At 42.9% G+C, this 288,358-nt stretch overlaps 6 protein-coding genes across 21 annotated transcripts; 5 read left to right on the top strand and 1 right to left on the bottom strand.

Annotated features, from left to right (window-relative positions):
* Positions 1–54,065: 54,065 nt before the first annotated feature.
* Positions 54,066–230,516, top strand: LOC106571353 (receptor-type tyrosine-protein phosphatase kappa). Of its 16 annotated transcripts, none has more exons than XM_082961729.1 (35): positions 54,066–54,427; positions 56,530–56,553; positions 104,594–104,716; positions 115,373–115,644; positions 145,216–145,297; positions 148,067–148,182; positions 151,725–151,899; positions 158,212–158,505; positions 188,222–188,524; positions 191,694–191,803; positions 195,112–195,313; positions 196,354–196,459; positions 198,247–198,520; positions 198,747–198,783; positions 206,634–206,769; positions 208,152–208,187; positions 211,402–211,431; positions 213,521–213,681; positions 214,246–214,281; positions 218,102–218,289; positions 219,332–219,419; positions 219,640–219,716; positions 219,907–219,924; positions 220,664–220,700; positions 220,863–220,960; positions 221,947–222,063; positions 222,266–222,420; positions 223,012–223,147; positions 223,308–223,457; positions 223,736–223,909; positions 227,080–227,211; positions 227,352–227,477; positions 228,256–228,419; positions 228,605–228,740; positions 229,309–230,516. In XM_082961729.1, exons 1-35 carry the CDS (start codon positions 54,355–54,357, stop codon positions 229,360–229,362), a joined length of 4,440 nt encoding a protein of 1,479 aa, XP_082817855.1. In that variant the 5' UTR covers positions 54,066–54,354; the 3' UTR covers positions 229,363–230,516. The 16 variants fall into 16 exon arrangements, with proteins under 16 accessions (XP_082817855.1, XP_013999802.1, XP_082817854.1 ...); XM_014144327.3 differs by having other exon boundaries at positions 219,640–219,773; XM_082961728.1 differs by lacking the exon at positions 208,152–208,187 and having other exon boundaries at positions 219,640–219,773.
* A 342-nt stretch (positions 230,517–230,858) lies between these two features.
* On the top strand, positions 230,859–236,743 carry cf190 (CF190 protein). The gene is given in 4 exon segments (NM_001140677.1): positions 230,859–231,168; positions 231,570–231,719; positions 232,405–232,741; positions 236,606–236,743. Coding segments are annotated over 4 exon segments (624 nt in total). The 5' UTR covers positions 230,859–231,068; the 3' UTR covers positions 236,643–236,743.
* On the bottom strand, positions 235,593–240,328 carry LOC106571352 (protein LEG1 homolog). Its single transcript, XM_014144325.3, has 6 exons — positions 239,994–240,328; positions 239,036–239,119; positions 238,309–238,493; positions 238,007–238,128; positions 237,509–237,747; positions 235,593–237,070 (listed from the first exon to the last, which is right to left on the bottom strand). The coding sequence occupies exons 1-6, from the start codon at positions 240,286–240,288 to the stop codon at positions 236,919–236,921; spliced, it is 1,077 nt and encodes a 358-aa protein (XP_013999800.3). The 5' UTR covers positions 240,289–240,328; the 3' UTR covers positions 235,593–236,918.
* A 15,353-nt stretch (positions 240,329–255,681) lies between these two features.
* Positions 255,682–256,650, top strand: LOC106596855 (trace amine-associated receptor 1-like). The gene has a single exon (XM_014188107.3). It carries the CDS (start codon positions 255,733–255,735, stop codon positions 256,648–256,650), a length of 918 nt encoding a protein of 305 aa, XP_014043582.3. The 5' UTR covers positions 255,682–255,732.
* A 682-nt stretch (positions 256,651–257,332) lies between these two features.
* Positions 257,333–258,234, top strand: LOC106596837 (trace amine-associated receptor 13c-like). The gene is made up of 3 exons (XM_045696071.2): positions 257,333–257,471; positions 257,805–258,022; positions 258,058–258,234. Exons 1-3 carry the CDS (start codon positions 257,333–257,335, stop codon positions 258,232–258,234), a joined length of 534 nt encoding a protein of 177 aa, XP_045552027.1.
* A 4,666-nt stretch (positions 258,235–262,900) lies between these two features.
* Positions 262,901–263,935, top strand: LOC106571511 (trace amine-associated receptor 13c-like). Its single transcript, XM_014144683.1, has one exon. The coding sequence runs from the start codon at positions 262,901–262,903 to the stop codon at positions 263,933–263,935; it is 1,035 nt and encodes a 344-aa protein (XP_014000158.1).
* Positions 263,936–288,358: the final 24,423 nt, after the last annotated feature.

Here is a 288,358-nt window from a genome sequence, read left to right as displayed (position 1 = left end):
CACTCTTCTTCTAGGAATACAAATAGGAAAGGACAGAGCACTCAGAGATGTCTTTATTGAAAAGGTATTTAACTGTTTCAGAATAATTTCTCTCTTTCTAAATGGAGTCATTGTAATCATGAGCATAGCAGAATGTTGTTGTGTTTGCAGATGTAGGATTTTAATTTGATCACCCTGTTGCAGGAGAACTTTGCTGAAAGTTTGTTATTCTTAAGTTTGTATTTGCACTTTGAAATTTCAGACATGATTTTTCCTTACAACCTCTACAAAAATGTAAATTAATTATAATCCACATTTCCTGTTGCTGCAAACTGGCTCAATTGAAGATACTGCATCTATAACCACTCATTAGCTACATTCTTTACAGGTGTTGTGTAGGTGGGACTGGTTAGAGCATTTTTTCACAAAATGTCCTCATCCTCCAATAGAACAAACTAATGTATAAAAAGTTTAATTTTCCTATCTTTATGCAGGCAAAAATGTGTTGTCTAGCAACATTTTCAAGTTCACATCAGACCATAAATTGATCATTACTACGTATTTCAAATAAAACAAATGTTGTATGGAAGTGTGAGTGTTTATGTCCATGATACATATAGACCCAGACCAAATGCTTTGCTGATGAGGTTCACAAGCTAACCTCAGACTTATAAACGGAAAGCAACTTGTTTAGACCTTAATCTAGGAGAAAACATGCAGTCCAAGCAGGTCAAGACTGTTCATGAGACTGCAAAAGACCCTCAGGGCAGACAAATGGACAACACACACACACACACGCATCCATAGCAATTGTGCACTCGCTCACACATGCAAGCACACACAAACATCTCAGTATGATCCCAATGTACAGTATTGGAGAGGGTACAACTGGGAAGCTCCATGAGTTGTTTCAGTGGGTTCTCGTGGTCATTACTTTTAATCCGCTCTTTCACTAACTGAAACATAATTCTCTTAAATTACACACTGACATTTTATTTCATTTGATATCAAATAAAGAGGAGCAGTCAACCTGTAACACTGCCGTCATTTGTCAATATGAAAAGCCATTTCACTTGACATTGACGGAAGCACAGAGTATTTTCTGTTAAATTGGCACTGCTCAAATGCCATGAGAAAAAAACATTCAGGTTATTCAGCGAAATCTAGAGTGTGCTCAGAGCTGAAAAATAAAGATTTCTTTTAAATCAAACCATACCAAAAAAATCACAAAGGATTTGTCGGACCCAAGTGCATACCACACAGCTAAATATATCTATTTGAAATTCATGCAATTTCAAAGAGTTTAATATGGATCTTAAGACAGAGCTAGAGCATACGCTCAGCTCTCAAATGCTCAAATGCTCCCCCTCCTACGGACCTGAAACAAAATATCAAGATCCTGATGGAAGATTAAGACTTTTAATACAGTCTTATTTTATACACAGTAACAGGCATTTTTTTACAAATCAAATACTCTTGAATTAGATAAAACAGAGATTTCAAGGAAACAACTGATAAATCAGTGCAACAAAATGATTTGATATGAGCTCATAACGGTGCCGATGTGACGTTCCACCAACTGTGATTCTATTGCAACTGCCATAAGGCGCTACATCACTGACAGAGAGAACTCTCTCCAGACTCCCATGCTACATCAAATCCCTCTTATGTATCAGAACATACAAACACTATCTGTGACAATAGTTCTTCTCTTAGACATCATGTCTGAAACTGATCCTGTCTGAAAAGTCATAAGCAAGGGCCCGGTGACAATCCAAACAACGCAGACATTTTCCAAGTCCCCCCTACTCCCGATCACCCCTCAAGACTGGGGCCCACTGGAATGTCCTCTGACAGATGTGTATTTTCCCTACAGCCCTGAGACAACACTACCCACAGTCCTTGTCAGTAACACCACAATCCTAAAATCCTCTGAATGCCTTATTTCCGTCACCCACTAGTATTGGACAATACTAAAACAGGTAGGTCACCCACGTCCCTCCCTCCATCCCTCCTCTTGGTACCTTGCCCTAGCTGCTCCTCTCCTCTCCATCCCTGTCCCCTCCACAGTAAGTGGTCACTGTGATTTAGCGTGGTGCAGCCCAGTCACCGGTAAATCTCCCGTGAAGCAGCCTGATGTGTCCGGCTGTAAGATCCCCAGGGTGATTTAACATGGTAACCATCCCAGTTTCATTTGGACTGAAGCACTTCCTCATGACCAGCCCAGCCAAGGCCAAATCAAACACATGCCAATGCTCCTTACATGTTTATAAAAGGGGGATAATTGTCCCTTTGCTGATTTACAATGTAACAAACACATAGATATGACCCAAACATCTTCATTCATTCCAATGGATGTTCGTTTTTTCGTTTTTTTATTCATTTCAAATGAGAGGGATCGTACTTACATACAAATGCTAATGGAATATAATACATGAAAAATAACAAATAGGCCCACGTTTTCATACCCAACCAAATTTCTACATTCCAAATGAGAAAGATTGTGCAGAAATTCCTAGGCAACTCAACCTGCAGTCTCTGCTGCTCTGTTCTGGAGAGCTCGTTTCCTACTGCAGTTTGGTGCATTTTCCTGATGGAAATTAACAATATGCTGTAAACTGCAATAAAGTGCTGGTTTAACTGTAAGTGGAGATGCTGCGAGTCACATTTCACACATTTCATTTGACAGTTCTTTTGCAAATTTGGATTGGTTTCTGCCCATAAAATGTTTTAGTTCATAAAAGCGACCAGACAGCCTTTATGGCAAGTTCTTCTCATTAAACAAGAAAATTAAGGAAAATATTAGAATAGAACATCTCATCTCTCTAAATACCATTTAGTTTAAAGCGTTGAACACTGAAGTTAAATGACTGACTCCTAGCTACTTGACTGTATTGCTTCCAGAGCAGTGTGCATGGACCTGCAGCAGCTCGATGGCCCAGCCTTGTGCTCCGATACTTTGAGGTGGAGGGTTCGGGCCCCTGGATGGAACACCTGCCAAAGTGCACTTAAGTGAGGATGATCCCCACCCCACCCCACCTCCAGCTCTTGCCCAGTGAAAGTCCAGCTGTCTAAACGGGAAACAGAATGTGTAGGAATGTGCCTTCGCTCCTCGCCCCTGGTTAGGTCATAGATAATAATGCCAAATTCCCAGACACATACATTATATATATATATATATATATATATATATATATACACACACATACATCTCACACTCAAACTCTCACAAAGTTAGGGTGGAAGAGGACAGAGTTTTAGTTTCCTGGGGATTGGAAGGTGTGGTGTGCGCGATGGCTTCTCAGCCTAGCGTGGAGGAGACGCTGTCGTTACGGCATGGATTCAGGTGTGTTCCTGAGAATGGAGATAAGGTGGAGGAGGTTCTGCTGGGTAGGCTCATTGCTAGTGGGATATTTGTAAGGGGTGGTGCCAATTTCTCCTCTTTCCCTTTGACCAGGGTGGTAGTCGCAAATTTGCCTCCGTTTATTACAGATGATCAAATCAGGAAAGAGCTGAGTCGTTTTGATAAGTTTGCTAGCGGTTTTCGTGTACTGTCGGCAGGTTCAGGCAGATGCCGTTAAGCATGTTGCTTCGTTCAGGAGGCAAGTGTTCATGTTTCTGAATAACAATGAGCAACAGCTAAGTTTGCATTTTAAAGTGATACATGGGTAGGGGCTCTAAGCAGGTTTTGCCAGCACACATAGTCTACGGTGTTCTGAGTGTGGGGATTTGGAGCATAAGAACTTTGCGTGCCGACATAAAGGCCATAGACAAGGTGAGGGTATAAGCGCCAGTGGGGAAAATTGAGGTCAACGTGCAGAGGGCAATGAGACGCAGGCAGCAGAGGCTGGGCCTAGTCATGCCAGGGAGGGTGGTGTAGATGAGGCTGGGCCTAGTCAGGCTAGAGATGGTGGGGTAGCTAAGGCTGGGCCTAGTCAGGCTACAGATGGTGGTGTAGATGTGGCTGGGCCTAGTCAGGCTACAGATGGTGATGTAGATGAGGCTGGGCCTAGTCAGGTTATGGATGGTGGTGTAGATGTGGGCCTAGTCAGGTTATGGATGGTGGTGTAGATGAGGCTGGGCCTAGTCAGGTTATGCTAGTGGATGAGGAGAGTATAGTGGGGAAGTGTAATAGACTAGGGGGGAGAAGGAGGGTGTCAAGCGGAAAAGGAAAAAGGGGGAGAAGAAAGAATTTGGGAGGGGAGAGGCTTGTGTGGTCAAAGGCACCAAGGAACCTTTGCCTGGTGCTGGGGGGAGACCCTGATCAGAGAGGAAGGGCAGGTGGTCAGGATGGGAGATGGAGATGAGAAGGAAAGTGAGGTTGAGGAAGAGGATGATGAGGAGGCCTTTTTTCAGACTCCTCCTCAATGTGTCCGGAGCTGACAGCCGGTCAAGCAGAGGGGTCAAAGTATATGTTGAGGGAACTGACAAGGTTCCTGAATGAGACCAAGGGGAAAAAAGTTCATCTTGAGGATTTTTATTCTCATCCGAGAAAGTTTGTAAGATCATTACAACATGCAATGAAAAATGAGGGGCATGGTGTCCTCTCACCCAGGAAACAGTTTAGGTTGAGGAAGTGGGTCACAACAGTGCGTAAAGGTCTACCTTCAGACACTGTTTAGATGTATAGTTTCTTTCTGGCACTGGGGCTTTTTGAGCTTTGCTATTGGTCTCTTTCTTTGTTGGCTTTTCTCCCATTTCTTATGGAGACTCTTTGGGTCTTTGGATCCATATAAATGGAGCCAGAGATGCGGGAAAGAGGAGTGTGTTGGGTGAATATGTAAAACAAAAAAAAGTACAGGTGTTGTTTCTGCAGGACACGCATAGTGATGTGGTGAATGAAGTTGATTGGGGGTTCTGGTGGAAAGGGGCAAGTGTGTTGAGCGATGGGACAAATTTTAGTGCAGGGGTGGCAGTCGTTTTTGTACCGGGTCTGTCTGTAAAAATGTGCTCCTCAAAGGAGGTGTGTAGGGGTAGGCTGCTTGTTGTGAAAGCAGAAATTAACAACATGAGTTTTGTCTTTAGAAATGTGTAAGTGCCTAACACACCGAGAGAGAGGGGTGTTCTATTTGGGTGTCTTAGACAGGAACTCTCACAGGTAGCGCCTGAGGAGACGCTGGTGGTCCGCTGGGACTGGATCTGTACAATGGATTTTACAAAAGACAGAAATGGGGAGGAGCCTCATTCAGGGTCAGTGAAAGTGTTATGGGACATCATTTATCAGTTAGACCAAGTGGATGTTTGGAGAACTAAACATCCTGACACAAGATAGTATACATAGGTGAAGGTCTTTGGGGCTAGGGTGAGTGCAGCCCGACTTGATCGTCCAGGAATCAGAGCAATAGACTGTTGGGCGCTACCATCCCCCCGGTGGGGTTTTCGGATCACCACATAACCATGGCTCGGCTGTCTATTTCACCAGGGCCTCGGCATGCATCCTATTGGAAGTTTAACCTAAAGCTCTTGCAAGATGCCAATTTTTGCTCAGGTTTCCAGATTTTTTGGGAAGGGTGGAGGCAGCAAAGAGAGGAGTATGAGTCTGAGTCAATGGTTGGATGTGGGGAAAGTCCAAATACGGCTTTACTGTCGACAGTATACAGCTCTCTCATCCTCAGAGGCTAGGAGAGTATTGGGGGAACTCAAGCGTAGTATTAGTGAGATGGAGGTGTCGGTTCCTTGTTCCTTGTCAATCATTGGCTTATTGGTGAAATCAGCAGTCAGACAATATCGTCTTTAAGTAAATCAATCAAACCTTTATTAATGCAATTGCAGACAGAAGTTAACCTGTTATGGCTAGGGGGCAGTATTTTCACGGCTGGATAAAAAACGTACCCGATTTAATCTGGTTACTACTCCTGCCCAGTAACTAGAATATGCATATAATTATTGGCTTTGGATAGAAAACACCCTAAAGTTTCTAAAACTGTTTGAGTATAACAGAACTCATATGGCAGGCAAAAACCTGAGAAGATTTCATGCAGGAAGTGGCCTGTCTGACAAGGTGTCGTTCTTCTTGTCTCTGTTTATTGAAGAGTGAGGATCTTAGCTGTCCCGTGACACTTCCTACGGCTGCCATAGGCTCTCAGAAGGCGGCAAAACGCTGAATCGTGGCTTTGCAGGCTCTGGCTGAAACAAAGTAGCGCGTTTGGGTAGTGGCTGGTTACAGTACTGTGAGACTCAGACTCGTGCCCGCGTCGACCGAAAGCTTTGTTTTCTTTCCTCTATTTAGCTAAATGGACATTCCCGGTCGGAATATTATTGCTTTTTTTACGAGAAAAATGGCATAAAAATGGATTTTAAACAGCGGTTGACATGCTTCGAAGTACGGTAATGGAATATTTAGATTTTTTTTGTCACGAATTGCGCCATGCGCGCGACCCTGATTTACCATTTCGGATAGTGTCTGGGACGCACGAACAAAACGCCGCTATTCGGATATAACGATGGATTATTTTGGACCAAACCAACATTTGTTATTGAAGTAGCAGTCCTGGGAGTGCATTCTGACGAAGACAACAAAAGGTAATCAAACTTTTATAATAGTAAATCTGATATTGGTGAGTGCTAAACTTGCCGGGTGTCTAAATAGCTAGCCCTGTGATGCCGGGCTATCTACTGAGAATATTGCAAAATGTGCTTTCACCAAAAAGCTATTTTAAAATCGGACATATCGAGTGCATAGAGGAGTTCTGTATCTATAATTCTTAAAATAATTGTTATGGTTTTTGTGAACGTTTATCGTGAGTAATTTAGTAAATTGTTAGCAAATTCCCCGGAAGTTTGCGGGGGGTATGCTAGTTCTGAACGTCACATGCTAATGTAAAAAGCTGTTTTTTGATATAAATATGAACTTGATTGAACAAAACATGCATGTATTGTATAACATAATGTCCTAGGTGTGTCATCTGATGAAGATCATCAAAGGTTAGTGCTGCATTTAGCTGTCTTCTGGGTTTTTGTGACATTATATGCTAGCTTGAAAAATGGGTGTCTGATTATTTCTGGCTTGGTACTCTGCTGACATAATCTAATGTTTTGCTTTCGCTGTAAAGCCTTTTTGAAATCGGACAGTGTGGTTAGATAAAGGAGAGTCTTGTCTTTAAAATGCTGTGAAATAGTCATATGTTTGAAAAATTGAAGTTTTTGTATTTTTGAGGAATTTGTAATTCGCGCCACGCCTATCATTGGATATTGGAGCAGGTGTTCCGCTAGCAGAACGTCTAGATGTAAGAGGTTAACAATGGAAATACAGCATGTACAGTTGAAGTCGGAAATTTACATACACCTTAACAATTGTTGGAAAAATGACTTGTGTCATGCACAAAGTAGATGTCCTAACCAACTTGCCAAAATTATAGTTTGTTAATGTCACGACTCCCACCGAAGGTGGCTCCCCCTCCTGAACGGGTGGCGCTCGGCGGTCGCCGTCACCGGCCTACTAGCTGCCACTGATTCCCTTTTGTTTTGTCCCCTGTGTTTGGGGCACTTTGTTTTGTGTGCGCCTATTTCGTTGTTTGGGGTGGCTTGTGTTTTAGCCGTTGTGCTCATTAAAGCCACTACCCTGTATCGCTGCTTCCTGCATTTGATTCCTCGCCAGCACGACACCCAAGTCTTACAGAATCACGCACCACTATGGAGTCAGCAGGAGCAGCTGCCAACCCCCTTCCCTCAATAGAGGAACGCGTGCTCCACCACACCTCAGTCCTCCATTGGATTGGATCCGCGATGGACCAAATGATGGAGAGGATGGACCGATGGGAGAGGAGTGGTCTCCTCTCTCCACCTCCGGCTCCTCCCACTCAGCCACATCCACCTCCCACTGTGTCTGGTTCCGGCGCGCTGCGTCTTGCGCTCCCGAGGGAGCATGATGGAGCGGTGGCTGGGTGCCAGGGATTTCTGCTCCAGCTCGAGCTGTACCTGGCCACCGTAAGACCTGATCCCTCGGGGGAGGAGAGTGTGAGTGTCCTCGTTTCCTGCCTGACGGGCCAAGCTCTGGAGTGGGCGAACGCTGTCTGGAATGGTCCGGACTCAGCGAGGGATCACTATCTGGAGTTCACCTGCCGCTTTCGGGCCGTGTTCGACCACCCTCCGGAGGGACGATCTGCGGGTGAGCGGCTGTTCCACCTCAGGCAGGAAACGAGGAGCGCGCAGGACTTCGCGCTGGAGTTCAGGACCTTGGCTGCTGGGGCGGGGTGGAACGACAGGGCCCTGATAGACCATTACAGGTGTAGTCTCCGGGCGGACGTCCGCAGTGAGCTAGCTTGTCAGGACACCGCTCTCTCCCTTGACGAGTTCGACATGTCCATCTGACTGGACAATCTGCTGGCTGCCCGCGGGCGTTCGGAAAGGGTCCTGTCCGTTCCACTTCCGTGCACTCCCACCCCTACTCCCATGGAGTTAGGGGGGGCCGTGCCGAGGGGTCCCGGAGGAGGTGGCTCCTCCTGCACCAGCTGTGGTCGGAGAGGACACACGGCCGACCGGTGCTGGAGGAGTCAGTCTGGATGTCGAGAGGGCAGGCAGAACACTTCTCAGTCAACTCAGGTGAGTCAGCACCAAACTCACCCAGAACCCCCTGTTGGTCACATGTTCGTATTAATTTTGTTTTCTGATTTTTCTCCATCTTCTCAGCATAAGGCGCTAGTCGATTCAGGCGCAACTGGGAACTTTATGGATCGTGGACTCGCCATCAAGCTGGGCATTCCACTAGCGCGATAGATCCCCCCTTCCCCGTGCACTCCCTAGATAGCCGGCCATTAGGATCAGGGCTGGTCAGGGAGGCAACGGTTCCACTGGACATGGTGACGCAGGGGAATCATAAGGGACGGATTAGTCTCTTCCTTATCGATTTGCCTGCGTTTCCGGTGGTGCTGGGGGTTCCCTGGCTGGCTGATCACAATCCCCGGATTTCGTGGAAACAGGGGGTTCTCCAGGGGTGGTCAGAGGAGTGTTCAGGGAGGTGTATAGGAGTTTCCATAAGTGACACGTCGGTGGAGAGTCCAGACCAGTTTTCCACCGTGCGGATGCCCCCTGAATACGCCGATTTGGCAATCGCTTTTTGTAAAAAGAGGGCAACCAAATTACCACCTCATCGACAGGGGGATTATGCGATTGATCTCCAGGTTAACGCTGCACTTCCCAAGAGTCACGTGTACCCATTGTCACAGGAGGAGACGGTGGCTATGGAGACATAAGTCACGGAATCTCTGGGACAGGGGTACAATCGGCCCTCCATTTCACCCGTCTCCTCGAGTTTCTTTTTTGGGAAGAAAAAGGAGGGAGGTCTGTGTCCGTGCATTGATTACAGAGGTCTAAATGCTATCACAGTGGGGTTTAGTTACCCGCTACCTCTCATCGCCACGGCGGTGGAATCATTTCACGGAGCAAGATTCTTCACAAAACTGGACCTCAGGAGCGCGTATAACCTGGTGCGTATTAAGGATGGAGTCGAGTGGAAAAACGCATTTAGTACCACATCGGGCCAATATGAGTACCTCGTCATGCCATATGGGTTAATGAATGCTCCAGCCATCTTTCAATCCTTTGTAGACGAGATTCTCAGGGACCTGAACGGGCAAGGCGTGGTTGTCTATATCGATGATATTCTGATATATTCCGCCACCCGCGCATGTGTCCCTGGTGCGCAAGGTGCTTGGGAGACTGCTGGAGCATGACCTATACGTCAAGGCTGAGAAGTGTGTGTTCTCCAAACGAGCCGTCTCCTTCCTGGGTTATCACATTTCCACCACGGGGGTGGTGATGGAGTGTGACCGCGTTAAGGCCGTGCGTAATTGGCCGACTCCAACCACGGTGAAGGAGGTGCAGCGGTTCTTAGGGTTTGTCAATTACTACCGGAGGTGTATCCGGGGTTTTGGCCAGGTAGCGGCTCCCATTACCTCACTGCTGAAGGGGGGGCCGGTGCATTTGCGATGGTCGACTGAGGCGGACGGAGCCTTCATAAAGTTGAAGGTGCTGTTGGCGCACCCGGACCCCTCTCTAGCATTCATAGTGGAGGTGGACGCATCCGAGGCTGGGGTGGGTGCCGTGCTATCACAGCGCTCGGGTACGCCACCGAAACTCCGCCCCTGCGCTTTCTTTTCGAAGAAGCTCAGTTCGGCGGAGCGCAACTATGATGTGGGGGACAGGGAGTTGCTAGTGGTGGTAAAAGCCCTGAGGGTGTGGAGACACTGGCTTGAGGGGGCTAAGTATCCCTTTCTCATCTGGACCAAGCATCAGAATCTGGAGTATATCCGGGCAGCTAGGAGACTGAATCCGCGTCAGGCAAGGTGGGCCATGTTCTTCACCCATTTCAGGTTTACTATTTCCTATAGACCAGGCTCCCTGAACACGAGGGCCGACGCGCTGTCCCGTCTCTATGACACTGAGGACCGGCCCATCGATCCTACTCCCATCATTCCAGCTTCTAGGCTGGTGGCACCGGTGGTATGGGAGGTGGACTCGGACATCGAGCGGGCGTTAAGGGTGGAACCTGCGCCTTCACAGTGTCCTGTGGGCCGCATTCACGTGCCACTCGGTGTCCTTGATCAATTGATTCGGTGGGCCCACACACTACCCTCTTCGGGTCATCCTGGTGTGGCGAGAACAGTGCGGGGTCTCAAGGGGAAGTACTGGTGACCCACCTTGGCTAAGGACGTTAGGTTCTACGTCTCTTCCTGTTCAGTGTGCGCCCAGAGTAAGGCTCCTAGGCATCTCCCGAGAGGGAAGTACAGCCCCTCCCCGTTCCACAACGGCCATGGTCTCACCTGTCAGTAGACTTCCTGTCAGATCTCCCCCCGTCTCAGGGGAGCACTATGGTCCTGGTTGTTGTGGATCGGTTTTCAAAGTCCTGCCGTCTCCTCCCATTGCCCGGTCTCCCTACGGCCCTGCAGACTGTGGAGGCCCTATTTACCCACGTCTTCCGGCACTACGAGGACATTGTCTCTGATCGAGGTTCCCAGTTCACATCCAGGATATGGAAGGCGTTTATGGAGCATCTGGGGGTCTCGGTCAGCTTGACATCCGGTTATCACCCCAAGAGTAATGGGCAGGCGGAGAGGGTGAACCAGGAGGTGGGCAGGTTTCTGCGGTCGTATTGCCAGGACCGGCCAGGGGAGTGGGCGAGGTACATTCCATGGGCGGAGTTGGCCCAGAACTCACTTCGTCACTCCTCCACTAACCTGTCACCCTTTCAGTGTGTTTTGGGTTACCAGCCGGTCCTGGCAACATGGCACCAGAGCCAGACCGAGGCTCCTGCGGTGCAGCGCTCCAAGGAGACCTGGAGAGCCATCCAGGAATCCCTTAAGCAAGCCAGTGGACGGCAAAAGAGGAGTGCTGACTGCCACTGCAGTGAGGCCCACGTGTTCGTACCGGGGGACAGGGTCTGGCTCTCGACCCGGAACCTGCCCTCCGTTTGCCCTGCCGGAAGCTGGGGCCACAGTTTGTGGGGCCCTTCAAAGTCCTGAGGAGGATAAACAAGGTGTGTTATAGGTTACAACTCCCTTCCTATTACCGTATTAACCCCTCGTTTCATGTGTCTCTCATCAGGCCGGTGGTAGCTGGTCCCCTGCAGGAAGGTGATGTGCCGGAGGTCCCTCCGCCCCCTCTGGACATCGGGGGGTCCCTGGCGTACAGCATACGGGCCATTCTGGACACAAGACGCCGGGTGAGGGGCCTGCAGTACCTCGTGGACTGGGAGGGGTACAGCCCGGAGGAGAGGTGCTGGGTACCGGTGGAGGACGTCTTGGACCCGTCCCTGTTGACGGATTTCCATCGCCTCCACCCGGATCGCCCTGCGCCTCGCCCTCCGGGTCGCCCTCGAGTCCGGTGTCAGCGCGCTACAGGAGCTGCGCATCAGGGGGGGGTACTGTCACGACTCCCACCGAAGGTGGCTCCCCCTCCTGCTCGGGTGGCGCTCGGCGGTCGTCGTCACCGGCCTACTAGCTGCCACTGATTCCCTTTTGTTTTCCCCCCTTTCCGTTATTGTTTGCACCTGTTCTGTGTTGGGTTGATTAGCAGGGCTATATTAGCCAGTAGGCCCGCCTGCTCTTTGTGCGGGATTGTTTCTATGTATGCTGTGCTTGGTGACACGCTGATCTTGTATTTTGCCTTAGTGCGTGTGTTTGCGCCAAAAGTGTTTTGTCCCCTGTGTTTGGGGCACTTTGTTTTGTGTGCGCCTATTTCGCTGTTTGGGGTGGCTTGTGTTTTAGCCGTTGTGCTCATTAAAGCCACTACCCTGTATCGCTGCTTCCTGCATTTGATTCCTTGCCAGCACGACACGCAAGCCTTACAGTTAACAAGAAATTCATGGAGTGGTTGAAAAACGAGTTTTAATGATTCCAACGTAAGTGTATGTAAACTTCCGACTTCAACTGTGTCTCAGAGTAAGCTCTGCGACCAAGCAAAGGGAGCAGCTGATTATATACCTGTGATCACTCCCTGGTGGTGATCACCTACGTCAATGTATATGTCCAATGAGTTGAGGTTACATTAATGCAGATACCTAGAACAGTAGCTTCTCTAAATTCTAAGTATTGTCATGATGTTGGCCTGTGGGTAAGGTTTATGACCCCCCCCCCCATAAATACCTTTCTCCCTTCCCCTCTCTGAATCTACTGAAGGACTTGAATAGCCTGTGTTAAATATAGAGAGTCTGGGAACATCAAACAAATGGGGAAAGGTACCACATATTTTGTTAATAAAACCAGTTGGAAATATGCTTGATAACGTAATGAGTATGGATTTCATTTCAGTTGTCATCTGAGACATTATGATTGATGACAGGACGACATAAACTGTACCTGAGAAAGTATATGCCCTCTAGTTATCAGAGTCACATGGAATTGTTATGCAATTGAAATGTTTGATATTGAAAATGTTTGTTAGGAGATGAAATGTAATTTTAGCTTCCAAATGAGAGAATTGGGTTTTCATAAGGAAAGTGCCCTGCTCGATCAGTGGCCCAACCCTGTGAAGAGACAGGGGTTATAAACGATGAAACACCTCCCCCCCCCTCTCCACTATATAAGCCTTTGACGAAAAGATAACCAGGTGGTTCCAGTACGGGAGGTCTGCAGCCTCTACGTTAGAAGGACACACATGTCAAGTACAGAACTAAGCCAACCTCGGCGTGAGCTCTGGTATGAACTGGTATGAACTTTGAGCTTATTCACTACAGAAGTGCTACTTCCTAGCCGTTGAGTTAGCAGCGGCCGCTGTAACGTGGGCTAGGAAAGGACGGACGACGGATCCAGTCTAACAGACGGACGAAGATACCACCACGTATCCAATTTACCACCAGAGACATTCTTGCGAGGACAGGAAGGTCTGTTGGCCAACCCGGCCAGCATCTACGACCAATCTACCGAAGCTCAGCTCAGAGTAAATATTTATTGCATTTTCCTTTTCCAAATGGGCGGTAATTTAGAATGCATAAGATAATGTATTTACGATAGCATAGCTGCTGTTTCTGTGTTCCTAAATCTTCCCGCTCTTTCACTCAAGCCCAACCCCCTTTCCTTTGTGTAACCAGCTTTCATACAGGTTCCGTCCACCAGGACGTTTTCTGTATGACATCATTGTATTCTGTGTATTTGTAATTCTGTGTGATTAGTTAGGTATTTAGTAAATAAATAATTAAACCCAATTTTGTATTGCTGATTCAACTTGTTTGCCAGGGTTCGTGAAGATAACCAATAATTTACAACTTTCATTATGAGACTGAAAATAAAACAAGGGTTAATATTGACTGGTATCGATGTAAAATATTACAAAGTATTTTAAGAGTTTATTCGGAAGATAACGGCTCTATAAACGTTCTTCCGTGGTTTTCCCCCGACTTTCTAGTTAATTACATTTACATGATTAGCTTAATCAGGTAATATTAATTACAGAGAAATCATTTTATAAGTTAGCATGTCATATCACTTAATCCGGCATAGCCAAAGACACGACAGTATCATCAACATTTTCCACTGTCGCACGAGATCAAAGTGGCCAACCTAGACAGTGTTTACTTCTCAGCTCTTTACCTAGTTTCGGTCTGTCTCTAGCCCAGCCTGCAGGCATGTTCTTGCAACAGCTAGGGTGTAAACGTGGCAGAGTTCAGACATATAGCAACAGTATGATAGTGAGGCCTGCTATTATAAGGCCTGTAGCAAGCATATAAGTCTTAATCAATCATGGGGAGGGTCTTTGGGACCCTTCCCCTACTGGAGGTAGAGATGGTGGGGCAAGGTAATGTAGGGCTCCAGGCTAATTTAGCTGAATTACGTAGGGACCTGGGCAGTTTTTTCCAGGTTAAAGCAAAGGGAGCACTTGCAAGAGCTAGGTTCTCCATGCTCAAGGAGACAGACGCTCTCAGCTGGCGGGTGACCTCTGTGGTGGGGGATATGCGGGAGCAGACTGTGGAGTTTTATACTAAGTTGTACAGGGCAGAACTGTGTGATCCTATGTGTGCTCAGGTCTTGTTTTCAGAACTCCCTAAGCTCTCTCTGGCACAGAGGGATGAAATGGACATTCCTCTGTTGTCCCATGAACTGGCAGAGGCCATAACCCAGATGTCCCCTGGCCGTGCACCGGGGGTCGATAGACTCTCAGTGGAGTTTTACAAAAAAATTCAGGGGAATAATTGGACTTGACTTCTTTTGCATGTTGCGTGAATGCATCGGGGTAGGAGATTTACCGATGAGCTGCCGCCGGGTGGCTCTGACTCTCCAGCCCAAAAAAGGGACTTGTGTGAACTTAAGAACTGGAGGCCTGTGGCATTGCTCTGTGCGGACTACAAGATATTTGCCAAGGTCCTCTCTACAGACTGAAGTCCCATCTGGACTCTATAGTACACAAGGACCAAACATATTGTGTACATATTGTGTACCGGGACGCTCAATCACGGACAACTTGTTCTTAATCGAGAGGTTGTAATGTGAACTTTGGACTGGTCTCTTTAGATCAAGCGATGGCTTTTGATAGAGTGGACCATGAGTATCTGTTTAATGTGATGTCTGTTTTGGGGTTTGGGGAAAGGTTTTTCTCCAGTGTGAAGATGTATGCTGGGGCGTCATGTATGGTCAAGGTGGGAGGGGGCCTCAGTAGACCAGTCTGGGTGAGATGGGCATTAGACAAGGATGCAGTTATATACACTAGCCATTGAGCCTTATTTGGGCCTGCTACGCAAGAGACTGCAAGGAGTGTGCTGGACAGGCATGGGTGTGTTGACAGGCATAGCAGTGTCAGCATATGCAGATTACGTTTCTGTGATGGTCAGGGATGGTCAGGATATGCAGGAACTAGAGACTAGTCTGAAGGTGTACGAGGGAGCTTCGTCAGCTAAGGTAAACTGGGGCAAGAGCAAAGCCCTGTTATGTGGGGCATGGGGGAATAAGGCCCCTCCTCTGCTTCCAGGGGGTTTGCCATGGGGTTGTGAAGGTCTTAAAATGTTGGGGGTGTACCTGGGCTGGGCTCGCAGAACTGCAACGCAAGTTGGTGGACTTTTTCAGGTTGGGCCATCACTGGCTGAGGGCGGCAGTGTTGTACATGACCGTCAACGAAGGAGGACAGGGCCTGGTGGAACTGGAGAGCAGGAAACCAGCATGCGCGCTGCTGAGGAGAGCTGGCGGATTAGGGTTTGACCGGCAGCTGTTCCTCATGAAGCTGGAGAGGCTGAGTACAGCAGGTCTCTCAGACTTTTACTCTGCAATGCTGAGGGCCTGGCAGCTGCTAAGGCCCACACAAGAAGGGGGTATGGAGCCTGGGCTGTGGGAGGAGCCTATCTTCTACAACCCAGCCATCCCTTTGAGATTGATTCAATCGGCCACCCTGCAGAGGCAACTGATGGCAGCGGGTTTACTAAGGCTGAGTGACCTGCGACTGCTGGGAGAGGAGGGGTGGGAAACCCCCAGAAGTCCTGCCACAACAAACAGGAATAATGTCTCTTAGGCTGCTGGAAAGATTCCTGGAGGAGGTCCAGGAGGCACTGTCTGAGCCAGTAAGGGGGGTGTTTGAGCGGGTAAAGGGGGAGGGACCACCAATGTTTCCGCCACTGCAGATGACGGCAGAGACTGGGGACTGGCAAGGGGGTCTGGAGGACTTGTTAGAACCTGGGGGAGTTTGAAGGGGTGGGAGGTAAAGCCCTCTACAACCTCTGCATTAAGGTAAGGAACATCAGGAGCCTAACAGGAGTGAAGGCACATCAGCGGCAGAGGGTATATGGGGTGGAGAGTATGGTCGGTTTTAGATGGAGGGGGCTCTACAAAGCCCCAGTACCAAAGAGGTCAGGGGACCTCCAGTGGAGAGTTCTACATTTAGCCCTGGCCACTAACAGCTGGTTGGCACGGGTCTACCCAGGAGTTGGGCAGGGGTGTCCTTTCTGTGTTATGAGAGAAACTGTGATTCATGTGTTTTCTGTGTGCACCAGGTTAATACCATTAATGTCTCTGTTGGAATGTCTGTGTGAGAGATTGGGAGTGGGTTTTACTGTTGGGATGTTTATAATGGGGTACAGGTATTCAAATAAGGAGAAGGCCAAATGTGTTTTGTTGAATTTTCTGTTTGCTCAGGCAAAGTTGGCTATTTGGCTAACAAGGAGGAACAGGGTCAAATGTGGGGGGATGACAGACCCTTTACTATTGTTTAATGGGATGGTCTCTGCTTGCCTTGAATTTGAGTTCTATAAAATTATAAAAAGTGTGGAGATGTTTCAGGAGATATGGTGTGTCGGGGGTGCTGTCTGTATAGCTGAGGAAGATGTTTTGGATATACAGTTGTAGAAGTAGTACGGTTTTGGTTGTTTTGTAACATGGGGTACAGGGCAAGGTGAGTATGGTACATGTATGCTGTACAGGATATATTTTAGTGTTTTATTTTAAGGGGGGGTTTAATGAAATGAGAATGTTTCATTAAAGAAAGACAAAAAGTCAAATCCCTCTCTCAGGTATTGAGTGGAGATGGGTGAGAAGAACATTTTTTAGCAATTTTGAATTCAAGCTGTAACACAACAAAATGTGCAATAAGTCAAGGGGTATGAATACTTTTTGAAGGCACTGTACCTGTACCTTAAGGCCCTGTTTGTAATTTAGTCATATTATACCATTACTAGTTAATTGGATATTTTTTTATTATCAAACATTAGTGTCAAATTGACAAGTCGGTGGCGTTTTCTGTGTACAATAATAGTGTGTGTAGTATGCTGTTGATAGGTAGAAGCATATTAATGCTGAAATTTTACTGTTTCCAGTAAAGGGACATTGAACAAGACAAAGTTATTTCTTAATTTCTTAGTTTTAGATTACAAGGAGCCCACAGAATAGGATAAAGCATGACGGTGTAGTAAAAGACAGACTGCCTGCTATCATGTGGGTGGTGCTATTGCATCGTCTTGTTGAGCGTAGTCTGCATCCCAAATGGCACTCCTAGGGCTCTGGTCAAAAGATGGCCACTATATAAGAAATAGGGTGTCATTTGGGACGCATACATAGATTCAATTAAGACCAAACTAAAGTGAGAAATAAGTATGAAAGGACAGTGTTCTAAGTGAACAGCCTATAATCAAAGACTGCTTTCAGATCAACACAGATACATTTTCGTCTCATAGCTCCGAAATATCAAATAACAACTAATCCAATAATTACAGCAGTAATGGATGTTATTAAGGTTAGAATATCACAACTCTAGAATGATTAAACATTTAACCAGTTTAAATGTATGTTGTCAGTCTAAATAGTCTAAATAGTCAGCAGTTGAGTTGGTAGCAGAGAGGGAAATAAGGCTTAACATGCTGTCACAAAAAAGGCATCCCGTTAGTAAATGTGTAAGTTTGCTTGTTTCTCAAATACTTATTTAATCTTGGCAATCATGTAAATGTGATATTTATAGCATTCCCAAAAGAAATACGACTGGCGATATTTTAAAGCTCTAAATCACAGGAATGTGAAGCCAAAAAGGAATGGCTATGATTCAATGCCATGCGTTACCTAATGGCAGCAGTCATTAAAAATATAGGAAGACATTTTTATATTCAATTGGCTGCTAGGGAAAGATTCCTGCTGAAGCCCTTCCTCCTATTACAAATTAAGGCAGCGTGAGAATGGGGCCCCACGGTGCAATGCATGTTATAAATATGTTAAAAGCCCATTCCACTTGTCAAGGTGCTATTTGTTTCCAATGAATCATAGCTAAGCACCTTCAACAGACATCTCAATAACACCTTATTTGCTGGTTCAGCAATACGTATAATGGGAAACAAATGGAAATGGGATTCAAGCATACCCTGGAGGAGAGGGTTCGCCCGTGCTCACAGTCGCACCTCTCAGACGACAGGCTCAGGGAAGCCAAATAGCCATTAGTTTGGGGGGGCTGATGTGGGACTTAAGGCATCAGCATGCTTCAGTTCAGCTGGCGCCTAGCCAAACTCGGGTAGCCGAACAAAATGGGTGTGCTCGCATACTCCATATTAATAAGAGCCTCTTGAAAAATTCGAAAAAAGCGGCAAAAGTAATGTTTGTCCATTTTGAGACATCATAGCCAGTATACACTTCTTCAAAATAGTAAGAATTCATTTTTACTGAAGAGATCTTAGTTGCACAATTTCCATTTTTTTCAATGAAAACATGTGCAGGGAAAAAAATCCCTACTGTTGACCAATCACAGCCAAAGCAGGCGTAGACTTTGGCTCCAAACTTCAGCTTGCGGGCAGATTTTTTTTTGGTGAGCCCGAAAAGCCCCCAAAAAACTCACCGAACTCCAAAAACGTCACAAAATGTTGTAATAATATATGCAGGAAGTCTACCGAACTGTTTTGGCTGGGAAGCATGCGGACACCTTTAATCTCCTCTGTACAGAGGAAACACAGGCAAGCCAGTGTGGAAACGAATCCAAATACAGAGAGGAGGAGTGGAAGAGACTACATACAGACCTCTGGCTAAATCAAGGATCTCTGTGATACTTCAATATACTTCCTCATGACATTGTCTGTACAATATGTTGTGGGTTCTGCTCTCATATTTATCACAGTCTGCTTTCAGCTGGAGTCATTTTTCGAAAGACCAAAAGTCTACATAGAGCCCATTGAAAGGAGGCGTGAAGGAGATCCCATGTTGTTTACAGTTGGGACAACTTAATGCACACATTAGCTGTATAAGCCAAGCTTGATGGTGTAATGCCACTGTGTTTAATGTTTCCCCTGAGACACGGCTGACTATGGGGGTAGGCTGATGCATGGGAACTATGGGTCTGATATCAGAGTCCACAATGCCAGTACACAAGGAAGAAGAAAATGACCAAAACATGATGCAGATATGTCTGTATAATGCACCTTGTGACAGATAAAGGATAACACCTGGTATCGCAGGGATTGTGTACACTGTGAGAAAAAAAGGGTTCCAAAAGGGTTCTTTGACTGTCCCCATTGGATATCCCTTTTTGGTTACAGGTAGAACCCTTTTGAGTTCCATGTAGAAAGGGTTCTACATGGAACCAAATAGGTTTCTTCAAAGGGTTCTCTGATGGGGACACCCAAAGAACCCTTTTAGGTTTTAGAAAGCAACTTTCTTTCTAAAAGTGTAATCATCTACTTTTAAAGTAAGATATGTTAATAAATGTGAATTGAAATATAGACTATAACATGGTTTAGACTAGTACACCAGATGACTAAGTACTGACTTAGCAAAGTCACATTGCACATAGTTTGAAAACGTTTTTGTTGAGAAAGTGAATTGAGGAAAATGAGTACAGACAGCCCTAAAATCAAAACCCCTTCTGAAGAACAGAGTTAAGAGTTAGTTGTTGACTGCTGGCAATACTTTGTGAAGTTGCTCTCTAAACAAGCTGACCACGGGTTTCAAATGTGACAAGAGAATCCATTTAGTGCAATACAAATGGTAAAGTAATTGGAAGCTGAGAAAACATCCGAGGAATCTCCCGTTCAAGCTTCCTAGAAGTGTGAGAATTGACTTTGTCTATTATGCACATGTAGGAAGGAATATGCATTTGCAACTTCATTAGGCTAAATGATGTGGAGGAAATGAGGAACTGCAGGCTCAATTGTTAGCCTTGCCAATAACAAACCCCCATCTCCCTTCTGTAGCTTCTGACACCAGAAACGTAGGCATTAAATACAATAGACCAATAGAAGACTAGGATGCTGTCATTACTGAAGCCATTAGATAATGGATAAGTCATATGACGACTAACGTCTGCTGATGCAGGATTCAAGGGAATGTTGAGTGGAACGTCTCAGTCTCACACTTCCCTTTTAATGAACGTTCTTCCTATGTACAGCGGCTTCAGAAAGTATTCATACCCCTTGACTTATTCCACATTTTGTTTTGTTACAGCTTGAATTCAAAATTGATTAAAAAAACAAAATAAATGCACAATACCCCATAATGACAAAGTGAACATTTATTTTTAGAAAGTTTGGCAAATTTATTGAAAATGAAATACTATCACACATTAAACTCTGTAACTGTTTTGAGGTCACTATTGTCCTCATGGTGAAACCCCTGAGCGGGTTTCCTTCCTCTCCGGTAACGGAGTTAGGAAGGACGCTTGAATCTTTGTAGTGACAGAGTAAGTCTATGCAACTTATGTGACTTGTTATGCAAATGTTTACTCCTGAAGTTATTTAGGTTTGCTTTAACAACGGGGTTGAATACTTATTGAGTCAAGACATTTCTGCTTTTAATTTTGTATTAATTTGTAAATATTTCTAAAAACATAATTCCACCTTGACATTATGGGGTATTATGTGTAGGCCAGTCACACAAAATCTCCAATTAATCAATTTTAAATGCAGGCTATAGCACAACAAAATGTGGAAAAAGTCAAGGGTTTGAATACTTTCTGAAGGCACTGTACCTCCTGTCTGGTCGCAGCCAGGCCTGAGAATGTCACCTGTGAATAGTTTACTCCCAAGACATCGTCCAATCATATCCTAGCCCCAAAAATCCCCGGAGGTCATATATCTATTTCAGGGGGTGTGAATGGTCAGACCCCTTCACCAAAAGAACATATCCGCTCCACAGTCCACACAGACACTATTCATATTTCATTTGCTCCTGCCTGGTAACATTTACTCTGTAGCCTGCTCCAGTGTGGCTCACCCAGCATATGTATAATGGAAAATACGACACCCAAAACAATAAGAATTAAATGTTTACCAAACATTTATTGTGTCCCATCTATCTTGTGATGCATTATGAATTCAATCATATTGGCTGTGGCTTTGTTTGTAATGTAGTAATCTTTGAGGTGAGTGTGGCTGCCTGGCTGATCAGACGTGCAGAGCTTTGTGGTATTTTCACAAAGTAAAGACACACAGTGTGCACTGGATAAGCCCTGTTAGGGGTCATGGCCACGATTTATGCATATAGGGGAAACAGAGAGAGAGTAAGGGACAAAGGTAGAGGTACAAACAAATGGAGAGAGAGTGACAGAGAGATGAAGAACAGAGAGAGAGAGAGAAAGAGAGAGTGAGGAAGATGAGTGATAGAGCGAGAGAGCGAGAGCGCTGGCAGGGCTCCTGCAGAGACCAAAGGGTGCAACGAGAGGTCGGCCTTCCATCACTTAGTCAGGACAGACAGGCCAACATCACATGAGAGCAGTGTCTCAGTGCAGCTGCTGAGTGGGGAGTATGCCATGAGGTGCATATGCTGCATATGGGGCCCATGCGTGAGGCAGTAGTAGCCAAAAGGTTATAGGTTCAAGTCCTGGCTACAGGTCCTGTGATGTTTAGTAGTGTCCTTCTGCAAGTTTAATAATCTGACTTGTTTACCATACAGAGCTCTATTGGATGCGAGTCTGGGACACAGAATTTTCAGCATGCAAGAAGATCTATACACATATGCAAATGTTTTAAACAAAACAACCATTGAAACAGTCAGACTATTGTAAATACATGATTAACATGTTTTATAGTCTCATTACCAGGCAATTTACACTCACAATGATTTTTTCATTAACAATAGCTGTATGTCTAGAAATATACAGTGCCGTTTCATGAACAAGGCCCTTCTTCCTATGCATTTCTTCTTTTGCTATATTATGCTCCAAACATTTTGTCCTCAAACCAAATGGACAGCCATTCATGTTTCTGAAAGACACAGCAATTTCAAATGAATGCCAAAGCACCCACAGCTATTTTATTAGCATCCTTTCATCAGTATTTACTAAGACTAAGTCAGACTAGAGTTTTCATTGTTGTTGTGGCAGAATTAAGTATTGATTTTATACTCAAAGTATTCCACACAGTTTGGAAACACAGCTCTGCAGAGCCATGTACATAATGACCACAAAAATACATTTCTATTTCACCAGTAAACGTTATATTTTTCAGTCATAATGGGAATGAAGACAAACAAACAGAAAAAGTGAAAAGTAGTCCCAGTGACATTATTCTACTGCTGGTGGCCTGCCAAACAGGGATGTTACAGGGAAAAAATATGTTTTATTGTCACATACACCAGATAGGTGCAGTGAAATGTGTTGTTTTTACAGGGTCATCTAGAAGAAAAAGAAACGCACACCTATTATGGCGAGGTGCTGGCTAGCGGAGTAGAAAACTTGAAAATAAGGGAGAGCCGCACACTCTAGGAGCTCAGATGCAAAAATGTAATATCCAACATTTCGACAGCCAAGCTGTCTTCATCAGGGTATGATGTTTTTACAGGGTCAGCCATAGTAATACAGCTCCCCCAGAGCAAATTGCCTTGCTCGAAGGCACATCAACAGAGTTGTCACCTTGGGTATTCAAACCAGCAACCTTTCAGTCATTGGCCCAATGCTCTAAACGCTAGGCTACCTGCCACTCTAAGAAGCTACAGTATCACAGAGTAGCACAGGCCTGAGAAACCTTACATATCTGTTTCAGTAGCTTCTCTCCCTCATGTTGAAGGGGCTTATGTTGTTGTTTTGCATATCATCATCCATCCAGTATTACCATCTGGACAGCCATGGAGCCCCCACTAAACATCTGTTGGGCTGATTTGGTGATGCTCTAAATGACCACAGCATTAGAAGAGAGACACACCTCAGTCTGCTTAGCTCTGTTATAAAATACTCCTGACAAATGGGATTATCATGATGATGACACACATCCATATAATGTCTTCTCCTTCCTGTGCCCATCTTTAGAATACAGGACGAGATAGCACTATTTTTGCTTATCACCTGCCTAAATTTAGAGTCCGTCCGTCGTCCCCCCCCCCCCCCCCCCCCCGTGCTTTGGATTCTGTTAACAAACACAGTGACACCTGTTAACTGACACGTGTCCCTTGCCTTTGACAGGAAAGGATACAGATCCTGCTTATCACTGACCTGGAAAAAAGCCACTGAACAAAGCTCTATGTGATAAAGAAGAGGGACAAGTCTGTCATACACTGACACAAGGCACAAACCTACAGTGACAGGGAATGATTACATTTCAACACAACACCCTTAGTGACAGACTAAAAAAGAAAATGGTTTGTAAGTAGACAGCATCAATTTCCTATCAAAGCTGAAATGAGGGAAAAGCTCTAACTTCAGAGAGGATCTTTACAATCCATCTCTAAACTTAGATGACACCAACTGATATCTCTGATATAATCCCTTTCTGTTTTGACAGCCATTTCTGTGGGCTCACAGCTGGCAGCTGCCCAAACATGAATATTCTAGAGAGATTCTAGAATTATTCTTTACACGGTGATCAAATCCCTTAGCTGACAAGATACAAATCTGTCGTTCTGCCCCTGAACAAGGCAGTTAACCCACTGTTCCTAGGCCATCATTGAAAATAAGAATTTGTTCTTAACTGACTTGCCTAGTTAAATAAAGGTAAAATCTTCTCTTAATTTTCTATTATTCTCTGCCAATACCAATATTTTCAGGTAATTTATTACAATTATTTTAATTTGTCTGCTTTATGAAAGGACTAGAATAAACTCTACATAAACAGCCAATCTTGGCAAGGAATATGTGTGTACTAATGATGGAGAAGAAAATCAATCAAATGTATTTATAAAGCCCTTTTTACATCAGCTGATGTCACAAAGTTGTAATGAATACTTAGGGAGAAAAAGGTGTAGGTTCATGCGCAGAGCGCGGTAGGTGTTTATTTCACCTTCACAGAAGGCAGGAATCGTGGTCAATGGTCATACACAGGTAGGCAAACAGGTAGGTGAATCAAATCTAAGACTGAAGGCTATAACTGGTTCTCACAAACGAGCTAGGAAAAGGCTTAGTAGACTCAAAACGATCAATACCTCACAAAGGCACAAACAGAATGAACTGAACTAAATAAGGAGCTGATGGGACCAGGTGAGTAACTGACACAGGTGAAATCAATGAACAAAAATGAAAGACAGGGCTACGTTCAAAAACACAACGAAACAGAATGCAAGGTTGACTAAGAAAATAAATACAGAACCTTACAAAAGTGCTGTACGGAAACCCATCCTAAAACCCCAAACAGCAAGCAATGCAGATGTAGAAGCACGAAAAATAAAATAAAAGTATTGGACCAGCCTAAAACTAATTCACAAGTCACAAAGAAATATCTTAGATTGTGAGTAAAGCAATTACTTGGCAAATGATCCACTCACCCATTTACTGAGCTCGGCTGCATTGCCATAGCAACGCTACAAGTAGAAAAAGTACCCCTGGTTGGGAACCACTGATCTATTGTTCCCTCAGGTGTTAAGTCTAACTGCCATAGTTGAACCAAGGGCAGCTATTTGAGTTGCAACAAATGTAAGTTATTTGCCCAAAAACACTCAACTGTTATCATATCTTGTGGTTTAAAAATAGAAATTACAGCTTACAAATTCAGTGGGACCCTATCAGGCCTTCTGCAGAGACCAGACAGTCATTGCACGATGGACTAATTATTCACCTTAAAAGCCGGAAGGGATTATCCTTTGTAACAGCCTGTCAATAGCCCTCATAATGTCTCACCTGTTAGACCGTTTAAATGTCAGGGAGAGCCAATTTAGCCTCTCAGGTTCATGTTGAGTGCAGTGGTTAAAATCACCACTTGGGAGGCGGGATGGAACGTGACCAATGCCATTCAGGTAATCTAGATTTTAGACTTCTCACCTTAGGAAGGATGCTTCTCTGTCTTTATGTTGTGTGTGGTTTTCCCACTCTCAAGAAATGTTTGTGGAAGATAATGAATGTTAGAAAGTGCACTGTAGGAGCATTACCGGTATTGAGTTGTTGTTGTTGATGTTGTTGTTGTGCCTAGAGGATGCATTGGGAATATATTTAATGGAAGAAACAGAAGAGCTGAGAATAATCCTTTGCAAAATGTTTGTAAACAAGGCCATTTTAATAACTACAGCATCATTTTAGTATGTAAATAAATGTGCATTTCAGCAGTTATTCCCCTATTCGTATTTCTATGCCAGAGTATGATTATTGAAAAGCTGTTCACTCAGATATTACCTTGTCATACGATCATCATAATCCTCAACCCCATGTACTTTTCCAACAACACTAATTACCCTGTGTCCTACTGTCTGCCCTGACTCTATCTATGTGGTGCATCTACATATTTACTCAGAATCACAATATAAACAGAGTTTGTTTACTTAGCTACATTGTTCTGCCTTGCGATTTGACTGGAAGCCAGATTGTGCTCAGACTATCCAATTAGAAGTGTGTTGCCAGATTAGATTGTTGTGTTAATGTTGTGTACTGATTAGTCTAGAGTACATGAAGAAATCCTCCTCTAATGTGTGTCAGTTTTCAAACAACTGTGTCTCTGGCAAAGATCTGTAATTTACACTCTCCTTGGTGATGACTCACACTTTATTAGAGAAATCACTGCATGTTCCCACTCTACCTGTTGTTCATTTGTTTTTTCCTTTCTCCTAGGGTATGTTTGTTCTGGGGCTACCTTACGCTCTCCTTCAGAGTGGCTACCAAGGATTGCTTCTGTTCCTTCTCGCTGCAGTCATCTACAAATACACAGGTAAGATCCTTGCATCCTGCCTTTACGAGGACAACGAGGAGTGCCAGCCCATACGAGTGCAGGACACCTACGAGGACATCGCCAACGCCTGCTGAAAGTGCCCCCTGCTGGCTGGGCTGCCAGGTGGTGAACGTAACACAGGTCGTTGAGCTGATGATGTATCCTCTACCTGGTGCTCAGCACCAACATCACGTGTCACAGCTTCTCCTTCCTACCCCTGCCCCTGCCGCCTGGACCGTGGTGACCTTCCTGACCCTGGTGCCCTGGATGTTGATCCGGGACCTGAGGGTGGTCATGGTCTCCAGACTCAGACTACTTTGCTCCCTGGCCCAGTTCCTCATCACCTTCATTGTGGTAGCTTACTGCCTGAACCAAGCCTACCGCTGGTCCTGGAGGAGGATGGTCCTCTTGGTGGACTTTGAGAGGTTCCTGGTGACTGTGGAGGTCATCATCTTCAGCTACACCTCCCAGATCTTCCTGCCCACCCTGGAGGGAAGCATGGAGGACAAGGGGGACCTTTCCTACATGATGAGCTAGACACACTCCCTGGCTTGTGTGTTGAAGACCACCATCTCTGTCACAATCTGTTGTTAATTATTATTACACTTACATTTACATTTTTACATTTAAGTCATTTAGCAGACGCTCTTATCCAGAGCGACAAATTGGTGCATTCACCTTATGATATCCAGTGGAACAACCACTTTACAATAGTGCATCTAAATCTTTTAAGGGGGGGGGGGGGGGGGGGGGGGTTAGAAGGATTACTTTATCCTATCCTAGGTATTCCTTAAAGAGGTGGGGTTTCAGGTGTCTCCGGAAGGTGGTGATTGACTCCGCTGTCCTGGCGTCGTGAGGGAGCTTGTTCCACCATTGGGGTGCCAGAGCAGCGAACAGTTTTGACTGGGCTGAGCGGGAACTGTGCTTCCTCAGAGGTAGGGGGGCCAGCAGGCCAGAGGTGGATGAACGCAGTGCCCTTGTTTGGGTGTAGGGCCTGATCAGAGCCTGAAGGTATGGAGGTGCCGTTCCCTTCACAGCTCCGTAGGCAATCACCATGGTCTTGTAGCGGATGCGAGCTTCAACTGGAAGCCAGTGGAGAGAGCGGAGGAGCGGGGTGACGTGAGAGAACTTGGGAAGGTTGAACACCAGCTGGGCTGCGGCGTTCTGGATGAGTTGTAGGGGTTTAATGGCACAGGCAGGGAGCCCAGCCAACAGCGAGTTGCAGTAATCCAGACGGGAGATGACAAGTGCCTGGATTAGGACCTGCGCCGCTTCCTGTGTGAGGCAGGGTCGTACTCTGCGAATGTTGTAGAGCATGAACCTACAGGATCGGGTCACCGCCTTGATGTTAGTGGAGAACGACAGGGTGTTGTCCAGGATCACGCCAAGGTTCTTAGCACTCTGGGAGGAGGACACAAGGGAGTTGTCAACCGTGATGGCGAGATCATGGAACGGGCAGTCCTTCCCCGGGAGGAAGAGCAGCTCTGTCTTGCCGAGGTTCAGCTTGAGGTGGTGATCCGTCATCCACACTGATATGTCTGACAGACATGCAGAGATGCGATTCGCCGCCTGGTTATCAGAAGGGGGAAAGGAGAAGATTAATTGTGTGTCGTCTGCATAGCAATGATAGGAGAGACCATGTGAGGATATGACAGAGCCAAGTGACTTGGTGTATAGCGAGAATAGGAGAGGGCCTAGAACAGAGCCCTGGGGGACACCAGTGGTGAGAGCGCATGGTGCGGAGACAGATTCTCGCCACGCCACCTGGTAGGAGCGACCTGTCAGGTAGGACGCAATCCAAGCGTGGGCCGCGCCGGAGATGCCCAACTCGGAGAGGGTGGAGAGGAGGATCTGATGGTTCACTTTATCAAAGGCAGCAGATAGGTCTAGAAGGATGAGAGCAGAGGAGAGAGAGTTAGCTTTAGCAGTGCGGAGAGCCTCCGTGACACAGAGAAGAGCAGTCTCAGTTGAATGCCCAGTCTTGAAACCTGACTGATTAGGATCAAGAAGGTCATTCTGAGAGAGATAGCAGGAGAGCTGGCCAAGGACGGCACGTTCAAGAGTTTTGGAGAGAAAAGAAAGAAGGGATACTGGTCTGTAGTTGTTGACATCGGAGGGATCGAGTGTAGGTTTTTTCAGAAGGGGTGCAACTCTCGCTCTCTTGAAGACGGAAGGGACGCAGCCAGCGGTCAAGGATGAGTTGATGAGCGAGGTGAGGTAGGGGAGGTAGGGGAGAAGGTCTCCGGAAATGGTCTGGAGAAGAGAGGAGGGGATAGGGTCAAGTGGGCAGGTTGTTGGGCGGCCGGCCGTCACAAGACGCGAGATTTCATCTGGAGAGAGAGGGGAGAAAGAGGTCAAAGCACAGGGTAGGGCAGTGTGAGCAGGACCAGCGGTGTCGTTTGACTTAGCAAACGAGGAACGGATATCGTCAACCTTCTTTTCAAAATGGTTGACGAAGTCATCCGCAGAGAGGGAGGAGGGGGGAGGGGGAGGAGGATTCAGGAGGGAGGAGAAGGTAGCAAAGAGCTTCCTAGGGTTAGAGGCAGATGCTTGGAATTTAGAGTGGTAGAAAGTGGCTTTAGCAGCAGAGACAGAAGAGGAGAATGCTAAGATAACTACAATTTTATGAAAAATAGTTATTTTTCAAAAGCCTATCTTCTTTGTTTGTTGCTTGTTTTTTCTCCTCTTCAGTCTTGCAGTTTTCTTTTGCTTTTTTCCGATGTACTTCACTCTTTAAAACCATTTAAATTTCAATATTTGTAGGAGCTCATTTTTCAGCTGCTGCTGCTCAAATTGGAGTTCCGGAACACTTGAACACTAAAAGGTATGGCAATGAATATTAAGTACTTGTGTAGGAAAATATATATTTACAACAGTATCTCAGACTATTAGAATGTTCTTGTTTATCTGTTTTACAGACAATATGGAAAATACTGTAATTGCATTGTAAAGACACATTTCTAATTGATAAGATATTAAATGTAACAGTTTTCGCAAAGGATTTGCAGAAATACAATACATTTTAAAGGATATTAAATGTAATCTAAGCCTTTAATCCAAAGAGACTGGCATGTGGAAATCAAAGTAATCAATAATGGAGAGCGCAAATATAGGCCTATTTTCTGTCAAAAGGACAGCTCATCAATGTCAGTTGCAGCCGACCAATCAAAACTGTTGCTTAAGTATGTTTAGATTTCGTGTTTACCAGTTAGCTAGCTATATTATGCTAAAGTTAGCTAGCTATCATCTCTAGCTTGGTAGTGGAGTGCATGCAATTAGTAGCCTAGACATCACTAGTTGCTGATATTGAATCATTTTGGGCAGTTAGTGTAGATTTTATCTTTGGGGGTTTCAAAAGCTTTGTTTTATCTGGGTTGTATTCATTTGACACACAAGGTAGCACTAGAAAAACCTTTAACCTGTTGCAAAACATTTTACTGTTAACTCTAGGAACCAATCGGATGCAAATGAAACAGGGCGGGACCTACATGAATTTGTTCAATAGAAACTCAGAGATGATGTGCCTCGTGTTTTGTGGGGAAAGCGCCCCCTGTGGCCACGGCCCCTAAAGTGTATGAAAAGATATCGATATCAAATGGAAAAATGCTAATTATATCAATAGGGACTTTCCATATCAGTGCCCATTGCTACTAAATAGTATAATTAATCTGTACTTAACATGCATAACAACCATGATCTCATCTCAGTAAATAGTTGGAGGACTGGAAAAACATGATTCTAGTTTCTAACGTTTCCATACTTTCACGCTCTATAAATGAAGCATAATTATGCTGTTGGAGCATAATTATATGTGTTGTTTAACTGTTGTTTATCTCTGCTTGTGGAGGAGAAGATCACCTCATCTTAAACCAAGTGAAGTGAAATATATCTCTCATCATTATGATTATCTCATGGCATAATTCTGTGAGTATGTGCATACCTCTAATGTGTTGTCTATACTATCTTTGATTCTAATCGAGAGATAACTATGGGTACTAATTCTAATCTGCTCTCTAAAGTCCTGAGTCTTGATTCCTAAAAATATTGAAAAACTAGAGCAATTGGTGTTTAAGGCGTATTATCTGAGAGCTGAGAGGAAATCTGAATAATAACAGACTATCTCTGCCAGTCCTCCGCTCCCAGACTTGTTTCGTCTTGGTGCACCTCTCCAAGGACCGTGCTTGGCAGACACAGGGAGATTCAGGTAGACCTTACTGTTACTGTTACCCATATAACACATAGTGAGTCAAAGCTTTAAACTCAGGGTCCTTTTCATACAAGAGGGAAATCCAGGGTTTCAGTTAGAATTATTAAAACATACCGTACGTACTGCATTTCTACATTGAACTGGACAAAGTTTAAGTGTAAAATGTGTAATAAATATGAGGTAGTCCAAGCTTTCTTTTGAAATCTAATATATTTAATATATAATACACTTTACATAAGCACTCATGTTCTGGTCAATCTAGGCTAATGAGAGATCCCTGCCCAGCACTAAATGAAGTTAGGTGGAAGGCAGATTTAATCTACAGTACTTTCACATTTACTTTGTCTTGAAATACCTGAAGATCATTGTGAATTCTGTCTCTGTGAACCATGAAAGATGGGAAATGTGACAGAGAAAAACACTATTTTTGCTGTGTTGTTGCTTAGAGCTGTGGTGGTCTTTCCACCTTCTTACTGCTTATTTAATTCCTTCAGATTTCTGTAGGTAACCTTTTGATCCATGCAATTTCATTTCAGCTTATTTGCATGAACATTAGCAAGTGCTGCCACTCAATAGCATGACATGAAGCAAAGGGATACTCAAACTTGGATGGACAATTTATAACATAAGTCTATACAATCATGTTCCATGTTGTCTGCATGATTTGTTTCCCACCTCCCTCTCTTCCACCCACTATCTCTTCACAGTTTGTGTCTGTTGAATCCCATCCTCTGCTAAGTCTGTCACTCAATCACTTCCTATTCCAGAGAAAAGAGAAGAGACAGAAGTCTTCTGATATGCTGAACAAAATAAAATCAATTTCTAGTATTGTATCTATTTGAAACAATGAACATTAGACATACAATTTGGATAATGTGTAGGGTTGTTTTGTTGTTTGTGTTAGTCCAGTTATTTAAATGGGTATACAAATATGAGTTGAGAGTGTCTCCATAAGGTTTTGGCTCAGTGGTGTTTGATCAGTTTTCCTGTAGTAACATTATCATCATCAATCCAGGGCAACTCATCTGGCCTTTTGAATGTATATCATCCTAAACCAGTATGTGCACAAATGCTCAGACAGATTTGCATCATTGGCAGACAGCTCCAGGGCTCTTGCTGGAGACAAATCCACAGCACTAAATTCAGTGTGCTTTGGTTTACATGGCAAAGTGCCTGAAAGCCTACATCCACTGCTTTTGATTTGAGTTTTTTGCCCTTCCACCACAGTACCTCCACCGGGCTGCCCACACAGTGGTACCATTAAATGCCTGACAGGTTACCAAATTATCCTTGCATCCATGTGATGCGGTGTGATTAGGGGAGCAACCCGGTTGTGGAGGGCTCTGCAGAGGGAGATTAGGGGACCTGTGAAGCAGGAGGAAATGTCAAGAAGTGGCTTGTTGGAGCTGCCACGTCTCAGCTGCTCTCAGAGCTGCGATTTATTCCTAAAGCTGTCTGAAAGGCCCCTCACGCAGCGTGGCTATAGGCCACCACATGGGCTCCGGACCCTCCACTTCAGTTCACGGTAGTTTTGGCCAGAACTAGAGAGCACAAGGGAAATAGGGTCCAGTAATTACATATAATTTTTTTGCAGGGTACAAGACAATAATACGGAGGTAGTAGTAATACTTTAATCTATGTTAAAAATAAACTAATAATGATAACCAAGAACTTGAAAACTAAATGTACAAAATGTATATCATTAATAGTTATTTGCTGGCTATATGGGTACATGAAATTTGAATACTTCAGAGTATTATGTATTGTTTGTTTTCTTGTTGCTGTGACAACAGAGTGGACCACCAAATATATATTTTTCTGTCTTATTAACTCAAAGTTGCTCAAGTCCGTATGAAGAGACATTCGATTAGGCTATTACTATTATAATTACTGAGCAAACTCCCATAGTGTAACACATGAATTTTAACATACTAAACATGTAACTCACAAACCCATGATTCTGGGTGATTCTTAGTGTTTTCCTGAGAAGCAGGGAATTGCAGCTGAATTATTTCCAAATAATTCCAAATAATTCAAAGATATGGTCAGATTTTTAAGGAAGACCATTTTACTATTACTGAGTAAAGGCAACAAATTATAATAATGTAATAATGGCCTCTAAAATATGTCCATATAGCAATGTAGGATACGTCGTAAACAATGGTTTTCCATCAGGCAATGGTTTTCCATTAACATTCTGCATGTTGCCTTGTGAAAAACAGAACTGTGAGCAGCGTCGTTAATCGATTAGTTAGGCATTGGTTTCTGTATAACCTGGAGAGGTCCCCGAGGACTGGAAATGACGACAGGCTTGTGTGTGCTGGCATTGTTTTGTCCTGATACACTGGCCTTTCCCAAAGAGTTGGTACAGCTGGCATAACAGCAACTATTGAAAACAACTATTGAAAACAGCTCAACGAAACATGAGATTTCACCAAGTACTTCTGAACATGGATCCTTGTCAAGAGGCGTAGAAATGAGATCTTGGGACCGACACTCCAACAGAGCGCACCAGGCCTCATTGTAACTCCAGTCCAATACCCCTCACTATGCACACAATGGGAACCAATTATCTGGATGTGCAGTTTAGAGCAAATTAATAGTATGTTTTCAAGAGACTGCATTAACCCAGTTGTAAGGTATCGATTGGGGTCCCTGACCAAAGAAAGGGGGAGAGCATGGGAGTGCTGTTTTCAATTCACCCCCTCTTGGCTGCATCTCTTTCAATTCCGCTTCAATCTGCAGATGTAATGAGGCCATTAAGGGCCGTCAACTCCACGGCCCACACTATTGTTTTCTCATTGGACAACGCTTTTAGAGCAGGATGTCTTTCAGTTGGGCTCTGAACCTGTAGGAGCTCTTTCTGTTCTGAACTAATCTAACATAGCTGGCGTAAAAGAAACACCTGAAACTAAATCCCAGACATACTGGTCTTGACGAGAAGAAAAAAAACAGTTATCTTCTGCACTGTTCAACTAATCCAGTAAACGTGGAGGAGTTAAGATGTGTCGCCTTGTTAACGTCCAAAAGTGGATGTCGCTTCACAGGCTCTCTTTCCATTTCCCCTGAAAACTGGAACATCCAGTTGTCGGGGATTCGGCAAAGGCTAGTTCTGAACCCGATATTGGATTTTTTTCATCATCTGGTATGTAATAAAAGGGGCCAGCGAAAGGCAGAGGTGATCTGAAACCACATAATCAACATCTGTCGGTCTGGCATGTCTGAATCCAGCCGGTCGGTCATTCCCCTGAACACCCAATCTAAGTTAGAGTGAAAAAGGAAGTCAAGAGTAATGCATACATTGAGCAATAGGTTTGATACCATCAAAAAACATCCCAAAATGTATCTGACACAGATCTGATGACGCTGTATTTTTCAGGGTCTTTGTATATTTGAGCCAATTCTGCAATTAGAGATATTGGAAGCAGCAGATGTCAGAGTTGTGTTGGAGCATGGTGGAGCCTAACACCCTGGTGTCACAGCAGGACCAGGAGGGACACATTTGGCCCGTCTGTCTGTTGTCTGAGGGCTGCAGTGGGTCTGTGTCCAAAATTGCACCCCAAAGGACCATAGGGCTCCAGTCAAAAGTAATGCACTACTGTATATAGGGAATAGGGTGCCATTTGGGATGCATCCCAGGTCTCCACTGCAGCTCAGTGACCCTGAGGTGATTATCCTCTCTCTGTGCCAGCCAGGAGGATGGGCTGGGTGGCTCCAACCCTGCCAGGGGTTTTCTACATTGGCACAGTCAGACACAGGCTGCTGCTGTACCCGCTCAGCCTACACTCCTACCATGACATCCTAATAATACCTCACAGCGGTGATGATAATACTAACTGTATATTGGCATGGACTTTAATAAAGTGAAAATAGTATTGTGATATAATGTCTCTGCCATTATTGGTAAGTGAGCTTACTTACGGATATTTGAATTCTACATCCAATATAATATTCAAAAGGATCAGTACTGTGCTAATGGTAGTAGATTCTTCCTGATTCAGCACTTTCAGTTATTCGTATAACTGCAATAATACACTGAGTATACCAAACATTTGGAACACCTTCCTAATATTGAGTTGCACCAGCCCTTTTGCCCTCAGAACAGTTTCAATTCGTCGGGGCATGGAGTCTACAAGGTGTCGAAAGTGTTCCACCAGGATGCAGGCCATGTCGACTCCAATGCTTCCCACAGTTGTGTCAAGTTGGCTGGATGTCCTTTGGGCGGTGGACCATTCTTGATACACACAGGAAACAGTTGAGCGTGAAAAACCCAGCAGCGTTGCAGTTCTTGACACAAACCGGTGCACCTGGCACCTACTACCATAACCCGTTCAAAGGCACTTAAATATGTTATCTTGCCCATTCACCCTCTGAATAGCACACATACATAATCCATGTCTCAATTGTCTCAAGGCTTAAAAATCCTTCTTTAACCTGTCTCCTCCCCTTCATCTACACTGATTGAAGTGGATTTAACAAGTGACATCAGTAAGGGATCATAGTTTTCACCTGGATTCACCTGGTCAGTCTATGTCATGGAAAGAGCTGGTGTCCTTAATGTTTTGTATCAATCCATCAACCCAGGCCATACTGTATATTCTCTTAATAGCACACATGCAGATTACAGGGCCCTTAAAGGATTCTTCAAAAAGTAACTGTCCTATCCAAATGTTATTTGCAGTTTACACCAACAAGTTAAACCGCAGCATTTGACTAACTGAAATGCCAACCAGGAAAACAGGGCTTGTACTCACTCCAATAATGCCCTCCGCCGAGAGAAATGGCGGCTAGAGCTCATATCACGATCAAACCTGGGGCGTATTGTGTGAAACAGAATATAACCCAAGGGGGAGAAACATTAATGGTGCCAAGATGAATCCCTGTAATGTTTGATGAGAGTGAAAAACAAACAATTATTCAATGGAGAAAAAAACTACAGCTTGAAATCATGTGACATTAGAGTATTTCACAGTGTTTGGGATTGCTGAGTTATTCCAGAATGTTGAGTGGAAAATAAACAATAGATGCATTCTGGTGTTGAAAACAAAAGCCTCTCAGCTGTATACCTTCCGTTTTGTTCATTTCACCAGAGCAAATTGCAAGGCATGGAGCAGATTTCAATGCTATTCAACCTCTTAACTAAGGCATTTTAGTGTGTGTGTGGGTATAATTAAGGAGAAATGACTGATTATGATTAATTCTGTTATGATGGCAGCAAAATGCTGGCTCCCACTCTGTTTGTGAATATGCATTGGTGGATTATAGACACTTTGTTTCTATTGAATTCTGAGCCAAGTTAAGCTCGTGAAAATGGAACGTAACTCCCTTTTTTTGCACTTTTCTCACTACACGTATTCTGACCTCGAACTTAAGCATGAGAATAGCATGCTATTCACTCGCTATTAATTTGAGGTGGAGATCAAAGAAATGAAGGTGTGTCTACAGATATGCCGTATTCTGACTTTGACTTAATTCCCTCTCAATTCCAACACCTTTACCCACGAGGAAACCCTTGTCACGCCCTGACCGTAGAGATCCTTATTATTCTCTATGTTTGGTTAGGTCAGGGTGTGACTCGGGTGGGGAAGTCTATGTTTTTTGTTTCTTTGTTTTTGGGCCGAGTGTGGTTCCCAATCAGAGGCAGCTGTCTATCGTTGTCTCTGATTGGGAATCATACTTAGGCAGCCTGTTTTCCACCTGTGTTTGTGGGAGGTTGTTTTCTGTTTAGCATTCTGAGTCTGACAGAACTGTTCGCTTTCGTTTTGTTTCTTTTGGTTATTCTTGTTTGAGTGTTTCTTGAATAAAGTATCATGAACACTTACCACGCTGCGCCTTGGTCCACTTCCCCTTCTAACGACGAGCATTACAACCATGAAAAAGGTTGAGCGTTCCAAGTTGAAAAATCGTAATTTTTTCTGAAAGAAATAACCGCATTCTCCAAGCACTGTAATTTATAAATCGATAAGAGCTATTGATAAGAGCTAGGTAAATAAGTAATCCATTTGGAGAAGGGGATTGTAAATACCAAGAGCAATTGTTTTAGATGATTTTTCCTTATGATCCCTGGAGAATGCGAAACCAGTCATGTGGAAACAAACATGTATTGCGGCCCCTTTTCCACAGTGATGTAGGCTATAAGTATAGCTGTGCCGTTATACATATATATATATTTTATTGTTTGGCAACTTTCAGGATGAATCAAACCACTGTCATTTTTATTCATGAATATATTTAGTGCGTAAAGGCTCTCCAAACCAATTTGTTTATGAGTCATACATACTTTCCCAACCCTAATATGTGCCTAAATAATCTACAAGATCAGAGTATTTTTCATATCCTTTGGTGCTGAAACTGAGAAAAATATGCATATCTTCAGATGGCTTCCTTTCATTGATCCCGAATATTCTGAAGCCTTTCGCTTTATGAATTCTAGTGAGTCTGTCGTCAACATTGTAATTAAAGTTACACCGTATTTAAAGGGATGGCTTAAGATAAATGTACTGAAAACTCTGTTGAATGAAAACTCCACAAGAAAATATGTTGGCCAGCAAGCGAGAGGGTTTTCATATTTAATTACATGTATTCAGCCTGCACAAAGGAATCGCGCCTACATAAGGTAAGTCTGAATATGAGAAGCGCATGCATAAGGTAAGTCTGAATACGAGAAGAGCCTGTATAAGGTAAGTCTGAAAATGAGAAGTGCGTAGGAAAGACATACATTTCTGAAGTCTGAATCGGCCCCCATATGCAAGCTATTCCATGCAACTACAGTGCTGGAATGTGCATTCCCTCCCTATTGTGCTAATGTAGCTATTCCCTGTAATTTATATTATACTACACTATCATGTAGTCTTTGTGTTACAGTAACAGAAAAACTATTGAATACCAATCACCTTGTGGGGTTTCAACTTTAATTTAATCATACCCTTGTGTGATGTTGTCTTGAACTGTAGGGCCTACAAGTTTTATAAAGAGAAAATAGGTACAGTCGCATGGATTTTCAGAACATGCCAAATCCATTTAGTATGAAGTTTCTATATGTTGAAGAACACATGTTGTATCACCTAAAGCAAACCCAACCTGCCACTGGATGATAATCTGATATTAAAAGGTTACATGCACTCTACTCACAAGCTTCAGATAAGAGACTGTAAAAGAACAATAGGAGACAAAAATAACACTTTAATTTGTTACTTTAAAGGGCTTTTCATTATCACCTTCATTAGACACACACTCATTTTGTCATCATTCTAGTTTCTGGGATGATAATTGCATGACTAGTTAATTATTACAAAATCAAAAGAGAATAGGGCAAATTACATTTCAAAGTATGATTAAAACAGGAAACCTGCCCCTGGTTTCAGCCTTGAGAACACAGTTGGCACAAGCGTTATGTAGGCATTTGACATTTTTCCAGTGTGCTCTCAGCCCTTAAATATGCCCCATGGCATTCCTAGTTAATGATTTGCCAAGCGTTGGAGCCACTCTCCTGCTTATTTTCATTGAAGTTCAGTTTGATCATATTTGTTATTCCTGTGTTCAGGAATTACTAGGCACCGTTTTTAATTTACTGAACAAGCAATCTGATAAAGGAAGACAGCAATAATCAGCAATCTTATTAACATGACTGTGTAGCTTTATCGTAATCGAGTTATGAACACAGCCAAACCAATCATACTCACAAATGGAATTAGCAGAGTTTAAATGTTGATATAATTGGATTGTGATTTCAACTTTCTGTTGCCAACCTTTTAATCAATAAGCAATCTGACATTTTGTCACAACTCATTAAAATGGGGATCCCATAATAATTAGGCTACTATACCATCAACAGAGAAAAAATAAAATAATGCATAAATAATCAACCTATGAAATGCCCAGCAGGTCCTTTAACTGACAATGTTACAGTAGACATACAATGCATTCGGAAAAGTATTCAGACCCCTTTACTTTTCCCCCATTTTGTTACATCACAGCCTTATTCGAAAACTGATTAAATTCTTTATTTCCCCCTCATCAATCTACACACAATAACCCATAATGACAAAGCAAAAATAGGTTTTTAGAAATGTTTGCAAATGTATATAAAAACCAAAAAAATGAAATATCCTATTTACGTAAGTATTCAGACCCTTTACTCAGTACTTTGTTGAAGCACCTTAGGCATCGATTACAGCCTTGAGTCTTCTTGGGTATGATGCTGCAAGCTTGGCACACCTGTATTTAGGGAGTTTCTCCCATTCTTCTCTGCAGATCCTCTCAAGCGCTGCCAGGTTGGATGGGGAGCGTTGCTGCACAGCTATTTTCAGGTCTCTCCAGTGATGTTCAATCGGGTTCAAGTCCGGGCTCAGGCTGGGCCACTCGAGGACATTCAGAGACTTGTCCTGCGTTGGCTTACAGTTGTTGTCCTGTTGGAAGTTGAACCTTCACCCCAGTCTGAGGTCCTGAGCGCTCAGGAGCAGGTTTTCATCAAGGATGTCTCTGTACTTTGCCCCGTTCATCTTTCCCTCGATCCTGACTAGTCTCCCAGTCCCTGCCGCTGAAAAACATCCCCACAGCATGCTGCCACCACCATGCTTCACCGTAGGGATGGTGCCAGGTTTTCTCCAGACATGACGCTTGGCATTCAGGCCAAAGACTTGAATCTTGGTTTCATCAGACCAGAGAATCTTGTTTCTCATGGTCTGAGAATCCTTTAGGTGCCTTTCGACAAACTCCAAGTCGGCTGTCATTTGCCTTTTACTGTGGAGTGGCTTCGTCTGGCCACTCTACCATAAAGGACTGATTGGTGAAGTGCTGCAGAGATGGTTGTCCTTCTGGAAGGTTCTCCCATTTCCACAGAGGAACTCTGGAGCTCTGTCAGAGTGATCATCGGGTTCTTGGTCACCTCCCTGACCAAGGCCCTTCTCCCCCGATTGCTTAGTTTGCCCGGGCGACCAGCTCTAGGAATAGTCTTGGTGGTTCCAATCTTCTTCTATTTAACCTGTCTGGGCTAGGGGGCAGTATTTTCACGGCCGGATAAGAAACGTACCCGATTTAATCTGGTTACTACTCCTGCCCAGAAACTAGAATATGCATATAATAGTAGATTTGGATAGGAAACACTCTAAAGTTTCTAAAACTGTTTGAATGGTGTCTGTGAGTATAACAGAATTCATATGACAGGCCAAAACCTGAGAAGATTCCATGCAGGAAGTGCCCTGTCTGACAATTTGTTGTCCTTCTGTTGCATCTCTATCAAAATTACAGCATCTGTGCTGTTACGTGACATTTTCTAAGGCTTCCATTGGCTCTCTAAAGCCGCCAGAAAGTGGAATGGGGTGTCTGCTGTCTCTGGGCAAAGTACAGCAGCAGAGTTTGTAAGTGGCCTGCCTGGGGATAGTGAGTCTGAGATGCGCTTTCACGAGACTTCTACATTTTTTTCTTTCAGTCTTTGAATGAATACAACATTGTCCGGTTGGAATATTTTCGCTATTTTACGAGAAAAATAGCATAAAAATTGTTTTTAAACAGCTTTTGACATGCTTCGAAGTACGGTAATGGAATATTTTGAAATTCTTTGTCACGCAATGCGCTCGCGCGTTACCCTTCGGATAGTGACCTGAACGCACGAACAAAACGGAGGTATTTCGATATAACTATGGATTATTTGGAACCAAAACAACATTTGTTGTTGAAGTAGAAGTCCTGGGCGTGCATTCTGACAAAGAACAGCAAAGGTAATCCAATTTTTCTAATAGTAATTCTGAGTTTAGGTTGTCCCAAACTTGGTGGGTGTCAAATTAGCTAGCCTGTGATGGCCGAGCTATGTACTCAGAATATTGCAAAATGTGCTTTCGCCGAAAAGCTATTTTAAAATCTGACATAGCGTTTGCATAAAGGATTTCTGTATCTATAATTCTTAAAATAATTGTTATGTATTTTGTCAACGTTTATCATGAGTAATTTAGTAAATTCACCTGAAGTTTTCGGTGGGTATGCTAGTTCTGAACATCACATGCTAATGTAAAAAGCTGGTTTTTGATATAAATATGAACTTGATTGAACAAAACATGCATGTATTGTATAACATAATGTCCTAGGTGTGTCATCTGATGAAGATCATCAAAGGTTAGTGCTGCATTTAGCCTTGGTTTTAGTTTTTGTGACATATATGCTTGCTTTGAAAATGGCTGTGTGATTATTTTTGGCTGGGTACTCTCCTGACATAATCTAATGTTTTGCTTTCGCTGTATAGCTGTCATATGCGCTGCGCAGGCATCCTCCTACCAGGCTTGATGCCCACTCTAGCACGGCATCTGCGAGGGGCTGGAATGGCGCGCACCGGACTGTGCGTGCGTATGGGTGAGATAGTGCGCACCTCAGCAAAACACGGCGCCCTCCACTCCATACGCTCCTCCACATAATCACGGGTAGCTGGCTTATGGCTCTTCCTTGGCCTAGCCAAACTACCCGTGTGCCCCCCCCAAAAAATAATTATTGAGGGTGCCTCTCCGGCTTCCTCGCCAGTCGTGTACCCCGGTAGCGTTCCCGGTCCTCACCAGCCTTTCGCCGTTCCTCCCTCTCTCTTTCCACCTGTCCCCATGGAAGGCGATCCTTTCCAGCCTGGATCTCCTCCCAAGTGTAGGAGCCTTTTCCCTCCAAGATCTCCTCCCAGGTCCATTTCTCACCATAGTCCATGTACTCAGCGTTCCTCTCCTTTTTCCGCTGCTTGGTCTTGTTTAGGTGGGTGGTTCTGTCATAATTGTTGAAGCCGTGTTGAATGGACCAAACTGCAGGCGGAATGTGGATACTCATCTTTTAATGTAAAGAATAATAAATTAAAGCAAAGTATACACAGGAAAACAATAAACACGAAACTCACGACAGGCTAACAGGCTTACTACAAACAAAAAGACTAGCAGTGTTAGCATAACCACCCACAAACCCAAGTGACAAACATACTCCTAAATATATGACTCCCAATCAGGAACAACGATCCCCAGCTGTTCCTGATCAGGAGTCACAAGACTAACACAGAAACAGACATACTAGACAACACATACAGACTTCTTCTGCCACGTCCTGACCAAAATACTACACCACTACTCCCTCTGCTGGTCAGGACGTGACAATAGCCTTTTTGAAATCGGACAACGTGGTTGGATTAAGGAGAGTCTTATCTTTCAAATGGTGTAAAATAGTCATATGTTTGAGAAATTGAAGTTATAGCATTTTTGAGGTATTTGTATTTCGCGCCACGCGATTCCACTGGCTGTTGAATAGAGTGGGACGCTAACGTCTTAAGAATGATGGAGGCCACTGTGTTCTTGGGGACCTTCAATGCTGCATAAATGTTTTGGTACCCTTCCCCAGATCTGTGCCTCGACACAATCCTGTCTCGGAGCTCTACGGACAATTCCTTCAACCTCATGGCTTGGTTTTTTTTTTCACCTGAGCTCAAATTTTGAATCTCATAGCAAAGGGTCTGAATACTTATGTAAATAAGGTATTTATGTTCTTTAATTTTATTACATTTGCTAAAATTTCAAAAATCCTGTTTTCACTTTTATTAATTTTAGAATAAGGCTGTAAAGTTTCAAAATGTGGAAAAGGGGAAGGGGTCTGAACACTTTCCGAATGCACTGCACAGATCAACCAGGGACATATAATTCCTTTGATTTCATTAGGAACAATTAATTAATATTCACATCGAATTGGGAATAGTCAGGATGCATTCTGTATTTAGAAGTGTTGTTGTACTCGATCGAGACCATATATTGAGTGTCTTGGTTTTGTCTCATTGTAGGATACATTTGTACTTTGTACTTGGTCTTGACTAGGTCTCGGAGAGTGAGGACTCCTAATGTTTCGGAGACCAGCTGAGTAAAAAGCTCATAATTATCAGCTTTCATTCAGTCAGCGCATGAAACTGCTTCTCCAGGCCAAATAATCTTGAAACATTAACACAGTATTTTAACAGCCTTTATATCTATTATAGACATGTTCGTGCAGTGGCGAAGCTATAGGCCTTCACTGTGTGACAGGTTTGTCATTCTGAAAGGACAGCAACCGTACAGTGCACTCATGTAGGAGAGTGCACTTTCTGTAAAACACAAAGAGACAGTGGTGTAGTGGAGGTTATGCGTAGGTATAAACCGTATAACCACTTTTCTTTTCAGTAGGCATTGCTTATACTCACTTCTGAATCCCTACCGATGCGTATCAAAGTAGTGTAGTGGAGGTATAGGATTTATCAATTATGGAAGACAATAGAGAAATCATGCACAAAGTAGTCTACACAATCGCAAAGCACGTGAAACATATTCACATGCGCGCTGCACACATAGTTTCAAAGGAATATGATCTGCAAGCAGCAAGTGTGCAGCTTTCAACTGGTTTTGGCATGGAGCAGCTCACAGAAGAATGACATCGGCAGTTATTCATGGCAGGTGAGAGCTCCACCTGTTCAGCTAAAAAAATATATACCTTTCAAAAGTTTGGGGTCACTTAGAAGTTTCCTTGAAAAGCCAATTTTTTTGTCCATTAAAATAACATCAAATTGATCTGAAATACAGTGTAGTCATTGTTAATGTTGTAAATTACTATTGTAGCTGGAAATGGCAGATGTTTTATGGAATATCTACATTGGCGTACAGAGGCCCATTATCAGCAACCATCACTCCTGTGTTCCAATGGCATGTTGTGTTAGCTAATCCAAGTTTATCATTTTATAGGCTAATTGATCATTAGAAAACCCTTTCGCAATTATGTTAGCACAGCTGAAAACTGTTGTCCTGATTAAAGAAGCAATAAAACTGTCCTTCTTTAGACTAGTTGAGTATCCAGAGCATCAGCATTTGTGGGTTTGATTACAGGCTCAAAATGGCCAGAAATGAAGAACTTTCTTCTGAAACTCGTCAGTCTATTCTTGTTCTGAGAAATGAAGGCTATTCCATGCGAGAAATTGCCAAGAAACTGAAGATCTCGTACAACGCTGTGTACTACTCCCTTCAAAGAACAGCGCAAACTGGCTCTAACCAGAATAGAAAGAGGAGTGGGAGGCCCCGGTGCACAACTGAGCAAGAGGACAAGTACATTAGAGTGTCTAGTTTGAGAAACAGACGCCTCACAAGTCCTCAACTGGCAGCTTCATTAAATAGTACCCGCAAAACACCAGTCTCAACGTCAACAGTGAAGAGGCAACTCCGGGATGCTGGCCTTCTAGGCAGAGTTCCTCTGTCCAGTGTCTGTGTTCTTTTGCCCATCTTAATCTTTTCTTTATATTGGCCAGTCTGAGAAATGGCTTTTTCTTTGCAACATTACCTTGAAGGCCAGCATCCCGGAGTCGCCTCTTCAGCACTCTTTCTAGAGCTCCGACCTGAAGATCACTGACGTCGTGATTCAAGTTCCCAGTTGTCTTAAAAGCACCATAAATCCAGAGAATGCCAGACTTTGATGACAAAGTTTGATGACAAAATTTGCCCACAGGGACCGCCGCCCTACCTTCCTGTTCAAGGGAGCAAAGCACAATAAGATGGGTCCTAAAATGTATTGTATGCTGCTGTATAAATGATGTAATATGCCAGGGAGATATGTATACTGTAGCTAGGAAAGTAATACAAAGTGTATGTTGTGTCTCACCCTAATAATAATAGCTAGCTAGCTAGCTGCTAGGAGGATGTCATGTCATGCCATTGGAGGAGTGGGTTAGTGACTGACTTTTCCCCCTCATATCGTTTTTTGGTGGCTATACACCGCAAGAGATGCAGGTGTCATTTGGTTAGCTAGCAAGAACTTGACTGTTATCCAGTTGGCATATCTCTTGCATTCTCAGATTCACTCTGGCTATTTACTCAGATTTCAGAGCACTCTCATCTGTGTGCTTGAGCGCAGAACAACTGATGAGTTTACGAAAGCGCAACACCCGCTGAATATGACCGGTGTCAATAAATGTGGTGAAAAAAAGTAATAGTTAGTCAAGAATGCTCTAGATAACATGTAAACAGCCTAACCAGCTCTACTACGGTGAGTAAAATTGTCACAGTGAGGTGTTGTCTCATTTGTGTCTGGAAGTAGCTAGCTAGCAAACTAGACAACTTTAGCCCACATAGCTTGTGTGCTTGGTTGGGACAAGCATGCATTGGCAGGCAAGCTGCAGAAGGACGAGTAGACTACAATTGCCCATCGTTTATCAGTGCAAATTTTATGGCCAACAAGCTGAAAATGTTTGAGAGGGTTTTTTCTAATGTTCCTTTGTTAGATTTGAGCTTGTCTTGGTCTGGCTAGCGTTAGTTGTTGATCTTGATATTGTTGATGTGCATAACTGAAGGAAAGAACCTACCTTTTCATGTTTGTTTGGTCAATAGGACTGTTAAGTTCCTAAATGTAAGAAGACTCCCGTGGTGTTTGCATATTTGCAGAAATCTATTCAGGAGTATTTTGTGGCTTTTGGTGAATGCGTTCTAATGATCTAAAGTCGCATTGTTGCAACTGCCTATAAACACACAGTCCAGTTGAAAATGAATGATGGCAGGCCCGTGTGACAAATGGCTTGTTTGTATAAAGGCCTACCCAGCTAGCACAGTGGATCTGGGCCGATTCCGGCTGAGAGTCGGGGCGATCGGCTGAGAGGCCGGGGCACTCGGCTTACTTATGGCTAGGATGTGGGGATTGAACTCGTACCAATTCCGGTGTGAGTTATCTGGCCCAAATGTATTACTTGGGTCTCGGGCCGATTGGGGCTACTCTCTGGCAGATGATTATATGGGCTGCTTTATGAAATTAACATTTCATTATTTATTTATTTTTCCCATATATTCTCATTGTTTCAGTGATAAAAAAATACAAATAACATTTAAATGAATTTCTTTAAGAGTCCTGTTAAGTAGTATTTTAGTATTTTGATACTTTGTGCAAGGCAATTGATAAGCATTAAAAACTTTATGGATGGCACATCCCAAGTGGCACAGCGGTCTAAGACTGCATTGCAGTGCGTTGCTACACATGCTAGTTCGATACCCGTGCCTGCTGTGACCGGGAGACCCATGAGGCGACGCACAATTGGCCCAGCGTCATCCGAGTTAGGGGAGGGTTCAGCCGGCCAGGATGTCCTTGTCCCATCGCGCTGTAGTGACTCCTGTAGCGGGCCAGACGCATGCACACTGACACGTGGTCACCAGGTGTACCGTGTTTCCTCCGACATAACAATTTTTTGGGTGGATGGGTATAATTTGTATGAATAAAATGTAAAATAGTAATATTTAAAATGACTAAATCGGGTAATTTTGCATAGATTTATTAAAATTTGCATCGGGCCAGATTTTGGTAAAGTCGGTTGAATTCCGGTAGACGGAAACAGCCCGATGTACTTGGGCTGATTCTGGGCAGTCATTCATTTTGATTCCGGCCGAGTCCGACACCTGATTCCGGGCCAATTCAGTCATTTCTGGCCCCCTGGAAGAGGGCTGTACCATTTCCTCATTACTAGCTGGGTACTGTAGCTCTGATTGGTTATAGCGCACCGGTCTTTGTAGACTCCAGTCCTGGACAAGACAGATTTTTTTATTCTGTTTTATTTCCTGCAGTGTCTATTAATTGTCCAAACGCACAGCCACTTTCAAACTCTACATCACTATATAATTTTCACAAATGCCTTAGTAACGTAATTCCCAAACATTCTAAGAATTTATGAAAACGTGAAAATGACCATATCTAAGTGGTCACTTGTCAGGTTTTTATTTTTAAAGTGTCATATTCTTCCTGGGAGTGTATATGAACAGATTTTAATAAGATTTCATGTTGCTAAAATGCTGTCAGTTCCACTTTAAATGCAACAATGTTTCACACACGTAAGTTATTTTCAAAGAGATGGCTAACAACAGTAAGCATGCTGCAATAAAAAACACAGTTCCACTCACCAGATGATGATAATTTAAAACTTAACTTGTTGAAAATTATTCTTGAAAAGGGAGAAGCTAACAAATTAGCGACAACATCCAATTTGATAACACCTGCTGCAGCCGCTGCAAACTAGCCAACAACAAAAGCTAGCTGGCTAGACCATGGGAAAACTCCTGCTCGCTATTGCGCAGTGTGACCTGTTGGCCTTCAAGAAGGCAGAGGTTTCCATATGTTTTTGTAAAAATGGTCCTTCCCAATCGCGGTCTTGACTCGGACTCTGTATGTGACCAATAAAATTTCATTTGATTTGATTCGATTTGCTCCGTTCTTGGTCTTGAATCAGTCTCGCTTTAAGTGGTCTCGAAAATAACACTGGTATTTACATTATTATAGTGAGGGACAAAGTGTAAACTATATATGTGCAGTGTTGTGGTTCTTACTTACCTTAATGAAGGTCATTGAGAATTTATTGTAGTAGTTCTTACACTCTTTTAGAGGCTTGTGGTTGATATTTGGAGTGATCTGTATTCCAATTATGCAGGATAGGAAATAGAGCTGGCCATTTTTTGCGTAAGATCACTCTCACTGCTATTACTCAATATGTTTTTCTGGCATTATTAATTGCACTTGTCACACTCCACCAATTCCATGTGAATGGTCTCATTCCTGATATGTGGTCATGGTGATGAAACTCTAATTTAGAAACAGTTATATTCTTGAATATTAGAATATAGAAGCTGCATTTAAAAGAGAATCAGCTACAGCTTTTGAAAGGACTAGTTGAGATCATTAACAATGTGAACATGAGAACTGTGGACAGTTGGACTGCTCCTTATAGAGAGACATTGGAGGAAACCTTGGACTCTTCCAGTATAATGTGGGATCTCTTCTGGAAGAACACAATCTTTCTGGGTGCTGCACTGGACTGGGGTAATGAGCGTTAGCTGTGGCTATGGTCAGGTTTATAGATGCAAAAGCATATTCTAGTGTGACTCCTTCACACTGTTTGATTATCTGATCAGCATTTATATTCTCTGTAAAGTAATGCTGTTTAATCAATTCTGTATGATTAAAGGTTTGGTCATGAAGTGTGCTATCTGTGACGCTGTCCACTGTCGATGGAAATCAATACAAGAGCAGAGAGCTAACAACTTATCTCAGCATCAAATGACCTGTCAATGCTATAGGCCCGTCTTGGTCAATTCCTTCAGTCCTCCATGCTGTGGATTGTGTGAAGATATCCCACTGGGCACACACTGGTTGAATCAACGTTGTTCCCACGTCATTGCAACAAAATTAAGTGGAACCAACGTGAAATACATGTTGAATTGACGTCTGTGCTCAGTGGGACAGGAACACATTTTAATGTATATAAGCATTGTGATAATGTTATTTCAGGCAATTCGTCTGAGCATTATCACAGACACACCCATTACAAGATCAGCTGGTCATTGTTATTCACCATCAGCTGTGCCAATTGGCAGATAGGATACAGGAACTGGATTTCTCTTATGACACCATTCTGCATCAGAGAGATTGACACCGCTGACATACAAGAATTACAGGAAACGAACTACAAAGGACAAGTTAACTCTCCCAACTTTTGGTATGCTAGATCAATATCAAATGCAATTAAAGGCAAACTAAAAAGAGACAAAGCACGTTACACACACCAATATATCAAGGGTAGAGCAAAGAGTATGCTTTGTCTAGTTCGATAAATTGTATACAATAAAGTCAAGGGCATATAGGCCTAGTAAGATCATGTATTTTTGGAAGTGGAAAGGAATTTTGGCCAGGAATTCCATTGTTGCCGTAAAGTCTGGTACCACTACAGGCGAGAGCATTTACAACTGTTTTAATAAACCTTGTTTTTTAAAATAATTTAGCACATTTATGCCGCCGCAATCATTTCTGAGAATGTTAGATTATGCTTTAGAGATACAGATTAATTTAGATCTGAGCTAGGGTTGCAATCACAGGGTCATACCACAGCTCCATTAATTACATTGATAAAGGGAAGCTTGACACAGAGACATATAAAGGGACACAACAGGCCTTTGTGTTCTTACTCTCTTTTCGCTTCTGTGACACTGTTAGTCTTCTTTATTACTCCTATGTGTACCTGTCAGTCAGGTCTCCTCCTGGGGGTTCTTGGAGACTTGGATCAAGTGTGATTGATGATACATACAGTGGTTTGGTTTTCATTACGAACCAGAGAGGTGGCTGAAGTCATTTCAGGAGACCTGCCATTAAGGACATGAGGTTGTCCACTCATACTGTTACATTGCTAGAAGTGAAGGAGAGAGGCTTCACAAAAATGTTGGTTAAATTAAAAAACGTTCCATGATCCTTTATCCAATTACATATTTATAAGTCTAATTAATTACTCACTTGACAGCACTGAGTAACACTCCACATCAGAAAAATGTATTCTAAAACAATCGACACATACAGTACTTATCTGTAATAACCAGCGACTATTGGAGATTTAATTGAGAGGGCTTGGTTTTTGCTGTAGCACCTGGCTACCACAGTGTCTGATTCCCAGTTTCTATGCCTGTGTTATTTCCTCCAGGGCTCAGTTGTGGGGTATATAACTCTGTTCCTGGTCCAACTTTGCCCCAAGGCCCCCTGTCTGTGGCCACGACTGTGCACACCACACTGAGCCAACACCAAGGGCCTTTACTACACCTCCAACAGCAGGATGTTTTCTCCATTCCCCTGGGTGATGAAATGCACTATATGCACCTACAGTTGAAGTTGGAAGTTTACATACACCTTAGCCAAATACATTTAAACTAAGTTTTTCACAATCCCTGACATTTAATCCTAGTAAAAATTCCCTGTCTTAGATCAGTTAGGATCACCACTTTATTTTAAGAATTTGGAATGTCAGAATAATAGTAGAGATAATGATTTATTTCAGATTTAGTTTCTTTCATCACATTCCCAGAGGATCAGAAGTTTACATACACTCAATTAGTATTTGGTAGCATTGCCATTAAATTGTGTAACTTGGGGCATAACGTTTCGTGTAGCCTTCCACAAGCTTCCCACAACAAGTTGGGTGAATTTTGTCCCATTCCTCCTGACAGAGCTGGTGTAACTGAGTCAGGTTTGTAGGCCTCTTTGCTCGCAGACGCTTTTTCAGTTCTGCACACAAATTTTCTATGGGATTGAGGTCAGGGCCTTGTGATGGCCACTCCAACACCTTGACTTTGTTGTCCTTAAGCCATTTTGCCACAACTTTGGAAGTATGTTTGGGGTCATTGTCCATTTTGAAGACTCATTTGCGACCAAGCTTTAAATTCCTGACTGATGTCTTGAAATGTTGCTTCAATATATCCACATACATTTCCTACCTCATGATGCCATCTATTTTGTGAAGTGCACCAGTCCCTCCAGCAGCAAAGCACCCCCACTACATGATGCTGCCACCCCCGTGCTTCACAGTTGGGATGGTGTTCTTCGACTTGCAAGCCCCCCCTTTTTCCTCCAAATATAACGATGGTCATTATGGCCAAACAGTTATATTTTTGTTTTATCAGACCAGAGGACATTTCTCCAAAAGGGTACGATCTTTGTCCCCATGTGCAGTTTGCAAACCGTAGTCTGGCTTTTGTATGGCGGTTTTGGAGCAGTGGCTTCTTCCTTGCTGAGCGGCTTTTCAGGTTATGTCAATATAGGACCCGTTTTACTGTGGATATAGATTATTTTGTGCCTGTTACCTCCAGCATCTTCACAGGGTCCTTTGCTGTTGTTCTGGGATTGATTTGCACTTTTTGCACCAAAGTACGTTCATCTCTAGGAGACAGAATGCGTCTCCTTCCTGTCACGTCCTGACCATAGAAAGCTTTTATTTTCTATGGTAGAGTAGGTCAGGGCGTGACAGGGGGTTTTGTCTAGTTTATTTATGTCTATGTTTGTTCTAGTTTCTTTTTTCTATGTTGGGGGTTTTGTCTAGTTTCTGTATTTCTATGTGGGGTTCTAGTTTCTGTATTTCTATGTAGTTTTTTGGGGGAATGATCTCCAATTAGAGGCAGCTGGTCATCGTTGTCTCTAATTGGGGATCATATTTAAGTTGTTGTTTTTCCCACGATACACGCTGCGCCTTGGTCTCCTTCATCATATGACAAACGTGACACTTCCTGAGCAGTTTGACAGCTGCGTGGTCCCATGGTGTTTATACTTGCGCACTATTGTTTGTACAGGTGAACGTGGTACCTTCAGGCATTTGGAAATTGCTCCCAAGGAAGATCCAGACTTATGGAGGTGTACAATTTTTTTTTCTGAGGTCTTGGCTGATTTCTTTTGATTTTCCAATTATATCAAGCAAAGAGGCACTGAGTTTGAAGGTAGGCATTGAAATACCTCCACAGGTACACCTCCAATTGACTCAAATGATGTCAATTTGCTTATCAGAAACTTCTAAATCCATGACTTAATCTTCTGGAATTTTCCAAGCTGTTTAAAGGCACAGTCAACTTAGTTTAAGTAAACTTCTGACCCACTGGAATTGTGATACAGCGAATTATAAGTGAAATAATCTGTCTGTAAACAATTGTTGGAAAAATTACTTGTGTCATGCACAAAGTAGATGTCCCAACCGACTTACCAAAATTGTAGTTAGTTAATTAACAAGAAATTTGTGGAGTGGTTGGAAAAACGAGTTTTAATGACTCCAACCTAAATGTTTAAACTTCAGACTTCAACTGTAAGTGTCGACGTCCTTAGAAATTCAACAGCACCAACAACACCATGTTGTTAAGATAAACATCTTGATCCTTTGACTAGTGTTTGTTCATTGCCTCAAAACATGATTTTATATTGCTGTGAAAACATATTACATATCTGTGACAAATTTGACATATTTGCATGACATATTGGTGCTTGGTAAAATGTCTCCAAACATGATACGGTACAGTACATGCTGTGTATGTTCCAGGGTAGATATGTTTAATAGACACCTCATTTAAGCTCATCATGGGGTGGCAGGTAGCCTAGTGGTTATAGCGTTGAACTAGTAACCGAAAGGTTGCAAGATCGAAATCCCTGAGCTGACAAGATAAATCTGTCGTTCTGCCCCTGTAACGGGCGGCGATATTCCCCAGCCTGTCTCCAGGGTCCCGTTCCGTCCAAAATCTCCTCCCAAGTCCATGACTCCTGATCCCTCTGCTCCTCCATACCACGCTGCTTGGCCCGTTGGTGGTGGGTAGTTCTGTAACAGTATTCGTCATCTGAAGAGGAAGAATCATCGGACCAAAATGCAGCGTGGTAAGTGTTCATGCTTTCTTTAATAAACTGAACACTAAAACAAAAATAACAAAGAGAAGAACCGAAACAGTTCACGAAACACTAAACAGAAATTAACTACCCACAAAAACCCTGTGGAAAAAGGCTACCTAAGTATGGTTCCCAATCAGAGACAACGATAGACAGCTGTCCCTGATTGAGAACCATACCCGGCCAAAACAAAGAAATACACAAAACATAGAAAAGGGCACATAGAATGCCCACCCTAGTCACACCCTGGCCTAACCAAAATAGAGAACAAAACCCTCTCTATGGCCAGGGCGTGACAGCCCCTGAACAAGGCAGTTAACCAGTTAACCACTGTTCCTAGGCTGTCATTGAAAATAAGAATTTGTTCTTAACTGACTTGCCTAGTTAAATGAAGGTACAATTTTAAATGGGTCACACTGCTTTCCCCTCTCCTTGGATGTCTGAACACACCAGTCAGTCACTGTAATAGAACATTAACAGACTTGTTCAGCAAGTCTATGGGGAGTAATGAATCATCCCTATGCTGTTTACATGTATACACCTTTTAAGACCTTTGTCATTTTTATGTACATGTTCATACATTCGTTGTGAAGTGTGTGCCTGCATGCATACGCTAGCGTGTCTGTGTGTTTGTGCTGTCTCAACCACTATGTCATCCTTAAAATGCACATGCTTGGTCATAGTGCTTACCTGCCACGTAATCATAAGGATTGGGTATGAAAGCATCAGAATGTAAACAAAAGCAATGTAAAAAGACAACAAACACTGATATGAAACAAAATTACTTTAGAGATGAAACAAACACGACAAACGCCAAAAGGAAATGAATATAATTAAGATTGATGTTGAAAAAATGGTTGGCATTGACATATCTTTTCTTCATAAACACTGTTATTGCTGCAGTGGGAGCTGGGAGTATTTATGTTTCCGTATCAAAGTCTTACAGTTGGACTGCTTTGGTGCGACTCTGGAGGCTCTGGTTTTTAATCAGTTCAGTCACATTATTGTTTATTATTTATTGTTATATAAAAGGAATTTTACTTTACTCCAAATTATCATAAATACAATACAACAAATGTATACATTCAACTCATTGTCAACTCATTGATGATGTGCTGAAATGCCTTGTGGTATTTCAGGGGGAGAATTCTATGATGCTGTATTGTGTTGTGTATAACATATTGTGACATTCTGAAGGGTGTGGTCTGCTGTGCTCATCCAGCCATGCATTCTGTACACATCATCCTTGAAAACAGTGGTTCACATAGCCATGAGCCTGCATCTCAGTTTGGGAAATAAAACAAGCCCATTGAAATGCACCATGTGATGTCAAACAAAGCAGTAACCATCCAAATCTCATGAATATCTTCACAGAAATAGAGTAGCCTGCCCATATTTGCTGTTCTTCAGCTAGTCTTGAGGCTACCGTACAGCTGAACTACCTGTAAATACTCATTAATACCGTCCTTTTACTATTTATTTCATGTCAATTAATTGATTGAAAAGTCAAACATTAGCCTATATTTGCTTGCTGACTGGATGTGAAATCATTTAATCTATGACTGCTCGTCTGAATTTTCCTAGCGAGGAAAATAGCAATTTTAATGAGCATGGCCTACCTACAGCCCTCTAGAACTCTACACTCTTTCTATCAAAAGGGATGTTTGAAGAGTGGGTTTATGTTTCTTTCCCTTTTATTTAGTGAATACCGAGGCCTGACCTGCAACCTTGAGCACCGTTAACACATTCACTGTGTTGTTTACTTGGCTCTTTCTTTCTTTTCCCCGTTCTCTCCATTTCAAACTTTGTCTCGATTCGTCAGTCCAAATAGGTTTCCTCTGTGTGTTTCAGAAAGAGCAAAGCAGGGCTATTTGGTAAGTGTTGCAAGGCAAGAGCAGAGCAGACTATGCTGTCCAAACATTTTTGACACCTGAGTTTGGCACCTTCCAAAGGCTCTTCGGCCCACCCACCCTTCGCAGGGAGATGCAGAAGCAGCCTTTGATCTCAGCTGTTTACATGGCAGCCAGGCCTGCTTCTCAAACCCTCACTGAAGAGTCAGTGAGTCTCATTGGAGCAGAGCTGAACTGAGCATCAAGTATGGTAAGCCTAGTCTGACAGACTCACAGACTCACAGTCCATGGTGTATAATTATAAGCCCACATCAAATACAATCAGGTTACATTTCCTCTCTCCTTACATCTCTCTATCATGTCACGATCAGACTGACTTGACACCCATGAAGGCATGAAGACAGCAAATTGTCATCAGTCATCCTCAAGTCTCCTAAAAGGGACCCATACATAGAGATAAGTACTTCCTATGAATTAATGGGAGAGTAAAGTAAATTGCTGCTGTTGAGTGATTGGTATGTTACTGTAATCAGGGATTTCGAGGTTTGATATCTGCTTAATCAGCAACGCATATTTACAATTCAATTCAAGTCCCTATAGTGTCTACAGAGGGATTCTATTGAGTTATTACAAGTAAACTACCCTGTCCAATAACAAAACAGCTCACTCTGCAACTGTAATGCCTCCCCTTTTCTTTTCATGAGACACATCTGATTCCCTCCTCCAGTAAACAGGTGGAACATAGTGGCACTCGTGCACCACTCTCTGTGAATTATGTAGTGGTGATAAGTGACACTGTCCTTGTGGATGGGTCACAAAGGATGTTCCGTTTTAGCTGAATGCATTTCTTGGAGCTACTATTCCATAGGCAACATACTCATTAATTTCAGGTTAATCAACAATTTAATGCAACAGAAATTCAACTGGACACACTTTATGTTCCGTTTGGAGAGAAAAAGACGCATGCAACCTAAGCGGTTATAGCGCTTTGCCGACATTAGGTGGAGCTTGCAGTCGATCTCAGAGCACCTAGTCTGAGCAGAGCCGTTTGAAAAAGGGGACAATACTGACGTCATGGACTTTCTTTCCACTCACGGAGAAACAAAGTAGGCTGTCCGCGAGAGCGAAGCGGTGAGAATGGAGCGCTGGAATCCACAGGAATAATACGCGTCTCAAACTGATTTAAAACTTTAAAAACTCTGTAAACAAACATGGATACGTGTAGACTTGGCTTCATACTACTCTACTTTTCAATTCTACGCGTTGGGGCTCAATTCACGGCAGGTAAGGATCTTTAAACCTTTCTGTGAAAGAAACTATAGACGCGGAGCAGAGGAAAGTTGGTTGTAATGTTTGAGTTGGAGTAATTTAAATCAAGGTGTGCGTTGTTACATTTTGTTGATACGGAAAAAAAAGTGATATGCAAAATATACCTTTGCAAATGACGTTAATCTTTCTGAGAACGTTCCGAATCATTACTCCTAAATCGGGTCCGATTCCTGCCGTGGCTTTATTGCAGGTAGACTAATAGAGAGCAAATTTGCGTTTAAAATATACGGGTACGTCCCAGAATGTTGACTGGTCCTTGAACGAAAGTATTTGAGTCCATCCTTTCGTGGTTGCATGCATCCGTATGTAGCATATTTGAGAAGTTCTCGGATCCATGATTTCTGCTTGATCACAACATTGAAATGGTCTGTATGGACACTTCGATCATGTTACCTGAAATATGGCATGGTATGGTTGTACAGTAATGAGCAACAATAAAAACGGAGATGGAACCATACAATACAGAATTACAAAGTTACTCTCAGGTTTACATTTCTTTTTGTATTCCTCGCAACGCTTTTCACCTACAGTTACAACACTTTAATCTAAATTGACAAAACTGTTGTTCTTCAAATAAACCACCAGTTTTTTAATGGTTAAACCACTAATTCAAACGACTTATTTCTTGTAGTCTAATGTATACGCTTACTACTAGACTATTTGGAATGGTCAAACATATTATTTCTTTCTCCTGTGTAAATGAAATCCGATACTGTTGACGTCTCCTCTCATACCCTGTCCCAGGGGCCTTGGAAAAACCGCAGGAGGTGGAGTCCTGTTGTCTATAAACATTTAAATTGCTAATTCCAACGAAACCTGTGAAATGCTATCTGTCATTTTAAATATATGTAAATTCAGTTTCCTCAAAGTCCCAATCAATTATTAAAAGTAAATCCGAAGTGATCTCACATTTGCATTGCAATCCGTCTCTTTTAGTTTTGAAAGAATTAGCACGTTTTTGAAATACCCATTCCATGAATTCTTTTAAAAATTCTATCATCACTGTATGTCTAATAAATGACTGAGTTCATGAAAATAACAAAAACATTTAAAAATGTATTTCCCTTAGCCTTCTTTTGCCATAAAAAAAAGAAGCTCAGTCTGATCTTGTTGGCCTGTTAATACATATTTTAATTGATTTACTTACACAGCCCTGATTGGCAGATAGGATCGTCTAGAGCCTACCCGCTTACACCTTCATAGTAGGAAGATGCATATGCAAATAAAAGATGACTGGTCATGATTAACTAGATCTGATTGTGAGGTTATGATCTGGGCCAAAAACTCTATTCCACCTAAATAGGATGAAATTCCAGGATTGTTCCCCCCCCAAACAGCTCTTACACAAAAAGGGGATTTTAATGATCATTTTCACAATTTCAGAGTGTTATTTTGACCTCATAGTGTGGAAGGGGTGGCAGGTAGCCTAGTGGTTAGAGCGTTGAGCAAGTAACCGAAAGGTTGCTGGATCGAATCCCCGAGCTGACAAGGTAAAAATCTGTCGTTCACACCTGAACAAGGCAGTTAACCCACTGTTCCCCGGTAGGCCGTCATTGTAAATAAGAATTTGTTCTTAACTGACTTGCCTAGTTAAATAGAAAATAAAAAATTAGCATAAAGTGAACCTGTAAAATCTCATGCTCTGCTCCTTTAAGAATCTGATTTGTTCAGGTATTTAGCCCATAATCATTTGCCACTGCCTCTATACCCCTTTTTATTGCTGATTAACAGAGGGCCTCCATAAGTCTTTCTCTACAAAGCGCATACACACATTCCTTACCTGGGGGGGGGGGGGGGGGAATACAGCTGTTTATATTCATCAGAAAGTCTTAGCCATGGATTAATACATTAGAGTAATCAAAAAAACAGGATGACAAATGGGCAAATTACACATTTTGGAGATTGATTTGTAAATTATGTGATTATGCTGGCGATATTATGAAATGAACTAGAAGATCACTTTACATTTCATAAAGCAATGCTGCTCTGCGATGAAAAGACACAAATCGGTGTGCTAATCCACTTATATATTTTCTGTTGCTTCCATCTGGCCGCAGCGCAAATGGGACAACCGGTGAAGGGTGAGTTACTGAGCTGAGCTATCATCCGACAGGAGCCCCTGTGCTGATTCAATGTGACCTGATGACTCCTGGCTGTTGTACTATGCCACCTTGAATGCGCAATATGGTCTCTGTGCAGCTGTCTCACTGTAGCTCTGTTAATGGCCCTCTCTCTCCAGAAAAGGCTAGTTCTGCTCTCACAAGATTTGGGACAATAAACAACTGCATGTAAGAGGTTAACTTGATTCTTTCTTGTAAAATAGACACTTTTTCAAACCTTTGCTGGCTACAGTTCACATGAAGTTGGCCAAATACCACACATTCATTTAGTTGTGCTGTGTGTGTGTGTGTGCAATAACATGAAATAACTCCAGTTGTTAGTCTTTTTAAATTATATTTATCTGCAGAAACCATTTATTATTTGCTTTGTAATATATTTGTGGTTGTCTAAGTAACAGAGTAGCAAACTAATTTATTTGCTCACCTATCAGAGAATCAGGTGTGAGTTGGGAGAGATGGCCATTAACCAAAAGGTAGATGCTGCAGGAGTGGAACAGCTGTTACTGGGTGAGATGTGTTCAAAATGGACCCCTAATTAGAAGAACACTGTTCAGGCTTTCATATGGTCAGTCAGGACTAGCAAGAACAAGCCTAACCTCAGTCTTATTGGTTCATCTGACAAATAATTAATTGTAATGCTTTTATTTCCAGTACCTTTGTCTTTGATCTTTGTGACTTGGGCACAGGAGAGTGAGTATTTTCAGTTGCTCCAAGGCCTAATGGGGTATCCTTCACTACATCTCAGCTTCCAGTTTTTCATGCACACAACCTTTCCCAAGAACATGTTTACTGCATGCTTTGTCCAGTATTTCCATCTTGGTCTGGTTTAAAAAAGGCAACATGGTCTTGTAAAACGACCATGCCCCCTCAGTAAAACATAGGTCATGGTAGACCATGGTCTAGTGAGTGAGGCAATACAGAGGAAGATCTACCCCCTTCTATTCAATAACAATAAGACTCCTCTAAGAGCGGAAGTGGCTGACGACTCAGAGCAGCACAAGGAGTCTTATATCTTAGTTTTATTAGACTACAGGTTAGGCAACAGTGAGAGAAGTTGCTTATCTTAGCACCTGCGAGAGAAATGTATGTTTTTTTATGTGTAGCCTCAACAAAATCTATTTGCAGCATGCAGCCAGGTATTGTTCCCTTCATTTTCTGACGCTTCAGACTATGCATGGTGAATCAATACCTGACAAAAGGTGTCAAGTCATTTTGCAACGGTATGGATTTTAAATGTAGTTTTCCTCAAAATCAGCAGCTTCCGTATCATTTCTCTTATTTATTCAGACTTGCACTTGTAAATGTTTTGTCAGCATGTTATCCATCTGCCAGTTTTTCTAGGGATAACGAATTAATAAGCAAGTTTGTTCTTGTTTTAAACCCAACAGATGTGTTAAACACAGGCCTACCCGTCTTGAATAACGCATCCAATGACCCTTTTACCATACAGCATCAAATGTCTGTGGTTTTTCCAAGGCCCTGGGCTCTAAGTGTTTATTTGGCCCCAGGAGGTGCCCACTCAGACAGATGTATTCTGAACTGGACTAATAGGAGCATTTCATTCCTGTTCAGGCCCACTGCAACACGGGCTCTAGGCCCTTTGTAACGCGCAAGACAAGAAAGGCCTTGTGAAGTTGCACTTGAAGCTCTGCATGGGAGGACAGTGATGGTGTCTCTCTGCTCTGAGCATGCCTCATGCTCCTGTCTACTTGGTATTTGGGACATGGAGAGATGTTCTGCTATTGTTTGTGTTCCGGGCCCCAGTGAATGTCTCAGACCACAGTTATCCCCAGTCTTTGTCATCACAGCATTTTGGAGATTAAATCCGTAATGGCATTTCTGGTGGTCTATTCTGATGCCTGCCCTTAAGCTTCTTTTGAAAGCTGACTGGACTTTTCCTAAGAGGAGAGTGGGAGAGAAAAAGAAACCTCTGATAGATTCGATTTTTGGTATTTTGGCTTTTTTTGTTCTGGTTGGAGGGTTTAACCTCTCTAGGGTAGGTGGGACGAAATCGTCCCGCACTATTCAACAGCCAGTGACACATCAGAGCGCCAAATTTAAAACCACAAAATGTCATAATTCAAAGTTCTCAAACATAGGACTATTTTACACCATTTGAAAGATAAGACTCTCGTTAATCTAACCACATTGTCCGATTTCAAAAAGTCTTTACAGCGAAAGCAAAACGTTAGATTATGTTAGAGTACATAGCCAGAAATAACCACACAGCCATTTTTCAAGCAAGCATATATGTCACAAAAAACAAAAACACAGCTAAATGCAGCACTAACCTTTGATCTTCATCAGATGACACTCCTAGGACATTATGTTATACAATACATGCATGTTTTGTTCAGTCAAGTTCATATTTATATCAAAAACCAGCTTTTTACATTAGCATGTGATGTTTAGAACTAGCATACACACCGCAAACTTCCGGTGAATTTACTTAATTACTCAGCATAAAACATTCTCAAAATACATAATTATTTTAAGAATTATAGATACAGAACTCCTTTATGCAATCGTGGTGTCAGATTTTAAAATAGCTTTTTGGCGAAAGCACATTTTGCAATATTCTGAGTAGATATCACGGCTAGCTAATTTGACACCCACCAAGTTTGGCCCTCACCAAACTCAGATTTACTATAAGAAAAATTGGATTACCTTTGCTGTTCTTCGTCAGAATGCACTCCCAGGACTTCTACTTCAACAACAAATGTTGTTTTGGTTCGAAATAATCCATTGTTATATTGAAATAGCTCTGTTTTTTGTTTGTGCGTTCAGGTCACAATCCGAAGGGTGACGCGCGAGCGCATTTCGTGACAATTGTTTTTCAAAATATTCCATTACCGTACTTCAAAGCATGTCAAACGCTGTTTAAAATCAATTTTTATATGATTTTTCTCGTAAAATAGCGATAATATTCCAACCGGGCGACGTTGTATTCATTCAAAGACTGAAAGAACAAAATGGAGAATTCACATGAACGCGCATCTCCAGTGTCACTGTCCCCAGGCAGGCCAGTAACAAACTCTGCTGCTGTTCTTTGCCCAGAGACTGCAGACATCTCATTACACTTTCTGGCACCTTCTGAGAGCCAATGGAATCCTTAGAACATGTCACGTTACAGCACAGACACTGTATTTTCGATAGAGAGGCTACAGAAGGACAATAAATTGTCAGACAGGGCACTTCCTGTATGGAATCTTCTCAGGTTTTGGCCTGCCATATGAGTTCTGTTATACTCACAGACACCATTCAAACAGTTTTAGAAACTTTAGAGTGTTTCCTATCCAAATCTACTAATTATATGCATATTCTCGTTTCTGGGCAAGAGTAGTAACCAGTTTAAATCGGGTACGTTTTTTATCCGGCCGTGCAAATACTGCCCCCTAGCCCCAACAGGTTCAGGAGATCTAGTACTGCTACCGAGTCAATGTACAAGGTGGTTGAGGTGATATGTACATGTCGGTAGGGTAAAATTTATTAGGCATTCAGGATTGATAATAAATAGAGTAGCAGCAGCGTATGTGAAAGTGTGTGTGTGGCGTCAATATGCATGTGTGTGAGCGTATGCATTCTGTGTGTTGGAGTATCAGTGTGTAGTATGTGTGGGTAGAGTTCAGTGAGTGTGCATCGAGCCGGTGCAAGAGAGTCAGTGCAAATAAAATGGGGGTCAATGCAAATAGTAAGGGTAGCCATTTGATTCATTACGCAGTCTTGGGGTTAGAAGCTGTTCAGGACCCTTTTGGACCCAGACTTGGCGCTCCTGTACCGCTTGCGTTGCAGTAGCAGAGACAGCAGTCTATGACTTGGGTGGCTGGTGTCTTTGACAATTTTTAGGGCCTTCCTCTGACACCGTCTGGTAAGTAGGTTATTTAAAATATATATATTTTTTATTTTTATTGGACATATAAAGAAATACAAATTACAAATTGAACAGATACATCCTCTTATCCCCCAATACTTATTTAACCACCTCCCTTTAACAACAAAAGCAGCATACATACAAAAAGAAAATACATTTACGATTGGAAAAAATAATATATAAATTTGCACACAAGTAAACATACACAAAAATGTAAAATATCACAACATACTATCCCTTCCTTCCCACACCCTTCCGTATCCCGTTGGCCAAAATTCTTATACGGGAGGCAAAAGCTACAACATCCGCTTTACTTTTAGTGCGACTAGGCAACAAAGATGGCACTTGAAATATGGCTATTAGAGGACAAGGCTGCAGATCAATGTCTAGAATTTTAAAGAGAGTATTTAAAAAAGGATGACAAATACTCAGTTAGCTTAGAACACAAATAAAACATATGGGTGTGGTCTGCCGGAGTGAATGAACATCTATCACATGTCATTCGTGTTTGGGAGGAATTTACTACGTTTTTCTTTGGTGTAGTGAATTCTGTGCAAGACTTTGAACTGAATTAAACTTAACCGAGCACATGAGGATGTGGACTTAACCCTAAGAAGGGCCTCCTCCCACCAGTCATCTGCAAGGTCAAGATCAAGTTCACTACCCCAGTTTGTCTTGATTTTGTTTATTGGAGAGGGTTCGGGGACAGCATAATGTCATATAATCTATAAATCAGACCTTGCCAACTCTCCGGGAGGGATAAAATCTCCTCTAGCGACGTCTTGGGAGGTAGTTGAGGAAAGGTGTGAAAATGAGAGCGAACAAAGTTACGGGCTTGAAAATAGCGGAAAAGAATAGAATGAGCCAGATTAGATTTAGCTACGAGATCATTAAAACTGACCGACTTCCCATCTAAAAATACATCTTTGAAACAAACAAAACCTCGCTCACGCCACAAAATAAAAGCCCAGTCGAGTTTGGAGGGTAAAAATAGGTGGTTGTTACAGATAGGCCTTAGAGAAGGGGCAGAAAGTCTAAAATGTTGACGAAATTGTCTCAAGATCTTCAGAGTAGAGCGCACAATGAGGTTTCCCGTATACTTTTGAAGGACACAAGGACAGTGGGGCACAAGCAAGAGCAGAAAGGGAGGATGATTGGCAGGAGTGCGCCTCTAATGAGCACCAGTTGGTATCTGGGGCATTACACCAGACCATCCTCTTTTTAATATTGTCTGCCCAATAGTAAAGCAGTACATTTGGAAGGGCCAATCCTCCATCTTGTCTCCATCTTTGAATTGTTGCTCTATGTATCCTAGGTGATTTGCCTGCCCAGATAAAATGACTGATGAGCCTATCCAACTCGGTAAAAAATGATTTCGGCAGAAAGATCGGAAGACCTTGAAAAATATATAGAAACCTAGGTAAAATGTTCATTTTAACAGATTGTATTCTGCCAGCTAATGAGAGGGGCACACTATCCCAGCGTTGTAAGTCAGCTTTAACTCATCTGACTAGGCCTGCAACGTTAGTTTTGTGGAGGGTAGACAGAGAGTGTTATATTGACACCCAAATAGGAAAAACCAGAGGGTGACAGACGGAAAGGCAGGGCTCCAAGGGGAATTTGCTTGGCAGCAGGATTGATTGGAAAACAAACTTTTCTGAATGTTCAATTTGTAACCTGAGAATGATCCAAAGGTGTTTTAAAAAATGCATTGTGTTATCGACAGAGTTCACAGGGTTAGTGATATATAGTATTAGATCATCGGCCTTACAGCGACACTTTGTGCTCTTCGTCAGCTCGGTGGATTCCAGTAAATGATGGTGCTAATTTTAAGGCCAAGGAAAGCAGTTCTATTGCAAGAGCAAAAAGTAGCGGGGACATAGGGCACCCTTAACGGGTCCCTCTGGAGAGGGGGAAGTATTTTGAATGTTGAGAGTTGGTGTGTACGCTTGCCGTAGGAGCAGAATAGAGCAGACGTATCTATGAGATGAAATTGGACCCAAAACCAAATCTTCCCAAAATAAATAATCCCACTCCACCTGGTCGAAAGCATTCTCCGCATCAAGAGAAACAACAATTTCGGGGTCTGGAGAGATGGGAGGGAGTATAATGTTCAAAATCTGGCGTACATTGGAAAACACTTGTCGCCCTTTGATGAAACCCGTTTGATCATCAGATATCACATCCTGAAGGCAGGGTTCCAACCGGAATGCTATAACCTTAGCTAACAATTTAACATCAGCGTTCAAAAGTAAAATGGGCCAATATCCACCACATTCCGCTGGATCTTTATCTTTCTTAAGTATAAGTGAGATGGAGGTTTGGTTTAGTGTCGGGGGGGGGGGGGGGGGAGAGTCCTGTGACAATGAGTTGGTGAACATATCTAATAGTAATGGGGCGAGTTGATCAGATTTCTTTCAAATGAAAATCAACGGGGAAGCCATCAGGGCCTTGCCACTTTGCATTAACTTTAGACCCTTTGTTATCTCGTCAAGATGCAGAGGGTTGTCCAGAACTTTACTCATGTCCATATCAATGGATGGGATAACCAAGTTCTCTAAAAAGTTGTCCCTAGCCGTATTATCTGATGGGGGTTCGGATTTGTAGAGGTTTGAATAAAATGACATGAAAGTTTAATTAATATTAGAGGGATCACTTGTAAGATTACCGGAGGAGTCCTATACCTGAGAGAGAAGATGAGATGCTGACTGGCGTTTTAAATTGGTGTGCCAAAAGGCGACTTGCCTTGTCACTATATTCGTAGTACGTCCCCTTTGTTTGTTGTAACAGAAACTCTGCTTGATCAGTGGGAAGAAGATTAAATTGAATTTGAAGTTTTAGCCTCTCTGCGTATAATTCAGGGGATGGTGAAGTTGAATATTGCTGGTCTATTTCCAGGTTTGAGACCACCAATTCCTGTGGTTTCAGTTTTCTTTGTTTGACATAATGAGCATTGTAAGAAATTATCTTTCTCCGTAATACAGCTTTGAAAGTCTCCCAAAGAAGAGAAGAGGAGGTGTCATCATTTTTATTCGTTTGAATGAATACTTCTATATTGGTCGAAGTAAAGTCACAGAATTCTTTGTTAGACAATAGAGTTGTGCTAAATCCAAAATGTGGGGGAAATGGTCCGAAATCACTATCGCAGAATATTCTGTAGTTTCAACTGAGGGGAGAAGGGCTCTATCTAAAAAAAAAAGTACTACTCTATGCGTGAGTAGGCTTGATGAACATGAGAAAAGTAGGTATTTTGTGACCGGTGGAGGAAGCACCATGGATCAACACAACCCATTTGGGTCATGAAAGTAGAAAGAACTTTTGCCATCCCGGAAGGAGTAAGTGTTCTGAGATTACACCGGTCAAGTCTTGGTTCAATAACCCAGTTAAGGTCCCTGCCGAAGATGAGGTGGTGGGTTTCAAGATTATGGAAAGAGGCTAAAAGAGTTGTCATAAATCTAGTGTCATCCCAGTTAGGGACTACAGGGGTTTGGAAGAGGGTTCTATTAACTATTGTATAACGTCCTCCAGGATCTGAAATTATCTGTGAGGGTGAAAACTGTACTCGTTTGTGAATCACTATTGCTGTTCCCCTGGCTTTTCTGTTGAAATTAGAATGAAAAACCTGTCCAACCCATGCTTTACGCAACCTAGTATGGTCGTTAACACGTAGGTGCGTTTCTTGAAGAAATGCGATATCCGTATTCAGGCTCTTCAGATGTGAAAATACTCTGGAACGCTTCATTTGCCCCCCAAAACCGCAAATGTTCCATGTCACCAGTCTGACTAGAAGCCCTAAAGTACCATCTTGACTTGTTGTTGAACTAGACATGAATCCGTATAAGGGGAGAAAACAAATGAAAAAGAGAGATTGAGAGAGGAGCAGCATGAGCAAAACATCTGAATAAAAAAATGTATAAAATCCCCCAAAAACTAAAACAAGCAGAGCACAAGAATCTTTGGATAATGCCAAAGTACCCCTCCCCACCGTCCCCAACCATACACAAAAATAAAAATGATAGTACAACACCCTTCAAAAAATAAAAAGAGAAAAATACATCCTACACTCGTCACTATGAACGATATGAGCAGCAGGAATTCCCTCTTACTCAACATTCGTTGATTACCCTACATGTGCAGTGAGGTCAAACAGACCTTGGAAAGAAGTGACATACGCCCTTGAAATTAAATATGGCAATAGGCAAGTGTACATTTTGGGTTTCGGTCACACTTTAAACAACGAGTAGAAACTTCCGCTTCAGTTATTGAAAAAAATGTTGACAGCGATTGGTGGCATTTCAATGGCCATAAAATCCTGTGTGGCTCAGTTGGTAGAGCATGGTTTTTGCAACGCCAGGGTTGTGGGTTCGATTCACACGGGGGACCAGTACGGAGAAAAAATGTATGACATGTATGCATTCACTACTGTAAGTCTCTCTGGATAAGAGCGTCTGCTAAATGACTAAAAATGTAAAAAATGAATGTAGGTGTTGCCACAGGGCTGAGTAATGAGAAACGTTTGAAATTAACCAGTAGGCTATGAAAAGGGTCAGTCCTTGTAAACGTCGTTAGGAGGAAACAATTCAATAAAAGTATACAAACGGACAACTAACATTTTGGATATGTACAATTAAGCAACCGAACCATGGGTCTAAGCTCTTCAGCTAGTGCAACAATTAAACAAGAGTACAATTTGGAAGAAAGGAGTGATAGTATTAGACTCCAATGTCATAGTGGAGTCCAAGATAAAGTGAATGTAACTCAGGACCAGTGACCAACATCACCAATCATGGCCAACGTAAACCATGGTAGTTCATAGTGTCCATAAAAATAAAGAGTAAAAAATACAATAAAAAAAATGTATATATCAAGCAGATCCCAAATGAAAAATGTATATACACAAATATTGGTGGACAGGATCGGTGTCTAACTAGCTAGTAACATTGGTATCCAAAATGACCTAAAGACTGCCAAAATGCAATGTAGGCTATAGATTGCCATTAGTGGAACAGCAAGTTCAAAGCCTTAGTAAAATGAAAGAAATCAAAATGCTGCGCTTTTAACAGCGATTGTCTTTGATGAAGAAACTAAACAAGATCCACTGGAAGTTTAAAGAGCAGTGAGACAGTATAGTATGTCATTGTCAATAACAGAAATGAGTTATGTGCTGCTTCAAACATACCTACTGTAGCTAGCAAGCTTTAGCATAGGATTGTTTAACGAGAAACGGATCGATAGATGGCCATAGATGTATGTAGCCTAGTGTCTACACGGTCACCAGAACTAACGTTACTCACATAATACAGGCAGGTGAGAAATAATCCCAATTCAGGCATTCAATGTATTTCAGGCATTCAATGTATGCGCTGTCGGTAGAAAGACTCAGCTTTTTCAGGATTTTCGAAAAAATGGACCTCGCCATTAAAGGTGACATGGAGTCGGGCAGGATAAATCAGGCCAAAGCGGATTCCCTTCTTGTACAGAGTGGACTTGATGTTGTTGAATGCGGCCTGTTTCTTTGCCAAGCTAGAATTGAAATCCTGGTAGAACTTGATCTTGTGGCCTTCAAAAGGGATGTCACCATGTTCCCTTGCCCACCGAAGGACGAGCTCCTTTTCTTTGTATCGATGGAATCACACTATGATGGGACACGGTTGGCCGCCTGGGCGAGGTTTCGATGCAAGGCTGCGGTGGGCTCTATCGAGTTCAGGGAGATTGGGAAAAGCCTCATCGCCCAAACCTTCCTTGAACAGCTCCGCCATGAACTGGGTTGGATATCCTGTCTCAGAATCCTCTGGCAGTCCAATCACGTGGATATTCTGGCGTTTTGAACATGAAATCAAATCTTCCACTTGTAGCTGCAGAGACTTGTTGGCGGCAGCCACGTCGTCAAGCCTGGTTTCCAGCGTAGTGAGTTGGTCATTGTGGCCCGAGAGCCTGGCCTCAACTTTGGCCAGTGTGGTAGCGTAAGATGCCACAGAACCCTGGATGGTTCCATGGTTGCCTGAATTGGAGCCAGTGCAGCCGCCAGTGAGTTATTCTGCTGCCTAACTTTCACATGATTTCGCCAGCTCTCTGACAAGGATCTCCGGTGTTATCGGGTTAGCCGTATCACCCGAAGTGGCTATTGAAGACTTCAGTGAAGATGGGGTGGTAGCCATTTTAGCTGAAGTTGATTTGGTGGAATGTGAAGTTTTTTCCGTTGACTTTCCAAAGCATGTGACTTGTTTGCTCATGCTAACTTAGGTACACTCTTACTGGGTAATTAAAATAACTTTTGAGGTCATGAGAGGTATGAATTTAGGCAAAATTGAGGATTATTTACAAAAGTTGTTGAAGAGACCTTGTGCGACTTCTTTCTACATTGCTCAACCGGAAGCCTCTGGTATATAGGTTCTGGATGCCAGGGAGCTCAGCCCCAGTGATGTACTGGGCTGTACGCACTACCCTCTATAGCGCCTTTATGGTCAGTTGCCATACCAAGCGGTGATGCAGCCAGTCAATATGCTCTCAGTGGTGCAACTGTAGAACTTTTGAGGATCTGTGTGTGGAAACCACTGGCACACCCCGTTTTAAATCACTTAACATTATTCTCATTGACTCCACATAGAATTTGGACGAAGTGTATTCCATGCATGGTCTTGAACTCTACGGGGTTGTGGTGTTTTATACTGGCCTGTGTTTCTCAGACAGCATGCCGTGTAAGAGGTGCGTCTGACAGGTTTCACAGACATGCTGGAGAGAAAGAAAAACGTCATTTCATAGCCAGTGTCTGATGATTCAAAACAGACATTCAGCCTGTCCTACCTTACACTTTCACTTCGAGTCATGACTGCAGTATACAGGCAGTGTGTGTGTTTGTTTGTGTGTGTGTAATGTTATGTATGTATGTGCCCATCTAAAATTTGGCATTTAGTGGGGCGAACAACAAAATGCTTCACAGTTGACTAGTTAATTCAAATGCTTATAGCTAAAGTGTATGAGACTATTTTTGGCAGTGTGGAAAAGAAGGTCCAATAATTGACTGTGATCAGATTACTTTATAGCCATTTGGAGAGATTGAATTACTGAATATGACCTACATACAAGCTCAGTACCTCAGATTGAAAACGCTCATCCCTATTGAGTGCCATGCCGTCTGCTCCTTGTGAATGACTTTTCTTTCTGTAGACATGTCTGTAGTTAATGGTTGAGTGTGTGTAGTCGACATGCAGCTACAGTGTGGAGCTGCTGTGTGTGATTGACACACAGTGATCTACCCCACCACCACTTCCGTCCTCCTATCTGTCTCTCAGGTGGAGTCAAATTTCAATCAATCAATCAGCAGTCTGAATATCATCTGCCTTTAACTGCTCTATACCTGTGTCTGACACCTCCTGAGGAATGAAGTCTCAACGTCATATGAAAGTGGAATTCTCCCACAGCCAAACCAGCTCAGGGCTGAAAACAGATAACGAAAGAAGACTGTTGCCTTTTCTCTCTGAGACGCTTTATGTTTACCCCTCAGTACATGTCTGCCTGGCACTATAATTGTCTGGATTGTTTTACAAAGGTAAAGTTAACAGTACAAACCAATTTGTAATTTATTATGTAGCATTTGATATTTGACAGTTCCTCATCTTTATTTCCTCAATGTATCTTTATTTCCAAGAAAATAAATAGCATTGTTAATATACTTAATCTGTTTACTGTCATTTGTAAAACCAGACAACAAAGCTTTAAGCTACATATGATCCTCATGATCACTTTTGTGTTATTTGTTGAATTTAATAGGGATGCTTTTCAGAAGAGAGGATTTGATTGTAAGGCAGCGCAAATTAATGTTAATGATATAGATTTGAATCTTCACCCCTGTGGCCCCTCCCACCTCCCCCAGTCTTTTTTCGGTGTTGTTGTTAAGCAGACCCCCCCCCCCCCCCCCCCAGGACACCCCCAGCACTTTCCTTACCCACACACTTACTTATGGAGCATTGCCTAGATTACCCCGCTCACCCACTCATAGCTGTATACAGAAAGTAATTTTATGTACTTTTTCAAGTTTTGCCTCAAGGCAAATGTTATGATAGGTCTTGGTAAATGATGTGCACAGTTAGTCAGAAGCAGTAAACTGGACAAGGAAGAATGTGCTCTTGATGTAGATTAAGTTAAAATAGTATGTCTTGGTGAGTTATGTCCAGAAGAGAGATGCTTACTGTATGAATAACAGAGCCCATGGGATGTTTCTGTCCTAGGCCTCAGTTTATTTTTCCCCCTCTTGTGTGGTATACTTGACGAGGTTCGAGAAAAGTAGTGCCCCCACACTTCTCTCCATGCAACTCCTAAAAGGCCCCCAACTGATTCCAGTATTTGTGTTCCCAAGGTCCACTCAGGACTCCCCCTCCACATGTGGTTTAGGTTAACCAGCTCTGTGGGTTTGAACTGAAATTAACAGGGTCATTTGGGTAAAGCCAGCCATTTTGAAGGACAGAACACTGTATTTTTCTGGGATAGACTAACCTTTATTCTGGAGACATGACAACTTGATTATAGATACACAAAGGGGGAAAAAATAGAGGTTCCTAGCCCATACATGTACATTCTCCTCATCTGACATAACATGGGGCTGAATTTGAAGCTGTCAGACGCACCTTGGCTTCAAGCCTCATTAGTATTCTGAATGGAGGTGCGGGTGCTGGGAGTTCATCCCTTGTTTGTCAGTGACATCATTTACATCCAGCTGAGAACTTTGATGGGGTCAAGGTAACCCAGCAGGTTAACATTATCTCATGGCAGTCCATCTCTAATGAAGAAATGTGAACATCTACAGCAGCCTAGAGATGAGGGTTAAATAGCTGGGCTTCTCCCAAGCAGCAGAATCACAATCGGATTATCCAATCAGAATTATGTCGCTTGGAAAACAATGGCTCTGCCACGCTTAATGCAATGTTTCAAAGGTAGCTCATATTGTGTGTTGATGATAATGATGGAATAAAAAAATATTATTTTCACAGCTCTATTTGAAATATAATCCTGAAAGCAGTGTATTTTTTCTAGCTCTGTTTGTTTGTTAATTCCTGAAAGCCTTTTCCAATGGGGTGTTTCTTCTCCATGGATAACATTGGACTGTTGTTTCTCCTACCCCTCCTAAAGGCTGAAAACATGCAACAGAGGAGCTGAGAAGCAGAGACGGGAATATTTCATGTATATTGTTTCAATCCAGCATACCTCTTTGTGGACTGCCAATTCGGCAATCTTTTTGACCTTGCTCCTTTGTTCTGAGTGTGGAAATAGGAACATTTCTACTTTCAAGGCATTCCAAGTAATCTTTTTTTTTTAAAACAGTTTTTAGGTGTTTCTCAGAGGCTGTCTTTATCCTTGTTTTTGTCTGTAAGAGTTTGTCTTCTCTGTCAGGGTCTTTTATTAAGAGGTTAAAACATTTAGTGCAGAAAAGAAATCTGAGGTAGAGAAATAGAAAGCATCAAACTGTTTTAAGAAGGTGATAAATTAGAGCAAAGTTCAGAGAAGTAATGTTTTAGGGTCCTGGCATTTCTGTGCCTGGGCCTCCACTCTCCATTAACATTGGCCCACATTTAACCTCGGAGTGGCATTAGGAAAATCACTCACCATTCACTGACTTGCCCTCCTCGGAGTACTTTTACACTAGATTAATCAGGAAATTGGCCTCTTCCTTTTCTCATTCTCTGTCTGGACAACGTCAATCTTGAAGGTAAGGTTTGTTGCTCAAACTGTTTGTATTGTTTGAGCCAGTTTGGGTTGTGTCAAACACACAAAACAAATGCCAAGAAAAGTCCAAAGTGAACCGATGCTTTTCTAACGTCATTGCTGGTTCGAAATGTTTACTTGTCACGGAGCTTAAAACTGAAAACCACTAATGCTTGACATACAGTGCATTGGTAAAGTATTTCGACCCCTTAACTTTTTCCAGATGTTGCTATGTTACAGCCTTATTCTTAAATAGATTAAATGAATTTTCTTCCTCATCAATCTACACACAAAACCCCATAATGACAAAGAAAAAAATTATTTGTAGAAATATTTGTCATTTCTAAAAGAAAAACAACTGAAATATCACATTTACGTAACTATTCAGACCCTTTACTCAGTACTTTTGCTGAAGCACCTTCAACAGCGATTACAGCCTTGAGTCTTCTTCAAATTTGAGCTCAGGTGCATCCTGTTTCCATTGATCATCCTTGATGTTTCTACAACTTGATTGGAGTCCACCTGTGGTAAATTCAATTGATTGGACATGATTTAGAAAGGCACACACCTGTCTATATAAGGTCCCACTGTTGACAGTGCATGCCAGAGCAAAAACCAACCCATGAGGTCGAAGGAATTGTCTTAGAGCTCCGAGACGACAGGATTGTGTCATGGCACAGGTCTTGGGAAGGGTACCAAAACATTTCTGAAGCATTGAATTTCCCCAAGAACACAGTGGCCTCCATCATTCTTAAATGGAAGAAGTTTGGAACCACCAAGACTCTTCCTAGAGCTGGCCGCCTGGCCAAACCAAGGAATCGGGGGAGAAGGGCCTTGGTCAAGGAGGTGACCAAGAACCCGATGGCCACTCTGATAGAGTTCCTCTGTGGAGATGGGAGAACCATGCAGAAGGACAACCATCTCTGCAGCGCTCCACCAATCAGTCCTTTATGGTAGAGTGGCGAGACGAAGCCACTCCTCCGTAAAAGGCACAGGACAGCCCGCTTTGAGTTTTCCAAAAGGCACCTAAAGGACTCTCAGACCATGAGAAACAAGATTCTCTGGTTTGATAAAACCAGATTGAACTCCTTGGCCTGAATGCCAAGCGTCATGTCTGGAGGAAATGTGGCACCCATCCCTACAGTGAAGCATCATTGCTGAAAACCTGCTCCAGAGCACAGCGCTCAGGACCTCAGACTGGAGCGAAGGTTCACCTTCCAACAGGACAATGACCCTAAGCACACAGCCAAGACAACGCAGCACCGTCTTCAGGACAAGTTTCTGAATGTCCTTGAGTGGCCCAGCCAGAACCTGGACTTGAACCCGATTTGAAAATCTGTGGAGAGACCTGAAAAGATCTGTGCAGCGACACTCCCCATCCAACTATGACAGAGCTTTAGAGGATCTGCAGAGAAGAATGGCTGAAACTCCCCAAATACAGGTGTGCCAAGCTTGTAGCGTCATACCCAAGAAGACTTGAGGCTGTAATCGCTGCTGAAGCTGCTTCAACAAAGTACTGATTAAAGGGTCTGAATACTTATGTAAATATATTTCAGGTTTTTTTTCTAAAAACTAGTTTTTGCTTTGTCATTATGGGGTATTATGTATACATTGAGGGGGAAAAAACTCAATTTTAGAATAAGGATGTCACGTAACAAAATGTGGAAAAAGTCAAGGGGTCTGAATGAACTCTATGTAAGTGGATGCGGCAGAGGACTTTGGTGACAGATTAAACTCTTTCTCAGATCCTTTGCAAGTAGCTTGGTTTTGGATGCCACCTGAACCTGCCAGTGCCGTGATCGCCTTGGGTCTTTGATGTGAGCACATGGTTTAGTCACAGTTTCTCCTCAGAAACAAGACATGGTTCAGGATACAAGATCACAGTTGTCCAATCAGTGAAGTAGATTAGCAGAAGTGTTGGGGAATTATGATGAATCGTACATAACTGAGGATCTTTACTCAGTAATCTGTTCCTCAATCCCTCTTTGTCAAGACTTGGGAGCCCTCCAATTTCAATGTTTTCTCCCCAATTGCTTTTTCATGCTAAGAAAATACTGTTGCCCTGTATGAACACATCATGGCAAGTTGATTTTAGGGGGAGGGTGGTTTAAAACCCATTCCCTAGCCATGCAGTTTATCAGGTCTTCCCAAAGTGTCTGTGTGCCTTCTTGGCTCCTGTCCACTTCTGTATGTTGTGGGCCAGAGTCACTCTGTGTCAATCGAAGGAGCACAGAACCAAGAACACTAATCTCTCCTTTGATAGAGAGGGGTTTGAGGGGAGGACTCTGAACACTAAAATACTTTGCAGCATAGGCTTGACATGGAAAATTACATTTTGCGTGTAGAGTTTTACATACTTCAGCTTTTTGTTCATCCTTATCAATACAAGTATTCATATGATTCGTCCTTACCAACTCATTCGCCCAGAACCTGTTATGTGTGGGGGTTTTAATCACACAAAGGAAACACTTTCATTAATAAAACCCCCATTAATTTACCCATGTGCATGTCATAAGTAGGCTTTTTATGAGTAGTTTGTGCCATGTTGTTTACAGTGATGTGTCTTGGCAGGTATTTAATTGTAAGACTGTGGACTTCCAGGCCTGACAGGCTGTCTTAATGAGGAGGCTGTCTGAACTGTGGGGATGATATGGGGTGACAGAGTCTTCCAGCGTGGAACCAGGGTGCATGCAGGGAAGTTGGAGGTCTGTTCTCGCAGCCCCTGTGTATGTGATCCTTCATATCCCCCGTCAGAAACTCTGTCAAGGGCGGTTAGCCCAGATCTCTTGATTGATTTCCCCCCTTTTCTCCTGCTTGATGTATCACCAAATTGTTTTAAACTAGTGTGATGGAAAAGGCCTTCCTATCACCTTCCTGTAGGCGGAGGAAGTGATAAACCGAGATGGCTAAACCTGACTTCCTCTCACATATTTCCAGGTCTCTATTAATATTTGATTGCCACCTCAGCTGCCATGCGTAATTACAAATATCTTTGTATTGTGACATTTGACCCCCAGGTAGTATCTTTTTTTTTACTGGGCATACACTACGGCACACAGTTTGCTCAAGGAAAGTGTGTTAGTGATTGCCAACACAGAGCCAGAGGCAAATTCCAGTGAGTGCGGATTGCAGTTATGCTATCAAACGGCGATTTTCAACACAACATATATTTTCACTCAAGTGGTTCAACTATTATAGACGGTGAAATGTCACTGTGGAAAAGTACGTTATTTGAAGCACATTGAAATATCTCAAAAGAATGTCTGACTTTACTTTTGGTTTGGCCATTGTCAGTGTTACCTTTACAAAAACGTTAAATTATATATGCTATCCAATTATATTTGTATTCCAACAGAGAATGTGTTAATATTTAGCTCTGATTTAATAAACCCTCATAGTACCTGCAAAAAAAACTGTCAGTCAAAGCCTCTGGTAATAGATAAAAATGTATTTTGTGAATTATTTGTTATTTGTCCATAAACTATGCTTTTATATACATATATGATCTATGCATCTGTCTCTATAGGATCCTATAATTTACCTTTTTTTATTTATTCTATATGTAATTCTATGACTGAGGCCAGTGATCTCTGTGGCTCTGTGTGTATGCAGGCAGTGATGGTGTAGTGTCGCTTCAGTATACACAAGACACCCTTGTGTAAATCCCCCAGCAAACCCGGTGTGGCCCTGAATTTAAAGGCTAATCTAATAGACAGTGATGACTCTGTGTAAGTGGAGGGTCTGCTAGTGTTTCTGCCTCTGCTGCTTACTTACATATTTTGACAATTCGAAGCCCACAATGAATGTTAATTACCCGCAGTTTAATCTCTAACCTCCTGAAACGTCCACAGAATCTACAAAATGACACATCTTACTTCGCGGAAAACGGCCGGTTGAATTGCTCTGTGGCTGAAGAGTAGTTTTGGAGATATAGATTTGCTTTAAATTAACTGTCCAGTGTTTCCAGATTTCCATGAAATATGACCTATAATTAATTATAATATAAATGAAGTTTTCCTTGCAAAAAATGTAATTAAGTATGGTAAAAATCAGCTTTTTCTGTGTTGGAATGGTGTGGCCGTACCCCAACAACAGAATGGTGTGGGCATATACCGGTCAATAAAAATATGAATGCGAGTAGACTGCTGCTTGGCCAGCTCACCCTCCTCGGGAGGATGACATCATCCTCTATAAGGAAATAGCAAGCCTTTTTTAAATGGTCTGTTTGAGGTGGGGCTATTGAAAAGTTTTTTTTTCCCCCCTCCAATTTATGCTTTGGGCACATACGAGGATGAGTCAACAACATTATTTGGGTATGAGTTAACAGAATGTAAAAAAAAAAAAACTACGTATTTTTGAATTTTAGCCCTTTTTTCTCCCCAATTTCATTCTTGTCTCATCGCTGCAACTCCCCAACGGGCTCGGGAGGCGAAGGTCAAGTCATGCGTCCTCCGAAACCTGACCCGCCAAACCACGCTTCTTAACACCCGCCAGCTTAACTTGGAAGCCAGCCGTACCAGTGTGCCGGAGGAAATACCGTTCAACTGACGACCAAGGTCAGCCTGCAAATGCCCAGCCCGCCACGAGTCGCTAGAGCGTGATGAGTCAAGTAAAGCCTCCCCGGCCAAACCCTCCAATAACTCGGACGACGCTGGGCCAATTGTGCACCGCCCTATGGGACTCCTGATCACGACTGCTTGTGACAGAGCCTGGGATCAAACCCAGGTCTGTAGTGATGCCGAAGACCTCTGCGCCATTCGGGAAACCCAGAATATTAACTTTTAAAAGTGAGATTTTTTTTTATGGAAAGTTGGTTTAAAAAAAGAAAAGAGGAGAAACCCAAACCTCAAGTAATTTTGCAACTCAACCCTCATTCTGGTTTATTTTGCCTAACATGCCACAAAAATATACTTAAAAAAAAAATGTATAGTACCTATGCTCCAGACATCCATGTTGTAGTTTATTATATGTCATGGAGGTATATGTGCATGCTCTGTCTGAGTATGAATACTTATTTTGAACCCCAAGACAGAGTTTCCTGTTGAAAGTCAAATTGATTTGGCACTTGAGTGACACAGATGCGTTAGTTGGGTCAATAGCCACCACTTTATCTCTAGGATCGCTGCAGATTCATGTGATGAAGTAGGAAAGAGCATTTTATAGAGGTATTTCAGGGTAATGGCATTGTTCAGAGGATCCGTCTATAGCTGTATTGGACATTATACACAACACCCCCCCTCCCCATTCCCACTGAAGTAATTGTGACAGGTGACACACTTAAACTTTGACACACATTTGCCCATGGTGTCACTGATGGAGAAAACAGAGTTGGGGGAGTTTGAATATTGTTTTTTTAGATCAGTTGAATCATTACCAGTCAGGATTCAAACATGTAGTCAGTAATTGGACGATCTCTGACTGCGTGTTGCCTTCCGCCTTCCTGGCTATGTGCTGTCGTTAGCATGGCTGAACCTATGGCTGACAGTAGTCAATTACTCTGTGGAAATGAAGATGAATTGATGACGCAGGTCACTCACGCTGATTCACAGTGAAAGAGGAGGTTCTTTAATCAATCATCAATGCCGACTCATCAGATGCTGTTACCCAAATGAAAGGAGATCACAGGCTAATTGAAATGAAAGCAGTTAGTTCAAGTCCTAAAGTAGTTTTGTCAATTTTTTTTTTAAATCAGGTTTACTGTTCTACTCGAGTTGATCTTGACATTTTTAACATTAACATTTTAAATCATAATTCGTTTTTATTCTGTTCGATTCTACCCGTTACTGGATGGTCTTGAATATTAATTAACTTAACCAGTTAACAACATGTACTATTTCGTGATGTTGCCGTGATTAGCATCAGAGTAAAGGGCAGTCATTCACTATATTAATGTATTGTTTATATCTGCCTGTTCCAATACTCCTTTTTTACTAATCTCATCAGTTAATTAAAACCACATGTTGATGTAAAAGTACATCACTTTACGCACGCTATCCCTTTAAAACCTTTTATATGAGCTCACGGTTGTTTTTGTCGTAACATTGGCTGGCCGAATTTCATCGAGTGAGAGAGAATGCACAGAATGGCAGTTTTTGGAGCAACAGGCTTGGGGTCAGCACATGGGAGTGTGGATGTAGCATGTGGGAGTGCTCAGGGCTGGATGTGTTATTAGTCACAAGGAGGCAGATGGAGGTAATGTCTGTTCCATACAGCGCTATACCCCTCCTGTTGACTGAAGACCCACACTGTTTGTGTTGGGTATCCCCACCCCCCATTTTAAAACCAGGATGAAAAGTCCTGCTCAGAACTAAGGTAATGCGATGGAGTGGTACGTGGGTCGGTCTGGTACTGCACTGATGCAAAACTGGGGGAGGAGGATCACTCAACTGCATCCCATGATGCTCTGTGAACTGGATCTGTCAGGAAGTGTAGTGGGCATGAGTGTCCTCACCGCTCTGCCCTATAGTGTCAGTGCCTTGCTAGCCTAGGATATAGTCACAGTGATGCTGTGGTCTCAACCTTTTTTGCTAAATCAATAATTTTCTGCATATTATGTGAGGGCTTGCAAATTTGACCAATCACCATACTATTTCCGCATAAAACAGTCAAATCATTGACCCAAAACTGACCAATCACCGTGCTACAAAAAGAAGGCTCGCAATTTCTACCGTTCACTGCATAATATGGACAAAATCATTGCATATTGCATTGTAAAATGTCAGAATTGACGCATCGGGCCTTGCTGTAGTTTTTGACATGTTTTAATGCCTCAGGTGCTATCATAAATGTGTTGTTGTCTTATGGGTGTAGCCAGTGTCTGAACTGAACAGGTGAGGCTCTGGAGATAAGAAACCTATTAGTTGGCTTTGATGGGTGCCCTCATTAAGGTCACCTCCCATGGCTGTGGATCCACTGGCACGGTGACACCAGTGGAGAGGGGGTGTGGGCCGAGGCTGTCACCTCAATGCGTCGTCCTCCTGTGCAGATTTCAGTGGACATTATACCATCAGCCTGGCTCAGCATTGTTGATGCTCCCTCTCTGTGATTTTATAGAGCCATACTGGAGAGGAGGCTTGTTATGAGGCCTGGGGTCACATGTTTAAATGCAGATGGATCGAACCCTCTGTGCCTTGGTCACCATCACTTAGACTCCTGCCATTTGAAGACACAAGCCATTTGACTTACCATAACCGTTGCATTTTAGACAACTGGTTATGTTAATGGGATAAATTACAGAACAATAACATTTGCATACTTATATCGGCAAAGTACAGTCACTGATCCCTGAACTGAAGCATAGTCATAAATTCCTGTAATTTGATATTTTATATCAACATTATTTGAGGGTAGGAGGCAGCTGGTCTCCAGCCCGTCTCCGTGCCCTTCTCCATACACTGGTCCTCCGCAGCTTGCCTGCCTCCATGCCCGACTCGGTACTGTGCTGTCCAGCGAGTGGTGTGGGGCGGCCATATGGGGCTGGAGGGTGGTGAACAGGGGGTCTAACCAGATGGCCCACAGCCCCCCCCCCTCCCCAACTCCCAGAAGACAGACCGCAAATGGCATCTTCACTCTAATGACCCTGATGGCTTTACTTCACCAGATGCACTTTCTCTGCCCCAGGATCCCTCCTCCAGGTGCCCATGCAGGAAATGGAATCAGATCCTACACTCATGTTAATCTGCATTTCTCCCCTTCACATGCAAAGTACAGGGGCATAATCTTGGATGACATGATTACATTTCAAGAGGGACAAAAACCGAAAGAGTAAGTAAGTTTAAAAAAATAAATATAAAATTCTCTCCCCCCACTGAGCTCTATTGCTCAGCCCATTGGTAACTGCTCGGCATCTGACCATAAGGCGCTACATAGGGTAGTGCGTACAGCCCAGTGCATCACTGGGGCCAAGCTTCCTGCCATCCAGGACCTACAGCTGAAGTCGGAAGTTTACATACACTTATGTTGGTGTCATTAAAACTCGTTTTTCAACCACTCCACAAATTTCTTGTTTACAAACTATAGTTTTGGTAAATTGGTTGGGACATCTACTTTGTGCATGACACAAGTCATTTTTCCAACAATTGTTTACAGACAGATTATTTCACTTACAATTCACAGTATCACAATTCCAGTGGGTCAGAAGTTTACATACAGAAAGTTGCCTGTGCCTTGAAACAGCTTGGAAAATTCCAGAAAATGATGTCATGGCTTTAGAAGCTTCTCATAGGCTAATTGACATCATTTGAGTCAATTGAAGGTGTACCTGTGGATGTATTTCAAGGCCTACCTTCAAACTCAGTGCCTCTTTGCTTGACATCATGGGAATATCAAAAGAAATCAGCCAAGAGTTCAGAAAACAAATTGTAGACCTCCACAAGTCTGGTTCATCCTTGGGAGCAATTTCCAAACGCCTGAAGGTAACATGTTCATCTGTACAAACAATAGTACGCAAGTATAAACACCATGGGACCATGCAGCCATCATACCGCTCAGTAAGGAACGGTGTTCTGTCTCCTAGAGATGAACGTACGTTGGTGCAAAAAGTGCAAATCAATCCCAGAACAACAGCAAAGGACCCTGTGAAGATGCTGGAGGAAACGGGTACAAAAGTATCTATATACACAGTAAAACGAGTACTATATCGACTTAACCTGAAAATCCGCTCAGCAAGGAAGAAGCCACTGCTCAAAAACCGCCATAAAAAAGCCAGACTACGGTTTGCAACTGCATATGGGGACAAAGATCGTACTTTTTGGAGAAATTTCCTCTGGTCTGATGAAACAAAAATAGAACTGTTTGGCCATAATGACCATTGTTATGTTTGGAGGAAAAAGGGGGAGGCTTGCAAGCCGAAGAACACCATCCCAACCATGAAGCACGGGGGTGGCAACATCATGTTGTGGGGGTGCTTTGCTGCAGGAGGGACTGGTGCACTTCACAAAATAGATGGCAGCATGAGGTAGGAAAATTATGTGGATATATTGAAGCAACATCTCAAGACATCAGTCAGGAATTTAAAGCTTGGTCACAAATGAGTCTACCAAATGGACAATGACCCCAAGCATACTTCCAAAGTTGTGGCAAAATGGCTTAAGGACAACAAAGTCAAGGTGTTGGAGTGGCCATCACAAGGCCCTGACCTCAATCCCATAGACAATTTGTGGGCAGAACTGAAAATGTGTGTGCGAGCAAGGAGGCCTACAAACCTGACTCAGTTACACCAGCTCTGTCAGGAGGAATGGGACAAAATTCACCCAACTTATTGTGGGAAACTTGTCGAAGGCTATACTAAGCCTTTGACCCAAGTTAAACAATTTTAAAGGCAATGCTACCAAATACTAATTGAGTGTATTATTCTGACATTTTAAAATTTCTTAAAATAAAGTGGTGATCCTAACTGACCTAAGACAGGGAATTGTTACTAGGATTAAATGTCAGGAATTGTGAAACTGAGTTAAAACGTATTTGGCTAAGGTGTATGTAAACTTCGGACTTCAACTGTATATACTAGGCGGTGTCCGAGGGAAAACCCCCAAAATTGTCAGACTCCAGTCACCCAAGTAAGACTGTTTTCTCTGCTACTGCACGGCAAGCGGTACCGGAAAGTCTAGGACCAAAAGGCTCCTTGACAGCTTGTACCACCAAGCCATAAGACTGCTGAACAATTAATCAAATGGCCACCGGATACTCGCTGTTTATCTATGCATAGTCATTTCACCCCTACCTACATGTACAAATTACCTCCACTAAACTGTACCCCCACACATTGACTCTCTACCGGTACCCCCTGTATATAGCCTCGTTATTGTTATTTTATTGTGTTACTTTTTAATAATTTTTTACTTTAGTTTATTTGGTAAATATTTTCTTAACCAACAGTGCAGTTGAAGAATGAGTTAAGGGGTTGTAAGTAAGCATTTCATGGTAAGGTCTACACATGTTGTATTCGGCGCATGTGACAAATAAAGTTTGATTTGATTGAATAGAGTAAGAAGGAGTTGGTCTGAATATAGCTTACAAAGCGTGGTGTAGCCAGGTGAGGGTGCAGGTGGTGTCTGAGAGAAAGGGAACATCTCTGTGGTTATTAGTGCATCACTGAATCAGGAGAAATTGAGGTCTCAACCTTTGGGTTTTTTTGTGGAAATGCTTGTGGTGGCGTTGACCAGCCATTATAGAGTACATCCTGCAGGTTGCCTGGTGTCTGTCCTGTGACAGCTTGATGTATTGATATCCAGCTCACTGAGAAACCATCATCAACACTGGCCTAGCACTGATGAGATGGGGATGAGGTTGATGAGTGCAGTTGGACTTCATATAAGCTCTAAGGATATCCATTTATTCTTTCAGCCAGCCGTGCTCCTCACAGCGAAGCAGCTAGCTCTTATTTTATTACTAAGAAAAACAATATACAGCACACTGTAAATGTGCCGGGCAAACCCAGACCTAGAGATGAATCTTATGTGACTGCATTAGCTCAGCTGTTTCATGTCGGGCTGTGTTTTTTTATGTGGTCAGCAGTCTTCTCCTCAAACTTTCAATAATTATATTTTTTGGAGAGTGCTTCCTTATATAGAATGTTAGGTGTAGAATGTACCAACCACAGGGACTAAAAATGATGGGACTGTTGCACTTCCTGACATTCCCACTTCATAATACAAATACTTTTTAAGTCAACTAGTCTACAGTAAGGCCCTAAAGCTATTTCCTCATTCAGAATACATTGTGTTCTAACAGTTAAATCACAAAAATATTCTCTCCCTGTGTCCGCAGCCCATCACTTCTTTTAGATGGAAATGCCTCCAGTAAATGATCAAATTGTGTTATTTAATGACATTTCTAAGTGTTTTTTCACAGAGAATCAGGCCATGTACAGTAAATGTTAAACACTCCACTGACCTTATTTTAAAATGCCTATTTCTATGGTTACAGTGAGAGGAGAGTAGAATACATTTGATCTATAATGAAATCGGGCTTCACTTTTTATGAAGAAATATATTTTATTCAGCCCAATGTGCTTCCTCACCTTATATAAAAATGCCCATTAGTAATCGGAAGGCTTTTCCGTTCTCAATAATATTGAGAGGTCCATTTCGCCATGCAAGTGAATATTAACCAGTACTCTGGTGGTGTGTATAAACATTCTCTGTCTGAGAGGCATATTCAGAACAAGTCTCTTTATCTCAGACAACATCCCACAGTGCGCTTGTTCCCGCTGAAATTGACACAGTGCCAATTAATTAACCAAGTGCACACTTTGAACAACTGAATTGTGTATGGAGAATAAGTGTATAGGTGCCCTTAATTCTCTGCTTCCTAGTCCTCCTCTAGAGGATAAAAGCATCATGCATGGCTGAGGCTGGACACATTTTCTCCTCTGTGGACTGGACAATTATCCAAGGGATGGACAATTCGGACGTTGTTTGTTGTCATGTGACCAGAGGCTTGCCACCACTATTCACTGAGGAGACGCACAGAAGGTTGATTTGTCTTTCTTATAGAGGAGCAGGGCTCTCTTTAGTTGTCCAATTTAATATAACTAATGAAACTTGACATGTCTGTTTGTGCTGCCAAAAGGCATGGTCTTTGTGTCTTCCTCAACCTCCTAAATAAAAATTATTTTTTTGTGCTTTATTGTTGGAAGTAGCAAGGAAATCGTAAAACGTGGTTAGATTAAGGAGATGTTTATCTTTCAAAGGGTGTAAAATAGTTGTATGTTTGAAAAATTTGAATGGGGCTTTCCACTAGATGTTGGAACATTGCTGTGGGGACTTATTTCCATTCAGCCACAAGCGTTAGTGAGGTCGGGCACTTATGTTGGGCGATTAGGCCTGACTCGCAGTCGGCGTTCCAATTCATCCCAAAGGTGTTCGATGGGGTTGAGGACAGGGCTCTGTGCAGGCCAGTCAAGTTCTTCCACACCGATCTCGACAAACCATTTCTGTATGGACCTTGCTTTGTGCACGGCGGCGGCAGGTAGCCTAGTGGTTTGAGCGTTGGGCCAGTAACCAAAAGGTTGCTGGATCGATTTCCCCGAGATGACAAGGTAAAAATCTGTTGTTCTGCCCCTGAACAAGGCAGTTAACCCACTGTTCCCCAATAGGCCGTCATTGTAAATAAGAATTTGTTCAAAACTGACTTGCCTAGATAAAGGTTACATTTAAAAATGTTAAACAATTGTCATGCTGAAACAGGAAAGGGCCTTCCCCAAACTGTTGCCACAAAGTTGGGAGCACAGAATAATCTAGAATGTCATTGTATGCTGTAGCAATAAGATTTCCCTTCACTGGAACTAAGGGGCCTGAACCATGAAAAACAACAGCCCCAGACCATTATTCCTCCTCCACCAAACTTTACAGTTGGCACTATGCATTCGGGCCGGTAGCTTTCTCCTGGCATTCGCCAAACCCAGATTCGTCCGTTGGACTGCCAGATGGTGAAGTGTGATTCATCACTCCAGAGAATGCGTTTCCACTGCTCCAGATCCAATGGTGGTGAGCTTTACACCACTCCAGCCGACGCTTGGCATTGCGCATGGTGATTTTAGGCTTGTGTGCGGCTGCTCGGCCTTGGAAACCCATTTCATGAAGCTCCCGACGAACAGTTCTTATGCTGACATTGCTTCCAGAGGCAGATTGGAACTCGGTAGTGAGTGGAGACAGAATTTTTACGCGCTTCAGCACTCGGCGGTCCTGTTCTGTGAGCTTGTGCGGCCTACCACTTTGCGGCTGAGCAGTTTCCACTTCACAATAACAGCACTGACAGTTGACCGTGGCAGATCTAACATGGCAGAAATTTGACAAACTGACTTGTTGGGAAGGTGGCATCCTATGATGGTGCCATGTTGAAAGTCACTGAGTGCTTCAGTAAGGCCATTCTACTGTCAGTGTTTGTCTATGGAGATTGCATGGCGGTGTGCTCTATTTTATACACCTGTCAGCAATGGGTGTGGCTGAAATAGCCTAATCCACTATTTTGAAGGGGTGTCCACATGCCTTTTGTGTATATATAGTAGAGGTCGACCGATTTTTATTTTTCAACACCGATTTATTGGAGGACCAAAAAAGGCCGATGCCGATTAATTGGCCGAAATGTTTTATTTATTTGTAATAATGACAATTACAACAATATTGAATGAACACTTATGTTAAATTGAATATAATACATCAATAAAATCAATTTAGCCTCAAATAAATAATGAAACATGTTCAATTTGGTTTAAATAATGCAAAAACAAAGTGTTGGAGAAGAAAGTAAAAGTGCAATATGTGCCATGTAAGAAAGCTAACGTTTAAGTTCTTTGCTCAGAACATGAGAACATATGAAAGCTGGTGGTTCCTTTTAACATGAGTCTTCAATATTCCCAGGTAAGAAGTTTTAGGTTGTAGTTATTATAGGACTATTTCTCTCTATACGATTTGTATTTCATATACCTTTGACTATTGGATGTTCTTATTGGCACTTTAGTATTGCCAGTGTAACAGTATAGCTTCCGTCCCTCTCCTCGCTCCTACCTGGGCTCAAACCAGAAACACATCGACAACAGCCACCCTCGAAGCAGCGTTACCCATGCAGAGCAAGGGGAACAACTACTCCAAGTCTCAGAGTGAGTGACGTTTGAAACGCTATTAGCGCGCACCCCACTAACTAGCTAGCCATTTCACATGGGTTACACCAGCCTAATCTTGGGAGTTGATAGGCTTGAAGTCATAAACAGCGCAATGCTTGAAGCACAGCGAAGAGCTGCTGGCAAAACGCACGAAAGTGCTGTTTGAATGAATGCTTACGAGCCTGCTGCTGCCTACCACCGCTCAGTCAGACTGCTCTATCAAATCATAGACTTAATTATAACATAATAACACACAGAAATACGAGCCTTTGGTCATTAAAATGGTTGAATCCGGAAACTATCATCTCGAAAACAAAACGTTTTTCCTTTCAGTGAAATACGGAACCGTTCCGTATTTTATCTAACTGGTGGCATCCCTAAGTCTAAATATTCCTGTTACATTGCACAACCTTCAATGTTATGTCATAATTACGTAAAATTCTGGCAAATTAGTTTGCAACAAGCCAGGCGGCCCAAACTGTTGCATATACCCTGACTCTGCGTGCAATAAACGCAAGAGAAATGACACAATTTCACCTGGTTAATATTGCCTGCTAACCTGGATTTCTTTTAGCTAAATATGCAGGTTTAAAAATATATACTTCTGTGTATTGATTTTAAGAAAGGCATTGATGTTTATGGTTAGGTACAGTCGTGCAACTATTGTGCTTTTTCCGCAAATGCGCTTCTGTTAAATCATCCCCCGTTAGGCGAAGTTGGCTCTCTTGGTTAGGAAGAAATAGTCTTCACACTTCACAACAAGCCAGGCGGCCCAAACTGCTGCATATACCCTGACTCTGTTGCAAGAGAAGTGACACATTTTCCCTAGTTAAAATAAATTCATGTTAGCAGGCAATATTAACTAAATATGCAGGTTTAAAAATATATACTTGTGTATTGATTTTAAGAAAGGCATTGATGTTTATGGTTGGAGCAACGTGTACCTAAGCGATTATATGCAACGCAGGACAGGCTAGATAACTACACATGGTTGATGATATTACTAGTTTAATTAGTGATTATGATTGATTTATTGTTTTTTTTATAAGATAAGTTTAATGCTAGCTAGCAACTTACCTTGGCTTCTTACTGCATTCGCGTAACAGGCAGGCTCCTCGGAGTGCAATGTAAAGCAGGTGGTTAGAGCGTTGGACTAGTTAACTGTAAGGTTGCAAGATTGAATCCCGAGCTGACAAGGTAAAACTCTATCGCTCTGCCCCTGAACAAGGCAGTTAACCCACCGTTCCTAGGCCGTCATTGAAAATAAGAATGTGTTCTTAACTGACTTGCCTAGTTAAATAAAGGTCTAAAAAATTTTAAAAAATACAAAATAATTGGCCAAATCGTCGTCCGAAAATACCGATTTCCGATTTGTTGTGAAAACTTGAAATCGGCCCTAACTAATCGGCCATTCCGATTAATCGGTTGACCTCTAATATATAGTGTGTATAGATTAGAAGTAGCAAGGATGAGCTATATACTGTAGATTGGAAGTATCAAGGAGGAGCTGGATATATAGATTGCAGTGTGTTTATTGGAGTTGTGATGATGACATTTGACTTGCTATCATTTCATATCGCATACATGACTCTTTGGTGCTGACTCTGTATGGGTATTTGAAGTCAAATGATATTAAAAAGATGATTGAAGGCCTCCCGAGTGGTCGAAGGCACTGCATCGCAGTGCTAGCTGTGCCACTAGAGATTCTGGGTTCGAGTCCAGGTTCTTTCGCAGCCGGCCGCGACCGGGAGGCCCATGGGGCGGCGCACAATTGGCCCTGCGTCGTCCGGGTTAGGGAGGGTTTGGCTGGCAGGGATGTCCTTGTCTCATCGCGCACTAGCGACTCCTATGGCGGGCCGGGTCCAGTGCACGCTGACACGGTTGCCAGCTGTACGGTGTTCCCTTCGACACATTGGTGCGGCTGGCTTCCGGGTTGGCTGGGCATTGTGTCAAGAAGCAGTGCGGCTTGGCTGGGTTGTGTTTTGGAGGACGCATGGCTCTCGACCTTCGCCTCTCCCGAGTCCGTACGGGATTTGCAACGACGAGACAAGACTGTAACTACTACCAATTGGATACCATGAAATTGAGGAGAAAAAAGGGGTAAAAAAAAAAGATTGAAGAATATTGTGCTTTCATTTTCACTACAGATGGAAGGAATTTATTTTGGCTTTCTTTTTGCATTACGCCTGGTCATTGCCAGTGTCCTGTAGGGAGAGCTTTGCAGAATTCTCCTGGAGCACGAGCTGGAATCTAAAGCATACTGTTTGAAAAAATGAACAAAGGCCGTTCATCGGCTAGTTTCAATACATACTGTATAAGAACAGTAGAACACAATCCGATATCACTGTGGGTTGCATTTGAGGCAATATGAACTGAAAGTGTGTCTGTGTTTAATGCCAGGAGGAGGGTAAATCCTTTCCAACAATGGCTAAGTGTAAACAGCTTTTTGGACTGAATGTCTAGCCCTTGGGTGGTTTCCTCTTATATCTGGGTTGTCCGTCAAGCCTCTGTGGCTGTCCTCAGGCAACTGTGCAATGGGATTGCTTCATGCCTGGAAATACATGAAAGGTATTGGAGGCAGAGGAGGCTCCGCATGGAGGATTTTTTTACACCAATGGCCCCACAAAGTGAATCCCTCTCGCTGCGGCCTATAGTATTTATGTATGGATGCGTGAACAAACATCCAACAAAATGCATCTTTCCAGAACAGTAGCCTCGGAAAGCCTATAGAACATTTGACAGAATATGTAAAAAATTCATAGTAATGATCCTAAATTATTTTCTACCCTTTACTCATAATCGCCGTGGTCTAAAATTGCTCATCAGCTGCTAATTGCCTTGGACTCAAGGTCAGGGTGATGTTATTGAGGAGGGACGTGTATGCCTCGGTGCCTCCACAAATGATCATAGTGTGGAGGGACAGAGCTTTAAAAAGAGCCGGGGTGAAGCTAACTTCTCAAGGGGCTTTGGGCTGAAGAGGACTCTTAATAGCATTGTAATAGTACTCTTCCCTTTGAAAATGGGCATATGAGGCGGGGCGGGTTGGGGGGGGTAATCACAGAACAGCAGTGCCTCTGGTGACTAAATGGAGATGTATTGTGTGTCTCTGCCCCGAGGCTGCGTCCGCTTACCTGAATGTCTCACACACACTGAATGAATCAGACGGGTTGGACTCATTTCCTCGTCTCACGTTGTCACTGCACAATAGACCCCAGATGCCCCTGCAAATTCCCTGAGCCACTCCCGTGCACAGCCAGTCATAGATGAGGGAGAGCTGACTTTCTAGTGTCCTCTTCTCTTGCTGGTGATTCATGTATGTTAAGTGTAAAGCAAACTATTTTCAGCCCTTTAATGATAGCCATAAAGTTCGTTAAAACTCCCAATCCTAATTTAACCAGGAATGCCAGGTGGCTCAGATCGTTTTGAAAGCAGAATTTTTCTTTTTTTTCTGCCCCTAAGTGACGTTTGACCACATTTACAACCGAAGGTGAGCACCCCTCCCCAACCTGTATTGTCTCCATATTATTTATTACTTAATCTACCCAAGAGGCCATTAATGGTTTATTTGACTGGATCATGTTAATGGTTGCTGTAAAGGTCTACTATTATTTATGATGTTCCTTTGCATTCATAACCTGCCATCTCAAATATTAATATATTAAATGTTGTATTTTTTATTTTTCTGAATAGTCTGGAATTACAACTGGCACAACTGGCTCAGTCATTGCCATGGATATGTATGTGTGTCTCTGAACGGTACCAAAGAGCATGCCTGTGGTCTGTTCCATCAGTGTGTCTACTTGTTTTATACACTGTGTGATATCGGAGGTTGCTGATCATTGTTTAACTGATGCTGCCTTAATGGACTTCCTGTCCTCGGAGCACAAATGAGTGCACTGTAACTGCTCTTGTCAATCAATGAATAAATGACTCTATGCTACGGAGCAACAGCAGGCTGCTCGGCTGTTATCGACCTAGCTCAGCAGCTATGGCAGTGGTGCTGCCAAGTGTTTGTTTGGTGGAGATAGTGTAAAACCTGGCCCGGTGGATCCTGGAGTATAAGCCCTAAAATCCTCAGCCAGCCTGAAATATTGTTCAGCTTAATGGGTACAAGGTGGCCTGGCACCAAATCCATCCCTCCACTCCCCTGATATTACTAAACTCAAACTAGAGTTCAGCCACTCCAATATGCTCATGACTCAGGACATTATGTTCTGACTTGTACTCATGTGCTCCGCTAAAGGGCCAAGTCTAAACAGGATGAGCTACTGTAGTGTTGGGCTGCAATTAAAAGGATGAAATAGGAAGTTACTGGTGTCAGATTCATTCCGATGAGTTTCCTTGCCACGTGTACTGAGTCTGTAAGATAACCGCTGTACAAAGAGAGATCGATGTGCAACCTTTTCCATGAGGCTATCAGAGTATGGACAATTCCTTTGACCTCATGGCTTGGTTTTTGCTCTGAGATGCACTGTTAACCTCTATGGGCTAGGTGGGACGCTAGCGTCCCCCCCGTGGTGCACTCCATCAACAGCAGGTGCATTTCAAGAGCGGCAAATTTGAATCCAAATAAATGTCAAAATTCAAATTTTTCAAACATACAACTATTTTACACCCTTTGAAAGATAAACATCTCCTTAATCTAACCACGTTTTACGATTTCAAAAAGGTTTTACGGCGAAAGCATAAATTTAGAGTATGTTAGGACAGAACATTTACAAGAGTTGTGTGTAATGTTTTGTCAATTCAAAGACAGGGTCACCAAAACCATAAAACCAGCTAAAATGATGCACTAACCTTTTACAATCTCCATCAGATGACACTCCTAGGACATTATGTTAGACAATGCATGCATTTTTAGTTCTATCAAGTTCATATTTATATCCAAAAACAGCGTTTTACTATGGCATTGATGTTGAGGAAATCGTTTCCCTCCAATAACCGGCAGTCAAGTCAACACCACAAATTAAATAATTAAAATTAGAAAACATTGGTAAAATATTATATTGTCATTTAAAGAATTATAGATTTACATCTCTTGAACGCAATCAACTTGCCAGATTTAAAAATAACCTTACTGGGAAATCACACTTTGCAATAATCTGAGCACTGCGCCCAGAAAAATACGCGTTGCGATACAGACTAGACGTCATGTTGGGGAGATCTAAAATCGAAAATACTATGTAAATAATCCATTACCTTTGATTCTCTTCATCAGATGTCACTTCCAGGTATCACAGGTCCATAACGAATGTAGTTTTGTTCAAAAAAGCTAATCATTTATGTCCAAAAATCTCCGTCTTGTTAGCACATGATCTAAGCCAGCCGGACTTCTCGTCATGAACGAGGGGAAAAAATATATTTACGTTCGTTCAAACATGTCAAACGTTGTATAGCATAAATCATTAGGGCCTTTTTTAACCAGAACATGAATAATATTCAAGGTGGACGAATGCATACTCTTTTATAACGTATTGGAACGAGGGTACCCAACATGAACTCGCGCGCCAGGTGTCTAATGGGCCATCATCGTTCCATGGCTCTTGTTCGGTCAGATCTCCCTCCAGAAGACTCAAAACACTTTGTAAAGGCTGGTGACATCTAGTGGAAGCAATAGGAAGTGCCAAAATATTCCTCAGCCCCTGTGTTTTTCAATGGGATAGGTTTAAAGGTAATACAACACATCAGGTATCCACTTCCTGTCAGAAAATGTCTCAGGGTTTTGCCTGCCAAATGAGTTCTGTTATACTCACAGACACCATTCAAACAGTTTTAGAAACTTTAGAGTGTTTTCTATCCATATATAATAAGTATATGCATATTCTAGTTACTGGGTAGGATTAGTAACCACATTAAATCGGGTACATTTTTTTTATCCAGCCGTGCAAATACTGCCCCCTAGCCCTAATTGGGACCTTTTTATATAGACAGGTGTGTGCCTTTCCAAATCATGTCCAATCAATTGAATTTACCAAAGGTGGACTCCAAGTTGTAGAAACATCTCAAGAATGATCAATGGAAACAGGATGCACCTGAGCTCAACTTTGAGTCTCATAGCAAAGTGTCTGAATACTTAAGGCATTTCTGTTTTAGCTTTATCATTATTATTATGGGGTATTGTGTGTAGATTGATGAGAATATTTTGAATAAGACTATCGTAACAATGTGGAAAAAGTCAAGGGGTCTAAATACTTGACGAATGCGCTGTATCTACACACAATTTCTCATAAAGTGAAAACATGTTTTTAGAAATATTTGCAAATGTATTGAAAATTAAATACAGAATATGTCATTTACATACAGTTGAAGTCAGAGGTTTACATACAAGTTAACCAAATACATTTAAACACAGTTTTTCACAATTCCTGACATTTAATCCTAGTAAAATTCCTTGTCTTAGGTCTGTTAGGATCACCACTTTATTTGAAGGATGTGAAATGTCAGAATAATAGTAGAGAAAATGATTTATTTCAGCTTTTATTTCTTTCATCACATTCCTAGTAGGTCAGAAGTTTACACACACGCAATTAGTATTTGGTAGCATAGCCTTTACATTGTTTAACTTGGGGCATAACGTTTCGTGTAGCCTTCCACAAGCTTCCCACAATAAGTTGGGTGAATTTTTTTTTTCTCCCATTCCTCCTGACAGAGCTGGTGTAACTGAGTCAGGTTTGTAGGCCACCTTGCGCACACACGCTTGTTCAGTTCTGCCCACAAATGTTCTTTAGGATTGAGGTCAGGGCTTTGTGATGGCCACTCCAATACCTTGACTTTGTTGTCCTTAAGCCATTTTGCCACAACTTTGGAAGTATGCTTGGGGTCATTGTCCATTTGGAAGACCCATTTGCGACCAAGCTTTAACTTCCTGACTGATGTCTTGAGATGTTGCATCAATATATCCACATAATTTTCCCTCCTCATGATGCCATCTATTTTGTGAAATGCACCAGTCCCTCCTGCAGCAAAGCACCCCCACAACATGATGCTGCCACCCCCGTGCTTCACGGTTGGGATGGTGTTCTTCGGCTTGCAAGATTCCCCCTTTTTCCTACAAACATAATGATGGTTATTATGGCCAAACAGTTCTATTTCTGTTTCATCAGACGAGAGGGCAATTTTCAAAAAGTATGATCTTTGTCCCCATGTGCAGTTGCAAACCGTAGTCTGGCTTTTTTTGGGCGGTTTTGGAGCAGTGGCTTCTTCCCTGCTGAGAGGCCTTTCAGGTTGTCGATATAGTACCCGTTTTACTGTGGATATAGATTATTTTCTACCGGTTTCCTCCAGCATCTTCACAAGGTCCTTTGCTGTTGTTCTGGGATTGATTTGCACTTTTCGTACCAAAGTACGTTCATCTCTAGGAGACAGAACGCGTCTCTCTCCTGAGCTGTACGACGGCTGCGTGGTCCCATGGTGTTTATACTTGCGTAATATTTTTTTGTACAGATTCATGTGGTACCTTCAGGTGTTTTGGAAATTGCTCCCAAGGATGAACCAGACTTGTGGAGGTCTACAACTTGTTTTCTGAGGTCTTGGCTGATTTTCTTTTGATTTTCCCATGATGTCAAGCAAAGAGGCACTGAGTTTGGAGGTAGGCCTTGAAATACATCCACAGGTACACCTCCAATTGACTCAAATGATGTCAATTAGCCTATCAGAAGCTTCTCAAGCCATGACATCCTTTTCTGGAATTTTCGAAGCTATTTAAAGGCACAGTCAACTTGGTGTATGTGAACTACTGACCCACTGGAATTGTGATACAGTGAATTATAAGTGAAATAATCTGTCTGTAAACAATTGTTGGAAATATTACTTGTCATGCACAAAGTAGATGTCCTAACCGACTTGCCAAACTATAGTTTGTTAACAAGACATTTGTAGAGTGGTTGAAAAACGAGCTTTAATGACTCCAACCTAAGTGTATGTAAACTTCCAACTTCAACTGTAAGTAGTCACACCTCTTGAGTCAATACTTTGTAGAAGCATCTTTTGGTGGTTATTACAGGTTTGAGTCATCGTGGGTATGTCTGTATCAGTTTTTCACATCTAGATTTGGGGATTTTCTCCCATTCTTCCTTGCAGATTTTCTCAAGCTCTGTTAATTTAGATGGATGGCGCCCGGTGAACAGCTGTCTTCAAGTCAGCTATATTTCAATGGGATTCAAGTCTGGGCTTTGGCTGGGCCACTCAAGGACTTTCACATTCTTGTTCTGAAGCCATTCCAGAATTGCTTTGACTGTATGCTTGGGGTCATTGTCCTGTTGGACGTAAATCTTCGCAACAGTCTAAGGTCGTTTGCACTGTGAAGTAGGTTCTAATCAAGAATTTGCCTGTATTTGGCTCCATTCATTGTTCCTTCTATCCTTACCAGTCTCCCAGTCCCTGCTGCTGAAAAGCATCCAAATAGCATGATGCTGCCACCACCATGCTTCATGTTAGGGATGAGCTGTGCCCTGTTTTCTCCAGACAAAGCGCTTTGCATTCAGGCCAAATACTAAAAATGTATCTCATCAGACCACAGAATATTTTGCCTTATGATCTGTCTTTCATGTGCCTTTTTGCAAACTCCAGGCATTCTGTCATGTGCCTTTCTCTCAGCTGTGGCTCTGTCTGGCCACTCTCCCATAAAGCTCAGATTGGTGAAGTGCTATAGAGACTGTTGTCCTTCTGGCAGGTTCTCCCATCTCAGCCAATGAACTCTGTAGCACTGTTAGAGTGGTCATTGGGTTCTTAGTCACTTCCCTGACCAAGGTCCTTCTTGCCCGTTTGGTCGGCCAGCCAGGCAGAGTCTGGGTAGTTCCATATTCTTTCCAATTCCCAATGATGGAGACCACCGTGCTTTCAACTTTCGACACTTGAGAAATAGTTTTATACCCTTCCCCAGATATATGCCTCATTACTCATCTCGGAGATTTACGAACAGTTCCTTGGACTTCATGGTATAGTTTCTGCTCTCACATGCACTGTCAACTGTGGGACCTTGTATAGACAGGTGTGTTTCTTTTTAAATCATGTCCAAACAATTGACTTGGCCACAGGTGGACTCCAATCAAGTTGTAGAATGATTAAAGGAAATTGGATGCATCTGAGCTCAATTTGGAGTATTATAGCAAAGGGGTGAGAAGACTTATGTAAATGAGATATTTATGTATTTAATTTTCAATAAATTTGCAAACATTTCTAGAAACCTGTTTTCACTTTGTCATTATGGGGTGTCTGTAGATGGGTGAGATTTTTAATTTATTCAATCTATTGTGAATTCAGACTGTAACAACAATGTGGAGTAAGTCAAGGGGTATGAATACTTTCTGAAGGTACTGTACTTCACTGCAGCGATGGAGCGCTCCTCTCTAAAGTGGAGCCAGCCAGCAGCTCTACCCACTGTCTCTATGTGTGTGTGCGCTGGAAATGGTTAACGGGAGGCTTGGCTTGGCTCTCAGCAGCATGAAAGGCAGGCTTCACTATCAAGTTTGCTGTTACAGGGGGTTCTTTGTGGCGTTGTCAAGTCATGTCCCCAACCTGAATAAAAGCCACAACAGCAGCAGATCAACAACAGAAATGCTGTGCCAGAGGAAAGAGCACTCGTGAGCTGCAGTCAGGGGGGTCTGCATTATGTCACCTCAGCCGCTCTATTAGCCTGCAATGCGAGCGTTTTGCTGTGCATTGATTCAGGCACGTATTTTCTGCTGCGCTTGGATTGAATTTCTCTCCTCCCACTGTCCTCCTCTCTTTCTGTTCCCTCTATCCCGACCTAACCTTTATCTAAACAGGTGAACCCTAGGGCGTGCTTATGTTGACGGAATGTACCATTAAGCCTTGCCTGCTCATGTTTAGAATGGGTGTGCTATTTCAGAATGGAGGCTTGTGGTGAAGGGGCTTTGGCAGTGTGGTCCGGGGTGTGAATGTCTAGGCCCCCTGCCGAGCTCTGGACATTTTTAAAGGCTTATCACCTCCTGCAGACGAGGCTGTAAAACTGCTGCCTGACCAGAAACGTCTGTCCTGGCCCTGGATGGGACAATACAAACCTTTTCTCTCACATCACTGTTTAATCGCTGCATTTATTTTGGGTCTCCATTTTGTAAAATGGCAGTGATGCCAAGCGAGTTTTGACCTGTTCGTGCTGTGCCGAGTTTTGACTCGGTAGCAATTACCTTTGTCATTTGTTTGGAGAGCTTAAAACCGAGTATTTGTTCCAACAAAATATTTAAACATCAAAACAAATGTAGTATTTTGATGTTAAAAAGTGGAAGCTGTCTGTCCTAAAGTCTAACACTGTTACAACTTAAAGTGCTGTTACCAGGGGTATGCGGTTCCACCACCAATAATCACTGACAGTTCAACCACCTATAAAATATCCATTAAGCCTAACCTCGGGCTGAAAAATATACTATTTGACTTCACATCCCTAGACATTTTGACCTGTCCCGCAAAGTTTCCTAAACCCTCTAAGATCTGCTAAGTCCCCCTACTTTTAGTTCCAAAATAAACAAACACCTTATTATGAATTCTTGTCTCAGATGGTGTAGGCAATTTTAAATGTTTGCTGTTCTGCATACTTTCATTCCAAGAAAGTTTCACATTTTTCATGTTTAAATGCTACCTCAAATTTCAATATCAGGGTTGTATAGTCACTCTTGGCTAGAAGCCTCAAGGTTGCTTGAGGATATCTGAAATCCCAGCACTAATTGGACTTATGAATCCGTTAACTTTTTGTTTAACCTGAATGAGAAGCAACAATATTCATTTAAGTGGCTCTTCAAACATGTAAAAGCACGGAAACCAAAATACCAAAAATCAACAGCAGCCATTTGAGTCCTCTCTAAATTAGTCAATATGATTGAAAAATACCACACTGTATTCAAACATGGTGCTTGCAGTGGCACGCACAGTAATTATCTACTTGACAATAGCTTGAGGAGTCAACAGGGTTGGTCAGAGGTTAAAACGCTCTTCACTCCACATGGAATGACCTCCAAACAGTCACGCTAATTTCACCCTCTTGCCTATTTTTTATTGTGGCATTTAAACCTAATACCCATCACAGGAAGCCATGACATTTTTCACTGTGGTTGTTGTGTAGCTAGGTGTTCATGCTAATATCCCAACCCAGTATTATGGCTAACAGTCTGCCAGGCAGGGCATGGATTACAATTGTGCGCCTCACAACAGTGGAGGGCTGTTTAACTCAGCACATTTGGACCACACTAGATTGTTTGCAATTTCCCCCATCCATCTGATCTATTTCAAACACAGTGTCTGTTACAATGGCCTGGTAAAGAAAACACTCATCTTCTGAAAGCTTTGCGATGCTGTGTGAAGGTAGATCATAGCCAATCCCAGTCCAAATCACGGTCTATCATTTTGCTCCCTTTTCCCAGAAAGCTTTTTCTCTAATGTAAACACCTCTGAAATTAAGGTAAATGTCTTATACACAATGTGAGTGACCCTACTTGCCCCTTTTAGCATTTCCAAGTGAGCGTTTTGGATTTGTTTGCACTGAGGCGTCAGCCAGCCGCTGCAAAGAGCAAGACAAGGCTGGAGACGTGCTGGGGTTATGCCATCAGACAAATGGTTATGGAAAAGTTCTTGTCTCCATATCATAGATCTTTATTAACATTCAAATCTTGGCATTTAGCGCTTCTCGAAAATTCTGTCTTTATTGTCTCCCCATGAAAAAAGAAACTGTGCAGCCCTATCTGTTAGATAAGCTTGTTGGAAGTCACTACAGAGCATTTGAACTAGGAGCAGAGAGGGATTCACACAATGTGTGTCCAAGAACACGAGAACAGTGCAGCCCACACTTTCTCTATTATATGCTGCTGCTGTTTCACTTTCCTTTGTTATTTGTAACAGGCTGCATAATAGGGGTAGAGGTGTTGGAGAGGGACAGGTTAACCGAAGGAAAATACATTTTACAGCAACGTACATAAAGCACCTGAAGGGATAAAAAAGGACTGGGGAGACGGTGGCTTTGTTTTAAAAGATGTGAGGTGACTGATTTGGCTATTATCGTCTCTTCGTCAAGTAGTCTTGAGTTGTTGCCATCATATCTAAAAGATGTAGAAATGGTACCTGATAAGATCCCTTTTTTTGTGTGTGTGGGCTTTCACCAGTAGAATCTTGTATTGTATCACAAGGTTATACTTTAGGAGAGAGGATAACCGCAACCCCACACTTACTGTATATTGTGTCATATCTGGCTTAGTTTTAAAATGTCTCCTACAAGAAACACATCATGTTTAACTGGAAGACTAACACGCACATAGGCTATTAGAAATGGATCCAATGTCTAAGTCCAACAGATAATTTTGTGTAAAGCCCTCATAAACCCAGATCCTTCCAGAGGGCCTGTTGGTCTCCAGTTACAGATGCTTATTGTACTGCTACAGTGTTCTTCTCTGTGTCAGTTGGCTTAGGGGTCCTGAGGAAGTGAGCTGTTCCCCCCCCCCAATGCCCGCTGTGAATATATTCACATTTCTAACCCCTGAGAGAATCAGTTTTCTTTTAACTCACAATAATTGAGTCAGGGAGCTTCTCTCCCTTTCTCCCCCTCTCCCTCCCTCTCTCCCCCTCTCTCCTATTTTCAATTTCCAAGTCCTGTGATTTGCGACTTTTTCTGCCATCACACCACTCAGGGGAGTGACCTAGCACTTCTTTTGGAACCTATCAGTGACTCCAGCCATCCTCAGTAGGAGAGTTTCGGAAGAGGTTGGTTTCATGGCTGTTTGTATTGCCTCCCTGCAGAGTGGCCACTGTGGGGTTTCTGAGTTAACTACAGCTGTGAGCCCTCAGCGGTCCTGGCTCTGTCAGGTAGAACTGGGTCGTCAGTAGTTGCCACAAAGTCATAAACCCTGCCTATTTCTCTTCTTAAAATCTGATTTTAAACCTTACCTTATGCCTAACCTTAAATTTAGACCAAATGTTTGTTTTCATACATTTCATACATACGATATAGCCAATTTTGTAGTAACTAGTGACAACCTTAGGTAGAACTGAGTTTGACTCAATGGTGGCCCAGAAGGCCCAGGCCATATCCCACTCATCGTCCACAGTGATGTTGTGGCATCTGAACAGGCCCGGGCCAGCGCTTCGCCTCATTAACCGGGAGAAGCCATACGCCATGGTTGTTTTTGTCCACGTCCTCTGCCAGCAGAATAAGTAAAAGCAGATTTGTATTCAATTCATGACATTTTGAACAGGGAAAAAGTGCAAAGCTATGCGTGTCAGAACGCGGGATGAATCGTAGGGGTGGTCATTAGTTGGGATTCAAACAGGCGCCATGTTTACAGTGAATGAAATCACTTGATTCAGCTGAAACAGAGGGTGAAGCATCGTGGCTAATGCATCATCACAGGGCCACAGAGGAGGAAAAAGCCAAAAAGGAAACTGGAACAAAAATATTTTGACAAACTCATGTTTCATTCATGGGTTTGAATTGGGCTTTGCAGGGCAGTGGCGTAGAATTCCTCCCTCATCTTGGGGCCCGCGTAATTGAATTCCTGCCAATGTCACACTCTTGTTTAACAAAAGTGAGTTGAGGTGCCCTCTGCTCCCCCTGCCTTTATCTGGGCCATCCTTTTGATGGCAACTCTGCACTCGCAGTGCACTGAAGTGCGATGGTCAGATAGAGAATATAAAGTAAGTGGGCCTGTAATGTTTGTAGAGGCAGAAAAATGTCACTTTGTATCAAGTTTTAAGCCATTTCCCCTTTTGTCATGTAAAGCAAGGTCATACATCAGGATTTGATAAAATAAATACTGTCCTTTTGGTGTTTTCAATGTCACAGTGGGCTTTGGAGAGTGTTTTAAATGAAGCTGTTTGATTTGTGTCCAGTTTACAACTTTTTTCTAGGTTGACTAAACCTTTTCACTGTTTTCATGGCACAGTAGTCATTTATGTTTTGTTGAAAACAGCATTGAAGTTTGAGGTCAAAATTGTTTTGGAATGTTGCAATTGTCCAGTTGACAGCATATTGACCCCAATTTGTGATACAGTCACATTAGTATATTTTTCAGTGTCCATATTTAATATGCTCAATGTGATTTAAAAGGGCTTTGATGTAGTTGGATCTGACAAAATATTCTACCATGACTAACCCTCAGTTAAATCTCATTGTGACAATTATTCAGTAGAACATTTCAGAGCTGATTTGTTTTCACCGATCTAGATTAGATAAAAATCCATGTTTTCACTGAACAAAAATATAAAGGCAACATGTAAAGTGTTGGTCCCATGTTTCATGAGCTGAAATACAAGATCCCAGAAATGTTCCACATGCACAAAAAGCTTATTCCCTCTAAAATGTTGTGTACCAATTTTTTACATCCCTGTTAGTGAGCATTTTATTATTTGTCAATAATACTGACCTGCACTTAAAGCTTATTTCTCTCAAATGTTGTGCACAAATTTGTTTACATCCCGGTTAGTGAGTAATTTTCCTTTGACAAGATAATCCATTCACCTGACCGGTGTGACATATCAAGAATCTGATTAAATAGCATGATCATTAGATAGGTACACCTTGTGCTGGGGATAACATGCCACAGATGTCTCAAGGTTTGAGGGACCGTGCAATTGGCATGGTGACTGCAGGAATGTCCACCAAAGCTGTTTCCAGAGAATGTAATGTTAATTTCTCTACCATAAGATGCCTCCAACTTCGTTTTAGAGAATTTGGCAGTATGTCCCACCAGTCTCACAACCGCAGACCACGTGTAACCATGTCAGCCCAGGACCTCCACATCTGGCTTCATCTGCGGGATCGTCTGAGACCAACCACCCAGACAGCTGATGAAACTGTGGGTTTGCACAACCAAAGAATTTCTGCACAAACTGTGAGAAACCGTTAAATGAGACTCATCTGGGTGCTCGTCATCCTCACCAGGGTCTTGACCTGACTGCAGTTCGGCGTCGTAACCGACTTCAGTGGGCAAGTGCTCACCTTCAATGGTCACTAACATGCTGAAGAAGTGTGCTCTTCGTGGATTAATACCGGTTTCAACTGAACCGGGTAGATGGTAGACCGCGTGTATGGTGTCGTGTGGGCAAGCAATTTGCTGATGTCAACATTGTGAACAGAGTGCCCCATGGTGGCGGAGGGGTTATGGTATGGGCAGGAATAAGCTAAGGACAACAAACACAATTGCATTTTATTGATGGCAATTTGAATGCACAGAGATACCGTGATGAGATCCTGAGGCCCATTGTCGTGCCATTCATCTGCCACCATCACCTCATGTTTCAGCATGATAATGCACGGCCCCATGTCGAGAGGATCTGTACACAATTCCTGGAAGCACCAGACATGTCACCCATTGAGCATGTTTGGGATGCTCTGGATCAACGTGTACAACAGTGTGTTCCACTTCCTGCCAATATCCAGCAACTTCGCACAGCCATTGAAGAGTGGGACAACATTCCACAGGCCACAATCAACAGCCTGATCAACTGTATGTGAAGGAGATGTGTTGCGCTGCATGAGGCAAATGGAGGTAAAATCAGATACTGACTGGTTTTCTGATCCACGCCCGTACCTTTTTGTTTTAAAAACATATCTGTGACCAACAGATTCATATTGTTTATATTTTTGTTCAGTGTAGTTCAACAGATAATTTTTTCCTCTGTGTTTTCTACACTGTTAGTTGGCTTTATTAAAAATTGATTTTGTAATGTTTTTAGTAGGATATATGAATGTCTAGATTTTGCCTAAACATATTGGTTTCTGCGCTTTGAGCACAATGATTTGAATTAAATTAATTGTAGTTTTTCTATCTTCGTACAGTTATTGTGTTCTATAGCCATGGTTGAATAATCCCTGACCACAACAACGCAACGATTATTAGCGTGTCTTTTCCTGCTGTCTCTCTCTCTGGTCTAGACAGTTATGAAAGTAATTTAATAGCATACATGGGCATACCTTGGAGCTCTACAAAGGTTGCATATGTAATATTTAAAGTGCACTTGCTTGTGGAGAAGATGCTATGCCACTTATTTACTTCTCAGAGCTATAATGCAGATCAATTGTCGTGTATCTCCAAAAGCATTGAAACGCATGTCTGAGTGGGAGAGCATTGGGTCTCGTCCCTATGATAAAGAGAAATAATTTACCCAGGTTGTCTACAGTGCAAATGCAAGACATTAACTGTTATCAACGTATTCGGGCCAAGGTTGCTGTTGCCGTATTTAGACTCTTAACGTTCTCAGTGAGTTGAATGTTTTACTGAATGTTTGGCTGAACCCTGCATTAACTTAGTCCCTTTAATGGTCATAAATATTTATTCCCAAGAATGAGGCTTGTATTACATTGCCCAATAACTGCCAGCAGTTTGTCCCTATATCCCTCACGCAAACGGTGTCAAGCGGCTACAGTATATTTTATGTATGCGTTGTGATAGAGCTGTTAACCCCCTTTTATCAACATTGTTCGCTCTTGAGGTTTATCAGCCACAATAATTATTTTATTATGTAAATGAAGCGCATACTATTATTTCATTAGCAGACTTCCAAATTTCAGTCCTCAGATTAGTATGCAAATCATCTCGTTGCTGTCCTTGCAGAAGACAGAGGGGATTTACAACTCATTTCATAGCAGCTAGTTGTTCTCCAGCTATTAATGTAATTATAACACCACTGACCTGTGATGTGATGCAATTATAACACCACTGTCCTGGGATTTGATGCAGTTATAACACCGCTGTCCTGGGATTTGATGCAATTATAACACTGCTGTCCTGTGATGTGATACAATTATAACACCACTGACCTGTGATGTATGTTTGCATAACACGGAACCCAAACTGGCGTGCGCTATCGTGCATACATTTATTTTGTCCCCCCCACACCAAACGTGATCATGACACGCAGGTTAAAATATCAAAACCAACTCTGAACCAATTACATTAATTTAGGGACAGGTCGAAAAGCATACATTTATGCCAATTTAGCTAGCTTGCACTTGCTAGCTAATTTTTCCTATTTAGCTAGCTAGCTATTGCTAGCTAATTTTTACTCCTGGGATATAAACATTGAGTTGTTATTTTACCTGAAATGCACAAGGTCCTCTACTCCGACAATTAATCCACACATAAAACGGTCAACTGAAACGTTTCTAGACATCTGTCCTCCTTCTAGGCATTTTCTTCTCTTGACTTTATATTGCGATTGGCAACTTTCATAAATTAGGTGCATTACCGTCACTGACCTTGTTCGTCTTTCAGTCACCCACGTACGTATAACCAATGAGGAGATAGCACATGGGTACCTGCTTCTGTAAACCAAGGAGGAGATGGGAGAGGCAGGACTTGCAGCGCGATCTGCGTCACAAATAGAACTGACTTGTATTTTAGCCCTTGGCAACGCAGACGCTCGTTGACGTGCGCGAGCAGTGTGGGTGCAATATTGAATAATATAGATTTCTACATTTATTTTGCCACGCTTGCGTACGCGATGCGAGCGGTGTAGTCAGCTTGTAAGGAATGCAGAGCGAGCGGCAGGTGACTGTCATTGAGGCTTAAAAAATATATATATATTTTACCCTCAATGATGACTAGCGTCTACCTGGGCTTTGTTAATCAATGGTCCAAACTCTGTTTTGTCAACACATGGAGGGTTTATATTGATATCCTAAAGTTTTTAGTTTAGTGTCACTAAATTAAACAGAAGACCAGAACACTACTCTAGACATAGATTATAAATGCTTGCAAGTCTACCAGAATAGCCTGGCCAGAGATGCACAGTGCTCAGGTGCCAGAGACTGTCAGATGGCTGTGTGTGTGGTGTGCTTGCAGATTGTGTGGTGGGGTGGCACACTGGTTTCACTGGCAGAACACTGAGAGAGAGGAGAAGGTGTTTGCTAAGACGTGGGCTGGAGGGTGGCTCTGCTGCCTATGTGTGTGGGCAGACACTTTCACACACATTAGTCCCTTAGTGCTATACAGCCAACAGACCCTCTCCTCTTCATGGATTATTCAAACTCACTATAACGTATAGTACTCTCATAAAGTAGATTCATGCCAATTGCATGCTCCCTCAACTTGAGACATCAGTGGCATTGTGTTGTGTGACAAAATTCCACATTTTAGAGTGGCCTTTTATTGTCCCCAGCACAAGGTTCACCTGTGTAATGATCATGATTCTTGATATACCACACCTGTCAGGTGGATGGATTATCTTGACAAATAATGAAATGCTCACTAACAGGGATGCAAACAATTGGTGCACAACATTTTAGAGCAATAAGCTATTTGTGCATATGGAACATTTCTGGGATCTTTTATTTCAGCTCATGAAACCTGGGACCAACACTTTACGTGTTGCGTTTTATATTTTTGTTCAGTAAATATTCCCAAATATTTTATTTAATCCGTTACGCCTTGTGCACTGAACTGACGTGCATGATTGTTGCTGACAGGCCGATGTACAGATGAAAGGAATTAAATAGCCTATAATGCGCCGCGGCGCTCAATTCAGACAGCGGTGTGTAACCTACTGTAGCTGCTGTTAAGTAATTCAAAGCCTTTACTCCATCACTCAGGATGTAATTTTCCAGTGCTACTATTTTTAGCATATAATGTTATTAAAACAAAATCAGACAACCCCATAGTAGAATAGTTGACCTATTTACCTAGTCGACTTGTTGTGTGTTCTATGTGAGAGAAATATTCATTTCAAGGCACATTCAAGTTATGATAGGGAGGGAAACATGTATTCTGACAAGCAGTCAATGCAGAACAATTCTTAATGCAATCGCGGGAAAACACTTTTGAAAGCAGTTTTGGAAAATGTATTTTAAAAGAAGTTTGGGCCTTTGTTAAAAAAGGGTCGGGTCCCTGTTTTCCATTGCGGCCAATTGCATGAGTATCATCGTTTTACAAATTCAGTTACAACCGGAGTTTCAAGCATGGTTTAGGAGCAGCTGCGCAGCAGTGGGAATGGGTCTTTGAGAACGTACGCCTCTATTTGAATGGATCTTTTTGGTGAAAGTTGGGAACCGAATCGCATATCTGAAAGAGCCATTCATTTGATTTGCATACTGTTACAAATTATTTTTGAGCTCCAGATATCGATCATCTGCAGATAAATTATAAAGTTATTAATTCTGTGATGTGATTTTCCTCTTTGTCAATAGTAAATTCCTGTATTACTCGGGATATGATGTCCAGGGACGCCCTGTCTGGAAGTGACTCTAGCTTTGATTTGTTCTCATTGCTAAGATGTAGCCTAGTTGATCTCTTGGGTTTATTCCACCCCACTTTAATTAACCCTTGGAAAGATGAGTCAATGTTAACTTCAATTCTGAGTGTCCGTTTGATGTTTCCTCTGTATAGTTGACTGGAGTTTCAAATGAGAACCTCATTTGAGGTTCTGATATCTTAGTAAACACAGTGCATCCTCCTGTGGGAATTAGAACATCATTTTATTTTAGCTATAACCTTCTGTTAGCCAGTGTTAATTAGCATCTGTTTTTGTCCTGGAATTAAAATGCAAATTGTGATGTTTCTGTGTGCCATCACTGAGGTTTGAAAGGTCAGCGGTTGTACCCAGATAGGGTGACCTTTTTCCATTTGTGAAAAACTCTCTCCTGGTAATGAGCAGAGAGGTACGGGTCATTGATATGCACCTTTCCCGTCATTGGGATTTTAACCTACACTTACCCATGTTCAACTTTTACCATTAAATACAGACCTGGCAGTTCAGTTTCATAGCTTGCTAGAACACTCCGAGGAAGAATAACGCCGAACACAATCCTCTCTCTCTTCTCCGGCAACAAGCTATGATTCATCTAGAGAACTTGGAATGAGTATCTCTTCCCATAAGCCACCAGTGACCTCAGGTGGAATTGGCTACATGTATCAGGCACCCATGTCAAAGTCATTAGAGGCCTGTCTCTCCTCTCCACTCTGCTCGGCTCAGGGCCTCTGACATGTCGACTTCCAGACAGGGCCTGCAGGAGGGCCTTTGTTGTTGCATACCATCTCACAGATGACTGGCTCCGAGTTATGCCTGAAACTCAAAAAGGAGAGAGCTGTGTGACAGAGCTGTCTGGCGGCCTGGCCTCCTCATGCTTACTCACTTGTCAGATCTTAGCACATGCTGAATTGCCCAACAGAGGAGACTCAATCTGGGTAGGAAGGGGGATAGAAGGCCTATACTGCCTGGTACTGAGGCAGTGTTGTAAAGTACTTAAGTTAAAATATTTTAAAAAGTACTACTTAAGTTGTGTTTTGGGGTATCTATACTTTACTATTTATATTTTTGACAACTTTTACTTTCCTACGTTCCTAAAGAGAATAATGTACTTTTTACTCCATACATTTTCCCTGAAGTACTCGTTACATTTTGAATGCTTAGCAAGACAGGAAAAAGGTCAAATTCACGCACTTATAAAGAGAACATCCCTGGTCATCCCTACTGCCTCTGATCTGGCGGACTCACTAAACAAAAATTATTTGTTTTGTAAATTATGTCTGAGTGTTGGAGTCTGCCCCTGGCTATGGGTAAAAAAATTATAATAATAATTGAAATTATTTGTACTTTTGATACTTAAGTATATTTTATAAATTACATGTACTTTTAATAGTTAAGTATATTTAAAATCAAATACTTTTAGACTTACTCTACTATTTTACTGGGTGACATTCACTTTTACTTGAGACATTTTCTGTTAAAGTATCTTTACTTATACTCAAGTATGACAATTGAGTACCTTTTCTACCACTGCTCAGAGGTACCACTCGGCTCAGCTGTTGTAAATGAATAAAATAAACAATGTTATTAATCGTCAATATGGGGTTAACCAAGTAAATGAACTCTTTTTTTTTTCGTCCTTCCAGGTGGCTGTACATTTGACGATGGCCCAGCCCAGTGTGACTACCAGCAGGATCCCTACGACGACTTTGACTGGACCCATGTCAGCGCACAGGAAGTGCCATACTTGTCATCTGAACTGCCTCAAGGTGAGACTAACTCTGCCACCATGTCCACAAACCTAATGAATATTGTTTGTTCATTAGGCAAACACAACCAAGGCCACCACACCAGGTTCTCAACACCTGCTCTGTAGAAAAACCAACAGAGGTTTTTTTAGACTCATATTTGCAGCTAAATGTGCAGGGCCATCTATTTAGTGCTTCCAACAAGGGAAGTAGAATGTTTGGCTAATGTGTAAACTGACCAGAGTAAGTGTAGCTAATGAGGGAAACGCAGAGAGAAGGAATGAATGTGAAACTATGAATAGATAGAAGGAAATTAATCTCAGGGTCTTCTGTCTTTGTTACTTCTCACAATGCAGTCTTAATTCCAACCTTTCACAATTGTAATGAAAAAGTTTTTTTAATTTCCCGGGTAGAGAAAAAAAGCTTTGTGCTCAGCAGCAAAATGTCTATTTAGGTTTGAATACTGTCATACACGGAATAATGAAGGCTTTTAAATAAGATCAGGGAAGGCGGCATTGTGAGTACGTGGAGAGCATGGGCCCTGCGACCTTGCCTATTCACCTCTCCACAGCGTAATCACTTGCATTCAGACAGGAATGATGTGCATAGGAAATTAAAGCATTTCACTTTCAGCAAAATTTCCCAATTAATAAGATCGAAGGTAATTAATCATGCAAGGGAACAGAAAAGGTAATCAGCAGATTGTCTGAACCAGGTTGTGTCCCACTACAATGTTCCACCTGTACGCTCTCGTTGGCTGGCCCTCGCTTCATACTCGTCGCCAAACCCACTGGCTCCAGGTCATCTACAAGACCCTTCTAGGTAAAGTCCCCCCTTATCTCAGCTCACTGGTCACCATAGCAGCACCCATCTGTAGCACGCACTCCAGCAGGTATATCTCTCTGGTCACCCCCAAAGCCAATTCATCCTTTGGCCGTCTCTCCTTACAGTTCTCTGCTGCCAATGACTGGAACGAACTACAAAAATCTCTGAAACTGGAAACGCTTATCTCCCTCACTAGCTTTAAGCACCAGCTGTCAGAGCAGCTCACTGCACCTGTACATAGCCCATCTATAATTTAGCCCAAACAACTACCTCTTCCCCTACTGTATTTTATTTATTTATTTATTTATTTATTTATTTTGCTCCTTTGCACCCCATTTTTTTATATTTCTACTTTGCACTTTCTTCCACTACAAATCTACCATTCGAGTGTTTTACTTGCTATATTGTATTTACTTTGCCACCATGGCCTTTTTTGCCTTTACCTCCCTTCTCACCTCATTTGCTCACATTGTATATAGACTTATTAGTCTACTGTATTATTGACTGTATGTTTGTTTTACTCCATGTGTAACTCTGTGATGTTGTATGTGTCGAACTGCTTTGCTTTATCTTGGCCAGGTTGCAATTGTAAATGAGAACTTGTTATCAACTTGCCTACCTGGTTAAATAAAGGTGAAATAAATAAATAAATAAATAAATACATAAATAAATAAAAATAAGGCTGTCATGTGCCTTTGTCTAGCCCAATAATGATGGCTGGGCACATTTTACAACACGACTTGACCGGAAACCAGAAATATCTAGTTAAACTTCTCTCGCAGTTAAGACATTTGAGGAATTTATTATGGGACAGAACTACATTGCCCTTGTCACTGTAGTGTTAAAAGATGGCATGAGGAAAAAGCAATAGCATATAACATGTCTAACAGTGATAGTTCTGGCTCTGAGGATCTTTGTCCTACCATTGTTGGAGGATGACACAGTAGTTTTTCTTTGTTCCTCTGTGGTGCTTAACTATGTCAGTTACGTTTAATCACCTAGTTTCTCAGGTAGAGACGGTGCAGCGAACATTATAGCAGATGTTCATTTCATCTAAAGAGGAGGCATGAGTTGGCTTCCATTCCAATGGGAATTAGTTCCATTACCGGGCCTGTCGGGTTTGTTTGAAAATTCGCCATAGCAGTGATAATGAGAGAAAATCGTTGTTTCATTCATCATGACTTCAAGCGTGAACTAAAGCAGGTGGAATGATTATCTTGCTAGCAAAAAAATCCTCACCTTTTTGTAAACCCCCCTTGTAAATGTGCTTGATAATCAATTACTTCAGAGAGACCTATGTAGTGACTAACTAGAATATTCCCACATTGTGGTTGCCTGAGAAGAATGTGAGGGGTTCTCTAGCTGAGATCCTCTATATTAATAGGTTAAAGGACATGAGGTTGACTGAAGGAACACTCCCCCCCCATAACGAAGCAAACAGAGCTCCAGCATGATTTCATCAGCCTCCTATGTTCTCCAGCTAGCAACCAGATCTCGCAAATTAAATAAGCTTTATCATAAAATAGCTTAAAATACTTTCTCAGCCAGGGAGGATGAAAAGCAAACCCATCAGGGAGTTCCCATGAGAAGATAACAAGTGCTATTTACCACGCAGAAACCTTCCGTCCTTATCTCTCTGAAGACCACAAATGCTTGACTCCCTCGATCAATATTCATTTGGAGCTGTGCTTATAGGTTGGCTCTGGTGCGGTTAGGCTTGGCTCAGTCCTGTGCCAGTGTCAGCCCCTGTAGGTCTATTTAGCCTCCCATTGGAGATGCTGAGTGGGTGTAGGACACTGACTGCACCATTATATTAAACCCCATGCCTCTCTCTCTGAGTACTGGTGCTCCTGGGTAGACCTACATCTCCCCTGTCAATACAGGCTCATCCCTTATGTGAGGCAGGGCAGTGTATTACGAGGTGAAGCCCGCTTTTTTTGCACTGTTAGAGTAGAGAGTCCCTTTAAAAATAAAAAAAGCATGGTTTGAATTGGCTGACTATTTTTCTCTGTTTCCTTTGTAACTCACGTGACTGTACTGCCAGCAGTTGAGGCCATGATGGGTGACAGCCATCTTGTACACTGGCATGAGATGACAGCCATCTTGTGGACTGGCATTCATCCTCTGGATACCTGACAGTGATGTAAAGTTGAAAGCTCTGCTCTAAAATACATATTTATATAATATTACGCCTTTGGATGAGTACTTGTTAAGTAATAGGAAATAAAATTATACCCTGTTGTATTGTACATCTAAATCTAGCAATTATATTCTTCCCATTAGTCTTTCTTGGGTTGTTTTTTTATAACCTTTCCAGAATAAAACTCATCTCTGCATGAACGCTGATATAACAGCAAAATTGGATAGAAGGATGGAAAATAAGTAGGATTTTTACAGTTGGAAGTTGGAACAGAAACAGTGAGCCAAGTCTGCCAACACAACAAGATTCCACTTAGTTGGGGAAATAGTTTTTTTGACTGGGTGTTATTGGCTATTATACTGTAGTACAAGTTGTTTTGAGTGTAGTTTTGTTGGTAGAGTACTATTGTCTGTTTTATTCCTATTTTCTTCATTGTAATTTTAACAAACTCTGTGGTTGTGCCTGTTGAAGACATGCGGTGGAACTTTGGCGACTTCTAAGTATTTTTTTAAACCCCCCCGAAATCCTTAGATTTGAAAGTGACTGTTTACTGGAAGCTGTGGCGCCATTTCTAGGGCTGTGATGATACCAGTACTGAGGTATTTTTTTCCCATGGCAAAAATTTCAACACGAAGCAGACCCTCTTTGGTCCTTTAAAAACCTGCTGTATGTAAAATATTTTGTGCTATAGCTTGGAAACTAAATAAATGTGACTCTTGATGAAAACATTTAGAGAGAGAGAGACACTCCAGCTGCTTTGACACCTTGTGATGAACTGTATACATTGACATAAAGAGGAGAGGAGATTGTGTTCGGTTAGCTCGAACAAAGCGGCTCTGATGTGAATGGCTATCGTGTTTTCACTACAAACACTACCAGGCATAAACATCTGCTTTTGATCTGCAGCGCAATATTGAAAAGTCTGTATGGTGTTGGATATGAGTGGTATGCTCATTTACTTGAGTCAAACATAATGCATGAAGGCTCACACTTCCTAAACAACTTTCAGAAGTAAATTGAATTTACATAAATTCATTCTTTGTGGAGGTTTAATTATGATCAAGAACTTTATCAGCCCCCCCCCCCCCGACGTGAATGAGCTGTTCTACCTTTTGAGAATCTCATATTTCAGCTAAATGTATCTGGTCTAGAGGTCGACCGATTAATCGGAATGGCAGATTTAATTAGGGCCGATTTGGCCTTTTTTTTTTTATATACCTTTATTTAACGGAACGGTTCCGTATTTCACTGAAAGAATAAACGTTTTGTTTTCGAAATGACAGTTTCCGGATTCGACCATATTAATGACCAAAGGCTCGTATTTCTGTGTGTTATTATGTTATAATTAAGTCTATGATTTGATAGAGCAGTCTGACTGAGCGACGGTAGGCAGCAGCAGGCTCGTAAGCATTCATTCAAACAGCACTTTTGTGCGTTTGCCAGCAGCTCTTCGCAATGCTTCAAGCATTACGCTGTTTATGACTTCAAGCCTATCAACTCCCGAGATTAGGCTGGTGTAACCGATGTGAAATGGCTAGCTAGTTAATGGGGTGCACGCTAATAGCATTTCAAACGTCACTCACTCTGAGACTTGGAGTAGTTGTTCCCCTTGCTCTGCAAGGGTCGTGGCTTTTGTGGAGCGATGGGTAACGATGCTTCGAGGGTGGCTGTTGTCGATGTGTTCCTGGTTCGAGCCCAGGTAGGGGCGAGGAGATGGATGGAAGCTATACTGTTACACTGGCAATACTAAAATGCCTATAAGAACATCCAATAGTCAAAGGTATATGAAATACAAATGGTATAGAGAGGAATAGTCCTATAATAAGCTCAACCTAAAACTTCTTACCTGGGAATATTGAAGACTCATGTTAAAAGGAACCACCAGCTTTCATATGTTCTGAGCAAGGAACTTAAACGTTAGCTTTTTTACATGGCACATATTGCACTTTTACTTTCTTCTCCAACACTTTTTTGCAATATTTAAACCAAATTGAACATGTTTCATTATTTATTTGAGGCTAAATTGATTTTATTGATGTATTATATTAAGTTAACATAAGTGTTCATTCAGTATTGTTGTAATTGTCATTATTACAAATAAATAAGTAAAAAATTCGGCCGATTAATCGGTACCGGCTTTTTTGAGTCCTCCAATAATCGGTATCGGCGTTGAAAAATCATAATCGGTCGACCTCTAATCTGGTCCAGAGTTGATGTAGACTGATAGCAGGCCTGGCCGAGTTAGTGAGAGAGAGAGAGCCCTGAGGGCTTGAGCTCTGAGTGAGATAGCAGGCTTAGGCCTTCCCCTGTTCCCCAGGCCAAAGGCTTTATCAGATCTAATGTTCTGGAGCTCTGCAGAGGAATACCACCACAGCACCAGTCTGTGGCAGTCCCTCCCCTGACACTATTGAGAAACCAGTGCTTTGTGGCAGAGCAGCGCTGTACTCAGCTGATCTTAATTGCAGGTTGTTGCTTTTTAGAGAATGGAGGTTTGTAATCTGTTGTAAAGCAGCAGTTGAGGGGAGGCCTGGTTTCTGGTGTTTTCAGCCATGGTTTAAGAGTGGACCCAGCTGCATCCTGAAACACTGCTTATAAATCTGAGAAGGATTCGGGCCCTGATATCATTGATTGGTTTAACAGATTTCGCCTTTGTTGAGACACATTACTTGATCTTGGTTTGTCATGGATGTCATGCCTCAAGTAAAAAACGCCATTCTAAGGGGCCGAAGTGGTTCTTCCGACATCAAATGTGGAATCAATCATAAATCAGACAAAATATATTTACTAGACTGTGTAATTCAGAGGTGACAAACTATCATGTTCAAGTTTTATTGGAGGCACAAACAGAAGAAAGGTGGCGAATTTGTTTGTTTTCAATCTACATGAATCAAAGCTGATTTCGAACGCTGTTTAAAAAATGATTCCCACTACTCCCACTTTCATTATTGCTGTTCAATTATTTCCCTCTCAGAACAAAGTCCAATGATTTTTAATAGGAAAAAAAGTATTGATTTTGTTCTACTTTGGACTTCCTTTGTTTGAGCTTTAGTGGGAAAGTGAAATAAATAAATAAAATCATAGTTTTGCGAAATAGAATTGCCAACACCTTTTGACTGTAGCCCTGTTGTCTTTTCTTTAGTTTTTCCTCTGACAGCTTGCTGATCGCTCTCTCATAAAGAAGTAACGCATGAGAGAGAAACAGACAAGTTTTTTTTTAGGCCTCATGTTTATTTTGTACCTTGATGAGAAACACACTGCCTGGCCTTGAACAGTCCATAAGGAAGGGGGAAGGAGAGGGGTGTTGAGAAGGGAAGGGCCGACCGCCTAGCTTTGGGGAGGAAGGCTTTCTTGTATGTTTTCCTAAAACAAACCTTGAACAGTCAAACTCCCATTGTTCCCAATGACAAAACTTGCCTTTGAGCACAAAACATTTCCATGGTCTTCAATTGAAATGTTTGGAAATGTATACCTTTTAAACAATTAGATATTCGGGAATGCTTTTCTTTGTCTACACCCATTCAGCATCGTTCACACCCTCTTAAGCTTTAGCCCCACCCATCTCTTTAAGGGTTGATCCGAGCGTTCTGTCCTAACATCAGCAGTCAAGCACCCAAGATAACTTTGGCTAGCTTGCTAGCTACAACCAGACACAAATGAGAGAACAGCACACTGACCATTTTACTCGCCCTAGCAGAGCTGATTGTGCTGTTTTAATTTATGCAGAGCGTTGGTGACTGCAACTGTGCTGCTGGCCACAATTTACGCTTTTTTGCCAACGTTTACTGACACCGGCCATATTCAACGGGTGTTGAGCGTTCGGAAATTCGTCAGTTATTCTGCACTCTGGCACACTCAGACGAGAATACTCTGAAATCAGAGTAGATAACCAGAGCAAATTTACCAGCTACGTCTACAACAGTTGTCGCAGTGACATTCTATTGAAATGGTTACTTGCATAGTGGAGTCTTTTGTTAAGACATGTAGCTAGCTAAGTAAACGATGACCCATAATCCCAATTCATGACGTTACCACCCTGCATGAATCTGCAGGTAGCTAACCAACCAGGTTCAATGTTAGCTAGCTAACATTAGGCTATAACTAGCAAAGCAAATGGCTCTGAGATACGAATAATAAGATGATACACATAATGTCAGCTAGCGAGCCAGCCAGCTAATGTTAGCTAGCTAGCTAACAGTACACTTTAACTTAAAATGAAAATGACTGTCAACATTAGAAAAATGTATTATCTGAAAATGTAGCTAGCTACTTATCTTACCCACTGTAAAAAGCCTCGTTATTGTTATGTAATTTTCTTGTTTGATAGTAGTGGTTTCTTTGCAGCAATTCAACCATGAAGGCCTGATTCATGCAGTCTCCTCTGAACAGATGACGTTGAGATGTGTCTGTTACTTGAATTCTGTGAAGCATTTGTTTGGACTGCAATCTGAAGTGCAGTTAATTGCCGATTTCTGAGGCTGATAACTCTAATGAACTTATCCTCTGCAGCAGAAGTAACTCTGGGACTTCCTTTCCTGTGGCGGTCCTCATGAGAGCCAGTTTCATCATATTATATCGCTTGATGGTTCTTGCGACTGCACTTGAAGAAACTTTCAAGGTTCTTGAAATTATCCGCATTGACTGACCTTAATGTCACCTCTCTAGGGGAGGTGGGACGAAATCGTCCCACACTATTCAACAGCCAGTGACAAATCAGAGCGCCAAATTTAAAACCACAAAATGACATAATTCAAAGTTCTCAAACAGGACTATTTTACACCATTTTATAGATACACTTCTCCTGAATCGAACCACGTTGTCCGATTTTCCAAAAGGCTTTACAGCGAAAGCAAAACATTAGATTATGTTAGGAGAGTACATAGACACAAAAAAAACACACAGCCATTTCCAAGCAACTAGCATGCATCACAAATACCCGAAACACAGCTAAATGCAGCACTAACCTTTTGATGATCTTCATCAGATGACACTCCTAGGACATTATGTTATACAATACATGCATGTTTTGTTCAATCAAGTTCATATTTATATCAAAAACCAGCTTTTTACATTAGCATGTGATGTTCAGAACTAGCATACCCACCAAAAACTTCCGGTGAATTTACTAAATTACTCACGATAAACGTTGACAAAATACATAATTATTTGAAGAATTATAGGTACAGAACTCCTTTATGCAATCGCTATGTCCGATTTTAAAATAGCTTTTCGGCGAAAGCACATTTTGCAATATTCTGAGTACATAGCTCGGCCACCACGGCTAGCTAATTTGACATCCGCCAACTTCGGGGTCACCTAAACTCAGAATTACTATTAGAAAAATTGGATTACCTTAGCTGTTCTTCGTCAGAATGCACTCCCAGGACTTCTACTTCAACAACAAATGTTGTTTTGGTTCCAAATAATCCATAGTTATATCCAAATACCACCGTTTTGTTTGTGCGTTCAGCTCACCATCCGAAGGGTAACGTGGGAGCGCATTTCATGCCAAAAAAAATCAAAATATTCCATTACCGTACTTAGAAGCATGTCAAACACTTTTAAAATCAATTTTTATGCTACTTTTCTCGTAAAATAGCGATAATATTCCAACCGGGCAACGTTGTATTCATTCAAAGACTGAAAGAAAAAAATTGAGAAGTCTCGTGAACGCGCATCTCAGTCTCACTGTCCCCAGGCTGACCACTTACAAACTCTGCTCCTATACTTTGCCCAGAGACAGCAGACACCCCATTCCACTTTCTGGCGGCTTTAGAGAGCCAATGGAAGCCTTAGAAAGTGTCACGTTACAGCACAGGTGCTGTAATTTCGATAGAGATGCAACAGAAGGACAACAAATTGTCAGATGGGCACTTCCTGCATGGAATCTTCTCAGGTTTTGGCCTGCCATATGAGTTCTGTTATACTCACAGACACCATTCAAACAGTTTTAGAAACTTTAGAGTGTTTTCTATCCAAATCTACTAATTATACGCATATTCTAGTTTCTGGGCAGGAGTAGTAACCAGATTAAACCGGGTACGTTTTTTATCCGGCCGTGAAAATACTGCCCCCTATACCACAACAGGTTAATGTCTTAAAGTGCTTATTTGAGCTGTTCTTGACATAATATGGACTTGGTCTTTTACCAAATAGGGCTATCATTTGTATACCAACCCTACCTTGTCACAACACAACTGATTGGCTCAAACGCATTAAGAATGAAATCATTTCCACAAATTAACTTTTAACAAGGCACACCTGTTAATTGAAATGCATTCCATGTGACTACCTCATGAAGCTGGTTGAGAGAATGCCAAGCGTGTGCAAAGCAGTCATCAAGGCAAAGGGTGGCTTCCTTGAAGAATCTCAAACTTTTATGGCTACTACATGATTCCGTATGTGTTATTTCATAGTTTTGATGTCTTCACTATTATTTTATAGTAAAAATAAAGAAAAACCCTTGAATGAGTAGGTGTGTCCAAACCTTTGACTGGTATTGTATACTACTGCAGCACTCCAAAGACCCTCCTGTTTTCTCTGTATTTGTCCTACCTAGATGAAAGCAGATCAATCATTCAGACCACTGCCTTGAAAATATTGTCCACTTCACAGCAAATCATCTTCATTTAAAAATAAAACCAGCACATATAAAACACTGCCAGATGGGTTCCTAAATGATTTCTTACAAATGTATCTTTGCTTAGAACTATACACATAATGTTGGGTCAGAGTTTTGTTGCAATATGAATCATCAGAACTGAGCTTGAATTGGATTCATTGATTTGGCAGGCCTGAAAATGTTGAACAGATGTACTGGTTTTGTGACAAATGGTTTTGAAATGAGGCCTTGGTGTCTTGCTTAAGGGAATATCAGCAAAATGTATTTTGATTATATACTGAACAAAAATATATACGCAAGATGCAACAATTTCAAAGATTTAGCTAAGTTACAGTTCATATAAGGAAATCAGTCAATTGAAATTAATTCATTAGGCCTTAATCTATGGATTTCACATGACTGGGCAGGGGCACAGCCATGGGTGGACCTTAGAGGGCATAGATCCACCCACTTGGGAGCCAGGCCCAGCCAATCAAAAGGAGCTTTTCCCCACAAAAGGACTTTATTTACAGACAGAAATACTCCTCCTTGACAAAGGATCAAATGCTCACTAACAGGGATTTAAACAAATTTGTGCACAGAATTAGAGAGAAATAAACGTTTTTTGTGCATATGGAACATTTCTGGGATGTTTCATGAGCTGAAATAAAATATGGGACCAGGACTTTACATGTTGCGTTTATATTTTTGTTCAGTGTAGTTTGTTCCTTCAAAGGTAAATGACCTGCACTGAACTCTACATGGACATTTTCAAAAACTAATCTTATTTGTTCTCAGTTAGTGGATAAAACTGTATTCAATCAATTAAATGTCCTTGAAACATTTCTCTTTGTTTGATCTTTACTCAGTTTGCTACTAAGAAATATCCCACTGGGCATAGATGTCAATTCAATGTCTATTCCACGTTGGTTCTCCGTAATTTCATTGAAATGACGTGGAAACAACGCTGATTCAACCAGTGTGTGTGCCCAGTGGGATTGGACCACTTAAAGTGGAGTGGGTAACCCTTGGCTCGCTGAGAGTCTGACTCTAGGCCCTTCTTCTCTCCATGTCCTATAATGCCCCATCTTCTCTTTCTCCTATCCCCCCTCAGGTTCCTACATGATGGTGGACTCCTCCCAGCACGATGCCGGAGAGAAGGCCCGCATTCAGCTGCCAGTAATGAAGGAAAATGACACCCACTGTATTGACTTCAACTACTTATTGTACACCCAAGATGGCTCCAGTCCAGGGACGCTGAACATCCTGGTGAAGGTTAACAAAGGTCCCCTGGCTAATCCCATCTGGAATGTGACCAGCTACACCGGGAAGGACTGGCTCCGGGCTGAGCTGGCCGTCAGTACCTTCTGGCCTAACGAGTATCAGGTACATAGACTCACTACACCATTGCATTACCTATTAAGTTTCAAAGTTTGTTCGCCACGTGCACAGGATACAACAGGTGTAAAACAGTTTGGTGAAATGCTTACTTGAGAGCTCTTTCTCAAAAATGCAGTTGATAATAATAATATACAGTGGGGGGAAAAAAGTATTTGATCCCCTGCTGATTTTGTATGTTTGCCCACTGACAAAGAAATGATCAGTCTATAATTTTAATGGTAGGTTTATTTGAACAGTGAGAGACAGAATAACAACAACAAAATCCAGAAAAACGCATGTCAAAAATGTTATAAATTCATTTGCATTTTAATGAGGGAAATAAGTATTTGACCCCCTCTCAATCAGAAAGATTTCTGGCTCCCAGGTGTCTTTTATACAGGTAATGAGCTGAGATTAGGAGCACACTCTTAAAGGGAGTGCTCCTAACCGCAGCTTGTTACCTGTAAAAAAGATACCTGTCCACAGAAGCAATCAATCAATCAGATTCCAAACTCTCCACCATGGCCAAGACCAAAGAGCTCTCCAAGGATGTCAGGGACAAGATTGTAGACCTACACAAGGCTGGAATGGGCTACAAGACCATCGCCAAGCAGCTTGGTGAGAAGGTGACAACATTTGGTGCGATTATTCGCAAATGGAAGACACACAAAAGAACTGTCAATATCCCTCGGCCTGGGGCTCCATGCAAGATCTCACCTCGTGGAGTTGCAATGATCATGAGAACGGTGAGGAATCAGCCCAGAACTACACGGGAGGATCTTGTCAATGATCTCAAGGCAGCTGGGACCATAGTCACCAAGAAAACTATTGGTAACACACTACGCCATGAAGGACTGAAATCCTGCAGCGCCCGCAAGGTCCCCCTGCTCAAGAATACATATACATGCCCGTCTGAAGTTTGCCAATGAACATCTGAATGATTCAGAGGACAACCGGTGAAAGTGTTGTGGTCAGATGAGACCAAAATGGAGCTCTTTGGCCTCAACTCAACTCTCCGTGTTTGGAGGAGAAGGAATGCTGCCTATGACCCCAAGAACACCATCTCCACCGTCAAACATGGAGGTGGAAACATTATGCTTTGGGGGTGTTTTTCTGCTAAGGGGACAGGACAACTTCACCGCATCATTTGACGGGGCCATGTACTGGCAAATCTTGGGTGAGAACCTCCTCCCCTCGGCCAGAGCATTGAAAATGGGTTGTGGATGGGCATTCCAGCATGACAATGACCCAAAACACACGGCCAAGGCAATAAAGGAGTGGCTCAAGAAGAAGCACATTAAGGTCCTGGAGTGGCCTAGCCAGTCTCCAGACCTTAATCCCATAGAACATCTGTGGAGGGAGCTGAAGGTTCGAGTTGCCAAACGTCAGCCTCTAAACCTTAATGACTTGGAGAAGATCTGCAAAGAGGAGTGGGACAAAATCCCTCCTGAGATGTGTGCAAACCTGGTGGCCAACTACAAGAAACGTCTGACCTCTTTGATTGCCAACAAGTGTTTTGCCACCAAGTACTAAGTCATGTTTTGCAGAGGGGTCAAATTCTTATTTCCCTCATTAAAATGCAATTCATTTTATAACATTTTTGACATGTGTTTTTCTGGATTTTTTTGTTGTTATTCTGTCTCTCACTGTTCATATAAACCTACCATTAAAATTATAGACTGATCATTTCTTTATAAGTCATTCATCATTGATTGTATGTTGTTTTACTCCATGTGTAACTCTGTGTTTTTGTATGTTGTCGAACTGCTTTGCTTTATCTTGGCCAGGTCGCAATTGTAAATGAGAACTTGTTCTCAACTTGCCTACCTGGTTAAATAAAGGTGAAATAAATAAAAATAAATAAATAAATAAATAAATAAACAATAAGTGGGCAAATGTACAAAATCAGCAGGGGATCAAATACTTTTTTCCCTCACTGTAAATAAAATAGAGTAAAATGCTATAAGTATCCATCTGGGGCCATATCAAATGTCTCAGAGTAGGAATGCTGATCTAGGATAGGTTTTTACTTTTAGATCAAAATAAATAAGCTTACATGGACAGGGGTGATTGATCCTAGATCAGCTCTCCTACTCAGACACTTTATGCATATAGACCAAGGCCTCTATAGCAATGATATGGAGATGGACCTATTGGCTGTATGTCTCCCATCACTGCAACTCCCGTACGGACTCAGGAGAGGCGAAGGTCGAGAGCCATGCGTCCGCCGAAACACGACCCTGCCAAGCCGCACTGCTTTTTGACACACTGCTCGCTTAACCCGGAACCCAGCCGCACCAATGTGTCAGAGGAAACGCAGTACACCTGGCGACCGTGTCAGCATGCATGCGCCCCTGCCACATGAGTTGCTAGAGCGCGATGATGCAAACCCTCCCCCTACCCGGACCACGCTGGGCCAATGCTGCCTCATGGGTCTCCCGGTCGACCCGGGATCAAACCCGGGTCTATAGTGATGCCTCAAGCACTGCGATGCAGTGCCTTAGACCACTGTGCCACTCAGGAGGCCCTGAAAATACCTTTTTTAGGAGGAGTGTAAATTGGGGAGTGATTATTAATCTCTTTAGATTAATATCATTAATCCTTCCTTAGTCAGATTTATAACTGATAAGCAATGCTCTCAACTATTTTATTTATTTATTTAACCAGTTAAGAACAAATTCTTATGTACAATGACGGCCTGCCCCGGCCAAACCCTAATCCAGACAACGCTGGGCCAATTCTGCGCCGCCGTATGGGACTCTCAATCACGACCGGTTGTGATACAGCCTGGAATCGAACCAGGCTGTATCACAAAGTAGCCAGCTCTGTAATGAGAATGGATGGTTGAGGAGGTATGGAGAGGTGAAGAAGACCTACAGCACTGTTTTGCCCTTGTGTTCCCCTGTCAGGGATGTGGTCCTAAAATAATTAATGACTGGTACTATAAGTCCAATCTCACACACACACACACACACACACACACACACACACACACACACACACACACACACACACACACACACACACACACACACACACACACACACACACAGAGGCACGCACACATGCATGTATGCAAACACACACACACACTAATGAGGGCTTGTCTTGGTGAGATTACGCTAGGTCACTGATTTATCAGTGTTGACCCGGACTCAGGATTCAGGAGTGGATGTTGGGGCACAACAGGCAATGTGTGTGGCTGTGTACGCCGCAGGGGCCCAGCAGGATAGCTGCATATCACTCTGTGCCATCTAAAGCCGGTCTGACAACCCTAACATCCCAGCCCTAAGTATGGGTTCTCAGTGAGGTATTCAGGGGTGACAATCCTAACTGCCCAGAGCTATACCTCTCAAAGGCTGTGAAACAGGAACATGGGTGCTATACAGGTTCTTTATCCTCAGAGTCCTGCTAATAGCTCCTGCTGCTGCAGCTTATAACATAAGCAGAGGCAGGTTTTATTTCCCTTGCAGTTCCCCTCCAATGTAGCCATGCGAGACGGGTATATTGACTGTAAATGACTAAAAACTGATTTGAAATATTCTGAATGCGTATCGATTGATAAGAGCAGAGACTTTGAAAGCTAAAGATGTTGGGCTAGATTTAGTGCCAGAACCTTTGCAATTATCAAATGGCCATGTAGCTGGTGTATTCTCTCCTCTCGCCTCCTGTTCCCCTCTCCTCTCGCCTCCTGTTCCCCTCTCCTCTCGCCTCCTGTTCCCCTCTCCTCTCGCCTCCTGTTCCCCTCTCCTCTCGCCTCCTGTTCCCCTCTCCTCTCGCCTCCTGTTCCCCTCTCCTCTCGCCTCCTGTTCCCCTCTCCTCTCGCCTCCTGTTCCCCTCTCCTCTCGCCTCCTGTTCCCCTCTCCTCTCGCCTCCTGTTTCCCTCTCCTCTCGCCTCCTGTTCCTCTCGCCTCCTGTTCCCCTCTCCTCTCGCCTCCTGTTTCCCTCTCCTCTCGCCTCCTGTTTCCCTCTCCTCTCGCCTCCTGTTTCCCTCTCCTCTCGCCTCCTGTTTCCCTCTCCTCTCGCCTCCTGTTTCCCTCTCCTCTCGCCTCCTGTTCCCCTCTCCTCTCGCCTCCTGTTCCTCTCGCCTCCTGTTTCCCTCTCCTCTCGCCTCCTGTTCCCCTCTCCTCTCGCCTCCTGTTCCCCTCTCCTCTCGCCTCCTGTTCCCCTCTCCTCTCGCCTCCTGTTCCCCTCTCCTCTCGCCTCCTGTTCCCCTCTCCTCTCGCCTCCTGTTCCCCTCTCCTCTCGCCTCCTGTTTCCCTCTCCTCTCGCCTCCTGTTTCCCTCTCCTCTCGCCTCCTGTTTCCCTCTCCTCTCGCCTCCTGTTCCCCTCTCCTCTCGCCTCCTGTTCCTCTCGCCTCCTGTTCCTCTCGCCTCCTGTTCCTCTCGCCTCCTGTTCCTCTCGCCTCCTGTTCCTCTCGCCTCCTGTTCCTCTCGCCTCCTGTTCCCCTCTCCTCTTGTTCCTCTCGCCTCCTGTTCCCCTCTCCTCTCGCCTCCTGTTCCTCTTTCCCCTCTCCTCTCGCCTCCTGTTCCCCTCTCCTCTCGCCTCCTGTTCCCCTCTCCTCTCGCCTCCTGTTCCCCTCTCCTCTCGCCTCCTGTTTCCCTCTCCTCTCGCCTCCTGTTCCTCTCGCCTCCTGTTTCCCTCTCCTCTCGCCTCCTGTTTCCCTCTCCTCTCGCCTCCTGTTTCCCTCTCCTCTCGCCTCCTGTTCCTCTCGCCTCCTGTTCCTCTCGCCTCCTGTTCCTCTCGCCTCCTGTTTCCCTCTCCTCTCGCCTCCTGTTCCCCTCTCCTCTCGCCTCCTGTTCCCCTCGCCTCCTGTTCCCCTCTCCTCCTGTTTCCCTCTCCTCTCGCCTCCTGTTCCCCTCTCCTCTCGCCTCCTGTTCCCCTCTCCTCTCGCCTCCTGTTCCCCTCTCCTCTCGCCTCCTGTTCCTCTCGCCTCCTGTTCCTCTCGCCTCCTGTTCCTCTCGCCTCCTGTTCCTCTCGCCTCCTGTTCCTCTCGCCTCCTGTTCCCCTCTCCTCTCGCCTCCTGTTCCTCTTTCCCCTCTCCTCTCGCCTCCTGTTCCCCTCTCCTCTCGCCTCCTGTTCCCCTCTCCTCTCGCCTCCTGTTCCTCTCGCCTCCTGTTCCCCCCTCGCCTCCTGTTCCCCCCTCGCCTCCTGTTCCCCCCTCGCCTCCTGTTCCCCCCTCGCCTCCTGTTCCCCCCTCGCCTCCTGTTCCCCTCTCGCCTCCTGTTCCCCTCTCGCCTCCTGTTCCCCTCTCGCCTCCTGTTCCCCTCTCGCCTCCTGTTCCCCTCTCGCCTCCTGTTCCCCTCTCGCCTCCTGTTCCCCTCTCGCCTCCTGTTCCCCTCTCCCCTCGCCTCCTGTTCCCCTCTCGCCTCCTGTTCCCCTCTCGCCTCCTGTTCCCCTCTCCCCTCGTCTCCTGTTCCCCTCTCCCCTCGTCTCCTGTTCCCCTCTCCCCTCGCCTCCTGTTCCCCTCTCCTCTCGCCTCCTGTTCCTCTCGCCTCCTGTTCCTCTCGCCTCCTGTTCCCCTCTCCTCTCGCCTCCTGTTCCTCTCGCCTCCTGTTCCCCTCTCCTCTCGCCTCCTGTTCCCCTCTCCTCTCGCCTCCTGTTCCTCTCGCCTCCTGTTCCTCTCGCCTCCTGTTCCTCTCGCCTCCTGTTCCCCTCTCCTCTCGCCTCCTGTTCCCCTCTCCTCTCGCCTCCTGTTCCTCTCGCCTCCTGTTCCCCTCTCCTCTCGCCTCCTGTTCCCCTCTCCTCTCGCCTCCTGTTCCTCTCGCCTCCTGTTCCCCTCGCCTCCTGTTCCCCTCTCGCCTCCTGTTCCCCTCTCGCCTCCTGTTCCCCTCTCGCCTCCTGTTCCCCTCTCGCCTCCTGTTCCCCTCTCGCCTCCTGTTCCCCTCTCGAACACTGTTCCCCTCTCGAACACTGTTCCCCTCTCCCCTCGTCTCCTGTTCCCCTCTCCCCTCGTCTCCTGTTCCCCTCTCCCCTCGTCTCCTGTTCCCCTCTCCCCTCGTCTCCTGTTCCCCTCTCCCCTCGTCTCCTGTTCCCCTCTCCCCTCGCCTCCTGTTCCCCTCTCCTCTCGCCTCCTGTTCCTCTCGCCTCCTGTTCCTCTCGCCTCCTGTTCCTCTCGCCTCCTGTTCCCCTCTCCTCTCGCCTCCTGTTCCCCTCTCCTCTCGCCTCCTGTTCCTCTCGCCTCCTGTTCCCCTCTCCTCTCGCCTCCTGTTCCCCTCTCCTCTCGCCTCCTGTTCCCCTCTCCTCTCGCCTCCTGTTCCCCTCTCCTCTCGCCTCCTGTTCCTCTCGCCTCCTGTTCCCCTCGCCTCCTGTTCCCCCCTCGCCTCCTGTTCCCCTCTCGCCTCCTGTTCCCCTCTCGAACACTGTTCCCCTCTCGTCTCCTGTTCCCCTCTCCCCTCGTCTCCTGTTCCCCTCTCCCCTCGTCTCCTGTTCCCCTCTCCCCTCGCCTCCTGTTCCCCTCTCCCCTCGTCTCCTGTTCCCCTCTCCCCTCGTCTCCTGTTCCCCTCTCCCCTCGTCTCCTGTTCCCCTCTCCCCTCGTCTCCTGTTCCCCTCTCCCCTCGTCTCCTGTTCCCCTCTCGTCTCCTGTTCCCCTCTCCCCTCGTCTCCTGTTCCCCTCTCGTCTCCTGTTCCCCTCTCCCCTCGTCTCCTGTTCTCTCTCCCCTCGTCTCCTGTTCCCCTCTCCCCTCGTCTCCTGTTCCCCTCGTCTCCTGTTCCCCTCTCCCCTCGTCTCCTGTTCCCCTCTCCCCTCGTCTCCTGTTCCCCTCTCCCCTCGTCTCCTGTTCCCCTCTCCTCTCGCCTCCTGTTCCCCTCTCGCCTCCTGTTCCCCTCTCGCCTCCTGTTCCCCTCTCGCCTCCTGTTCCCCTCTCGCCTCCTGTTCCCCTCTCGCCTCCTGTTCCCCTCTCGCCTCCTGTTCCCCTCTCGCCTCCTGTTCCCCTCTCGTCTCCTGTTCCCCTCTCCCCTCGTCTCCTGTTCCCCTCTCCCCTCGTCTCCTGTTCCCCTCTCCCCTCGTCTCCTGTTCCCCTCTCCCCTCGTCTCCTGTTCCCCTCTCCCCTCGTCTCCTGTTCCCCTCTCCCCTCGTCTCCTGTTCCCCTCTCGTCTCCTGTTCCCCTCTCCCCTCGTCTCCTGTTCCCCTCTCCCCTCGTCTCCTGTTCCCCTCTCCCCTCGTCTCCTGTTCCCCTCACCTCATGTTCCCCTCGCCTCTCGCTCTTCAGATACTTTATTTATCCACCTTTTGGAATGGGATTTGATTCAGTAAGCTCGCCTCCCTTTCTCTGCCAATTTCGTTTGCATTTTGCTGTCTCTTCTCTCTGTGTGGTTAATGAAACCCGTGGCCTGTCATGTCACTAATTGGAAGGAATGAATGATTCAGTACTCTGGTCAACACGTCATCTAGGAGTGATGGGGAATTTTAAGTGGCTGGTGCGTATTCTTATTATTCTAATCAGATTTTAGTTTTTTTGTGTCCTTTGCCCGTGGTGTCAGAGCTAGAGTTGTAATGGCCTGTCATGCTGACATTGGCTAGTGTAATTGGACACTCCTGTGTTTCCACTTGCGTCTTTCCACATGCGTCTGTGAGGACACTTTGCTGTAATACCAGAATAGTAGTGTAGTGAGAGATGAGAGGTGAAATGGGACCATTCAATTCAATAAGCATGTTATGAAATGTTTAATTTGATAAAGCATCTGAAAAGATACGGTAGGTGTACTTACATTGGAGTGAGTAATTAAGGAAGTGATTGAGGGAGAGAGAAAAAAAGGCTTGGCCACAGGTGTGTGTGTGTGCTTGTGTCTTTGTTTCATTATATTTGGTTGCCTCTTCTGGTCACAAGTAGTCATTATGTCTTTTATATCTTCTAAGTTAAGCACATTCTGTAATAAGGTCACTGCACACATGCAGATTCTCAATTTATTCAATCAAGAATAATTATTTTTAAAAAGGGTCCATCCATATATCCATCATCAACTCATCAATTTAGTATTTTTCAGTGTTGATTCATAACTCTAGCTATTTTACAAAGGCAGCCTACTAAAACTGTATAAACCACATTCGGGTAAAAAAAAAATGTTTTATCATATGCCCGAGATTTAGTGGTTGACTCATCAACACATTTTTCCTCCACTGCTGAAGGACATTTTGTGTCTCCCACTGAGCTGCTGTCTTCCAAAAGGTGTGCTGGTAAAGGCCTTGTGTAAATGGATCCACTCATAAACACCTGACAGCCCCACACCCTGCAGAGAGCGGAGCAAGCTTAGACATTTTAGCCTGTAAATTAGACTACACACAGGGGATTAGGGATCATTTAGGAGAGCAGTGCATTATAATGAATAGCCTCTAATATCAGAGGTGAGAAACTAATGAAGCTCTAGGGCCAGCATGTCTCTTTCTGGTTCTCTCATTCTCTCCATCTCTTTCTCTCTCTCGCTCTTTTTCTTTCCCTTTGAGGCTGCTGTTTATTTTGTTTGTCCGCATTTCTCTGAATCCACATCACGTTGAACTTTGGTGTCTTTGACACCTTTGATTGGAGTGATGACACCAGACACAAATTTGACAGCTGGTATTTTTTTTCAATAAATATTGTCTGTTACTATAGAGAATCATGTGATTTTACCTTAATAATAGGTCTTTATTTCTGGCATGCGCATTTAAATAAATGACTAAATAGGGTTAATTAAACATGTCATAAGGAATGGTTAATAATAAGTTAGAAGTGAGATTTCATACTGTCTGGGGAGTTTTATTATTAAGGTATTGTCAGGTATTATGCCAGAATGTAACGTTTGCAGCTGAGCACACATTAGTGAAATGGTCATACATGCGTGATGTGTCAATATAGTATTTGTGTGTCTCTTCAGACAATGTTTACTAATTCCCATGGATACTGACCTAAATGGTCTTACCTGCGGTCCAGAACCCTCCGCTCTAGTTGTCTTCAGGGGTGTGTGCGCGTCTTCAGAACAGTTTTAATTAATGGAGTGGCAAGTGGGGTCTTACAGGAGTGTGAGTCACAAGGAGTGTGCGAGAGGGCAAGCCACGCCTGGTTGTGTACGCTTGGGATGGGCGGGGGTTGGTTTGTGCGAATGTGTGTGAGGGGAAAAGAAAGAACGCATTGTTGGGGAGGGTTGAGGGCTGAGGGCTGGCATCTCTTGTTAAGGTCGTTCCACCTCCAACCCCCGTTCCTCCTCATTATCTTGGCTTTCTGCCCTCCCAACTCGGACTCATTCCTGACTCTCTGACTGAGTGGGAACCTATAGATGGCTGGCAGAAGGGTGTGTGTGTGTGTGTGTGTGTGTGTGTGAATACAGCCCTCCTGTCGAGTAGAAATAACAGGTCTTATCATAACGGTCCATATTTGACCTCTTGGAAGGTGCTGACTGTGCTACATTGAGTTAAATTGCATTCTTGCACTGAGGGCTTTCTCCAGCCGGAGCAGAGCTATGCAATACATCCATTAGGGTCATTTAATCAGTGTTAATGACACACTCTTAAGATGATTAACATAAGAGCCACACTCGCTATGGATTCTAGAGTCTAATTCTTATTGAAGTGAAATGAGCCTGAGCCCTTTGAAAGACTTGAGTTGGCTCTTCCATTGTGGTCAGTGTTGGTTCTATATTCGCTACATATCCTATCCTTGCTTTAGTGGTTTGATTTTGGTCAGGAATTTGTTCTCAGTTGGCTACAATCTGAGTGAACATCTACACACACCACAGGCCTCTCCCCTCCCTCCCTCCCTCCCTCCCTCCCTCCCTCCCTCCCTCCCTCCCTCCCTCCCTCCCTCCCTCCCTCCCTCCCTCCCTCCCTCCCTCCCTCTCATCATGCTTCAGACTCAATCTCTCCGAGTGTAATCACTCTAATTTGGCCCCGGCTATTGATCTGAATATTGAAACAGTCAATGTTAGTAAGGTAGAATCTCACTTTTGTACCTCAAAACATGTTTTCATTTTTCAGAAGCCCTTCATTATTGTCGGGGCTCTCTGCCGTAATAAAGTAATGGGCTCTTATGCCGGCATGCAGCGGGTGAAATGATACATTGAAATAGATAACACAAAGCTAGAGATTACTCTCAACTATGAGGGATGTGCCTCCTATGAACCGCCCTGTGAGGAATCATGGGTGGGAGTCTGAAGCCAGAATATATTGCTTCTAATGGGCCATCCTGGAGGAGAAAGAGAGCCTGCGCAGCATTGCACATCCCACCGGAGGCCTCAAAACAGGGTGCTGCATTTCGGCAGATGTTTTATTTTCTCCCCCTGTAGACGTGATGAATGACGTCTCCCAGGCTGCTCCCGCGGAAATAAAAGGCTTTTCCCTCATCACATTTGTATCAATTGTTTTATTTCTTCTGACAATGTTTACTCTGTGAGCGCTGTGGTAATGATCAGCGGAATAAATGCAGTTGGGGGAGGGTTGTGTAGCATTCTGCTCCTCCAGCAGAATGCCTCTCCTCTCCTTCTCTCCTCCTCTCTCCTCCTCTCCACCCCAGGCCTTTATCTCTGGCAGGTAAGGCGATAAGAGAACGGCAAATATCCCCGCATCAGCTGGGTAATGTGATGAGTGGGTGCCTGGCAGACAGATGTGTGTTTGCAAACACACATCTGTCATCTCTGACAATGTTTGCTGTATATTTCCAAGTTTGTTTAAAGAGTCTCGCAGTTGAGTATCAGTTTCTGATATTCCTACTTGTGTTGGTTGCCTATGTGATAATATTCATAATCAGAGCTCTTTCTGTAATCAGTGGAATGTATTTCTCTCTGGTTGAGAGAAAGGGAGAGAAAAAAGAAAGAATGTCTTGGAGTAGGTCTGTACAACCAAATGTTTATGCTCACAATGTAAATATATACATTATTCACTTGCAGACCACAGAAGTGGCTAGTATGAATATTTGATAGAACTGGGTTACTATCACAGTGAACAAATTGGTAATATTGAGCAGAAAATCTATTACAGCCCCCCCCCCCTTCTCTCTCTCTCACACACACACACACACACACACACACACACACACACACACACACACACACACACACACAACCGGCTGGGATGGCAGGAGTTGCTGACATCATGGTTGTATGTGCAGCGCATGCAGGCTCCATGTAGGCCCAGCCCAGCTGCAGTCTCAAATCAAATGTTATTTGTCACATGCTTCGTAAGCAACAGGTGTAGAATAACAGTGAAATGCTTAGTTACTGGCCCTTCCCAACAAAGCAGAACAATAAAATAGAGAAATAATAGAAAACTAAAACACGTAATAGACACTGCATCTTTAAGACACTGCATCTCAGTGCAAGAGGTGTCACTGCAGTACCTGGTTCAAATCCAGGCTGTATCACATCCCATAAGGTGGCGAGCAATTGGCCCAGTGTCGTCTTGGTTTGGCCGGGGAAGGCCGTCATTGTAAATAAGAATTTGTTCTTAACTTAATATGTCAATTCCTCATCAATCCACGGGGATTTAACAGTTTTTACATTCATGTTCTTAGTGGGTGCATGCTTATTAGTAACTGCAATAAGAAATGTCATAAATGTGTCAAGTGCAGCGTCTGGTTGCTCCTCAATACACACCACAACAAATATCAACAACATAGGAATCGCTACAAAACTTTTTGTATGACATCTTATACACTATATTAGGCCCAGCCTTTGGAGCTTTGGTTTTCCTAGATATGGCTACTATATTGTGATCACTACATCCAATGGATTTGGATACTGCTTTAAAGCAAATTTCTGCAGCATTAGTAAAGATGTGATCAATACATGTTGATGATTTCATGTCTGTGCTGTTTGTAACTACCCTGGTAGGTTGACTGGTTACAGTTTGAAGCTTTTTCTTGAGTGGGCAGATTGATGAAAGCCAGTCAATATTTAAATCACCCAGAAAATATACCTCTCTCTGTCAAGCATTTCACACGTTATATACTGACTGTTAGCACTTGGTGGTCTATAGCAGCTTCCCACAAGAATGGGCTTTAGTTGAGGCAGATGACAATATGAAATGTCATCAGCACAACTCAGATAAACAAACTGTTATCTATATAGCTAGCTCCTCCTTGCTACTTCCAATCTAAATAGCTAGCGCCTCCTTGCTACTTCCAGTCTATATACACTATATATACAAAAGTATATGGGCACCCCTTCAAATAAGTGGATTCCGCTATTTCAGCCACACCCGTTGCTGACAGGTGTGTAAAATCGAGCACACAGTCATGCAATCTCCATAGACAAACATTGACAGTAGAATGGCCTTACTGAAGAGCTCAGTGACTTTCAACGTGGCGCCGTCATAGGATGCCACCTTTCCAACAAGTCAGTTTGTCAAATTTCTGCCCTGCTAGAGCTGCCCCGGTCAACTATAAGTACTGTTATTGTGAAGTGGAAATGTCTAGGAGCAACAACAGCGCAGCCGCGAAATGGTAGGCCACACAAGCTCACAGAACGGAACCACCGAGTGCTGAAGCACGTAAAAATCGTCTGTCCTTGGTTGCAACACTCACTACCGAGTTCCAAACTGCCTCTGGAAGCAATGTCAGCACAATAACTGTTCTTCGGGATCTTCATGAAATAGGTTTCCATGGCCGAGCAGCCACACACAAGCCTAAGATCACCATACACTATGCCAAGCGTCGGTTGGAGTGGTGTAAAGCTCACCGCCATTGGATCTGGAGCAGTGGAAACGCATTCTCTGGAGTGATGAATCACGCTTCACCATCTGGCAGTCGGAAGGACGAATCTGGGTTTAGCGGATGCCAGGAGAGTGCTACCTGCCCCAATGCATAGTGCCAACTGTAAAGTTTGGTGGAGGAGAAATAATGGTCTGGGGCTATTTTTCATGGTTCGGACTAGGCCCCTTAGTTCCAGTGAAGGGAAATCTTATTGCTACAGCATACAATGACATTCTAGATGATTCTGTGCTTCCAACTATGTGACAACAGTTTGGGGAAGGCCCTTTCCTGTTTCAGCATGACAATGCCCCCGTGCACAAAGCAAGGTCCATACAGAAAGGATTTGTCGATCGTTTTGGAAGAACTTGACTGGCCTTCACAGAACACTGACCTCAACCCCATCGAACACCTTTGGGATGAATTGGAACCGACTGCGTGCCAGGTCTAATCGCCCAATATCTGTGCCTGACCTCACTAATGCTATCTGTGGCTGAATGGAAGCAAGTCCCCACAGCAATGTTCCAGAAGAGTGGAGGCTGTTATAGCAGCAAAGGGGGGACCAACTCCTAATAATGCCCATGATTTTGGAATGAGATGTTCTGCATCTCAGTGCTAGAGGCATCACTACAGACACCCTGGTTCGATTCCAGGCTGTATCATAACCTGCCGTGATCGCCCATTGGGCGGTGCACAATTGGCCCAGCGTCATCCGGGTTTGGCCGGTGTAGGCCACCATTGTAAATAATAATTTATTCTTAACTGACTTGCCTAGTTACATTTTTAAAAAGAATGTTAGACGAGCAGGTGTCCACATACTTTTGGTCGTGTAGTGTATATACAGTATATATGTCATAGGCTACAGTAGGCTACTAAATAAAATGTCCAGTGGCACACTGACTCACCTAATGATGAAGATGAAGCCATAGGCTACTCACGGTGATGGCCGATGTGCTCGTCGTGGCAATAGACTCTCAAGATGAGCTACTTTGAAAAACAGTGCTGCAGTTATCAAAAAATTGGTGGTTGTTGATTAAAAAAAAAGTATTTGATTTGTTTTTCAGACAGATTAGTCTTCTCTTTTCAGCAGTAGGCTTTTGCTTCCAAACTATGTTTTTCCTGCGATTTTTATTTTGAAATCTGCAAAACCAACAGCTGCAACCAACCATAGAAATATAATCCATTGATGGCAGTTCCCATTCAAGTCAGGACTGGCATCCATTGCTAGTGTACACAAGTTTAATAACAGTCTATTTTACCAGGGTAAGAAGTTACAATACCCTTCTATGGATTATATGTCTATTGCCACGACACAACAAGTTGTATATTTAACTCGCATGCTGCTCAAACTGCAGCCTTCCTGACTGTAGGCATACTGGTAACTGTCAAAATAAAGGAAACACTTGAGTAAACAAGGGATACAAAGTATATATTATGGTGTGGAGTGCATTTTCCTGGCATGGCTTAGGTCCACATGTAGAATTTATGCCAAAGCGCATTCAAGCTGTTCTGGAGGCTCATGGTTGCCCAACAATCAATCAATTTATTTATGTTTTATTTAACCTTTTTTTAAATATGCAAGTCAGTTAAGAACAAATTCTTATTTTACAATGAGGGCCTGCCCCGGCCAAACCCTACTCTAACCCGGACGACGCTGGGCCAATTGTGCGCCGCCCTATGGGACTCCTGATCATGGGCCTGTTGTGATACAGCCCGGGATCAAACCAGGGTCTGTAGTAACGCCTCTCGCACTGAGATGCACTGCTAGAGGCATTTATTTATAAAGCCCTTTTTACATCGGTAGATGTCACAAAGTGGTATACAGAAGCATGGTGGCTAGGAAAAACTCCCTAGAAAGGCAAGAACCTAGGAAGAAACCTAGAGACGAACCAGGCTCTGAGGGGAGGCCAGTCCTCTTCTGGCTGTACTGGGTGGAGATAGTACATGGCCATTAAGGCCAGATTGTTCTTCAAGATGTTCATAGATGACCAGCAGGGCCATTCAGAGGTCGAGACAGCAGGTGTGGTAATGGTATAGAGAGAGAGAGAGAGAGCGAGAGAGAGAGAGAGAATAGCTGGTCCCGGGACAAGGTAGCACGTCCGGTGAACAGGTCAGGGTTCCATATGCCGAAGGCAGAACAGTTGAAACTGGAGTAGCAGCACGACCAGGTGGACTGGGGGCAGCCAGGAGTCATCAGGCCAGGTAGACACTTTTAAGACACTTTGTTGGTGTTTTCCTTTATTTTGCAGATACCTGTATGTGCTTGTGATATCTTAATCAACAGTTATTTTTTATAAACTATAGATCCTCTGTGAATACATTATGCTCTCTGGTGTATTTTGAACATAGAGAGTGGGGTCCTGTGGTTGGATTAAAAATTACAATGTTTAAAAAATACTATTTCAATTTTTTGCCCTCTTTGGCCCCAGCCCCTGACTCACACAATTGGCCAGTAAGATGATTATTATTAATACACAAATTAACATTAATGAACATTATTCACATAGGATGTATAACATAATACAATATTCTATCATAATCAAAAATGATATAAACAAAAAAAAATAAGTAATGTATTATCAGTTCATTAATCTAATTAATTGTATCGCCTAACAAATTGAAGAATGATTGACAATAAATCATTGTAATCAAATTAAAATGTTGATGCATAATAATGAGTTAATTACCTGAATGTATCTTTATTGCCTAGGCGTTAACAAAATATTCATACAAATATGATTGGGCCTCTCATAGACTAGGCCTTGTAGAAAGAGGGTCAGTCAAGTTAGGTCTGCCAAATTAATGTCACATTGGGGAAAAAATGCATAAATCCAGCCACAGAGTATAACCTTTTAATCATAAAAACATGTTGTTTAAACATGCACAATTAGAAGCATCAATCTATATAGAGAAAGCGTGACTAAATTCAAGCCCAGTAACTTTGCTCACCACATCCTTGTCTCGTCTGGCTGCCACGAAAAGCCCCCACCTGCTGATCTGCAGGAAGTGTGTGAGTGCCACTGACGATGTACCTTGCTGGACATGCAAGCTGTTCTCGGCGGCTAATCATCACTTCAAACGCATTCCGTCATGGTGTTATGGGTTGGCCTACTACTACTGGTAGTACCGTTAAAATGTAAGTTATGAATCGCAAATCGCCATACAGCTGACACACTTGATTTCATTTTGAGTTCAATTTGGTTGTCCAAAATACTATCAGCTTGCCCTGCTCTTTGCCGATGAATGCCCTGATCTCTGGCCAGTCAATTGGTTCAATTACATTGTTTCGTCTATCAATCGCTTCTAATAGATCTGAAAATGATGCAATAACCAGGGACGTCCCACGTTTAACCTGGACACATAAATAGTAGGAATTTGCGCTGGCTTCAGCCATGACAACATGAGAGAGAGAAATGAAACATCTGCACGTCGCCTGCAGGTGCAAGCCTGTGTGTTTCACTGTCCAATCTGAGGCTGTTTGGTCTCTTGGGCATCAACTTGGGAGAGTGGACAGTGTATTATAAACAAAAAGCTGCATATATTGGCCAAAAAAAGAACACATCTGATTTTTATGTTTTTGGTGTGTGGAGAAAAGGGCATTGGTTAAACAGTAATTCAACTTTGTCCGACCTAACTACGAATAAAGTGTCAGATGGTAAACAGTAGAAGCAGCATATGTAATGATTACAGCTACAAATGTTGTTTACGAAGCGTGTGACAAATATAATTTGATTTGAGTTTGCTGTGTATATCACCTTTCAGAGACCTTTCATTTTGTCTGTATTGACTTATTGTGTGGAGACATTTTGGGATAATTGAACTTTGTCACAGGGTTGCTGAGTAAACTCCTTAGTTCCTCAAATCAAAATGGGATGAACAAATGTAAACCACCAATTTGCATATCCACTGAGTGTTTTATTTTTTTTATTCCGTTGGCTGTCATCCTCAGCCTGTGTTGTGAATATGTCACCGTCTTCTCCCCACCTGGAGGGGTTCAGAGTTTGTTATTTTCAAAGAGCTGTCAGGGGTCTGATGCTGTGAGGAGAGCTCACTGGTTTATGGCAGGGTGATATAAGGGCTAGCCTGTTGCATCTAGCTCAGTTAAGATAATTGCTCCAGCACAGGGTGTCACAGCAGAGTTTTTTTTGTTCTCAACTTCAATTTTCAATGATGTCCAGCCTCTTCTCTTTACTGTGACAACTGAAAATTGCAATCGGTAGTTTGGAAATGGCTACTCTATCACCTTGTACCCCAAAGACTAATAGGTGTTGTTGTTCATCTATGTGGTAAGACCAGGCTCTAATAAGATCATGGTATTGAGTGAAAAATCTGCTAACCGAATACAGTACATCTGTCCATTTTCACTAGTTGTGGAAAGTAGATATATAGAAGGGGGGGGCGGGGATCATGGCAGAGTCCCATGGCTGCACTGTTTGTACTTAGATCCACTGCTTCCTTCAAGATTTATACCATAATCCTCGTATTGGAATTATCGCAAGTGCTGGTTTAAGATTGGTTTAGCCAATGTCCTATGCGTTAAGAGGGAGATCACTTAAAATGATATGTATCTCAGCTAAAAGCCAAATACCATCATTAAGCTAGAGCAGGGATGGGCAACTTTTGATGGGGGTGGGGGCCACAAAATACTCATGTGGGGGGACGCAGTGGCTTGCGGGTCTGTGTCCCCACATCCATACCAAGATGTAGTCAGAGCCGGCCCTAGCCATTTGGGGGCCCTAAGCAAAATGTTGTTTCCCCCACCTTGCAAGCAAAACATTTTAGTGGCCATCGTCTTGACGGAGAGAAAAATGTTGAAGTTTTAGTATTAATTTCTTACAATTCTATACCGAACAGAGATATAAACTCAACATGTAAAATGATGGTCCCATGTTTTTTGAGTTGAAATAAAACATCCCCGACATTCACACAAAAATCATATTTCTCTCAGATTCTATGCAGAAATTTGTTTACATCCCTGTAAGTGAACGTTTTTCCTTTGCCAAGATAATCCATCCACTTGACTGGTGTGGCATATCGCGAAGCTGATTTGAACATCATGATCATTACACAGGTGCACCTTTTGCTGGGTACAAGAAAAGGCACTATAAAATGTGCAGTTTTGTCGCACAACACAGTGGCACAGAGTTTTGAAGGAGCGTGCAATTGGCATGCTGACTGCAGGAATGTCCGCCAGAGCTGTTGCAAGGGAATTTAATGTTCATGTCTCTACCATAAGCCGCCTCAACGTAATTTTATTTAGAGAATTTGGCAGTATGTCCAACTGGCCTCACAACCGCACACCACGTGTAACCACGCCAGTCCAGGACCTCCAAATCTGGCTTCTTCACATTCGGGATCGTCTGAGGGGGGAGGGTGGGTATGCTAAGGAGTATTTATGTCTGTAATAAAGCCCTTTTGTGGGGAAAAAGTCATTCTGATTCGCTGGGCCTGGCTCCCCAGTTGGTGGGCCTATGCCCTCCCAGGCCCACCTATGGCTGCGCCCCTGCTCAGTCATGTGAAATCCATAGGCTAGGGCCTAATGAATTTATTTAAATGGATGTATTTCCTTATATGAACTGTAACTCAGTAAAATTGTTGCATGTTGCGTTTATATGTTTTGTTCAGTACCTTCTACCTTCTTAACAGCACTATCAACAAGGTAGGTCCTTCAGGCTCTTGTTTTGTCGCACCTGGACTACTGTTGGTGGTCAGGTGCCACAAAGAGGGACTTTTGCAATTGGCTCAAAAGAGAGCAGCACGGGTGGCCCTTGGATGTACACAGAGAGCAAACATTAATAATATGCATGTCAATCTCTCCTGGTTCAAAGTGTAGGAGAGATTGACTTCATCACTACTTGTATTTGTGAGAGGTATTGACATGTTGAAAGCACCGAGCTGTCTATTTAATCAACTAGCACCCATGCATACCCCACAAGACATACCACCAGAGGTCTCTTCACAGTCCCCAAGTCCAGAACAGACTATGGGAGGTGCACAGTACTACATAGAGCCATGACTACATGGAACTCTATTCCACATCAGGTAACTGATGTAAGCTGAAAGATTAGTGGAATCTGTGTGGGTAGCTGGACAGGTAGGATGACTGACAGTGAGGGTGAACAGGTGGTCAGGTGACAGAGGAATGGATGAGACTGAGGCAGGAATTCCTTTAACCATAAAGTGGTATATTTACTGAGTAGTGTGGATTCATGGACGCACAGGACTTCTGGATTTGACAGAGTGAAGGAAGAGAAAGCAGCGCGATCAGGCGATGGTGTTTTCCTCCTTTTATGGAGTGGAGATCTGTCGGACATTTACACCTGACCTAATTAAAGTGCCCCTGGCCCAGCTGAGTAAGTGGCAATGAATTTAAGTATTATTCCACCAACTCCATGGGCTTTTTCTACAGCCACCCCGGAAATTGGTTAATTTCCACACTCCTCAAAAAAGGCTCATTGCTCCCCGTCCTCCGTCATCTCAGGGAGAGGAATTAGTCGGGCAACTGGCCGGATATATGTCCGGTTCTTTACCTGGATCTCCACCGATCTAACACGACCATCGGTCCCAGGCATGATCTTAGTGATACGGCCCACAGGCCAGGAGGCTCGAGGCAGCTGAGGGTCCACCATCATTACGACTTGGCCAGTTTCCAGGCTGGCCATTTCTCTCCGCCATTTCCCTCTGTGCTGTAGATTTGGTAGGTAATCCCGAATGAATCGGGCCCAGAAATGGTCAGCCAAGATCTGGCTGTGTCGCCACCGGCGCCTGCCAACGAGGTTGGTATCAGCGTACATGGCTTGAGGAAGTGATGCATCTCGGCGTCCCATCAAGAGCATATTCGGTGTAACCGGATCGGGGTCAGCGATGTCTGCAGAGAGATATCCCAAGGGTTTGGAGTTCAGTATCCCTTCCACCTCTATCAGGACAGTCCGCAAGACAGTTTCCGTGACAGTTTGGTCCCCCAGTACGACTCGTAAGGCCGTCTTTACAGATTTGATCTCTCGCTCCCATGTTCCTCCAAAATGAGGAGCTCCTGGAGGGTTACATTTGAATGAGATTTGTTGGTCCATCAGCTGATCCTGGAGGCTGGGTTCCATGGCTTGGAAGGCTTCCTCTAACCTGGCTTCTCCTGCCTTGAAGTTTGTGCCTCTGTCAGCCAGGATCTCGTAGGGTTTCCCCCGTCGGGAGATAAACCGCCGTAGGGCCATGAGGAACGCTTCAGTATCCAAACTCTCCAGTAGGTCCAGGTGGACACATCTAGTGGTCCAACACTTGAATAGAATGCCCCAGTACTTTTCCACTCGACGACCTAACTTGATCGTCAAGGGGCCAAAGCAATCCACTCCTGTTGACCAGAAGGGTGGTTTGAGGAGGCGCAAGCGAGCAGGGGGTAAATCTGCCATTTTGGGCACCGTGGCTCTGGCCCGCCATCTCTGACATTCCACACAGGCGTATTGGTGCTTACGAATGGCTCCTCGTCCTCCAAGTATCCAGTACTTCCGCCTCATCTCCCCATAGACTCTCTCTGGCCCTGGGTGGAGAAGCCTCTCATCATAACTCTTGATGAGAAGCCTGGTACTAGGGTGTCTGGAGTCAAGGATAATTGGGTGGATAGCGTCGGGATCCAAAACTTCTGCTTGGCGCAGCCTCCCTCCGACTCTGATCACTCCAAGGATTCGATCATATTCTGGGGCCAGAGAGAGAAGACGGCTGTCCTTAGCCACCTCCCTACCGGCTTTCAGAGCTTTTAGCTCCTCAGGGAAGCTAACTGCTTGTGCATGCTGGAGGAGTAGTGTCTCTGCCGCGAGGGAGGTGGGTATGGAAGCCACCCCATCTGAGGTCTGGTTTGTGGCGGTGATCAGATCCGGCAGGTTTTGGGATTGTGTCATGTCAGGGAGAGCTGTTGTCGGTTCCATAGAGATGCTGTAGCATTGGGTGGACTTCCTTAACTCATGAGCTTCAGTTGGTTGCGGAGGGGCTGCACGCCTGGGGGCTGTCGGCCACTCGTTCTCTGGTTTGGACAAGAATGGTGGCCCCAAACTCCAGCGATGGGGTTGAGCCAGTTCCTTAAGTGTTTTACCACGAGTAACGTCATCAGCAGGATTGTTTACGCTGTCAACATACCTCCAGTCTTGGACTTCTGTTAGGTCTTGGATTTCCGCAATGTGAGTTCCGACGAACACCTTATACCTGCGGGACTCCGACTTGAGCCAAGTCAATACAGTAGTTGAATCACTCCAGTAGATGACCCTTTGGATTGGCAAGGTGAGCTCGGCTCGCAAGGTTGATGCCAACTGGGCTCCGGAAAGGGCAGCACTGAGTTCCAGCCTAGGCATTGACAACTGCTTCTTGGGTGCGACCCTGCACCTGGCCATGACGAAGGATACATGGATGTGGCCTGCCTTATACTCCACTCTTAGATAGGAAACCGCCCCATAAGCTCGCTCTGAAGCGTCACAGAACACATGCAGTTCCAGGCATGATCCCAGTTGGTCAGCACAGGGTGGTACATAACATCTTGGCATTTGGACTTCAGAGAGCTCCGATAACTCTGTTTCCCAACAGATCCATCGTTCCACTAGGTCAGCCAGGTGGATCGGTTCATCCCAGTCCCTCTTGGTCTGCCACAGGTCCTGGACTAAGACTTTGGCCCGGGTTGTGTATGGCAGAATATACCCAAGGGGATCGTATTGACTGGCCAGGGTGTGATAGATGGTGCGCAGAGTGGGGGTTTTGGTACTCAGGGCGGAGCGGTGCTTGTACCCCAGGGTATCCGGTATGCAGCTGCATCTCAATCCTAGAGTGGGCTCTTGTGGGTTAGCGCCAGACTGCGATAGCCATAGTTCACTGCTACTAGACCTGGCTTGTGGCGGGAGGTGCTGGATAACCTCCGCTCTGTTACTCGCCCACTGTCGGACCTCAAATCCCCCTTTGGACAGGAGATTCCGTACTTTGTCAAGGAGTGCTTTCGCTTCAGCCGTGGATGGGATGCTCTATAAGCAGTTATCCACATAGAAGGCATTTTCCACTGAATCCCATACTTCTGGGTCACTGTCTGGGTGCTCCCGTGCGTGTCTCTGCAGAGCGTATATGGCACACATCAAGGACTGCAGGTGGTGCCAAATGGGAGTACTTGCCATTCATAGATTGTGGGCTCTGCGTCTCGTTCTATATCTCGCCATATGAACCGGAGCAGTGTAGTGTCGGACGGCAGCAGACGAATCTGATGAAACATGGCTTTGATGTCTCCACTGATGGCTGTAGAGTGCTGCCGGAACCGGAGAAGGACACCGAGCAAGGAAGGACCTAAAATTGGTCCGGGGAGTAGACAGTCATTCAGGCTTTGACCAGCAGCTTGGAATGAACAGTTGAAGACAAGTCTGTACTTCCCACCGTGTTGCTGGATAACATGATGAGGGAGATACCAGGATTCGCCGAGTGCGTTTCCCTCTTCTTGAGTTGTCACTTTGGTGACATAGCCTGCCTTTACAAGGTTATGAATCTCTCGGTTATGAACTTCAGCAAGCTCAGGATTGTTCACCAGGCATCGCTCCGTTCCACGCAATAGTGGGAGTACAGCCCGCGTCGTGGTTGCCAGAGGAGGATGGTTGGGCACCCGTAGCAGTGGGGTTGCGTACCTCCGAACGCCATCCATTTCAGTGGTGGTGGTGCGCTTCTCCAGGAGGTCTAATGCATAGGAGTCTTGTTTAGAGCGAGTGACCTCCTGTAGCTTCCGGTTGGAGAAGGTGTCCATCTTCCATAGCATCTCAACATTCCGAAGGAGGTCAGTAGCTGGACAGGGGGATGGAGCTGGATTGCTTCTGGTGAAGAGGACTTGCTGTGACTGTACAGCTTGGGTGGAGAGAAGTAAATGGGCTGGACCTTGCACAGCCCAACCCAAGGATGTATGGACAGCAACGGGCCCGCCTTCTGGTCCAGCTCGTATAGGCTCAGTCGGGGTGACGAGATGTGGGTGGTCTGACCCAATCAGGATAAGTGGAGCTACTCTGGCCAGGCTAGGAAGAGGCAATCCTCGGAGATGAGGATATTGTTTCTGTAGAACACTTACCGGGCAGGAGTGCTCTGCAAGTTTCAGGCCATCCGCCGTGAAGGCATTGGTGATAGTATAGGTCACGTCCCTGTTTCCTGAAGGGGAAATGCTGAAGGTCACAGCAGAGCCTTTCATTTGGATAACATCATGTCGCACCGTTCTGAGATTAAGGGTCTCGGGGATCCTCTCCAGGTTAAGCTGTCGGGTGGCCGCCGGGAGAATGATTGTTCGTTCAGACCCATCATCTAGAACGGCGAATGTATCAATGCTTCTCCCTCCACTCCACAGAGTGACCTTGACCACCTTCAACATGACCCTTGGAGACCGGTTCTGCTGGTCGAGGTAGAACTCCTTTACAGCTCCTACCGTGAGCATACTCTGCTCTTTCTGTGCTTGGGGAATTGCATCATGCAACACTGTGAGATGGATTTCCGTACAGCGATTGCAGGGTTTCCTCAATGTGCAGGTCTCCGCCTTATGGCTACGGGCACACTTGTAGCATCGCTCGCCTGAAGTGATCCAAGCCTTCAATTGAGGTTGAGTGAGCTTTTTTACCCTGGGGCATGAGCCAAGGAAGTGCCCCTTACTATTGCAATATGGGCAGTAAGGCTGAAATTTGATGTTCTTGCTCTTGAGAGGGTCTTCTTCCCGGGTTCCTCCCCAGCTTCACTATTTAAGTACATAGTAGTGGGAGTTGGCCTTTTCTGTCCCTCCTGGTGTTCAAACTCCTTCCTTCCCCCGTAGACTATGGCTGAGATTGTGGCCTGGTGAGCGATGCTCTTCGCCCTCGCTTTCACCTGCAACCATGCGGCCAGGTCTCTGAGAGCATAGGTGCTTCTCAAGCCCTCTTTCAGGATGCCTTTGTTCAAACAATGTTCAACGAAACTGTCTCTGAGGGACGCTGGAAGCTTGGTAAGAAGCCTGTCCACGTGGGAGCCACATTTCAGCTCGTTCCCGTCTTCTCCTTCAACGGATTGGAGCATCGAGGTCAGGGATTGGACAGCCAGGGAGAACTCTTGGAAGGCAGCATGGTCTCCCATTTTAATTGGAGACATGTTCAGGATGTTGTTTAGTTCATTCTGGACTAGCTGGCTTGGCTCGCCATATCTCGCTTTCAGGGCCTGGAGAGAGGCAGTGTATGGTATTGCGGAGTGCATAAAGGATTGGGCCAGCTTGTATGCACTGGGAAACCGCAAGTGATCCATTAGTACTTGGTACTTGTAGCGTTCTGACAGATGACTGTGAATACCCAGTAGGCTCTCCAATGCCATTTCCAAAAGGACAAATTCACTCTCCTTTCCGCTCTCAAAGTATGGCAGTTTGGGTCTGGGAATTCCATAGGCTGAGGCTACTAGCAGTTTCATAATGTTGGCTCCATCTTCTGGTTGCGTGAAGGATAAACCCGGGACTTCTGATGAGCCCACTGTGACCTCATTGGGCCTGTCCCCTACTGTCCCAGACCCTCCATAGGTGGCAGCCGGAATTGGGTGAGAGCCCTCCCACCTGCCGTCTGAGGACTGGCCTGGTCCAGGCCCTGGACGAGAGGAATGATTTGCCGTGGTTGGTAATTGGCGAAAAGGCGAAGGAGTGATGCTTTGTCCAGATGGAGGAAAGCTAACTTCTGTCACTGGCATAGAGGGCGTTTGCGGAGTGGTCTGTCCCCGTGTTGGCTGTTGACCTTGGAGCCTCCGGGGACTGTGTACCATGCTGTACCAGAGGGGCAGATTGGGAAAGAAAGGCAGACAGGTCAGGTCCATCTGGAATGGTGGTCAGGTCAGCTCCCTGTTCGTTCCTCTCCAGGAAGGATGAGACCATCCGTGCCTCCTCCAATTCCCTTCTTGCTTGACGGTGCCGTCGCTGCTGTGCCAGGTATCTTGGCAATGAATTCCCTTTCCTGTAGAGCTCTACGGGCTTGCACATCCAATAGGTGACATCGTTCGTCAGCCTGTCGTTCCTCCTCAATCTGACGCTCAATTTCCTCCAACGCTAATAGTTTCATCCTCTCTTGTAGGACAGTGGTCTGTGATTCGCTGAGGGCTAGTGAATGGCGGCTGCCATGGCCACATCTAAAGGGGTATCCACTGGTCGAACTCTCACTCCGTCTAGAGTGCCTCGATGATTTCCCTTCAGTTAAGGGGTGAGCGGAGCTGGTCTCAGGAAGCTGGTCGACCTGTGCGGTGGGAGTTACCTCCTCCATAGGTTCTTCCTGTAGACCACTTTCCCGTCCCAAAGCAGTTTCTGGTCCTTGGTCCAGAGGGGATGGTTGATGGCTGAAACGTACAGCTGATCCATCACCAATTTGAGCTCTGGTGGGCTTGCCCTTGGATGTGGGAAACTCAACTACATAATCCTTAAGATAACCAGGTGCTTGCCTGGTTCTCCTGGTACTACTGGTGGTTGAGGATGAAGCCTTTGTTACTTTAGGCTTAGCTCCTGGACCTTTTCGTTGTTCCAGGACCTTTCCCTCCGCTGCTCTCCCTTCCTTTCTCCCTCCTTCCAGTGGACACAATTCCTCATTCTCCCCCTTCATTTCCTTTCCACCTGTCTTTGGTTCCGTCATCATCCGGCTTGAAGGACCATTGAAAGATTAGTGGAATCTGTGTGGGTAGCTGGACAGGTAGGATGACTGACAGTGAGGGTGAACAGGTGGTCACGGGTCAGGTGACAGAGGAATGGATGAGACTGAGGCAGGAATTCCTTTAACCATAAAGTGGTATATTTACTGAGTAGTGTGGATTCATGGACGCACAGGACTTCTGGATTTGACAGAGTGAAGGAAGAGAAAGCAGCGCGATCAGGCGATGGTGATTTCCTCCTTTTATGGAGTGGAGATCTGTCGGACATTTCCACCTGACCTAATTAAAGTGCCCCTGGCCCAGCTGAGTAAGTGGCAATGAGTTAAAGGATTATTCCACCAACTCCATGGGCTTTTTCTACATAAGCAGTAGAGTCAAATTTTAAAAAGTGATATAAATGTACCTTATGGAACAGCGGGGACTGTGAAGCAACACAGACACAGACCCATGCATACTCACATGATAACATATGCACTATACGCACACGTACACATGGATTTTGTGTTGTAGATATATGGTAGTGGAGTAGGGGACTGAGGCCACACACTTAGTGTGTTGTGAAATCTGTTATGAATGTGAAATCTGTTATGAATGTATTGTAATGTTTTTTAAATTGTATAACTGCCTTAATTTTGCCAGACCCCCGGAAGAGTAGCTGATGCTTTGGCAGCTAATGGGGATTCATAATAAACACAAATCAAATACAAATGGGGCCCCCCCGTCAGTAATTCGACCATGATTACTACAAGTTTAGATAGCTGGCCGCTAGACTAACTTATCAACCTAACATTTTTTGCTGACATGGGCTAATTGAGTGTCTGTCAGTGACTGACATAAGAGTAAAACTACTGATGCAAAACCACATTTCAAATTTGCACCTTGTATTCTACTATTCTTACTCTGCTTTCTTGACATCTAAGTCAAGCAGACAGGTCCTACAGGCCCTAGTTTTGTCGCACCTGGACTACTGCCCAGTTATGTGGTCAGGTGCGGCAAAGAAAGACTTAGGCAAATTGCAGTGGTTACAGGACAGAGTAGCACGTATTGCACTTTGATGTACACAGAGGACAAATGTCAATGACATGCATGCTTATCTTTCCTGGCTCAAAGTTTAGGAGTGATTGATGGCATCGCTGTTGGTCTTTGTGTGAGGTGTTGATGTGCTGAAGGTACCGAAATGTGTTCAAGCAGTTGGCACACAGTTCAGACATTCATCAGTATCACACAAGACATGCAACCAGAGGTCTTTTCACAGTTCCCTTGTCCAGAACAGAGGCTGGGAAACAAACAGTATTAAATAGAGCCATGACTAAATGGAACCCTCTGCCATCACAGGTAACTCAAGCTAGCAATAAAACCAGATAAAAAATTAAAAAAAATGAAAAAAGAACACCGCAACGGGGACTGTGTTTTGCTTTGCATTATGTATTGTATTATGTATGTGATACGACTGTGATGTGTGGTTGTCTCGCCTGGCTATCTTAAGATGAATACAATAGTTGTGGGTCACTCTGGATGAGGAGCGTCTGCTGAATGGCTAAATTGTAATGTAGTGCTAGTGTGTGTGTGTGTGTGTGTGTGTGTGTGTGTGTGTGTGTGTGTGTGTGTGTGTGTGTGGTTTCCTTTTTGACCCCAGGAAGAGTAGCCTCGGCACAAACTAATTGGTGATCCTAATAAATACTACAACCGTACAGTGGGGGGAAAAAAGTATTTGATCCCCTGCTGATTTTGTACGTTTGCCCACTTACAAAGAAATGATCAGTCTATAATTTTAATGGTAGGTTTATTTGAACAGTGAGAGACAGAATAACAACAAAAATATCCAGAAAAACGCATGTCAAAAATGTTATAAATTTATTTGCATTTTAATGAGGGAAATAAGTATTTGACCCCTCTGCAAAACATGACTTGGTGGCAAAACCCTTGTTGGCAATCCCAGAGGTCAGATGTTTTTTGTAGTTGGCCACCAGGTTTGCACACATCTCAGGAGGGATTTTGTCCCACTCCTCTTTGCAGATCTTCTCCAAGTCATTAAGGTTTCGAGGCTGACGTTTGGCAACTCGAACCTTCAGCTCCCGCCACAGATTTTCTATGGGATTAAGGTCTGGAGACTGGCCAGGCCACTCTAGGACCTTAATGTGCTTCTTCTTGAGCCACTCCTTTATTGCCTTGGCCGTGTGTTTTGGGTCATTGTCATGCTGGAATCCCCATCCACGACCCATTTTTAATGTCCTGGCTGAGGGAAGGAGGTTCTCACCCAAGATTTGACGGTACATGGCCCCGTCCATCGTCCCTTTGATGCAGTGAAGTTGTCCTGTCCCCTTAGCAGAAAAACACCCCCAAAACATAATGTTTCCACCTCCATGTTTGACGGTGGAGATGGTGTTCTTGGGGTCATAGGCAGCATTCCTTCTCCTCCAAACACGGCGAGTTGAGTTGGTGCCAAAGTGCTCCATTTTGGTCTCATCTGACCACAACACTTTCACCAGTTGTCCTCTGAGTCATTCAGATGTTCATTGGCAAACTTCAGACGGGCATGTATATGTATTCTTGAGCAGGGGGACCTTGCGGGCGCTGCAGGATTTCAGTCCTTCACGGCGTAGTGTGTTACCAATAGTTTTCTTGGTGACTATGGTCCCAGCTGCCTTGAGATCATTGACAAGATCCTCCCGTGTAGTTCTGGGCTGATTCCTCGCCGTTCTCATGATCATTGCAACTACACGAGGTGAGATCTTGCATGGAGCCCCAGGCCGAGGGATATTGACAGTTCTTTTGTGTTTCTTCCAAAAAGATATAGATGTACTATTGTAAAGTGGTTGTTCCACTGGATATCATAAGGTGAATGCACCAATTTGTAAGTCGCTCTGGATAAGAGCGTCTGCTAAATGACGTAAATGTAAATCTGTGAATAATCACACCAAATGTTGTCACCTTCTCACCAAGCTGCTTGGCGATGGTCTTGTAGCCCATTCCAGCCTTGTGTAGGTCTACAATCTTGTCCCTGACATCCTTGGAGAGCTCTTTGGTCTTGGCCATGGTGGAGAGTTTGGAATCTGATTGATTGATTGCTTCTGTGGACAGGTCTTTTTTACAGGTAACAAGCTGCGGTTAGGAGCACTCCCTTTAAAAAGACACCTGGTAGCCAGAAATCTTTCTGATTTGAGATGGGGTCAAATACTTATTTCCCTCATTAAAATGCAAATCAATTTCTAACATTTTTGACATGCGTTTTTCTGGATTTTTTTGTTGTTATTCTGTCTCTCACTGTTCAAATAAACCTACCATTAAAATTATAGACCGACCATTTCTTTGTCCGTGGGCAAACGTACAAAATCAGCAGGGGATCAAATACTTTTTTCCTCCACTGTATGTTGAGCCTTTTTTTGGGGGTGGGGTGGGGAATTCACCCGCAGACTTACAAAAGGGGCGTCACATGGCCGCCAGTTGCCCATCCTTAAGCTAGAGCTAGGCTGCAGCTAGCATGAACTATTATTGTAAATGTTTATTCTGTCTCTCTCTTTTCTTGCTGAAAGTCATGCTTAGAAATTCAGGGGATCAGGATTCAGCTGTAAAGTGTCCTTTAGATCTCACAATAGATTTAGTACATTGTGAATTCTAAGAAAGATGAATTTAAGCTTGTGTTCTGTGAAAAACAAAGTGCACAATGTTGAAGGGCTATTTTCTATAATCAGCTTCAAGTGGAGGCAAAACCTTTTGAATTGACCATTTATAGAAATGTACATCTGTACTCTTTGGCCCTCCAACACTTAGGCATACTTATGTGTCCAGAATAGAACAACACCATGTGAGCCAGTTTGATATATCCTAAGTGCAGATAAGGGCGACGGACTCTGTCTTTTTCTCTTGTAAAAGCTGGGTACATTCCAACAAATAACCACATTTTTGGTGAGTGGGCCGAAGAGGCCCATCCATCAATTTGTATTGTGGATGCAGCAATTGAAAACTGCCATACATGTAAGACATTGCCTGCTAGCCCTCACACAAAGGTATACACGTTAAACTCTGGTTTACATTGTGTGTCAACCTATTAAGGCTGAACCATATGTTCTGCCCACACAACTGGTCCTTTTTTCCCCATCTGTGTGCAAGCCTGATTTCAGTTTACGATCACATCCCACGTCACCATAAAGTGCCCACAGCGGATGTACCAAATAGCTTCTTGTCGGGAACCTACAAGTGTCCTGGACAGAATGATGGAGCATTGGGGATCAATCTGTGAAAACCTGATGGAAATAAGTGTTGTTAACATCCCCTCTCTCTCTCTTTCTGACAGGTCATATTTGAGGCGGAGGTCTCGGACGGGAAGACCGGCTTCATTGCGATTGATGACATCCAGGTTTTGAGCTATCCATGTGGTAAGTCATTACACAGGCAGTAATTACCAGACACTCCTGCATTGCTGCTGATGGGTTTTTTGTTGCTCCGCAAATTAAGATAAGAAGGTGACCTTCTGGTAGAGGGGAAGGATGAGGTGAGCAAGGTTTGCTGCTGGAAGATAATAAAGTGGGCTGACCTGCATTTGAAAACAACAGTGTCGGCGCAGGAGGGAATAAATAAATATACTAATAAATGAATTTGCCGTGTAATAAAGGATAATTGTGCTCTCTCAGCATGGCTTTATGGGTTGTAATAGCCGGCTTCCACCCACTTCAGCACAATGAGGTACTTGAACGTTAACCTTAAAAAATCCCTGGCTTCCTGATAACCTGACCATTAAATATATTTGTGGATTTCTTAATTTTCATCCTGAGACCATTTTCAGCTAGAGACCATTGTACAACGACACAGTTAAGCATGTTTCCGACAGTTTCTACAGATGCCAAGAATCTGAGACTCCATTAGAAAGAATAGACTTTTCATTATTGAATAAATGTAATTTTAAAAAGAGAAGTCTGCGTGTGTCCAGTTGTTTGCTTTGTATTCACACTCTTACACGTGGATGGGGTCCAACCTGAACGTTGAGATATTTGGATTTTACAATTCCCTCAGTTCTATAGTCTATCCAGGATGATAAAAGAATTAACATTAAATAATGTAAAGATATCCCAATTAGTAGCACCAGCAACAACAGGGGTAGTGATTTCACCTTCACTGAGGAGAGCTCCTAACTAGGACTGTAATCCTTTTGAACAGCGTAACAATCCTTTATTACACTAACCACCATGGTTAGTTGTGACAGTTAATTCTAAATGGTGGGTAAAATGGCTGGTTTAGGTACCCTACACCCTTTGAGGACTAGACTGGTGCAGTCCAGTGTGTCCAGTCATGTATCCTGTCCTGCTACCTCCTCCTAGGTTACATCCCAAATGGCACCCTATTCCCTACATAGTGCACTACTTATGGCCAGAGCCCTTTAGTGCACTATGTAGGGAATAGGATGCCATTTTGGACACAGCCCTAGCCTCTACAGTAACAGCATTCATTTAAATTGACAGCTGCATCCAGAGAAATTATCTGAGCAGTGAGCAGTACTGAGCACTAGCCACCCCTCATTTGGCAGCGGGGTAAGTGGATTGACTCAGGGGACTGGTACGTCCCAGGCTAATTTGGAGATAATCTGCTAATGGCGTCACTCCAGAGGGTCATTTCTGTTGGATTTAGCAATAATAATTAAATAATAATTACCCTTCCCTCTCCATCATTCAACCATTTACTACTTTGGAGTGTTTAGTGAGTGCTATAGTAAAGCAATCATAGTCCTAGTAAGTGCATGGTTGCTCTTCAGTAACAAATGCTCTGGATTGGGACCAACAGGGGATAATCAGCAAATGCCATTTTCTTTTGCACCATGGCCTCTTCCTGATCCCTGTCTCAAGAGAAGCTTGCTGCTCTTCAGCAGCACTGACGCTAGGATGGATCTCTAACTAAGCTCTGTGTGAAATTAGTGTGTGCTGAACCACCCAGCTTCTATTCACCCATTGCACTGATGATAATGAACTAGCTAAGCACTCACCCAAGCTGACAAACTATTGGACACAGTGATTTACAGTCTCTATTTTAGCAATAGTCCCTAGAGTTAAATCACTATGTTTGGGTCTTTTTTTAAGGTCCTATCACTAGTCCATTGGATTATCTCCTCTTTTCTTCTCTTCACAATGGCCTCGAGATCTCACACTGTAGTGCTCTCGCAGTCTATGATGCTGTCTCTTTGTATGTATGGTATGTGCATAAAATATGCCTAATCAGTTTTTCCGCCAGAGTATTAAGGGTAATTTGGAGGATCACCCTCCGGCTGTGACTTGAATTCACTGCTTGATTATAGAATACAATTAAATTCAGAATCACTCCAAAACACGAATAAAAAATAAAAGAACAACTACAGGCACTGAGTTTTCCTTCTCAAAGCCAAATCGAAGAAAGATAATTCATTTTAAATGCAGCAATTTTAAACTTGCACAAGTCTTTGTAGTTGAGGAGAGAAACTTGGTGTCTCTATACATTGATAAAGTCATAGTTAATGTATTCAAACTATGAATATCCAAGCCATCGTTTTGCTCGTTAGGTAATCTGTAACGAGGATCCCTGGACATTAACAACCGTGTGAAGCCAGACAACCGTTTTGGTCCTGTTGTGTTCAGACAGAGTTTAGCGCTGTTTCATAAACGTTCCTCCTAGTTACGTGTGCTCAATTACTGCTGGCACCGCTCCAGACTACCACGCAGCATCTGGGCTGCCAACCTTCCAAATCACCATGAATAATTTAGCTGTCCAGATCAAAACTCTGCTTGTTAATATTCTTTCTTCAAAAAAAGACTCCATCCTTCTTCTCATGTTAGTTTAATGTTGTTGTTGGGTCTTTTATTTCCAGACCTCATAGGTTTCCTTTCCTTTTTCCTGTTGTCCCACAGCCCTCTTAGAACACTAGTATCTTTTCATTTGAGGTGCAAGTGTGTATTGTAATAATCCAGGCCGTTCACAGCAGTGGTGTATGTTTATTGAAAGTGTTTACCAGTAACCACTTCACCCACTCAGCTCTGGCTGTGTTTGTGTGACAGATGAGGTAGTTATTAGGACTTGCCGTCTGACATGGCGAGGAAAGGGGGGTGCTGGGAAACCGCAGGGTTGCATTGATCATGTCGTGTGCGCTGCGTTTATGACTGCTGTAATTGTTTTCTTCCCCGTAGATAAATCGCCTCACTTCCTGCGCCTGGGAGATGTGGAAGTCAACGCCGGGCAGAACGCCACCTTCCAGTGCATCGCCACCGGCCGGGATACCGTGAACAACAGGCTGTGGCTGCAGGTATGGACTGAGATTGGGAGCAGGGCTAGCCACTGAACAAAACAAATCAAATTTTAAGTCACATGTGCCAAATACAACAGGACCTTACAGTGAAATGCTTACTTACGAGTCCCTAACCAACAATGCAGTTTAAAAAGAAAATACAGATAAGAATAATAGTTTCAAGTAACAAGTAATTAAAGAGCAGCAGTGAAATAACAATAGCGAGGCTATATACAGGGGGTCTACTGATACAGAGTCAATGTGCGGGGGCACCGGTTATTTGAGGTAGTATGTATATGTAGGTAAAGTTATTAAAAGTGACTAGCCTGGGTAGCCATTTGCAGGAACTGCTGACACACTCCAGCCACATGAGGTCTTGCATTAGGAGGAACCCAGGGCCAACCGCACCAGCATATGGTCTCACAAGGGGTCTGAGGATCTCATCTCGGTACCTAATGGCAGTCAGGCTACCTCTGGCGAGCACATGGAGGGCTGTGCGGCCCCCCCAAAGAAATGCCAGCCCACACCATGACCGACCCACCGCCAAACCGGTCATGCTGGAGGATGTTGCAGGCAGCAGAACGTTCTCCACGGCGTCTCCAGACTATTACGTCTGTCGCATGTGCTCAGTGTGAACCTGCTTTCATCTGTGAAGAGCACAGGGCGCCAGTGGCGAATTTGCCAATTTTGGTGTTCTCTGGCAAATGCCAAACGTCCTGCATGGTGTTGGGCTATAAGCACAACCCCCACCTGTGGACGTCGGGCCCTCATACCACCCTCATGGAGTCTGTTTCTGACCATTTGAGCAGACACATGCACTTTTGTGGCCTGCTGGAGGTAATTTTGCAGGGCTCTGGCAGTGCTCCTCCTGCTCCTCCTTGCACAAAGGCGGAGGTAGCGGTCCTGCTGCTGGGTTGTTGCCCTCCTACGGCCTCCTCCACGTCTCCTGATGTACTGGCCTGTCTCCTGGTAGCGCCTCCATGCTCTGGACACTACGCTGATAGACACAGCAAACCTTCTTCCCACAGCTCGCATTGATGTGCCATCCTGGATGAGCTGCACTACCTGAGCCACTTGTGTGGGTTGTAAACTCCGTCTCATGCTACCACTAGAGTGAAAGCACCGCCAGCATTCAAAATTATTTATAAATTCTGGCAAATTAGTTCACAACGAGCCAGGCGGCCCAAACTGTTGCATATACCCTGACTCTGCGTGCAATGAACGCAAGAGAAGTGACACAATTTCCCTAGTTTAATATTGCCTGCAAACATGAATTTCTTTTAACTAAATATGCAGGTTTTAAAAAATATACTTCTGTATATTGATTTTAAGAAGGCATTGATGTTTATGGTTAGGTACATTCATGCAACGATTGTGCTTTTTTCGCAAATACGCTTTTGTTAAATCATCCCCCGTTTGGTGAATTTGGCTGTCTTTGTTAGGAAGAAATGGTCTTCACACAGTTCAATGAGCCAGGCGGCCCAAACTGCTGCATATACCCTGACTCTGCTGCACAGAACACAAGAGAAGTGACACAATTTCCCTAGTTAAAATAAATTTATGTTAGCAGGCAATATTAACTAAATATGCAGGTTTAAAAATATATACTTGTATATTGATTTTAAGGTTGATGTTTATGGTTGGGTACACATTGGTGCAACGACAGTGCTTTTTTCGCGAATGCGATTGTTAAATCACCCATTTGGCGAAGTAGGCTGTGATTCAATAATAAATTAACAGGCACCGCATCGATTATATGCAACGCAGGACAAGCTAGATAAACTAGTAATATCATCAACCGTGTGTAGTTAACTAGTGATTATATTAAGATTGATTGATTGTTTTTTTATAAGATACGTTTAACGCTAGCTAGCGCCTTACCTTGGCTCCTTGCCGCATTTGCATAACAGGTAGTCAGCCTGCCACGCAGTCTCCTTGTGGCGTGCCATGATCGGTGTCCAAAAATGCCCATTACCGATTTGTTATGAAAACTTGAAATCGGCCCTAATTAATCGGCCATTCCGATTAATCGGTCGACCTCTGTAGTGCCTTGCAGTCAGAGGCCGAGCAGTAGCCATACCAGGCAGTGATGCAACCAGTCAGTATAATCTCGATGGTGCAGCTGTAGAACCTTTTGAGGATCTGAGGACCCATGCCAAATCTGTTCAGTCTCCTGAGGGGGAATAGGTTTTGTCGTGCCCTCTTCACGACTGTCTTGACATGCGTGGACCATGTTAGTTTGTTGGTGATGTGGACACCAAGGAACTTTAAGCTCTCGACCTGCTCCACTACAGCCCTGTCGATGAGAATGGGGGCGTGCTCGGTCCTCTTTTTCTTGTAGTCCACAATCATCTCCTTTGTCTTGATCATGTTGAGGGATAGGTTGTTGTTGTCCTGGCACCACAAAGCCAGGTCTCTGACCTCCTCCCTATAGGCTGTCTCGTCATTGTCTGTGATCAGGCCTACCACTGTTGTGTCATCTGCAAATTTAATGATGGTGTTGGAGTCGTGCCTGGCCGTGCAGTCATGAGTGAACAGGGAGTACAGAAGCGGACTGAGCACGCGCCCCTGAGGGGCCCCTGTGTTGAGGATCAGCGTGGCGGATGTGTTTTTACCTACCCTTACCACCTGGGGGCGGCCCGTCAGGAAGTCCAGGATCCAGTTGCAGAGGGAGGTGTTTAGTCCCAGGGACCTTAGCTTATTGATGAGCTTTGAGGGCACTATGGTGTTGAACGCTGAGCTGTAGTCAATGAATAGCATTCTCACATAGGTGTTCCTTTTGTCCAGGTGGGAAAGGGCAGTGTGGAGTGCAATAGAGATTGCATCATCTGTGGATCTGTTGGGGCGGTATGCAAATTGGAGTGGGTCAAGGGTTTCTGGGATGATGGCGTTGAACCTCTGGACTGATGTATAAGCATGCGGGTCAAACTGTTTATGGATCATACCAACTGAGAAAAAGTAACCTTAAAATTACCCCACAGTACAATTCATCACTGAGCATTGTGTCCTCAAAACTCAAACACCTCTCTACCCCTTCTCAAACCCAATACCTGGCTCAATAAATGCCACGTCTTTTTGGGGAAATTTCTATTAAGAAAGAATGCAGTAAAATCAATTTGTCAGCTAGGGCTGTGGGAAAATTGCTGTTCAGGTGAGGGCATGATCTAAGCCCTCCCTAATGCCTAGGGTGAACTGATAAGACCCACAGAAATAGAGCGAGAGAGGGATGGAGGTGAGAAGGAGGTAGGGAGGGAATAAGAGAACTCCTCTCATGGATGACTGGGTGGAAAAGTGAGAGAGGCGATGTGACCTTTTCGGTGCCGGCGGTTGTGGAGGTGAAAATGTAAAAGAGCCACTGCTGTTGACACCAAACTTGTCTGATAACGATCCCAGTGATGATAAGCTCTAAGAGGAAGTGCTGCTTTAACAGACCCATTCATTGGCTCCTGCCGAGATACACTTTTATGTGCTATCAGCCATCATCCTCTTCCCGATTAATGCAACGTCCTTCCAATAAGTGCAAACACATATATGTTTTCCTTGTTGTTTTTATCATGCAGAGGAGAAATGGGGAGGACATTCCCGTGGCGTCGACTAAGAACATCAACCACAGGCGGTTCGCTGCCTCTTTCAGACTCAAGGAAGTGACTAGTCTGGACCAAGACCTTTACCGATGTGTCACCCAGTCAGAGAGAGGATCTGGTGTGTCCAACTTCGCCGGACTCATCGTCAGAGGTATGTGTGTCCTCATCAGATGATATCCTGGTATGTAGATTCATCCATGCGCTTCTGATTATTACCTCATAAATCTACCATATGTATTTGACTGATTGTAAAGTATTTGATTACAATAAATAGTGTACATCAATTTTGTCAATTGTAGTTTTGATCTCAGTTGCAAAACTCCAAAAAGATTCCTTCATAAACATTATGCAGATATCAAAAATAAATATGTGAGGGAACACACAACTAGCATATGTTTATTCAGGCAGAGGAATTTGAATATTATTTGGATATTCAAATGAGAATCACCAAAAGGGAGAATAATTACACAAGTTCTCATGTCATGATGTCTGAAGTCTGCTTGTGGAAATGCTTCTCAGATGTGGTCAGTGGAGAGAGCAGAGAGGCTTGGCTCCCAGCCATGCTTCAACAGACACCTCATAATCAGGAGACATCTTTCTCTCTCTCTCTCTCTCTCTCTCTCTCTCGCTTTCTCTTTCTCTTTCTCTCTGAGCTGCTCTGCATATCTCCAGCCACACAGAGAATTAGTGCAGACAATCAATCTTGGCTTCTTCAAAGTTCCTACCTCTGGCCCCAACCAAGAGGAAGGGAAGGCCAGTTTTTTTGCATCGGTAAAGCAAATCTTATTTTTAGCTTGGGCCAGAGGGTCCCAGAACCCTGGTGTTAGAAGGTAGTTCAACATTAACTGCACTGACAGGTCCAATATCTCACTAGCGCTTGAAAGAAGACATCCTGCTACACCGATCCGAAAGATGGTAATTTTAAAGGAAATTTTGGGGCCATTGATACGGGCGGCCCATAATGAGAGCTGGCATGGAGTTGCCCATTGTCGTTTATGACCTAAGGGTAGTAGTTTATTAGTGGCTGCTCTGCCAAAGCCGAAGTGACAGAGGATGCTGCCGGCTATTTTGGTCCCCTTTGTAACAAATGAAAATTTCAGTGGCAAATTCCTTTCACAGAAGAACTATTGATCTATGTGTCCCCCAGCGGTGAGAGAAACAACACACTGTGGCGCACAATTGACTTTGTCATGAGGTATGCGTGGCTCCCAGAGCTTTTTGAGTAATCATGTTTCCCCCTTCCTAGTAGAAACTAAACTTTATTGACAAGGTTGCTCATTGGAACAGAGCCTAAAACAAACATGCCTGGTGAGCTCTGCTTTAACAAATGAAAGCAACCTGTTCACGGCTTTGATCGTTAAAGTTATTTCTTACGGCTTATTGAAATGATTGCTGAGGTGACCTTAGGTGCAGTTTTCAATATGGTATTTCAATTTCATATCTTATCCAAGGCTCTATGATCAGGAAACCATGTGAAATATGTACTTCATCTAAGGGGTTCTAGTCGGTTGTCTTCTTGTGCATGTATGTGTGTGTACACTTTAATAACTGTTGTGTAGATAGTGTGCTGTCATCTCCCCCCCTGTGTATGTGTGGGGGACAGTGTGGTTCCCTGCCGTAAACAAGCTGGCTGATTGGTGGCAGACACGACTGTCAGCAGAGGAGCAGGCTGGGAGATATTTTCTGCTTAAAAGTAGATTCAAACTGCCAGCTCATCCCACACTGAAGAAAGGCTCCTGCTTGACAACCCCAGGCTCAAAGAGAGATTGTTAAACTCTGATGAAGCCTCATAATGATGCCAAAGAAAGAACTTGGAATGCACAGAAAAGACAAACACCAAGAAAGGAACATATTTTTCTAATGATATGAATATGAAACTGGATTAATTCCAAGCCACGAGGGCTTGTGGAGTATGTTTGCTGGTTAACCACAGGGTTTGAGAGGCAGAATGATTGTCACCTTGTAGATGATAGCCTAATACCACCTCCCCAAACAGTGTCTGTGTGCTGGAGGTAAGGTGGGGGAGACAGATGGTGGAAGGGATCACTCCTCTGTGTCCTGTAACAGCATCAGTCAGATGGAGATTGCTGCGTGCGCTTTGTTGTTCCAAGGCCTGCCCTGTCACTGTCATTTCTCCGATCTTGTCATTAGCTTTTAAAAAAGCCAGTGCTGACACGAGCGTTTCCTCCCACACAAAATTAAGTTGCTGCAGCGCTCTCTCTCCTCCCACTGTTTTTTTTTATCAACATACTGCCTTGGAGACTGTCGACTATATCGGCAATAAATGAAAATCAATTAGTATTAGAATGGCTCTCCAGCCAGGGCTGTTTGGGGCTGGGTTAGACCAGTCACAGCAGAGTTGAGCTGCAGGTTGGCCAGTCAGTAAGTTGTGCGACTGCAAGGCGGATTTTTATTAGCGTGGCCTGCTGAAGGATGTGAGAGATGGATGAGACGAGGTTCAAGGAGCAGTAATGCGAGGGCTCGGCGATATCATTCCACACTGTCACCACACACATGATGGATGGGCTGCTTGGGGAGAAGCAATAATGCCAGCTGATGAAAGATTTCTCTGCATCCCTCTCTCTCTCTCTCTCTCTCTCACTCACTCACTCACTCACTCACTCACTCACTCACTCACTCACTCACTCACTCTACCTGCTCAGCCCAACTACCTGCTCAGCCCAACTAGCTCTATCTTCACTCCTCCGTTATGAAGCCCTAAATGGGGAGAGTCAGCATGCCTGCCATGCCTAAAACCTTCCGCATGCTACTGTGCATTTTATTGGAAGCATATTTATAGTTTTTTAGTTGAAAGAAGACATTTTGTGTGTCAGTTACTCCAGACCTCCTCTCTTGTGTTTACGCCGTTTCCTCCAAACATCTTAATGAAATGAGAACGGTCCTCGCCTACAGGTACAAGTACAAATTAGATTGGCAATTGCCTCTGCATTTAAATGGCCTTTTTCCTCTTTCTAGTTTTTCCGTTGATGGGGTTGGTTTGTTTTCTTGGAAAACTACTTCTACCTAATAAACAACGGGTTCAATAATTAATTGTTTTTGATCAAATATATTGTGAAGGTTTCTGGTTTGTTTTAGTTGTCTATTAGTTATCCAGTATTTTGACCCAATACAATTACCAGGAAAAAGAGTTTCAGGAATTCAAACCAAAAATAATCGATGTTTTATTGCCACATACACTGGATAGGTGCAGTGAAATGTGTTTTCACGGGGTCAGCCATAGTAGTTCAGTGCCCCTGGAGCAAATTATGGTGAAGTGCTTTGCTCAAGGGCACATCGACAGATTTTTCACCTTGTAGGCTTGGGTATTAGAACCAGCGACCTTCTGTTACTGGCCCAATGCTCTAAACGCTAGGCTACCTGTAGCCCAAGTCCTGAGGTGACCTTAAAGGAAAACGTAGAAATACAGTGCCCTTGGGAAGTATTCAGACCCCTTGACTTTTTCCACGTTTTGTTACAGCCTTATTCTAAAATGTATTAAATCGTTTTTTTCCTTATCGGTCTACACACAATACCCCATAATGACAAAGCAAAAACAGGTTTTTAGAAATGTTTGCTAGTTTATAAAAATAAAATGAAATATCACATTTTCATAAGTATTCAGACCCTGCACCTTTGGCAGGGATTACAGCATCGCGTCTTCTTGGGTATGACGCTATAAGCTTGGCACACCTGCATTTGGGGAGTTTCTCTCATTCTTCTCTGCAGATGCTCTCAAGCTCGGTCAGGTTGGATGGGGAGAGTTGCTGCACAGCTATTTTCAGGTCTTTCCAGAGATGTTCGATCGGGTTCAAGACCGGCTCTGGCTGGGCCACTCAAGGACATTGAGACTTGTCCCGAAGCCACTCCTGCGTTTTCTTGGCTGTGTGCTTAGGGTCATTGTCCTGTTGGAAGGTGAACCTTCGCGCCAGTCTGAGGTCCTGATTGCTCTAGAGCAGGTTTCCATCAAAGATCTCTCTGTACTTTGCTCCATTCATCTTTCCCTTGATCCTGACTAGTCTCCCAGTCCCTGCCGCTGAAAAACATCCCCACAGCATGATGCTGCCACCACCATGCTTCACCGTAGGGATGGTGCCAGGTTTCCTCCAGGCATGTGCCTTTTACTGAGGAGTGGCTTCCGTCTCGCCACTCTACCATAAAAACCTGATTGGTGGAGTGCTGCAGAGATGGTTGTCCTTCTGGAAGGTTCTCCCATCTCCACAGAGGAACTCTAGAGCTCTGTCAGAGTGATCATCGGGTTCTCGGTCACTTCCCTGACCAAGGCCCTTTTCCCCCAATTGCTCAGTTTGGCTGGGGGGCCAGCTCTAGGAAGAGTCTTGGTGGTTCCAAACTTCTTCCATTTAAGAATGATTGAGGCCATTGTATTCTTGGGGACCTTCAATACTGCAGACAATGGAAACAGGATGCACCTGAGCTCAACTTTGAGTCTCATAGCGAAGGGTCTGAATACCTATTTAAATAAGGTGTTTCTGTTTTTTTATTTTTAATACATTTGCAAAATGTTCAAATAACTTGTTTTCGCTTTGTCATTATGGGGTATTGTGTGCAGATTTCTGAGGAAATGTTTTTATATAATCCATTTTAGAATAAGGCTGTAATCTAACAATGTGGAAAAAGTCAAGGGGTCTGAATACTTTCCGACGGAACTGTACATTTAACATGCATTTTCTTATGTACTTTCTGGCACTAGTGCAATACGCCCACCATAGCTGTGTCCATCTCAAATGCTGTTATGATATTGGTTTATTTTATTTTCCAGCTTAGCCTAATTCGGAAATCATTTTTGCGGCACGTGTCTCATGAACTACTGAGATGGAGAGAGATGAATTTGTTTAGAAAACAAGGAAACTAACACATTTAAAAACGATAGGGAAACCTCTACAGGGGAGTGTCCCTGGGTTCAGGTATTGTGTGTTCTGCTGGGACACTATAATCACCACCACCATACACTACTCACCAGCTTATTATAGTGTTACATCCACCTGGGTATTAATAATGCAAAAAAGCTAAACAATGACTTTCTAATTTTATGGTCTTCTGTTGGGCTTAATTCAAGAAAATACAAATATGTCTCACGAACAAAATATTTCTGGATGCCCTGCAGGGCTAAAAACTGAACAGGGCCTTTTTGTAGATAATTGTTAGGTTCCATAGACAAAAGCACAGGTCACATCAGATTGGCTGAACCAAAGCACTGGATTCCATCTCAGACTAACAGTGCCATAATACATGTACCACCCGCAGTATATGATTAACAGATGATTAAGTGGAGGGTGAACAGGTGGACATTAATAAAAGGTACTATATGCAGAAGTGTGAATACCAGACTTTGTGATGGTAACGTGAGTTCATAAAGATGATATGGGCAGGATGGGCCAGCACCAGTACAGTGACTGTCAGATTGGACTTGCTGTGATCTCTGAGAGTTGCCGCTGCTGTTGAAATAGCTGCAACAAAGTAATCGGCCGACAACCATCTGGACAGGGAGAGAGGAGAGAGAAAAAGAGGCCTGTGTGACGTGCAGAGCCAGAGACCAACTCCGTCTGAGAGGACAACACGTCTCCTTATGGGCTTTAGTCTGCCAGCCCTCTTCATAAAGAAACGTCAGACCCTTTACAGGCCTTATATTGGTCTTAAAGTGATGGAATGACATGACAATGGCTGCTCATGTCCCTCAGTATGTTTATTCAGACATTACATAGGACGCTTCCATTAGTTAGTTAACTCTCTAGGGGGAGGGTTTCATTAGCTTCTATTGCAGTGAGAATGGTGAATGTAGTAAATGTGATTTGGTTAAAAAAATGTATGATGTGGTGTTCCTGTGCTGGATCTTATTTCCCAAATGATTTATCGTATTTCAAGATATTTTTCTAAATATTTTTTACCTTTAATCGTCTTAAGGTAAAATATCTTGAAATAAGATAAATGACTTGTATTAAGCCTATTTTAGGTTAAAATAAGCAAAATTATCTGACAATAACTTTAGATAATTTAGCTTGGTTCGAACCCCCCCCCTCACTAATTTTAAGTGAATTATTACTCAATATAAGATATTTAGGCTTGCTTAGATTTCACTTTTTGCAGTTTAGTCCAGGATGCTCTGGGCCAGACTCCAGACCTATCCAGACTGACTGGAAGGGGAACCATCTGGTTATTCTGAGAGTGTTTGATAGTTTGGTCTAGCTCAGGGATGAAAAACAAGACGATTCTAACTTAAACATGTTGCTGATGCTGATCAGTTCATTGGGGGTCTGACAATGACGCATCTTATTAGGTTGATTATCAATTTGGAAGAAAGAGTCAAAAAAAAATTGAAAAATAATTTGCAGTAAAACACACAGATGTGGAAATCTTTTGCCAAAACTACATAAAGTTAAAAATTGAAACGCTTTTAGGTGTATGCTATTCTAAGCCATATGCTTTGATTCCCCCCTGTGTCCTCCAGAACCCCCGCGGCCTATCGCACCCCCTCAGCTGCTGGGCGTGGGGCCCACCTACCTCCTGATCCAGCTCAATGCCAACTCCATATTCGGGGACGGCCCCATCATTCTGAAGGAGGTGGAGTATCGCATGACATCAGGGAGCTGGATAGAGACCCATGCTGTCAACTCCCCTAACTACAAGCTGTGGCACCTGGACCCAGACACAGAGTACGAGATCCGTGTGCTGCTCACCAGACCAGGGGAGGGGGGCACCGGCCAGCCTGGACCACCTCTCATCACCAGGACAAAGTGTGCCGGTAAGTCTCCATCTCCGTTCTTCCTTTTTTTCCCGCAATTGTTTTTCATTCTGTCTTTTTCCCCTCGCTGTTACCTCTCTTCATGTCTCACTGCTCTGTGATATTTGCATACAGATAATTGCCTGGGGCCTTCTTATAAAACATAATTGGAAAAGCCAGGAAAAATAAACAAGGTTTCTGGTGGAGGTAGTGTCATGGCTGTCACTCACTAAGAGTTCCTCTCAGATCTAAGGAAATAAACTAACATGCTTTTCAGAACAATCTTTTCCAGTATTTACCCTGGGGTCCATGATGACAAACCTGCAAAAGGTATTCTCAATCATTTCTGCCAGGGCGGCGTGATACCCACACGCTTGGGTTGCCATGGCATCTGTATTAAGCAGCATACCAACAAGGCCAGGACTAGATAAAGAAGTTATATGGGGGAGCACGTAGTGGAGTGGTTGTGTTCGGAGAAGGAATCTGAAGATGGAAAGTGGTTATTAAGAATGATGCAGAATGTATGCAGTGTTTCATTACTCTGGGCATTGCCTGTCCATCAGCCTGAGACACTATCCATCTATTCCCCTGCCTGGTGCTCAGGAGTGAATAGACCAGCTGTATTCCCAGATTGACATTCAGAGGGCAGACTCTGCAGTTTTGCGTTTACTCTTCTCGGCTACTGTCAGGGTGTAGAGGGAGATTTTCAGGGGATATCGTCCAGGTACAGCCCTGTAGGCTGCTTACGAGGAGATGTCTACTGTACAGTGCATTTGGAAAGTATTCAGACCCCTTAACTTTTTCAAAAAAAAATTACCTTACAGCCTTATTCTAAAATGGATTCAATATGTTTTTCCCCTCATCAAATCAAATGTATTTATATAGCCCTTCGTACATCAGCTGATATCTCAAAGTGCTGTACAGAAACCCAGCCTAAAACCCCAAACAGCAAGCAATGCATGTTGAAGAAGCACGGTGGCTAGGAAAAACTCCCTAGGAAAAACTCCCTAGAAAGGCCAAAAACCTAGGAAGAAACCTAGAGAGGAACCAGGCTATGAGGGGTGGCCAGTCCTCTTCTGGCTGTGCCGGGTGGATATTATAACAGAACATGGTCAAGATGTTAAAATGTTCATAAATGACCAGCATGGTCAAATAATAATAATCATAGTAGTTGTCGAGGGTGCAACAAGCACGTCCGGTGAACAGGTCAGGGTTCCATAGCCGCAGGCAGAACAGTTGAAACTGGAGCAGCAGCATGGCCAGGTGGACTGGGGACAGCAAGGAGTCATCATGCCAGGTAGTCCTGAGGCATGGTCCTAGGGCTCAGGTCCTCCGAGAGAATGAAAGAAAGAGAGAATTAGAGAGAGCATATTTAAATTCACACAGGACACCGGATAAGACAAGAGAAATACTCCAGATGTAACAGACTGACCCTAGCCCCCTCATCAATCTAAACACAATGCCCCATAATCCACGGCATGGCAAGCAGTACCGGAGCGTCAAGTCTAGGACCAAAATGCTCAGCTTCTACCCCCAAGCCATAAGACTGCTGAAGTATTAATCAAATGGCACCTGGACTATTTACATTGACCCCACCTCTCCCCCTTTCTTTTCACACTGCTGCTACTCGCTGTTTATTATCTTCGCATAGTCACTTCACAAATTACCTATACTAACCTGTACCCCCACACATTGACTCGGTACCGGTACCCCCTGTATATAGCCTCGTTATTGTTATGTAATTTTCTTGTGTTACTTACATTTTTTTTAAACTTTAGTTTATTTAGTAAATATTTTCTTAACTCTATTTCTTGAACTGCATTGTGGGTTAAGGGCTTGTAAGTAAGCATTTGACGGTAAGGTTGTATTCTGTTGTATTCTGCGCATGTGACAATTAAAATTTGATTTGAATTCCCAAGCAAAAACAGGTTTTTAGACATTTTTGAAATAAGTTTTCAGACCTTTTACTTTATAATTTGTTGAAGCACCTTTGGCAGCAATTACAGCCTTGAGTCTTCTTGGGTATAACGCTACAAGCTTGGCACACCTGTGTTTGGGGAGTTTCTCCCATTCTTCTCAGGAGATCCTCTCAAGCTCTGACAGGTTGGATGGAGAGCGTTGCTGCACAGCGATTTTTTTTTTTTTTTTCTTCTTCCTGAAGCCATTCCTGTGTTGTCTTGGATGTGTGCTTAGGGTCGTTGTCCTGTTGGAAGGTGAACATTCGCCCCAGTCTGGGGTCCTGAGCGCTCTGGAGCAGGTTTCTCTCCAGAGATGTTTGATCGGGTTCAAGTCCGGGCTCTGTCTGGGCCACTCAAGGACATTCAGAGACTTGCCCCGAAGCCACCCCTGCGTTGTCTTGGCTGTGTGCTTAGGGTCATTGTCCTGTTGGAAGGTAAACCTTCGCTCCAGTCTGAGGTCCTAAGCACTCTGGAGCAAGTTTTTGTCAAGGATCTCTCTGTACTTTGCTCCATTCATCTTTCCCTTGATCCTGACTAGTCTCCCAGTCCCTGCCGCTGAAAAACATCCCCACCACAGCATGATGCTGCCACCACCATGCTTCACCGTAGGGATGGTGCCAGGTTTCCTCCAGACGTGACGCTTGGCACTCAGGCCAAAGAGTTAAATTTTCCAGAGAATCTTGTTTCTCATGGTCTGAGTCCTTTAGCTGCCTTTTGGCAAACTCCAAGCAGGCTGTCGTGTGCCTTTTACTGAGGAGTGGCTTCCGTCTGGCCACTCTCATAACAAAGGGTCTGACTACTTATGTAATTAAGGTATTTTTTTATTTTTTTATGTGTGTAGGTTGATGAGGGAAAAAATGATTTAATAAATTTTAGAATAAGGCTGTAACGTAATAAAGTGTGGAAAAAGTCAAGGGGTCTGAATATTTTCCGAATGCACTGTATGTCTCTGCCTTCATCCATCATAGACAATCATATAATAATCTTCTCCTTGACCAAGTGAGTTATGCTCTGCCCATGGAATTGCCGGGATTGTATTATACTGTATGTTTATGGTAATACAGGAAGCTTTTTTATCAGTATCTTCCATTTCCTCTTAGTTTTTCCGAAATCTCACTGCATTCTCCCACCTAGCAAAATGGGTAGGATTAGTTTGAAACATTAGTTTAATATAGACCCTAATATCCACAGCTAAAGGCACCCTCGATGACTAGATGGCACATTTGAGAGATGTAGGCACCAAGCGTCTGTGTGGTCACAGCAGAACACATTTTGATTACTGGGCTTACATTCAAATATTAGTCTAATATATACATACAGGATATATCGCTCAGGGGTTTTTATTATGTCCTGTATGTATGCCATAGAGGCTTTTATATTAGACTACTTTTCCCCTAAGAATCCTTTTGAGATTAATAGTTGAATTTAAATACGATTTTAATGTCATAGTAAGGCATCATTTCAGCTAGTGTTTTCCAGCTTGTACCTGGAATCAAGTTGAGTGATTGGAAGACGTCATTAGGGATGTTGTACAAAGGTAACATCACGGGTGACAATCAAATAGTGTGTATCTTACGTGACAGGGGACAGAGGAAGCAGGACATCCTGTTTTCTATCTGAAGCATAAATGTTAAGCATCCTCCCCATCCCGGAATGGGTGCAGTGAGCAAGTGCAGGCCAAGAATGGCAAACGATGCTCAGTGATGTATTATGTACGTCTTCGCCTCCTACAAAAATAAAATAAACTTCCTGTCGCATTGTTTAACCTTTTTCTGTGAACTTCAGTTTATTTTCACTCATACTATTATGATAAGGGAAAAAAGGACAATGAAAATGACATGGGCTCCTGGGTAGCAGAGAGGTGGGGTGGCCCGCAGTCAATCTCACGTTTCCTGATTTGCAGGGTGAGCAAACGCATTATGAAAATGGTCAAGGTGCCTCTCCCCAGAGAGTTTGCATTTGTATTTATATTTTTCCGCATGCTCCCCATGTGATTTATTTCTTCAAAATGTCAAGCCATTTCAGCAAAATAACATATTGATCATTTGTCCATGCTTCACTGTTAACAAAGAAACAATTCCAAGGCTGTGAAATTTAAGCTAATAAGTGCTGGTGCATGTTCCTGCCACCATTGATTGCTGTGTAGACTTCACATTCCTGATATTTCTCTTTCCCCACCATTTTGTCTAATACTATTGTAGCCGTGTTAAAATGGGTGGGTCCGTTAGTGTCTGGTTGATTTTTATGGGGGTGGCATTCATACCATGTTGTCATGGGTCCCAGTACATTAAGCAGATGTCATGCACCACCATAGTTCCCACCTGTACTTAATTACCCCTGACTGCCTGAGACCACATAGACTAAACCGCAAGTCCCCCGTTGTCCTGACATAAGCACTGCCAAGAAGAGAAAAGTGGAGTTTCAGCTTGCCTGGTGACATCACCAGACGGTAAATAAGTTAATAGAACAATAACAAATTTAGTTCCAAACCTCTCTGCCAATAACCTCAATTTTTTTGTTTTCCCCTCCCCACTTTAAAGTCCACTCCCAGACAATCCTTGCGAAATCTGTTTTTTTGCTAATAAGCTATTCATGTTTCATTTTGACAGTTTTAATGGAGAACTATTACAGTAAGGTACTTAATTGTTACCCAGAAATAATTTTGTATTGCTATACAAATAGCTGCATTGGGACTTTAAAGGATACATTCAACTAGACATTTGAAATATAAGATTTAACTCATCATAAGCTCATGTTGAGCTACGAATGTTAGGTTACTCAATATGTGCTCCATGATTGGCAGAGTGAGCAGAGGCTTCATTTGGACCAGTTTCTTATTGAAAAGAGTTTCAGCAGTCCACCTCACTCTATGCTCCAAGGACCTAATGTTGTTTCCATACCGCTGCCTGCTCAAAAAACTCCTCAGCTGGAAATTAGATTGTGTATAATGAAATTAACAGACCACTCGGTTCCAAATACCCTGTGGTGGTTTCACCGGAGAGTGTTAAAATGTTGTCACCTTTTTAAATTCAAACAGGAAACACTGTATTGAGTGTAGAGGAAGTGGTTGAGTTTTTAAGCTGACACTTGCACTAGAACAGTTTCCTGCATGACAGGCAGGCAGGGGAAATGAATGCTCTTACTACGCCAATGCACCATACGGCTTTGATTTGCCTGTACTCGTGCATTTGAACTAGCACCTCAGCCTCTACAAATGTTGCCATCTGTAACCGACCTGATTTGGTTTTAACCCTCTAGAGTCTAAGCCTTGTCTAACCCGGGTCTAAGCTAACATATGGAATTGTTTTAAGATGGTCATACCAAGGATCATTTAGCTATTGTAAAAAAAAAATACAGTCGATTTTAAAAAGTCTACACACCCCTGTTAAAATGCCAGGTTTTTGTGATGTAAAATAATGAGACAAAGATAAATCATGTCAGAACTTTTTCCACCTTTAATGTGACCTATAATGTGAACAATTCAATTGAAAAACAAACTGAAATCTTCGAGGGGGAAAAATGAAAAATAAAAACCTTACAATAACCAATCACATTCAAACTCATGTTAAATAGAAGTCATTACACACCTGCCATCATTTAAAGTGACTCTGATTAATCACAAATAAAGTTCAGCTGTTCTAGTAGGATTTTCCTGACATTTTCTTAGTTGCATCTCAGAGCAAAAGCAATGGTCCGCAGAGAGCTTCCAAAGCATCAGAGGGATCTCATTGTTGAAAGATATCAGTCAGGAGAAGGGTACAAAATAATTTCCAAAGCATTACATATACCATAGAACACAGTGAAGACAGTCATCATCAAGTGGAGAAAATATGGCACCACAGAGACATTACCAAGAACTGGACATCCCTCCTAAATTTATGAAAAGATGAGAAGAAAACTGGTCAGGGAGGCTTCCAAGAGGCCTACAGCAACATTAAAGGAACTGCAGGAATTTCTGGCAAGTACTGGCTATGTGCTTCATGTGACAACAATCTCCCGTATTCTTCATATGAATGGGCTATGGGGTAGGATGGCAAGACGGAAGCCTTTTCTTACAATGAAAAACATCCAAGCCCGGCTGAAGTTTGCAAAAACAAACATCAAGTCCCCCAAAAGCACGTGGGAAAATGTGTTATGGTCTGATGAAACCAAGGTTAAACTTTTTGGCCATAATTCCAAAAGGTATGTTTGGCGCAAAAACAACATTGCACATCACCCAAAGAACACCATACCCACAGTGAAGCATGGTGGTGGCAGCATCATGCTTTAGGGCTGTTTTTCTTCAGCTGGAACCAGGGCCTTAGTCAGGGTGGAGGGAATTATGAACAGTTCCAAATACCAGGCAATTTTGGCACAAAACCTTCAGGCGTCCGTTAGAAAGCTGAAGCTGAAGATGAAGAGGAAGTTCACCTTTCAGCACGACAACGACCCAAAGCACACATCCAAATCCACGAAAGCATGGCTTCAACAGAAGAAGATTAACGTTTTGGAATGGCCCAGCCAGAGCCCAGACCTGAATCCAATTGAACAACTCTGGGGTGATCTGAAGAGGGCTGTGCACAGGAGATGTCCTCGCAATCTGACAGATTTGGAATGCTTTTGCAAAGAAGAGTGGGCAAATATTGCCACATCAAGATGTGCCATGCTAATAGACTCCTACCCAAAAAGACTGAGTGCTGTAATAAAATCAAAAGGTGCTTCAACAAAGTATTAGTTTAAGGGTGTGCATACTTATGCAACCAGGTTATTGTGAGTTTTTTTTATTTTTCCCCCTCAAAGATTTCAGTTTGTTTTTCAATTGAATTGTTCACGTTATAGATCACATTAAAGGTGGAACAAGTTCTGACATGATTTATCTTTGTCTCATTATTTTACATCACAAAAACCTGCCATTTTAACAGGGGTGTGTATACTTTTTAAATCCACTGTATATAAAAAGCAATATTGGATGAAACATTGAATTTGGCATTACTGCTATTAGCCAATAGAAATGCATTGAATAACATAGTCACTACATGGAACAACAGATCCTTGAAGAACAGAGAAAGCCATCTTGTTTGGATGCTACAGACGTTTTTGTGAGAAGACTGATTTTCGTGATGTCTCATGGTCTGACGAACACCGCTCTAGCTCTGCCACCTTTTACCGCAGATGTGGAAGGGCAATATGGGCGGTTTCGGTGGATTGAGACGCAGCTCATCTCTAGCTTAAACATACAGATTTTTATTTGGATTTTTGCATTATGTTAATTCCATTTCGACAGGGGCGCGGAAATTGTAGGCACAAGTTGTGCTTTCAGAGCATCACAGGCTAGTATCTCTTGAAGCCAGTTTAAAAAGCATTTAACTCTGCAGCACCACCAGCTAGCGCGCTGCTTGGTCCTCAGCCATTTACATTAGCCTCGCTCCTGCAGATAGACGAGTCCTGGGCTTCAGTAATACCACCCTTAACGTTGAAGCGCATTGGGATGGAGCAAGAGTAGCCATGGATCCGTCTCAAATAGCACCCTATTCCCTATTTAGTGCACTACTTTTGACCAGAGCCCTATGGGATCCCCTATGGGCGCAGGTCAAAAGTAGTGCACTAAATAGGGAAAACGGTGTCATTTGGGACGGATCCCGTGTCTGGGCTGAGCTGAGGCTGATGTATGCACAGTCCAGTAACTGGTATAGTGTCAGGCACCCTTTGCCTGATAGTCAGAACAGAAGCCTGTGTATCAGCACCACTCCTCCAGTGTTTTCTCCAAGGACCTCAGTCAGTGTGATAGTCAGACGTCACGCCCATGGCAAGACACCAATCCAATTAGTAAAGGTAATAGAGGACCACGAGTGGCTGACCATCATATTGCTGATTACACAGAAAAAAAGGTGTACAAAATGACCTCTCTGAGCTGACGTTTGCAGTGGCAGGCCTTTTATTGAGGCAATTTCAATTAAGTCATCGGCAGCCCTTCAGATGAACAGTAGAGCCAATAACATCCTAAGTAGAGCCAAGGTCAACAGTTCAACCTGTCCTGTGGATCTGAAATGAACGCATTCATTCAGGAATTTTCCACTTTTCGCTAATGTGTTGTCAAGGTGTTTGATTTGGTGTATGCTTTCGCTAATTGTCAGCATCTATTTGCTGAAAGCCGAATGGACCGGCAATTAGGAGTCTCACGACAAACATTTTCACCACAACGGCTGTGTTTAGTGATGCAGTGTGGGCTATTTCCTCTCAGGTACAAACACACAAGCCTCCACCCCCATATGAACATTGACTTTTCACATATTATCAATGCTCAGTCTTAGATATTGATTTTGTTGGGGCCCTGCAGCCAGAAATACTATTAATGATTATTTGAGTTCTGATTATTTGATTATTTGAGTTCTGCGTTCATTTCAAAAACCCTTAAAGATTAGTTTGTTTTGCCGTGTGAATGATTGTTCCTGGAAAACGGTGTGATTATGGCTCCCATTGATGTTATTAACATCCTGGAGTACACTGGGATTAATACTATTGATCTAGGTACTCAGTCTGTACTCTCCTCTTGACACCTTTTGAAAATACCACACACACACACACACACACACACACACACACACACACACACACACACACACACACACACACACACACACACACACACACACACCTGTTCATGTTACTACTGATCTACCTCAGAGGTACTAGTGCTTCTATAAGGATTAATCCCTATAACGTTAGCTTATCTGTTGCCCATGAATTTGCCTGTAGTGAGACTAAAAGGCACTGGAAGCTGAGATTGAGATATTTGTGTCAAATGCACACGATGATACAGTATCAGAATGTGAGAGTGAAACAGTGAGACCCGCTGTGTGTGGAATGATCAAAACATTAGTCGTTGTACTTTAGTAATATTAATAATAGCTGGTCGTTGTCCTAGTGGTAGCAGTCACGTTTGGGATCATACTCTAGGGTATGTGTTAGAGTTGTGCATGTGTTGGTGTGACTCCCTACTGGAATATGATATTTTGGGGTTTGAGCGATTCAAAGGGGAGAGGAAATGCATTCCAACTGCCAAATTAGTTTGATAAATGACTGTCAACCAGTGAATGGCAAGGGACAGGAAGTTGGTAGATGACTTTCCTTACCTCAGGCGTTTCCAGAGAGTCTCCTGTGATAGGCATGGCATTACTCTTTCCACCCCCAACATGGGAGTCAAAGAAATAGGAGGCTGAGGGGGTAGAAGATGAATCATAAGGAATGTTGTTCAGACACTTTGACAATCCACACAGGACTGCTGAAGCATGGACTCTGATGTATTATTTAAATGCACCCTGTTTGGCATGGGTGGTAAATGGAGTTTCCTCTCTGTGTTGTTCCTCTCATGTTACAGCTAATATTTCATACCATACATAGCTCAGGCCTGGCATAAAAACAAGTCCATCCTTTTGTCAATAAGACTCACTGTCAGCAGAGGAGGTGGATGTAGTGTTTCTCCTCCAAGGCAACTGTGTAATCACCTCTTTTGAGTAGGAAGCACCTCTCTTCCTCTCTTCCTTAACTTTTCCAAGTCCCCTGGCCAGTGTTCTCAATTAATGCAACACTGCTGGAGCTCTGGGAAAATGTGGGATCTTCTATCTATAAATCCTCTCATTTGCTTGTTTACTCCATTTTTAATCACGAGCACCTCCGAGTAATCCTGCTTTGTGACTCGAGGGGATGTTTTTGTATTTGTGTTTTTTTCCCGCTGCCTTACAAACCATTTTGACTGTATGTTGATTATTATTAATTGTGTAGCTGTTCAGTGCTTCTCAGCATATAATGATGCAAACACAGGAATGCTTACTCTACAATAGGAAGGAGGCCAGCTTTTATTTCATCATGATAAAGGAGGATATTTACAAAGCAAAGCCATTTGTCCTGTCTCATTCCACACCGGGCACTGGAAAGGGATTAGGAGGGGGAACAATTCATATCAATTAAGATGGATTTAATGTGTCATGGCGCTGTATCTGCCGGCTCAAGAAATGCCCCCCATTAAAAACATTATTTGACTTGACCACTTCAGGGGCAATGTTCTGTATGATTAAAAATCTAGTTCATTTATTTTGTGTATTTTTGCTTCTATAATTGCCCCTGATAGTTTGAGAGAAAGTCTGTGAGATTGGTCAGATCTGTAGGTCATGTGTTATTTACAGCCCAGTAATTGAATGGGGTGCCCTGTCTATGGAGAACCCCAAGCAACTTCATTTGAGGTTTTTATCCATATATTTATCTTCATCTTTTCTTCACCTCCTTACTCAACCTCTCTGGTATCGCTTGCTCTCTTTGCCATCCATTAAAGATAGCGTATTCTACTCTGTATGCTAATGCATGACTCAAATCAAAGTCTTTCCATTGAGGATACTGTATTGTGTTGCTACTACATGGATCTACAGTTGAAGTCGGAAGTTTACATACACTTAGGTTGGAGTCATTAAAATTCGTTTTACAACCACTCCACAAATTTCTTGTTAACAAACTATAGTTTTGGCAAGTCGGTTAGGACATCTACTTTGTGCATGACAAAGTCATTTTTCCAACAATTGTTTACAGACAGATTATTTCACTTATAATTCACTGTATCACAATTCTAGTGGGTCAGAAGTTTACATGCACTAAGTTGACTGTGCTTTTAAACAGCTTGGAAAATTCCAGAAAATGATGTCATGGCTTTAGAAGCTTCTGATAGGTTAATTGACATAATTTGAGTCAATTGTAGGTGTACCTGTGGATATATTTCAAGGCCTACCTTGAAACTCAGTCCCTCTTTGCTTGACATCATAGGAAAATCAAAAGAAATCAGCCAAGACCTCAGAAATTTTTTTTGCAGACCTCTACAAGTCTGGTTCATCCTTGGGAGCAATTTCCAAACACATGGAGGTACCACGTTCATCTGTACAAACAATAGTACGCAAGTATAAACACCATGGGACCACGCAGCTGTCATACCGCTCAGGAAGGAGATGCGTTCTGTCTCCTAGAGATGAACATACTTTGGTGCGAAAAGTGCAAATCAATCCCAGAACAACAGCAAAGGACCTTGTGAAGATGCTGGAGGAAACAGGTACAAAAGTATCCATATCCACAGTAAAACAAGTCCTATATTGACATAACCTGAAAGGCCGCTCAGCAAGGAAGCAAGCCGAAGGACACCATCCCAACCGTGAAGCACGGGGGTGGCAGCATCATGTTGTGGGGGTGCTTTGCTGCAGGAGGGACTGGTGCACTTCACAAAATAGATGGCATCATGAGGAAAGAAAATGATGTGGATATATTGAACAACATCTCAAGACATCAGTCAGGAAGTTAAAGCTTGGTCACAAATGGGTCTTCCAAATGGACAATGACCCCAAGCATACTTCCAAAGTTGTGGCAAAATGGCTTAGTCAAGGTGTTGGAGTGGCCATCACAAAGCACTGACATCAGTCCTATAGAAAATTTGTGGGCAGAACTGAAAAAGAATGTACGAGCAAGGAGGCCTACAAACCTGACTCAGTTACACCAGGTCTGTCAGGAGGAATGGGCCAAAATTCACCCAACTTATTGTGGGAAGCTTGTGGAAGGTTACCCAAAACGTTTGACCCAAGTTAAACAATTTCAAGGCAATGCTACCAAACACTAATTGAGTGTATGTAAACTTTTGACCCACTGGGAATGTGATGAAAAACATAAAAGCTGAAATAAATAATTCTCTCTACTATTATTTGGACATTTCACATTGTTAAAATAAAGTGGTGATCCTAACTGACCTAAGACAGGGAATTTTTACTAGGATTAAATGTCAGGAATTGTGAAAAACTGAGTTTTTAAATGTATTTGGCTAAGGTGTATGTAAACTTCCAACTTCAACTGTAAATATCATTCATTACCCCTCCAATTCGAATCTAGACCTCGAAGCCCGTTCCACTGGGGACTAATTCAGACCTGGACCACCATGTGGGTGCAATTAATTATTATGTAGAACAGAAAAAACAGTAGTCCGGAACATTTTTAAGCCTTGCTCACACTGCAGACCGTAATGCTCAATACAGTTTTGTTACAAGTGATCAACTCAGATTTGTGTTTGTTCAGACAGCAGTAATTTGCTAACATGGCTACGCTAGTTGTCATAGTAATGACGGGTGTGTGCACAGTGGTTTAGGCTGATTGGTGGTGGTGCTCATGATTCCTATCACTCAGAAGTTAAGTAGCAAACTAAGGTGACAACAATGCCTGCCATGGATGTTCCCCAGTTGCTTTGAATGTTCAAAATAATAGTGTAAGAAGACTTTTAAAGCCTCAAAGGATAAGATGATCCAACTTTCAAGACAAGGCCTTTTTGTCTAGCCTCAGCAATCAACTAGCTAGGTAGCTGTTTAGCTTTTGAGCACATTTACTGATTTGTTTGTAAACAATTAACAAACTAGTTAGCTACCACATGTTTTTGTCAAACTGTCAATAGAGCAGCTAGCAAGCAACTCTTATGCCAAATAAGAGTCTAAAAACCACTTGAGGGCAAATACAGTTGATTTGACCGTTAAAACACAAGTTGCATGGCCAGAAATCAGATTGGTGTATGACAGGTGTGTTAGCTGGGGGTGTGGCAAAAGTGTAACACCAATCAGGCCCCTGAGGACTGGAGTTGCCCATCCCTGTTTTGGAGTCACACAGCAGAAGTGTGTGACACTGTGATGTGGATGGGCCTTAAATGGATCTAAGGAGTGTAAGGAGCCAGAGGAAAGTGTCCTTCTAAGCACCAGTAGCAGCACATCTGTTTGGCCAGAATGTGGGCTAGGCTTTAGGGTGTGCAGTGCGTCATTAATTGGAGAACTCTCAGTAAAGTGAAAACACAAGGGAATCGGGAGACGCTTTGCTCTGTCTTTGAGAGCTGGTCAGCAGCATTTTAGACGCCATTGAAGGACTAATTTATAAAATGTCCACCCAGGGGCTGCCCCAAGACCGAGTTATGGAAATCCTGATTTAGCACACGCGTAGTGAGTGCGTACATTTGTATATATTTTTTTGTGCTGGTACCCCGTGGGAATGAACTGAGCCACAAGGGACAGGCTTTTGCCATACTGTAATAATTTTGCCACTTTGGCCTATTTATTGCCTCATGCCCCTACATCATTTGCACACACTGTATATAGACTTTCTCTATTGTATTATTGACTGTATGTTTGTTTATTCCATGTGTAACTCTGTGTTGTTGTTTGTGTCGCACAGCTTTGCTTTATCTTGGCCAGGTCGCAGCTGTAAATGAGAACTTGTTCTCAACTAGCCTACCTGGTTAAATAAAGGTGAAATAAAAAATAAAAACATTTAAAGGCTGGAAGCCCAGTGGGAGATGTGGCTCTATTTTTATACTTTTTCAGCCTTTTGACCTGTCGTAACTCTCTGTGATTGTTTATATTTACTCAGAGACCTGGGCTACATTAAATCAATTTATTACAAAACAGGCCTTACCTGTGGCCCTCTTTTGATTGAAGTGTGTGCCCTCGCCATGCTTTTTGTCCAGAGAAGAGGCCTCCTTGGCTGCAGGCCAAGATCAACACATGACCCACAGTGCACCTTCCCCACTCCGAGAGGATGCTAATGTCCCCTCATTTCCCAGCATTCATTTAAAGCGTAGATTAGAGTGCACACATACAGACATGCTCTCTCACACACACAGTTAGACACACTTGGATAACTGAAATCAATTCTGAACCGTAAGTAAATTAAAACAATTAATTGAACATTTGGTTTGTCCTTGTGCTGAAACAGAAGGGTTTGCTTTGCCTTAAAGTAACAGACACTATTGAATGATTTTGTGCTTTTGTTGAAAGCGTAATATGCAATGTTATTGTCTCAGCTAAAAGAAATCACATCCATACGATGTACCAAAAAATTGACATGGAAGGAGCTAGTGAATAGCAGTTCTCATAATGAGACAATTGATTGTTTGTTATTGGTCAGGTGTCCAGAGAAAAACATCTCAACATTTCAAACCAAATATTTATTGTCAATTTTATTTTTATTTTTTCCAACAAAACAAAGTATAGTCCATCTACTTTCACCACATCCATACTTTCATATCTGAGCAAATGAAATTGTATTATTGGTGATACAGAACCTTCTTTGGATTCCCATTATGAAAGGGATTCCCATTATGACAGGTGGTTATCCTCAGAAAGCCTCTTTTTGAATAGTTAAACTGCAGGGAAGCTCTGTATTCTCTCTCCCTGCCATAGGAGCATGCCTGGGAGTTATCACTCATTCTTGTGAAATAACAACAGTCATTCCACCAAGTGTCCGTCCACAAATGTATAAAGCTGAGCAATTGTCCCAATGCCTTGCGGCAGCTTTCCCGACTATCTCATCTTTCCAGGCTGAGGCCTTTTAAATAGGCGGTAGTAATGAATTGCCAGGGATGGCCCTGGCTCTGTGGTGCACCGCGCAGCGTGCCGAGGTCTCCCTAACAGTGGTACGTGTGGCGGTGTTGTGGAGTAGATAAAGGTGATTAGTGATTCATGTTTGTTCAACAGTTAGGCCCGGCGCCTTTTGCAGCATAAACAAGACTTGTCAGTGGGACCACAGATCCTTTTAACAAACATGAAGTTGCTCGCATTATCTGTATCTGAGACGGAAATGTTACTTAAATGTAAATGACTTATTTTATTTGCTCCATTCAGGAAGATTTTTGCGATCCAGCCACACATTGTTCGCTCATTATGTTGAGACAAAAACATGATCTATCTCTTTTCTCCGGATGTGATGTACACAGGGCGGCCTTCCATGTAAATCATAAATGGGAATGAATGACAATACCTCTATGATATTGTGCAGAAACATGTATATGCCTCATACACCAGTTGCCAGAATAATAGTACATGTGTTATTGAATGTAGGATGCTAAATCATTACTACCCAGAACTTCCTCATAAAACCATTACTCTGCATATTGTTTTGACTGCCTGTTCGTGAACTGCGATACATTTGTTTGTCCTTAATGATATTTACCTACAGTATATCCACCTGTACTAGATCTAAGGATGTGTGTTTACTCTACTCCTTTAGACTGCTTATCAGCTTCCTCACAGGCTCTGCAATATAAATTTCAAATAAGGAAAAGGGGACGAATGTGTGGCTTTTGAGCTTTAGTACCTGGCGATTTCTTAGTCTCCTCCTACCTCTTCCCTCTCTTTCTTTTTCTCTCTCTCTCTCTTCTCCACCCTCCCTCTGGCTCTTTCTCCCACTCTCATTCTGTCTTCCTCAGACTACTGCAATTTCAGTACAATTAAAGATCACAGGAATATAGACTTGTAGATAGAGAATTTCCATTCCAGTGTATATGACACTCAACTCATCTACCATTCTGCTGTGGTTAATACCATACCACATCAATATGCTCTGTAAGATAAGGTACTAGCTATAGGTAACTGCCAAAATAAAGGTAACAGCCACATAAAGTGTCTTAATAAGGCAATGGGCCACCAAGAGCCGCCAGAACAGCTTCAGTATGTTTTGGCATAGATTCTATAAGTGTCTGGAACTCTATTGGAGGGATGTGACACCATTCCATGAGGAATTCCATAATTTGGTGTTTTGTTGATGGTGGTGGAAAACACTGTCTCGGGCGCCGCTCCAGAATCTCCCATAAGTCTTCAATTGGGTTGAGAACTGGTAATACACACACACACACACACACACACACACACACACACACACACACACACACACACACACACACCCTAGGCTCCTTTGAGACCCCTCTTTCAAAGTCACTGAGATCTCTTCTAGCCATGGTAGTGAAAATGAATGGCCTTCCCAGCATTTTTATACATGACCCTAAGCATGATGGGATGTTAATTGCTTAATTAACTCAGGAACCACACCTGTGTGGAAGCACCTGCTTTCAATATATTGTATTTTGTATGCCTCATTTACTCGTGTTTTCTTTTTTTTTGGCAGTTACCTGTACTTGCTTGGGATTTGGTTATCTGAGGTGAGATGCACTGTACAGTAGGTAATTCCATTAATCAGATTGACTCTACATAGACTGTAGTTATCCCTCCACGTCATACATTAGTACTCACTTAGCCCCTGTAGTCATCCATCACATTTTGAGATTAATAAAAGATGACAGAGATGGAATGCGCTGCCCTACCTAACGTTTTGCTCTTGCCAACATTGGGTAATCTGTGCCTGGGCTTGTTTTAAGGATTTATCTGGTTCCTTTCTCCCAGTGATTTGTGGTGATACTGTTTATATAGGGATGTATGGATCACTCAGCCTCCTGTGTAAATGGCATTGCCGCATATGGGAATAGACCTCATATTTCACCGCTAACAGTCTTACTGTACCTGCTGTTGTTAAACTACTACACCCATTATCAGCCACGGTCAAAGAGGGACCTACACTCCGTAATGGGTGGAAGTTCATGGAGGAATGTGTAGGGGTAGTGACAGTGGAGCAGCTTTCTGCTTGTCCCAGGGCTGTAAACCTCATCAGAAGCCATTAGATTAATTGTCAGTGATTTGGAAGTAGTGAGTCTAGTGACTGCTGTGTTTTGAATGGCTGGGCACCGTGACTTAATATGTACAAACATTTCACATCCACTCCGTAGTAGTGTAGTTTGTCAGGTCGTATGCCTGACGCAAGCAAAAAGGGTTGTGCGTGTAATCAAAACACATGAGGTGGCCATGTCTTCACAGCAGCACAGAATACCCCCTCCAAACATTTATTTAGTGTACATAAGCACACATGCAGGCACGCACAAACACACTGAAGTACTGTAGTCTCAGACCGTGAAAGTTATGTATGGCCTGGATGCATGTTTGTCTACCTTTGGTGATATCAAAAACACAGATCATTCATTACTGGTGGAAATGAATATGCAGATAAAAGTTTAGGTAATTTCAAATGCAAAACTGAAATATGACCTTGTTTTTTTTTTATCTCTTCCTATCAGGCTACAGTATATAAAGTATGTACTCCATTAGATCTCTCATAGTTTCCATGTTAGAAGGTTTAGTACCAAATGTTGCTCTTATTTCCAGCTTCATCCAGAGAACGCTCTGATTCTGTTGATTGAAAAGCTTTGTTCGGTACAGAAGATCACGAGGATGAAAATCATATCCGCCCCCTCCTTTAATACAATTTCTCTAGTGCTAGTGGTAACTGTGTGGGTAATTGATGTGATACCAGAGTGACACACACACAGTGTTTCATTTCCCCGGTAGGAGTAGTGAGAATTTGTTTTTGTTTTTTTCAGCGGAGGCAACGCTCTCTGTTCCTTTATTATGATCTTTTCTACAAGGTGTTTTTTCTTCTATCTTCTCCTTCTCCCGAAGAAGTGATTTATTGGTACCTTTCTGAGGAGAATAGAAGGTGGATTATCATCAAGTTTGGGATGGACTGGGAGGTTAGTCTGAATGGTGGCGTACCCGGCTCCTGGAAATGCCTTACACAGAAAATGGATGGAAAATTGGTTGATTGCAGGTGAAGGAAATCTTGTGTCCTCATAGTGACCACTGTCAGCAAGGCAGCAAAATGATTACGGTTTCCCCCTCCTCCTCCTCTACTCTGCAAGTTTGGGATAAACAAGTCTATTTAAAAAGCCGTCCACATCTTCAAAACACATGCAGATTCAAATCTGAAGCCATGATCACACATCATGTTAGCGTTTGTGGATGAAATAGTTAATGGTTAGTGAAGGGTGAGCTATTTCCACACAGTGGAGGCTATGTGGTTGATTATGACCCAGGGAGCTCCAGGGAGAAGCAGCCCTGATGGGGCTCTCCAGCCATAGGGCCGTGGTAGAACCAGGAACAGACGTTCTCCATCTGGAAGTGGGATATGGCTGACAGAAGATTTAGTATTCTAGGACCACCATTTACTGTATGTCCGAGGTGGACTTCACACAGAGGGGCTGACAAGTGATACAGAGAATGCTTACCTTGTTTTACAGTGGACATTACCAATTACAGAAACTAGTTGATATACTCTGAGTGCAAAAAAAAATGAACTACAGTTTCCTAATATTGAGTTGTGCACCCTTTTTCCCTCAGAAAAGACTCAATTTGTCAGGACATGGACTCTACAATGTGTCGAAAGCGTTACACAGGGATGCTGGCCCGTGTTGACTCCAAGGCTTCCCACAGTTGTGTCAAGTTGGCTGGATGCCCTTTGAGTGGTGGACTATTCTTAATATAAACGGGAAACTGTTGAGAGTGGAAAAACCCAGCAACGTTGCAGTTCTTGACATACTCAAACTGATGAGCCTGGCACCTACTACCATACTCCGTTCAAATGGCACCTTAAATCTTTTGTCTTGCCCATTCTCCCACTGAATGGCACACATACACAATCCATGTCTCAAGGTTTAACAATCCTTCTTTAATCTGTCTCCTCCCCTTCATCTACACTGATTGAAGTGGATTTAACAAGTGACACCACCCCACCCCACACACACACCCCTTCACACTCTCGGCTTTCGTTTATTTTTGTTGTTCCGTGATCAATATTTTAATAGCTATATTCAGATAGAGATGCTGGGCAGTAATGTGGAGATTGTTAGATATACTGAATTGTATTCCCACTCCTCAAACTTAGTAGACACTTTAGAGTGTAAATAAGAGCAAATGCATTTGTAAGCAAAGAACCAAGGCCGTAAATGTTGGTTTGAGTTTCAGTAACCTTGACTTCTAAAGAGACTGTGGGGGGGATAAAACAAACACACTGGTTTTAAACTCATGCAAATGAAAAACGTTCCTATTATGTCTGGGAAAGAGGGGTCTAAATGATTGGCTAATTTCAGTTGGGTAATTAACAGATGACTATGCCCATTATGAATGAATCAGTAAAGCCACGCTCATTTGGCAGTTGTAATTGGTCTACAGGTGTTCCCGGCGTTTTCTGCTAAAGCATCAGACATCTTGGAGCAGCCTCTGTGTAATAACCGGAGTGGATGTGATAACCGGGGTGGATGTGATAACCGGGGTGGATGTGATAACCGGGGTGGATGTGATAACCGGGGTGAATGTGATAACCGGAGTGGATGACAGTTGTTTCAGGTTTATATTTTGCCTCAGGTACAGACAGACTGCAGCACCTTGGTGGAGTTATAACCTGACAATACCCAGCTTTGTGAAGGAGATATTTGTAGTATATGTCTGTGTTCACGCAAGCATACATACATGCATGCATATGGGCACACACAGGCTCTGAGTGGAAAGTTCAACAAAGTTCTCTTTTAAATGCTCTTTCTTCAGAGCAAGGTGTGATACACTTGTATCCTCTAAAGAGTTTTCAGTTTTCCTCTCTCCTCTCCCCGGTTGATATTGATGTGTTTTTTGGGGGTTTGTATATTTCTCTCCGTTAAGTAATGTACGCGCCATTAGCTATATGTAATGTCTTAGCCAGCAGAGGTTTATGGAGCAAAGCATATTAGAAAGCCCTAGCGTCTAGTGCATCCCAGTCTTCGCCTCAGCATTCAGCAGTCCATAGGGAGCTACTTGAGCAGCTATTAAAAATAAATGATGTTGGATTCACCCCTTCCGTATCACCATGTCAGTGATGTGTGGTAGAAAAGATATGTTGGCTAAGCTTTATTGTGGGGTGGATGTTCTGTGTTGGTTCCATGGGAAAAGGAATAATGGGAAATGTGTGGGAAGCTGGCTATTTATTCGGCCACCGCCTCGTCCCTGGAAGGTCTACATCAATGGGGTCGCCCCCGGAGAGCACCTAAATGGTGATGGGGCCAGCCTAATGGAGAGGTAAATGAAGGAAACAACCAACATTATTAATGCCTCTATTCCAAATGCCAGCTTAGCCCCAAGTTGATTTCATCACGAGCCATCTTTTCAATCCCCCCGCTCGTCACAGTCATGTCAGGAAGACCACAAAGAGGGAGAGCGAGAGAGGGAGTGCTCCTCAATAAGAGCACTCTCTTCCACAGACAGACAGACAGACAGACAGACAGACAGACAGACAGACAGACAGACAGACAGACAGACAGACAGACAGACAGACAGACAGACAGACAGACAGACAGACAGACAGACAGACAGACAGACAGACAGACAGACTGACTGTCACCAGGAGTGAAGAGACTTCTGCACCTACAAGTGGCATTCTCATTTAGCTTTCTGACCTGACAATTCTTATCAATTAGGTGAAATGCCTCCTATTACTCATCCCACTTTTTTGTATTGACTCACAAAAGCAGAGAGATGGACAGTCATTTCCACTGTAGTTGAATCAACTCGCTGTTCTCCCGGCTGGCCAGAGACATGCCTGATGGTGACTGTCAGATCTTCATTTAAAACCAGATGACTGGGGCTCCTTTTAAAATATGTCTCAGTTTTAAGAAGTGGAAAACACTCTGCTGGGCATCTGCAGTCTGAGATATATAAAAATAATCACAACAAAGGGGCAAAAGATCAACCTCAATAGGGTGAAAACAATTACAGTGATTCTCAGATTGCTTTGTTGGGGACATATCCTTGAAAATGCTCTGTTTCTCTGCTAACCGTCCTTAGGCTTTGTTCTCTGTCTCCTTGAGAAGGGGCAAGAGCTGCACACGCGGCAGTGGGGAGAGTGCGTCAGCCTGCTTCACTGAGGAGTAAGATACAGTGTCTTCAGAAAGTATTCATACCCCTTGACCTATTCCATGTTTTGTTGTGTTACAGCCTGAATTCAAAATTGATTAAATCTTTTTTTTATCTCAATCATCTACACACAATCTACACCCCATAATGACAAAGTGAACACATGTTTTTAGAAATTAAATACAGAAATGTCTAATTTACGTAAGTATTCACACCCCCGAGTCAACACTTTGTAGACGCATGTTTGGCAGCGATTACAGCTGTGAGTCTTTCAGGGTAAAGGCGTCCGCATGCTTCCCAGCCTAAACAGTTTTTTTTCTGGAGGCAAGACGAAGTCTACGCCCCTTCGTCGGTGATTGGTCAACTGTAGGGATTCTTCATTAAAGTACTTTTTTGTTATTCAACGAGATGACTTGTTTTCATGCAGATGTTTTCATAAAAAAATACTGCACCAAACATCTTAGTTACTTTTAAAATTGCGCTACTAAGATCTCCACGGTAAAAATGTATGAGATTTATTGAGTTATCTTAGATTAATTCTGACCATTTTCAGGAGGTATATACTGGCTACGGCATCTCAAAATGGACAAACAGTACTAATGTCGCTTTTTTTCTAATTTTTTAAGCCAAGTTCTTTTAAGGGAGTATGCAAGCACACTCGTTCAGTTCGGCTTGCCAAGTTCGGTTAAGCGCCAGCTCTAACTGAAGCATGCTGACGCTTTAAGTCTCTAAGAGATTTCCGCACCTGGATTGTGCAATATTTCCCCATTTAATATTTTCAAAATTCTTCAAGCGCTGTCAAATTCGTTGTTGATTATTGCTGGTCTTGCCATAGATTTTCAAAAAGATTTAGGTAAAAACTTTAACATTCACTGTCTTCTTGGTAAGCAACTCCAGTGTAGACTTGGCCTTGTGTTTTAGGTTATTGTCCTGCTGAAAGGTGTATTCATCTCCCAGTGTCTGGTGAAAAGCAGACTGAACAAGGTGTTCCTCTAGGATTTTGCCTGTGCTTGGCTCCATTCCGTTTATTTTTTTATCTTGAAAAACTCCCCAGTCCTTAACGATTACAAGAATATCCATAACATGATGCAGCCACCACTATGCTTGAAAATATGGAAAGTGATGCTCAGTAATGTGTTATTGGATTTTCCCCTAACATAACACTTCGTCACATTTTACAGTATTTCTTTAGGGCCTTGTTGCAAACAGAATGCATTTTTTTTTTAAATATTGTTTTATCCTGTACAGGCTTCCTTCTTTTCACTCTGTCAATTAGGTTAGTATTGTGGGGTAGCTACAATGTTTTTGATCCATCTTCAGTTTTGTCCTATCACAGCCATTAAACTCTGTAACTGTTTTAATGTCACCATTGGCCTCATGGTGAAATCCCTGAGCAGTTTCTTTCCTCTCCGGCAACTGAGTTAGGAAGGATACCTGTATCTTTGTTGTAACCTGGTGTATTGATACACCCATCTACCAATAGGATGCCCTTCTTGGAAAACCTCGCTGGACTGAAGGACCTTACCGATAATTGAATATGTGGGGTACAGAGATGAGGTAGTCGTTATAAAATCATGTTAAACACTGTTATTGCACACATGCAACTTATTGTGTGACTTGTTAAGCAAATGTTTACTCCTGAATTTATTTAGGCTTGCCATAACAAAGGGGTTGAATACTTATTGACTCAAGACATTTCAGCTTTTCATTTTTAATACATTTTTAAACAAAAATGAAAAACATACAGTACCAGTCAAAAGTTTGGACACACCTAGTCATTCAAGGATTTTCTTTATTTTTACTATTTTCTACATTGTAGAATTATAGTGAAGACATCAAAACTATGGAATAACGCATAGTAGTAACCAAAAAAGTGTTAAACAATCAAAATATATTTTAGATTCTTCAAAGTAGCCACCCTTTGCCTTGATGACAGCTTAGCACACTCTTGGCATTCTCTCAACCAGCTTCACATGGAATGCTTTTCCAACAGTCTTGAAGGAGTTCTCACATATGCTGAGCACTTGTTGGCTGTTTTTCCTTCACTCTGCGGTCCAACTCATCCCAAACCATCTCAGTTGGGTTGTGATTGGGTGATTGTGGAGGCCAGGCCATCACTCTCCTTCTTGGTCAAATAGCCATTACACAGCCTGGAGGTGTGTTGGGTCATTGTCCTGTTGAAAGAAACAAGTGATTGTCCCACTAAGCGCAAACCAGATGGGATGGTGTATTGCTGCAGAATGCTGTGGTAGCCATGCTGGTTAAGTGTGCCATGAATTATAAATAAATCACAGACATTGTCACCAGCAAAGCACCCCCACACCATCACAACTCCTCCATGCTTCACAGTGGGAACCACACATGCGAAGATCATCCGTTCACCTACTCTGCGTCTCACAAAGACGCAAATTTGAGACAGAAAATCTCAAATTTGGACTCATCAGACCAAAGGACAGATTTCTACCAGTCTAAAGTCCATTTCTCGTGTTTCTTGGCCCAAACAAGTCTCCTCTTCTTATAGGTGTCCTTTAGTAGTGGTTTCCTTGCAGAAAATTGACCATGAAGGCCTGATTCACACAGTCTCCTCTGAATAGTTGATGTTGAGATGTGTCTGTTACTTGAACTCTGTGAAGCATTTATTTGGCCTGCAATTTCTGAGGCTGATTACTCTAATAAACTTATCCTCATTAGAGACAGTTTCATCATAGCGCTAGATGGTTTTTGCAAATGTTCTGGATTGACTGACCTTCATGTCTTAAAGTAATGATGGATTGTCGTTTCTCTTTGCTTATTTGAGCTGTTCTTGACATAATATTACCAAATAGGGCCATCTTTTGTATACCACCCCTACCATGTCACAACACAACTGATTGGCTCAAACGCATTAAGAAGGAAAGAAATTCCACAAATTAACTTTTAACAAGGCACACCTGTTAATTGAAATGCATTTCAGGTGACTACCTCATGAAGTTGGTTGAGAGAATGCCAAGAGGGTGCAAAGCTGTCAAGGCAAAGGTTGGCTACTTTGAAGAATATATTGTGATTTGTTAAAAAAAAAAATGGTTACTACATGATTCCATATGTGTTATTTCATAGTTTTTATCTCTTCACTATTATTCTAAAATGTAAAAAATTAAGAAAAAACATTGAAAGGGGGATTCCTATTCAGTTGTACTGTTGGCTTTTAGGTACATCTTTGTGACCTTCCAAACTCGGGTAGCAAGGCCTGCAGCGATTTGAAGTGTGTAAGCTCCGGACCCTGTTGTGCCATTTCCCCTCCCTCAGTGATCTTATCCCTGTGTGCTGTCACCATCACGATCAAATCAGCCCATTATGCCTGATCATCCTCAATACTCTCTCTACCAGGGTGGTCAAAGTGCAAAGCCTTCTTCTAAGTTTAGCAGCTCCATTTGATTTACACAAGCTACAATTTGTCTGCCTAATCCCCAATTACATTCTTCTTGGGCTGTTTCATTTACTTTTTTCCCTTGTAATGATAAGAGTGACAGACAAGACGTGTTGCAGAGCCGCAACTCCCTGCAAGCCACAGCCGTCTCTCTGTCTCACATTATTTCCATTCCAGAAGATAAAGGAGCCGTTCTGCTCCAAAAGGTTTAGCTGTCGATGTCATATATGAAAGCCGGTGGAGTCTGGGAGAGATAGTGGTGGAGCAGTGTGGAAGACCGGCCTTACTGTGAGTGACGTTAGGAAGTTGGGAAGCAGAGAAGGAGCAATCTTTGTGCAAACAGGAGACTTCTGGTGCAATTAAATATCTAATCTGCCTGTTCTGCCCACAAACAGGAGAAATGGGTGCCTTGTTTTCTTGTGCAATGATGACAGCACCTGTTGTGGGGTCCACGTTTATTTGGTGTTCGTTCCTAGAATGACAACAATATTTGCATTTTTGAACAACTCTCAGATACATTTGAAGAGATTTCCCTCCCTCCCTGCAACTGGTGTCTGCTGTACGCAATTAGAGATTTGATTGACATTACTTATCACCGTTGTTGAACGTTTTTACACCGACTACATGCATAACTGCACATAACAACAAGATAAAAGTTTTATGATTCTCTAATTTCTTCTCTACGGCCTTCAGCATTAACAGTCCGGCTATGCCAAGCTAGAGAACATAAGTGTATTACGTTGCACTTTCCATCCAATATATCGTCAACATCAATCATGGTCCATGGAGCCTGGTTGGCAGAGTCACTGATTGCCATCCAGCAGGAAGGACAGTGTCTGTCCTGTCATAGTCCGGGTCCCCTGTGTGTAATGTGTTTGAACCAGCAGCCCATCAGACATGCCATGTCGCATCCTCATGGTCATTTAGCCTAACGGGTGAGATATTCTTAAACTCTCTTATAATGCGATCATGGCCCTGCTGATCTGATTGGCAAAACAAATAATGGAATGAAGCGGCAAAATAAGGAGTGAAAATCTGAAATCAATACAGGATATTCAATTAGGTTTCTTTGCCATTAAGGAGTCTGCTGACTGCTTATTTGATTATGATTGATTGCTGTCCTCTTTATGCACTTAATCAGGTGTTTCAGACAAGCTTTTGTATCATGTATACACGCTGTAGAGCAATATTTACCTCTCTGTATGCAAATGTTGCTTTTTCTCTCCGCTGAACCCAGTGGAAATAAAGAATGCATTGTTGCTCGCCACAAAGAGCGGGCTGTGTAAACAATTTGGTTCTGTTTTCAACATCAATGGTTGATTTGTCACAGCAATTAAAGATCCAGGGACAATGCCAAAATCTCCTCATTGCTGGGCCTGATCCCAAATGGCCACGTTCCAGACTCCCCCACCCCTCTCTCTTCTCTCCTCTTTCTCCCCCCCCCCCCCTCACTCCATCCACTCAGTGAGCGTTAGATAAAGGAAGATAAGGGTAGGCGAGTGCAAGGAGGGTCAGAGGGGAAATGTGTGTTTGAATTGCGGGGTCAAAGGAGGGCCCTGGCCTGTTTAGTAAGTGGATCCACCTGTCTCTCAACCTGGCCTGTTAGGAGAGGCTGCAGCTTGAATCCATGCTGAAAAAGGAGAGTAAGGAGAGTGGGCACACCTTCCTAATCGCTCTGGCACCTTGCCTCTCCCAGGACCATATATCTCCTTTTAATTTAATCCTTGAAAAATGCACTGGGATTTAAGCATCTGATCCTGCTGGAATCGATGAAATTTATTAGAGGGGGGGTTGCCTAATCTGTGATGTTAATGCAGGACTTCACGGCTATTGATCAGCTCTGAAGGGTATACCCATTGTTAATTATTGGCCTGGGTGGTAGAACAGCACAGAGGAGAGAAGGGGTGTGGGGGGAGACCGTGACGGTGGGACAGGTAATTGTCTGCCATGCAAATGTTATTGCTTCTTTGTGTGTACGCATGTGCTAAAAGTTGATGGGGCATGGGAAGTCGGAAGCAATTAATTTCTACCCACAACTTATTTTTGCCTGGTTGACATTTCAATTGATGGAGGATGTCAGGAATCTATCCATTTCTATTCTTCCCTGGTACTTTCATGTATTTTTTTCCCGCTCTTTTATCTTCTCACATCTTCTCACGGAATAGCTGGCTCTCAGGTCACCATGTGGGTTGAGGGCATACTAACAGGTTGACTAGCAGATGAGACACTGTCATGTTTTGATAATGACCACTTTGGCTTTGCCCCTCTCTCCGATAGAGGGCTCATTTCAGGCTTATCCCAAATCATTTGGTCTTTACGGAGTTCACGGCGTGCGTATATCCTGGTGTCCACTTGGCAGATGAAACATTTCCCTGATCATAACATGTCATGATGACTGAATGCTCTGATTCTTCTGTTAGAATGAACTTCTCTCTCTCTCCTTTCTTTCTCCATTTCTCACTGTTGGCTTCTCGTTTTTGAAATTATTTTGCCCTTGATCAGACTTACAAACAGTATTACTATGAGGGGGGAAATGCCCTGACTTATTCGTTCCTCTCATTTCCGATGTGCCTTCTTAGGACCTGTCGAGATGTAATACTTATTTTTTTGCCAGGCGAAAATGTTCCCGGAATGGCAAGCTGTCACTGGCTCGCCCGGAATGTTGTGTGTGTTTCCCCGTGAGTGACAGACAGCCAGATAATGACTTGTTACAGGTGAAACAGACCTGTGGGAGATGAGTGTCTCTGACCTCGTGTTCTTTTCCCTCTTCTTTTTTCCCCTCCATTGCTTTTGTTTCCGTTCTTATCTTTGAATAAGTGTGAATTGGCTCTACACAGAAAAAGTATTGTGTTGAACTATCATGTCACCAGATCGGGAAGAAAACTTAACTTAATTTATTAAATGCTTGTACTGTCAAGCAGGGGTGCAACTTTGGTTTTAGAAGTGGGGGCGACATAATAATACAATTAAAATGAAATTATCCAGTCGGATAAACACTCAAAACAGCCAACCCGACCGCTCGGAGGCGTCCACATTGTTTTAAAGCACACCATTGCCTCATTTTGTATCCCATTCCAATTCTAAAACTGCAGGGGACCAAAATGCAATTTCAGAATGTGGGGGACATGTCCCCCCATCCCCAGTGAAAGTTGCGCCCCTGCTGTCAAGAGAAGAAGGGAGGTCAGCAAGTTGCTCCTGGGCTATTACAACCAACCTGTGGCCACCCCAGGACCAATTCCCCTCTTCTACCCCCGAGCACTGGTCATTCTCAGAAACACTGGCCACTAAATAACAAATGTTTTTCGTACCCTTTGGAAATTGAGCTTAGATGCATTCTGTTTCCATTGATCATCCTTGATGTTTCTACAACTTCATTAGAGTCCACTTGTGGTAAATTCAATTGTTTGGACATGATTTGGAAAGGCACACACCTCTCTATATACGATCCCACAGTTGACAGTGCATCTCAGAGCAAAAACCAAGCCATGAGGTCCAAGGAATTATCCGTAGAGCTCCGAGACAGGATTGAGTCAAGGCACAGATCTGGGGAAGTACACCAAAACATTTCTGCAGCATTGAAGGTCCCCAAGAACACAGTGGCCTCCATCATTCTTAAATGGAAGAAGTTTGGAACCACCAAGACTCTTCCAAGAGCTGGCCGCGCGGCCAAACTGAGCAATCGGGGGAGAAGAACCCGATGGTCATTCTGATAGAGCTCCAGAGTTCCTCTGTGGAGATGGGAGAACCTATCAGAAGGACAGCCATCTCTGCAGCACTCCACCAATCAGGCCTTTATTGTGGAGTGGCCAGACGGAAGCCACTCATCTCTTGGCATGTCCAGCCCACTCATTATCTCAGCCAATCATGGCTGGCGGGAAGGTTGCTGACTTTTTCTGTGAAGTCATTTCTGCCAAAAAACGCATTTAGATTTTTCAAGGAAGTTTACATTCAAATGGCTCTCCTGTGAAGTAGTGACGTGCAACATATGCCTAGTTTCCTGAAACAAGTAAAAAAAATTTCAAAAGTGAAGGGGTCTGAATACTATCTGAATGCACTGTATTGTTGTCAAAACAAAACAAAAAATGTTTTAACAGGGATTTCAATTGAGACCAAGACCACATTTTCAAGGGACCCCTGCACACAATCACACACATTCACAATATTTACAATTCCAATGCAATAAAAACAGAACATATTATCAAGCAATTTAAGAAAAGTGATGGTCCAGTATTTCTCCAACGGCACATCAAGTTGTGGAGAGCTTTTTTCTTAATAACCCCCAAAGCTAACAGTCATTATAAGATCATGTTAACAAGTCCCCAGTCTTTATTCAGAGCTTTTCATTCCAATTAGACTAGAAAGGAAGGGCTCTCCTGGGCCCCGCTCATCAAAGTGTAGGTGATTACACCCAGCAGAGACCATCGGTAATTTACTGAACAAGAGTTCACCTTTCTCCTTTTCTCTTTTTGTCAGTTTGGCCTAACTCACTTTTAGTTTTTCAATCTTTCTTTCTTTCTTCTTAAGCAGTGGTCGTAGAGATGAGACTGAACAGAATAAGGGCAGGTCTGTTTCCACAGAGGACATTTGAGAGGGAGGCTTTTGTGTGAGGATGGCCTGCCATGCCAAGAGCCTGTATGGTACACGTACACCCCCTCCCCCCAGGCTGGCCATGGCAGAATCATTACCCCATTACTCAAGTAATGCATGTTGCAGAGTATGCAGAATACCAGGGCTCACTGGTATGGAAGACTTAGTGGAGATTGAACCCCCACAAGCTCTACATGTCAGGTCATGCACTTTAACGACAGCTAGGCCGGTGTCTAGAACACATCTGTCTGAATGCCCCTTATCCCTCAGAGCTTGCCCCTAACGCATGTTTATGTACGGACAGGAAATGTGTTGTATTTTTTTATATTAAGCCCAAATATCAACATGATAATAATCTTCATTGTGATAATTGATGATTATCAAAATAATCATGTACAGAGAAAGGCTAACTCAATGCATTGTAGTGAGGACAGTAGACTGTCCTCACTACACTAGACAGTCTACTGTCCTCACATTGTAGTGAGGACAGTAGACATTGGCACAGTAGACACAAATACAGTGGTCTAAGTTATGTTCCTATTAAAGTCCTGCCCTTGCTGCAGTGTTGGCTGCATCTCCACAATGCAAATAACCACGGTGAGACAAAGGCGCTACTTGCATCATTTCCTTAATCGCGCAGGTGAATTGGACTATTAGAGTAATTAGTATCCAGCATGCCGTGGTTGCTTGATGGATTGCGGGTCGGATTATATTGACTTTCTCCCAGGGTGATATATTGACTAATTCAGAAGCTCTTAAAATGCTGTGAGAGTGTCCTCCTGGTCACCATAATCAGCTCAACACACAGTTCATGTTTGTTCATTTAGTTTGCTTTCACTCCTATTCTATTACTGTACATTGACATTCATTCCTCATACTGGCCTCATTATTTGTCTGTGGATATGTTCTGAACCAGGGATGAGGAAAAGAACAGAGGAGCTTTGTGTTGATTGGCCGCTGTGTTGCTGAAGGACAATTTTTGGGCGCCATCATCAACACCTCGCTTTGACAGCGCATCCACATAGACCTGATGTGTTGATACTGCCTAACTGTGCACATTTGTGACAGACATGTTAGTGGTAGTATATGCCGTCCCCTAATCAGATGATACTGTACACAAACTGGTCTCTCCATTGATTCTATGTTGGCCATAGTTATCGCTAGATTGCGAGCACATTTTTAACCATGTGTTTCTTTGTCTCCTCCAGAGCCGATGCGGACCCCGAAGAGACTGAAGATTGCGGAGACCCAGGCCAGATTCATCGCTGTGGACTGGGAGTCTCTTGGCTACAATATCACCCGCTGCCACACCTTCAACGTCACCATCTGCTACCGTTACTACAACGCCAACAACCAGACCAAGGCCGACTGCCTAGACATGGACCCCAAGGCCCCACGCCACGTGGTGGGCAACCTGCCCCCCAACACCAATGTCAGCCTCAAGATGATCCTCACCAACCCCGAAGGACGCAAGGAGAGTGACGAGACCATCATCCAGACAGATGAAGATGGTATGAGTACTGGGGTATTGTGTGTAGATGGATGAGAAAAATCTATTTAATTAATTTTGAATTCAGGCTGTAACACAACAAAATGTGGAAAAGTCAAGGGGTATGAATACTTTTTAAAATGTATTTCTAATACTCCTTCATTTAGAAAAGATGGATGTGTCTCGCCCTGTTTGTAGCCAGTTGACTGACACATACTTATTGCTGCCCCCTGTGATTCCTACAGCTGGGCTGAGTTAGCCATTTCAAAGCAGAGCACGTTTTCTCCCTGCTGCTCTCTGAATAGACGCTAGCGGGAGAGGCTAACCAAGGGCTGAAATAACAGCACTGGTCGCAGCTTGGAATTTGTAACTCACATTAAACGCTTCTGCATTATAATAATGCAGCCAGGTGACCAGCTGTATCCTGTGACTCCGGTAGACATGTTGTCCCTTGATGAGGACCTGTTTAAATCTCACCTCACATTCTCACAAACCCAGGAGATAATGCTAGTGAAATGACCGAGCCCTCTGTAGGGGTTCCACCAGAATGTATTAGATCTTTTATGCCAGATTCTGTATGTAGCTAGAGCTTAGATGTTTGGGTGATATTCAGCTCATGCTGTACATATTACTGCCCCTTTCTCCCGTTTGTTTTGTTGAGATTGGTTTGTATGACTTTTCATTGTGTTCTCTCAGAAAAATCACTCTTTCTTCCCATGTCAAACCAACCCCATTTTCAGCAGCATCAGACAGGAAAAAGGAATGCTAGATTTTTCCTTGTGGAAAAAGCTGATGTCTCAGTGACATCCATCCAATAGATTTGAAAAATAGACATTTGTTTGACTGCGGGGCGAGTAGAGGAGAAGAGAGGTTCACGTAAACAGTTCTTCTAAGACTGATCCATAGACCGCAGACAAACGTCCCCGCCACCCCGAGCGTCTCTTCAGACAGACAGACCTGACAAGCACCCAGTCATGTGACCTGGTAACGCTTCTGCTCTCTGTCTGTATGCTGTGAGGGAGAGGGCTTTGGACGTCCCCAACCCAGCTTGACTAGAACACAGCCCAGGCAGGCAGGCAGGCAGACAGCCCCATGGCAGAACAGTCTCGTGGCAGCTGTAGAGACCCATGGGACTGCCAGGTTTCATCAGCAGTGAGGAGGCTGTCAGTCAGTTAAAAAAACGTACAACAGATATAGGTGCAGGGAAATGTATTGTTGTACAAGGTTAAAATTGATTAAATTGTTTTTTTCACTCATCAATCTACACACAGTAGCCCATTGTGACAAAGCAAAAAATGTTTTTTAGAAATGTTAGCAAATGTATAAATAAATAAAACAAATAAAATATTACATTTACATAGGTATTCAGACCCTTTATTCAGTACTTTGTTGAAGCACCTTTGGCAGCAATTACAGTCTTGGGTATGGCGTTACAAGCTGTGTTTGGGGAGTTTCTCCCATTCTTCTCTGCAGATCCTCTCAAGCTCTGTCAGGTTGGATGGGGAGCATCGCTGCACAGCTATTTTCAAGTTTCTCCAGAGATGTTAGATCGGGTTCAAGTCCGGGCTCTGGCTGGGCCACTCAAGGTCATTCAGAGACTTGTCCCGAAGCCAATTGTGCGTTGTCTTGGCTGTGTGCTTAGGGTCGTTGTCCTGGTGGAAGGTGAACCTTCACCTCTGTCTGAGGTTGTGAGTGCTTTAGAGCAGGTTTTCATCAAGGATCTCTCTTTCTTTACTCCGTTCATCTTTCCCTCGATCCTGACTAGTCTCCCAGTCCCTGTCGCTGAAAAACATCCCAACAGCATGATGCTGCCACCACCATGCTTCACTGTAGAGATGGTGCCAGGTTTCCTTCAGATGTGACATTTGGCATTCAGGCCAAAGAGTTCAATCTTGGTTTCATCAGACCAGAGAATTTTGTTTCCTTTAGGTGAGTCCTTTAGGTGTCTTTTGCAAACTCCAAGCAGGCTGTCTTGTGCCTCTTACTGAGGAGTGGCTTCCGTCTGGCCACTCTACCATAAAGGCTTGATTGGAGGAGTGGTGCAGAGATGGCTGTCCTTCTGGTAGGTTCTCCCATCTCCACAGAGGAACTCTGGAGCTCTATCAGAATGACCATCGGGTTCTTCTCCCCCGATTGCTCAGTTTGGCCGCGCGGCCAGCTCTTGGAAGAGTCTTGGTGGTTCCAAACCTTTTCCATTTAAGAATGATGGAGGCCACTGTGTTCTTGGGGACCTTCAATGCTGCAGAAATGTTTTGGTACCCTTCCCCAGATCTGGGCCTCGACACAATCCTGTCTCGGAGCTCTACGGACAATTCCTTTGACCTCATGGCTTGGTTTTTGCTCTGACATGCACTGTCAATTGTGGGACCGTGTGTGCCTTTTCAAATCATGTCCAATCAATTTAATTTACCACAGGTGGACTCCAATGAAGTTGTAGAAACATCTCAAGGAGGATCAATGGAAACAGGATGCACCTGAGCTCAATTTCAAGTCTCTCATAGCAAAGGCTCTGAATACTTAAATAAATTATATATATATGTGTGTGTACATTTGCCAACTTTTCTAAAAACCTGTTTTCGCTTTCTTATTATGGATTATTGTGTGTAGATTGATGAGGGAAAAAACTATTTAATTCATTTTAGAATAAGGCTGTAACGTAACTAAATATGGAAAAAGTCAAGGGGTCTGAATACTTTCCTAATACACTGTATATAGTGTATATTAAATTCTATATTCAATACCTAGATTTTTCACTGATCATAATTCATGTCAGAGAGGTCTGGCATGCTGTGGTTTCTCTGGCTGATGGCTTTGCTTTATTGGTGAAAGGGACAGAGCCTCCAAATTATAGGAGACTAATTTGATCATAAAACATGCAGATGACAGAGAGAAAGGATGCTCTTGAAAGGATATTGCACCTTGATGATCTAATCTCATGTAAATTCATTGTCCAAATTCAATAAAAAACACTGGGGATTCGAGTGCCTCCCATTCAATGCACGCGCAGCGCTCTACATTATCATGCCATTTTCAACATGCTGCTTTGCTGTAAGTAAAAACAGTCAGTGGTCTGGTTACAGGCATACAGGCTCAGGAGTGTGTCTCTCTGTGAGAATAGGATTCATTACAGTACTGTGGCCTTCCTTTGATTGCATTAGGACTCACTCCTCCTGTCTTCTGTCCTAATGCAGTGCCTGGCCCCGTTCCAAGCCAGTCCATGAAAGCCACACCGTTTGAGGATCGGATCTTCCTTTACTGGAAGGAACCACTGGAGCCCAATGGGATCATAACTCAGTATGAGGTAATGAAGGACTATGGCCAGGGGGAGAGGTGGAGGAAGGGAGGGGATCGTGGGGTGAGGGGAGAGGTGGAGGGAGAGAGGCAAGAGGTGGGGGGAGGGAGCGAGGGAGAAGGGGAGAGGTGGGGGGAGGGAGTGGAGAGGTGGGGGGGAAGGAGGGAGGGGAGAAGAGGAGAGGTGGGGATGGAGTGGAGAGGTGGGGGGAGGGAGGGAGGGGAGAAGAGGAGAGGTGGGGGATAGAGGGGAGAGGTGGGAAGAGGGAGGTTAGAAGGGGGAGGGATGGCAAAGGTGGGGGGAGGGAGGCGAGAGGTGAGGTGAGGGAGAGGTCGGGGGAGGGATGGGGAGAGGTGGGGGAGGGGTGGATGGTAGACAGGCCTGTCTAGGACCCACATGGGGTTTGTATATCTAAACCATGCTTCACAGGGTTTAAAAAAAATCTTTACTGTCCCTCTGGAAACCAGCACAGATGAGTGAAAAACGTCCTGTTCCTTTTTCATACAGGACTATGGTGGAAATACTGTAACTGTAAAAGGGGAGTGTGGGTTCTAAGGGGAACTCATTGTATGTTACTGTTTTAAAATACTATTTTCAGTACTTCTTAGATACAGTATGAAGGTGTACTGATCCATCATTGAATGGATTGTATTTTTAAAGTTAATAACCCACAATGATTCATAGCTTGTGTGCAATGGGGTGAATCTGAAGAAACATTTCTTAATTCTCAAGTGTTATCCAGCTTTAGGAATATGAGAACTCTGACCCACATAAACCAAGGGAATGTGGATTATAGTGCTGACATAGTGCCCACAAAGCTCATCACTAAGCTAAGGACCCTGGGATGAAACACCTCTCTGCAACTGGATCCTGGACTTCCTGACGGGCTGCCCCGGGGTGGTAAGGGTAGGCAAAAACACACTTGCCACGCTGATTTTCAACACGGGGGCCCCTAAGTGGTGTGTGCTTAGTCCCCTTCTGTACTCCCTGTTCACCCACAACTGTGTGGCCAAGCACGACTCCAACACCATCATTAAGTTTGCTGATGACACAACAGTGGTAGGACTGATCACCGACAACGATGAGACAGCCTATAGGGAGATCAGAAACCTGTCAGTGTGGGGCCAGGACAACAACTTGTCCCTCAACGTGAGCAAGACAAAAGAGATGATCGTGGACTACATTCACCCACATTCACATCGACAGGCTGTAGTAGAGCGGGTGGAGAGTTTCTTCACCAACAAACTATCATGGTCCAAACACATAAAGAGGGCACGACAACACATTTTCCCCCTCAGGAGACTGAAAAGATTTGGCATGGGTCCCCAGATCTTCAAAAAGTTCATTTTATGATATACCGGTATTGATGAAGGGACCGGTTTGGGTTTTTACTTTACCTTCTATACCGGTATTTGAATGTTTGGTTTGTTAAATGTGATACGCCATGTGTAATGTACATTTTTATAGTTTACTTCGCTACTTGAGTCATCTCTGCTCTTTCTCTCCGTGCCACTTTCCACAGATCTAGCCAGGGCCCATGTCACTCAAGGAGCGCATTTGATGTGCCTCAACCACGAGACACTTGCTTTCAGTCTCTGCATGGTCAATGCAGCACATGCAACACTGTTGATGACAAAAATGCTGTTTTCACTTTGCTTCTTAATATAAATCCACTAGCGTTCTATAATGACACTATTAGTTAGTTTTTCTTACATCAGCAAACAGCTAGTTTGTCTTTTCTTAGCAAGTTGCCCTAAATCTTGTGAGATGGTAATGCTAATAGCTTGCTACCTAGCTAATACATGTACTGAGTAAGAGCAAACGTAGCTAGCTAATACAGCCTGATAATACCAGTGATGGTGTAGACCTAAATCAGCATGTTTGTGCAACTGTGTCTTCTAAATCAACATATTCTTGCTTTGCATATTCCTCTTTATCTACATGAAGTAGCTAAGAGAAAACATGCAATGTAGCCAAAGCTTATTGTGTCCTCTAGGAAACACTTATCAATACTTTAGTTCCTACCCTGTCACAATAACTCCTCCCTGGCATTTTAATTCGTTGTCATCTCAAACAACTCTGTATTCAAAGTGCCCACTATTATATTCTAACTATATAATAAGAATAGTCATTCTATTTCAATGATTCCAACAGTTTTGCTCTAATTTGCAAGTCAAATTGCAATTGCAACATTTGGTTAAAAATAAGTCCTAGATTATTTGCCCATATCGTACAGCCCTACATGGCAGTGTGGAAATTATCTCAATTGAGCAGTGGTGTAAAGTACTTAAGTAGTAAATGAAAGTATTTTTACTTAAGTCTTTTTTTTCATCTGTACTTTACTTTACTATTTTTCTTTTTGACAACTTTTACTTTTACTTCACTACATTCCTAAAGAAAATACTGTACTTTTTACTCCATACATTTTCCCTGACACCTAAAAGTTACATTTTGAATGCTTAGCAGGACAGGAAAATGGTCCAATTCACTCACTTGTCAAGAGGACATCCCTGGTCATCTACTTCCTCTGATCTGGAGGACTCACTAAACACAAATGCTTTGTTTGTAAATGATGTCTGAGTGTTGGAGTGTGCCCCTGGCTATCCGTAAATAAAAAATAAAATGGTGCCATCTGGTTTGCGTAATATAAGGAATTAAAAATTATTTATACTTTTCTTTTGATACTTAAGTACATTTTATCAATTACATTTACTTTGATGCTTAAGTATATTTAAAACCAAATACTTTTAGACTTTTACTCAAGTAGTATTTTACTGGGTTACTTTTACTTGAGTCATTTTCTATTAATGTATCTTTACTTTTTTTCAAGTATGCAATTGGGTGCTTTTTCCACCACTGCAATTGAGTACAGGAAATGCAGGAATGATAAAAGTGCTGAAATTTGTTTTGGTTGAATTGAACAGTATAAAACAATCAGAATGGAGAAAGACTCATTGAAATCACTTAGAATGTATGTGTTGCCACCCTAGGATCATTCACTACTCATAAAGCAAATGTACAAATTGTATTATTCAAAAACTAAAAATACCGTCATACCGTCCAATTTTGTTAAAATACCATGATATTTTGCACCTTTCGCCCAGCCCTACTTCAAGTCAATACACAATACAGAAAAATCACTCAAACACTCTTATTTGTTGTACTTTGCTAGGTATGCGCATTCCACCTACTTAAACACAGATTACGTTTCTACCACAGCATAATGTTACAGAAAGTCTGTAACCATTCGCATGAACACTTTTCAACAGCTCATTAGGTAAATATTGTATGTACGTCTCCTCTCCCTCCCCTAACAGATTGCCTACAGTGGTATTCGGTCCTTTGACCCCTCGGTGCCGATAATGCGCCCCCCTCTGATCGTGTCAATGCCCTGGAACACTTCTCACCACGTCTTCAACCAGCTGCACCCTGGCACCACCTACCAGTTCATCATACGAGCCAGCACCGTCAAGGGCTTCGGCCCCCCAACCATACTCAACGTCACCACCAACATCTCAGGTACGTTTATTTAACCTTTATTTATCCAGGAAGTCCCATTGAGGTCAGAAGATCTATTTTAGAAGGGAAACCTGGCCAAGAGAATCCTCCTTAGTATGGTAGAGTATGTATGCAGAATAATGGCTGTAGTGCTACAGCTGCTAGACTATTAATAGTGCTACCAGAGCAAATATTGTTTATAAATCAAGTCAAATTAAATTGATGCATAATGTAAGTGTTGTCTTATGACATTCCTGCCTGTTTTGGTAAAAAGGGTCTGGTAGCGCTGCAGGTTCAAATAGCATCTAGGAAGCAAAGTAACCAGAATGGGGTAACAAAAAAATTGGTTGGGTTATGGGTTGGTTCGGTTGTTGGTTTTTTTGAGCAATTTCTACCATGATACTAAGCGCAGCACTGAGATATCTCTCAGTCATTTTGATCATGTCAGACTCCATTCCGTAATGGAATATCTGGATTCTCTGTACCTGTTGGAGTAATTTTCTGAAGCACACATTTTTCCCAACTCTAGTCTTGACAGCACTCAACATGTCCTAGACCAGAATGTATTTGGAATCTGTTGAAATGACAGCCTAGGACCTCATTAGATGATAATGCAAACCACATCAATCAAATTAACCAGGTGAATGGAAGCTAAAAGCTTCCTTAATGGAAAATGAGGCCAGTAGCCTTTCTTTAAATAAGAGGAGCCTGGTGCTTTTTGCGCTAAGCGCCTACTTCAAAGATATGTAATGTACGTAATGTAGATGTAATCACGCAGTTCCTGCATTTTAGCAAAACTGCTATTGCCAATTTGTCAGGTTGCAATTCCCAGAAGTGTTTTAGAAAACATGTTCCAAGCAGAAAATATATATATTTTTTTAGTTAATTTTTTACTTTGCAGTGTTATATTAAAGCTCAGCCAAGTTCAAAATTAAACATAATGTGTCCTGATAGAGCATGCCTTTCTCAAGACTTCAACATATTACACCCCATTGTCGATAATTTTCCTCCTGTGATTTTGCACTAAACTCTTGTCTGTCTGGTGTGCTTTTTCCCCATAGCCCCAACACTTGAAGAGTATGATGGGTCCGAGGCGTTTCTGAATGAAACGGCCACCTCCATCACCGTCCTACTGAAGCCCGCTCAGGCCAAAGGAGCCCCTATCAGGTGAGAGACCTAATGCCTGGCTTTTTTTTTTGTCCAAGAGTTCCATCTAGTCATTTTAATGAAGGTCATCCGTCTGTTTACCTGACATCTCTGTCAGGAAGTTTGTGTTGTGTCCCTCCCTGTCACTCCCTGTAGCACATCCCACAAATAGAGAGAGCAGTACTGGGTAATGTCTACAGAGACTCTGCAGGGAATTTACATATTCAGGTCCATGGCCCTGCCGATCTCCATTTGATTTGGCCATTGTTGGCCTGTGCCTTTTCATTTCCTCTCCCCTATCACAATCGGCAGGGATGGAGTTGAAGGTACTTGTCATAAAGAGGATTTGGAGAGAACTCTTTGTGCTCAGATTCAGTAAATCACCTATTATGCAACCAGGCCTGTTCGTTGATTGTGAAATTGGAGGGGCTGCGTATTGAAAGGGAAAGAACAACAGCCCTGAATACAAAACCACCTGACTGCATTTCTTTCTCACAAGCACTCACTCAGTATATGTGGCAGTTGTAGCTAATATGTCACACCCACTTCTAATTTTGAGCAAATGTTTTGGGGTGTTTTTTTTCTGGAATACATATTTTGTGTACAGTATAATGTTACAAATACCATAAAGACTAATTGGATAGTCAGATATCAAATATGCAATGGAGGGTGGTGTTTGCAAAGTACGAGGAAACATACTACGACTAGGATTATGTCATGTTTTTACCAGCTTGAAGGATTTAGGAGCATCAACAAAACAAAGATGTGTGTTATCAAAGGGATCGTTTCATTTGACCCGTTTTAGCAGTGCTCCATAAAACCGGCCAAGCTCAGATGGAAGCCGATTGGCTAATCACGCAGCAGGTCTGTGTAGTGGTAATTTAGAGAGGGTTGGTTAAGGTGTGTATGAGAGATTGAGTTATAGCGAGCCTCAGGCCATTTGCCCAGGTAATTTGTAACATTTTGTCATTGACAAGCAGTACAGGATAGAGGAAAGAGCCCGAGCACTCACCCTATTTTGGTGGAAGCGAATTTTGTGTCCATCTGCGACCGGCATTATGGAGTGTCACTTGTATTTTAGATCTGCGGCGCTTTGAGCTAAAACAGGAGCTATGGAAGGTCAGGGATGTGGAGATGGCTGTCAGGGCACTTGGGCGCTAATGGTGAGGGAAGGGCGGTCGGGGGGACAGAGATACGCCCCTGGGCAGTTATTACCAAGGGTGGGAGGAGGGGTCGTGCTCTCTGAGTGGAACAAAGAGTAGTGAAGTTTAGGAGGGGGCTCTGAGCTGTGGATGTGAAAGGAAGGTAGGTCTGCCATGTTTACAGCTCCATGAGTGTGTGAAGGGGCTTCTCCTTGCCCTGCACTGTGTTAATAAGTTGCCCTGGCACTGTGGTTTTTGCGTGTCTCGCCACATTAACAAAGACCCTCAGGGGGAGAGATGAAGCACAGCAGGGTGACCCTGAAATACAAATGAGAGACCTGACCTGTTACTCTCACTGGAGGTTCATCAACTCCCATTCAGGGGGGTTTCTCTATAGCCTCCCAGTCTGAGAGAATGGATTGTTATTAGTTAAAGGCCATGTGCAGATAAAGGGGCTCTGGTAGAAATATCAGGGCCTGTAGCGTACAACACTGCCAATCCAGGGCTCATTCCAAGAGTTAAGCTCATTTGGCATGCCCTCTCTGTGCTCCGTGAAGTGAGAGATTGCTTTAAGATTAGCCTGCCTTTTGTTTGGCTAGCTGGCTTTGTTTGCTTGTGTTGTTTTGTGGGGACTGATTGCTTGTGATGTTTTGTCCCTCTCCGCAGCGCTTATCAGATCGTGGTGGAGGAGCTGAACCCACATCGCACACGCAGGGAGGCCAGCTCCGTGGACTGCTACCAGGTCCCAGTCCCCTTCCACAGTGCCTCCAGTGGTGGCTCGCCTTATTACTTTGCGGCAGAACTGCCTCCAGGGAACCTTCCCGAACCCTCTCCGTTCACGGTGGGCGACAACAAGACGTACCATGGCTTCTGGAACCCTCCGCTCGCCCCCAGGAAGAACTATAATATCTACTTCCAGGCCGTCAGCAGTGTGGAGAAGGTGAATATACACCACACTCTGTCAGCCAATAGGACCCTCTAATGTTCCCTCATTGGGTTATTGGGGTTTTAAATATGTGTCTTTAAAACTGAATTGTACATTGAGGAGCATTGTTTTCCCACCCCCCTTTGATACCCTACTATTGTTCATTAGTTTACCTTTTATCTAGTTTGTTCCTGTTTCTCATGTTGCACTGATTTGTATTTTATTTTATTTTGTTTCACAGGAATCAAAAACACAATGTCTGAGACTTGCAACAAAAGGTAAGACTTTTCTTTTTGCTTATTTGTACAACAAAAGAAGTTCTTCTTGCCCAGTATCATTTAATTAACTGTACATTACAGTTGGATTTCAATCACTTTTCCCAGTAGCCAATAAATGCCCACTCTCTTGCTCAGATAAAGAACTGTTACGTGATAATGCGTGTGTCACTATCTTCCAAGAGAATTGTCGTGCAGCGAGAATCTGGATTGAGCTGGAATTAAGGAAAGCTTATTTATTTGTGATATGTGCGCTTGTAAAGCACCTTGCTCTGGTGAACAGCTTGTGTCTGTGAGAACAGGGGGCTAGCAGGGCCAGTCCTTCTGATTTAACACACAGACAGACAGAGGGAGAGAGAGAGCTGGTTTTTATCATAAAGCCATGCTGTTGGTTTTTAGTGATTAAGAGGGAGTGGTCATTAAGTTGATATAATTCCTACAGTGCCAGCTCATCTGTGGCGTAAATCGAAGGGAAATGGGTTGGCGATTTATGGACTCTGTCCTCTGGCTTTGCACTATTGAAATTACCTGCATTATAGATTATGGACAACATTTATGCTGAACATGCATTTTCCGAAGTGCATTGGAGTAACTAGCCAAGTATTTCAAGTGCTTATGGCCATGTCTCTTACTACAATTAATTAAATGGCCAGTAAGTTCAGCTTCAGTATCTCATTCAAATATTAGTTGGCTAGGCTAAATAGTACAATAGTCCCATCAAGTCATCAGGACAGTTCCACCCTACTCCAGCAACAACTTTATTTCTAATAGAAGGTATGAAAACTACGAGGTATGAAACTAGCAAAACCCTACTGTTTTTCAGTGGAGAGCTATATGAAGATATTGCTAATGGCAAAACATCTCATGATCTCGGATGTCAGCCTAAGGTGACTGCTAATGCTAATATGCCAGATGTGACTGTACCATGTATTAACTATATAGTCACCCATCAATAACACTATGCCTGAAGAAATCAGCTTAGCTGCATCATGTTTAAAAAATGCTATGCTAGGCTATGCTTGCTAGGAATGACATGCTTCCATCCACTACATCACAGATACAGTTGAAGTCGGAAGTTTACATACACTTAGGTTGGAGTCATTAAAACTTGTTTTTCAACCACTCCACACATTTCTTGTTAACAAACTATAGTTTTGGCAAGTCGGTTAGAACATCCACTTTGTGCATGACACAAGTAATTTTTCCAACAATTGTTTACAGACAGATTATTTCACTTATAATTCACTGTATCACAATTCCAGTGGATCAGAAGTTTACATACACTAAGTTGACTGTGCCTTTAAACAGCTTGGAAAATTCCAGAAAATGATGTCATGGCTTTAGAAGCTTCTGATTGGCTAATTGACATCATTTGAGTCAATTGGAGCTGTACCTGTGGATGCATTTCAAGGTCTACCTTCAAACTCAGTGCCTCTTTGCTTGACATCATGGGAAAATCAAAAGAAATCAGCCAAGCCTCAAAATAAATTGTAGACCTCCACAAGTCTGGTTCATCCTTGGGAGCAATTTCCAAACGCCTGAAGGTACCACGTTCATCTGTACAAACAATAGTACGCAAGTATAAACACCATGGGACCATGCAGCCGTCATACCGCTCAGGAAGGAGACGCGTTCTGTCTCGTAGAGTTGAATGTACTTTGGTGCGAAAAATGCAAATCAATTCCAGAACAACAGCAAAGGACTTTGTGAAGATGCTGAAGGACACAGGTACACAATTATCTATATCCACAGTAAAACGAGACCTATATTGACATAACCTGAAAAGCCCCTCAGCGAGGAAGAAGCCACTGCTCCAAAACCGCCATAGAAAAGCCAGACTACGGTTTGCAACTGCACATGGGGACAAAGATCATATTTTTTGGAGAAATGTCCTCTGGTCTGATGAAACAAAACTAGAACTGTTTTGCCATAATGACCATCGTTATGTTTGGAGGAAAAAGGTAGGAGGTTTGCAAGCCAAAGAACACCATCCCTACCGTGAAGGACGGGGGTAGCAGCATCATGTTGTGGGGGTGCTTTGCTGCAGGAGGGACTGGTGCTCTTCACAAAATAGATGGCTTCATGAGGAGGGAAATGATGTGGATATATTGAAGCAACATCTCAAGACATCAGTCAGGAAGTTAAAGCTTGGTTGCAAGTTGGTCTTCCAAATGGACAATGACCTCAAGCATACTTCCAAAGTTGTGGCAAAATGGCTTAAGGACATCAAAGTCAAGGTGTTGGAGTGGCCATCACAAAGCCCTGACCTCATCCTATAGAAAATTTGTGGGCAAAAGAAAAAGCGTGTGCGAGCAAGGAGGCCTACAAACCTGACTCAGTTACACCAGCTCTGTCAAGAGGAATGGGCCAAAATTCACCGAACATATTGTGGAAGGCTACCCGAAACGTTTGACCCAAGTTAAACAATTGAAAGGCAATGCTACCAAATACTAATTGAGTGTATGTAAACTTCTGACCCACTGGGAATGTGATGAAAGAAGTAAAAGCTGAAATAAATCACACTCTCTACTATTATTCTGACATTTCACATTCTTAAAATAAAGTGGTGATCCTAACTGACCTAAGACAGTGAATTTTTACTAGGATTAAATGTCAGGAATTGTGAAAAACTGAGTTTAAATGTATTTGGGTAAGGTGTATGTAAACTTCCGACTTCAACTGTAGATGGAATTATTTCTATGCTTATCAATTAGACTCATATTTATGCATTTAATGTTTCTGCTTAATAATCAGTTAAGATTTTTTGAACGGCCAAGCTTAGAAATCTGCCCACATATGCTATTAGATTATCAGACATGGAAAGTTTTGTATTCATAACGCCTAAACAGCTGGCTGTGCATTAACACACCAGGGGTTGGATTTGTTGTGCCTTTCAAAGATCGGAGAGACAGTACTGTTGGTCATACATACTGTTCTCTCATATAGGCCTATTTCGGTATTATTACCGGAGTTAGCTATGTTTGATATTCTCCTTCTCCCTGTCATGAAACCGCCGAATCCCTAATTGATGTGACACTGACAACAAGGGCACACATAATTGTGACACTAATAAAAATCATCCACAGTTAAGTCACTTCATACTGTAAGAGCGTGTTGATGTGGCCAATGCGTTATCTCTGTCAAAGCCATGATGAAACATATCGCACTATTTTTCCATCCTCTCTCAACAATGTTATTTAGTCCTAACAATAATCGACCCTTTTCCCAGAACTGTGTCGTGCTCAGAAATTCAAGTAGCCCAGTGTGTGTCCATGCAGTATCCCCTTGGAGTACAGTATATGTAGTCTTTGCCCACTTGTGCCCGTCTCACCCAGTCACTCACGCTTTCCATCCTTGATACATTATATGCCAGATGTGCTCTCATTCTCTGAATTGAAAACCACCTTAATTGCCCTAACTTAATTGGATATGAAAGTGTTGTTGTTTTTTTGGTTGTATTGTTTGTCATGAATTGTTTTCCCTGTACAAATGTCTCCGGAGCGCATTGGCCCGGAGGTTGTCAAACCAATCCAGACAGAATTTGATAAGCGCTCCGCCGTGTAGCCTACCATTAGGAATGAAAATAGATTTTCATTTTAAGCAGTGAGTTTTATCTTCAAAATGGTTGTAATCCAATTCCATTTGATTTTCCTCTGTTATTTTTTCATGAATATATCTCATTAACTCTGACAGAAACATAAGTATTCTTGAGGCGAGATGGGGATTATGTCTCAAGCAATACCTTAAAACATTTGACACCGGGCTGCAGAACTGATTAATAACCTTTTAACTGGTGTCAACATCTATTGTGAAACCTGCTCTGCTATCAAGGCTATTGTTTTTCTTGTTGCGCTCAATATTACATTTGTTATAGTACTCTTGATGGCATAGTCTGGGTGTTGCATGTAAAGCATTGAGTGGATTGATGTGTGTTATTTGCCTTTGAGATTATTTAAAACTGCTGTTTTACAATCTAAAAAAGAAAAAGGAAAAAAAGGTGACATATTTCTGTGACTGAGGCAAAGGCTCTTCTTTCATCTTCTCTTTGTCCCATAATATTGCTGCAGTGGTAAGCAACCATTGACAGAAAACACATACAGTGGGGAGAACAAGTATTTGATACACCGCCGATTTTGCAGGTTTTCCTACTTACAAAGCATGTAGAGAGAGGTCTGTCATTTTTATCATAGGTACACTTCAACTGTGAGAGACGGAATCTAAAACAAAAATCCAGAAAAGAACATTGTATGATTTTTAAGTAATTAATTTGCATTTTATTGCATGACATAAGTATTTGATCACCTACCAACCAGTAAGAATTCCGGCTCTCACAGACCTGTTAGTTTTTCTTTAAGAAGCCCTCCTGTTCTCCACTCATTACCTGTATTAACTGCACCTGTTTGAACTCGTTACCTGTATAAAAGACACCTGTCCACACACCCAATCAAATAGACTCCAACCTCTCCACAATGGCCAAGACCAGAGAACTGTGTAAGGACATCAGGGATAAAATTGTAGACCTGCACAAGGTTGGGATGGGCTTCAGGACAATAGGCAAGCAGCTTGGTGAGAAGGCAACAACTGTTGGCGCAATTATTAGAAAATGGAAGATGTTCAAGATGACGGTCAATCACCCTCGGTCTGGGGCTCCATGCAAGATCTCACCTCGTGGGGCATCAGTGATCATGAGGAAGGTGAGGGATCAGCCCAGAACTACACGGCAGGACCTGGTCCATGACCTAAAGAGAGCTGGGACCACAGTCTCAAAGAAAACCATTAGTAACACACTACGCCGTCATGTATTAAAATCCTGCAGCGCACGCAAGGTCCCCCTGCTAAAGCCAGCGCATGTCCAGGCCCGTCTGAAGTTTGCCAATGACCATCTGGATGATCCAGAGGAGGAATGGGAGAAGGTCATGTGGTCTGATGAGACAAAAATAGAGCTTTTTGGTCTAAATTCCACTTGCCGTGTTTGGAGGAAGAAGAAGGATGAGTACAACCCCAAGAACACCATCCCAACCGTGAAGCATGGAGGTGGAAACATCATTCTTTGGGGATGCTTTTCTGCAAAGGGGACAGGACGACTGCACCGTATTGAGGGGAGGATGGATGGGGCCATGTATCGCGAGATCTTGGCCAACAACCTCCTTCCCTCAGTAAGAGCATTGAAGATGGATCATGGCTGGGTCTTCCAGCATGACAACGACCCGAAACACACAGCCAGTGCAACTAAGGAGTGGCTCCGTAAGAAGTATCTCAAGGTCCTGGAGTGGCCTAGTCGGGCTCCAGACCTGAACCCAATAGAAAATCTTTGGAGGGAGCTGAAAGTCCGTATTGCCCAGCGACAGCCCCGAAACCTGAAGGATCTGGAGAAGGTCTGTATGGAGGAGTGGGCTAAAATCCCTGCTGCAGTGTGTGCAAACCTGGTCAAGAACTACAGGAAACGTATGATCTCTGTAATTGCAAACAAAGGTTTCTGTACCAAATATTAAGTTCTGCTTTTCGGATGTATCAAATACTTATGTCATGCAATAAAATGCTAATTAATTACTTAAAAATCATACAATGTGATTTTCAGGATTTTTGTTTTAGATTCCGTCTCTCACAGTTGAAGTGTGCCTATGATAAAGATTACAGACCTCTAGATGCTTTGTAAGTAGGAAAACCTGCAAAATCAGCAGTGTATCAAATACTTGTTCTCCCCACTGTAGCTCTATCATAGCAATGACTTGGTTATTTGGTTATTATCACCATGGGGTCAAGTTCAGGCATACTCTGAGCCGATCCAAACAATCTAGTCTGTTCAGTTAATTTCGCTGATATTTTCCAGAATGTTTTTGAAGCTGACTTAAATACCAGAAAATGGTTTCTGTACCGTCATTTTCCCACTACAATAGCATGGCTAAAGTGAGGGTGAAAGAGCTGTCAAACAGAGAGAAGGGATAGTAGCTGTAGGTGTTTAAGTGTTGAAGCCAGCGGCGTGGCCAGTGGGCGACAACGTGAGAGACAAGGACAGTTTGTCCTGCTCCTTTGGGACACATGTTCTGTAGACATCCATTTCCTTCCAACCTGATAGCGAGAGGGAGAGATTTGGAGAGGCACACGGGAGCTGGGGGGGCTCACTGTCAAGCACAACAGACAGTCCCAAAGGACCTGGCCCCCTCGCTTCTATAGCCCCCCCATACACTGAAAGAGATCTGGGTTTAAGCCCCAGAGACTACCTCCTTCCTGCTACGTACATCCAACTTTCTGTTCCTAGATGTGTTTTAGTGAATGTTAGACATGCTCTCTAAAGTGGTTTTGTCCATCCACAATATGTTAGGGGTCACGCCGATTAAAGATGATGTTTTACGAGCAAAGCAGATTAGTTTCAGGAATAAAGATAGCTACAGTATAGGACCACCAAACACTCCTGCACAGTCTTTCCAACTGAAATAGTTAGTTTGCTCTATTTGTAAATGTTATCGCAACCTGTTCTGTGGGGGGTAGTGTGGTAGTCTGTCTTAGGTGGTCTGGGGGAAGACTGTTCTTGCCCCAGGGTGGTGAGTTAGTGAAATACAGAATAGTGGTCCCTCTAGTGACACAGATGCCAGTTTGTTGTTGTTTTCTCCCTTGATAGAAACTAGGCCATTGAATTGACCCTGAGGAATAATGGCTTGAGGTCTGGCTGAAGATGGGCTTTTCCCAGGCATAAAAGTCTGTGCCAAGCATCCCATTGTATCAGTCTCCGTAAAGAACTTCTGTTTGATCTGAGGATGGATGAGATGGGAGTCGTCATATCTTCCATTCCTTTCACTGCTGTTGGTTCTCATTCAGCTGTTGATAGAAAAGGACTACATTATTGTATGAATGAAGTACTAGGTTCAGCGTTGTATAGGGATATAATTATCCTTTGACATCATATTTGCCCTGCAGGTTGGAGTGCAGGGGTCAGGAGATAAAGGACTTGCATCAAGAAATGACGTACATTTTAGAAATTGTGCAATGGTCTCAGTCTACTGTAGGAAGTGCATTTCACTAAGTCCTAGGAGACCGTAAAAGGAAGGATTATGCTTTACTTGGTTTTTATGTGTTTTGCATTAGAAAGAGGATTATGGCGTTTGTATGTCTCAAAAGCAAAATAATACAATACATCAGAGGCAACATGATCAATGTAGAGATATTTCGATTTTTTTCACTTTTATGATTGGTACGTAGTTTTGTATTGGTTCACCTTTGACAGTATTTACGTATGCCCCTATTTGTAAACAGTTTAGCAAATAACATGTTGTGTACTAGGATATCATATTATTTTCTTTGTTTTCTAATGAGTATCCAAACCCAATGCTTTACTGTAGTTAATGGCTTTGAAGTTTTAAAAAATATTAGAAGACCACAGATAGTGAATTTATGCTTTTAATATCTTGTGGGACCATGGGGGTATGAAACATAATTAGAAATGAAATTCTAAAGGCATTTAGAAGAGAACCCAATTTAATCAGGACATTAGTGTGTGTAGAACCAGTGCACAAAGATAGTATACGGTAATGGAAATATTAATGTATTTAAATATGAGTAGGCTATTGGTCATTATGTCTTTTTATGTTGTGGTATGGCTCAATCTGGAAGATATCCTCACGAAATGGTGAAGTGTATATATCATGTGTGATGGGAAAACCAATCCCTGTCGAGTGGACCACCATCTGGTCAAGTGAAGTAATCATTATGGTCAAACATTATGATCAAAGGAGGTATAGTTCTGCTGGAAGAGACTCACTTCTCCACTATGCCCTTGCAAGTGTTGTATTTTACGGTCAAAACTACAACAAACGTACGCCCTATTAATTGACCTTTGTTTCTAACCGGTCACCTAGGAGCTACAGAGGAACCAGAGGTGATCCCGGACCCAGCCAAGCAGACAGACAGGGTAGTGAAGATTGCTGGCATCAGTGCTGGGGTGCTGGTTTTCATCCTACTGGTGCTGGTGGCCATCCTTCTGGTCAAGAAGAGGTGAGTGGAGCATCGTAAATAGTAGACACTGTGTTACTGGCTCTATGCTAGCATAGCATACCTACACCATGAGAACGCTCTACTCCATCCCATGCCATCAGCATAACCATGACTCTCAGCGGAGGCTGGGCTGGACTATCAGACAGCCTACACAATGAGGGGGTGAGAGGGGGGGTGACAGAAGAGAGAGGAGGGAGGAAAGGGGGGTGAGAGGGAGGAGAGGAGCAAGGAGAGGAGAGAGGGAGGGAGGAGAGGAGAGAGGGTGAGAGGAGGGAGGGTGAGCGGGGGGTGGGAGGAGAGACTACAGTATTGTATGTTATTGTTTATGCAGTGTCAAGACCATGTTATGACAGCCTTACACAGTCTTAAAACAGCCTTACACAGTCAGCGTTACCAGAGTTGGTCATAACATAGTTTGGTAGAGAGTTGGATTGAGTTTCAAGGGGAGGCAGGCAGAGTACTGGACATGACTTAGATGAGGAGGACCCATAAGGCTTATCTCTCAGAGTAGCACAGTGAACTTTGGAGCATACAGGTTTCCCCAGGTTTTCTTAAAGTGTTCAGAGAATTTCATCTTTATATCTGAAGTAGCTGGTCTGAAAAGCTGTGTAACATAGCCAGGATTATTTGGCTTTGCTGAGTTTTGGAGGTGATTTGAACTCACACAAGTGCATACCAGTGGTGAACAATACTAATAGACTTTTCTTTGCTGAGAAGTGGAACATTTCTTTGAAGTCTTTGAGGTGTCTTAATTTAATAGGTATTCCGATGTGTTTTACTGTGGTTTTTCACTGCAGCTTATTAAGATTTCTGCTTTTATGTTGTTTTTCCACACAAAAAGTGTGCAGCTTTTTGTTGAGGGTTGCATTCAGGATACATACTGTAACAACGATATTGAGCTGTGCTGAGTTTGTGCTAGCCTCAAGTTTTATTCATTTTGTCACTCGCTTACCTTCTCATCCCACTCAGTAATGCTTGGAGCTGCTTCATTCAAGACTCATTCAGAATTTTGTTTACTGCTTGGTAATTACAGTATCTTTCCTGGCCTTTATTTTGTAGGATGTGACTGTGTTGACCATCTAAATGCATCAAAGTCAATAATTGTCAAACTAACAGCCCCCAGCTATTCCTAATAGATACCCACTGATGTAGAGAGTGGATTGAGCCTATATTAATTCCTGTGCTATCCATTATTAACGGTTAGTGGAATTCATTAAGTCAAAGCTCAGCATACTTTTACTCTACTATACTTTTCTGTTAGTATTCATTAACATTTTCCCACTTGGACAAGTTATGGGGGAATGGACTGTATTTTGGAAGGTTATGGGCTAATATATAATCCGAAACCTCTGTTGTTGTCTAAATGCTACTTTTCTTTTTAGTCATGGAGGCTTTACTACGAAGAATTGGTCAGTCAGGTGTGTACACACACACACACACACACACACACACACACACACACACACACACACACACACACACACACACACACTTTTTCTCTCTCTCTCTCTCTTTCTCTCTCTCTCTCTCACTCTCTCTTTCTCTCTCTCTCTCTCACTCTCTCTTTCTCTCTCTCTCTCTCTCTCTCTCTTTCTCTCTCTCTTTCTCTCTCTTTCTCACTCTCTCTTTCTCTCTCTCTCTCTCTTTCTCTCTCTCTCTCTTTCTATCTTTCTATCTCGCTCTCTTTCTCTCTCTCTTTCTCTCTCTCTCTTTCTCTCAACTTTACCCTAAACCTAACCTATAACCCCCAACCCTAATACTAATTATAACCCTAAACCCCTTAGAAATAGCCTTTTTCCTTGTGGGGTCCGGCAACATGTCCCCAGTTGGTTACATTTTTAATTTTTTTACTATTCTTGTAAGTACTTCTGGTCCCCACAAGTATAGTTAAACATGTCCACACACACACACACACACACACACACACACACACACTCAGTTGGGGTCATGCAGAGGAGGCAGGTTGTAGAGATCAGGGTGTTTGGGGCCTTGAGAGAGCAAATTGTGTCATGCTGTAATTACTTTGGGAATCTCCTATTGATAAGGTTTTATAATGAACGCTGGCAAACTGAACTGTCTCCAGCACCTGTGATGAATACTTTGGAAAGAAATTGAGATTGTTTTAAAGGGAAAAAATAAATAACTTATCCTCAGTCGGAGTACATCTCTACATGCTGATCAGGTTTAGCAGGAAAGATGTGCGGAGAGGAGCCCTTATTCTGCTCACCTTTTCTCTCTTTGTATGACACATGGCACCATCGTGTGGCCATATCACAGAATGACAGTTTTAAATAGCCCAAAAGAACTATTACCATGTACTGTAAGTAAGAATATACGTCTTTGTTGTCTCACATATTTAACAAAGATTCTGACACCCACATACAATGCATGGGTCATTGATGAAAGCTTTTTCAACCAATGTGTTTTCAGGTTAGATTTACACAAAAGTGATCTACACAGTACCTAATGATCCCGGTGAAACAAACACATCCCAATGAACTTGAATGACATTAGTGCCTATCATCTGTGGGGTTCAGGAGAAGTGAATTTGAATGAGACTGATGAATGAGAGGTGCTTATACACCTGTTCCTGATAGAGATATCGGTAACGTTATGGTTCTGTTCACAGTGTTGGACAGTCAAGTGGTGCCTGTGACTACTGATGAGTGAGGCTTTCAAATGAATCTTAATTGGCAGAGCAGCCTCTGTGTCTCTGTAGATGTTCTGCCAATTAAGGAATCATTCCTAACGACCACTGCTCATTTACAGCCGTCTCCCTCCTAATTTCCCCTGCCATCCCCCTTCCATACCCCGATCCATAACCTTTCAACTTCAGAGAAAGCTCATGCTGCCACAGGTCATTCCTTAGCTCCATTCTCCCCCCCCCTTCCCTTCCCTCACGCTTTTTTCCTCCATTTTCTTCACTGGGTATTGTTGATTTAGTGGAGCTGGTACAGGCTTCCTTTGTGAAGATAAAAGGAAAAGGTCAGGTTATAAAGTGAGTCTTTTCTCTCTGGTCATGAGTGACAGATGTGTGGGTTGAGTAATAATAACTAAGTTTCCCTTTCTCTGATATTGTAAGAAAGTTACTTTTCGTCGATGCTCTTCTGGATCAAATCTAAAGGAGTGGCTTTTGAATTATAGTTAAGTATTCTACAATAAGTCTGGCAGATTCAAACCCCTTTGTTCGGTATTACAAACAATTGGTTTGTGTTGGTGTACTATTGTAGTTGTATAGTAGTTCATGTTTTGTAATATAATCTATTCCCTGTGGTTTAGAATATTTTTCAGAGAGGTGGGAGGGGGTTCATTTCATTGAATGCTTTTCATATAAGACATTGGTGTTAATTGCAGCGCCTGCTTTTGAGTTTTTGGATGGCTTCCTGGTTTGTAATTTCAGCCTGAAAAAAGGACTGGTGTTTGGAGCGATGTGGCACATTGGGTGCTAATGAGCCATAAACTCCTAATCCCATTGGAATGGATTAAAAGTACTGATGGTAATTGAATTCTGAAATATGACTAATGTCCCTTTGTCCCCAAAGTAAAGAGAAAGCTTGTGAAAATCAATAAAAAGGGGAGATATAGATTTGTTTTGGAACTAGTTAGCTTAACATGTTGTGGATGTCTTGAGCGTAGTTAATGTTGTTGGTTCTATAGTCACCCAGGTGTAGTAATCAACTAGACATCCTCTGTTGGTTTATTCTAGAGATAGAGGTCTATTTCTCTCACACACACACTGACCCTGTGTGTCTGAATCTCTCTTCCTCGTGTTAGTTGCACCAAGTTTCTTTTCTTCCAAAATCAGGTGACCAGTAGAGTAGAACTCAATGATACACAAAGCAATACCAGTTAATGAAGTGGATATTGGAATCTCGTAGTTGCTTTGCACGGAAACAATGGAGGTTGAAGCCAAAACATACACGCAGTGGCAACATTTGTATGCTTCTTTTATTTTCATTTTACTTGCACATTATCTTCAATTACACTTTTATTTTCATCGTCATTTAGGAACGTTGTGAGTTGATATCTGATGATTACATTACAAACACTAGTTACTGAGGAGATCAATACTTATGGGCATGACACAACTCATTGATCTAATACAATAATCAATCTGTGGTTCCCTTATTGAACAGAACCTATAAAAGATACTGCATCTTTAAAATGGTGGTCCATGACATTGCTTGTTTTCCAGGTAGCAAGAAGCTTGTTCTTTAGTTTGGCGCAATTTGTTTTTCAGCTGTGTTTCTCCTCAATGCTTATCAAGACTTTTCTTTTCATATGTAACACCGTAGCCTAAATCTGGCAATAATAGTTTTGTGAGACCAATCTTCAAACTGTCTGACTGTCCATGTGAATGAGACAGTATTTAATGCATGACATTAATGATTTTGCCCAATTCCAAATTCAACCAGAACAAAAAGATGAACTATTTGCATATTTGTAATGAAAATAATTTTCTCAATTTAAATTAATGCATGTACAAAAAATGAAATTCTAACATTAGGAAGTTAATTGATATAGATTTAATTTTGTTGTCTTGCACTTTTTTCTGCTTTTGTTGATCCGACTGATTCACACTTTGCATTCACCAATATTTCTTCATCCTGCTGTCTCTGATTTGCGTGCCAGGAGGAGCTACTATTCTTACTCATATTACCTGTAAGTAAACAGACAAACAACAACAAAACAGAAACAAACAAACCCAAAATACAATGAGTGCACTTGTCCTTGGTTAGTTATGTAGTGTTTTAAAGATGCAGTATCCTTTTTTCAAGTGAAAACCCATATCGCTCAGAACCAATTGCCATTGCCATTGACCAGCTCAAACATGCTTCGAAACACTCCAAACCAAAGTCATGATGACCAAAAGCGGTGTTATTTGAAAAAAGAATGCTGCACTTTGTGTCCTGTATTCAATCTGAGTGCATGTGGTTGTATGTATGTCAGTAACTCATGTATTTCAAAATTCTTCTTCATTTCCTGGACCTCCTTTGTCCATTGAAAGGATACGGGGTAAACTGTGTGCCTCTACAAGTGCACACTGTTTGTGTTGTATGTCTTTTATATTTCATAAGCCCTTTCCTATTGGTTGCTCTGAATGTTGGTTGCAGAAGGTTTCCTCTTTGGTTTGGTGTATGTTCTTCTTCTGCTGTGATGCTGCTGTAGACAGTAGACAGTCATCTCCACACTGTGGTGCTTTCCACTTGCTAAGGGCTGGGAAAAAAAAACTCCCCAATCTGTTGTCCTGACAAGTCTGCCGATGCTCTCACATGCTCTCCCATTCGACATGCTTGCCATTTCACCCTCGCCTCTGTGAGTGTTTTTTTTTTTTATGCTACACAGGTCTCGCATTTACCTCCCCACTCCTCTAATTTTTGTATTTCTCACAATCACGTTTCATTTCATACCTACAGAATTTCAGAGATTATTCCCCCAGACTGAGGATACTTTCTCTCTCTCTCTCTCTCTCTCTCTCTCTCATGAAAATGAAAGACTGTATCAGCTGCACAGTGAACATCTTATGCTGGCTTCGGATAGTCCCTTCAAGCAATGTTAGGATATCAAATTTCTTAGCCCCCCCTGGGGGACATTTAGCCAATTATATCCTGTTAAGTTGGAATAATTGAACAGCTGAAAGTTACCAATAATTAACCTTAAAATGGTCAATCTGTTTTTCCCAAAGGGAAAGAGAGGTATCCCACAGTTTGCCACTATCAAAGGTCATTAAAAGGTACAACATAGGAACTGGATCATTTTCTCACTTCTCTTGATAAAATTGACCCTGCTGTGCATAGCCATTTTGGACCCACTTCAAATGTATGATGGGCAGAAATGAGTATATTCTGCCTATAATTGTCATTTTACTAGAACTGTATGAAATTATACAATTTGACATCTTTCTCCTGCTGTCCACCCATCTGTCTCCTCTCTAGTACAAAGAGTCCTCCTTTCAATTTCACTAGTGCGGCTCCTTAATAACCTCATCTCAATGCTTTCATCTAACTGCGAACTGCAATCAGAGGATAATTTGTACTGCAGCACCTTTCTTCAGGGTGCTCGCAAAGTGGAATTAGGAACTAGGAATAGAATAGAGTGGGTATGTGTTTTCATCGCAGTGCTCCTTTTTACAATACAAATGTAGAGAAACCGGCACAGTCGTAATTGCCCTTGAAATAAAAGCCTCCCAGTCTTGCAGGTGTTCAATCAGCTTTTCTCAACCAGGGGCCAGGTACACAATCAGTTAAATCGGTCAAACCATTTGGTATATCAATCTCGTTAATCTATAAACCCTATCTACTCCTGTCCAGAGGAAATGATAATGAGACAATCAACCAAACAGTGAGTCCCCAGTTTTCAGAATGTCTTGTCAGAGCCCAGATTGGGGATGAGATGCGGCAACCTCTCACCTTAGCATGAAGCATATGCCTTTCTCCCTCGAAGCAGAAGTTACTCCTGCATGATTTCGATGCTTGAAATTGGACCCTTTTGGATATCCCCTGTATTTCTGCTACAGTATGTACCGAATGATACTTGACCCTAAGAATACATTATTTGTGGGGTTTGCACATATTATTGGATGAAAACACAATTTAAAAAAGGCCATATGTGGAAGCCAAACCAATGGTCTGTTGTCATGGAGATAAGATTTTCTCTTTCATTTATTTCCCTTTAGTCTTTCCTGCTGTGTGTAAATAATCGGCAACAAGGTATTTTTGTGATATTTAAACCTGCTTGTTTGATCCTTCAGGAAACTGGCCAAGAAGCGCAAAGATGCCATAGGGAATACTCGTCAGGAAATGACCCACATGGTGAATGCCATGGACCGCAGTTATGCTGATCAGAGCACGCTCCACGCTGAGGATCCCATGGCCGTCACATTCATGGACTCCCACAACTTCAGCAACAGATGTAAGTATAATAGTCCCTCCACAGATCCCTGGGGAACACCTCTCTCCACAGACACATGATACATGTGAGAAAGCCTTCTGACAGTGAGAACAGAGGAGGCTGGTGGGAGGAGCTATAGGATGACGGGCTCATTGCAATGGCTGGAATGGAGTCAATGGAACGGTATCAAACACATGGAAACGTGTTTGACTCTGTTCCATTGATTCCATTACAATGAGCCTGTCCCCTTATAGCTCCTCCCACCAGCCTTCTGACAGTTAGATAACCCCTCTGCCTTACAATGGAAAAGGCCTCAGCACAGAGAAGTGTCCTATAAGACAGGTTCTGAAGAGAGGCGTTAAGTTGTACCTTATATGTTTTTACTTGAAAATGCATAAAAGGAAATTCCCAACATATGAATAAATGCCATTAATGATTTGAACCGTTGTCACAGGATATTTTGGTAGAATGACTTCTATTCTTATGCTCTGTTCATCTTGACCCTGGTACTTTATCATTCTGCAGTGTGCTGCAGCTTACTCAAGCCTTCTGGAATGTTCCTCATAAGATGTTTTTTCCCTACAGTGCCTAATGATCCACTTGTGCCAACGGCAGTGCTAGGTGAGGCCCTGGTGCTATGTCATCTGCCCTGCCATGGCTTGTGTTCCTCATGCATATGTCGTTGTCATAGTCCTGTAGCCTTCCATTGTAAACCTGTAGCCGTCCATTGTAAACCTGTAGCCGTTCCATTGTAAACCATTGTCTCTATGTTAAGTCTGAGTAGTCAGTCACATACATTTTCAAGGCTACCATGAATTGTATCACTGTCAGAATGACTGGCCTCCATATTCACTTATCCAGTAAGGGGGATAAAATAGGAATTGTTTCCAGATTGTAGATTTCCCCTGGCTGCCAATATAAAGCACTTGGCCCTCAGCCATGGTAGAGTGGAGACGTGGCAGTCCTCCAGTGAACAGATGAGCAACACTTCAGGGTTTAGGACCCACCCATGAGCTGTTGAATTGAAGCTAAACCCCATTCAGAGACTCACACTTCTGAATGCATTTCAACTGTCTACAAGCTCCAAATCCAGCTCAGGGCATTGGTTTAGCGATGAAGAGGGGAAACAAATTCAAACTCAAGTGAAGATTGATAAATGACGGATACATTCACCTGAGCCCCAACCTGAAGATGAACCTCCTACATAACACTGTTATAGAATGAAACCAGTCATCCTGTCATTGTGTGTAAGTCCTTACCGTCAGACAGACTTTGTGAGCGGGTGCCATTTTACCACACCCTCAGCCTCTCTGGGACTTGTCTCTGTCTGTGGAGAGTCAAAAAACACATCTGACAGTTTCTATGTAATGGAGTTCCTTCCTGATGCCATGAGTGTTCACTCATGGCATCCGGAAGGAGAGTGTTATACATGGTGACACTAGATATGGTGTAGTCCACACTGACAGAACAAGCAAGCAACCGCTGAGGGTCTTTACGGCTTACTGAAAACCTGAGTTTGATGGGGAATTAAAATTCCCCCTCAGGCCAGTGTGCTTGCTGTGAAAATGTCTTATTTTAGCTCTGTGTTGACGCTGGGCTTGGTAATAGGAAGTGAAGGGTGCAGTTCAAGCCGTGACTCAATCTATCATGTTAGGGCAGAATTAAGAAGTACACATTTGCTAATGAGTAAAAATGTCAGCTTAGATAGTCTCTACACTAGAGTGCAGCAGTTCTCTCACGAGCTTAGTGTCACTCCACCTAGATCCCACCCACTGCAGAAGTGTCTGTCTGTCTCGCCATAGCTCTCTAGAAAGCCATTTGCAAATGTGTAAGAAAGTCAATGTTGTGTGTTGGTCATGTAGTATAGTCGAATCTGTCGTCGTTGTTTGGTGATCACCTCCACCACCCTAACGTTCCAGTCATGTCACGTCATTATACACACACACACACACACACACACACACACACACACACACACACACACACACACACACACACACACACACACAGTTGAAGTCAGAAGTTTACATACACCTTACCCAAATACATTTAAACTAAGTTTTTCATAATTCCTGACATTTAATCCTAGTAAAAATTCCCTGATTTAGGTCAGTTCGGATCACCACTTTATTTTAAGAATGTGAAATGTCAGAATAATAGTAGAGAGTGATTTATTTCAGCTTTTATTTCTTTCATCACATTCCCAGTGGATCAGAAGTTTACATACACTCAATTAGTATTTGGTAGCATTGCCTTTAAATTGTTTAACTTGGGTCAAATGTGTCAGGTAGCCTTCCACAAGCTTCCCACATTAAGTTGGGTGAATTTTGGCCCATTCCTCCTTGTAGGCCTCCCTGCTCGCACACGCTTTTTCAGTTCTGCCCACAAATTTTCTATAGGATTGAGGTCAGGGCTTTGTGATGCCCACTCCAATACCTTGACTTTGTTGTCCTTAAGCCATTTTGCCACAACTTTGGAAGCATGCTTGGGGTCATTGTCCATTTGGAAGACCCATTTGCAACCAAGCTTTATTTTTGTTTCATCAGACCAGAGGACATTTCTCCAAAAAGTACGATCTTTGTCCCTATGTGCAGTTGCAAACCGTAGTCTGGCTTTTGTATGGCGGTTTTGGAACAGTGGCTTCTTCCTTGCTGAGTGGCCTTTCAGGTTGTGTCGATATAGGACTCGTTTTACTGTGGATATAGAAACTTTTGTACCTGTTTCCTCCAGCATCTTCACAAGGTCCTTTGCTGTTGTCCTTTGCACTTTTCGCACCAGAGTACGTTCATATCTAGGAGACAGAACACGTCTCCTTCCTGAGCGGTATGATGGCTGCGCGGTCCCATGGTGTTTATACTTGCGTACTATTGTTTGTAGAGATGAACGTGGTACCTTCAGGCATTTGGGAATTGCTCCCAAGGATGAACCAGACTTGTGGAGGTCTACAATTTATTTTGAGGTCTTGGCTGATTTCTTTAGATTTTCCCATGAAGTCAAGCAAAGAGGCACTGAGTTTGAAGGTAGGCCTCGAAATAAATCCACATGTACACCTCCAATTGACTCAAATGATATAAATTAGCCTATCAGAAGCTTCTAAAGCCATGATGTCATTTTCTGGAATTTTCCAAGTTGTTTAAAGGCACAATCAACTTAGTGTATGTAAACTTCTGACCCACTGGAATTGTAAGTGAAATAATCTGTCTGTAAACAATTGTTGGAAAAATGACTTGTGTCATGCATAAAGTAGATGTCCTAATCGACTTGCCAAAAGTATAGTTTGTTAAGAAATTTATGGAGTGGTTGAAATCGAGTTTTAATGACTCCAACCTAAGTGTATGTAAACTTCCGACTTTGTGTGTGTGAGTGCGCATATATATATATTTGTATTATATATGTACTACAAACCCTGTGTGCTAACTGTTGACCTAGCTAAAAGCTCTTGTTTTTTTTCTTTTCTTGCTGTCCTAATTGTAAAGTGCCAATTACCGGTAAGTGCATGTGACCAGTGTGTGTGGAAAGTGTCCCAAAGTGCTCAATGAAACGAAAATAAATTGATTGCCAGAGAACATATACTGGATGATTTATCCATTAAATGGATGCGTGTCCGTAATAGTAGCTAACTTCCCCTCCACTGACAGGCCCTTAAACCGTGACTTAAGATTCCCCTAAACCTACATCTGGTGTGTGTTAGTAGCTCAGGAGCTAGCCAAGCAAGAAGGATGTACAGCTCATGGCTCAGTAGGTCATGTGATTGATTGCCGCTAGATCATGCTGGGCTTTAGAGGGGTGTAGATTCTTCCTGAGGAGAACCTGGGACTCAACAGCCATCTACCTCACTTTCCCACATGCACACTCGCGCCGCACTCACACAGACACACACACGCACTCATCTCCTGTCTCCCGGGCAGGCTGTTAAATGGCTGTGTGTCTGAGGGGTTGACATGGTTCAGATAAGACATTAAAGGGCACATATGGTGCCTGTCAGGCCTGAGAGTGTCCTACCCTCACACTGCCTCTCAGTGAAGCCCCTGTGTCTGTTTTTCTGCTGGGAAAGGCAGGCACACCGCTCCTCGGCTATATCAAGCTCCGTCTTGCCCACTCACCATGCTGACTCGACACGTCAGTGACTGCCAGGTGCCATGTGGCTTACATCCCTCACAGCTTAGCTGTTTCACTGGGGAGTTGCTTTAGATACATAGTGTACTGGCAGGAGCCATGTTATTTGCCATGAAGTAAATGCTATTTTCATTGCCATTTTTGCAAGAAAACCATGTTGTTTTGTAAGAGAAGCACACCCAATGTGGTTATAATAAGGGATTCGTCATGATTTGCACACAGGTCAGATATGTGCTCTGTGAGTGTTTTGTGATTGTGATGTTGAATGATAATGGTCCTTCACAAGCCTGTGTATTCCTCACCAATGTGTGATTTCCCTGGACAGATGAGAACCACACTGCAGCTGCTGCAGAGTCCAGTCGGCTGCTGGACGTCCCTCGGTACCACTGTGAGGGGACAGAGTCGCCCTACCAGACCGGTCAGCTGCACCCAGCCATCAGGGTGGCCGACCTGCTCCAACACATAAACCTGATGAAGACCTCCGACAGCTACGGCTTCAAGGAGGAGTATGAGGTCAGACCACACGACTCTAGTCTACAGTATACCAATTACATAACACAAGACCCTAAGACTCTAGTCTATACTTATAACATAGCATATTTACGGTGGTCCTAAATGGCAGAGTAGCTTTTAAAATGAAGTGACAGACCCTTAGGGCCACCATATAGTTCAGCTAAATGTATGTGGTCCTCAGCCCTCAAGACAGTCTTACTCATAGTCTCACTATTCAAACCGTCAACACACCATAAAAATTCTAATCTGGTTCAAATGAAACATACAACTCCATTTTTGGGAGGTTCTTAAAAAATACAATATTCCTTCAGTGAAGAACAAGCTAAAATGTTATACGGATTATGTCACATCCTGTCGTGGTTCTGCACCGCTCGCTGTGTAGACTGGATGGGCGACCACAGCCCTGCACAGAGAGAGTTTCCTGTTAGCGGGTGGTTTGACAGTGAGACGCTCTACACTGCTTGCAGGGGTTTGGAGACGTTCAGTTTCTTGCTCTGCAGCCTTTGAAAGTTCAGAGGCTTAGTTTAAAGTGTTGTGAAAAGGTTACAGGCAAAGACTTCTATAGTCATCTCCCCATAGATTACTTCACAATTATGCTGTTGTTCATTCAAGCGGAATTGTGTCTGTTTAAATGTGACGTCCAGGTCCTGTTGTAGTGTTAGATAATGATCACGTTGGTGAAGACCAAATGTAGAGGTTTTGAGCATCAAACCCCACACTGCATTTACTCTCCAGCCCTTTGTACTTCAATGGACAGTCAAATAATTCATTTAACTTTTTTTATTGGCCACATTGTTGCCAGGAAATGTATCGCATTTGCCACCTTGTGTGTCTATTGTTTTCTGAGACCCAACAGGCCAGACATCGAAGCTTTGAATTGATGGTTCTTGGACAGACATACAATAGAAAAGTCCATAGAAAACTGCCTTTTGATTATATTGCAGTGCCTTACCCACCGTCTAGACAGTAGTGTTGTACATACTTGCTCAATGTGTTTTCTTATCAGCCTCACTCACTTTGTTCCATTCTGTTTGGTATGCAGAGTTTTTTTGAAGGCCAGTCCGCTTCCTGGGACGTGGCAAAGAAAGACACTAACAGAACCAAGAACCGCTATGGAAACATCATTGCATGTAAGTCTTGTATTTAACTTCTAATAAAGTTGCTATGCCTCCTTTTGGCTAGTGTCCTTTTAGGAATGAGCTCATTAAAATGGCAAACCATAAAATCAATATGTTGTCATATCCTTGCCTGACTCCTCTTAATCTCAGAACATTTGGAAGAATCATTTGGATTGAACTTGCTGTCGGTGAAATAAAACCAGCCAGCCTATTAACCCATGTTGTTTTACAGACGATCATTCTAGAGTGATCCTGCAACCAATGGAAGACGACCCTTCCTCTGACTACATCAACGCCAACTACATTGACGTAAGTGGCGCAGCCTCCTCCATTGGCGAACGTGTGCGACACAACCGTCCTTCTCTCGTATGTGAGGCCTTCTATGCATGTCTTTGTCAACAATATGAATAAGCTTTTATTTCCCTCCTTCAGTCAAAGTGCTTGTACTCACTGACATTGTTGTGCTTTCTTTCACTCTTGCCTATGATTTGGGCTGTAGATATGGCTGTACAGGGATGTAAGTATCACTGTAGGGGACCTCACCACACCTCATGTTTCCCACTCTCCCTCCTCGTTCACCCCTGGTTACTTCTAACAACATCTGCACGGAAACGCATGAGATGTTCTCCCATCTCCTCCCTTTTTGATTTGATCCTACCATTCTATTGTTCATCAGCTTCTCTCATTTCACATGTTCTCATGCCCGACGTGTACATCCCTGATCTGTGTGCTACTGTTCTCCCTAGGAATGGTTGTCATATTTACAAGATGGTGGCCGCCTGTGTTTTTCCTTTGTTGCCTCCCCTACTGTGCCTGTACCCAGCCAGATCTAATCTGAAAGGGATCGTTTGGAGTGTTAGGACCTATTGACTCTATAAAGGAACTTACTAATAAGCAGCCAATTACAATAATGTAGAATTCCTACGAAGTAATCAATAATGAAACATTCTTGACATTAAAGTACACCGGAGTTGAGCTTCACAAAGCAATAAATGTCAATTTAATTGACAGATACTCAAAGCACAAAGTAGGAAATGTGCTCTCATTGAACGTTTCTATTAGTGAATTAATGGATACGTGAGAACAGCTCTGTGCATATTAGCACATAAAGCCATTGACTTTCATGAAGATAGATCTCATGCAGTCCAAGCTGGGGTTGAGGCACGGTGTGGTATGTCGTAGTCTGCTGTTGTTGCTACACTATATACAAGTCTTACCCAATGATATTAACATATTGTGATTGTTGCACTTTTCAGGGGTATCAGAGGCCAAGTCATTACATTGCAACTCAAGGTAAGAATAAGTACCCCCCCCCCCCCCCCCCCACCACCTCTAAAGAATGATTTGATTCTCATATAGTTATCAGATTGTATTGCATTTAGTTCACATATTGTATTGATTGATTGATTGATTGATTGATTGATTGATTGATTGATTATGTGTTGTCCTCTCCAGGGCCTGTCCATGAGACAGTCTATGATTTCTGGAGGATGGTCTGGCAAGAGCAGTCTGCCTGTATCGTCATGGTCACCAACCTTGTGGAAGTTGGACGGGTAGGTGATAGTGTCATATTACTGTCAGATCCCATAGCACAGGAGGCCAATCTACTATAGGCCCTTGATCAGTCTTCATATATTAATGAATCTTACATACTGTATACAAATCAAATGTATTTATATAGCCCTTCGTACATCAGCTGATATCTCAAAGTGCTGTACAGAAACCCAGCCTAAAACCCCAAACAGCAAGCAATGCATGTGAAAGAAGCACGGTGGCTAGGAAAAACTCCCTAGGAAAAACTCCCTAGAAAGGCCAAAAACCTAGGAAGAAACCTAGAGAGGAACCAGGCTATGAGGGGTGGCCCAGTCCTCTTCTGGCTCTTTCTCGGGTGGATATTATAACAGAACATGGTCAAGATGTTAAAATGTTCATAAATGACCAGCATGATCAAATAATAATAATCATAGTAGTTGTCGAGGGTGCAACAAGCACGTCCGGTGAACAGGTCAGGGTTCCATAGCCGCAGGCAGAACAGTTGAAACTGGAGCAGCAGCACGGCCAGGTGGACTGGGGACAGCAAGGAGTCATCATGCCAGGTAGTCCTGAGGCATGGTCCTAGGGCTCAGGTCCTCCGAGAGAAAGAAAGAGAGAGAGAGAATTAGAGAGAGCATATTTAAATTCACACGGGACACCAGATAAGACAAGAGAAATACTCCAGATGTAACAGACTGACCCTAGCCCCCCGACACATAAACTACTGCAGCGTAAATACTGGAGGCTGAGACAGGAGGGGTCAGGAGACACTGTGGCCCCATCCGATGATACCCCCGGACAGGGCCAAACAGGCAGGATATAACCCCACCCACTTTGCCAAAGCACAGCCCCCACACCACTAGAGGGATGTCTCCAACCACCAACTTACCGTCCTAAGACGAGGCCGAGTATAGCCCACCTGGGCATCTGTTGTGTGTATTGATGTGTGTGTAGTATTTAAAGACGTATTTTGCTTTAAATGAATTAAATACTCATGTTCTTGTAGGTGAAGTGTTACAAGTACTGGCCCGATGATGCTGAGGTCTATGGTGATTTCAAAGTGACGTTTGTGGAAGTGGAGCCCCTTGCTGAATATGTGGTCAGAACGTTCACCTTGGAGAGGGTGAGTCATTCCTTTATCCACTCCTCACGCCTATGTTCAACAGTTTGATCCATAACAGTTAAAGGGGCAATCTGGGATTGATATATCCACCACTTTGTTGTTGTTTGATTGGCCCTTAAAATCAACACATATTGCAAATGTGGAATTCAGACTGAACCCAGACCAGTTGTGAATTGATAACCTGTATGTTCTCTGTCATCAGAGAGGCTTTAACGAGCTGCGCGAGGTGAAGCAGTTTCATTTCACCGGCTGGCCTGACCACGGAGTGCCCTACCACGCCACGGGCCTCCTCTCCTTTATCCGCCGGGTCAAGATTTCCAACCCCCCCAGCGCTGGGCCCATCGTGGTGCACTGCAGGTAAGCCCCTAACACGTCACTTCCTCTATGCTCTCACAGCCAGATATTCTGAGAAAACAGGTGCTTCCGATTCACTTTTCTTTGATCTCTCACATGTGAAGTGTGCACCCGGACTAGCTAGCATGCTTCAATATTATCAACCACAGCTAGCCTACTGTAGATTGGCAGGATGTGGTTGTTGTGGATGTTGTTGAACAATGCACACACTTGTCAATTTAGTCTTGTGCACAGTTCAAGTTTTATGTTTTATTAGTCGTATGTACAGGATACACATGGTATACATCGTCCAATGAAGTGCTTACTTGCAGGTTCCTTCTGGACAATGCAACAACAATAAGAAATAATACAAGATAAGAATAGGAACATAAAGTAAATGGCTCAGTAGAATAGAATAAGCATCAGTATAATACAGGGAGACACAATTTATAGTCCAATATTTACACTTGTATTGGGGGATGGGGGGGAAGTGTATGGATTGAGCAACATTGTTGTGTGTACTGTACAATGGTTGGATATGTAGGCTGTTGAAGTGTAGTGCTGTGCAGCCATGCTCACCTTCCGGTCCTCTCGCTGCCCTCTCTCGCTGGTCAGCGCCGGAGCCGGACGCACAGGCTGTTACATCGTCATCGACATCATGCTGGACATGGCGGAGAGGGAGGGCGTGGTGGACATCTACAACTGTGTGAAGGCTCTGCGCTCCAGACGCATCAACATGGTACAGACTGAGGTGACTACTAGGCCCACCCCACCGCCACACACCTCACCAATTAACATTAACACCATTCACCATTACTGTCCGTCTGTGCATTTCATGCTACTGTATGTATGGACTGTCTGGAGATGCACTGCCTTCCCTTGCTGAGTGTATGTCTGTGGTCCGGCCACAGGAGCAGTACATCTTCATCCATGACGCCATCCTAGAGGCCTGTCTGTGTGGCGAAACGGCCATCCCTGCCTGCGAGTACAAAGCAGCTTACTACGACATGATCAGGATAGACTCACAGAGCAACTCCTCACACCTCAAAGATGAATTCCAGGTACTGGAGGCCTTTCATATTTATTGGGGCAGAAAGTTCTGTTTAACTCCCCAGGCTTTCATGTGTCGTACAACAATAAAAAACGGCAATAAAGACAGGGAAATAGATCATGGCTACGTCCCAAATGGCACCCTATTCCCTATAGAGTGGACTACCAGGGTTCTGGTGAAAAGTAGTGCACTCTAAAGGGAATAGGGTGCCATTTGGGACATATCCCATGTCTCCTAACAAACAAAGTTCCCTGACTTGTGGTTTCATGTTATTTGTGTTGTTTTCAGACACTGAACTCGGTGACCCCTCAGCCCCAGCCAGAGGACTGCAGCATCGCCCTGCTCCCCAGGAACCACGAGAAGAACCGCTTCATGGACATGCTGCCTCCAGACCGCTGTCTGCCCTTCCTCATCACCATCGACGGGGAGAGCAGCAACTACATCAACGCTGCCCTAATGGATGTAAGTGTCCTCTCCCCTCATGCATGCATAAACACACAGACATAGTATATAAATGCATATACACATGCATGTACAGTTGAAGTCGGAAGTTTACATACCTTAGCCAAATACATTTAAACTCCGTTTTTCACAATTCCTGACATTTAATCTAATCTTAGTAAAAATTCCCTGTCTTAGGTCAGTTAGGATCACCACTTTATTTTAAGAATGTGAAATGTCAGAATAATAGTAGAGTGATTTATTTCAGCTTTTATTTCTTTCATCACATTCCCAGTGGGTCAGAAGTTTACATATACTCAATTAGTATTTGGTAGCATTGCCTTTAAATTGTTTAACTTGGGTCAAACGTTTCGGGTAGCCTTCCACAATATGTTCGGTGAATTTTGTCCCATTCCTCCTGACAGCTGGTGTAACCGAGTCAGGTTTGTAGGCCTCCTTGCTCGCACACGCTTTTTCAGTTCTGCCCACAAATTTTCTATAGGATTGAGGTCAGGGCTTTGTGATGGCCACTACAATACCTTGACTTTGTTGTCCTTAAGCCATTTTGCCACAACTTTGGAAGTATGCTTGGGGTCATTGTCCATTTGGAAGACCAAGCTTTAACTTCCTGACTGATGTCTTGAGATGTTGCTTCAATATATCCACATCATTTTCCTGCCTCATGATGCCATCTATTTTGTGAAGTTCACCAGTCCCTCCTGCAGCAAAGCACCCCCACAACATGATGCTGCTACCCCCTTGCTTCACGGTTGGGATGTTGTTCTTCGGCTTGCAAGCCTCCCCCTTTTTCCTCCAAACATAACGATGGTCATTATGGCCAAACAGTTCTATTTTTGTTTCATCAGACCAGAGGACATTTCAACAAAAGGTACGATCTTTGTCCCCATGTGCAGTTGCAAACTGTAGTCTGGCTTTTTTTATGGCGGTTTTGGAGCAGTGGCTTCTTCCTTACTGAGCGGCCTTTCAGGTTATGTCGATATAGGGACTCGTTTTACTGTGGATATAGATACTTTTGTACCTGTTTCCTCCAGTATCTTCACAAGGTCCTTTGCTGTTGTTCTGGGATTGATTTGCACTTTTCGCACCAAGGTACGTTCATTTCTAGGAGACAGAACGCGTCTCCTTCCTGAGCGCTATGATGGCTGCGCGGTCCCATGGTGTTTATACTTGAGCACTATTGTTTGTACAGATGAACGTGGTACCTTCAGGCGTTTGGAAATTGCTCCCAAGGATGAACCAGACTTGTGGAGGTCTACAATTTTTTTTCTTAGGTCTTGGCTGATTTCTTTAGGTTTTCCCATGATGTCAAGCAAAGAGGCACTGAGTTTGAAGGTAGGCCTTGAAATAAATCCACAGGTTCACCTACAGTTGACTCAAATGATGTCAATTAGCCTATCAGAAGCTTCTAAAGCCATGACATCATTTTCTGTTTTTTTCCAAGCTGTTTAAAGGCACAGTCAACTTAGTGTATATAAACTTCTGACCCACTGGAATTGTGATACAGTGAATTATAAGTGGAATAATCCGTCTCTTAGCAATTGTTGGAAAAATTACTTGTGTCATGCATAAAGTAGATGTCCTAACTGACTTGCCAAAACTATAGTTTGTTAACAAGAATTTTGTGGAGTGGTTGAAAAACGAGTTTTAATGACTCCAACCTAAGTGTATGTAAACTTCTGACTTCAACTGTATATACACACACACACACACACACACACACACACACACACACACACTCACTCACTCGGCTTACTAAGTGAACTAGATGTTGTCTGAATGTGTAGTAGAGACAGAAAGCTAGAGACAAATCCAGGTGTATACTTCTGTTTTCTGTACTCTTTTGTAAAATGTAGAAAGACTGATATTCGTTTTATCTTTTAATGTGTGCTCATGGCTTTTAGTATTTTTTTTCAGCAATCCTTCTATTATTTTCTGGCAGTGCAAGTAGTGATGTTAATGAAAATAACACCAAAAAATTGCTACATTTTAATACATTTAAAAAATAAATAAACCGTTTTGGTCATCTAACTCTTCAACTATATCACATTGACATTATTCTTCAAGATGGCTGTTCACGTGGACCTAAATTACACTTGTGCTTTTAATCATTTGGATTTTCAAATAAATCAAAAGTCACCCCAATAAGTTTGACCCGTCTGATAGAAGGGCGGGGTAAGTGAAACAAGTGCAGTGAATAACCACATTGTATTTTATTATTAGTTCAAACAATAGTCCAGCTGGTAACTTTACTACAGTTTTCACATATTATCACAGTTTTCACATATTACCACAGTTTTCACATATTACAACAGTATCCACATATTACAACAGTATGCATCACTATTAGAACTCTTGGATCAGGATAATCTTACTTTGATATCAGGATCTGTGCCAGAAAGTGAATCCATCTTCTGGGAGTCATCTTGTCATAGATGTGTACTTGATAGAAGGATGAGAAGCCGCCACATAGCTGTACCCACTTGCAGTACATTGCATATAGCAGAGATAATGTGGTTGGTGACCTTACTAAACATGACCATGCTTTATTATTCTGTGTTATACAGTATATTTTAGAGGTTGAATTCAAATCCTCTTCTCAGTCCTTGCTAGAACTCCAATAGAAATTAGAAATTTGTCTCTGAATGAGACAAAGCTGGATGAATAAAAACCTATGTCTTGACATTGACATAGACCTTGGGAGATGGTATTTCATGTGCACAGAGAACCAGAGTTTTGCCAGATTATGAGCTTTTTTATTTGGAGGGCAATTTTAAATCACTTCCTCGTACGTTTTACAAACTTTTGGACTTTTTCTAACCAAGCCGTCAGAAGAATACCAGGTAATTTCTGAACTTTTCCCTTCTCAATAATTAAATGCTTCTAACTATACTGGATTTGTTTCATGGCTTAATTAAGATGTATGTCAGCAGAACTTCATTTAATTGATATAAGGTTGCTAGAAGCATGCCCACCCCAAGGATTGCCCTGGTTTTAAGAATACACTTGTCATTCAAATGTGAAAGTTCTCCACATTCCTTGCATGGTCATATATCTACACATTGTTCATTGTGACAGATATACCATATTTTCTAGTATGTGTTCTCTGTATGTCTGCAGACTCAGTGCTATGAGATGTTACATGGTTCTTTGTTGACTTTTGTCCACTGTAGAGCTACAGACAGCCAGCAGCCTTCATCGTAACCCAGCACCCTCTGCCCAACACAGTCAAGGACTTCTGGAGGCTGGTGTATGACTACGGCTGCACTTCCCTGGTGATGCTCAATGAGATTGACCTAGCGCAGGTAATACCTGACCACCTCACCCTCCTGCATTCACTGCTGTGGACCCTGATTACAAATGTCATTATTGTGCATTTTCGAATACGGTTCCTAGGGTTTGAGTGAAGGTACATGTCATTGCTAAGGTTGTTGTTGTCAATCAGGGCTGCCCTCAGTATTGGCCTGAAGAGGGGATGCTTCGCTACGGTCCTGTCCAAGTCGAATGCATGTCCTGCTCCATGGATTGTGACGTCATCAGCCGTCTCTTCAGAATATGTAACCTCACTAGAGTAAGTAGCTAGTATCCCATAATGTATTACCCTTACCTTAAGTTGTGTCTGAAGGCCAGTAGTGATAGAATCCACGATAATCGATTGTTTACTTCTGCCACAGCCAGGAGCTAGCATAATTAGCATTGTCTGAATTCATGAATGTTGACAGATGGGCCGATGTTAGCAAAGCTGCATTGGATGCAGAAACTTCCTCAAAAGCACTTCAAACTAAGTTTGGTAGCGTCGATACTCATGAATAACCTGTCCCATGTTTTCTTCCCCGTGAGAATGTGGTTACTTTTGCAGTAATATCTGAATATTCCAGTTCTCTGTTAGTTCCATCAAGCCACCGGTGAGTTTGTTCACGTCTGCTAAATTAATCCACGTCTGAGTGCCCAATGAAATACAATACAACTTTATTGTCCATGTTACAGCAAACAAATGAGTTTTGAGTGATAAAATTTCAGCAATTATTTCAGTATTATGCACGTGAAGAAAGTTCCTGCAAACTCAACCAACCACCAAACTTAGTTGGAAGTGCTTTTGAGAAAGTTTCTGCTTGCGATGCAGTTTGCTAACATCTAATCGTCTGTTTACATGCTTGAATTTGGACGATGCTAATTATGCTAGTGCCTGGCTGTGGATTTTGTCACTATGGGCCTTCAGACACAACTCAAGGTAAGGATAACAGTCAAGGTTATAGTACTTAGATGGTTCGATGAGAATAATGCTATGAAGTTGAGAGTAAGAGCCAAAATGTCTGCCGTTGCTGATGTGTGCTTCTGTGTTCCCACAGCCTCAGGAGGGCTATCTGATGGTGAGGCAGTTCCAGTACCTGGGCTGGGCAGCCCACAGAGAAATCCCAGCATCAAAGCGTTCCTTCCTGAAGCTCATACTGCAGGTGGACAAGTGGCAGGAGGAGTGTGAAGAGGGAGAGGGACGCACAATCATCCACTGCCTGTGAGTGTACACACACCCTCCACCACCACTCCCACACACTAACACCTACATGCATGCTTTCAAATAAAAATCCGATCATCCCTCTTCCACCTGCACCCACCTATTATATTTCACAAGGTTGGCAGTTCAGTAGAAAAGTCACCCAGCCAACCTCACACTTCCACCCTTGTGTTCCTGTGCTGTAGAAACGGAGGCGGGCGCAGTGGGATGTTCTGTGCTATCAGCATTGTGTGTGAGATGATCAAGAGGCAGAATGTGGTGGACGTGTTCCATGCAGTCAAGAGCCTGAGGAACAGCAAGCCCAACATGGTGGACAGCCCGGTAAGACAGGCCAACTGACTGACTCCAGATCAGTCAAACTGAGTTTCAGACAGACGTATCTCTGACTCATTATGGTGCTAATATATCAGCATAGGCCTACGCCACCTCTCATTTCTGGTGATATTCACTTATGATATTTTCTGGAGAAATTGTGAGAAAAGTCGGTCAATAATAGGGAGGTATTAGAGAACAGATAGGAACACTTCATGTTAGATTTGTTTTGCAGATTAATATTGTCAAAAATATCCAACAATGATAATGTTATGGATAACTGAGAAGTGAACAGAAGACTCTGTTGAGTTTATAAAATAAACTGTTGTGGGCTGACATGAAAGACTCCTCGCCTCATCCTTTACACAGCCTATGCAGCCCTATGTTAAAGTTACCTCTTCATTTCACTGCCAGAGAATAGATAACATATTTTTATGTTAAGAGTTGAAAATATTTTTCAGTAGTGATTAAACTTGTTATCACCATGCTATTACTGTATTGTTCATCATATACTGTTGTACTGTAACATCATGTTTAGCACCACAGCGGTTAAAACAATGTGTTTTCATCTGAACAGGATCAGTACCGCTTCTGCTACGACCTTGCTCTGGAGTTCATTGAGACCTCTTAACCAAGATGACGGAACAGAACTCTGGATCTTGGCAACCATTCCATCGCTACAGATTGGGTGGAGGCGGACATCATTAACTAAGCCCATACAGACTGCTATAGATGGTTTGGGATTTTTTTGAGAAATCTTTAATGTTTCTAGTTGTACTGGGAGTATGATGTGAGTGGTTTGTAAATGTCTCCATTGTACAGTACTTCACCGTATTCAGTGCCACAGAAACAAGTGTCGGCCACTAGGCCACATTTGCTTCAATGTCTTTTGCAGATTTAGTTATTTTTATGTGCAGCCATTGTAGAAAGGGTAACACTAATGCCAAGGTGTTGCATGCAAAAAAAAGCAAACTTTTTTTTCTTCTATATTATCAGCATTATTGTCAATGAACAATATATATCTATAGAAGTCCATCACAAATGTGAAAGAAAAAATACTGCGCTCTATACATGAATAGAAGTGCTAACGTGACATTGGCTTAGTAATGTTTGTATCGTGCTCTGATGGCTGACTCATTTTGGTTTTATTTTGTAGCAAATCTTAATCATAAGCCAAAGACTTATGTAAATATGTCTATATGGATAAAGCATATTGTTTGTATTTATTGTTTACTTGTATTATTTTTTGAAAGCTAAAACAATCATCTTCATTCCATTTTTACCTAGCTATGACTTTAAACCGTAAACATTTATTGTTGTTTTTAAGTATTAGGATCAATTTCAGTAGTATATCTTGTTTTCAATGTTTTTCTTATCCTCTGTGATGTTAGTGGTTTATTTGTGTAAAATAATGCTTGTGAATTCTACCCATGCAGATAGAATATCAGAAGGTCATGTGGTGACTATAAAATAGTTATATTTTTTTCTGATGATCTCTCAACCTGCAATGGTATTTTGGAAAAACAAAAGGAACATGGCGGAGAAAAAAACGGAATTCTAATCAGTATTAGATACAGCTTATTAGGATGTAAGCCAACGCAGCAGAGGCAGGTGTGCGGCCAGCCATACTGATGTGGGACATGGGTGGACCTCCTGGAGAAAAGGAAGCAAGTCATTATCATGTGGAGTCTAGTCATGTTTCATACATTCTTTTGTCTGTAACTGTTGGCTTATTGGCTGTAATAAAAAATGTAAAATCTTTGAATAAAATGTCATTGTGTAAGACATCATTAGTATCATTACAGGTGAGATGGTGTTTAGTTTCGTCATATGTGTGATATGTTAGCTGTTCACAAACTATTCACTTTATTTTAATCTGATCACTACATATTAGATACAAGACACTGTGCTGTTTTTTGTGTTGTCAGTTCCACTCGAATCCAGTGCTTTGCAGAACTGCAAGTCACTAAACACTTACAAGTGTCATTTTCTGGTGTGATGTGAATCATAGGTATTGTGACTGATATATCATTGTTCTGTGGCGTTGTTCTCATAGCTACTTAGTGAGTTGTGGTTAGTTGTCTCTGGTTTCCGGCTGCAGTGTGTGTGCTCCTGTAACGCCCTAGTGACTCATAGATGGCTGCTCTCTCTCTGTGTCACTGAGTTGCGTTGTTCACTGTAAGGTATAGAAAGAGAGCCTTCATACTAAAATATAAGCACTGGAACTTAGGTTATACCAAAACCTCTGGTCAACCTTTTGCTGATCCATGGAGAAGATGGCATCTCCTCTCTAGGTTTCCTTTAGTGTATACATAGTCTGGGTCACCCAGAGTCCAAATGGAAAGGATGGCTATGACATTGGAAAAGTTCACCCGCTCTCTTGATGCCAAGTCTCTCCCTAGAGTACTGCAGATACAATCTGGATATTATTTCCAAGGTAAGACTGAAGAAGCCCTAATTTAAGTCCTTATTCAATGGACTGGAATATAATATAATTTGAGTTTAAAGTAACGGCTCATGGCTATGCAGTATTTTACTATACAATTATATAAACATTAGGTATTTCACGTTACAAAATTCAACATATAACTGATGTTGATTATTTTTAACTGGAGCTTTGAAAAAATATTGTTTGGTAAAATGTATACATTTTCATGAATAATAATTTATAAATTCTTAATGAATTATTCATGCATAGTAATTATAGAGTTACCACCCTTTACTTATGTTCTTACTTACTTGGATCTGTTACTCTACAATGAGAATAGACCATCGACGACTGTACTTAGGTCCATTCACTGCCAAAAGAATAGATCCATTGAAATGTCTTTCTACCAGGTTCTGTGTATGAGCTGTTTGGAAGAGAGTGGAGTTTCTCCTATGGAGAGCTTCTGAAGATCATTGGGATCAGTGTCACCAGACTCATTGTGGAACTTCAGTCTGAGGGTTCCAAATCTATGACAGTAGATCTATCTCTCGACTACCCAGGTGAGTCCCGAAACATCTAAACTGTACCTTGAACATGAAATCTAAATGTTTTGTTGTCAAATTGTACCTTTATAAAAATGTATAATATGGATTGATATATTCAGATTTAAATGTTTTAATAATTGTCTTAATTCTTGTCCTTTACCATTTAATTTTTTTATTTTTATTTAACCATGAAGGGCTCATTGAGATTTGAAATCTCTTTTTCAAGAGCGTCCTGGCCAAGATAGGCAGCACCAAGTCATTACACAATTACAGACACAACATGAAAAACTACAAGTAATCTAGTAAAAACCATAGCATTCAACAAAATCATGAAACAGCAAATTAAAACATTGACAGGTCAGGGAATCAGTCTCAAAATCCTTCATCAGTGATTTAAAAACACCAATCTGGACAAGTTCTTCCAGTTTAAAAGTATTTTGTAAGGCGTTCCAAGCCGATGGCGCAGAGTACATAAAATCCCTTTTACCAAATTCAGTTCGGACATTTGGAACAGGTAGCAGGATAAAGTCCTGCGAACGAAGAGAGTACCACCACATTACCATGTACTGCAGTTTACATTATACATGTAAATGTCCAAACCTCTCTCTCGGGTTAGAAAGGGACCTTATCAACATGTGGTTTTGTGAATTGTACCAATAAATACAATGTCATATATTGCTTTGCCTGCCTGTATTTTCAGGCCTTTTCAGGATCGTGGCCGACAAGAGGCCATACGCCAGTATACAGGAGATTGTTGACTCAGTGTGTATCAGCCCTGAGTGCCTGGGCCAGCCAGAGTTCCGCTGCCCTGAGGAACTACAGCTGGCTGAGGGGACCATCCAGGCTGAGGAGAGCTTCAGACTCACTGCTCTTAGGACGAAGCACGGAGACAGCCATGTTGACTGTGAGGTCACGCGGAAAGACTCCAAGCACATCTTCACTGTGAAGCTCTCGCACACTGGGGAGTTCTATGAGTGTGCCGACGACCAGTTCTACACCCTCAGGGAGCTGGTGGAATGGAAAATGCCCAAAGGAAGGAAAAGGACAGTGACTTGGGCCAAGTCTTTGCCGTCAAAGGAGAAGTGTGTATCTAAGTTGCCAGAGGACTACAGTGGAGAGCTGGTTCTCACACCTGTCTACGAGCTCCAGACGGTGTCCAAGTGTGAGTGTCAAACAGCCCATTAATATTCTCACTTTACGTCAATGTTATGTGGAATGAAGAACATGATCAAATAAAGTCACACAATGATACTCTGTATTTTTCATGTTATAATTACATTTTTCTTATCTCAATTTATTTAAAGAGAACAAATTGTAATACTGACAACTAATGAACATGACAACTGCAGTACACTGGTCTTGGGCCATTAACATTTGGTTTCAGACATGAAAATAGAGGATGTTTTGAAGTGTAGTAGTCATCGTTCTGGTCAGTGAATCACAATGAATTTTTACTTTGTAGAACACACAAAAAAAAGATCAACTTTTCAAGCCAGCAGTTAAACAGATGTACTAACGTCAGACCTTCAGAGATAAATTATCTGATAAAAAAAATATACAATACATTATGTATTTATTTTTGGCAACAACATTTTTTATAAGAAATATCTTAAATTAGAATATTTAGCCTATAGTAGACCATCCTCAGTTGTGCTGGCATACTAAACAGAAATAATCTAATTTCTGTTGACAGTTGGGAAGAACGTTGTTTTCATCCCATCTACCCTTGACGTTGAGGTGTTGGACGTAACCGAGGAGAGTGACGGTGCCTGTTTCATGCAGCCTCTGTCACTCCGTGATGTCTTTGCCAAGCCGAGTGAGGTCTTCCCCTTCAGGGCTGAGATCATAGAGCCACCATCACAAGTTCAGGACGAATTGGGTTTCCTGACATCCTCTAAGCAAGTCATTGTCCACGGTGCCTACCAGACCAAGAGGATCCTAGCGTCTGAGATCCGCAGCGAGGCCCAAAGACGCTTCCTCATCCCAGTGTCTTACAACGGCAGGTTCAAGCGCAGGCCCCGGATGTTCCCCACAGCGTATGACCTAGAGGTAGCCAAGAGTGACATGGAGCAGCTCCACGTGGTGGCTACCAGGGCCTTTGAAGCCGACTGTGAGGGGCTGTCCTCAGTACTGGTGGGAGACCAGTACCTGGTCCACAAAAGGGAGACCAGCGAGGTGATCTACGGAGGCAGGAGAAAGACGGTGGAGGCCCTGGCCTGTGAGAAGATGGTGGGGAAGAAGTACGAGGCCGTGCTGATCCCCATGTGTCTGGACGGCGGCTTTGTGGAGGTGGTCCACGACAAGAAGCAGTACATGCTCTCAGAGGTCTGCCACAGGTTCTCCCTACCCTTCAACGTCAAGGTGTCTATGAGGGACCTCTCAGTGAAGGAGGACCTCCTGGCTGGGGCCACAGGGCTGCAGCTGGAGGAGGAGATCACTGACCCCTACCTTCTTGTCTCCCCCCTGGACCTGGCCCAGTGCTGGGAGGTGTCTGTCAACCGCATCAACATGACCCTGCAGCTCCTGCAGCAGTGGAGCGGCCCAGAGCCGACCCAGGGCCAGGCTGTCTGCTCGGCTGTGGAGGAGATAGGAGAGGACTGCTATTTCACCCTGAGGAGGTACGTCAACGCCAGCGTGCTGCCTCCCCCTCGACCACCCAAGAGACATCAACAGTCCTCAGAAGACACATTGAAACTGCAACCTCCCAGGCCAAAAAAGCCAGACCCCCCCTCTCCAAAGGTGAGTCAATCATCCATTATATTTTATGCATTAATAAATAATAAAATATATATAACACAACATTAGCTATCAGATTTATTTAAATAAAAAGTTATATTCAATTGATTACTGTACTAATGATTTGTGTTATTATATTGAAGAGCCCACATACAGCCAAACCAGCCATGCCTAGCCCTAGTTCATCTGATTGTGCAGAACAGAACACCTCTATACCAAGAAATGAAACGTCCAACACAAGTCTGGTGGCAGCACCTAAACCAGGCCCACAAAAAGGTTTGTCTATGTTTCTATATTCCATCAAAATAGTTTTGTTAATTTTATGTCATTCAACATGCTGGAGGGATAGTGGTATGAAATATTACAGCAGACTATTTTGCAACTAAATTTTATTCTCAACTGTCAATATCCTTCTGAGACCCCCCACCCTAAAAAAGTTGGAGATTTTATGAAAAAAGAACATGTTACCAAGATTTTTTGTTGTTGTTATTTATCTATTATTGTAAGTGCAAAATTGTCCTCTGTAGTGGTCATTAGGACGTATATATATATATATATATATATATATATATATATAAAATATCAGTCAATGGGTACAGTAGGTGAAAAACATAGTTACAGTATCCGGTGTCCACCAGAAAGGACATATCTTGAGAAGCTCTTATTTAACTATTATATCATGTGAAAAAAGAATTACATAGTCCTGACAACTTACTTAACTATTCCTGATGTATTCACTTAAAAGAAACAATTTGAGTATCAAATTTCCATCAAATGTGCACATTTTTGCTGCAGCCATTTTTATAAGAACCAGGAAGATAAAGTTGTCAAGGTCACACCCCCACACATGTGATATCATTGAAAAGCCCAGAATGTCCTGTCAAAGGGACATTACTTATAAGGCCTCAGAAATACGGACCAAGAACTGATCCACTAGAGAGGACAGAAATGAATTGCTGGGCCTCAGGAGGATAAAAATACTTATAGATTTACAATATATTTATCTCTCTGTCAAAATCTTGACTTTGATTCTTATGTCTTGCTGTGTTTATGTTCTCTCCCCAGCCATCGTTGAAGAAAACAGTCCTCACAATACAATTGAACAGGATGATGAATCCACTCATGATTATGAATACATTGATGAGGATGAACTTGACAGCATCAGGAGAAAATTTAATGACCAAAGTATTCACAGAATAGACAAGAAGAAATCAGAAAACACATATGCCATGCAGACTGCAAAACAGGTTTAGTATAGAAGGGAATGATTGGTTTTAATGACTATCTAATACATATCTAACCCAAGCTCAAAGTTTACCCCCATATTGTTTAAGTGTAAAGATCAATACAAATGTTGGCATGTGAGATATACTGTACAGTGTCTTCAGAAAGTATTCACTCTTTTTCCACATTTTGTTGTGTTACAAAGTGGTGTTAAAATGCATTTCATTGTCACTTTTTTGTCAGCGATCTACACAAAATACTCAATTCTAACATTTGTAAAAGATTATGATAAATAAAACACTAATATTTCTTGATTAGATAAGTATTCAACCCCCTGAGTCAATACATGTTAGAATCACCTTTCTGGTTAAGTCTAAGAGCTTTCCACACATGGATTGTGCAACATTTTCCCATTATTCTTTTCAAAATACTTCAAGCTCTGTGAAATTGGTTGTTGATAATTGCTAGACAACCATTTGCAGGTCTTGCCATAGATTTTCAAGCAGATTTAAATTGAAACTGTAACTTGGCCATGGAACATTCACTGTCTTCTTGGCATTGAAAAACCTCCCCGGTCTTTGTGGTTGAATCTGTGTTTGAAATTCACTGCTCGACTGAGGGACCTTACAGATAATTGTATGTGTGGGGTACAGAGATGAGGTAGTCATTCAAAAATCATGTTAAACACTATTATTGCACACATAGTGAGTCCATGTAACTTATTATCTGACTTGTTAAGCAAATGTTTATTCCTGAACTTATTTAGGCTTGCCATAACAAAGGGGTTGAATACTTATTACTTTTGTAAAAATGTCTAAAAGCATGATTCCACTTTGACATTATGGGGTGTTGTGTGTAGGCCAGTGAATTTTTTTAATACATTTAATTCATTTTAAATTCCGGCTGTGGAAAAAGTCAAGTGGTGTGAATACTTTCTGAAGGCACTGTAATGTTCATATTTCAAACAAAATGTGTTGATATGTACTATTATGCTCTTTATACTGAGCCACTCTTCCATTTAAATGTGTTATTATATTCATGATACAAGAAATAAATTGTTTGTACATTAATCAACAAGGACATTTGCCTACTGTGGAAAATGTATTATTACAAAAACACAGGATGTGTAAATACTACTGTGTGAAATGTATTCAGAAACATTTAACAATGAATCATTATGAATGGCATCTGATGCTAAATTTGGGACAGGTTGAAACTGAGCTAGTTGGAGTGTCGGACTGATTTGCTGAATCCTCAGCAGCTGCGTGTCATCTCTTTGAGAATGGAGACGAAGGTGGAAGCAGCAAACTTAGGGTCATGGACCAGATCCTGTAGGAGCTCCCGGCCCTTCTCCCGAGCCTTGTCAGAGCACATGGCCGAGCGCCACATCCTCACCAGAGAACCCACTGTCATAAGGAAAACAACAGGAAAATGTGTAAGGATGTGACGTAACCTGTTGCAAGTGATGTGTTACTGTAGATTTCTCAATTGAAATGCACTTAATACATTTCACCACTAGAGGGAGACTACAGACTACATCAGGGTTCTCCAATCCTGTCTCCTGTTGGTTTTCGCTCTAACCCCATTTGTAACTAACCTGTTTCAGCTTTTCAACCAGCTAATTAGTAGAATGAAGTGCGCTAGATAGGGTTGGAGCGAAAACCTACAGGATGGTATCTCTCCAGGAACGGGATTGGAGAGCCCTGGACTACATTATCACAGACTGGCATCTGTCTACCATCTCAATTTGACTCTGAAATTTATATTTCACTCTACTTTTCATACAAGCAAAAAATATCATTATATTTTCTGATTATTTGTCTTGGGAGACTAAAAGTACTCACTCAGAATCCTGTTCATTCTGGTCATCCAGCCAAAGATATAGAGGGTGTGGTTCTCCTCCTTGCTGAGGTCAGCTATGTTAGGGGCGCTATCCCCCTCCTGAAGCACCCTGCTTGGCAGAGGGCTCATGAACAGCACAGAGTTATTCAGGTTGGACTGGAAGTATGTTGCTGCTACGTAGTCTGCAGAGTTCATCCAGTTTTTGGCGAATGAAACCTCTGGGCTGGAATAGTAGCTCATCCTATAAAGTTCAAAGGTTTGATTTGGACATACAGTCAGGATTCAATTGTGACTCAAAGTGATTGCATCCAATAATGTTGTTATTTTGTTAGATTGAGGCAAAAGCTGATTGGAGGACAGAGCATACAGTTTCAACTGAGAGTCATATGTTTAAATGAAACAAAAAAATGAGTTGTCAGAGTTCCAACAATGAAGGAAGACAAACAGCACATTGACAGCTGGTGATGATCTGCAGAATGATACTGTATGTTAATACTCACTTTGCCTTGCAGCTGATTGAGGCAGTATTCAAAGAGAGATGTTGACCTGCCCAATAGACACCCAGAATCTGGTCTCTTTTCTCAAAGTCAGAAATCTCAGATGCACTCACGTCTTTCAGAGTCTAGAATGGAATGGTAGCATATTAAAAACCAAGACCAACAAGCAATTCTATGCAATCACCGATGAGTCACTTATGAATAGTGACTTACACAACTAAAGGAACATACAGATTTTGCCTCCTATGGCAAAAGGGAAAATGCCTCCTATTGGGAAAAAGGAAAAGTAGACGCTCATTAAATACCTGGAAGAATTCTTCCCACTTGGCCATAAGGTCTGGGTACTTAGTAGAGCAGTCTGTGTAGGAGGTGCAGTAGTCTCCAGCTGCCTCAGCTGGTTCCTGTACCTGGACCTGAATGAGACCATCTCCAATCACGTCTTTCTGCACAGCAGCCAGGAACGTGATCACTGAAAGGTAGTAGTTCACACCTGAACAGACAGAGACAGAGGTTACTAATAGTATTTTATTGACAAGCTGTGAATGTTAAAGGCCTAGTGCGCTCAGAATCCATTTTTTTGTATTATATTGTACAACAGCTGATGAAACTAACACTGTAAAAGTGTGAATAAAAAATGTTATTTCCTGATAGTTGCTCGTTGAAAGTACAATCTACACAGGACCTTCTAATCAGCAGGTTTGCATGTGCGGGAGTGTCAACTTTCCATGGTAACATCACCAAGCGGTAAATTAGTTAATAGACCTACAGTATAGCAAAAAGAGTTCCAGACGTCTCTGCCAATAACAGCTAGTTTTCATGTTTACTCAGACCTCTGCTAGACTGTCCTAGCAATTGTTTTTGCATCTTTTTGACGATTTTAACGGAAAAATATTACAGTAAGGTACTTAATTGTTACCCAGAAATGATTTGATATTGATATAAAAAAAATGGCTGCATTGGACCTTTAACTGCACAGGTAGGGCCACACACATGGCCTGCATGGTTCAATATGTGTAACACTACTGTACTTACAGGCCCACCAGCTATTAGCGGAAATGCACATGGGATCTCCTTCCTTTCCACATGTTGTCGTGCCAGTAGGGTCAACCAGACGCCCTACAGGAACAGAAGTGCATCCGGTCGCATCACTTTTGCTTTTAATTTCCACATGAAAACCTTTGAGAAACGTATTCACTCCTGCCTCAGAACAAAGTCAACATGATTGGTGTACTGTAAGCACCACAAAAAGAATGTGCATATAGTGTTTACATAACAATGTACAGTGGCACCCTTGATAAAGATGAGCAATATTGACTGCATACAATAAATAATTAAAATGCTGAGAAATGAATGGTTAAATAAAAGTGACTCTAAAATAAGAATAGAATGTGTTTCTGAGCACTTCTACATGTGGATGCTACCATGACGATGGATAATACTGAATGAATCGTGAATAATGATGAGTGAGAAAGTTAGAGGCACAAAGATCATACCCCCAAAACATGATGACTTCTCACCATTACCAATAACAGGGGAGGTTAGCATGTTATATCATACCCCCAAGACATGATGACTTCTCACCATTACCAATAACAGGGGAGGTTAGCATGTTATATCATACCCCCAAGACATGATGACTTCTCACCATTACCAATAACAGGGGAGGTTAGCATATCTTCGGGGTATGATCTTTCACCCAAATACAAAAAAAATTGACATCTTTATTTACCAGAATCTTAAGGGTGTCAGTAATTTTGACCCACACCTTTTTGAGAGAAGAAAGTATTACTTGTTAAACATATCCTTCTTTGAGCAATTGCATTGGTATAAATAATATAATTTCCCAATATTTTTGAGCATACAATATAGCTCAGTATTTGAATTATTTATTTTATACAGTCATTATTTCTCATCTATATCAAGGGTATCAATCATTTCATACTCCACTATATTTGGGTTTCCAAAGCTACTTAATGATTGCCCAACATACCTGATCTGAGTTTCCAGCCCATCTGCAGAGGCAGGCCCCAGAACAGACTGTCAGTCTCATTCGTTCCCATGGAGGCCATGTACTTGTCTGTAGATCTTACCAGTATCCTATACAGACTCATCCTCTGCAGGTAGTTCCAGGGGTTGATTGTGACCACGTTGTCCACCTGAGGCAGTTCCAACAGCTGGCTGGGTGCCTGGTCCCAGAGGATGGGGAGGCCATTTTCAGTGACCACTGCTGCGTTGGCCCACAGGGCAACTAGCTGAAGCAGGGAGAGGGTCCAGATGCACTGCATGCTGGCTACCTTATTAACTGCACACCTAAATAAGTAACAGATCCCCCCTTTTGTACTGGACTGGGCAATGCACTTTGGACTTACAAAGCCACATGATAGAGAAGAGGTATCAGTGGGGGTAAATCCACTGTAATCACTATTTCTTATCATGCGGTTTTCTGTCCACTCTGTACTTTTGAAGAGCCATAGGACAGAAGTCAGAGAAACAACCAATCAATGTTCATAGACGGATAGAGACATCAGCCATCAGCAAACATGATCTAAAGAGATGGAAGAGGCTTCATTCATTCATCAGTGATTGCATCATCAGTATTCTAAAGGAGCATGGGCACGTTCCTCTGCCCAGGGGTTGCTGACGCATGCCTGATCTTACAACGCCTGGATAGGTATTTTAAGTATCAGCTAACCCCATATGCAATAGTGGGAAAACTACCCAATTTTCATACTTGAGTAAAAGTAAATGTACCTTAAGTATATTTAAAACCAAATACTTTTACTCAAGTAGTATTTTACTGGGTGACTTTCCCTTTTACTTGAGTCATTTTCTACTAAGTATCAAAAGTAAATGTAATTGCTAAAATATACTTAAGTATCAAAAATAAAAGTAACTAATTTTAAATTCTTTATATTAAGCAAACCAGAGGACACAATTTTCTTTTTTTATTTACGGACAGCAAGTGGCACACTCCAACACTCAGACATCATGTACAAACAAAGATTCGCCAGATTAGCGGCAGTAGGGATGACCAGAGATGTTCTCTTGATAAGTGCATGAATTTGACCATTTTCCTGTCCTGCTAAGCATTCAAAATGTAACGAGTACGTTTGGGTGTCAGGGAAAATGTATGGAGTAAAATTTTAGCAACCAGGAAATGGCGAAGCGATTGCTCCATAGTGCATCTTTAAGTACTTTACACCACTGATCATATGTTATAGCATTCTGTCAGTCAATGACACAGTCGATGACATGGCACGCAACCATTGGTTGATGCATGCAATGTCCGAGCAGGGGAACGCGACCATTGTCTATACCTGGCTTGCCATTGTCAACCCTGCCCCAAACTTGGTCACTGTCACTAGCCGGCTACAACCCGGTTACTCAACACTGCACCTTAGAGGCTGCTGCCCTATGTATATAGACATGGAATCACTGGTCATTTTAATAATGTTTACATACTGTTTTACATATGTATATACTGTATTCTACTGTATTTTAGTCAATGCCACTCCGACATTGCTCGTCTTAATATTTATAGTATATATTTCTTAATTAAAAAAAATGTACTTTGAGATTTTTGTGTATTGTTGTGAATTGTTAGATACTACTGCACTGTTGGAGCTAGGAACACAAGCATTTTGCTACACCCGCAATAACATCTGCTAAACATGTGTATGTGACCAATACAACGTCACCGGACGTGCTACCTGTCCCAGACCTGCTGTTTTCAACTCTCTAGAGACAGCAGGAGCGGTAGAGATACTCTCAAAGATCGGCTATGAAAAAGCCAACTGACACTTACTCTTGTGTTACTGACTTGTTGCACCCTCGACAACTACTATGATTATTATTATTTGACAATGCTGGTCATTTATGAACATTTGAACATCTAGGCCATGTGCTGTTATAATCTCCACCCGGCACAGCCAGAAGAGGACTGGCCACCCCTCATAGCCTGGGTCCTCTCTAGGTTTCTTCCTAGGTTTTGGCCTTTCTAGGGAGTTTTTCCTAGCCACCGTGCTTCTACACCTGCATTGCTTGCTGTTTGGCGTTTTAGGCTGGGTTTCTGTACAGCACTTTGAGATATCAGCTGATGTAAGAAGGGCTATATAAATACATTTGATTTGATTTGATTTGAGTTTTACTCCCCTGTGTGATTCCCGTTTGTTAATGCTTGTCTATGTTTACTTTGCAATGTTTTCCAAGGTCAGCCAACAGTAGACTAGGCTAAGATAAATGTGAGGGTAGACACTGTTGTCTCTAGGATGAGCTGAGCCAAACTCTGTCCTGCATGTGGCCTTGAGGTTCCCAGAGTGAACTTGCTGTGCTGCTGTTAAATGTGTGTGCAACAAATACATACATATACTTGTGGATGATGTGCTGCCTGACCCTAAAAGATGGAGCTAGAACATTTAGTTAACAGGGAAACACTCTGTTATGTTGGGCAAATCAAGTGTAGATTAATAACATTGTTGATTAACCATAGAACACATATAACTTTATTTATTCAGTGATGCAATATACACAAAGTTGTCCAAACAACTTTAAAAAAGCCTGTGGGAAGGATCAGCTTCAAGAGCAAAACTAGATGTTTGTTCATTCAACTGTGTTGTATGAAACGTGGCTAATGCACCTGGTTGTCTAAACAGACAGTTAGACATCTGGCTGTGTTAGGAGTTAATGAGTCCCCTGGTTGGGAAGGTGTGAACATCATGACTGGTGAGGGCCAGAGGTAGAGTTTACCATTGGAGAAACTGCACACAGGGACTGACATAATGAGTGGCCTCAAGTTAACAGTCTCTAATTTCACACTTTCTATTGCATCACACCATTACATTGTCTTTGAATAACAAACACATATGTGGGGGTACTAACCTGACATATAAATTGTTTTAAGATGGTCATACCATGGATCATTTAGATATTTGATTTTGAATATTAGGTTTTGAATTTTATACAAAAAATTATATAAAAAATGATTTGATAATGTATTGAATTTGGCCTTTACTGCTATAGCCCATAGAAACGCATTCAATAACACTATCAAAAATGGCAAAAAAGACAGTCAAAACAAATTAATAAGGAACAAGGTTTTGAAGTATCTGTCCTATATCTAGGAGATATAAGAAAGCTCAGGATATATTTCTGATTTTTTGGACACATATTTAACCCCTTATTTTAGTTCACACAAAACTACCTCCATACTTCCATTCATTTGTATGGGTTACCTTCAGACGAGTCCCGTGAAACTTGTGGGGGTCTTAGAGCAAAACGGAGAACAGAATCGTGTTCGTGAGAGTCTCCCCTTCTCACAAAAACACTACATACATTTTCGTGAGAAGAACGATTTTCGGGATGTCTCATGGTCTGACAAACACAGCTATAGAACCTTCCAGAAGGACAACTGTCTCTGCAGCACTCCACCAATCAGGCCTTTATGGTACAGTAGAGTGGCCAGACGGAAGCCACTCCTCAATAAAAGGCACATGACGGCCTGCTTTGAGTTTGCCAAAAATCACCTAAAGATTCTCAGACCATGAGAAACAAGATTGTCTGGTCTGATGGAATCAAGATGGAACTCTTTGGCCTGAATGCCAAGCGTCACGTCTAGAGAAAAACTGACACCTTCCCAATGGTGAAGCATCCCTATGGTGAAGCACGACATCAGCGATGTCATTTACAAAATAGCCTCCAACACTCTACTCAGCAAACTGGATGCAGTCTATCACAGTGCCATCCGTTTTGTCACCAAAGCCCCATATACCACCCACCACTGCGACCTGTATGCTCTCGTCGGCTGGCCCTCGCTACATATTTGTCGCCAAACCCACTGGTTCCAGGTCATCTATAACTCTTTGCTAGGTATAGCTCCGCCTTATCTCAGCTCACTGGTCACCATAGCAACACCCACCCGTAGCACGTGCTCCAGCAGGTATATCTCACTGGTCATCCCCAAAGCCAACACCTACTTTGGCCGCCTTTCCTTCCAGTTCTCTGCTGCCAATGACAGGAACGAATTGCAAAAATCACTGAAGTTGGAGACTTATATCTCCCTCACTAACTTTAAGCATCAGCTGTCTGAGCAGTTTACCGATCACTGCAGCTGTACACAGCCCATCTGTAAATAGCCCATCCAACTACCTACCTCATCCCCATATTGTTTTTATTAACTTTTTTTGCTCTTTTGCACACCAGTATTTCTACTTGCACATCTATCACTCCAGTGTTAATTTGCTAAATTGTAATTACTTCGCTACTATGGCCTATTTATTGCCTTACCTCCTTACTACATTTGCACACACTGTATATAGATTTTTCTATTGTGTTATTGACTGTACTTTTGTTTATCCCACGTGTAATTATTTTTTGTTGTTTTTTGTCGCACTGCTTTGCTTTATCTTGGCCAGGTCGCAGTTGTAAATGAGAACTTGTTCTCAACTGGCCTACCTGGTTAAATAAAGGTGAAATAAAAAAATAAAAATAAAATTGTGGTGGCAGCATCATGTTGTGGGGATGTTTTTCAATGACAGGGACTGGGAGACTAGTCAGGATCGAGGGAAATATGAACAGAGCAAAGTACAGAGAGATCCTTGATGAAAACCTGCTCCAGAGCAATCAGGACCTCGGACTGGGGCGAAGGTTCACCTTCCAGCAGGACAACAACCCTAAGCACACAGCCAAGACAATGCAGGAGAGATTTCGGGATACAGGTGTGCCAATCTTGTAGCATCATACCCAAGAAGACTCAAGGCTGTAATCGCTGCCAAAGGTGCATCAACAAAGTACTGTAAAGGGTCTAAATACTTATGCAAATATAGTATTTAATTCGTTTTTATAAATTAGCAAACATTTCTTAAACCAGTTTTTGCTTTGTGTTTAGGGGTTATTGTGTGTAGATTGATAAGGGACATTAAAAACAAAACGTATTTTAGAATAAAAATAAATAAAATTAGGAGAATGTCAAGGGGTCTGAACACTTTCCAAATGCACTGTACATAGTTAGACAATACACAAGGTACATTACACACATTTATCTAACCAACAGTATAACCTTTGCCACAAAAAATAACCTACAAAAAAACTTTGTGTCCATGATGAATGTTTAATTCTTTAGATTTTGAGTCATCTGATAAAATTCCTAGTAACTCAAAAGGGATGAGCAATGATGTTCTGTGTAATCTACTACCACATCAGTAAATATAAATCATCCAGGCTCAAGGTGCATTTGGATCACCCATATTTGAAAGTAAACTAACTGATTGGATGGCCTTGTGGCCAATGAAATTGGCAATCATATCATATGACATAATCTCTCTGATCATTGACCTTATCATGTCTGTAAAATAGCAGCCTCTTCCCAGTCCCCATAGAGAGCAATGCAGTGTTGTGATTTACTGTAGGTTCCACAGAAGAGTTCTGCTGGTATTATTGATAAAATTGCTTGCTTTACACAGGGAAGAACTAATTACTTCACATACAAACTTTAAAATTGGAATGATACTTTTCAAAGTTTGATCATCCTCAATGGTGCTGAGGTGAGTGGTTATATCACCACCTGCATGGCTGAGAGGTGGGGTAAGAAACACCATAAAAATAAATCATACTTGTGTGCTGAATTGAACAAATCTGCATATTGATGAGTTGAATTGAAAATGTACTTTACCATCTTTTGTAATGGCAAAACACGTCCCCTTGGGTATTTCTGAAATATTTTCCATGAATAAGCAAAAATAAAGTATATTTTAATAAATGTTATTATGTAACACTCTACTGTGTGGATTTTTTTGAATTAACATGTTGTCTGACCACCGCCTGGAGTTTGATACACGGCATTGGCACTTGGATTGGAACCAGTGCTATGTTCAGATGAAATGAAAATAGATATCTGGTCACGCACACAAGTGGTGGGTTTGGCGTTGAAAAATAGAAGAATATGTAGAAAAGTATCTCATACATATTGTAAAATATGGTGGTGATAAAAACCCCTTTTTGATTTAACTAGGCAGTTAAGTCAGTTAAGAACAAATTCTTATTTACAATGACAGCCTACCCTGGCCAAAACCTAAAGACACTGAGCCAATTGTGCGCCGCCCAATCACGGCCAGTTGTGATACAGCCTGGAATCGAACCAGGGTCTGTAGTGATGGCTCTAGCACTGAGATGCAGAGCCTTAGACTGCTGCGCCACTCGGGAGCCACACTTGTGAATCTTTGATGTTATTGGGATATTTTGCTTCTGCTGGTCCTAAGGCCCTTGTTAAGGTCAATGGAATCATGAACTTTATTAAGTACCACGACATTTTAGCCAAAAACCTGGTTGCCTCTGCCAGGGACACTTGGCCGCAAGCTTGCCAGCTTAGTGGAGTCTGCCCCCAGAACAGTCAATGTAGTCAGCTCAGTTTTCCCCATTGAGACCGTGTCTGTGCATCGATCTAGATTGGGGCAAAACTAAACATGGCGGTGTTCGCCTTAGCAATCTCACTGGAATAAAGGCCTCCTCCATTCCTGCCATTTTTGAAAGATATTGTGATAATACCTCACATCTAAAAACAGAACTACTTAATGTTAGATCCCTCACTTCCAAGGCAGTCATAGTCAATGAACTAATCACTGATCATAACCTTGATGTGATTTGCATGACTGAAACATGACTTAAGCCTGATTCATTTACGGCAATAAATGATGCCTCTCCTCCTAGTTACACTAGTGACCATATCCCTCACTCATCCCGCAAAGGTGGAGGTGTTGCTAACATTTATGACAAAATATTTAAATGTATAAAAAAAAGGTTCTAGTCATGAAATATATTGTATAGCTTCTGTTTACAGGCCTCCTGGGCCATGTACAGCGTTCCTCATTGAGTTCCCTGAATTCCTATCGGACCTTGTAGTCATGGCAAATAATATTCACATTTTTGGTGACTTTAATATTCACATGGAAAAGTCCACAGACCCACTCCAAAAGGCTTTCGGAGCCATCATCGACTCAGTGGGTTTTGTCCAACATGTCTCCGGACCTACTCACTGCCACAGTCATACTCTGGACCTAGTTTTGTCCCATGGAATAAATGTTGTGGATCTTTATGTTTTTCCTCATAATCCTGGACTATCGGACCACCATTTTATTACGTTTGCAATCACAACAAATAATCTGCTCAGACCCCAACCAAGGATCATCAAAAGTTGTGCTATAAATTCACAGACCCCCCAAAGATTCCTTGATGCCCTTCCAGACTCCCTCTGCCTACCCAAAGACATCAGAGGACAAAAATCAGTTAACCACCTAACTGAGGAACTCAATTTAACCTTGCGCAATACCCTAGATGCAGTCGCACCACCAAAAACTAAAAACATTTGTCATAAGAAACTAGCTCCCAGGTATACAGAAAATACCCGAGCTCTGAAGCAAGCTTCCAGAAAATTGGAACGGAAATGGCGCCACACCAAACTGGAAGTCTTCCGACTAGCTTAGAAAGACAGTACCGTGCAGTATCGAAGAGCCCTCACTGCTGCTCGATCATCCTATTTTTCCAACTTAATTGAGGAAAATAAGAAGAATCCAACATTTATTTTTGATACTGTTGCAAAGCTAACTAAAAAGCAGCATTCAACAAGAGAGGATGGCTTTCACTTCAGCAGTAATAAATTCATGAACTTCTTTGAGGAAAAGATCATGATCATTAGAAAGCAAATTACGGACTCCTCTTTAAATTTGAGTAATCCTCCAAAGCTCAGTTGTCCTGAGTCTGCACAACTCTGCCAGGACCTAGGATCAAGGGAGACACTCAAGTATTTTAGTACTACACTGCTCAAAAAAATAAAGGGAACACTTAAACAACACATTGTAACTCCAAGTCAATCACACTTCTGTGAAATCTAACTGTCCACTTAGGAAGCAACACTGATTGACAATACATTTCACATGCTGTTGTGCAAATGGAATAGACAACAGGTGGAAATTATAGGCAATTAGCAAGACACCCCCAATAAAGGAGTGGTTCTGCAGGTGGGGACAACAGACCACTTCTCAGTTCCTATGCTTCCTGGCTGATGTTTTGGTCACTTTTGAATGCTGGCGGTGCTTTCACTCTAGTGGTAACATGAGACGGAGTCTACAACCCACACAAGTGGCTCAGGTAGTGCAGCTCATCCAGGAAGGCACATCAATGCGAGCTATGGCAAGAAGGTTTGCTGTGCCTGTCAGCGTAGTGTCCAGAGCATGGAGGCGCTACCAGGAGACAGGCCAGTACATCAGGAGACGTGGAGGAGGCCGTAGGAGGGCAACAACCCAGCAGCAGGACCGCTACCTCCGCCTTTGTGCAAGGAGGAGCAGGAGAAGCACTGCCAGAGCCCTGCAAAATGACCTCCAGCAGGCCACAAATGTGCATGTGTCTGCTCAAACGGTCAGAAACAGACTCCATGAGGGTGGTATGAGGGCCCGACGTCCACAGGTGGGGGTTGTGCTTACAGCCCAACACCGTGCAGGACGTTTGGCATTTGCCAGAGAACACCAAGATTGGCAAATTCGCCACTGGCGCCCTGTGCTCTTCACAGATGAAAGCAGGTTCACACTGAGCACGTGACAGACGTGACAGAGTTTGGAGACGCCGTGGAGAACGTTCTGCTGCCTGCAGCATCCTCCAGCATGACCCGTTTGGCAGTGGGTCAGTCATGGTGTGGGGTGGCATTTCTTTGGGGGGCCCTCCATGTGCTAGCCAGAGGTAGCCTGACTGCCATTAGGTACCGAGATGAGATCCTCAGACCCCTTGTGAGACCATATGCTGGTGCGGTTGGCCCTGGGTTCCTCCTAATGCAAGACAATGCTAGACCTCATGTGGCTGGAGTGTGTCAGCAGTTCCTGCAAGAGGAAGGCATTGATGCTATGGACTGGCCCGCCCGTTCCCCAGACCTGAGTCCAATTGAGCACATCTGGGACATCATGTCTCGCTCCATCCACCAACGCCACGTTGCACCACAGACTGTCCAGGAGTTGGCGGATGCTTTAGTCCAGGTCTGGGAGGAGATCCCTCAGGAGACCATCCGCCACCTCATCAGGAGCATGCCCAGGCGTTGTAGGGAGGTCATACAGGCACGTGGAGGCCACACACACTACGGAGCCTCATTTTGACTTGTTTTAAGCACATTACATCAAAGTTTGATCAGCCTGTAGTGTGGTTTTCCACTTTAATTTTGAGTGTGACTCCAAATCCAGACCTCCATGGGTTGATAAATTGGATTTCCACTGATTATTTTTGTGTGATTTTGTTGTCAGCACATTCAACTATGTAAAGAAAAAAGTATTTAATAAGATTATTTCTTTCATTCAGATCTAGGATGTGTTGTTTAAGTGTTCCCTTTATTTTTTTGAGCAGTATATATCTCTTGACACATGATGAAAATAATCATGGCCTCTAAACCTTCAAGCTGCATACTGGACCCTATTCCAACTAAACTACTGAAAGAGCTGCTTCCTGTGCTTGGCCCTCCTATGTTGAACATAATAAACGGCTCTCTATCCACCCGATGTGTACCAAACTCACTAAAAGTGGCAGTAATAAAGCCTCTCTTGAAAAAGCCAAACCTTGACCCAGAAAATATAAAAAACTATCGGCCTATATCGAATCTCCCATTCCTCTCAATACTTTTTGCAAAGCTGTTGCGCAGCAACTCACTGCCATCCTGAAGACAAACAATGTATACGAAATGCTTCAGTCTGGTTTTAGACCCCATCATAGCACTGAGACTGCACTTGTGAAGGTGGTAAATTACCTTTTAATGGCGTCAGACCGAGGCTCTACATCTGTCCTCGTGCTCCTAGACCTTAGTGCTGCTTTTGATACCATCAATCACCACATTCTTTTGGAGAGATTGGAAACCCAAATTGGTCTACACGGACAAGTTCTGGCCTAGTTTAGATCTTATCTGTCGGAAAGATATCAGTTTGTCTCTGTGAATGGTTTGTCCTCTGACAAATCAACTGTAAATGTTGGTGTTCCTCAAGTTTCCGTTTTAGGACCTCTATTGTTTTCACTATATATTTTACCTCTTGGGGATGTCATTCGGAAACATAATGTTAACTTTCACTGCTATGCGGATGACACACAGCTGGACATTTCGATGAAACATGGTGAAGCCCCAAAATTGCCCTCACTGGAAGCCTGTGTTTCAGACATAAGGAAGTGGATGGCTGCAAACGTTCTACTTTTAAACTCGGACAAAACAGAGATGCTTGTTCTAGGTCCCAAGAAACAAAGAGATCTTCTGTTGAATCTGACAATTAATCTCGATGGTTGTACAGTTGTCTCAAATAAGACTGTGATGGACCTCGGCGTTACTCTGGACCCTGATCTCTCTTTTGACGAACATATCAAGACTGTTTCAAGGACAGCTTTTTTCCATCTGCGTAATATTGCAAAAATCAGACATTTTCTGTCGAAAAATGATGCAGAAAAATGTATCCATGCTTTTGTCACTTCTAGGTTAGACTACTGCAATGCTCTACTTTCCAGCTACCTGGATAAAGCACTAAATTAACTTCAGTTAGTGCAAAATACAGCTGCTAGAATCCTGAATAGAACCAAAAAAATTGATAATATTACTCCAGTGCTAGCCTCCCTACACAGGCTTCCTGTTAAGGGGAGGGCTGATTTCAAGGTTTTACTGCTAACCTACAAAGCATTACATGGGCTTGCTCCTACCTATCTTTCCGATTTGGTCCTGCCGTACATACCTACACGCACGCTACGGTCACAAGACGCAGGCCTCCTAATTGTCCCTAGAATTTCTAAGCAAACAGCTGGACGCATGGCTTTCTCCTATAGAGCTCCATTTTTTTATGGAATGGTCTGCCTACCCATGTGAGGGACACAGACTCGGTCTCAACCTTTAAGTCTTTATTGAAGACTCATCTCTTCAGTAGGTCCTATGATTGAGTGTAGTCTGGCCCAGGAGTGTGAAGGTGAACGGAAAGGCACTGGAGCAACGAACCGCCCTTGCTGTCTCTGCCTGGCCGGTTCCCATCTCTCCACTGGGATTCTCTGCCTCTAACCCTATTACAGGGGCTGAGTCACTGGCTTACTAGTGCTCTTCCATGCCGTCCCTAGGAGAGGTGCGTCACTTGAGTGGGTTGAGTCACTGACGTGGTCTTCCTGTCTGGGTTGGCTCCCCCCCTTGGGTTGTGCCGTGGCGGAGATCTTTGTGGGCTATACTTGGCCTTGTCTCAAGTTGGTGATTGACGATATCCCTCTAGTGGTGTGGGGGCTGTGCTTTGGCAAAGTGGGTGGGGTTATATCCTGCCTGTTTGGCCCTGTCCGGGGGTATCATCGGATATGGCCACAGTGTCTCCTGACCCCTCCTGTCTCAGCCTCCAGTATTTATGCTGCAGTAGTTTATGTGTCGGGGAGCTAGGGTTAGTGTGTTATATCTGGAGTATTTCTCCTGTCTTATCCGATGTCCTGTGTGAATTTAAGTATGCTCTCTCTAATTCTTTCTTTCTTTCGGAGGACCTGAGCCCTAGGACCATGCCTCAGAACTACCTGGCATGATGACTCCTTGCTGTCCCCAGTCCACCTGGCCGTGCTGACCTGTTGCACCCTCGACAACCACTGTGATTACTATTATTTGACCATGCTGGTCATCTATGAACATTTGAACATCTTGGCAATGTTCTGTTATAATCTCCACCCGGCACAGCCAGAAGAGGACTGGCCACCCCTCATAGCCTGGTTCCTCTCTAGGTTTCTTCCTAGATTTTGGCCTTTCTAGGGAGTTTTTCCTAGCCACCGTGCTTCTACACCTGCATTGCTTGCTGTTTGGGGTTTTAGGCTGGGTTTCTGTACAGCACTTTGAGATATCAGCTGATGTAAGAAGGGCTATATAAATACATTTGATTTGATTTGATGGTGTATCACTGCAGAATGCTGTGGTAGCCATGCTGGTTACGTGTGCCTTGAATTCTAAATAAATCACTGACAATGTCACCAGCAAAGCACCCACACACCATCACACCTCCTTCTCCATGCTTCACGGTGGGAACCACACATGCGGAAATCATCCATTCACCTACTCTGTGTCTCACAAAGACACAGCGGTCGGAAACAAAAATCGCAAATTTGGACTCATCAGACCAAAGGACAGATTTCCACCGGTCTAATGTCCATTGCTCATGTTTCTTGGTCCAAGAAAGTCTCCTTTTCAAGAAAGTCTCCTTTAGTGGTGGTTTCGTTTCAGCAATTCGACCATGAAGGCCTGATTCATGTAGTCTCCTCTGAACAGATGATGTTGAGATGTGTCTGTTACTTGAACTCTGTGAAGCATTTATTTGGACTGCAATTTCTGAGGCTGCTAACTTTAATGAACTTATCCTCTGCAGCAGAGGTAACTCTTGGTCTTCCTTTCCTGTGGCGGTCCTCATGAGAGCCAATTTCATCATAGCGCTTGATGGTTTTTACGACTGCACTTGAAGAAAATGTCAAAGTTCTTGAAATGTTCCGGATTGACTGACCTTCATGTCATAAAGTAATGATGGACTGTCATTTCTCTTTGCTTATTTGAGCTGTTCTTGCCATAATATCTACTTGGTCTTTTACCAAATAGGGCTGTCATCCGTATACCACCCCTACCATGTCACAACACAACTGATTGACTCAATCGCATTAAGAAGGAAACAAATTCCACAGATTAACTTTTAACAAGGCACACCTGTTAATTGAAATGCATTCCAGCTGACTACCTCATGAAGCTGGTTGAGAGAATGCCAAGAGTGTGCAAAGCTGTCATCAAGGCAAATGGTGGCTACTTTGAAGAATCTCAAATATAAAATATATTTTCATTTGTTTAACACTTCTTTCATTACTACATGATTCCATATGTGTTATTTCATAGTTCTAATGTCTTCACTATTATTCTACAATGTAGAAAATAGTCAAAATAAAGAAAAATCCTTGAATGAGTAGGTGTGTCCAAACGTTTGACTGGTACTGTATGTACATACATACATTTTGTTGTGCAACTCAAGCAGCATCAATTATGTTATCTATGGTGGAAACATGTTTTAATTTACAAGATATTATTTAAATTATTTAAAGATTATTTAAAGATTATTTGTGTTGGTAATGTGTTTTCTGTGATATTTTGACTATTTTTGCAGATCGTACTTTATACTTCACATTATATATTGCTTAATTTTCCTCTGTCTCATAACAACTGACCAACAGTATGCATACAATATACAGATTAATCTGGGTCTGTGAAAATGGCCCATAATGTAGGCTAGAATGCAATGATTATGCTTTTTACTTCACAAATGAGTCATATATTGTATTTATGTATTTATTTATATATTTCTCTATTTATTAATACATTTTATCCTTTTTGGTTCATGTATCTACATTCTGTTGTATCTGAGATGCAAGCAGGGTGTGTAGCACGTTTGAACAATTTTTCGTACCTCAGATGTTTGATATTCCTGTTTGTTTTCCCATCTTTAAAGGGATACTTCGGGATTTTGGCAATGAGGCCCTATATCTACTTCCCCAGAATGGTAGAGTTAGAAACATTTCTTAATGGCCCAATGCAGCCATTTTTAGCTCTGTTTTGGTGGGATTGAGTTTTGGCCTGCCTGGTGACATCACCAAATTAGTTCACAGGTAATAATTAGTTATTAGTTAACCAATACGAGAGTTCCAAACCTCTCTGCCAATAACAGCTAGCCTTCAGTTTTCCCCTCCCCACTCAGACCACTCCCAGACAGTCCTAGCAAAAATCGTGATTGAGAAAATGCTCTTCGGTAAGAAGTTCTTTTTGACCATTGTAATTTAAATCAATCACAGTAAGGTACATAATTGTTACCCAGAAATGATTTGATATTGAGATAAAAATGGCTGCATTGATCCTTTTAGTGTCACTCCACAATGATACAATAGTTTACAATACAAAAAAACAACACTCAAATATAGTTTTGAGACACTAAAAACAGTAAATAGTCATCGTACAGTATTTCCCTTGGCGTCATCTATAATGCATTACATCATCTATATGGTATCACAAAGTCCATAAATCTGTAATGGTATGAATATCACCTTAATGCACAATGCTAACTAGGGTTAGGGTTAGGGTTAGGCTAGACAAGAAGCTAGGGTTAGGGATTCTGCTCAATTTAATTTCAATTAAATTGAAGAGGGGTTACATTTCTACAGCCCTAGTGGCAGGGGGTCAGCTTTGTTGTTTTTTCAAATTCGACATTGCCTCTTTGTTGAATGATCAGAACCTAATCAAAATGAGTATAAACTGACAAACATGACATCACCACAATTGTTTATCAACACCTTCTGAGTGGCGAGACACCTGTGGGAATGGCATCATCATTAAAGGTGAAGTCAGATTAAAGGTGCTAACAGGGCCCTCTGGTACGTACATTTGTCCTCCTACTTACCAGAATCATTATTTTGATAGAAGACTCATCTGAAAGCCGTGGCATAAAGTGGTTGCCATGACACAGGTCATAGAGGTCACATACTACCTCTGTTGCTCAATTGTCATTTGGTCATGGTCATGCAGTATAAAGTACACTCATTCATTGTTGAAGATTTAGATGTGTTATCTTTGCTTATGCTTGATTGCCATCTTGGCAGATTATGACGCACAATCCTGCATTGTTACAATGCTAATTGTTCATTACAACTTGGCCCATAATTGTTGAATATCTGTTGCCAACTGAATCACGTGGACTCATCAGACACAGTTAACAACATACAGTAGGAGTCTCCACAGAATAAAACCATGATTTCATTGGCTGTGGAGCAGACAGAATACTAAACAGTTCCAAAATATTGTTGTGATCATTTTTGGGGCGTCCCTTTAACAGCATCCGTCTGTTTATATAATGCTCAGAGGAAAGTCTAGGTGCTCTTAGAGCCTGAGACTGAAGGAGGTTGTGCATGGTTTGCTGACTATGATTAGGTGAGATTAAACTTTTCATATACACGCCATCATTTCATAACCAATTGTTCAACAAGTAAACATGACTACAGAGGTAGTTTCCCTCTGGTGAAACGATCCTGACCAGAGCTCAAAATCAACCACCTTTCGTTCTTAGTGCTTCCCATGGACAAATACGGATTGATGTATTGATTGCTGAGAACTAATGAAATACATGCACAATATTTGTAGATATTAAGGTGAGTATAGGTTTGAGGTTTTATTCATACTACTTTTTTGTATTTTCAAAGGAACAAGAATAAGAAAGATGACATTCCAACACTATTTCCTTTCTTTGTGACCTTTCAAACAAGAGCCACATATGGCTATTTGATGCTTTCATGATTTTCCTTCATTAACTTATGGTGTGTGAAAATGTTGATGATACTAGTCACGTATGGAAGTAGCTGTTCAAGTTCCACCATTACATTTACATACTATAAATATAAAGTATAAAAGTTTGATAAAAACTGTGTTTATTAAATGTGTAACTATTTCATGAAGTCAGCATTGCTTATTATTTATATGGGAATGTATTACAAGAGCCAAATTTCCCTCAGGTGGCCATAATTACACATTCAAAGCTGTGATCTAATTCTTCCTTGTCTCTAGGCCTAAAACACCAGGTGGAATGGACTTCTCAAATACTTCGAACCTCAACAGTACTGTGAAATCACAGACTCTTTTCTGCTACGAGTCTTTGAGTGGATCGTGTGTGAGGATTGCTCGACCCCTGAGCGTTCAGGTTCCGATGTTCACATCGATGGTGTTAGCCATACTGGTGACTGTTATTGGGAACCTTCTGGTCATCACCTCCATTGCACACTTCAAGCAGCTCCAAACCTCTGTAAACCAACTGCTCGTTTCCCTGGCTGTGTGTGACCTCCTTCTGGGAGTGTTTGTAATGCCATGCAGTGCTGTGCGCTCTGTCCAGGGCTGTTGGTACCTAGGAGGGTTTCTGTGTAAGCTCCACACCAGCACTGATATTATGCTGAGCACATCCTCCATCTTCCATCTATCCTTCATCTCCATTGACCGTTACTTTGCTGTCTGCAGGCCACTGTCGTACAGACTGATCATCACCAATAACACTGTATTGATCATGATCACCAGCAGTTGGCTGGTCCCTGCCATTTTTGCTTATGGAATGATCTTCCCTGAGATCAATCTGAAAGGCAGGGAGGATTTCTATGAAACACATGTCAAGTGTATTGGAGGCTGTCAGGTGTTCTTTAGTCCAGTGGCGGCTGTAGTAGTATCCTCCTTCTGTTTTTACATCCCAGGCATGATCTTGATTTGTATATATTCCAAGATATATTGGGTTGCCAGGGCTCAGGCCAGGTCCATTAAAGATTTATCTCGTCAGTTTAAAGAGGCAGACTCTGGACGTAGAGAGAGACGAGGGGCAAATATTCTTGCAATAGTAGTGGGAGTGTTTCTAATCTGCTGGAGTCCCTTTTCCTTGTGCCTCATCATTGACCCTTTCATACAGTACTCCATCCCCCCGCTGTTGGGGGATACTTTGGTTTGGTTTGGATATTTGAACTCTGCTTTTAACCCTATTGTCTATGCTTTCTTTTACACTTGGTTCAGGAGGGCTTTGAGAATCATCATTAGTGGTCACATCTTTCACAGAGGTTCTTGTAGATTTAGATTGTATTCTGAGTAAAGTTTCAGTTGACATTGTATGATGTGTGTTCAAATAAATATATGAATTATGATGGGATGTAACATGTGACAGTTATGCAACTCAAAGTTATAAAGCTTGAGTGAAAATGTAACAGAAGCTGCTTTTAACCTGTTTCATATAAAACTGTTTGCCTGAAATAAATGTGTTTCAATGCTTGTGATACTTGTGCCTGTCACCTTGTTGAATAGTGTTCTTTGTCTCCTCCTCGTGCCTATTGCTGGAACAGTAAGTCTGTTGTGTGGCCCAAATGAACTTGGAGCTCATGATATCATTATCTTAGTACACTAGCATACTGCTGGTGTACATTACTTGAACATACACATATAATATAAACAGATGTAAATCATGTAACCTATTATAACTGGCTGGAAGCTGGGAAAAGGGTGTGCCCAAAATATGTCCAATACAGTATATAAACTCTGTCACTCTTCTAAGAAGACTGTGCTGGATTCAGCACCACTCACACACCTGCACCTGTGACTACAGTAGCAAGTGATCAGCTCTAACTTGAATGTCTTTTTGTTGTTGGGATATGAATATCTCATCTCATCAACATCTGGATCCAAAGATGTTCTGTTACCCAGAATCAAATGCCTCCTGCACCAGAGACATTTTCAGTGGAGGGGTTCAAATTGCTTTATACTTTTTGTTTGTTTCAGGTATGCTGGTCACAATTCTAGGGAACAGTGTGGTCATTATCTCCATTGCTCACATAAAACAGCTCCACACGCCAACTAACATGCTTATAATGTCTTTGGCAGTTGCAGACCTGCTGCTTGGAGTGACTGTGATGCATTTTAGTACAATGAGGCCTGTGGAGGGCTGCTGTTACTTTGGAGATGCTTTTTGTTTGCTGCATTCTGATATGTTCCTCACATCTGTTTCAATTTTCCACCTGGTATTCATAGCCATAGATCGATATGAGGCTGTGTGCAATCCACTTCGCTATTCCACCAAGATTACTATACCAATTGCATGGCTCATGGTTCTTGCCAGTTGGGCCGTTGCTGCATTGTACTCCTATTGCCTATTATATTCAAAAGCAAATGTAAGAGGACTGGATGAATTCATTGCATCCATATACTGCCTGGGAAGCTGTAATATTGTCTTTAATGCTCTGTGGGGCACCCTAGACACATTGATAGCCTTTTTCTTTCCATGCTCTGTAATGGTGGGTTTGTATACCAAAATACTTTTGGTGGCAAAAGAACATCTAAGGAAGATTGACGACAGCCAAAAGAATTCCAATGAGCGAGATAAAGGTGTGGTGTCTCAACGGTCAGAGCGAAAAGCAGCTAAAACTTTAGGCATTGTGGTGGGTGTTTTCATCTTTTGCTGGCTGCCTTTCTTTGTTAATTCCATAGTTGATCCATACACAAACTTTAGCACACCACCTATTCTCTCTTTGAAGTGTTTATCTGGCTGGGTTACTTTAATTCTACTGCAAATCCAATCATCTATGCACTGTTTTATCCTTGGTTTCGAAAATGTCTTAATCTCATTGTCACATTGAAAATATTCAATAGAAATTCTTCCTATATAAATGTATTTGCTACTACATGATCTATTGTAAAGCTACATTAATATAATGCAAAACTGTGTGTGAACAGTATGCACTTAACTTTTAAAACCTAAACAATGACGTGGATAATGTGTTCAAGGAGGCAAATGAAGAGAAGCATTTGACAAAACCTCTTCTGCACATTCTACTGTTGTCAATACTTGCCAGGTCTTTTTCGTGTAACTGTGTTTAACTGATAAATCCTTTCTATGTCTTTTATTTACATTTTATTGTATTTTGAATGTAGCATAGGCCTACCTTAGAATACATTTTCATAAAGAACATAAAATGTATCATTAGATTTTATTGTAACTCAATCATCATTGATCTAATGGCTGGTGTTGAGCTAAACTGTTTTTTGGTCTAATGGCTGATGTTGAACTAAACAGTAGGTACCCGGTTCGAGCCCGTTTGAAATTTGATCTTGCTGTAAAGCAGAGCATAGAGTGGATCATGTGACTGAAAAGCATGAAATGCAGATCAGGAAGTAGAGTGCAATATTTGGGGAATTGGATGTTTTCCTATAAATATGTTGCCTGTGTGGTTCTTTTGTTTCACAAGTATTGAGTACTGTGTCTTCAGTGATCTCATTCTACATCCCAGGAGTAGGGATGATTAGCGTCTACCTTAAGATTTTCCTTAAAGCACAGAGAAAGGCACCCTCAATTCATGGTACAACCAATCAGAACTTTGTAGGCAAATCACAGAGAAAGGCCACCAAAACACTTGCTATCATTATGGGGGTATTTCTATAATTCTGGACACCCTTTTATCTCCAACAGTCTCCTACTGCATTGATCCCTTTAATAGTTACTTTACCCCACCAGTTTAGTCTGTAACATATATATGGATTGGATATTTGAATTGAACTATGAATCCCATCGTGTATGCATTATTTTACACTTGGTTCAGGAAGGGGTTTAGAATGATGATTTCTGAAAATATATTTCAAACCTGTTGTTCAATATTAAATCAAATCAAATCAAATGTATTTATATAGCGCTTCTTACATCAGCTGATATCTCAAAGTGCTGTACAGAAACCCAGCCTAAAACCCCAAATAGCAAGCAATGCAGTTGTAGAAGCACGGTGGCTAGGAAAAACTCCCTAGAAAGGCCAAAACCTAGGAGGAAACCTAGAGAGGAACCAGGCAATGAGGGGTGGCCAGTCCTCTTCTGGCTGTGCCGGGTGGAGATTATAACAGCACATGGCCAAGATGTTCAAATGTTCATAAATGACCAGCATGGTCAAATAATAATAATCATAGTAGTTGTCAAGGGTGCAACAAGTCAGTAACATAAGAGTAAGTGTCAGTTGGCTTTTTCATAGCCGATCTTTGAGAGTATCTCTACCGCTCCTGCTGTCTCTAGAGAGTTGAAAACAGCAGGTCTGGGACAGGTAGCACGTCCGGTGAACAGGTCAGGGTTCCAGCAGGTCTGGGACAGCAGGTCTGGGACAGGTAGCACGTCCGGTGAACAGGTCAGGGTTCCATAGCCGCAGGAAGAACAGTTGGAACTGGAGCAGCAGCACGGCCAGGTGAACTGGGGACAGCAAGGAGTCATCAAGCCAGGTAGTCCTGAGGCATGGTCCTAGGGCATGGTCCTAACAATATTACAATTGTTAAAATAAATATGTCCAAAACCGGTACAGACAAATAAGTGTGACAAATATTGTCCTTGCTGTTAGTCCTTTTTTTAAACCATCAGCCACAGGGTTATTGGATTCAAAAGCATTTTATAACATTTTACTTGAACATGGGGGAGACTGCAGTAGACCTATCAACAGCAAATCCAGCAATATTCACTAATGAGTTCCTGTAGCCTCTCCACTCCCATATCTAGTACATAGATACATACATAAATACATAGTATATTCAGAAAGTATTCAGACCCCCCCACACTTTTTCCAAATGTTGTTACATTACAGTCTTATTCAACAATTATTTTTTTTAAATCCTCATCATCTACACACAATACTCCATAACGACAAAGCGAAAACAAGTTTCAGAAATGTTTACTAATTTATACAAAATGAAAAACAGAAATAGCTTATTTACATAAGTATTCAGACCCTTTGCTATGAGACTCAAAATTGAGCTCATGTGCATCCTGTTTCCATTGATCATCCGTTCGATGTTTCTACAACTTGATTGGAGTCCACCTGTGGTAAATTCAATTGATTGGACATGATCTGGAAAGGCACACACCTGTCTATATAAGGTCCCACAGTTGACAGTGGATGTCAGAGCAAAAACCAAGCCATGAGGTCGAAAGAGTTGTCCGTAGAGCTCTGAGATAGGATTGTGTCGAGGCACAGACCTGGGGAAGGGTACCAAACCATTACTGCAGCATTGAAGGTCCCCAAGAACACAGTGGCCTCCATCATTCTTAAAGGGAGGAAGTTTGGAACCACCAAGACTCTTCCTAGAGCTGAACAATTGGGGGAGAAGGGCCTTGGTTCAGGAGGGCTTTGAGAATCATCATCGGTGGTCACATCTTTCACAGAGGTTCTTGTAGATTTAGATTGTATTCTGAGTAAAGTTTCAGTTGACATTGTATGATGTGTGTTCAAATAAATATATGAATTATGATGGGATGTAACATGTGACAGTTATGCAACTAAAAGTTATAAAGCTTGAGTGAAAATGTAACAGAAGCTGCTTTTAACCTGTTTCATATAAAGCTGCTTGCATGAAATAAATGTTTCAATGCTTATGATACTTGTGCCTGTCACCTTGTTGAATAGTGTTCTTTGTCTCCTCCTAGTGCCTATTGCTGGAACAGTAAGTCTGTTGTGTGGCCCAAATGAACTTGGAGCTCATGACATCATTATCTTAGTACACTATCATACTGTTGGTGTACATTACTTGAACATACACATGCTTTGCTCAAAAAAATAAAGGGAACACTTAAACAACACAATGTAACTCCAAGTCAATCACACTTCTGTGAAATCAAACTGTCCACTTAGGAAGCAACATTGATTGACAATACATTTCACATGCTGTTGTGCAAATGGAATAGACAACAGGTGGAAATTATAGGCAATAAGCAAGACACCACCAATAAAGGAGTGGTTCAGCAGGTGGTGACCACAGACCACTTCTCAGTTCCTATGCTTCCTGGCTGATGTTTTGGTCACTTTTGAATGCTGGCGGGGCTTTCACTCTAGTGGTAGCATGAGACGGAGTCTACAACCCACACATGTGGCTCAGGTAGTGCAGCTCATCCAGGATGGCACATCAATGCGAGCTGTGGCAAGAAGGTTTGCTGTGTCTGTCAGCGTAGTGTCCAGAGCATGGAGGCGCTACCAGGAGACAGGCCAGTACATCAGGAGACGTGTAGGAGGCCGTAGGAGGGCAACAACCCAGCAGCAGGACCGCTACCTCCGCCTTTGTGCAAGGAGGAGCAGGAGGAGCATTGCCAGAGCCCTGCAAAATGACCTCCAGCAGGCCACAAATGTGCATGTGTCTGCTCAAACGGTCAGAAACAGACTCCATGAGGGTGGTATGAGGGCCCGACGTCCACAGGTGGGGGTTGTGCTTACAGCCCAACACCGTGCAGGACGTTTGGCATTTGCCAGAGAACACCAAGATTGGCAAATTCGCCACTGGCGCCCTGTGCTCTTCACAGATGAAAGCAGGTTCACACTGAGCACGTGACAGATGTGACAGAGTCTGGAGACGCCGTGGAGAACGTTCTGCTGCCTGCAACATCCTCCAGCATGACCGGTTTGGCGGTGGGTCAGTCATGGTGTGGGGTGGCATTTCTTTGGGGGGCCGCACAGCCCTCCATGTGCTCGCCAGAGGTAGCCTGACTGCCATTAGATACCGAGATGAGATCCTCAGACCCCTTATGAGACCATATGCTGGTGCGGTTGGCCCTGGGTTTCTCCTAATGCAAGACAATGCTAGACCTCATGTGGCTGGAGTGTGTCAGCAGTTCCTGCAAGAGGAAGGCATTGATGCTATGGACTGGCCCGCCCGTTCCCCAGACCTGAATCCAATTGAGCACATCTGGAACATCATGTCTCGCTCCATCCACCAACGCCACGTTGCACCACAGACTGTCCAGGAGTTGGCGGATGCTTTAGTCCGGGTCTGGGAGGAGATCCCTCAGGAGACATCCGCCACCTCATCAGGAGCATGCCCAGGTGTTGTAGGGAGGTCATACAGGCACGTGGAGGCCACACACACTACTGAGCCTCATTTTGACTTGTTTTAAGGACATTACATCAAAGTTGGATCAGCCTGTAGTGTGGTTTTCCACTTTAATTTTGAGTGTAACTCCAAATCCAGACCTCCATGGGTTGATAAATTGGATTTCCATTGATTATTTTTGTGTGATTTTGTTGTCAGCACATTCAGCTATGTAAAGAAAAAAGTATTTAATAAGATTATTTCTTTCATTCAGATCTAGGATGTGTTGTTTAAGTGTTCCCTTTCTTTTTTTGAGCAGTGTATAATATACACAGATGTAAATCATGTAACCCATTGTAACTGGCTGGTAGCTGGGAAAGGGGTGTGCCCAAAATATGTCCAATACAGTATATAAACTCTGTCATTCTTCTAAGAAGACTGTGCTGGATTCGGCACCACTCACACACCTGCACCTGTGACTACAGTAGCAAGTGATCAGCTCTAACTTGAATGTCTTTTTGTTTTTGGCAATGGATATCTCATCTCATCAACATCTGGATCCAAAGATGTTCTGTTACCCAGAATCAAATGCCTCCTGCACCAGAGACATTTTCAGTGGAGGGGTTCAAATTGCTTTATACTTTTTGTTTGTTTCAGGTATGCTGGTCACAATTCTAGGGAACGGTGTGGTCATTATCTCCATTGCTCACATAAAACAGCTCCACACGCCAACTAACATGCTTATAATGTCTTTGGCAGTTGCAGACCTGCTGCTTGGAGTGACTGTGATGCCTTTTAGTACAATGAGGGCTGTGGAGGGCTGCTGGTACTTTGGAGATGCTTTTTGTTTGCTGCATTCTAGTTTTGATATGTTCCTCACATCTGTTTCAATTTTCCACCTGGTATTCATAGCCATAGATCGATATGAGGCTGTGTGCAATCCACTTCGCTATTCCACCAAGATTACTATACCAATTGCATGGCTCATGGTTCTTGCCAGTTGGGCCGTTGCTGCATTGTACTCCTATTGCCTATTATATTCAAAAGCAAATGTAAGAGGACTGGATGAATTCATTGCATCCATATACTGCCTGGGAAGCTGTAATCTTGTCTTTAATGCTCTGTGGGGCGCCCTAGACACATTGATAGCCTTTTTCTTTCCATGCTCTGTAATGGTGGGTTTGTATACCAAAATATTTTTGGTGGCAAAAGAACATCTAAGGAAGATTGAAGACAGCCAAAAGAATTCCAATGAGCGAGATAAAGGTGTGGTGTCTCAACGGTCAGAGCGAAAAGCAGCTAAAACTTTAGGCATTGTGGTGGGTGTTTTCATCTTTTGCTGGCTGCCTTTCTTTGTTAATTCCATAGTTGATCCATACACAAACTTTAGCACACCACCTATTCTCTTTGAAGTGTTTATCTGGCTGGGTTACTTTAATTCTACTGCAAATCCAATCATCTATGGACTGTTTTATCCTTGGTTTCGAAAATGTCTTAATCTCATTGTCACATTGAAAATATTTAATAGAAATTCTTCCTATATAAATGTATTTGCTACTACATGATCTATTGTAAAGCTACATTAATATAATGCATAGCTGTGTGTGAACAGTATGCACTTAACTTTTAAAACCTATACAATGACGTGGCCACATTGGATAATGTGTTCAAGGAGGCAAATGAAGAGAAGCATTTGACAAAACCTCTTCTGCACATTCTACTGTTGTCAATACTTGCCAGGTCTTTTTCGTGTAACTGTGTTTAACTGATAAATACTTTCTATGTCTTTTATTTACATTTTATTGTATTTTGAATGTAGCATAGGCCTACCTTAGAATACATTTTCATAAAGAACATAAAATGAATCATTAGATTTTATTGTAACTCAATCATCTTTGATCTAATGGCTGATGTTGAGCTAAACTGTTTTTGGTCTAATGGCTGATGTTGAACTAAACAGGAGGTACCCGGTTCGAGCCCGTTTGAAATTTGATCACAAGTATTGAGTACTGTGTCTTCAGTGATCTCATTCTACATCCCAGGAGTAGGGATGATTATCATCTACCTTAAGATTTTCCTTATAGCACAGAGAAAGGCACCCTCAATTTATGGTACAACCAATCAGAACTCTGTGGGCAAATCACAGAGAAAGGCCACCAAAACACGTGGTATCACTATGGGGGTATTTCTATAATTCTGGACACCCTTTTATCTCCAACAGTCTCCTACTGCATTGATCCCTTTAATAGTTACTTTACCCCACCAGTTTAGTCTGTAACATTTATATGGATTGGATATTTGAATTGAACTATGAATCCCATCGTGTATGCATTATTTTACAGTTGGTTTAGGAAGGGGTTTAGAATGATCATTTCTGGAAATATATCTCAAACCTGTTGTTCAATATTACAATTGTTAAAATAAATATGTCCAAAACCGGTACAGACAAATAAGTGTGACAAATATTTTCCTTGCTGTTAGTCCTTTTTTAAACCATCAGCCACAGGGTTATAGGATTCAAAAGCAATTTTATAACGTTTTACTTGAACATGGGGGAGACTGCAGTAGACCTATCAACAGCAAATCCAGCAATATTCACTAATGAGTTACTGTAGCCTCTCCACTCCCATATCTAGTACATACATAGATAGATACATACAAAAATACATAGTCTATTCAGAAAGTATTCAGACCCCCCCACACTTTTTCCAAATGTTAATACATTACAGCCTCATTCTACAATTGATTCCTCCTTTCCCCTCCTCTCCCCTGTAACTATTCCCCAGGTCATTGCTGTAAATGAGAATGTGTTCTCAGTCAACTTACCTGGTAAAATAACGGTAAAAAAAAAATTATGACAATAATAATGACAAAGCGAAAACAAGTTTCAGAAATGTTTGCTAATTTATACAAAATGAAAAACAGTAATAGCTTATTTTCATAAGTATTCAGACCCTTTGCTCTGAGACTCGAAATTGAGCTCAGGTGCATCCTGTTTCCATTGATCATCATTGAGATGTTTCTACAGCTTGATTGGAGTCCACCTGTGGTAAATTCAATTGATTGGACATGATTTGGAAAGGCACACACCGGTTCATATAAGGTCCCACAGTTGACAGTGGATGTCAGATCAAAAACCAAGCCATGAGGTCGAAGGAATTATCCGTAGAGCTCTGAGACAAGATTGTGTCGAGGCACAGACCTGGGGAAGGGTACCAAAACATTACTGCAGCATTGAAGGTCCCCAAGAACACAGTGGCCTCCATCATTCTTAAAGGGAGGGGGTTTGGCGTTTGGAACCAGCAAGCTGAGCAATTGGGGGAGAAGGGCCTTGGTCAGGGAGGTGACCAAGAACCTGATGGTCACTCTGACAGAGCTCCAGAGTTCCTCTGTGTAGATGGGAGAACCTTCCAGAAGGACAACCATCTCTGCAGCACTCCACAAATCAGGCTTTTATGGTAGAGTGGCCAGGCACAAGCCACTCCTCAGTAAAAGGCTCATGACAGCCAGCTTGGAGTTTTCCAAAAGGCACGTAAAGGACTCACAGACCATAAGAAACAAGATTCTCTGGTCTGATGAAACCAAGATTGAACTCTTTGGCCTGAATGCCAAGCGTAGCATCTGGAGCAAACCAGGCACGGTTCACACCTGGCCAATACCATCCTTACGGTGAAGCATGGTGGTGGCAGCATCATGCTGTGGGGATGTTTTTCAGCAGCAGGGACAGGGAGATTGGTCAGAATTGAGGAAAAGATGAACAGAGCAAAGTACAGAGAGATCCTTGATAAAAACCTACTCCAGAGCGCTCAGGACCTCAGAATGGGGTGAAGGTTCACCTTCCAACAGGACAACGACCCTAAGCACACAGCCAAGGCAATGCACGAGTGACTTCGGGAGAAGTTTCTGAATGTCCTTGAGGGGCCCAGCCAGAGCCCGGACTTAAACCCGATCAAACGTCTCTGGAGAAACTTGAAAATAGCTGTGCATCGACACTCCCCATCCAACCTGACAGAGCTTGAGAGGATCTGCAGAGAAGAATGGGAGAAACTCCCCAAATACAGGTGTGTCAAGTTTGTTGCATTATACTCAAGAAGACTCGAGGCTGTAATCGCTGTCAAAGGTGATTCAACAAAGTACTGAGTATAGGGTGTGAATATTTATGTAAATGTGATATTTCAGTTGTTTTTTGTTTTTGGGGGCAGAAAATTCCCCAAAACTGTTTTTGCTTTGTCATTGTGGGGTATTGTGTGTAGATTGATGACATGAACAAATAATTTTATCCATTTTAGAATAAGGCTTTAGCATAACAAAATGTGGAAAAAGTCAAGGGGTCTGAATACTTTCCAAGTGCACTGTACATAACTGGGAGCAGCAGTCACTGGCGGACTGTTATCAAAAGTTGGCCCTGGCATTTCTAACACACTGGCCCATTCTTTTCCTCCAGACCCCCACACTGGCCAATCATTTTCCAATGGACCAGTCCATCTGGTATTTGACTAAAACTTTCACCTAGTACAGACTTTGAGTATAATAATACTATTTTCACCACAGTCATCTCTCTGTATGTGTTTGTTAACTTTGCGTTCCTGGGTATTCGTCAGTCTGTTTTCAGACAGAGGGCAGCTGATATTTGGCTCAAAGCCCAAGGCTGTTAGGTCATTGAAGTTCTGTTGATTATACAGTACATTCACAGTTGTATATGACATTGAGCCTTATACACTGTTGCATTTAAATGTCATGCTGTGTTAAACTAAATAGTCATGCTTTGTTAAACAAAATAGTCATGCTTTGTTAAATTAAATAGTCATGCTTTGTTAAATTAAATAGTCATGCTTTGTTAAATTAAATAGTCATGTTGCGTTAAACTAAACAGTCATCTGTGGTAAACTAAACATTCATCTGTGTTAAACTAAATAGTCATCTGTGTTAAACAAAATAGTAATTCTGCGTTAAATTAAATTAGGAGATGATATAGGGGCGGCTTTATGGACACAGATTAAGTCTAGGCCTATCCCAGTATTATGCTGGATTTAATGAATACTGTAAAGATAATTTGGCCTAAACTATTCCAGGACTTTGGTTAATATTCTTCATGTACATTTTTTATCACAGACCATATTCTGTAATCCAAAATGAAAGGGGAAATGTGGGATTTTCATGAAATCCCATTTTTTGTTTAAGGTTTATAAACCATAATTAAACATACACCTGGATTTATTTAATCTGGGTCTGTGAAACTGTCCCATAATGTAGGATAGAATGTGATCATTATACTTTCACTTTTACAAATGAGTCACATATAAATGCTTTCCTGTTTTTGGTTAATGTTTCTACATTGTGATTTCCATCTGTATCTGAGATCCAGTAGTACGTTTGATCATGTTTTTATACCTAAGATATTTGATATTCCAGTTTTTTTCCCATCCCTAACCTTCTTCAGTGGACTATATAATATGAGCACGGATTTTACTTCAACAAATATAATCTGCCTAAAATAATATGAAGATTTTCAAGATGGATAACTGTGCATGTTCTTGCTGTAAAATGACTTACAGTATGTACTGTATTATTCATGATTGTTATTTTGGTTCATCTGTATCCTTCTGTAATCTTTAATATTTTTTAATGAGTTTGACTATGCTTTGTGTAGTCAATAAATAAATAATATTCCAGTTTGTGATTCATGACTAATCATCCCTAGCATCCAATTGGCTCATCCATCCCCTTGTAAATATTCCCCAGGCCGTTGTTGTACAAAATAATATGTTCTCAGTCAATTTAAATGATGAAATAAGGGTTAAATGAAATTTTAAAAAATTGCAACTCAAGCAGCATGAATTATGTTGTCAACCTGCACAAACATAAATAACCCGAGCATGTCATAACATCTGCTAAGCTGTACAGTAAAGCAAGAAAAACAATCAAGCTTCCCAGAAAATTGTTAAAAATAGCCCATGTTAAGATATGTAGCTTTAAGAAACAAGGTTCATGAAATCAATAATATGCTAGGTACAGATGACATTCATATTCTGGCAATCAGAATCTGGATAACATGTGTGAAATGCTTGATAATCTATGTGATATCAATAGAGGGGTATATTTTCTGGGTAATTTATATATTGACTGGCTTTCATCAGGCTGCCCACTCAAGAGAAAGTTTGAAACTGTAAAAATGCCTGCAATCTGGTTCAGGTTATCAATCATCCTACCAGGGCAGTTACAGACAGCACAGGAATGAAATCATCAACATATATTGATCACATGATTACTAATGCTGCAGAATTTTGTTTGAAAGCAGTATCCAAATCCATCGGATGTAGTGATCACAATATAGTAGCCATATCTACGAAAAATAAAGTTCAAAAGGCTGGGCCTAATATAGTGTAGGTCATACAATATGTTTTGTAATGATTCCTATATGTTGTTGACATTTGTTGGTCCATGGTGTGTAATGAGGAGCAAACAGACACTGCACTTGACGAAGTTATGAAATTGCTTATCCATGTTACTAATTAGCATGCACCCATTAAGAAAATGACTGTAAAAACTGTTAAATCCCCATGGATTGATGAGGAATTTTAAAATTGTATGGTTTAGAGGGATGATGCAAAATAAATGACAAATAGGTCTGGCTGTACAACTGATTGGCAAATGTACTCCAAATTCAGAAATCATGTGACTAAACTGAATACATAATAGAAGAAACTACACTATGAAACAAAGATAAATGACAAAGAATGATAGTAAAAAATCCATCATTCATTGAATCAGATGGCTCATTCATCACAAAACCCACTGATATTGCCAACTACTTTAATGTTTTCATTGACAAGATTAGCAAACTTAGGCATGACATGCCAGCAACAAACACTGAGACTACACATCCAAGTATATCTGACCAAGTTATGAAAGACAAGCATTGTCATTTTGAAATCCGTAAAGTAAGTGTGGATGAGGTGAAAAAATTATTGTCTATCAACAATGACAAGCCAACGGGGTCTGATGGATGGAAAATTACTGAGGATATTATTGGACAGTATGGACACTCCTATTTGCCTTTTCTTCAATTTAAGCTTTGTAGAAAGTGTGTGCCCTCAGGACTGGAGGGAAGCAAAAGTTATTCCCCTACCTAAGAATGGCTTAAATAGCCGACCGATCAACCTGTTACCAACCCTTAGTACATTTTTCGAAAAAAATGGTGTTTGACCAGATACCATGCTATTTTACAGTAAACTAATTGACAACAGACTTACAGCACGCTTATAGGGAAGGACATTCAACAAGCACGGCACTTACACAAATTACTGATGATTTGCTGAGAGATCGTGGGCGCTGTTTTGTTAGGCTTCAGTGCAGCTTTTGACATTATCAATCATAGTCTGTTGCTGGAAATACGTATGTGTTATGGCTTTACACCCCCTGCTATATTGTGGATGAAGAGTTACCTGTCTAACAGAACACAGAGAGTGTTCTTTAAAGAAAGCCTCTCCAACAAAATCCAGGTAGAATCAGGAATTCCCCAGGGAAGCTGTCTAGGCCCCTTACTTTTTAAAATCTTTACTAATGACATGCCACTGGCGTCCCTAGTCTGGCGCCTCCAAAGCCAGGCGCACTAAAGGCCTGGTGCGTGGGGCTGGCTTTGGAGGCACCAGACTAGGGACGCACACCACAGGGCTAGTGCGAGGAACAGGAACAGGACGTACTGGACTGGGCAGGCGCACTAAAGGCCTGGTGCGTGAGGCTGGCTTTGGAGCGCCAGACTAGGGACCAATCCAGTACGTCCTGTTCCTGCTCCTCGCACTAGCCCTGTGGTGCATGTCACTAGTCTGGCGCCTCCAAAGCCAGTCCCACGCATCAGGCCTTCAGTGCGCAGTCCCCGTCTAAATCAAATCAAATCAAATGTATTTTTATATAGCCCTTCGTACATCAGCTGATATCTCAAAGTGCTGTACAGAAACCCAGCCTAAAACCCCAAACAGCAAGCAAAGCATGTGAAAGAAGCACGGTGGCTAGGAAAAACTCCCTAGGAAAAACTCCCTAGAAAGGCCAAAAACCTAGGAAGAAACCTAGAGAGGAACCAGGCTATGAGGGGTGGCCAGTCCTCTTCTGGCTGTGCAGGGTGGATATTATAATAGAACATGGTCAAGATGTTAAAATGTTAAAATGTTCATAAATGACCAGCATGGTCAAATAATAATAATCATAGTAGTTGTCGAGGGTGCAACAAGCACGTCCGGTGAACAGGTCAGGGTTCCATAGCCGCAGGCAGAACAGTTGAAACTGGAGCAGCAGCACGGCCAGGTGGACTGGGGACAGCAAGGAGTCATCATACCAGGTAGTCCTGAGGCATGGTCCTAGGGCTCAGGTCCTCCGAGAGAAAGACAGAAAGAGAGAAAGAGAGAATTAGAGAGAGCATATTTAAATTCACACAGGACACCGGATAAGACAAGAGAAATACTCCAGATGTAACAGACTGGCCCTAGCCCCCCGACACATAAACTACTGCAGCATAAATACTGGAGGCTGAGACAGGAGGGATCAGAAGACACTGTGGCCCCATCCGATGATACCCCCGGACATGGCCAAACAGGCAGGATATAACCCCACCCACTTTGCCAAAGCACAGCCCCCACACCACTAGAGGGATGTCTCCAACCACCAACTTACCGTCCTAAGACAAGGCCGAGTATAGCCCACAACGATCTCCGCCATGGCACAACCCAAGGGGGGGCGCCAACCCAGACAGGAAGACCACATCAGTGACTCAACCCACTCAAGTGACGCACCCCTCCCATGGACGGCATGGAAGAACACCAGTAAGCCAGTGACTCAGCCCCTGTAAAATGGTTAGAGGCAGAGAATCCCAGTGGAAAGAGGGGAACCGGCAAGGCAGAGACAGCAAGGGCGGTTCGTTGCTCCAGCCTTTCCGTTCACCTTCACACTCCTGGGCCAGACTATACTTAATCATAGGACCTACTGAAGAGATAAGTCTTCAGTAAAGACTTAAAGGTTGAGACTGAGTCTGCGTCTCTCACATTGGTAGGCAGACCATTCCATAAAAATGGAGCTCTATAGGAGAAAGCCCTACCTCCAGCCGTTTGCTTAGAAATTCTAGGGACAATTAGGAGGCCTGCGTCTTGTGACCGTAGCGTACGTGTAGGTATGTACGGCAGGACCAAATCGGAAAGATAGGTAGGAGCAAGCCCATGTAATGCTTTGTAGGTTAGCAGTAAAACCTTGAAATCAGCCCTTGCCTTAACAGGAAGCCAGTGTAGGAAGGCTAGCACTGGAGTAATATGATCAAATTTTTTGGTTCTAGTCAGGATTCTAGCAGCCGTATTTAGCACTAACTGAAGTTTGTTTAGTGCTTTATCCGGGTAGCCGGAAAGTAGAGCATTGCAGTAGTCCAGCCTCGAAGTAACAAAAGCATGGAGAAATTTTTCTGCGTCATTTTTGGACAGAAAGTTTCTGATTTTTGCAATGTTACGTAGATGTAAAAAAGCTGTCCTTGAAACAGTCTTGATATGTTCTTCAAAAGAGAGATCAGGGTCCAGAGTTACGCCGAGGTCCTTCACAGTTTTATTTGAGACGACTGTACAACCATCCAGATTAATTGTCAGATTCAACAGAAGATCTCTTTGTTTCTTGGGACCTAGAACAAGCATCTCTGTTTTGTCCGAGTTTAAAAGTAGAAAGTTTGCAGCCATCCACTTCTTTATGTCTGAAACACAGGCTTCTAGCGAGGGCAATTTTGGGGCTTCACCATGTTTCATTGAAATGTACAGCTGTGTGTCGTCCGCATAGCAGTGAAATTTAACATTATGTTTTCGATTGACATCCCCAAGAGGTAAAATATATAGTGAAAACAATAGTGGTCTTCAAACGGAACCTTGAGGAACACCGAAATTTACAATTGATTTGTCAGAGGACAAACCATTCACAGAGACAAACTGATATCTTTCCGATAGATAAGATCTAAACCAGGCCAGAACTTGTCCATGTAGACCAATTTGGGTTTCCAATCTCTCCAAAAGAATGTGGTGATCGATGGTATCAAAAGCGGCACTAAGATCTAGGAGCACGAGGACAGATGCAGAGCCTCGGTCTGACGTCATTAAAAGGTCATTTACCACCTTCACAAGTGCAGTCTCAGTGCTATGATGGGGTCTAAAACCAGACTGAAGCGTTTCGTATACATTGTTTGTCTTCAGGAAGGCAGTGAGTTGCTGTGCAACAGCTTTTTCAAAATTTTTTGAGAGGAATGGAAGATTCGATATAGGCCCATAGTTTTTTATAATTTCTGGATCAAGATTCGGCTTTTTCAAGAGAGGCTTTATTACTGCCACTTTTAGTGAGCTTGGTACACATCCGGTGGATAGAGAGCCGTTTATTATGTTCAACATAGGAGGGCCAAGCACAGGAAGCAGCTCTTTCAGTAGTTTAGTTGGAATAGGGTCCAGTATGCAGCTTGAGGGTTTGGAGGCCATGATTATTTTCATCATTGTGTCAAGAGATATAGTACTAAAACACTTTAATATCTCCCTTGGTCCTAGGTCCTGGCAGAGTTGTGTAGACTCAGGACAATGGAGCTTTGGAGGAATACCCAGATTTAAAGAGGAGTCTGTAATTTGCTTTCTAATGATCATGATCTTTTCCTCAAAGAAGTTCATAAATGTATTACTGCTGAAGTGAAAGCCATCCTCCATTTGCGAAGGCTGCTTTTTAGTTAGCTTTTGCGACAGTATCAAAAATAAATTTCGGATTGTTCTTATTTTCCTCAATTAAGTTGTAAAAATAGGATGATCGAGCAGCAGTGAGGGCTTTTCGATACTGCACGGTACTGTCTTTCCAAGCTAGTCGGAAGACTTCCAGTTTGGTGTGGCGCCATTTCCGTTCCAATTTTCTGGAAGCTTGCTTCAGAGCTCGTGTATTTTCTGTATACTAGGGAGCTAGTTTCTTATGACAGATGTTTTTAGTTTTTAGGGGTGCAACTGCATCTAGGGTATTGCGCAAGGTTAAATTGAGTTCCTCGGTTAGGTGGTTAACTGATTTTTGTCCTCTGACGTCCTTGGGTAGGCAGAGGCAGTCTGGAAGGGCATCAAGGAATCTTTGGGTTGTCTGAGAATTTATAGCACGACTTTTAATGCTCCTTGGTTGGGGTCTGAGCAGATTATTTGTTGCAATTGCAAACGTAATAAAATGGTGGTCCGATAGTCCAGGATTATGAGGAAAAACATTAAGATCCACAACATTTATTCCATGGGACAAAACTAGGTCCAGAGTATGACTGTGGCAGCGAGTAGGTCCAGAGACATGTTGGACAAAACCCACTGAGTAGATGATGGCTCCGAAAGCCTTTTGGAGTGGGTCTGTGGACTTTTCCATGTGAATGTTAAAGTCACCAAAAATTAGAATATTATCTGCTATGACTACAAGATCCGATAGGAATTCAGGGAACTCAGTGAGGAACACTGCATATGGCCCAGGAGGCCTGTAAACAGTAGCTATAAAAAGTGAGTGAGTAGGCTGCATAGATTTCATGACTAGAAGCTCAAAAGACGAAAACGTCATTGTTTTTTTTTTTGTAAATTGAAATTTGCTATCGTAAATGTTAGCAACACCTCCGCCTTTGCCGGATGCACGGGGGGTATGGTCACTAGTGTAACCAGGGGGTGAGGCCTCATTTAACACAGTAAATTCATCAGGCTTAAGCCATGTTTCAGTCAGGCCAATCACGTCAAGATTATTATCAGTGATTAGTTCATTGACTATAACTGCCTTGGAAGTGAGGGATCTAACATTAAGTAACCCAATTTTGAGATGTGAGGTATCACAATCTCTTTCAATAATGGCAGGAATGGAGGAGGTCTTTATACTAGTGAGATTGCTAAAGCGAACACCGCCATTTTTAATTTTGCCCAACCTAGATCGAGGCACAGACAAGGTCTCAATGGGGAAAGCTAAGCTGACTACGCTGACTGTGCTAGTGGCAGACTCCACTAAGCTGGCCTGCACCCTATTTCATTGTGGAGCTAGAGGAGTTACAGCCCAGTCTATGTTCGTAGATAAGATGAGAGCACCCCTCCAGCTAGGATGGAGTCCGTCACTCCTCAACAGGCCAGGCTTGGTCCTGTTTGTGGGTGAGTCCCAGAAAGAGGGCCAATTATCTACAAATTCTATCTTTTGGGAGGGGCAGAAAACAGTTTTCAACCAGCGATTGAGTTGTGAGACTCTGCTGTAGAGCTCATCACTCCCCCTAACTGGGAGGGGGCCAGAGACAATTAATCGATGCCGACACATCTTTCTAGCTGATTTACACGCTGAAGCTATGTTGCGCTTGGTGACCTCTGACTGTTTCATCCTAACATCGTTGGTGCCGACGTGGATAACAATATCTCTATACTCTCTACACTCGCCAGTTTTAGCTTTAGCCAGCACCGTCTTTAGATTAGCCTTAACGTCGGTAGCCCTGCCCCCTGGTAAACAGTGTATGATCGCTGGATGATTAGTTTTAAGTCTAATACTGCGGGTAATGGAGTCGCCAATGACTAGGGTTTTCAATTTGTCAGAGCTAATGGTGGGAGCCGTCGGCGTCTCAGACCCCACAACGGGAGGAGTAGAGACCAGAGAAGTCTCGGCCTCCGACTCCGACTCGCTTAATGGGGAGAACCGGTTGAAAGTTTCTGTCGGCTGAATAAGCGACACCGGTTGAGCATTCCTACAGCGTTTCCCTCCAGAAGCCATGAGAAAGTTGTCCGGCTGCGGGGACCGTGCGAGGGGGTTTATACTAACGTTACTATCTGTACTTACTGGTGGCACAGACGCTGTTTCATCCTTTCCTACACTGAAATTACCCTTGCCTAACGATTGTGTCTGAAGCTGGGCTTGCAGCACAGCTATCCTTGCCGTAAGGCGATCGTTCTCCTGTATATTATGAGTACAACGACTGCAATTAGAAGGCATCATGTTAATGTTACTTAGCTTCGGCTGTTTGAAGTCCTGACGAACCATGTCCAGATAAAACCTCCGGGGTGAAAAGGTTGAGTGAGGGAAAAAGTAAAAATATGAATGAAAAAAGTTGAGTGAGGGAAAAAGTAAAAATATACGGTAATGAAAAAGTAAAAAACCGTCAGGTAGCAAAGTAAGATCGGCAACAAAACGCACAGCAGCGTAAACAAGTCTGCAGCGACAGTGCCCCGTCTAGAGCTTCCAGCAACAGTGCCCCGTCTAGAGCTTCCAGCGACAGTGCCCCGTCTAGAGCTTCCTGCGACAGTGCCCCGTCCAGTGCTTCTGGCGACATCCTACAGTCCGGAACCGACAGAGATGGCCCACAGTCCGGAACCGACAGAGACGGCCCACAGTCCGGAACCGACAGAGACGGCCCACAGTCCGGCGCAGCCAGAGTCGCCCGCCAGTCCGGTGCAGCCAGAGTCGCCCGCCAGTCCGGCACAGCCAGAGTCATCCGCCAGTCCGGCACAGCCAGAGTCACCCCTCAGCCCAGAGCCTTCAGCGGTGGGCTACAGCCCTGAGCCGTCAGCAGGGGTGGACAGGTTAGAGTGGGGATTAAGCCCGGAGCCAGAGCCACCTCCGTGGGGGGAGGTTTGGGAAGGGGGGGGGGTGTAGCACAGGAACCGTCGGTGACGGTGGCCACCCTCCCTTCCCTCCCTTTATTTTGGGGTTATTATTTTGGTCGTTTTTTGTTCCACCTTTGGGGGGGTACTGTCACGTCCTGACCAGTAAAAGGGGTTATATGTTATTGTAATTTGGTCAGGGCGTGGCAAGGGTGTGTTTGTTTTGTGTTGTTGGGATTTTGGTTTAGTTCTATGTTATGTATTTCTATGTTTGATTTTCTAGTATTTCTTTTGGTATTGTTTGGGATTGGTCTCTAATTGGAGGCAGCTGTATCTCGTTGTCTCTGATTAGAGGCCATATTTAGTAGGGGTTTTTGTCTTGTGTTTTGTGGGTGGTTGTACCTTACAGGACTGTTTTCGTCGTTCTTTTGTTCAGTGTCCATTTTTCTTTAATAAATCAAGAAGATGTTTCACATCCCCGCTGCAGTTTGGTCTGATCATTACAACGCTTATGACAGTCTCATAACAATTTAACAACGGAATGTACAAAAAAAACAGATTAACAAATTGATAAATGGGCAATATGTAGGGACATTGTATACCATTCTTATCAGGCCTCAGGATAAAACCCAGATGCAGACAATTCGAAGTAACAAAAGTTTATTTACAAAACAAGGGGCAGGCAAACGACAGGTCAAGGGCAGGCAGAGGTCAGTAATCCAGAGCAGAGTCTGAAAAGTACAGAACAGCAGGCAGGCTCAGGGGCAGGGCAGGCTGGGTCAGTAATCCAAGGCAGTGTCAAGTGGTACAGAATGGCAGGCAGAATGGTCAAAAACCAGGAGAACTAGAAAACAGGAAGTAACGAGAAACAGGAGCACAGGAAAAATGCTGGTAGGCTTGAACGAGACATTTACATTACATTTAAGTCATTTAGCAGACGCTCTTATCCAGAGCGACTTACAAGTTGGTGCATTCACCTTATAATATCCAGTGGAACAACCACTTTACAATAGTGCATCTAAATCTTTTAAGGGGGGGGTTAGAAGGATTACTTTATCCTATCCCAGGTATTCCTTGAAGAGGTGAGGTTTCAGGTGTCTCCGGAAGGTGATGATTGACTCCGCTGTCCTGGCGTCGTGAGGGAGCTTGTTCCACCATTGGGGTGCCAGAGCAGCGAACAGTTTTGACTGGGCTGAGCGGGAACTGTGCTTCCTCAGAGGTAGGGAGGCGAGCAGGCCAGAGGTGGGTGAACGGAGTGCCCTTGTTTGGGTGTAGGGCCTGATCAGAGCCTGAGACAAGACGAACTGGCAACAGACAAACCGAAAACACAGGTATAAATGCACAGAGGATAATGTGGAAAATGGGCGACACCTGGAGGGAGGTGGAGACAAGCACAAGACAGGTGAAACAGATCAGGGTCTGACAATTCTAGGGTTATGGTTAGAGTTATGGTTAGGGTTGTTGTTACCATTACCGCTGTAGGGACAATGTACTGTAATACCATTCTAGAGTTGTTGTTAGGGTTATGCCAGAATTAGGCTGGACATGAAGCTAGGGTTAGGGGATAAACTCAATTTAATTTCAAACTATAATTTTAATCTCGTTGATGGTCAGTTCTTGCATTCATAACTCGTTCTATAAATTGAAGAGTCATGACATTTTTACAGCCCCATCCCTCAGTTGTTTTCATGAACAGTTGCATGATCATTGCCTAATCAAAATGAGTACAAACTGCCAAACATGACATCATCCTCATTGTTTATCAACACCTTCTGAGTGGCGAGACACCTGTGGGAATGGGATCATCATTGAAGGGAAAGTCATTAAAGGTGCTAGCAGGGCCCTGTGGTTTGTCCTCCTGTTTACCAGAATCATTACTATGGTAAAAGACACATCTGCTGGCCATACCTTATGTGGTTGCCAGGGGTACCTCAAAGCACAGGTCACGAAGGTCACACACTAGATAGATATGCCTCAAGTAATTGATCCATAGGTCATTTGCATTGGTTTGTTTGTTTTCTCTATACATAGCTGTACCTTAACCCCCCTCTCCCTCTCTCTTATCCCTCCCTCCCTCCCTCCTCACCTGTCCCTCTCTCTACCTCTCTCTGTGTCTCTCTATACTGCTTCTTTTTTGTCCCCTCCTCTTCTCTCCCTCCCCCTTCTTTCACCCCTCCACCCTCTTTCCCTCTTCTCTCTCTCTATCCCTCCTCTCTCCCTCGTTTCTCTCTCACCCTCCCTCTCTCTCACTTTATCCCTCCTCTCTCTCTCTCTTTATCCCTCCTCTCTCCCTCTCTCTCTCATTTCTCGTTTCTCTCTCTCCATCTCTCTCTCTCCTTCTTCTTTCAACCCTCTCTCCCTCTGTCTCCTATTCATTATTTCCTCTCTTTCCTCTTTCCCTATCCCAGACTCTCTCTCTTTCTCTCCCTCCTTTCTCTCTCCCCCTCCCTCCTTCCTTCCTTCACCCTCACCCCCTCTCTCTCCCTCCTCCTTCTTCCATTTCCTCTCTCTCCCTTCTTCTTTCCCCCCCTTTGCCAACCACTGTCTCTCTCTCTCTCTCTCCCTCCTCTTCTCTCTCCATCCCCCTTCTTTCACCACTTCCACCCTCTCCCTCCTCTCTCCTTCTTTCAATCTTTCCCTCTCTCTCTCTTTCCCTCTCTCTCTTTCCCTCTCTCTCTCTTTTCTCTAATACCCATCTCCGTCTCTCTCTGTTCTGTCTCCCTCCTTTCTCTCCCTCTATTTGCCTCTCTCTCTCTACCTCTTCTTTATCCCCCCTTCCTTCTCTCTATCTCTCTCTCCATCCCTCCTCTCTCCCACCTCCACCTCCACCTCTCCCTCCTCTCTCCCACCTCCGCAGACTGGATATTGATGCATAGAAGTCAATACATTGTGTAACCTTCCTGTTCAAACTCCTTTCCAAGGCAACCAATCAGCAGGCATGGACATGATGGTACTGGAGTTCATGCAATCTTTTTTCATTTCATTTCTGGGACAGACAATAAAACACACAGCAGTGTTAGTTGACGTATGGCTTCTCACACTCCATTAATCCCATCAGCATAAAACAGTCTGTTATATACATTTTGTTTTGATCTTATAGTATTTGTATTTTTTTCTTTCATAATGCACAAGAGTTCCATATCAAATACAAATGTACAATAACAATTACATAGAACAAATACAAATTCTCCATAGACAACACATTCAGTCACATACCTGGGACAGACAATAACACACACAGAAGTGTTAGTTGACTTATGGCTTCTCTCACACTCCTACAACTTCAACAAAAATGTCAAACCGTCTAGGTTTACTAACTAGCTTGAAAACAACATAGCTAACACAGTGTACATGGCTAACAGGACGAGAGCTAGCATACTGTAGCTAACAAGTTAGCAAGGAAAACTTGGTTAAAACAGCCAAAATACACTTTACACTATGACAAACTATGTCAATACATTGTACATTAGTTAATACATATTCTGTGACAGTGTGGATTTAATTATATCAAAAGAGAGTGCCTTTAACTGGGACCTCTAGACCACCTTTTCTCCACACACAGAGACGCATACAAAGCTCTCCCTTGTCCTCCATTTGGCAAATCTGACCACAATTCTATCCTCCTAATTCCTGCTTACAAGCAAAAACGAAGTACCAGTGACTCGCTCAATATGGAAGTGGTCAGATGACGTGAATGCTACGCTACAGAACTGTTTTGCTAGCACTGACTGGAACATGTTCCAGGATTCATTGAATGGCATTGAGGAGTATACCACCTCAGTCATCGGCTTCGTCAATAAGTGCATCGACGATGTCATCCCCACAGCAACCTTACGTACATATCCCAACCAGAAGCCACGGATTACAGGCAACATCCGCACCAAGCTAAAGGCTAGAGCTGACGCTTTCAAGGAGCGGGACACAAATCCGGACGCTTATAAGAAACCTCGCTATGCCCTCAGACGAACCATCAATCCATAAATTTGGGACCAAGATTGAATCCTACTACACCGGTTCTGACGCTCGTCTGATGTGGCAGGGCTTGATGGACTACAATGGGATAACCAGCTGCAAACTGCCCGGTGACGCAAGCCTACCAGATGAGCTAAATGCCTTTTATGCTCGCTTCGAGGCAACACTGAAGCATGCATGAGAGCACCAGCTGTTCCCGACAAATGTGTGATCACGCTCTCCATAGCCGATGTGAGCAAGACCTTTAAACAGGTCAATATTCACAAAGCAGCGGGGCCAGACGGATTACAGGACGTGTACTCAAAGCATGCACAGACCAACTGACAAGTCTCTTCATTGACATTTTCAACCTCTCCCTGACAGAGTCTGTAATACCAACATGTTTCAAGCAGACCAACATAGTCCCTGTGCCCAAGAAAGCGAAGGTAACCTGCCTAAATGATTACCGCTCTGTAGTACTCATGTCGGTAGCCTGAAATGCTTTGAAAGGCTGGTCATGGCTCACATCAACACCATCATCCCAGGAACCCCAAACACACTCCAATTCACATACGGCACCAACAGATCCACAATTTCAATTGCACTCCACACTGCCGTTTCCCACCTGGACAAAAGGAAAACCTATGTGAGAATGCTCTTCCTTGACTACAGCTCAGCGTTCAAACTCATAGTGCCCACAAAGCTCATCACTAAGCTAAGGACCCTGGGACGAAACACCTCCCTCTGCAACTGGATCCTGGACTTCCTGACGGGCCTCAGGTGGTAAGGGTAGGCAACAACACATCTGCCACGCTTATCCTCAACACTAGGCCCCTCATGGGTACATGCTTAGTCTCCTCCTGTACTCCCTGTTCACCCACAACTGCATGGCCAAACACAACTCTAACACCATCATTAAGTTTGCTGACGGCACAACAGTGGTAGGCCTGATCACCGACAACGATGAGACAGCCTATAGGGAGGAGGTCAGAGAACTGGCAGTGTGGTGCCAGGACAACAACCTCTCCCTCAATGTGAGCTAGACAAGGAGCTGTTCGTGGATTACAGGAAAAGGCAGGCCAAACAGGCCCACCTTTATCAACAATGTTTCTGTAGTGGAGCGGGTTGAGAGTTTCAAGTTCCTTGGTGTGCACATCACCAACTAACTATCATGGTCCAAACACACCAAGACAGTTGTGATTAGGGCACGACAACACCTTTTCCCCCTCAGGAGACTGAAAAGATTTGGCATGGGTCCCCAGACCCTCAAAAGTTCTACAGCTGCACCATCAAGAGCATCCTGACTGGTTGCATCACCGCCTGGTATGGCAACTGCTTGGCATCTGACCATAAGTCACTACAGAGAGTAGTGCGTATGGCCCAGTACATCACTGGGGCCAAGCTTCCTGCCATCCACGACCTATATACTTGGCGGTGTCAGAGGAAGGCCCAAAAAATTGTCAAAGACTCCAGTCACCCAAGTCATAGACTGTTACCTCTGCTACCGCGTCAAGTCTAAGACCAAAAGGCTCCTTAACAGAAAATATAAAGTAGTGTATATATATATATACACTACTTTATATACACTACTTTATATATATATATATATATATATATACACACTACTTTATTTATATATATAAATAAATGTAAAAAATATATGGAAAACAATAAAATATATATATATATTATATATATATATATAAAGTAGTGTATATAAAGTAGTGTATATATATAAAAAAATAAAGGGAACACTTAAACAACACAATGTAACTCCAACTCAATCACACTTCTGTGAAATCAAACTGTCCACTTAGGAAGCAACACTGATTGACAATAAATTTCACATGCTGTTGTGCAAATGGAATAGACAACAGGTGGAAATTATAGGCAATTAGCAAGACACCCCCAATAAAGGAGTGGTTCTGCAGGTGGGGACCACAGACCACTTCTCAGTTCCTATGCTTCCTGGCTGATGTTTTGGTCACTTTTGAATGCTGGCGGTGCTTTCACTCTAGTGGTAGCATGAGACGGAGTCTACAACCCACACAAGTGGCTCAAGTAGTGCAGCTCATCCAGGATGGCACATCAATGCGAGCTGTGGCAAGAAGGTTTGCTGTGTCTGTCAGCGTAGTGTCCAGAGCATGGAGGCGCTACCAGGAGACAGGCCAGTACATCAGGAGACGTGGAGGAGGCCGTAGGAGGGCAACAACCCAGCAGCAGGACCGCTACCTCCACCTTTGTGCAAGGAGGAGCAGGAGAAGCACTGCCAGAGCCCTGCAAAATGACCTCCAGCAGGCCACAAATGTGCATGTGTCTGCTCAAACGGTCAGAAACAGACTCCATGAGGGTGGTATGAGGGCCCGACGTCCACAGGTGGGGGTTGTGCTTACAGCCCAACACCGTGCAGGACGTTTGGCATTTGCCAGAGAACACCAAGATTGGCAAATTCGCCACTGGCGCCCTGTGCTCTTCACAGATGAAAGTAGGTTCACACTGAGCACGTGACAGACGTGACAGAGTCTGGAGATGCCGTGGAGAACGTTCTGCTGCCTGCAACATCCTCCAGCATGACCGGTTTGGCGGTGGGTCAGTCATGGTGTGGGGTGGCATTTCTTTGGGGGGCCGCACAGCCCTCCATGTGCTCGCCAGAGGTAGCCTGACTGCCATTAGGTACCGAGATGAGATCCTCAGACCCCTTGTGAGAACATATGCTGGTGCGGTTGGCCCTGGTTTCCTCCTAATGCAAGACAATGCTAGACCTCATGTGGCTGGAGTGTGTCAACAGTTCCTGCAAGAGGAAGGCATTGATGCTATGGACTGGCCCACCCATTCCCCAGACCTGAATCCAATTGAGCACATCTGGGACATCATGTCTCGCTCCATCCACCAACGCCACGTTGCACCACAGACTGTCCAGGAGTTGGCGGATGCTTTAGTCCAGGTCTGGGAGGAGATCCCTCAGGAGACCATCCGCCACCTCATCAGGAGCATGCCCAGGCGTTGTAGGGAGGTCATACAGGCACGTGGTGGCCACACACACTACTGAGCCTCATTTTGACTTGTTTTAAGGACATTACATCAAAGTTGGATCAGCCTGTAGTTTGGTTTTCCACTTTAATTTTGAGTGTGACTCCAAATGCAGACCTCCATGGGTTGATAAATTGGATTTCCATTGATTATTTTTGTGTGATTTTGTTGTCAGCACATTCAACTATGTAAAGAAAAAAGTATTTAATAAGATTATTTCTTTCATTCAGATCTAGGATGTGTTGTTTAAGTGTTCCCTTTATTTTTTTGAGCAGTATATATATATATATATATATATATATATATATATATATATATATATATATATATATATATATATATGTACACTACTGTTCAAAGGTTTGGGGTCACTTAGAAATGTCCTTGTTTTTGAAAGAAACGGTAATTTTTTGTCCATTAAAATAACATCAAATTGATCAGAAATACAGTGTTGTCACGACTTCTGCCGAAGTCGATGCCCCTCCTTGTTCGGGTGGTGCTCGGCGTTCGATGTCACCGGTCTTCTAGCCACCATTGATCAGTTTTTCATCTTCCATTAGTTTTGTCTGGTCTCCTTACACACCTGTTTCTTATCCCAGTAATTACATGTTGTGTATTTAACCCTCTGTTTCCCCTCATATCCTTGTCGGTGATTGTTCGTTATGTTATGTACGTGTTGTTTATGTATCGGTATGCGACAGGTTATTGTTTACCCGGATTATTGAGTACGTTGGTTTTGGAGTTAGTTTTCTTTAATAAACATGTCTGGGAACCTGGTCAACAGCCAGTGGAATCGCGTCGTGCGAAATACAAACACCTCATAAATGCTATAACTTCAATTTCTCAAACATATGACTATTTTACCCCATTTTATAGATACACCTCTCTTGAATCGAACCTCATTGTCCGATTTCAAAAAGGCTTTACAGCAAAAGCAAAACATTAGATTATGTTAGGAGAGTACCCTGACAAAAAAAATCACACTGCCATTTTCAAAGCAACTAGCATCACAAATACCCAAAACACAGCTAAATGCAGCACTAACCTTTGACAATCTTCATCAGATGACACTCCTAGGACATCATGTTATACAATACATGCATTTTTTGTTCGATAAAGTTCATATTTATATATAAAAACAGCATTTTACATCGGCGCATGACGTTCAGAAAATATTTCCCTCAAATGCTTTAGGTGAATCAGCGCTACAATTTACAAAATTACTAGTCGAAAACATTGTTAAAATTTAATATTGTCATTCAAAGAATTATAGATTAACATCTCGTGAATGCAACCGCATTGCCAGATTTAAAAATAACTTTACTGGGAAATCACACTTTGCAATAAAAGAGGTGGTATGCTCAGAAAAATTGGCTAGGCGATACATGTTAGCGCCATCTTGGAACCATCTAAAATCAAATATACTATTGTAAATATTCCCTTACCTTTGATTATCTTCATCAGAAGGCACTTCCAGGAATCCCAGGTCCACAACAAATGTAGTTTTGTTCGAAAAAGTTAATAATTCATGTCCCAATAGCTCCTTCTTGTTAGCGCGTTCCGAAGGCTACTCATAATGTACTGAAGCGCGCGGGACTTGTCGTCACGAATGTGCAAAAAATATATATTTACGTTCATTCAAACATGTCAAACGTTGTATAACATAAATCTTTAGGGACTTTTTCAACCAGAGCTTCAATAATATTCAAGGCGGACGATTGCATTGTCTTACTAAACGTTTCGGAATGAGAGGGTACCCATGGGCACCCGCGTCATAGTAGTAATGGCCCTCCCCCTGTGACCAACTTTCCAAGCCTCTCTTTCGGTCAGTTTCTACCGGAGAAGACTCAAACCACTTTGTAAAGACTGTTGACATCTAGTGGAAGCCTTAGGAAGTGCTAAATGAATCCTAACTCACGGTGTGTTTCATAGGCAAAGTGTTGAATGTGATTCCACAAATCAGATTTCCACTTCCTGCATGGAATCTTCTCAGGTTTTGGCCTGCCATATGAGTTCTGTTATACTCACAGACACCATTCAAACAGTTTTAGAAACTTTAGAGTGTTTTCTATCAAAATCTACAAATTATATGCATATTCTAGTTACTGGGCAGGAGTAGTAACCAGATTAAATCGGGTACGTTTTTTATCCGGCCGTGCAAATACTGCCCCCTATCCCCAACAGGTTTTAATAAATACTCAATTTTTTACCACTTTGGTTTCTCCTGCGCCTGACTTCCCTGCCACCTACATACACGGATAATGACAAGTGTAGACATTCTTAATGTTGTAAACGACTATTGTAGCTGGAAACGGCATCAGTGGCTTGAAGGCTATGATTGGAAGCCAGGAGATGCTAAATGTGTTTATGTTAATTAATAGTCAATTACCGTGAGACCGACAGTAATTTGCTTGACAATCACTAGCTGATTACATTTCGTGACCACCGCAGCACTAATTATGACAACTTCCGGAGGACGTCCTCCAACCTATCAGAGCTCTTGCAGCATGAACTGACGTTGTCCACCCAATCTAATATGAATGACAGTCATCCAATATCCCGTAATAGAAATAAGGCCATGCACATGAGGAAAAAAAATTGTCCTCCTTTATCTTAAACGGCACTGACCGACACTGGTGTATACAGTGTATGTACACTATGTACACCCCTTCAAATTAGTGGATTTGGCTATTTCGGCCACATCCGTTGATGACTGATGTATAAAATCGAGCACACAGTCATGCAATCTCTGTAGACGAACATTGGCCTTACTGAAGAGCTCAGTGACTTTCAACATGGCACCGTCATAGGATTCCACCTTTCCAACAAGTCAGTTCGTCAAATTTCTGCCCTGCTTTAGCTGCCCCAGTCAACTGTAAGTGCTATTATTGTGAAGTGGAAACGTCTAATAGCAACAACGGGTCAGTCGCGAAGTGGTAGGCTATACAAGCTCACAGAACGGGACCGCTGAGTGCTGAAGTGCGTAGCGCGTAAAAATCGTATGTCCTCGGTTGCAACACTCACTACCGAGTTCCAAACTGCATCTGGAAGCAATGTCAGCACAATAACTGTTTGTCGGAAGCTTCATGAAATGGGTTTCCACGGCCGAGCAGCCGCATACAAGCCTAAGATCACCATGCACAATGCGAAGTGTCAGTTGTAGTGGTATTAAGCTCACCGCCATTGGATTCTTGAGCAGTGGAAATGCGTTCTCTGGAATGAAGAATCACAATTCACCATCAGGCGATGGACGAATCTGGGTTTGGCAGATGCCAGGAGAACGCTACCTGCCCCAATGCATAGTGCCAACTGTCAAGTTTGGTTGAGGAGGAATAATGGTCTGGGACTGTTTTTCATGTTTCGGCCTAGGCCCCTTAGTTCCTGTGAAGGGAAATCTTAACGATACAGCATACAATGACATTGTAGACGATTTTGTGCTTCCAACTTTGTGGCAACAGTTTGGGGAAGGCACTTTCCTGTTTCATCATAACAATGCCCCCATGCACAAAGTGAGGTCCATGCAGACATGGTTTGTTGAGTTCGGTGTGGAAGAACTTGACTGGCCTGCACAGAGCCCTGACCTCAACCCAATCGAACACCTTTGGGATTAATTGGAACGCTGACTGCGAGCCAGGCCTAATCACCCAACGTCCGTGCCCTACCTCACTAATGCTCTTGTGGCTGAATGGAATCAAGTCCCCACAGCCATTTTCAACATCTAGTGCAAAGCCTTCCCAGAAGAGTGGAGGCTGTTATAGCAGCAAAGGGTGGGACAAACTCCATATTAATGATGTTTGACGAGCAGGTGTCCACATACATTTGGTCATGTAGTGTATATACTGTATACCCCGATCTCTACAATTAGCCTATATCATATCAAACTCAACATCCAACCATGGTTTTTCCATTTTACTGACTGTGCAGTCTTCAAAATAAATAATCATTTTTAAAAAGTCAACCTTACCCATTTCCGCCTTCCCATAAATCCAAATGTGATTAATAAGGAGCATCCAGATGCTGCACTTTATGAATTTATGAACTTTCTTTAAATTATTGATAAACATGCACCTGTTAAGAAACTGGCTGTTAGAACTGTTAAGGCTCCATATTAATGAGGAATTGAAAAGCTGTATGGTTGAAAGAGATGGGGCAAAAGGAGTGGCTAATAACTCTGGCTGCACATCTGACTGGCTGACTTACTGCAAATTGAGAAATGATGTAACTAAACTCAACAAAAAGAAGAAGAAACTGTATTATGAAGCCAAGTTCAATGATATAAAGAATGATGGGAAAAAAACTTTGGAGTACTTTCAATTCAATTATGGGCAGAAAGACAAGTTCAATCAAAACAGATGGTTTATTTATCACAAAACCATTTGATGTTGGCAATTATTATAATGATTACTTCATTGGCAAAGTGGGCAAACTTAGACAGGAAATGCCAACAACAAACAGTGAGCCATGGTATTCATGCATAAAAAACAAGTTATGAAAGAAAAGCATTGTAAGTTTAATTTTGTAAAATTAGTGTGGAAGAGGTGGGAAAATTATTGTTATTGATCAATAATAACAAACCCCCTGGCATTGACAACTAGATGGAAAGCTACTGAGGATGGTAGCTGACTATGGCCAGTCCAATCTGTCATATTTTCCAAGCAAAGACATGCATCACAAAAACCAAAAGTACAGCTAAAATATTCACTAACCTTTGATAATCTTCATCAGATGACACTCATAGGACTTCATGTTATACAATACATGTATGTTTTGCTCGATAAAGTTCATATTTATATCCAAAAACAGCATTTTACATTGGCGCGTGATGTTCAGAAAATGTATTCCCACCAAAACGTCCGGTGAATGTGCACATCAATTTACAAAAATACTCTTCATAAACGTTGATAAAATTTACAACAGTTATTGAAAGAATTATAGATACACTACTCCTTGATACAACCACTTTGTCAGATTTCAAAATAACTTTACGGAGAAAGCACATTGTTCAATATTCTGAGTACATAGCTCAGCCATCGAAGCAAGCTATACAGCTACCCGCAAAGTTCTGGCATCAACAAAACTCTGAATTAGTATTATAAATATTCTCTTACCTTTCCTGATCTTCGTCAGAATGCACTCCGAGGACTCCTAATTCCACAAGAAATGTTAGTTTTGTTCTAAATACTCCATATTTATGTCCAAATACCTCCATTTTGTTCGTGCGTTCAGATCACTATCCAAAGGCATAACGCGCGAGCGTAAATCAGGACACGAAAAGTCAAAATGTTCAATTACCGGTCGTAGAAACATGTCAAACATTGTTTACAATCAATCCTTAGGGTATTTTTAACATAAAACGTTGATAATATTCCAACCGGACAATAGCGTATTCATTCCAGGAGAAAAAGAAGGAACGGCGCGCTTGCGGGCTAGCGCATA

This window comes from Salmo salar, chromosome 15 (assembly GCF_965601325.2).
Source record: "Salmo salar chromosome 15, fSalSal1, whole genome shotgun sequence".
In the NCBI taxonomy this organism is placed as follows: Eukaryota; Metazoa; Chordata; class Actinopteri; order Salmoniformes; family Salmonidae; genus Salmo; species Salmo salar.
This window is presented reverse-complemented; position numbering and strand designations above follow the sequence as displayed.

Coding starts and splice junctions, on each gene's coding strand:
- LOC106571353 (XM_014144327.3), top strand. CDS start 54,355: ATGGATACGTGTAGACTTGGCTTCATACTACTCTACTTTTCAATTCTA. Junction 56,554..104,593: donor AATGGGACAACCGGTGAAGG/GTGAGTTACTGA, acceptor TCGTCCTTCCAG/GTGGCTGTACATTTGACGAT. Junction 220,961..221,946: donor ACCTTGTGGAAGTTGGACGG/GTAGGTGATAGT, acceptor ATGTTCTTGTAG/GTGAAGTGTTACAAGTACTG.
- LOC106571352 (XM_014144325.3), bottom strand. CDS start 240,288: ATGCAGTGCATCTGGACCCTCTCCCTGCTTCAGCTAGTTGCCCTGTGG. Junction 238,129..238,308: donor AGTGGGAAGAATTCTTCCAG/GTATTTAATGAG, acceptor ATTCCATTCTAG/ACTCTGAAAGACGTGAGTGC. Junction 237,071..237,508: donor CAGAATGAACAGGATTCTGA/GTGAGTACTTTT, acceptor TCCTTATGACAG/TGGGTTCTCTGGTGAGGATG.
- LOC106596855 (XM_014188107.3), top strand. CDS start 255,733: ATGTTCACATCGATGGTGTTAGCCATACTGGTGACTGTTATTGGGAAC.
- LOC106596837 (XM_045696071.2), top strand. CDS start 257,333: ATGCTGGTCACAATTCTAGGGAACAGTGTGGTCATTATCTCCATTGCT. Junction 257,472..257,804: donor AGTGACTGTGATGCATTTTA/GTACAATGAGGC, acceptor GGGGCACCCTAG/ACACATTGATAGCCTTTTTC. Junction 258,023..258,057: donor TTTGCTGGCTGCCTTTCTTT/GTTAATTCCATA, acceptor CACAAACTTTAG/CACACCACCTATTCTCTCTT.
- LOC106571511 (XM_014144683.1), top strand. CDS start 262,901: ATGGATATCTCATCTCATCAACATCTGGATCCAAAGATGTTCTGTTAC.